Source organism: Zonotrichia leucophrys, chromosome 9 (assembly GCF_028769735.1).
Source record: "Zonotrichia leucophrys gambelii isolate GWCS_2022_RI chromosome 9, RI_Zleu_2.0, whole genome shotgun sequence".
Classification (NCBI taxonomy): Eukaryota; Metazoa; Chordata; class Aves; order Passeriformes; family Passerellidae; genus Zonotrichia; species Zonotrichia leucophrys.
In genome coordinates this window covers 2,528,356-2,772,148 of record NC_088179.1, presented here as the reverse complement: position 1 = coordinate 2,772,148, position 243,793 = coordinate 2,528,356, and the positions used below count along the sequence as shown (strand labels likewise).

Sequence of the window (243,793 nt, the reverse complement as noted above, 5' to 3'; positions counted from 1 at the left end):
CACTGTTGCCCTTTATTCCCAACAGGCACCCCAAGATTTGAGGTCCAGGCACTTAGCAAAGCTGCTTGCACGGGTTTGAATGGCCAGCGCTGGTTCCACTGACACCCACAGAAAAACAGTGAAGGCAGCAACAGGCGAACCATCTTTTTATAAGTGAATCACTGGGGCAGCAGTGATAAAGGCCACATCTTGAAAAGCCATGATGACTTTGTAATTCCTTCAACTGTGTTTAGAGCATGTGAAGGCCTTGGTTTGGCTGCAGAGGAGCCTCAGCAGGAGTTCCAAGCGGCTCCTGCCGTCCAGAAATGGGGCAGCGGAGTTTTGTTTGCCAGGGAAAAGGGCCGTGGTTTGTGTTCGGGGGCCTGTGGCTGGGAGTGGCCGGCTGGCTCCTGAAAATCCACGCCGCGCAGGATGGTTCCCAGACCCAAGGTGGCACCAGTGCCAAGTCGGGCTGGTTTGATAGAGCCAAGGGACTTCTGCAATCTTCAATCCAGAAGCGGGGCAGGTGGGTTCTGTTTCCAGGGAAAAGGGCCGTAGTTTCTGTTTAGGGGCCTGTGGCTGGGAGTGGCCGGCTGCCTCCTGAAAATCCACGATACGCAGGATGGTTCCCGAACCGATGGTGGCACCAGTGCCAAGTCGGGGTGCTGCTTCAGAGTTTCAGTTCTGCCCAGGGCAATGGGCATGCCAGGGAGGTGCTGGTGCTCATGGAGGGTGAGGCTGCATGGATCGAGGGTGGGAGCACGGGCTGTGCTTCCTCTGAGACACCACCTTTACAGAATCAGTGCCTGACCTGTCAGCTTATCTGTCTTTGGACTTGCCCTGTGGATCTAACGACACGCACGGCAGCGTGGGATGGTGCGGCAGCACTTTCCGTCATCTTTCTCCTTTTCAAGGATGCTTCTTTCTGGCGAGAAAGAGGGTGGTTAGACAGACGCCCAGCGGTGTCCGTGTGTCCCCCAGCCCAGCCCGGTGCCACACCCGGCGCTGTCCCCGGCGCTGTCGCCGCTGCCGCCCGGGCAGGAGGAGGGTGTGGAGGGGCGCTGCGAGCCTCGCCCCGCTGCCGGGCTGTGATGCGAGGCGCAGGCATGCTCAGTAGCCGGTGCCTACCCCTCCTCTCCCAACAACACCGCCTGCAACAGTAGGAGCCGGCTGGCAGCAGGCGCGGAGCCGAAAGCCATCTTTGCTGGAGAGGGAGCAGCGCTGCCCGCAGCCACCGCTCGCCATGTGAGTACCGGGCAGCCGGGAACGCGGCTGGCACCGAACCGGGGATGGACACACAGGGGCCGGGGGTGGACACGGGGCACGGATGGACAGGGGCTGGGGATGGACACGGGTAGGGGGTGGGCAAGGATCAAGGATGGACACATGGCAAGCATGGACAAGGATCAGGGATGGACACAGGTCGGGGGTGGACAAGGATCGGGTGTGGACACATGGCAAGGATGGACAAGGACCGGGGATGGACACACGGCAATGATGGACATGGCCAGGGATGGAAAAGGACCGGGGATGGACACACGGTAACGATGGACACGGCCGGGAATGGCCACGGCCGGGGCTGGGGCGCTGCCAGGGCGGGGGCTCGGCAGGTGCCGCGCTCGGAGCTGCGGCAGCACCGCCCGTCGGAGCCGCTGCTGCTGCTGCACCTGAGCGCACGGATGGGCTCTCCCCGTGTCTTCCAGCAGCCGAGGGGTTACTGGCACGTTTCCAGTCGGATTCATGCTGAGAAGGGAAGGCTGGGCCAAGATCCTCAACAGGTTCGAGCCAGGGTGGTTCGATAGCATGAGTCACCGGCGCGGCTGCTCCCGGCACTCGGGTCCTGTTTGCTGTCCGTGTTTAATGAAACGCTCTCTGGCAGACGGGAGCTGTCTGATCAGGCCAGCCTCACCTCCTCCAGTGCCTACGGCTTCCTGTCAGCAGTGCTTGGTGGTAATCTGTTCCTTCTTGTTCCCATCTCTCCAAATTCCTGCTCCAAGTTTTCACATGGAGCATTAATGGCAGCGTTCTCTGCTAGGCAGCGATGAAACCCCAAAGTGCATTCATTCTGAAATCAGAAGTGTGCTGAGGTAAAGAGGAATCGATCAGACCCCTGTTCATTCACAAAAGGGTTCAGGCAGCTGAACGCATCATTTTACTATTGCCTCAATTCATTGCTCGTTGCCAGTGACCCTGAGGGAGAGCCCAGGGGGATGTCTCAGACAAACAGTCATTTGTGCTGGTACTGGGTGATCCTGCAAGGGCTGAAGCTGGGGTGATTCAGAGAACATGAGGAGTGCAGGGAATCTGTGATTAAATTGCTTTAAAAATATTTCTAATAACCAACTGTTCTTCAGGAGGCATTTTCAAAAGAGAGTCTGCAATTACATATTCTGAAATGTTAGCTTTTGTCTTTAATGCTGTTTCCTATATAATATCTCAGACAAGAAGCTTTTGTCCATGTTGTCCAAAATATTTCTAAAGCAAGGAACTGCTTGGAACTCAAAAAACCACTTTCTAACAGAAGATTCCTTCTGCAAACACCCAAGCCTGTCAGTTGAAGCCAGTTCATTGTAGGCTCCTGTTGCCTGGCTGTGTTTCTGTTGAGCCGGATGATGACATCAAACACTTTTATTTGTACGTGAGCTGCTCTTCAATGATTAATATATGAGTTTGCTGCTGCAGTTTTGTACAATCTGAGCTGCTCTGACACTAAGCAATAATCAGATGATGTTTAACACAACCTGTGTGTGTTTCAGTCTTGGTGTATGTAGGTTTTTCATGAGAGTATTTGTATATTAAGTAGAAAGGGTGGCACTGATATAACTGTGGCAGTGCTGGGCTCCTCCTGGGCTGTCCAGACCTGCCCTGGCACTCAGGCTGCTCTGGCTGGGATAAAGATCTCCTGCCCTGGGCCAGGTGCCAGCCCCACCCAGCCCTGTGCTGTCCCCCCTGCAGCAGGGTTTGCTCAGGAAGGTACAGGGCTGTGCTGAGATATCCCCAGTTCCCAGCTCTGGAAAAGGTCTCCAGCTTGGGGAGTGTCTGAGCCTCGGGGGAGTTCTCTGTATTTCATGTTTGTTTGTATTTCATATTTCATTTCTCCCGGTGGGCTTTGTGCTCTCAGTAAGGTGTCAGATGCTCAGTTTGTGGTGTTTGGGGTGAGGAGCTCTGCAGAGTGTGGCAGCAGCTCCCTGTTGGTTTGGAGCTGACACGGAGCAGGTTCTGCCTGATCTCACTCTCATTTTGGAACCCAGAGAACAGCATTCCTTATTCACTGTGTTTTCTGTGGCCCCTGGCTGTGTGTCAGCCCAGCAGAGCTGCCTGATCCACATCAGGTGGGATCTGTGCCTGTGGCCTCTCACACTGAGCACAGCCCAGGGCAGGTGGGATCCACCCAGGTAACAGAACTTTCACCTTTGTGCAGGCAGAGCAGGGGGAGCTGCAACATCAATGAAATTAAATGAAAGGAGAAGGATATAAAAGGTGTTTAAAGCAAGAACAGGGAAAGGTCAGACCTGCCAGGAGAGCTGGGAAAGTTGTTCCAGGTGTGAGGAAGAGCACACAAACTCATTTGGAGGAGATGTGAGAAGCGGTGAAGGACAAAATGGTGCTCAGAGCTGAGGTGCTCCTGGGCTTTGTTCCTGCCTGGAAAACAGGCCAAGAGCAGCAGGTGAAGGGGTGGTTTTGTCTCCTTTACAACGGCCACAGAAAAACGCCAATCACTTGTTTTTAAAATTTTAAAAGTTTAATAGTAATGAAATGGTTATAAAAATAGTAATACAATTAGAGTAATAATAATTTGGACAATTTCAATTAGGACAATAGGAGACAATAGAGACAAAGTGTTACAGACCTCCAGGTACCTTTTCTGGGCAAAATAAGACCGAGAGGGGACCCACATTAACAGAGGATTAACCCTTAAAAACAACAGCCTGTTGCATATATTATTGTGTCCTAATAAACATTCTTCCAAAGTGGCTGATATGAAGTAGATGAAACCCATACATGATGCATAAATCCCATTCAAGCAAGGATTTTATCTGATCAGTGTCAGCTTCTTCCTCTGAATCCTGACAGTGCCTTAGAGGTGGGAAGAAGTTCGTTTCTTCTGATAATGGAGCAATAAATTCTCTTTCTCTGAAAGATTCAGGTGTCCTGTGGCTGCTATCTCACTGTGAGTCCTTTCTTTAAAAAAAGTATCTTACATAGCATAGTTTCTATTTTGACATTTTGTTATAACCTAAAACTATATTTAACCCACTACTTAAGAGAATTACTACAGCATTACTTTCTAACACAACACATATAATATTCATTTTAATATTTGTGAAAAGCCAATCATAAAATACATGCATTTTTCACACAGCTCAATGGGCAGTCCCATACAATAGCAGCTGCAGGCAAGGTGTCACCTGCTGCTCAGGCAGGTCAGTGGCTGCAGGGAGCCTCTGGCTGAATTGGTGCAGCACCACAGCTCCATGGCAGGGACACCTTCTGAGAGACAGCAAAAGCACCTGGGGCAAAGTCCTGCCTCATTCCCCAGGCAGCAGTGAGAGCTTCTTAAAAAAATTATTCTTGTGCTTGTTTTAGAGCAGCAAGGAGGGCATGGGTGGGATTAAAATGGTTCCAGCAGCAGAGTGAGTCTGTTCTGGCTGAGTGTCTGTTCAGTTTCTCTGAGAAGAATGTCGTGGCTGTTGTCTCCTGTTGTTTGTGGAGCAGCACTTAGCCCTGCTTTTGTGGGCATAATTTTATAAAACTTGTCAAAATCTCCCTGCCCTTTCCTTGTACCAATCAGCAGAGACAAACAATTCAGTATAATCCTCTTCACAGCCCTGATGCACTGCTTGCAGGGAGTCTAGTGCCTTCCAGTAGTGCATTCAGCCAGGGCATGTCCTGGGAAGGTCCAGCGAGCAGGAAAGGGAGGGATACACATCCAGAGGGGTTCCACCCTGTGTCTGTGCTCCCTCAGAAATGTGCTCCACAAGGGCTCTGCAGACCCAGGGTGCAGGGAGATGGGATTGCCCTGGAGCTCTCAGGGTTTCATACCTGGTGCCAGTGCTCAGGCCCAGCCAGCCCAGGTCAGCAGTGACATTTCTGCCATTCTGCCCCCTCCTGCAGGTGATGGCTTGGGGCTGGCTCACACTGCCATGGCTGAGGAGCTGCTCCTCTCATCCAGGGCATGTAATGGAGCTTGTGGTGAAAATAACCAGGCTGTGCTCAGAGCTGTGTGCATGGGAAAAGGATGCTGAGGAGTGGGAAGAGCCCAATTTTCAGCACAGCTCTGTGCTGACCCCTGTGCTGGTTCTGAGGCCCACAGCTCTCAGTAAGAATCTTTAAGGAGTAGGAGCTGCTGTTTAATCTGCTGCCTGGAGACATCACCAGGGGGATTCAGGTGTTTTATTCACTGTTGGCTTCCCCTGACTTGCTCTCCTGTGGCACCATGCAGACAGATCAGCTTCATGTACTGCAACAGAAATAAATGCTGCCAGCTTACACGAAGTGCTGTTCCTCACACACTCACCTTGCCCTTGGAAGTGAGGGTGGCCCAAGTAGGTCATAAATTGTGACAGTGTTCACAGGGGTTCTTGGATGAGGGAAAAGGCCAGAATGTTGACTCCATGTTTCAGAAGGCTTGATTTATTATTTTATGATATATATTACATTAAAACTATACTAAAAGAATAGAAAAAAGGATTTCATCAGAAGGCTGGTTAAGAATAGAAAAAGAAGGAATGATAACAAAGGCTTGTGTCTCAGACAGAGTCTCACCAGCTGACTGTGATTGGCCATTAATTAGAAACAACCACATGAGACCAATCCCAGATGCACCTGTTGCATTCCACAGCAGCAGATAACCATTGTTTACATTTTGTTCCTGAGGCCTCCCAGCTTCTCAGGAGGAAAAATCCTAAAGAAAGGATTTTTCATAAAAGATGTCTGTGACAATAAATCTTTTGGATATTTGGGTGATGAGTGTTTGAAAGTGTGGATATCAAACTGTGTGGTGTCTCGAGGGCCTCAGCCAAGGAAGTAATCTCAGGAAGGGAAGGATATGTGACAAGTGCAGGCAAAGGTTGTGTCCTAATAAACATTCTTCCAAAGTGGCTGATATGAAGTAGATGAAACCCAAATCCATGTAGTTTGGAGATCCCTTTCCTTGTGACTTAGCTCTCCTTTGTTGTGCTGTGCATCACCACAGCTTGTTCCCCTTGACTCCCAGCATTTCTCACAGATAGCTCCAGCTGTGGAGTGACTCACAGGACACTGAGAGTGGCTGCAGCAGCAGATGAATTGGTCTGGCAAAGGAACACTTCTCCTTCTTCAGGAACTATTTCCATAATTAATGTCTTCCTGCAGAATCAGTGATCAGGCTGAGCCATGTTTGTGTGCAGGTGTGTGGAGAATGTTCCTGGGTGGGGGATGAGCAGGCAGGGCTGAGGGGAGGAATGGGCTCCATGTTCTCCCTCTCCTTGACTGCCACTGGGCTTCCTACCACATGGGAAGAAGGGTGGAAGGCAGGAAAAAAGAGGTATCGGGGTCTCTATCTGCTCAGAGTGACCCCAAGAAAAGTTCCAAAGTCTCTTTTCCCAGTCTGGCGCTTGAAGAAGGAGTCAGGGCTCTTCATTTCTCGGTCTCAAGGTTGTTTATTGCTCCTTATCTATAAAATTCTTTCTCCTGCCCTGCCCAGGTCCGTCCAGCAGGACAGTTCCAGGCACTCTGCCTGCCCCCAGGGCAGTGTTATGTCTTTATACTAAAAACTACATGTACAATGTTTACTATTACTTTCCAATACCCATCACCTGTATTAGACAGTGAGCTGCTACTCTAAACCAATCTGTCAGTGCCACCATCACAGCAGAAGATGGAGGCCAAGAAGAAGAAGGAGAAAGGCTGGACACACCCAGTTCCCTCCATCTTGCCTCCTGAACCTCCATACCAAAAACTCCAAAATCTACCTTTCCACCCCATGATAACTTCACTATTATTCTACCTAAACTATTGTGGCTTGCTGATCTTCATCTAAGGTTGGTAATTAGCTCCAGGGGTCACAATCAAACCCACAGGTGTTTTGGGCTCTGTGCCAGGGTCTCTGAGCCCCCTGGCAGGGTCCTGGCCATCCTGGGCAGCCAAAGGGATGTTCTGTGTCCTGACAAAGAGGGATCAACCAGTCCAACACAGCATCAGCTCTGTGCATTTGAGTCATTAATCACCAGAAAGGGAAATCAAACATACTGAGCTCCAGTGTGCTCCTCTGGCAGTCTGTGTGTGCAGAGCCCCTGGAGCTGCTCCCTGCCAGCCAAACCTGCCCAGCCCCAGGCACCAGTGGGTTCAGCCTGGCCAAACTGTTTGTTTGAAGCAGTTCCAGCTCAGAGGGAGAATATTGCCTCTCCTACGTCACTGAGCACTCTCTGCTGTCATTATTCATGGCCATTACCTGCAATTAACCGGCCTGGGTTTCTGGAATGATGCAATTCCTTTTCCCTGCCTGTGGCTGAGCACTCCAAACCCTTTTGCATTACATTATTCACTGCAGAAGCATCAAGTGATTGCAAGGTGGGGTTTTTGTAACTGCTCAGCTATGACAACCTCATGCTTTTTCAGTGTAAATTAGTGAGTAACTCATTGAAATAGAGCTGTCTGTACCTTTGCAAGTGTTTTGTTGGTTGCAGTTCTATTTCTGCTTCTGTGCTGGGTGATATATTTAGAATGGAGCTTTCTGATGAAATAATCTGAATTACATTACCCAGTTCCTTGATCTTTTTGGATGAAAAAATTTAATAAGTAAAATGAAAGTATTTATATTTCAGAATAAATGAGAGAAAAATTTATTTTATCTGTGTTTTAACTTACACCTGGACTCAGCACCACAGCATCAAAAGACAACTCTTCTGGAAAGCAGAGATTCTCCTATGATCACGTTTTAGGAGATAAACCCCATAACGTTTCAGGGGTTGTGTTTTGTTTAGTTTGGGGTTTTTGGTTGTTTTTTTTTTTTTTTGTTTTTTTTTTTTTTTTTTGTTATTGTTGTGGGGGGTTTTTTGTTTGTTTGGTTGGTTTTTTTTCTTTTTTTGTTTGTTTCTTTTGGGATTTTTTTGGGGGTTTTTTTGTTTGTTTCTTTTGGGGTTTTTTTGGTTGTTTTTTTGTTGTTGTTGTTGTTTTTTAAAAAGTATATTCTCCTCTTTCTCATCTCTCTCACTGCATTGCAGTGAGAACCAGTAGATGGATGGTCATGGTTTCCAAAATGTGGGCACTGCACATTTGGAAGCACATTGGGAGCTGAAAGTTTGTGTTGGTGAGGGCTCTGTGCTGTGACCGTCAGTGGAAATTCATTGTTTTGGAACTGTGGAAAGCACAGGGAACTGCAGCAGCCTTTGCAGACAGAGGCAGAGCTGCTGCCTGGTGGGAGCACCCCAGAGCCTCTGATGGGTCCTGTCCCATCCAATGGTCCCTAAAAAGAATGAGGCTCCATGGGCTGGAGCCTGAGCAGGCAGAAAAGCATCCACAGAGCTTTCAGCACTCCCTGTGTGATCTGGAAAAAAGCTGAAGAGAGGAAACACCCAGTGATAAGTGTTGAATTGAGCTCTTCTTAGTGCTTGGTGCTGGAGAGGTGCTGGTTTTCTTTTAAGATGTGATCTTACACAAGGTCCAGGTGGGAATTAATATATTTAAATTTTAAATTTTTAATTAGTAATTGAAATTTGAAAAGCAAACTATTAAAAATGCAGTCATTGTAGCAAAAGTGGTTTTTTTTCTTATTTCCTATTCTGGAAAATGTGTCATTACAAAATTATCAAAACGCTTCTTTGCATTCAAGGAAGTGAAGTTGGAAAATTTGGTTTGAAATAACTTCTTGAAGGGCTTCTTGCAGTGCCTGTGTTGAGGAGAGATGTTTTGAAAATGGTTTTGGGAGGTAATGAAAGGTCTGACTGGATGGTGTCCTGAGCAAGTCCATGTGATGGGCTCTGCTTTGAACAGATGGTTGCACTAGATAATCTCCAGAGGTTGCTTCCAGCCTCAGTGCTTCTCTGGTTCTCTTTGAAAAGGTCACTCATAATTGAGTATGTTGGAGTTAATTAAACTAACATTTGGCTGTTTCCCAAACATTCAAGATGCTGACGTTCCATCCATGATAACTTTGATTTTCAACCCATTGGCAGTGGATGCCACAGAAATCCCTCTGATGGAATGGGCAAACATATGGCACTCAGGAAGGGAGGGAATGGAGGAGCTTGGAAAAATGCAGATCACTGGAATGCATTATTAAATTTGTCTTGGATGCAGAAGTTTGTGTTTTTCCCACAGAGAACAAAACCCAGATTCTCTGCAAGTGGGCTTTCTCATCTCTCACCTTCAGTGCAGGCTGCTCCAGCCTGGTGCCAGCTCCCAGCTCCCTGCAAGGGGGTCTGGGGGTAGCCAGGAGCTGCTCCTGCAAGTGCAGCCTCAGCAGAGCACAGTGCTCAGTTCAATAACACCAAATAAATGTGTTTGTAGCAAGTCAGGGTGTTTAGGCCGCAGCAGAGGAGGAGGAAATGTCCCTGCTGTCACCTGCAGCATGGGGAGGGGTCACTCACAGCAGGCAGGAAGTGCTGCTGGCCAGGGCACCAGGGGATGCCTTGGTGTGGAACAGAGGCTGGACAGAGTAAAAATAATAACGTGGGTATTTATTGAAGGCCTTCAACAGCCACACCTTGGGCAGCCACAGCCTCCCAGAGGCCACACCCGAGCTGGACAATGGGCACCAGTTTTTCAGACAATTTTAAGTTTGGTCCATTTACATATCAGGGGTTAATCCCTGAATTACAGCTTCAGCTAATGAAGTAATTTATCACCAGTTTGCTCCCCGCATTCACTTTTGTTTGTGCTTTTTGGGGCCTGAGGCAGTGAGGTGTCCTTGGGTTCCAGGCCTGGAGAGGAATTGTTTTGTCTGAGTAAAAGGGAGAACAGCAGCTGACAGGTTATGGAGTTTATAGTGAGTTTAGAGTTGTGCACTGATGCAGTGCAGGATGTGAAAAATATAAAAGCTAAAATCCTAAGGAATCTCTCTCTGACCAGGCTGTCACATCCACATTTAACAGCCACACCTTGGGCAGTCACAGCCTCCCAGAGGCTACACCCAAGCTGCACAATGGGCACCAGTTTTCCAGACAGTTATAAGTTTGGTCCATTTACATATCAGGGGTTAATTTTGCAATTACAGCTTCAGCTAATGAAGTCATTTACCCCCAGTTTGCTGCCCCCATTCACTTTTGTTTGTGCTTTTTGGGGCCTGAGGCTGTGGGGTGTCCTTGGATCCCAGGCCCAGAGGGATTGTGTTGTCTGACCAAAATGTGAGGACAGTAACTCACACTCTGTATGGAGTTTGGAGTGATGCACAGGATCTGAAAAATAGAAAAGCTCAAATCTTAAGGCATCATCAGAAGCTGGATGGATCCCTAGCCCAGCACCTTCCCTGCCTCTCAGATCTCCTTCCTCACTGTAGATTTGTGTGCCTCTGGAGGAGGTGAGCAGTGAGTTTCCCTTGCCATCTGCATTTCTTGCTGGAACGAATCTCTGAACCCTCACAGGTAGTGATCTCCCCAAAGTGCTCAGCTCACACCATAGAGTCTGTGTGAGGGGAGCTGTGCAACCATGAGGGAAAGGTTCTGGGACCTGGCCTGGGCTTCTCAGCACCTCCTGCACACCCAGAAAGCCTCTGGGAGCTGGGGGTGCTGTGATGGGCTCTGCTTTTCACACCCTGAGGTCTGGGACCATGTGATGTGTCAGCATTTTAGAGATGTAAGGATCCTGATAAAGCTTTCCTAGAAATTATGAAAATTATTAATTATCCCCAAACCCACTTGTTACCTACTACAGGAGGTCAATGGTTAGAAATTGCATTTGTTCATTGGAATTCACATACAAAAATAGCTCCTCTCTATCTGCTGGTGACTGCCCTGTGCAGGGCCTTAATTCCAGTGTGCAAAGGGCACTGCTGTGGCAAGCACAGAGCTGCTCTGGTGGCGCAGACTGGGGCATGGGTCAGAGAACAAAATAATGTTCTCTACATTATTTTGGAGTTTGGAGGGGGATTCTGTGCCTGTACATTCCTTACTGCTGTCAGTGATCCTGAGCAGCACCAAAAGAAGAGACAAAACTCTCTCATCCCCTCTCCCCCTCACTCTTTTTAGGCTGACTTGTGGGAACTGAATTGATCTTGTTTCTGATCTGAACTTGTTTCTGAACTGCAGCTGGCTTTGCTGATAGCTCTGACAGATTCCCCTCACACATCTGCAGCAGAATCACTCCCAGGTGTGCCCAGAGACAGCACCTGGTGCCAGCAGCTGTGACAGCTCAGCTGGGGAAAGGGGAAGGGAAGCAGAGGAACAAAGAGCTTTAATCAATAGCAGCAAAAACATCCCAAGGGCACTGAGTGACAAGCAGCCCTGCCAGGAGGCTCTGGGTGCTGGGCTGGTTCCTGCACCTCAGGAGGTGATGGGGTTTGGGGTTTGTGTCACAGACATATTTTCATTAAAAATCCTTTCCTTAAGATTTTTTTCTTCCTGAGAAGCTGAGAGGCTTCAGGAACAAAATGTAAACATTGATTATCTGCTGCTGTGGAATGCAACAGGTGCATCTGTGATTGGCCCATCTTGGATGTTTATAATTAATGGCCAACCACTGCTCAGTTAGCTTGGACTCTCTGTCTGAGACACAAACTTTTATTATTCATTCCTTTCTATTCTTAGCTTAGCTAGCCTTCTGAGATGAAACTTTTCCTTCCATTCTTTTAAATATAGTTTTAATGTAATATATATCATAAAATAATAAATCAAGCATTCTGAACATGGAGTCAATATTCTTGTCTCTTCCCTCACCTGAAAACCCCTGTGAACATGGTCACAGGTTTGGGGTTTGGTGGTGACCTCTGTGCCACGGGCTCAGCCCAGGGTTTGAAGGCAGAATTTGCTGAGCAGTGTCAGAGCTGTGCTGGAGCATTTCTGCTGATTGGCACCAGGGACAGCTCACTCGGGGTGGGCAGTGCCAGGATGAATCAGCAGATATCCCCTCCTGGAAGCACTGACAGCCTGGATATCCCAAGTGTTCAGAGAGATCCCAGCAGGCTATAAAATGAAATGTTTGACTTCTCCTTTCCAGCAGGGAGCTGTACAGTCATTCCCTGACAGCTGAGCTGGTCTCCCACACACGTGTGAAGATCACACAATGACATTTTTCAGCAACTTTGTTTACTAGATGATACAAACAGAAAAATATTTCAAGTTACTTAACACCTTGATGCTTTTTTCTTTGCATTGAACATTTTAGGGAGATGGGGTAGGGAATGGGAAGGCAGAATGTGCCCCACACTCTTGGCATGCTGGCAGGAATGACATTTCCACATCACTCTCATTGCTGCATGTACATGAGGTGATGTGCTCCCTTGTATTTCATCTCTGTGCCTGATCTGTGGCCTCAGCAGCAGCAATGTTCCAGCACAGACCTTTCCATCACATGTTCATTGCCCTTCAGTGACAATCAACTTTATGCACTTGACTCTGGGGGAGAATGAGCAGATTTGATTAAGTTCTGTGCAGACTGAGATGTCTTAGCAGTAGGATGATCTCCTAACAGAAATCACAGCTGACAGGTGCTTTTCTTGCTTAACCCCCACCTGGCAAAGCCAGTCAGGCACGCTGCTTTTGCTGTTTTCCTTGTTGCTGATCCCAGAGAGCTGTTTGCTTGAGAGCTCCTTCACCAGCACAGCTTTGGGAACAAACCCTGCTCAGTCCTGGTGTGCCTGGGGCAGCCATTCCTGCTCCAGGAGCAGCCTGGATGCTGAAACCTGTCCTGCAGAGAGGACTTGGGGTAAAACATAACAATTGGAGTCAAATACAAAACATTGGGGCAGAAGGAAGAACAACTCTGAGTGTTTGTGAGTCAAGAGAGGGCCTGCACCTTGGAGAGGGAGACAGGGACCCACAGAGCAAAATTCCTTTGAAATACCTTGGAAAATGAAACAGGGAACCCACAAAACAGAGTTTTTCTGTAAAACCTTGGAGAGAGAAACAGGGAACCCACAGAGCAGAGTTCTGTAAAACCTTGGAGAGTGAGACAGGGACCCACAGAGCAGAGCTCCTCTGTAAAACCTTGGAGGTGGAAATGGAACCCACAGAGCAAAATTCCTGTGAAAAACCTTGGAAAAGCAAAGAGGGAACCCACAAACCAGAGCTCATCTGAAAAACCTTGGAGAGGAAAACAAGGAACCTACAGAGCAGAGCTCCTCTCTGGAACCTTGGAGAGAGAAAAGAGGAACCCACAGAGCAGAGCTCCTCTGTAAAACCTTGGAGATGGAAATGGAACCCACAGAGCAAAATTCCTCTCTGGAACCTTAGAAAAGGAAACAAGGAACCCACAGAGCAGAGTTCTTCTGAAAAACCTTGGAGAGGGAAAACAAGGAACCCACAGAGCAAAATTTCTCAGAAAAACCTTGGAAAAGGAAAACAGGAAACCCACAGAGCATTGCTCCTCTCTGGAACTTAGGAAAAGGAAACAAAGAACCCACAGAGCAGAGCCCCTCTGAAAAACCTTTGAAAAGGAAAAAGAACCCTACAGAGTAGAGCTCCTCTCTGGAACCCTGGAGAGAGAAACAAGGAACCCACAGAGCAGAGTTCTTCTGTAAAACCTTGGAAAAGGGACCCCACAGAGCAGAGCTCCTCCCTGGAACTCCCATTCCTGTGTTCTGGCAGGGACCAAGGGGCACCAGGGTTTCTCAGTAACTCTCTGTGCTCCTGGAGGAACCTGCAGGTCCTGATCCAGGGCAGGAACTCCAGCAGTGACACTTCTGTGGCACTGAGGGCTGTGAGGCCTGAAGCCCCTGAGGAGATGGAGTGTAAGCAGCAAAGGGAAGGGGGTGCAGAAGGTCAGATCTGTGTGGGAAGGCAAATCCAGAACCCTCAGAATGGGGCTATTGACTGGATCAGGCTCAGCTCAGAGCCAAATCCTTCTGTACCAGCTGCTTTCCCTCTGAGGCACTGCAGGAGCACTGCACTGTGTGAAGGGAAACATGGAAAAATCAGCCAAGAGTAGTACAGAAGGTAACTCCCAGTGAATTGAGCAGTACTTTGCTGACTGAACATGAAAACTCCCCCAAAAATTGCGAAATATTAGACATTTAACAAAACCTAAACAGTCACTGGCCAAATTTTTGTTTAATTTAAAACTTCACTTTTTTTGTTGTTGTTGTTTTGGTAATTTTGGGGTATTTTTTGTCTGTTTGTGGTTTTTTTTGTTGGGTTTTTTTTGGGGTTTTTTTTTTTTTTTGTCCTTTGGTGCTGGTGCCTGTCTCTAGGTCTGTTCTGGTTCTTCTCCTGTGTTTACAGCAAAGGCAGCTGTTTCCTCAAAGTGCAGCAGAGTGTTTGTGCCTCACTGTTTGGGCACATGTAACCATTTGTAAAACCCCTCCAGTGGAAGGGATTTTCTGCAGTGGCTGATGTTGATTTCTGTTGTCTTTGTTTTGCTTTGAAACTGATGGTGCAGACTGCTGAAGGGATTTTGCAGGTAAAAGAGGAAGGAGTAGCAACAGAAACACATCCAACAGCCTGTCAGTGGTGACAGCAGACAGGATTGCAGCAATTCCTTTGTGTTGTCAGATGAACAAAGGGAATCCCTCTGCTCTGAGCTACAATTTCCTTCAATTTGGTCAAAGTAGAATAATCTGCATTTATTCTTCTTGGCTGTCTCTTGGAGAGAAAAAACTAGGCAAACTCTACTCATTCTTTCATAACAGAACAGACTGGATGTGGGCTGGGGTCAGAAGAAAATTAATTTAGAATATGTGAGCGATTGAGGTGAGGGCCTTGACTCTTTCTTACAGAACTTCTGAATTTCTGTAAAACCTTTTCATTTTCTGTTCTGACAAGCTCCTACCTGGTAAATCCTTTTTTTGGGAGCAGCACGGAAAACTGAGACTTGTCATGATGGACAAAGTGAGGAGGACACACGGACAGCCTGGCTGGGATGGCCAGAAATCACTCAGCCTCTGTTGTGCAGAGAATGGAATTACTGCTGTCTCTGCCTCCCGTCTGCAGAGCACAACAAAGAATAAAAAGAAAAGGACTTTGATTATTTTCAATTATTAAACCATTGCCTAAGGAGTGGGGACTTGTTTGGAGCTGGGAACTGCTTATACCCAAAGCAGGGTTCTTCTTGAAAGGCCTTTACTTTTCCTTAAAGCCTTTACTTGTGGTGTATTTTGTATTTCTAAATATCTATGTGATTATTTTTACATAGATTTTACATAGAACTTGCTCTTGGGTGTGTCCAGATAAACGCTCAGGGTGCACAGCTCAGACATCACAGAGACAAGTTGACCTTGTAAGGATTAAGAGAAGGTATTATCACTCCACAAGAAATGTGAGATTTAAGGTGAGAAGATATTCAGCACAGGAACAAACACCTCTGTGCCTGGGAGCATGCAGATGTTTTGGGTTTTTTTCCAAATTGCTGCTATTTATAAAGACAGTTGCTTTGTGCAAGTGTGTATAAAGAAAGATCAATTCAGAATTTTCCATGATGCTGTGCAAGAGCTATTTTACATATGAACATTATGATTTCAAGCATGTTCTGTTTGACAGTTCAGTGTTTTGTTCTGCCTTTAGAAATCAAGCTCTGAGAGGCTGGTGCTTTTTCTATGTGTGTGCATTAGATGCCTTGTTTTGGGATGGGAAATTTGTTCTGTTTGTTGTTCAGAGTATCTACAATGGAGAAGTTACTTGACAAATTTAAATGCTGGAATGTAACATTTTGTTTTTGGGGTCCAGTGCACTGGGGTGGCTCCTGTCCAGGCTGGGGATGTGGCCTTTGCAGAGCTCTTGTTTCTTGTCACTTTGCTGTGCCCAGGATGTGCTGCTCATGCTCACCCTCTCCACAGGGAGGTATCATTTGCAATAAGTCTATGGCAACAAAACAGCAACATTTATTTTAAGTTTGTGCCTACAGCATCAGGGAAATGGAGAATTTATTTCGCAGGAGGACAGTGGGTGAGCCCTGCCTGCACAGGAACTGGCCCTGTTCATAGAAGAAGAAAATCTTGGTCTATAATAATACAATTCACACCAGGTGGAAGAGGATGCATCCAGCATCCTTCTCTTGCCTGTCTGTCCCCAGTCTGTCTTGTACATGTAAGGAAATCAAATTTATTCTTGCAATTCTGGCAACGTCAGCACTGCACAGATTTACAAAACACAAACATTGACAAATGAACCAAAGATGAATTAAAATCTCCTTGGAAAACTAAGGCAAATGTAGCTGTATAGAATATATTTTCTGGATTATTTTCCTGCAGAATAACAACTCTTGATCTAGGACTGAACCTTGAATATCTTTGCTCTCCTGTAACTATTTTGCCTCACAAAACCTTCTGTGGAATGAATTTGTTCCAGCAGTGTGTACACAATGTGTGTCTTTTAGATTTTTCATCAGAGGCTACATCTTGTGTCATCAGGAATAAACTTGCCTGGCTTCGTTTCAATTTGAGTTCTTAAATGTTCATAAATTAAAAAAAAATTAAAAAAGCAGGGAAAAATAAGCATCATGCTGGGATATCTGAATGGAACAGAGCCTGTGGACTGGGGAAAATATCTTCTGACTAGAAAAGATCTTTGAAGAGAGAAAATAAATTCCATATGGAAAGATCAAAGCATATGAAGGTAATGGATTATAACAAGGTAAAAAACCACCTGGAGAAAATAGTTAGTTCAAACACAAAAGAGGGGAATAGGAAGGAGTAGGGTTTTTTTGGAGATAAAGGGTAGTTAGATGGCTGGCTAAGTACTTGAGATTACATGTTGTACCTAAAGGGTTATTAGTGGGAATTGGGGCTTTTTTTCTTGTCTGGTGCAGCCTCCACTTCTGTGGTGTCAAAATAACCTTGGAGCTGCAGTCCTGAATTCCTGCTCTGTGTGGTGACTGCAGTCTGATGCACCCCGCTCTGCAAACAGATCCTGACAGACTGACAAGAGACCGACATAATCGCAATTAATCTTTAAAAGTCACTTTAATGGTCTGAGCAGGTCCTGTCAGGGTCACAAACAGCAGAAAGAAAGAAAGGCAGAAATGCATCTGGTGAGCTGGGAAATGTTCATGGGTGGAGAGCTCTGGGAAAAAACTTTGGTTCAGGTGATGTCAGCAGAGATCCCCTGCCCTGCTGGATCCCTGTTGCCTTACCTATCAAGAGTTCTATTATCATTATAGTGCAAGGATTCCATACCACCAGAGTTTCACACCTCCTCAGTGTTTCTCACAGGCAGCTCCTCCGAGCACTGACTTTTCTTGGTCCTTGCAGTAACCATCTCCCTCCAGTTCCCACCAATCCACTCTTATATGCCACTGTTCTTACTGGCTACAGGTGTGGCCTGTTAACGTCAGGCCTGCTCCTAATCTTTAGTAATTGGTTCAGCTGCAACTCTTTGGAGGATAAGATTACATTCTATATTATTTACCCATACTGTGTCCCCCTACAGGTCTAGCTAGAGCTGAGCAGCAGGGACAGGTCTCAAGGATGTCCCAGTCAGTGGCACACCAGGGGGAGCCGGGCTTTGCCAAGCCTCCAGGAGCTGAGATCAGTGACTCTGCCCAAGGCTGGGCCCAGCAGAGCTGCACCTCATTGTCCTGTTCCTATCCCATCCTTTCCTGAACCTCAGTAAAAGCAGCAATGCCAGGGTTTGTGCCAGGCCTCACCTGAGCCAGGAGTTCAGAGTGCTGGATTTCCTGAGAGCCCCCCAAAGCCACCTGCAGGTGTTGCTGCTGGTCCCTCTGGTTTATTGCTGCAATGGTGGAGCATCCCACAAACCTGCTGCTGGTTTCCTTTACTGCCATCCTGCCTAAACAGCACTCAGTGCCCCTCAGCAGCACCTGCCTGCCCTCTCTCTTGGGTCACTTGCTCCTTTGCCTTTTCAGTTTCTAAGGAAAAACCTGCCTCCTTTGTCTTTGTCTGCAGAAGTTCATTTGGGTAAAGGCAGCGGATTTGTATAGTGACCTGTGAAAAATGGATGTATTTTATGACTGGCTTTTTGCTAATATTAAAATGAAAATTACACGTGTTGTGTTAGAAAGTAATGCTGTATTAGTTCTTTTAAGTACTGTGTTAAACATAGTTTTAAAAAAGGTTTTAAAAATGCTAAAATAGAAACTATGCTATTTAGGATACTTTCCTTTAAAGAAAGGACTTGCAGCAAGATAGCAGCCACAGCACACCTGAATCTTTCAGAGAAAAAGAATTTATTGCTCTCTTATCAGAAGAAACAAACTTCTTCCCACCTCGAAGGCGCTTAGGATTCAGGGGAAGAAGCTGACACTGCCCAGACAGAATCCTCTGCTTGAATGGAATTTATGCATCATGGATGAGGTGTATGAATATGCTACAGGCTGTTGTTTTTTAAGGGTTAATCCTCTGTTAACGTGGGTCCTTTTTCAGGCTTATTGTACCCAGAAAAAGGTACCCAAACATCTGTAACTCTTTGTTTCTATTGTCTCCAATTGTCCAAATTATTATTACTCTAATTATATTACTATTTTTACAACCATCTTATTACTATTAAACTTTTAAAATTTTAAAAACAAATGATTGGCGTTTTTCACAGACCCTAAGGAAGGATCACTGTAAATTTATTTATGTGTGTCACCTCTGTGCTGCTGCTGAACAATACTGAACAATAATAATACTGAATAAATAATGAATAAATACTGAATAAAGCTGAGCAATCCTGGGGTGCACTTCATGAGCCCACCCCATGGGTGCTGTGCCTGTGGCCATTGCTGTGGGAGGGGTGTTAGTACCAGATGGGGACAGAGGGAGATGGAGACCCTGGAAAATTCCAGCTGTGAGAAATAGCCACTCACTTTTCATAGTTTAGGAAAGTTTGTTAAACCTTATCAAAAATACAACAGAAGACTGAATAAAGAAAAAAAGTTATGGCACTGGGAGCAAAAGATTTTCCCTGCCGTGTGCTCAGCTCGCTCACAATGGAAGTTTTCCCTTTTTAACCCTTTAACCCCTCCCAAAGTTCTGTCCATCAGCCTCTTCTTTGCTGTCCAGTGATGGAGATCTCCTCCTCAATTCCTGACTGGAGCTCAGGTGTTCCACAGTGACAAGCCAGCCCTCCCAGAAGTCCCTTGATAACCACATGAGGGGTAAAACATAACTATAAATCTGTAAAACTTTTCCTAGCCTAGATACATGATATTTGTCTGTTAATTGTGAGAGTCAATCATTGCATTACTCATCTATCACACAGCCCTGGCTCCTCCTTAGCACTGCCTGTGCTTTGTGGGTGCTCCTCTGCTCTTCTAAGAAGTGCCTAAACTGATGTAGTATTTGTTGCTTCCAGCTCACAGGCAACCTGGAATGAAAAAAAATTAACTAAAAATAAAATTCTAAGCTTTTCTTTTGGTTTGACAGTTTTACTTTAAACTAGCAATTTTCCCTTGTGTTAAAGCAAGAGTGACTGCAAGAGCAATCTCTCATCTGTCCCCATGATCAGAAGGAATTACAGAAAGGAATAGATCTCAGGGGTGCAAGGTCCAGAAGGAATGGAGCAACATGAGTGCAAAATTCAGCCTTTAATAGCAAAGCACTGCTATCTTCTCTTCTCTCAAGATCTTGTTTAGTTTGGCAAAGTACAAATAAGCCCCAAGAAGTTATGGGAAGTGGATGCAGCAAGACTGGGTTGGATAGAACAAATGGTTTTGATGAGAGATGTTATTGCTCTGGAAATGAGAAGGTAACAGACCTTGGGGTGAATGTTTGATATTCAGAATTCTTGATAGCAAGATGCCAACAGAATTTCACATGAGTAATTGGCCAGGGCCACAGAGTGACTGAGGCAGGATGTAAGAACTGTCACAGTGTTGAGCCTTTGCCAGCTCCCTGTGTGAGGCCATGTGTTCTCACCTTTTCTGGGATGCTCTGGAACAGTCCTTCCTGTGCCATGAGAAAATTGTGCACTTTGTCGTGTCTGGCACCACTTTTTGGTTGTGTTTTTGGGGTTTGTTTTCGTTTTTTGTATAACCATGCTATCTTAGTTCCCAGCTAAGCTTAGATACCAGCCCTAAAATTTCAGTTTTCAACCCTTATTTTCCCCTGGTGCACCTGGTCAGAGCAGAAGTGACAGTGGCAGCCCTTGGCACTGTATCCCTGCCAGGTCCAAGGCAGTGCTGCTCCCAAAGATGCAGTGACTCCTGTTCCCCTCAGCTCTGAGGGCTTTGCTTTTGGGTCACTTTTTATCAATTTTGTCACTTTTACCATCACTCATGTCCATGGCAGTGTGGAGGGTAGAAGGTGACTGCACACACAGTGAGGTATCATAAAACAAAGGTGGGATAAAAGCAAGAATTAGCTGTGGATATATTGAAAAATCATCATTCCTATCTCACATCATTGTTCCACTGTGAATAACACATTTGGCCACCTTGGCTTCTTCTCTTCTCATAGCTGGGAAGAAAACATATGGGATTAGAAAGCAACAGCAGCTCAGCTTTCATTTGAGGAAGGAAATAGAGTGATTCATCCTGAAGCCATGGGCTCCAAGGGAGGAAAATCTGAATTATTAACAGCATATTTAAACATGACGAGTGCTGACACCTTCATCTCTTATTTTTACTGCCATGGATTTTCTTCACATGCAGTGAGAGAATTTACACTGTAGGAACTGTGAATGGTTTCATGCTTCCTACCCATTTTTAGCTGCCTAATTTATGGAAAGCCATTACGAGGTGAGTCACTGCTTTCACAGGATTAGTGTGGTTGAGATAGAGCTTTGGGTGTTCCTTTAATTTCCATATTTGCTTGAAAGGAGCATCAGACCCACATCAAAACTGTTATTGTTTGGTATAACAGGGGAGTTCAGAGTCTCTGCTCTCCTTCATCATGTGCAAATACTGAGGAGATGCTCCCTGAATAAACAAGAGATTTTTACCTGCATTCTAGATACTCTGAGTCAGGGTGGCTCATTGCTCAGAGCTTGTGCCTAATTGGATGGGAATTCAGTAATTCCAAAGGTTACAAACCAAGCAACACTGGGAATCTCACTATAAATCTCACTTTAAAGAACTAGTTGCAGAAGCACATTTACTTCTGGTTGATCTTGTTGAGAAGCAGACATTTACAAGTTAAAAAATGTAATGTGCAAGCCTTACCCAGGGTAAGGGTGAGGGTTTTCCCCTCATAATGATTAAATTGTGGGGGGAAATACATTTGGGCTGTCTGGATGAGGAATGAAACAGGGGAAAATGAAGAGTGTGAAACACTCAAGTGCTGAATAAGAGGCAGATTTCATAGCCAATACTCTTTGTAATAAATAACTCAGAAATATTTGTTCAGTTTAGACATCAGACTCCAGCAGGCATTAATAGATAAAATTTAAAGGAAATCCTGAATTGATTTTTTTAAAGTTAATTTACTCGTCTGTAAACCTCTAAACTTGTCACAAAAGGCACCTGTTTGTTACTCATCTTTCACCCAATTACAAGCTCTGAAAAAAACCACAAAACTCTTCATAACAGTGCTTGAAGATTGGTATTTTTGCTGGATAAATTCTGTGGCAGATCTTCAGCTGCTACAAAGAGAAGTGACTCTGAAGCTTTTTTTTCTAATGAAAAACCTCTTTTGTATGAGCTACCCACTTCCTTATTCTCTAGGGATTTAAAAATGCTTAAGAGATTTTAAAAACCAATGGAAATAAGTACAATAGTGGCTGATGTACATAAGGATGGGAGACAATCAGTGATCAGTTAATGCTAAATTACAGAAACTCAAATCCATCATGTTAATCAACTGGTGTCTGTACATGTTTTCATGTGTACTCCCAAGTGTGTGATTTTGAAAGAGTTGTTAGAAAATTTGTTCAAAATTAAATTCTTAAAACCTGTCATCAAGCTGATCACAAGAGCATGTACTTGCCTACATATTAACCAATAAATGTTTTTTGGCTCCTATTTTATTTACTGTGTGAGACTGTGGTGAAAATGGAACCCCTTGGCATTGACTCCTGTAAGGAGATTCAAATTACTTGGAGCATTTATTTAGAATTGAATTGTTCCATCATGCTTTTCCAATAGGATTTTTCTTAGTGGAAATGTCTTTGGACTACATATTCAGTGGCCATCCATCTGGATTTTCAGGCAAGCATTTTTAATTTTCTTCTGAACTGAGATCAATACAAACATTTGTGGTGGCTTCTTTTATTTGTACTTTCCAAGCATCCCACATTTCTCATTTTCTTCATTCAGGGCTGAATGCAGAAGAAAAGCAGAGCAACAGTATTCCTTGGAAGCTGAATGATTGCTGCTCATGTTTTACACCACTTTTATGTAAAATGAACAGTGTCCTCCCCTGGGAGCCACTGGTGAGGCTGAGGTGGAAAACTGAGGAGCAAAAGCAACAGCAGAGGCTAAAACGAGATGCATGCAAGGGTTTTAAATGGTGCTGGCTTTGGCCAGTTTGTGTGATTGCCCTTTTACCATCCTGCTAAACTCCATGGAGTAGGGAAATCCTCAAAAATGCAGATTCCAGATTCCTGTGGGAAATCAATCAGTAGCCAGGTGGAAATTCAGCAGTAGCCAGGTGAAAAGTCAGTAGGTGTTGTTATTACAGTGCAAGGGTTCCATATTGCTAGAGTTTCATACCTCTTTAATGTTTCTTGTGGGCAGCTCCTCTGGGCACTGACTGTTCCTTGTCCTCACAGCAGCCAACTGACTCCAATTCCCACCAATCCACTCTTTTATAACACTTTTCTTATTGGCTACAGCTGTGGCCTGTTTACATCAGGCCTGCTCCTAATCCGTAATAATTAACCCAGCTGCAACTCTTTAGGGGGGTAAAATTACTTTCTATTCCACCTTCATTTACCCATACTGTATCCCCCTACAGTAGGCAGGTGGGAAATCACTAGGCAGGTGGAAATCAGTAGCCAGGTGGGAAATCAATCAGTAGCCAGGTGGAAATGCAGTACCCAGGTGGAAATTCAGTAGCCAGGTGGGAGATCAGTAGCCAGGTGGAAAATCAATCAGTAGCCAGGTGGAAATCAGCAGTAGGCAGGTGGAAGTTCAGTAGGCAGGTGGAGGAGAGGCCCAGGGAGTGGTGGCAGCTGAGGAGGAGAGGGCAGGAGCAGCTCAGAGCCTCTCCCTGCTGCTGCAGCCGTGCTGGGACCTCACCTGAGCTTTGCTCTCCCTGCAGGGAAAGGCTGGAGCAGGAATTGCAGGTGAGCAAGTCTTGTAACAGAGGTGAGCTAAAGGTGTTTGGTGGGATGTAGGATTTTGGGTATACAGCCAGGCTCTCTTGGTTTAGTTCCTCCTGGAACAGTTCATAATGCAGCAACAAAGGTTCTTTTTGCTGGCAATTATAACATCATAAATTGAGTAATTCTCATGTTTTAGACCAGGAAAAGGTTTAAGGCTCAGGATCAATAACCCTAACCACAAAAAAAAAAAAAAAAAAAAAAAGGGCAGAAATTGATGCAAAGTGGAAAAGTGTGATAATATACCATGAGTTTGTTCTATGAATAAATAAGCCAGTGGATGGAGTATTTGTCCTGCTTTGATGCATTTCATTTCCAAGCAAACTAACATACAAATGATAATCAAATGGAAATATTCTTTCCTTTGGCACACTGACTGTTGACTCCAGTTGCACCAGAGGAAGCTGAAGGGGTGAGATGGAGCTAAAAGCCCCTTGGACATTGCCTGATAGACTTTGGAGTTGTGACAGTAATATTTGACTGTAATTGCTTCCATAAGGAGATGACAGGCTGCTGAAATTGCTGTCACTTTTTCTGCGTGAGTTACACCAAAGATGTGTGATTCAGGCCTGCTCACTGACAGGATGCTCTGAATTTACATGATTGGAAAGTTCTTCAGATTAAAAGCAATTCATCAAGGCATTTCTCAGCAGGAAAATACCTGTGTCAGATTAGTCCCTTTCCCTCTCTGATGGGAGGACAGTAATCCTGCTAAATTCAAGCAAAATCTCTGAACTACCTGCATAAACCATCAGGTGGGGAGTTGCATAATGTCTGTAATTAATCCCTGATGTAAAACACTGCAAGTTCAAGATTAAAGGCTGAGTTGAAGTTCTTTCAAAACAAAACAACCACACAAAAAAAAACCAACAAAAAAAAAATCCAAAAGAGAAAAACCTCAAAAAAACCCAAACAAAACACCAAAAGAGCAACAAAAAAAACAGTACAAAGTGGGGTACCACAAACTTCTGAAAAAGAATTTTTTTCAGAAAACTGGGCCACTCAAATCTATTGAATCCCATTAAATGTTGGTAAAAATCTTCATAAAAAAATGTTTAGCAAAAGGTGTCAGAAGGTTCTTTGTCATTCTGAGCTGCTCAGGAAGGCTGTTCATGGGAACAAGCTGCAGTTCTCTGGGGAGTTGCCACAAAAGGTTCTTATGGGGTGTCAAAATATCAAATTTAGAATTGAAAATTCTAAATATAGAATTCAAAATATAGAAAATTCAAATATAGAATTAAAAACCACTTCCAAACTGTTCTTTTATGCTGGTTGGAAGCTCCTGGAAGTGTTGCTATAAATCCACATGGGCAGGGGGTGCATTGCACCTGGTGCTGCTGGGATGGAGTGCAACAAAATCATTGCAACAAAATCATTGCACCTGGGAAAAACTTGCCCTTGTTGTTAAAAAGCTGTGATGCTGTGCAGTCACTTCTAGTATTTCTAATATTTGTTCCAATATTTGTGAGGTCCTGATTCCTCAGGAGAAAACTGGGGGAGTTTGGGACAGCTTTCTCCAGATCAGAGTGCAGGAGAGGAGAGGGAAACTGCAGAGTTTTTCCATTGATGAAAACAAGTTGGATCCAATTTTTCTGCTCGTGTTTGCTCCCTGTGTGAGCACAGAGTAAAAGATAATTTGCTTTAGCCCTGCTTGGTTGGATGGTGTTGGTGAGACTGTGGGGATCATTGGCTCATTCTGGACAGGGAATGGTGCTCTTTTCACTCCTAAAATGTTCTGTGATTGTTCAGTGGGTGAAAAAACAGTGCGTGAGCAAAACAAAGCCTTCAAAATCAGCAACAACCCAGAAGGGGAGATTGTTAATAAAATTGGGGATTTTTACCCCAAGTTACAGATTGCATTTCATTTACTTGAATAACTTAGACGTAGCAAGGTGGAGAGATTAGCATAATCACCAAATATATACTTAATCTGAATTTAATTTAACAGCTATTGATAGAAATCAAATTGTTTCAGCTAGAAATTGATTTTTTTCCAAAGGAACTGCAGCTTGGAACACAGACAAAGGCCAAAACGCCTTTAAATCCTGATTTATTGTGTTGTGTAGATAGATTATTTCACAGTTTAGTTTAAGCCACTACAGCTTTTTTGAATTGCAGCAGGGACTAGTGTGTTGATGTTCAATTTTTTAAAATTGAAATTTAGCCTTCATTTAACCATTTAGATTGATAACCCACAAATCCTGGATCTTTGTGGCTTTGTTTGCTAGATTGGAGAATAATCTAATGTGTGACATTTCCTGAGCTCTGGTGGTTTCTGGTTTTGAGGTACACATGCACAAAGATCCATGCTTACATATTTGTGGGATTCTTTCAGTTTTTTAGGTAGCATAACAAACTCTTGTGCTAGTAACTTCTGTGATTTTGAAGTGAATACTTCACAGTTTATTATTTAACTTTTCAATTCAGAATTCCCTATGAGAAGTCTGATAATCTAATTTTTTTTTCAATCGTTCGGAAGTAATCTCTGGGAACTTCTATTCAGTGGGTTACTCACAAGCTGTTGGTTGTTTTTATTTAAAATCTTCTTGTAAAAATGGAAATGTGGTCTGTTCATCTAGGCTGGACTGGTTCTACTTTCTCCTCCATTTCAGTGCTGGAATCCGACTTCAAAATCTGTTTTCCCAACAACTCTGTAGTTTGTATTTCTGATAATATTTGCCTTTGCTAATTTATTTAAATATTCACAGGCAGCAGGTCCACTGACTGCAAATTTCAAGATTTTGATGAGTATATTATTATTTTTAACAACTTAGTTCTGATTAAGACCAGGGAATCGAATCAAAGCTATAAAGATATAAAGAGATATAGATATATAGAATCAAAGCTATAAAGATATAAAGAGAGGGGGAACAGAACAGGGTAAAATGTACTTTGCCAGTGATTTCATAGACAATTCTCCAGAATAGGTGTGGTTTCTATCAAAGTACAGCTTTGTCCAGGGAAGATTAGGAAAGAAAAGATTATCCAAGGAAATTCTAGTAGGGAAAATTACTTGTATTCATTTCTGTACTGAATTCCTCTGTGGATATTCAGCCACTCTAGGACTTCATGGATAAAATAATGAGCTTGATTTTTAAGGTTTTCTTGCAGGCACCAAGATCTCCTTGCACTCACAAGTCAAAATTCTTTCTTTTCTGGGTGCTGTGGTCTCGCAGCTCATTCCTGAAATGCTGCAGGTGCATTTTGGGGGCCCTGGGCACTGCAGAGCGTCCCTGCAAGGGTTAATGTCTGTGTGAGTTAAAGTGCTCAAGGAGCCCCAAAATGTCCAGCACAAATCCTGCTGGGGGGGGGGATAGACAGGGCAGGGCAGCAAAGCTGGGGCAGCTCTGAGGCAGCACCCAGCCAGGCCTGGCGACAAGGGGTGTTCAGGGTGGCCTCTCCACTCCTTTTGCATATCAATTTCCTCTTTTCTATTGGGGTAGGAAAAAAAAAAAAAAAAGAAATTAAAACCTCATTCAGAAGGAAATTTCCTGCCAGAAACACTCCCAGCTGTGTCAAAATCAGTTGTTCGCATTGGGAATTGACTGACCTTGCGTGGTTAGTTCCCAAAATTTTTACTATCATTCCAAAGCCTAATGATTTCCTATCATCATCTAAATAAAATCTAGGCTTTTTTTTTACTATTCCAACACTAACCTGTTGTTTAATGAACTTCAAGGTGCCTTATTGGCATGTGTCAGCAATCTGCAGGGAGCAGGCCTTGCCCAGGCCGGCATCATCAGCCTGACAGAGCTCAAGGTGGTGCTTAAAACTGGATCCTTCTAAAGCAGGGCTGGATTCGGAGCTTTGCTGCACTCAGTGACCCTGTTGGATTTCTGGGAGCACTGGGCTGGGCACTGACAGGTGACTGGGCTCCACACACAGCGAATCAGCCACAGGGCAGTGACTCAGCTCTGCAAAGCTCCTGCTGCTCAGGAGCTGCTCGTGATGGAGAGGTGGGGAAGTGATGGGGAGGGAAGGGCAGCAGAGAGCTCCTGCCTGCAAGTGATGCCTCAGGATTTCAGCTTTTGTGTTTTCAGATCCTGTACTGCATCAGTGCATCGCTCCAAACTCCATACAGAGTGTGACTTACTGTCCTCACATTTTGGTCAGACAACACAATCCCTCTGGGCCTGGAACCCAAGGACACCTCACAGCCTCAGGACCCAGAAAGCACAAACAAAAGTGAATTGAGGGGAGCAAACTGGAGGTAAATGACTTCATTAGCTGAAGCTGTAATTGCAGGATTAATCCCTGATATGTAAATGGACCAAACTTATAATTGTCTGAAAAACAGGTGCCCATTGTCCTCTACGAGGCTGTCACTGCCCAAGGTATGGCTGTTGAATGTGGATGTCACAGCCTGGTCAGAGAGAGAGAAAACCAAATAAGTTTTCCCAGAATTGGCCTGAGAGACTTAAAGGAGTTAAAAATAATAGCTTATTGTAGGGGTACACATTATGGGTAAATGAAGGTGGTGTAGAATGTAATCTTATCCCCCAACAAGTTGCTGCTGAACCCATTACTAAAGATTAGGAGCAGGTCTGATGTTAACAGGCCACAGCTGTAGCCAATAAGAACAGTGGCATAAAAGAGTGGATTGGTGGGAACTGGAGTCAGATGGCTGCTGTGAGGGCCAGGAACAGTCAGTGCTTAGAGGAGCTGTTTGTGAGAAACATTGAGGAGTTATGAAACTCTGGTGGTATGGAATCCTTGCACTATAATGATAATAGAACTCTTGATATATAAGACAACAGCTTATTATTATATACAGGCCACAGGTGTTGTTTTCTACTCTCCATTTTCTTGTTTTCCTCAAAGATTTTTTTAAAATAAAAAATAAAAGCATCTTGTTAATTAACCAGTCAAGTAAAATGTTTTAACTACATAACCAATCACATCCACCTAGATCAAAACAATTTATAAAAAAGAACAATTCCAAATATACAACATGTTATACCAGTCAGCCTTCTAGCAAGTATCTATCATTTCTTACTCAACAACAACAATTGAAGGCCTTCAATAAATACCCACTTTATTCTCTTAGTCTTGTCTAGCCTCTGTTCTAGGGACACACCTCCAGAAATCATAAGGAGCTTGTGAATGAGGGTATTGTGTAACCATCTCTCTGGGGAGAAATTTGTCTGTTTCTTCACAGATCCAAGAATTGCCGTGTTCTGCCCCTCCATTGTCTGTGGTATCTAGGAAAGTTAGTCATGTGTGTGGGCCTTTATTGTGTGCATTTATTTACTTATCACCACTTTCCCTTTTGAAACATCTCTTGGTTACCTAGGGAACTGGCTCCAGCCCTGCACATTCCTTCCTCTGTTTGCCTGTCAGGTGTGCCAGCTGATGCCTTGGAGGGGCTGCCTGGAGCAGGATAGACAAGGTTCAGAGGATAAAGTGGGGATTTATTAAAGGCCTTTCATAAATACAATTTGGGCAGTCAGAAGTGTCCCAGAGGCTACACCCAAGCTGGACAACGGGCACCAGTTTTTCAGACAATTATAAGTTTGGTCCATTTACATATCAGGGCTTAATTCTCCAATTACAGCTTCAGCTAATGAACTAATTTACCCCCAGTTTGCTCCCCCAATTCACTTTTGTTTGTACTTTCAGGGCCTGAGGTTGTGGGGTGTCCTTGGTTCCCAGGCCCAGAGGGATTGTTTTGTCTGACCAAAATGTGAAGAGAGTAGTTAACACTTTATATGATGTTTGGAGTGATGCACTAATGCAGCATAGGATTTGAAAATTATAAAAGCTGAAATCCTGAAGCATTCTAAAAGGCATTCATCCCATCCAGCAGCACTGGATTCTGGAGCCCACAACCCAGCACTGCCCCAGAGTGCTGACTGCACTGCACAAGGACACAGAGGCCAAAAAGGAATAGTAATAAAAAAGCAATAACTCTGTCAGTGCATTGAATCTTGCTGTAGGTAGGCTGGATTTGTTGTGGACAGGTGGATATAATTCTCAATATTCAGCTGGGCTAGCAGTAGCAAGTTATTTATTTTTATGGAAATAAAATGCATGAATAACATTAAGTTTTAAAGTTTCTGTAACTTTTAAAGTATCAGAATTGTAGCAGCAGCAGGTAATGCTTTACCCTTCAAGGTTTGTAGCAGATGGAAAGACAGAGAGCTTGAGGAACAGCTTGGAGGGCAGGGAATGTCAACTATGGGAATGTTCCAGTCAGCTGATATCTGCTCTATATATATCAGCAGGAGTTTATGGCTGATTGGAAATGTGTTGTTTTGTCCCAGGCATGATTGTCACCCATTCTTCTGTCACTTAAATAACATGGACAATTCAAATTTTAATTGAATCTTTGACTTTTAAAGCATAAATTCAAACTCAAATGTTCCTTCTCAATCCCAAGGAGTTTTTATTTCCAAAGAAGGACATGAGAAACAAGTGATTGCTTTTGAAGTATTGTAGAAGTAATAGGGGCTGCTCAGAATGCTGCAAACCACTGGGGATTTTCAGGCAGGAAAATGTTTGGGCATTTTCACAAATAGCAAAAGTCAGAATGTACCAAACCTGAAAGGTACAACCAGAGTAAACTGGTCTCTACTGAATTAGTAAAAGTTTATTGATTTATTGGGGAAAAAAAGCAAAATTGAAGTTCAGTTTCTGGCCATTTTGCAGGTGTTCACAGCACTGATCCACAGAGTGTGGCTGTGAACTCCAGAAACTACACCAGGGCTCTGGAAATGGGATTTAAACATGAGCTCTGTGTAATGCAAAGAGGATCTTTAAAAATCAGAGTTGGAGGGCAAGAGAGATGGTAAAATAAAGGTGGGAGCTTAGCCCAAGGAGAAACCACAAGGCTCTTGGGGATCCCATGAGGATGGGCAGCTCAGGAGAGGTGGCTGTAATGCTATAGACCAATCTTACTTGGCATATTTGAAGCTTCAATCTAGTTCATAGTTTTCTGTATTTAATGAATTTACATTAGTTTACCAAGCAATTTATTTGGCCAAATAATTTCAAAGATCTTTTTAAAAAGATCTTTAAAGCTCTGGCTTTGTTTTATTCAAAATATTTTGTGGTTTTGGAGAGGTTTTTTTTAAATCAATGAGAACTTGAAGTGAGAAGTTACCCTTTATTGCTTTAATGTATTTCATTGGTTAAATGGAATCCAGTTTTTGGCATTGATGGATGTTGAAACTGGGAGGAAGGGACATTATGTGTGAATATATCACTGTGGGAAGGTGCAGGCACTGTGACAGGCACTTGTAGATGGTAACTGCACTTCATGGAAGCTCTTCAGAAACTGATGTGACCTTTTGGGAGCAATGAGGGTGAGGGTTTGGCTCTGTACAGATCCCTGTGCTGTTCTCTGACACTTGCACAGGCTGCTATTTAAGTTATGAATAGGTGGGATAAAATATTCACTGCAGTTTTCTTGGCCAAGCAGATAGACAAGATTTAAACTTAACAAGCCTCCTGATAATTAAGATTTAAGTAGAGGTGGTAATTACCCTGTGAAGTTTAGCTGTGATGAAACTGCCACTGAATAGCAATGGCAAATACATAGGCGACAAAAACTCTTCACTGCTGATGGAAATGTGACCTTTCAGCTGCTTTGTTGTTTCTGGGACTTTGAAAACAATCAAAGAAAAAACATGTTAAGAGTTGATTTACTTCTAAAATGCAGAAATTCTGAAATTCTTTCATTCTAAAATTTGCTTCTAAATCAGCAATGCTGGGAAGTGATGTACAGGAAAATGGGAAGCCCCAAAGCCTCCTGGGTTTGGATCTGAAATACATACAGTTAGTGGGCAGCTGAACTGAAAAGCAAATTACCCCTCTGAGAGCATCTCAGAAGTGGGAGGTGATGGTCTCCAGCCAGGGCTGTTTTTTGGGGAGTCTCTCACCCTGCATGCAGAGAACATCATTGCCTGTTTGTGAGAGGAATGAGAACCTGAAGAACACTTAATTTTATGGGGCTGCTAGAAGTCTCTCTGGGCTTTAATCTGAGTCTCTTAAAATACAGGCTGAAAAACCATCCTTCACTCTTAAGAAAATACTGCTTAAAAGCAAGGAAAGCTTATCAGCCTCAGCAGTGCTTCGAGAGCTTCCTTGCTCTCTGTGTCAGAGTTCCCTTTTCCCTGGCTGCAGCTCTCAGGTTTCTGTGGTTGGGATGACCCCCAAGCTATTAAAAGGTCTTTTTCCCAGCCCTACAACCGAACAAGTCAAGATTCATCAGTTCTGCTTTCCAAGGTTGTTTATTTTCTCTTATCTGTTACATTCCTTCTCTGACCTGCTGAGGTCTGTCCAGCAGGTTGGGTTGTAGCACAGTCCCTGCCCTTGGGGTGGTGTTGGCTTTTTATACTAAAAACTACGTGTTCTTTATTGACAATAATTTTCCAATACCTATCACCTATGTTAGACAGTCTGTCTCTACTCTAAACCAATTCAAAAGTGTCACCATCACAGCAGAAGATGGAGGATGAGAAGAAGGACAGGACATGCCCAGATTCCTCCATCTTGCCTCTTGAACCCCCATTCTAAATCCCCAAAATTCTACTTTTTCACCCTGTGACAAATTCACTATTGTTCTACTCAAATCTGTGTGGCTTGTAACTCTTCACACAAAGGTGGTTATGGTTTCCCTGGGCTAAAATCAAAGGCACAGGTGTTTGTGACTCCATGACAAGGTCTCTGAGCCCCTGTCAGGGTCTGGAGCCCTCCAGGGCAGCCAGAGGAATGTCCTGGGTTCTGACATCTCCCCTCCTGTTTGCACCAAGAACACCTCCTTTGCAGCCCTGTTCATGGCCTGTCACATGCACTGAAAAACTCATGGCAAAAGGAGCAGAAGAATTACAAACCCTACTAAAATGTAAAATAACTGTTTTCAAAAGTTCCTTCCACAATGATGGAAGGTCAAAGAAATCAAACACACCATTCAGCCAAGATCCAGTAACTTCTCCAAGTTTGGCTATCCCTTCTTGCAATTGCTTTATGTTTTCATGAATTGACTTTGAGTGATCAGACAAGTTCATGCAGCACATTCCTTCAAACTCTTCACATCCGTGCCATGTGCCAGCAATAAATAATCAATTTTTTGAAGAGTGGCTCGTCACACACTGTTGATGTCTGTTAGCATGTTACTCAGTGCAAGAGAGGTGGCACAAGTGTGCTTGCTCTGCCAACAACCTATGTGATCCAGTTGGGCCAAGGCTGCTCCTGATACTGCCTGAGGTGAAAATATTGCAACCACAATTCTCTGAGCCTTGCTCCGTGTGTGAACACTGTCATCACAAGCTGGATCATACTGTTTGACCAATCTTCTCCTTCTGTGTTTCTGCTCTTTTAAAAATGTCAGCAGCAGCCCATGAGTCAGGAGCAGGGGGTGCTGAGCCAAGGGTGCCCTGCTGCTCCAAGGGTACTCCTTGGAGTAAACCAAGAGCTGGAAGCAGGGGATGCTCTCGCTGCTCTGCACAGGTGATGTCCAGCCCTGGGGTGACACATCAGAAACAGGAAATTTGCAGGTAACGCCTGTAACACCTGCCCAGAAACAGGAGCTTTGCTTAGAGCTGACCTGTGTCATCTGGGACTGCTCTGGTGCTTTGTCTTGGTTTAAAAGGACAGGTGTTTGCTAAGGAGGGCAGGAGCCTCCCCTGAAATGGAAAATGTAACACACGCCCCCCACCAACTTTTCTGAATTGCTATAAATTTTAAATTAAGGGGCTTTCAGGCAAAAAATATGGGAGCAGGAATAACAGTTCTTTAATAGGGGAGAAAATAAAAAGATAAACAATGCAGTACACTAGAACAACACTGCCAGAGTCAGAACCCAATCTGACACCCTGTGGGTCAGGGTGTTGGTGGCAGTCCCATTGGAAATGTGGCTCAGCCCTCCTGCAGTGTCAGGGGTGGCTCTGCTGGAGCAGGGATCCTGTAGAGAAGGATGGATTCTTCCTCTGAAGATCCAGTGGAAGGAGAGGCAGCTGCTGTTCCTCTGGGGAATCCAGTGCAGAAGCCGTGCTGGTGTCTCAAAACCTCTGGATTATATCTGGGTAGCAATGCTTGGCTCCTCCCTCTGGGCTCACATCTCCCAATGGGATGCTGCAGTTCTTACCAGCCATGCAGTGACATTCCATAGTCTGTTATCAGCAATGTCCCCCCAGTTGTGGAAGAGATAAGGAAAACTGCCCACTGAACAGGAGACAACTGCCATACAGATGGCAATAGAATATGATTTTCTTGACAATCCAGGAGAAGCTTCTCCTTCCAGGTTTGCGAGTCTGGAACTGTGCCAGAGCACACCAGGGTGTTCAACCTCGCTGGGCTTCTTCAAATCTGCTCCAGCTTTGGAGTCCTGAACTTTGGAAACGTTTCTCTAGCAACATGTTTGCTATTTGTGTCTTTGCCCTATAGTTTGTTACGGAGGCAGATTGCATTTCTTAGCTTCCAGTAAGAAATGGCAGCAGTGGCAGTGACTCATTTATTGTTTTATTCTTGCTTTGTTTCAGCTGTGTCTCACCAAGGCTCTGAGTAAAGCTTTGTTCTGTTAGCTTCCTCTCTCTCTGTGCTGCTGCACTTTGGTGATTTGTGCTCTAATCCAGCATTGTGTGTTTGCAATCAGCTTTTTCTTTCCCTAATTTCACATCAGTAACTTAGGGCAAGAAAAAGAAAGGCTTTGTGTTATCCAGGATTTATTTATTTACTTAATTCATTTACTTTACTTTTATTTATGCAGTGTTATCCAGGATCTGACTTCTCTGCTGATTCTCTTCTTTGCTTAGGTTTGTTGGGGTTTTGTCACTGTAGCTGAGGGGGGGTTGTGTCTTCTTATGCCCAGTAAAAGCACTTTCCCATTTATAAACTTAAATTCCTTTAATAAAGTTTGCTGGGGAGCAAAGTGCCCCTCTTCCTGTGATGGTCAGAATCTGGGTTCTCTTTCCAGGGATGTAACCTCAGTGTGCAGGACAGAGCTGAAGGTGCTGAAGTACCAAAGGGATTTAAGGGCCACTTCAGCTCAAATGAACCCCTAACATAACTGATGGGGCTAATGGAGCATAAGGAACCTTGGTAAAAGAAAATTCTGGTGTTTTTTTGTAACTGTGTGTCCATTTACATACACTAGATTTCATCTGTATTGAAACAATAACTGTTTTGAGAGAAAATGAGATGACAGAGCTGATCTTTGTGCCAGTTTTATTGCCTTTAGCCCACATCTTTACCCAGATAACTCAAGGTTAACAAGATGAAAAGCATCAAAAAAAATTAAAAAGGGAAAGAAAAGAAGTTTGTGTTCTTTCAGCTGGTGAAGAGAAATTACTACAGGACCCTGCAACCTGGCAATTCTGAAACCTTGTAAGAATTAATAGAAGGTGCAGTCAACACTACCTAGAAACTAGAGATAACACTTCCTTCTGAAAGCTGACTTTAGTGCAATACAGTATTTTGGTGTTCTTCTCTGTAGACATTGCACTGAAGATAGATTTTATTATTAACTATTATGAACATATCACAGAAATTATTTTACATATGTTTTACTAAACAAATTTCTATCTGAAAGCAGCCTGATGGAAATTAAGCAAATTATGAATTTAAACAAGCAAAATGTAGAAAACCATAAATGACATTTGTCTCCTTTTACAATATAATGTTAATATCTGTATAAATATTAAGTGAAAGATTTTTTTATTATTGTTCACACCTGTATTTGCTTTCATTCCCTAATGAAAATAAATCTCATTTAGTGTAAAAATTACAAATATATTCATACCAGCCAATGAGAATTAACCCTTTTCTAAGAAAAAACACATAGTATGGGACTAAAATTGGTTGTGGAAATTACCACAAAAGGAGATTTACTTTGCAGTTGTTTTTTTCAGTGTTATGCATGTGAGTATGTAAATTTGCAGATGTGAAGATGGGACTGGTCAAGTGGGATCTAAAGGCATGGCTGAAAGTCCCCATCAGTAACCTGCATTAATTCTGTACTGCTGAACCATGTGGACAGAGACTGAGACCTGCCTTGTTGTTGTATCCAGCAGCAAAGTGTCCAGAAACTGAAGTGTTTCTAAATGAATACATCATCTTACATGTTAGAAATGAAGATGTGACAAATAAAAATATTTCTCTGTTCTTGGTAGGAAAGGAAACACGAAAACTTCACAGTCATAACCCAGATAGCAAATAGTGTTTGTGAAAAAATTTTCAAGATGCAGGTATGTAAATCCAAGGGCTTCAAATGATGAAAGAATGTCCTTAAAAATATCACTGTAGATCAAAATTTCCTCTAATCCTTCAAGTTAGTGAGCAACATTCATGTGGCTTGAGTGCAAGATACTGGAGAAGATAAATCAGTTGGTCATCACTAACCTAACAAATGTTGATCCAATTAAAGATGATGTCTTAGGGTTCCTCTCCTTTTCCTCTGTGTGCATATTTAGTACACCAGATGGTTAATGCAGTCATAATAAACTAGTGGGAATATTTAATTAAATGTGTTCCCAGGACATTAAATGCAGAGCATTATCCTTTGGCTGGTGATCAGAGTAAATATTTGGTAATAAGGGAGAGTCCTTGTAGAATATTGTTGGTAATACATGAAAAGCACATTTGAGAACAGAGCTGTGTTCAAAGCAGAACTTTCTTCCCAAAATGAAGACATCAGAAATGCTAATTATTTATACCTGGCATTTTGTTCTACCACCAATTCACTATTAATCATGACACAGTTATTACAAACAACATGAGGAATAATTTGAAACTTGATAGTCCTGGACTGGCGTTAGTCAAAGCTTGCAGCCATTTACCTGTCAATAGTCACATTTTTACTGAATACTGAAGGGCTCAGATAGAAAAAAGGGACCGTAAGGAGCAATCTCTGTTCTCTTGTAGGTGAAGGGATCCTCTTTGCTCTTGTTGGGAGCTGGTTCTAGAGATCTCAGAGGGCTGAAAACATCTTCCTGTGGTCTGACAATCCCTGCAGATGGCCACTGGCCCAGCAGTGATGCTCCTCTGTCAATCAGCTCTTATCTCCTTAGCCTGACCAGTTTTATGATATCATGGCTTTTTTACTCCCATTGAGCAGATTTTGTTTGCTCCCCTGCAGAAGTGAGATGAGTAGAATGCAAACAAGGATAAACCTGGCTTATTAAAATAGGCTGGGCAGTAACTGGGGAGGGGGAGGGGGGAAGATGAGTTAGAAATCTGAAATACGTACAGTTGAACTGAAAAGCAAATTACCCCACTGAGAGCATCAGGATTGGGATGGGATGGTCTCCGGTCAGGGCTGTCTTTGGGGAGTCTCTCACCCTGCAGGCAGAGAACATCATTAACTACCTGTAAGAGGAATTAGAACCTGAAAAACAATTTTATGTCATTTTATGGGCTAATTTTATGAGATTTTAGAAACCTCTTTGCGCCTCTCCTGGCAGAATTAGTGTGTGGTTTTCTAAGAATAACAGGACCTGCTATTTGTCACTATCCCATTTCACTATGGGAAAACAAAAACATTGGTGGGAGGTGCTGGGGTGGATAATGAATGTCTCTGTCCTGGACACAAGGAGAAACATGACTGTCCTCCCACTACTGTGGTTGAGTTTGGTTCTGAGTCTGAAGGCTCAGAATCTTAAGGAGTTTAAATATAAATTCTTTGAGAGGTGACACCTGAATAGAGGAGCACAGAGTTTGAGTCTGCTCTCTTTATCAGGCTGGGTTTTGTTGGGCTTGTGCCAAACCTCACATGGCCACGCTGATTGGTAAGAAAGATTTTTTTAGCTAGGCTTGGCTAAACTGACCTCATGCAGAAATAAAATCCCATGTGGGATTAACACATCTGGAAACCTGCAAATTCCCCCAGGATGCAGAAATCTCCAAGCACAGGCAGTACAAGTCCCTCCCTGCAAACCAGAAGTGGAAAAATTGGTTTAGCTGTTACTGCATAGGGACAAACAGGGCAAGCCCAAAACTAACAGCAAACCACACGGCTGTGGAGCTCCTTTATTTCTTTAGAGATCCTTGTGCCTCAAAGCATCCCAATTCCCTGATGAACATTCCTGCACAAGGCACAATGGGAGATGGATTTGTTTCTTCAGCTGCTCCTTGGGCCAGAACCTTCACTGACATGCACTAATATAGTGTGTAAATGTGTATTTGTAGCTAATTTTGGTAATTGTTTTAGAGTTAAATCTCAAAAGTACAAAGCTATGGAGATGTTCTGATTTACTTTACAGTTGAACAAAGGGGTGTTTGTGGTGTATTTTCTAAATGCCTTTGAAACCACAGACTACCAGACTCTGCTCCCACAGCAAAGCCCAAAGAGGTGGGTGCCTTTTGAAGGGGTCCATGTAGAAAAAGTGTCTTAAATATGTGTAAGTTACAGCAGTAAATATGTACTACACAAATATCATAGCTGAACAGTAAAAAATAATTTAAAAAAAAGTAATAAAAAAGAGGAGAGGGGCAGTGCAATTTTGTTTTATTTGAACAACGGGGAAAGGGTTTGAGGAAAGAGGACTCAGACTGGGGTTCTTAAAAAAATCTTTTCATTTTTGGTAGGGATCATGAATCAGATGTGCTGCACTGATGCACGCTCAGTGCCTCTCCCCTGGGCTGTGCCACTGACACCCCTGGAGCTGTCTGATGGGATTCTCACTTCCCATGGGCACAGCCCCAGCTTTTCTCACTGTTTGAGTCTGAGGGGTAGAAAATAACTCCTGCTGCTGGAAATAGGTTGTGAGCTCTGTTGGAGTCAGGTTGGAGGAGCAGAGGAGGACAGTGGGGAGGCTGGGCTGTTCTGCCCCAGCTTTCTGTGCCCCTTCGTCCCCTGTACCTGCTCCTGCCATATGTGGGATAACAGCTGCTCCTTAGCTCAGTGCCTGTTGTCAGGATAAAGGCTTTGAAGGGATTAGGTCCTGCAGTTGGAGGCTTAAAGAAGCACTTTAGATAGATAAAAGAAGATGCTGAAAGCAGCCTTGGAGGTTCTCATGGGAGCTGTACCAAGGCCTGGCATCCTCCTGGTGTTTGCCTCTCCCTTCCCTAGCCTGACTAAGGGAAAAATTCTGCTGTGTAGCTCACACCTATGTGTCGCAGACATCTTTTCTGAAAAGTCCTTTCCTGAGGATTTTGTCTCCTGAGAAGCTGGGAGGCCTCAGGAACAAAATGTAAACAATGATTATCTGCTGCTGTGGAATGCAACAGGTGCATCTGGGATTGGTCTCAGGTGGTTGTTTCTAATTAATGGCCAATCACAGTCAGCTGGCTCAGACAGAGAGCTGAGCCACAAACCTTTGTTATTCATTCTTTCCTATTCTATTCTTAGCCAGCCTTCTGATGAAATCCTTTGTTCTATTCTTTTAGTATAGTTTTAATGTAATATATATAATAAAATAATAAATCAAACCTTCTGAAACGTGGAGTCCAATCCTCATCTCTTCCCTCAACCCTGTGAACACTGTCACACATATGAACAAAAATTAAAGTGGTGTCAGATGGTTTCCCAAAATGTTAGATGCACAATCATCCCTAATGTTCTTTCAGCCAATGCTGGAATGCAAAACAGTAACAGTGGATCTCTCCAATTCTCTCTTAATTAAGAGTTGCAGCTGCCTTTCACTGTCAGATCTAAACAGCGAGTTGTTTCCAAAACATCTCAGTGAGATGACAAACCTCCCAGTCATGAGTTTGACCCCCCAGCTCCAGCCCAGCTGGGAGAGCTGAGGATGTCTGAGTCAGCTGAGCCCATTGTGCTGAATCACTCAGAAAGTCCCTGGAGGTTTCTCCCAAGGTGGCTGCAAATACAGAGCCTGCAGTGCTCCCAGTCTGCTGGGCTGCCTCTGTGCTGACTGATCCACATCTCCTGGTGCTCTGATGGCACAGGGTGGCTGCCATATAACACTATTTCCTAGGGATTCATAGCCTTTTTCATCAACAATAGCAGAATTTTGTTCCTCTTTCAAAATTAATTTGACTTGTTCTTGGCAATGGCAGTTCTCAGAACCAATGGTAATTTTTTTCTTTTCCTGAAAAGATGTGCACAATCTGATGGTAGGGGCCTAGTGATGGAGCTTTTATATGAATTTTGCATTCTTTGTAGCTCTCCAAAATCATGCCAGACCGTGAGAAATTATATTTTAAAGTTGTGGTACTTCATGTATTTCAAAAGGAAGTTCTACAACACAGTGCTAATATTTTTGCATAAATTTTTTGACTAAGACTTCTGAGAAATTAGAAACTGATACAACATGGTCCAGAGGCAATAATAGAAGAATTATGTAAATGCAGGAAGAATGATGTCAATGTAGGCCAGGCTTTAATTCCAGCTTTAATTTTTGCTCTGTGATATTGCAGAGCATGTCTGTGCTTTCACGTGATGCAGGCCTTCAGTTCCCTTCTTTACCAGAAAGCTTGGATTAGATTTTAGGTAATTAATTAGGATGGGCATGTTAATTACGAGATTGCTGTGCCTGAGCATAAAGATTGTCACCTCTCTTTGGTGGCTGCTGTCACTGTCATATTTTCTGAAAAATTCTCTTTGCCCAGGATTTTCTCCTGGGAAGCTGAGAAGCCTCAGAGAGGAATGAAAACAACAATTATCTGATTGCTGCTCCTGTGTTTGCTGCTTTGGAATGTGGCTTGGACATTGTTTACCAACAGGTGAATGTTTGATTGGTTCCATGCGAATTGTTTTTAATTAATGGCCAATCACAGCCAGCTGTGTCAGACTCTGAGTCTGTCACGGGTTTTTATTATTCATTCTTGTTAAGCCTTCTGATGTCTCTTTTCTCTTTCTTTAGTATAGTTTTAGTATATATAATATAATATATACTATATAATAGATATTATAGCATAATATAATATAATAATAATATATCAGCCTTCTGAGAACAAGGAGTCAGATTCTCATCTCTCACCTCATCCTGGGGACCCTCACAACAACCACATCCTGCAACTCCTGCAGCTGTAAAACCACCCATCCTTCCCATCACCTCCTGCCATGTTCAGGGAGCAGAGAAGCTCCAGAAAATGCAGCTGAAACCGAATTAGATGGCAGCAAGAATGCTGGAAGGGAACAACCTTGAGAGTATCTACTGTATGTCAAGTCATTTTAAGGACAGCTTGGGAGCTGCAAAAAACAGATGAGAATTACTGGGCAGAAAAGGTGCATGGCAGAGCTCCAAATGTGGAGTTATCTCATAGCTTTGACCAAGAACATTACTGAATTTATAAGCTATGCTCACAGGCAAAACATGTGGCAGGGAAAAACTCTTCTCACATACTCCTCTTCTGTGGTCTCTGGGATTCCAACAGTGCATAACTCAAGAGAGGAGCTCTCCTGACGTTTGTAGTAGTGACACAGTGTTTCCACAGGAGAAAATCTGCTTGTGCTGATTGGGAAAATGCCTCTTTACTTCCTTAACTGCAAAGAAGTTTAACAATTTTAATTTTAGCTCTGTTGTTGTGCCAGGATCTCCTTTGAGGTTGCTGATGCTCCCAGGGAGATCTTGTTTTGTGTTGTGTGTGATGTACGTTATAGTCAGATTTTGATCCTTTGTGACAACTTTTAGTAGTGGCTGTGAGGTCCTCAAAGGATGGGCAAGGTTCAGTTTCTGCTCTTTCAGCTCAAGTCCCAGTGAAAGGGTGAGGTGTGAGACACAGCAGGGCTGCAAACAGCAGCTCTGGGAGCTTCTGGAGCCACTGCTATCCATGGGGATCCCAGCCTCAGGCAACACTGCCAAACTGAATTTTGCAGCCAAAGGCACCTTTGGGGAGCCCACTTCAGTGCCCCAGGCATTCTGACAGTGCATTAATGAGGCCATAACTCCAGCAGCATTAATCAGAGCCCAGGATGTAGAAGGGAATGATTCACAGAGAAACACTGTGTTCTCTCAGTCTGTCACTGTGGGAAGGCATTGGTGATGCATGAGTGGGATTTGTGATATTTCTCAGTTCACATGCTCAGGGATTTCCTCTGCAGCTTGAGGAAGGGTTTGCTTCCCTGTGGGGAGCAGTGAGGGGTCCCTTGCAAGGAGAGGTGAGGTGTGGGTGTGAGGATGGCTGGCTGAGGCTCGGGGACCCTGCTCAGGCTGGGGGAGAGATTTGTCTGCACAAACTCACACTCTGAGACAGAGCAGATCTGCTGCTGGGGTTTCAGGACATTTGTTTTGTCCTTTGTGACTGGAGAAGGGCAGTGTTGGAGGTTGGGAGCTGCTATGCAGAGGGTCAGGGCTCTGACCTCCTCCTCCAGGGTTGTGGACAATGCTGGAGCTGCTCTGGGGGGCATTTGGGGACCAAATGGGGAAGGTCATCATTGCAGGGCTCTGACCTTCTCCTCCAGGGTTGTGGACAATGCTGGAGCTGCTCTGGGGGGCATTTGGGGACCAAATGGGGAGGGTCAGCATTGCAGGGCTCTGACCTTCTCCTCCAGGGGTTGTGGACAATGCTGGAGCTGCTCTGGGGGGCATTTGGGGACCAGCACTGGGGAGGGTCAGCATTGCAGGTGCCAGAGGTGACTGACCCCATGCTTTGTGCAATTCTCACCCCCATTTCCTCCTCTGTTCTCAGGAGTTCTGCAGTTTACTGCAGCCCCGAGATACGTGAACAGTCTCTGTTTCAGCCCGCACGTTTGAAGAATGAGTCGGAGTTCTTCAGTTCTCGGTCTCAGAGTTGTTTATTGGATCTTATCTATAAAATTTTTCTCCCGTCCAGCCGAGGTTCGCTCAGCAGGACAGACAGAGGCACTCTGCCTGCCCCTGGGGCAGTGTTATCTCTTTATACTACAAACTACAGCTAACATGTTTGCAATTACTTTCCAATACCTATCACCTGTGTCAGACTGTGAGCTTCTACTCTAAACCAATCCCAAAGTGCCAACATCACTGCAGAAGATGGAGGTAGAGAAGAAGAAGGAGAAAGGCTGGACATGCCCAAGTCCCTCTGTCTTGTCCCCAAAACCCCCATTCTAAAAACCCCAAAATCTACCCCTTCACCCAGTGATAATTTTATTATTACACAACTTAAACTTCTGTGGCTTTCAGATCTTCATACAAAGTTGGTAATTTGCTCCACAGGTCACAATCAAACCCACAGGTGTTCTGGGCTGTGTGCCAGGTCTCTGAGCCCCCTGGCAGGGTCCTGGCAGCTCTGGGCACCCAGAGGGATGCACTGAGTTCCGACACTCTGTTTGTTTCTCCTCTCTTCTGTTTGTGATGGATGTGATCTCCTCCTGTTTCTGATTGTTTCCTTCTGTTTCTCTTGGCTTGGTGAGCTCCAAGCAGGAGGAGCAGGGCAGAGCTTTATCAGCTCACTGAAAGGGTCACAGCCCATCCCTTCCTGCAGTAACACAGAGTCACAGGGGGTTGCCTTGTGGCACAGAAGCTCTGTGGTCACTTTGGCCATTGGCCTAACTTAGGGTAAACAACTTGAGTTTTTTACCATTTAAAAAAGCAGCAAGGGAGGTGGAAGAGTTTGATAAAGTCCCATCAAGAAATAGTGTAAAAACCGATTGTGGTATGAGAAGGAATAGTGTGAGAAGTAGATTTGTAGAAAAATTTGAAAACCTGACAGAAGGCTCACACAGCATGCGTCTGTATACAAACCTTGAGATAAGAAATGCTGATTTAGAAATGCCATGGAATAGGACAGAAATTGTGGCGAGAAAAATGGGACTAGAAACAAGTTTCAAAGGATGGCCTTATAAAAAAGACTGAAGAAAGTCTTTCTCTCTATTTGGAGAAATAGAACTATGAAGGATGCACTGTAGTAGGACTCATGAGGGCTTTTTAAATGATTGGCTTTAAGGCATCTGCAGCACGGTGTGGCTAAAAGCTGATAAGCCAAGAAAGGCTTATAGTGTTTTGTAATTAAAAAATAGTTAGCTTCTTATTGTGATGGTGTGAATTGTAACATCTGTATTGTCTCACCCTTCCCATGAGACTGAAAATGGAATAAAAGTGTCTAAAATACCTCTCAGTTGCCCCATCCCTGGGTCAGAAAATAGTGTTGTCTGACAGAATGGAACAGTAGGGTTGTGATCCAAGAATGGAAACAAGCGTAAAGGTCTTTGAAGAAAAACAAAGTGCTTTGAAACTCCAAAAGTTCTTTGAAGAGAAAGGTACTTTTTACCATTCTAGAAAGGGGTTGTGAGCAAGTCAGGATGGTTTGGTCACTCAGGTTCTCTGGTTCTGCCCTAGGTCTGTTCCAGGATGGTTTGGTCACTCAGGTTCTCTGGTTCTGCCCTAGGTCTGTTCCAGCATCTGCCCAGGGTCCTGCAGGGGCTGCAGGAGCTGCAGGGCCCCCTCCTGCCGCCAACGTGTCCAGCAACAAGAGGCTGCAACAGACACAAGCCCAGGTGGACGAGGTGAGTGCTCAGGGCTGATGTGCTTGGGTCCCCCCTTGCGCAGCTCCTGCTCATCTGAAGGGAGTGGGTCCAGAACTTGAGGTCTGCCAGCAAAGAGAGATCCTGGATATAAATATCCCTGCACCAGGAACAGCTCTGCAGATTAAATGTGGGCATTGCTGCCATGTGGGAGTGTCAGGGATAGGATGGTGGGGATGGACGGAGCCCAGAGATCTCTGCAGCCAGGTCCTGGAACCTGTGGTTTATTGCAAAGGGCCTGGGTGCAGGGCCCTGCTGGGATTTGGGGTTCATTACAAAGGGCCTGGGGGCAGGGCCCTGCTGGGATTTGGGGTTCATTGCAAAGGGCCTGGGTACAGGGCCCTGCTGGGAGCTGCAGCCACAGCTCAGAGCAGGCCCCAAAGAGAGAGAGAGATAGAGAAGGCAAGAGCATGGTAAAGAGAAAATGAGAGAGTGAGGAAGAGTAAAAGAGGATGAGAGTACGAAGTTCCCATTACAGTACAATAAATCTTCTGTGTTGAATATTCTGATTCTCACTAACCAATCTAGTACAAGATACAAATCCTATAGTATTTACATACAGCCTATAAGAATCATCACATTACCATACTGTGTTACATTTTAAACCCTAAAAACTGCTCTTTGGACCCCTTCTGCTGAGCTAGTAGGGTCTGCTCTGACCCTTGAGCCCATCTGCAAGCAGAGGGTGTTGTTCCATCAAAAAAAAATTACCTTCAACCAGCCATACCATTGCTTTCCAGTCGTTGAGTAACTAAAATATCTTGAAGCTTACTTTCATTTCAATCTTGCTTATAGTTTCTACATTCTCAAAATCTTTTGCCAGACAATCATATTTATAAGGCTTTTATGTTTCATCTTCCCCAACACTGCCAGTTCAGGGATTCCTCCCAGTCATTCTGCTTAGGAGGAGATGTCATAGTGGAAGCAACTCCTGTAGTGTGTCTAATCCTAAAGTTTAGATGGTAATTTCTCAGACTGTGTCACAGAGACAGAAGAGCAGCGGCTTCTCCCAGATAGATTAAAACCACCAGAACTGAGCCACTGAGGGCGGTGTTCATTAGCAGGAGCTCTATTGATTAATCATCCCAATTTATTCCCAAAGAAAGGCACCCACACATGATGTCATAACAGCTTCTCTAACAAATCCCCACTCCTTTTCTTGATCTTGGGGGACCATGTGCCTGTTCCAGCACATTCTTAAATTCTTGTCTTGGCTGTAATGCCAGAGTCCCTCCAGCTGCTGTGGGAATGGGAACAGTGAGCACAGCTGTAGCATCCTTACACGCCTGCTGGGTGCCTTTGTGTGCTGGCTATTCAGGAAAGAATATTGTTCCACCCCTCCAAAGGCTGAAGTAACTCATTGCTTACTGTCTGTGGTGAAGTGCACAGAGCTTGTGTGATTCTCAAAAGCCAATTTGATAAAATACACATTAGAAAATATGTACTTGCATGTGCTTAATTCACATTCCCTGAAAAATCCCTTTGCCCAGGATTTTTCTCCTGGGAAGCTGAGAAGCCTCAGAGAAAAGGAAAACAATAATTATCTCATTTGCTTCTCCTGTATTTTGCTCCATTGGAATGTGTGTGGAGATTGTTTACCCACAGGTGATTGTTCCATTGGATTCTGCTGGGAGTTGTTTTCACTCTTTGGCCAATCAGGGCCAAGCTGTGTCAGGGCTCTGGAGAGAGTCAGGAGTTTCCATTATTATCTTTTTAGCATTCTGTAAGTATCCTTTCTGTACTCTTTAGTATTGCTTAGTATAGTTTAATATCATAATAAATAAAAATAAAATAATAAATAAAAATAAATACTGGTATAATAAATAATAATATAATGGTATATATTATATAAATATATAACAATATATTATATATTACATCTATAGCATATATAATAATATATAATAGTATATAATATATAATATATCATAATATTATATAATATATATAATAATTAAGTAAATAAATAATAATCAATAAATAATAAATAAAATAATAAATATGCCTTCTGAGAACATGGAGTCAGATTCATTTCCTTCCTGCCATGGGGCACCCTGCAAATACAATAACTTACCTGCCTAAAAGCCTCTATTTTCAAAAGCTTTGGGCATGCTTTAAAGATAGTAGAGAAGACCTCAAAATATCCAACTCAAATGCATTTCTTAAGATAAGTTAAATACACCTGTCGAAATGGGCCTTGTCTTTTTGAGAAGCTTTTCTTTGTTGAAAATCTGGAACAGTGACTTTCTGGTCTTCCCATTGTTGGTGCTCAGATGTGTTCACAACATCCTCTGGCTGCAGAAATGCTGCAGAAATGTCTAGACTAGGTTCTCTCTTTATCTCTTTATTTCCTCTTCCAGTGGGGAAAGAAAAGTTAAAATTTCATTTTAACTTTTGTCTTTGGTCAGAATAATGAAATAAATTTCTTGTCCTCAACATGCTACATCATGAAGGCCCTGTAATTGTTTATGTGAATGACAGCAAAAGTAACTATCCCTAAAAGATGATAAAAATTGCCTTTTAATATCTTAAAATGAGTGATGCCTGTCAGACACATTGGGCTCTTCAAGTAGATCAGTAGAGATGGCTTCAGTGAGGGTGTGAACCCTTGCTTTGTGTTTAATATACTCTGCATTCTGATTCTTTCCACTCAGACCCATGAAAATCTGTCTTTTTGTGGAGATGATGAGATAGTTTTGGATGTTGCTCTTGCCCAGTATGGGGGGGACAATGAGCAGTTCTTGGATTTGAGGGTTATGTTGGTGAAATCCAGGATTTGTGGGGGTTTTGCTGCCATTTGAGAGAGAGGCTGCTGCTGTCACAGAACCACAGAATGATCTGGGTTGGAAAAGAGCTTTAAGGTCATCTAGTCCAACCCTGCCCTGACACCTCCTCACCAAGCAAACCATGGCACTGAGTGCCCCATCCAGGCTTTGTTAAACACTCCAGGGATGGCAACACCCCCCCTGCCCGGGCAGACACTTCCAGTGCCCAATCACTCTGTCAGTGAAGAATTTTTCACAGATTTGGAGCTGATAGCACATGGTCAGCAGGTCCTTTTCAGCAGGGAAATCACAAAATAAGAATAGCCAAGGGAGGCAAGCTGGCACTTCCAGCACTGTGAGGTCGCTGGGGTGATGCTGGTTTGTCACACCAAGAGATCCATTGTGAGATGCCATGATGGGTTTTTTACTTTTTATTTTTATATGCCTTTTATGCATTCTCGATACCCTTAACAAGCATATTTGTATTTTTTTAAACTTAATATCCTGGTATTTTGCTAGGCCAGACATCTTAAAAGCCTTGCAGCTGGGGACTGGAAAGCCTCACCTTATCCTGAGATACCAAGGCCCCCTCTAAAACATTTATTGTAAACTAAAATCAGGCCCCTCTGGGGGGAAATACTTTAGAATAGGGAGATGTCAGGGCATTCATTTAAGCCTCTCATTGAGGCATCTTTGTTAGATATTTTGCTAATTTGCAAGGTCTATACATTTACATACATGATGTACTGCATAGTGCACCTTGGTGAATTGTTGTGCTGATGCCTTGGAGGGGCTCCCTAGAACAGAGGCCAGACAAGATTTAGAGAATAAAGTGGGTATTTATTAAAGGCCTTAAAACAGCCACACCTTGGGCAGTCACAGCCTCCCAGAGGCCACACCCAAGCTGGACAATGGGCACCAGTTTTTCAGACAATTATGTTTGGTCCATTTACATATCAGGGGTTAATTTTGCAATTACAGCTTCAGCTAATGAAGTCATTTACCCCCAGTTTGCTGCCAACAATTCACTTTTGTTTGTACTTTCAGGGCCTGAGGCTGTGGGGTGTCCTTAAGTTTCAGGCCTGGAGAGGAATTATTTTGTCTGAATAAAAGGGAGAAGAGCAGCTGACAGGTTATGGAGTTTATAGTGAGTTTAGAGTTACGCACTGATGCAGTACAGGATGTGAAAAATATAAAAGCTAAAATCCTAAGGCATCACTACTGTGAAAAATGCCAATCACTTGTTTTTAAAGTTTTAAAAGTTTAATAGTAATGAAATGGTTATAAAAATAGTAATATAATTAGAGTAATAATAATTTGGACAATTTGGATTAGGACAATATGAGACAATAAAAAAAAAGAGTTATGGATGTCCAGGTACCTTATTCTGGGCAGCACAAGCCTGAAAAAGGACCCATGTTAACAGAGGATTGACCCTTAAAAACAACAACCTCATTCATACACCTCATACATGATGCATAAATTCCATTCAAACACAGGATTCTGTCTGGTCAGTGTCAGCTTCTTCCTCTAAATCCTGACAGCGTCATGGCTGAGCAAGGCGGGAAGAAGTTCATTTCTTCTGATAAGAGAGCAATAAATTCATTTTCTCTGAAAGATTTAGATGTCCTGTGGCTGCTATCTTGCTGCGAGTCCTTTCTTTAAAAGAAGTATCCTACATAGCATAGTTTCTATTTTAACATTTTGTTAAAACCTAAAACTATATTTAACACACCACTTCAGAAAACTAACACAGCATAACTTTCTAACACAACACATATAATATTCACGTTAATATTTGCGAAAAGCCAATCATAAATAGGCATTTTTCACAACTAGAAGAAAGATATTTATGAAACACCGAAGTCAAACCCTTTTTATCCGTCACCTGTGGCTCTGTCCCGGCTCGTTTCCCTCCGTGCGCCCGCAGGTGGCGGCAGAGCCCGGGCAGAGCTCGGCAATCTCCGCTGTTGGTGATGCTGATGTTGTGATGCCCGGGGAGGATTTCACCTGTTCCTCTATTGGGGTTTCCCCCCCGAATCCTCTAGACACCGTAGAGATTATTTTCTAAGGCCCAGACAAACATTCATCTATTTGACAAAAATGAAATCTCACCTGGGTGAGTGTTCGCTGCAGCCAGGTTAAATTCAATGAGTAGTTCTGGGGAAACAAAAAAACAAAAAACAAACACAGAACCAAAAAAGCAAACTAAGCAAAAAAAACCACCAAAAAAGCCCAAAAAAACCCCCACAATCCCCCCGGCAAAACAAAAAAAAAAAAAAAAAAAAAAAGAAAAAAAAAAAAGAAAACCCAAAAAGCCACAAAAGAAACCCCCCCAAAAAACCCAAACCAAAACCTAAAAAAAACCAAAACAAAGCAACCCAAAAAAAACCAAACAAAGCAACCCCAAACTCCCAAAAACAACACAAAAAAAAACCAACAAAAACCAAACCAACCAAAACCAAACCAACCAAACCAAACAAAAACTCAAAAAAACCCCAGCAAAACTAAAAAAAAGAACCCCCCCAAAAAAACCCAAACCAAAACCTTAAAAAAACAAAACAAGGCAGCCTAAAACCCCCAAAACAACACAAAAATCCAACAACAAAAAACCAAACCAACCAAAACCAAAGCAGCCAAAAAACCAACCAAACAAAACAAAACAAAAGCTCCAAAAAACCCCAGCAAAACTAAAAAGCAAAAAAAGACCCCCCCCAAAAAACCCAAACCAAAACCTCAAAAACCAAAACAAAGCAACCCAAAAACCCCAAAACCACAAAAAAACCAACAACAAAAAACCAAACCAATCAAAATCAAACCAACCAAAACAAAACAAAAACCCCAAAAAACCAAGCATACAAAAAACCCACAAATAAACAAAAAAGCCCAACCAAAACCACCCCAAATTGAAAATAATTGGTAGGAAATACCAGAGTACTTTGTATCAGAATTTTCAAATAGTTTATAATTTTCACTACAAATCATGTCAGCAAGATAAAATTCAACTAATTACTAGCTGAGAAATCAATAATTAAAAAAATTAGCATTGTTTTATATGAAGTTAAGTGCTTGGAAGGTTTTGGTTTGGAAAAGCAAGTAAGAAAATTTGGATTGACCAAAATATTTCATTTTGGTTTAGGTTTGGTAGACAAGTGAAACAAATCTTTTGAGACCTTCTGCCAGTCCTGTTAAAGATTCTTTCACTATCAATTTCCTCTCGCTGTATTTGAATAATGTATCCTTTAAATAATTCCGGATTTTTGCAGGTAGTAGTTAAATTTTATTAAATATGTATAACATGGAATTCCTTATTATAGAGAGTGAGAATTAACAGACCATCATCTTCATTCACTGCAAGAAAAATTGGACCCAACTTTACAGAGTTTGTGACACTTGCATTAGTGGTGACTTTCTGCAGGATTACCATTTAGTTATTAGCTTGCTAGAGGAGGATTTTCACCTCAGCCAATGTGTAAAATCCATTTATGAACAACCCTTGCCTGTTACATCCTGGCTGTGCAATGAGCCTGAGCTCTCTGCTGCTCTTTGGGATGAATTTGCTAAAGTGAAATGTTCTCCTCCTCCTCCACTTCCAAGCAGGAATTCAGATCATGGCTGAGGAGTCATCATGCCCAAAAGATCTGCAGAATGAGGAAATGATTTGGTAAGGAAATGCACACAGTTCCCTTTAGAGTGGGCTTTTGTCTGTCTGCTTTCTCTGCTTCAGGTAAGGAAGGTATTAAACAAGGAGAACAATGGCTTGTTCTTAGTGATGTCAGCCAAATTGTGCTGTAGAGATCTTCATCAGATCTTTGTATTTGTATAAAAGAAGTCAAAAACTTTAATCAAACTAAATGTGGTGTTTCATGAGGTCTGTTTGTTTTCTCCCTTAAGGACATCCAGCACAGTGTATCTCAGTGAGGCTAATTCCACAGGCTGAGGTTTTAAGGCAGTGCCCAGGGAATGCCATCACACACCATATGGCAAAAGGCTGGGCATCACTGCCGCTGCTTTGTATGAAGGGGTGGGACTATTTTGGGGCTGAGAACGATTTATTGCTCAGATAAACATCAGTCTCAGAGGCTGTGAGGTTTTAGAGGAGCAAGCAGTCAGCCATAGCTCAAAGCAGTCACAAGTTCTTCATTGCAAGGCAATATAAACCTTCTGATCCAATGGACAGTGACGGTGTTCACAGGGATCTGAGGATGAGGGAAGAGATGAGGATCTGACTCCATGTTTCAGAAGGCTTGATTTATTATTTTATGATGTATATTATATTAAAACTATACTAAAAGAATGGAAGAAAGGATTTCATCGGAAGGCTAGCTAAGAATAGAAAAAGAAGGAATGATAGCAAAGGCTTGTGGCTGGGACAGAGAGTCCAAGCCAGCTGACTATGATTGGCCATTAATTAGAAACAACCACATGAGACCAATCACAGATGCACCTGTTGCATTCCACAGCAGCAGATAACCATTATTTACATTTTGTTCCTGAGGCCTTTCAGCTTCTCAGGAGGAAAAATCCTAAGGAAAGGATTTTTCATAAAAGACGTCTGCAACAGGGGACAGTTGCCACAGGGTTTATTTTGCTTTTCTAATAAATCACCTTTACTCACTTCTACTGCAGTGTGGTTACTTTTACCCAATGGGCTTCATGTGAGACCTTGTGCATGGGTCTCACATGCACACAAATGCTTCTGTTATAACCTCTAAACTCTTGGCTGTTCTACACAATTACACCCCTATATTATAAACCCTTCACCATCTTGTCAATGCAGTTTCTCACTTAAGGCATACTCTTACTTACAACTACAGAAACATGAATTTATGATTTTTCTGCTTAATGTCTGTGTATTGTACTTTTACATCAGTCCAGGCTTCTCCCAAGGCTGCAGATCCAACCCTCCTGTGTCTGTGGAATTTCTGTTTTTCCCATTCCCACAGCTGGGTTCAGGATGAAGTGTGACACTCCAGGGTGTGACCAGATGGGTGCCCCTCATCTTTCCTGTGGGAGGGGTCTCAGGTGTGTCTGTGTCTTCACAGGTGGTGGACATCATGAGGATGAACGTGGACAAGGTGCTGGAGAGGGACCAGAAGCTGTCAGAGCTCGACAACCGGGCAGATGCGTTGCAAGCAGGTGCCTCACAGTTTGAGACCAGTGCAGCCAAGCTGAAGAGGAAATACTGGTGGAAAAATTGCAAGGTAAGGAATATAAACACTTGTTTGGAGTCACTTCTTGGCAGGAGTTGCTTTCACTTGCATTTAGTGGGACTTTGCCTGCAGGATGGCACCTCTGACTCATCTCTTCTCATCAAGGTGAGAAGGAGGTGCCTTGACCTCAGTGCTCCAGAAGTCAAGCAACTTTGATCTTTACCAGAACCCATAATTTCTGCAGTATATAAAATGTAGATACAATGTTTGATGCTTCCCCAGTGCCTTCAAATAGGGACGGGAAACTATTCCATGTCAATTCGTGTCAGTTTTGGGAGCCACAAAACCTGATCAGGTGCAGTGAATTCCAGCAGTGGAAGAAAAGAAGCTTTTTCCTTGTGGGAATCATTGATCTGATTTGCCTTCAGAATGGTAAACCATAAAAAAAATACCCAAAACTGGGTTCTGTACACTGCTGTGAGAAAGGAGAAAATGACAGTCTCTTATGAAGAGGGGCTGGTTAGGACAAAGCAGGACTTTGATCAACCAGCTCCAAAGTCTAATCCTTCCCCAAGAGCAGAGAGAGCCTCACTCTCCTTTGCTTTTTCAGACCTTCTCCAATATTTGTGGATTTTGGACCCAGAAACTTCATCGTCCCTTGCTCTTCTAAGACTCTTGTCTTTGCTTCTTCCTGCTCGTGCACGACCACCACAAACACTGTGCCAGAATTTCACCTTGATTTCCATTGCTCAACATCAACTTTCCTGCTGATCATTTATGTCCACCCAAATAAAAGCAGATGTTCCCAAGGGGGAATCCCACGTGTCCCTCACTAGCCTGTTGTCTGCTTTGTCTCTCCAACCCACAGTGCTATGAAATGCAGAGCAAGACAAAATATTCTGGGTAAAAACACTCCAGAAATAAAAGGATCTACATTAGAAATTTACCATAGCAGGTCCTCTGGGCCTCTTTTAGCTGTTGCCCAGCTGATAAGTTCAGAAGTGCAGGAAGCAGGGCTTTTGGGAGCTGCAAGCACAGATTTTGAGTTAGGTTCACCCCTGTGACTGCAGTCAAACCTGTACCTGCACTACCTTCAAACCTGCCCTCATTCTCCTTTCCTGCTTTCTGCTGACAAACAATCCCCCTGTCCTTCCTCTGGCTCCCAAACTCTGCAAAGAGAGGGAAAAAAATTTAAAAAGGATCTCCTGCAAGCCAATGGCTGGCTCTCTCCTCGTGGTAGGAGGAATGAAGGCTTTGATTTGACATTCCCATGTTTGTTGTTTTTCAGTCTTTCTGCTCACTAAGGTAATAATGGCCACTGGGCTGAAGCCCTGGAGGGTTCATCAGCTTCCAGGGGCTCTCAGGGGGCTCTGGGCTGCCTCTGCTCTGCTTTGCATCCACCTATTTCTGGCCAGCTCTGACAACAGGCTCTGCCCATTGCTGATTTTAAAACCAGCAATAAATCTGGGGCCTCAGCAAGTCTTTACAGAGTTAAAAATATGAGGATTGAGTCATTAAGTAAAAGAAAAAAAAAATTGAGGGGTTAATCTGTTTCACATGAAAACCTGACTTTCTGTTTTTCTTTCTCATATCTTCTCTTTTTATAGATGATGATCATCCTCGGTGTAGTATGTGCAGTCATTCTCATTATAATTATAAGTGAGTAATTCATTTTCTCTTTTTTATTTGTGTTCTTAATAGCTTGTGACTTAAGAATGGCTGATACATTGAAAAACAAAGCAACAAAAAAAATGGATATAAAATATTTAACTGATTAATTTGTGAAATTTCCCTTCTAGTGTTATGCTTTTATAGTGAGAATTACTGCAAACTCCCTGGACACATATTGGCAGAATTTGTTGACATTCAATGTTTTTAACATTAGCATGTTACATAACTTTCCCTAGGATTAAAAGCTCTCCCTTTTTATGTTTTAAATAAATTTTTATGCAGTCTGAGAGATCTTCCTTTCAGTATGATGATGATGACTGCCACAGTCCCAGTGTTTTCTGCTAAGAACAGTAATCCTTGAAATACCTCATGCCTATAAAAAGAGGGTGAAGGCACATAGGCAAACAGGCATCTGATGAATTTTTTAAAAGCATGTACGTGCCCGGTTTCTGCCATACCAGCTAGAATTTGAGATGTCAGGGTTTCTGAAGATTCTTTTGCACCTTGAATGCCCAAATCTTGTTAAAAGGTGCCCCAAAGTCTCACTGACTTCTTTTCTCAAAGATCATCTCGTTCCACACAGTTGTGTAGGGAAGGGAGCTATGAATGAATAATAGCAGCCCTGCTGCTTGGGACTCAGGGACCTTGTAATGACAGGAACTGAACATTTCATTTATGTAACCCTGTGCTAGCAACAGCTGTTAGGTGACATAACTGTAATATGGCATTAACTGCTAAAAGGGAGATTCTCCAGATACACAATGCAGGTGGTAACCCAGAAGAGATTCACCAGAAGGCCAGACTGTGGATGTGAGTTAATTCCCAGCTCTCAAGTTACATGCCTGATGCTCAGCATGTTTCCATTTTCCTCTGTTGCTCCTGTAAAGAAAGCTTGCAGGATCACCTGTAAACCTGACTAAAAGGAATGAGATACATGTGACAGTTTATTAGCCTTATGAATGCTGGCACCAGAGTGACCCAGAATAATTCCAGGGTTTCGTAACACTGATACAGTAAGAATGGGAAATGCTTAGATATTAATTAACTATATTAACTGGGTACTCAAGAGAAAGACCAGCCTTTGTGCAGCAACCAGACAAAAGAAGATGTGCAGCCATTGAACTAATTGCTGGGTATATATTCTCATTGAGCATTATGTGAGTTTTAAGAAAGTAAAATGTGGTCAACATAGCTCATATCAACCTCCACGGAAGTTTAGGAAGTAAGAACATTGTTTTACTCCTGGTTAAAATGTTGAATGCCTGTTCTGCTAAATTAAAAAAAAAAAAAAAAATTTAAAAAGCCAGTGCAGGTTTGATGTGGGTTAGGTTGAGTGTAGGGTATTTAATCACAAACTTGAGTGTCACATTGTTCAACCCAGGCTGTGGCTCATCACAGTGAGATCCAGTACCAGGGCAGTGAGATTTGACTGTACCTGTTGTTCAAATTATTTTCCCAGTTTATTTGATTCCTCTGTAATAAGCTGCAGCTTCAGGAAGGACCTTGTGTATTTAACTCAAAGCTGTGTTTATTTGCACTATATGTTTAAATGCCATAGACATCAAGCATGCAGGTGCTGTCTGCATGGCTTTTCCAGTCTGATGTGAGTGGGAACAAGGCCATGCCCTCCCTGGGGGTGGCTGTGGGTGCAGACAAACTGAGCCATTCCTCACAGCAGCCATGGGTGCTGCCTGCAGGAGGATGCAGCACAGCACACGGCTTTGCTGTACTGGGGACAGCAGGTAACATCACTGCCAGCCCTTGCCCTGTCTGCCTTCTGAGCCACAGTCTCCCGTGATTTCTACCCCAGTTTCCCCTCCAGATTCCCTTGGGCACAGGAAGAGCCTCCCTGTGTCTGCCACACACCACGCTCCTCCAGCTGGGATGTGCTAAGGATGTTTGCAGTCCTCTGACACTGCTGTGAGACAAAGCACAACACTAACTCTGTAATAACTCCTGGGTTTTGTCTTTTTTTTTAAATCTTTCTTTCCTTCTGCTTCATTTCCCAGTTTATTTCTCCACTTGAGAAAGCAGAGAAGGAAGACTTGGCACACCTTTGTTCATATCAACCGACGATATCAGTGTTCCTTTGTTGAACTCCGCTTTTTAATTCCCGCTGTCTTGGGATTTTTGCTTGTAATAACCCATAAGCATTCAGTGTGGTGTATTTTGGAATTCTGTTGTTTCCACAAGAAACTGTACCAGCTAAATACTGCCAAGTAGTTCCATACACTGTCTAATCACTGTGTCTTAAGATGTGTGCGCACTGACCTTCAGAAACTGTAGTATATGAAAAGCATCCTAAACCATCTCAGAATCAGAGAATGCAGCTGTGGGGAAGCTCATGTTTAAAGGGACACTGCCAGGTGGACTGGACCCAAATCTAAGGTTGCAGCAAACATTAAGACCAAAATTCTCAATCTGAGCTCCTAAAGTTGGATGGCAAAATCCATTGTCAGACGTATCTGCTACTCCCATTGAAGAGAGTGATACCTCTAAGTATTCATGTAAGATATCATATTTCAGTTTAGCCAACCAAACACAGATTTCTTTGAGGTTAGATGTAGAATCCAAGTCTGAAAACCTTGTCTGCAGAAAATAAATAAATAAAGACTGGTTTATCATCTTGTATGAATTTACTCTTTTTCCTCATGGAAAACACCTCTTGGTGTTCTGAACAACCAAGATGGCCTCAATATGAAAGCCAGAAAGGAAAGAAAGCTCTGTGTGACAGCCAAAAAGCATTGGCTAGCACAGTGCTGAAAAAGCCAAGGGAAATGCAAAGTGGTGATGCAGACATCACAAATGGCTCAGGTGCAGTCTCTTGCTGAAAACTCAAGGCCCCATTTCTCAGGTTCCATGGGACATCTCTTGGATGCCAATCCCCAATAACTGGGCCCTGACCTGGGGCCCATGAGCAGCTCTGGTGGTGTCTGAGGCTGCCCAGCTCTGGGGAGGAAGCTGCATTTGCAGGAATGGTCCCCTCTGCCAGGATGGTTCAAAAATCAGGAAGAAGGCAGGGGGGAGCAATGGGGAGAGGCTGAGAAAGGGAAGGGTGCCCAGCAAAGCTTTCCTGGAGAGGAGGAAGGAACAGAAACACTGTTCAAAGCAGAGGTGTTAATAGGCTTTAAAAAGATGTGTTTTAATTTGTGCATGTGGGTAGTTCATAGACTATAGTGTCATCTTTGTAAAGTGCTCAGCTGAGATACCTATTGTACTCAATTAATTTAAACTAACATTTGATGTAATTAAAAGAAATTATATATTGTGGCTTGAAAGAAAGTTCTTTATGCTTTGGTGAGTTTCTTGTTTTTCTTTTTAAAACAGTGAATAGTTTAATCATCCTTAACCAAACTAAAAATGAATTAATCAAATTTTGAGCCAGGAAATTCAGGAAAAGGTCTTTTTAGGATAACTCCTTCAGAATTTCTAAAAAGACTTAATAGAATTTTAAAAAATAATTTGATGTGTTGGGGTTTTTTGTCTGCAATTTAATTAGGGAATAGAAACAGTGATAATAGTAGTGTAAATATTCCCACTGAGGAGTATTTCTCTTGATATAGAGTTTAAAAAAATTGAGAGCCTGACCAGTTTATTGCTGTGAATCTATGTATAAATTGTGCTGAAGTAGAGTTTTGCAGAGAGAATAAGTAATGATCAATTGAAAGGTTCCAGTTGCATATTTCCCTAAATATTTATCACTTTCTAGTCATGTGTTCTACTTCATATCATTAAGTCAAAAGTGGCCCCAGTCTTAATGAAGCTGAATATTCCAAGTTACTAATGTGATACTGGACTTCTTGGTATGCCCTGATCATTCAGTCCTTCACTGGGTGAGAACCCAAACAATTCAGAAATCCTCCTGGGCTGGACAGAAACGTAGCAGGGATGAAAGACTTGACTCTGTGGGGTGACACAACTGTGTATAAATGAGCTTTCACTGGGAGAGGAATGAGCCATCCAACTTCAGGAGCCCTGTTAAACTGATAAGGTTATCTGATATCTGAAGGAATTATCTGCTGAGAGTGGGACCCTGCCACCCACACCTGTTACTGATATTGATAATTATCAATATCAGTATTGTCATCAATATTGATATTGAGCGTGGTGTCCTCACAGGGCTTCTCTGCTGAACACACTCATGAGATGGGCACAGCTTTAGCTGGAGGTGGTGCAACCAGGAAGGTGAAATGCTGATACTGAGCCTTAATACAGATGTTCCTTCTCCTCTGGGAGGCTGAACTGATACTCAGCTGATAGGAGTGCAAATACACATTAAAGAGTCTGAATCCTCTAGCTGCAAACACACCAAGCTCCCACATGAAACTGCAGTGGAAGTGCTACAAGGATACAAAGCTCACATTCTCCCAGCTAATGTAGTTCAAGCAAGTTAATAATCAAAATCAAATCTCACCTTTAGGTGAGAGTGGAGAACAGAAACTGCTCTTTGTGGAATGTGGACCTATTCTCTCTCAAAATTGTAACTAATGGGGATGACTGCTAACTATAAGTGAGAATTTGCAAGGAAGAGTTAAGAAACCTAACTTCTAGTGGGTTGTAAAACATTTCCTCCTGACTATTTCCTCCAGTGTGGTGATGAAGTATGGTAAATTAATGTGTTTAACTTTTCAAAGTCATTGCCCCATGGTGTGCTCTTGAATGCTCAATGTTTGCTAACTGCATGTGCTGTGGTGGTTGGTTGTCATTGGTGAGATAAGCCATGGAATCTTCCTAATTCTGCCCAGGGAGCATGAACAAATGTGTCTGATGCACAAAGCTCAGCTGCTCTTGCAGAGGGTTAAACCTTCATCAAGGAGAACATGGTGATGGAGGACTGTTCAGGGTCACAGATTGTGCAACGGCATCTCTCCCATCCGTGCAGGGTAATGCAGAGCACAATCTATATGAACACAGCTGGAGCTCTCAGTTGTGGTGGAGCCAGGATTGATTGGAGCTCTCATTCGTGGTGGAGCCAGGATTGATTGGAGCTCTCATTCGTGGTGGAGCCAGGATTGATTGCCTTCCACTCCAGGTTTGAAATGTCTGGGCAGTTACAACTGCCTGCCTGTGAATTTTCCATGAAATGGTTAAGTCATTCTTGTTCAGTCACCACCAGTCAGAATTTCAGCTCCTGCTCTGTGCCACTGATGCTGCCTGGGCTCTTCCCCTGGGCTGGTGAAACACAGGGTCACAAAAAGGCTTCCTTTAGTGACCCTGGCATATCCCCAGGGAATGCAGGGCCATGGCTTTGTGACTGCCACCTTGGGCACCAAACTGGCTGGAAGCAATGCTTTTGGTAGCTTTATCCAGAATCAGACACTGTTTGAGAGCTGCACATTCCATCCTTTCCAGAAGCTCCTCCTCTCCCGGAGCACGGCTGTACCTAACAGAGGCTGTGCAGCAGGAGATGCCCTTCCCACAGAGCACAGCTGAAAGGAAAGGGTTAACAACTGCTCAGGGCCTGCCCCATGGCTGCTGCTGGGCTCCTCAGTCATCTTTCAATGATCTACATCAGCTTCTGAGCTTGAACAAGCACCCACTATCAACAGGCTACTGAGGTCCTGCTTGGGCACTGCCCTTCCAAATTTAGCTTGTGTTGCAGTGACACAGGTGTGGATTTAAACCCAAAACATAGGTGTGGCTTTAAACCCAAAACACAGACGTGGTTTTAAACCCAGAACCAGTGTAGCACAGAACTTGGCAGGAAAACTTAGTGTGGAAGCCCTAACGAGGTGCTTGACCTGATTTTCACTCGATAGCATTACATAACAGTACAGTCAATCCAACAGAGGCAAACCTAATCCAATACTATTAGAAGGAGGATGGGAGAATCTGATAAAGGTTCTGAATGTAACCTAGGGTCTGTAAGACAAGGGGTGATTTAGAAATGTAGCCAGTTGGACTTCTAAAGCTGGCACTTTCATTCAGTTGAAACCTGCATGATGTTACCCACAGGAACAATTCAGGCAAGTAAAATACTTGGCTTTTTTTCTTTCTATGTAGTGACCTGCAATAAGAGACTTAAACAGTGATGGAAGATCAGGACATTATTGACTGCAAGGAATTAATTAGAACAGCCTCAAAAATCTGCTATGCTTTTGTCTGAGTAGCAAGACCTTTTAAAATTCCACAGTTTCTGTCACTGCTCCTGTCACAAGGCTTCACCTAACTTTAATTTTATGAGCAGCTGCACCACTTCTTGTCTAAATACAATGGATTTTAGCTCTTAAGACCAAGTTCTTGACTTGACATTGATATTAGAGCAAAATGGTGATGTCTGTTTCCCAGAAGGGCATTGACCATGGAAGACTCAAACTTGGGGAACTTCCAGAAGCTCTGCCTCAGCTCTTTCATGCTTTCACAGAATGAATTTTCTCTATTCCAGGGGAGATTATCCACACAGAGGGAATATGCATGATCTGTTACTTTTTTTTTTAAGAGAGGCCCTTGATTGCATACTGGTGGGAGACCTTCCCAAATAACCTAGGGAGCACTTGGGTATGATCACCAGGATTTGCCTCTCAGCCCTGCTCCTCCTGCCCTTTAAACAGGCTTGGCTGAACCAGCAGCCACATAAGGCACTGGGCTCCCTCCCAATGTACACAGTGAGTATTAGAGAAAGGCCTCAAAGTCTCTTTGATCTGGATTTGCATCCTGACCTGAACTTTAGACCTGTAACAGATCATAACCTTTGGGCCCTCTATCTCGTCAGAAGGCTGAGATGCTCTGCCAGCCAGTTCTTCCTCATCTGATTTAAGTCCCTGCTGCTAGACAAGATACATTTGAGCCAGAGAAAGCACAAGAACCCTCAAATTAACTTCTTTTAAAGAAAAAATCAACAGGCTGAAGAAGGTAGTTTGAAAAAAATTAATTTTAGAGAAATTATTGTCTGAAGCTTTCTCAAACTGTTACATTATTGTCAGGGGGGATACTAGATTGGGATGCATGAAACAACCAAACCAGAACCTCACACCAGTTGTTCTTTCTCCATCTGGTCTACTTCAGAAACGCTTCAGGAAAGGATTTTGTTTTCCTCTCCAGTTAATTTCTCTTCCTCAGTTGATTAATGAGTGTCTCAACCGATGTGCTCAGTAGTTTTTATTCTCCATTGAGAACCCCGAGACTCTCTGCCTTTAAACACATGAATAAAAAGAGATCTGAGCCACCCAAGGAGTTTACCTTCCTTCCTGGTGCACTGACATTTAAAAGCTACATCTTGGAATAAAGCAGGGAAACTGTGGCAGTCTGGTTACATGCAGTTTTGGTGGAGTAAACACTTGATTATTCAACAATGAGTCACTCCTGCAGTAACCTCATTCTGTCATGAGTGTATCACATCTGCTAACTCTCCAAAGCAAAAACCAGAACCTGCACCCCTTCAAAACATGAACACGGCCTCGTGGCTTGCACGTAACACTCCATTCAACCAAAGCCATGTACTATAAGTGTAAAAGGGCAAAGTACTCGTTCTCAAAGAGAAAATAGAGATAACAACAAAGACAATTAGGAAAAAACCCTTCTCCGTTCTTCAGCTCTCCTCACAGTGTCTGGCTTATCCATTATTCTTCAAGCCTCTTTAGAAAGCTGTTGTGGTTTTGGAGTGTAGTGTGTTTGCAGCGCAGAATTTTGGGGCTGTTTTGCCCTCTGGGCTGAGTCGCTTTTGCCACGCTGCCCCTGCTGCCCTCAGCCAGAGCTCAGGTGAGGCTTGGCTGAAGCAGAACCTCCTCCCACAGCACCCAGCTCTCCTCAAAGCTCCCTCCTGCTCAGCCACACCTGGGGCAGAACACCTGGGCCTCCACTTGCTTCAAAATCAGGGGGTGCAAAAGAAGGCTAAACAGCAGCGTTGTTGCTACACTACCTTAAATTGTGACACTGGGATTTTAATTAAATTTGTTTAACAGTTCTTGTAACAGTAATTTCATTCATTCTGTTGAAAAGAAACAGTAAATAAGGATATTGTGGTAGTGAGAATATCATAAATGGGAAATGGTGCAAGTGAAATATCGCTAGCATTCAGTAAAATCCTTTTTGTAAGTGGCTCCACCTAAGAGAACCCTTTTTATATGAAAATTAAGCAGTGCTTGTCTATCAAATTCAAATCCTTACAATGAACTCTGACAGATGGTGGTGTTTCTCCTGGACAATGCAGGAAGGATGGTGCAGCACTCCTTGGAGAGAGCACCTTTTGGGGTGTTCTAAACGATTATTTTGGTTACTCTCAATCCACTCCAGTACCTGTGCTTGTCCACCTGTAAATGGCCTAAAAATCCCTTTATTGAATCCCTTACCTTCCTGTCATATCTTTCTGAACACATGGGGGTGGTCTGAGCTTTTTGTGAGGAAAAGTGTGAAAAAATTAAATCAATTTCTACCCCGATACATTGCAGGTTTGTTTAAAGCTGCAATTATTTTCTTTACAAGATCAAGGATTGAGATAGTGCATATAACGCACCTACAAATTCATACATGCACAATGCATAATTTTTTTTGGAAGTTTAGCTATGAATATTTATAGTATTGATCTGAAAGTTTGCTAAAATTTCTTTATTGATGAAAGTAGTCTTGGCTGGCACTGGAAATTGAGTGATTGGAGTGACTACCATGCCACTAGCAAGCTGCTAATTAATACAAGTTCAGCCTCTGATGAAACCCAAAGGGAAAAAATATTCTGAATAAAAGTAGAAATGTATGGTAAAGACTATGGATATAAAGTTTACTCATTACTTATTTACATATTATTTAAGCAATTAGCAGTTATAAAAATAGTCAAATAGTTAGTTTCCAAAGCTTAACTATAGATGAAAGAATTTTTTTTTTCTCATTGGAAAAGCTGATTTCAGTCTATGTTCCATCTACTTTTTCCCCAGACAACAAAATGCCAATAATGCTATGACACACTCACAGGTCTGCACAATAAAATGTTACAGATAGCTCACTCCTTTTTCTGAAAAACATCATTATTTTTGTAAATGAAACATCCTCCCTCCCCCAAACACAAACGTGGTAACATATTACTCAGTCTTTTGCTAAGATATTATGAGGTTTTTCAGCATCACTGAAAGATTAGAAATTAGCACCTCCTACTCAAGAGCAGGACTTAAAAACAAGCTTTGTCTGTTGCAAAAATACATTCTGAGGGGGATGCACCAAGTGTGTTGAGGTTAAAGTTTTATTTGGCAAGTCCTATTCTTTTTTCCTTCCCCCTTTCCAAAGGAAGTGCTTATATATGCAGACAGGCATTTGCCATTTGGGTGAGAGGTTCTCCTTCCAGGCAGGAAAGAGATGGAACAGCCACTGTCTGCTGTGAGCAACCTTTAGTTTGCTTTGCAGCATAAAAAGCCCTCTAAGTGGCAATAGATGAACTCTTATTATAAACTTGTTATGCTCATTGCAGGAAATGAGTTCATAGCCAGCTAATTAGTATTTTCCTTAATGACTTGTGCCTGAGTGTTAGCACAGAAGAGCAGCCTCTGGAGGGGTTTGTGTCATCAGTTCAGCACTGCAGTGTCTCACACTCGCCTGCCTGGAGTGAGGAGCAAGGCATGGCCAGGCCTGGAAAAGACTTCAACATGTGCCTGAGCATACAGTGAATTTCTGTTTAACACAGTGAAAAACCCTCATTTGTCCTGGCTAAATCCAGGCCTGGCGTGGAATCTGTGCCATGTTCGAATTCAGAGGAGGAAAAACCTTTCCTTTGAATGATAAAAAAGAGGAATAGAGGATTGCTGGGGTTCCTGGTCCCATGTCCTGCTCGAGGGGGAGGTTGCAGGGGCTTTGTCTCCATGAGGTGTGACAATCTCCAAGGCCCATGGCTCCACAACACATTCTGTCATTGGCTGTGTTCAGTGCCCTGCCAAGGCTGACAAAGGTGCAGGAAACACCTTTGTGAGTGCATGTGGTTTACGGGTTTGCCTTTTTGTTCTCTTGTGCACTGATCTGATTGGAATCATATCAGATCTAGTGGAATTAAGTGCAACCCCCCTTTTTTTCAAAGAACTTCCACTGACATCAAGAAATTTTCTTTCTTTCTTGTTGCCATTGGACTGAGGCAGATGTGATCATGCTGAGGGCATCAGAGCATCCTCTCCCCTCTGTGTGTGTGTGTGAGGCCTGGAATAGGCACAGAATCAGAGTCAGGACATCTGCTGAAATCTTGTTCCCTGTTGTCTGAGGTCAGTGACAAAATCTTGAGTGGCTGCTAAGTTACTAGACTGGCACCAAAGAAAGAATAGGAATTACTGAGGTTACCATTTCTCCTCGCAGTATCCTTGGCAATGCCACGCCTGTTTCAAACGCTGATGGAATGGCAATGCAAAATAAAAACCTTTCTTCTACCTCTTTCCTTGTGATTCTTCAAGCTTTACTTCCTGTGATGGGAACAATCAGAAATAAGTTTTCAGTTGCCCTTTTAAAAGCCCAAACTCCAGAGCAAATCTCTAGTTGCATTCTTTTACAGGCCACACAGGGGTGTTGAGCTCTGTAGGAACACACTCAGAAAGGGCCTGAAAGTCTGTGCTGAGAACAGCATCTCTCACCTCATAGACTCAGCTGTACTGAGCAAGGAGCTGTGATTCGTGCCTCTACAGAAAACAACCCATTTGCACCTTATTGGAACTATCTGGAGAGGAAAAAATAACCTTGTGGAGACCAGGACATTTCTTAAAGTGCTTTACCTGGAGGTCAGTGGAATTTCATTTATAAATGATAAAATGCATGTATTTTGATGCTGAAATTGTGATGACTTACAAAGTTTGATATTACTGTACTTTTTCTGTGAACAGTGATTTTTTTGAGGTGGTGAACATATTTTCCAAGAGTATCGTAGACATTTGTAACATGTATGTTTGTGCCAATAAATCTTGTTTTAAGAAGTTCGAGTTTGTATCATTCTGTTCCAAATACACAGTTTAAGGACAGTTAAGCAGCTGCAGCTTTCATTCCCTCTCTGTTTTATGTACTAGAGGCTTCTAGAAATGAAGATTTTCTAATTCACACTGAGTTTTTACATGTTCAGTGTAACAGAAAATAATAAAAAAAAACCTCTTCTGTTGTATAAACAGTAATGAACCCTGTACAAAAATATACAAACATTAACAAATGGTGAATAAGAGGAGATGAGAAAATGTATTTAGTGCATTTGACCATATTCTTAATTTTCTCAATGGTAACATAACATGGTGTTCATTTTAACAGGGCATGGTGAACTCAGTGCTATGAAATACTGATAGTTCACAATTTGGTGTACATTGGACAGATTTTGGCTGCAAAAAGAAGGATTTTCAGCGAGGGGAATAGAGGCTCTTGCAGGGTCCTCTGCTGCCTTGACTTGGAGCAGCTGGTGCTGGCCACTTGTGTGATGGATCAATGGGGCATGGCAACTGTTGCCATGGTTATTCCTAATGAGCAATTAAGCCCTTTGAAGGGACAAGGGTTGGAAGCTGCTTTTCTCCCCTTCCTAGAGGCTACACTAAATGTTAAATTGCATAAGCATCACAGTGACTCCCAGGTAGCTCCACACCTTCAATGCATTGGGAGCCTCGTTCAATACCTTCTCTAATTTTGTTGCAAATGATCTCAGAACACATAAAAGGCACATTGTTGTCTCTCCCTACCCCAACCCCAGGTAATGTCAAGATGCCTTTTTAAATGAAGGTTCTTTATTAGCAAAACTATAGATTTGTCCTTGGTAGCTCAGTGCACCTGGCAATCAGCTGGGGACACTTCTGAGTCTAAAAGGAGACAAAGCAATCACTGATTTCATACACTGCACATTCTGGTCTGTGTGAAACAGCAAATAAGGATGAAGAGAGAAAGTGAATTATGTTGACTGCTGCATGTGAACACGATATTAAAGGACACAGGAAACTGATCAAAGCCAAAGTGAGGCTTATTAAGGCAGTACAATGGGCTGATGCTCCACTAGCTCTCTAACAGCAAGGTTGCGTAATTAGCTCAGCTTTATTTAAAAAAAAAAATCCCAATTTCTGACTTTTGAGCTTACATAGAATTCTAGCAAATGATAAAACCAAGTGAAAATGAAGTTATGTTTAAAATTATGGAGATATTTACATGGATATGGAAGAATCAGTAAGATTATATGAAAAATCTATCTTTCATTCTGGTCAGATAGATTTGCATAACTCATGGCAGTTTGGGGAGAAGAAAGAAGAACTGAGTCCTAGGGATTATTAAATTGTGTGGGGTGATGAGCTCTTGGGAGATGCACCTGCTTTGGAAAGTCAATACAAGACAGTTCAAAGACAAAACAATTCCTGAAGTGCTTGCACACTCTGCTTTATAAGCTGAAGTACCTGAAGGTAAGTGAATGAATAAATGCTTCTAAGTGTTCTGACAGTTTTAAATTATGTCAAAAAAAAGTCTCACATGACTAAAGATGGTCAAAACTGCAATCTGAGAAGAAATGTTGGTAAACTGCTCAAGTTCCATAAGAAAGAGGGCAAGAGAATGGTAAATACTGTAGATCTGAGGCAGCTTTTTTTTGCTTTCCCAGGAGTTTGTAATCTAGAGGAACAAAACCTTGTGACACTGTCTGTGGTTGGGCAGCTATCATCAAGAGCTCTTGCCACGCTGTGGTAACCATAACCAGTACATTTTACTAGGGGAATTTCCTGGCACTGAGCTATTACACTTTTAAGGGGCAGTTTTTGGAATTGTTCTGCAGAAATAACACCCTTGTCTTCTCCCTTATCATCTGAACAGTGTAATTAGGATTTAACAGCTGCTGGCTGACTGCTTTAGAAAGGCAAGGCCTGGTGTTTCTACATCCTGTTGGCCATAATGCAGAATGACTCTGTAGAATGTAGTCAGTGGGTTGGATAATTTCACTTCCAGTACTTACCTAATGACTGGCAGGTTGTTCTTTTTACCAGAAAATGTACAATACAGCATCAAGCTATTTACACCTTCTATGGTTCAGCCTAGAAAACACCTGTTCCAAAGCCCAGTTACAGCAGGAGCTGGAAAGGCTCCCCAGTACCATCCAGTGCATGCTCCTGTGATATAATCTGTGATAACCCACTTAGACTGTGCACTGGAAGAGCTGCCTAGGTCAGGGATGTTGCCAGCACCACACAGCCCTGCACCAATCCACGTTTTGTTAAACTTCCTCTCTACTGATCCAAGAAAGGTACAGAAGAGAGAAAACCAAAAATTCTCACTAGTCTGAGTCAAACAACCAGGGAGACAAGAAGGAATTGCTTCTCTCAGATCAGACTGTCCAGTAAGTCAGCTCAATTCTGGATAGGATGCAGAAAAGAAGCATCTGAAACTGTCATACCCCAAGGAACACTGGGGTTAATAGTGATTGAAATATAAACCAGTAATTGCAATGCACATATTGCCCTGGCAAAGAATACTTTTAATCTCCTTTAAATGTCTGACACTGAAGACACCTACAAGTTTCAGTGGCAAAGTTCAATCATGTTATCACCAGGAAGTGTCTGAATTCGTTTTGCTATCCTTTTACCTGCTTATCAGCCATCATTTCATAACCACAGAGCTCTTGGCATGCTTCATTCCTCTAGAAAGCTCGATCTGAGCTGGCTTAAAACCTCTTTTTATTGTTCTGCATCCTATCTGGGCACAAAGTATAGTTCTTACTCTGCTGTTTGCTGTTTTCCTTCAGTTCAACTGCCCATGTCCTCCTGGAGCATCCTGACAGTCCCTCCATGCACATTTGCCTGTTCCATCTCTTCTGACCATTGCAGTTCTCAGCTCCTGAGTAAAGGTTTGCCAAATGCTGTACGTGGTGGAACAAATGTTCTGGTGTCTGCATTGAAAAAACCTGAAATATCTTACTACCACCACAGAATTTCTCACAGCTGCCTTTACCCTTCAGCCTCCATGGCAGTCATCCTCATCATCCTGTTACACCTGCTGAGTCTTTTAATCTCTTTTTCTTACCTCTACAGTTTAGTGTGATGGTGTTCACAAGGGTCCCAGGATGAGGGAAGAGATGAGGATCTGACTCCATGTTTCAGAAGGCTTGATTTATTATTTTATGATATATATTATATTAAAACTATACTAAAAGAATAGAAGAAAGGATTTCATCAGAAGGCTAAGAATAGAAAAGGAAAGAATGATAGCAAAGGCTTGTGTCTGGGACAGAGAGTCCGAGCCAGCTGACTGTGATTGGCCATTAATTAGAAACAACCACATGAGACCAATCCCAGATGCACCTGTTGCATTCCACAGCAGCAGATAACCATTGTTTACATTTTGTTCCTGAGGCCTCCCAGCTTCTCAGGAGGAAAAATCCCAAGGAAAGGATTTTTCATAAAAAGATGTCTGTGAAAAAAACCTGCCTACTGCACTCACTAGCTGGGCATTTCTTGACTACTCAGGCATCTCTGTTCTCTTTGAATACCTGTTGGAAGTACTATTCTTTCAGGATGCCTAGGGTTGGCAGCTAGATGAAAAAAACATTTTGTTAAGAAGAAAAGGCATCTTTGGACAGCTGTAAGCACAAGTATCCTCAAGGCCAGTCTTTAGCACAGACAGAGCCAGCCCACATCTTCTGCAGTGAGCCTGCAGTTTGAAACTGTGTGGAGTGAGAAAGCCAAGCCTGGCTGTGTAAGTGGTGCTGCTGGGCCCATTATGGGCTTCCCTTGCCTATATGGAGATTTATCAGCTCTCATGTAGGGTATTGAAGTGTCTTCTGTCTGTGCCATTAAGACAAGGTATCCCTGTGTCTGGGCTTGATTAAAAATGGCCTTTGGGTAGATCATTAATCCCCAGTTAAGTGCAGCTGAACACTTCTCCAGCCTTGTAGAACACATCATGGTGTGAGCCTGGAACATGAGAGGAAGCAAAAGGCACAAAATCATTAAAAAGCATAAAACAGCATAAAACCTGTCTGCTCCTATTTGGCCCAGACATGAGGGAGGAGTCTGACGCTGGCCAGGGTCTGTGTACAAATCACAAACGGGACAGGACTGCTGGAAACAGGCCTTGAGCTGTTTGATTTTCCAGCATCAGCCTCATTACATGGTTATGGCAATGGGAAGATGCCAGCAGCTCACATCCCAGGCAGCAGAACAAGAACTTAATGTTACAACTTACTTTATAAAAGTTTTTTTACCAATCACACAAAGCAAAAGCACATTGACAGTAGTTCTATCTAACCACTATAAGCACGCGTACCTTTGGTTAAACAATGCTTGCTTATTTCAAATACAATACCTGCTTGTGAGCCTTAAAACACAATGCTCAGAGCTCCATTATTAAGCTTCAATCTTCCTAATATCTTGCTAGATAAACTTTTCTGTAGCTTAGGGACTTATTCTAGACAAGCATTAATACACAGACCATTATTCTATTTGTCTTTGCTTTTCTACAGTTTAAATAATTTTTCTGCTGACCAATCTCATGGCTGCTGCTTAGCTCAAATCACTGTCTTGTGCCTTTTGCAGCTTTCTCAAAGCCCTCTAATTTTGTAGATTCCCACAGAGTCAAAATTCAATCCACTCCAACCAGCATCTTCTATTCCTGATTGTTTTCTCTTTGCAGCCCACAGCACAATCTTTGGGAGCCTCCTGTGGGATCTGCAGAACCATCTCTGCCCCTCAAAATACCCTGACAAGGGTGGGCACATCACTGTATATCTGCAATCCCAGAAAGCAGGCTGTCTTTAAACTTTCCTTCCCCATAGATAAATAAGTAAATATTTAAAAAGAAATGTTGTCTTGATTTTAATGGAGGGGAAAACCCCAAGGAACAAAAAGCCCCAAGTTTATTGGTTTCAGCTGTCCAGCAGTGCAGGCAGCTCTCTGAAGGGATTCTGCTGGTGCCAGGAGGCATCCAGCGGGCAGAGCCACCACCATGCCATGGTGCCAGCCTGGCAATGCCAAACAGGGGCAGTCAGTGCAGGCAGCACTGCACTGTGACAGCAGGAGCTCCAGTGAATTTATTTCACAAATAATACCAACATAGGCCAAGAGGGTCAGACTCAATCTCAAATGCAAAATAAATTTGGTCACAATTTGTCTGTATGGGATTAAAGTGCATTGTCCACCCCTTGAGTTAGCCATTCTGCTGTAAGTGGCATTCATTTAAAAAGTTTTTCAGAACTCTTTTTCATCTCTTGTACATCAGTTTCTTTAGCCAAGGCTTCAAATTTCTCAAGTGTTTTCAAACATAACTGCATTTTTTTTTTGTGGGTTTGTCATTGTCTCACTCTTCCTCTTTGCTTCATCCCACCTGTTCTCTGTTTCATGGTGCTGAATGAAATATTGTTCTCCCTCTTCTCTTGAACAGCTATTACTTCTCAAGTAAGTTCATTAACTCTTAAATTCCCCAATTCCTCTATGGAAAAAAGTAATTAGATGATTTGTGTCGAGCTACAAAAGTTGCACACTTTGCCTAAGCCATCTTTGCATTATCCCGATGCTTCCAGAGCTGCTTCTTGCACATTGACATTCTGTTTTGGCATTGCTCAAGCTGACTGATCATGTTGTCTTGTTTGACATTAATAGAATCTTGAAACTCTTGTTTATAAACAAGTATTAAATATAAACTCATCTTGGTCTTCAAATGAAAGGCTGTGAGTTTCTTGTGTGTTTTGGGCCTGTCCTGTGCTCTTGCAAGCATCAGAAAACTCTGCATTGACATGAAGTGCCTGTTGATGCCTCCAGCAGCACCTCTGTGAAAAACGCCAATCACTTGTTTTTAAAATTTTAAAAGTTTAATAGTAATAAAAATTGTTATAAAAATAGTAATACAATTAGAGTAATAATAATTTGGACAATTTGGATTAGGACAATATGAGACAATGGAGACAAAGTGTTACAGACGTCCGGGTACCTTTTTCTGGGCAGCACGACCCCGAAAAAGGACACCCATTAACAGAGGATTAACCCTTAAAAACAACATCCTGTTGCATATTCATACACCTCATCCATGATGCATAAATTCCATTCAAACACAGGATTCTGTCTGGTCAGTGTCAGCTTCTTCCTCTGAATCCTGACAGCGCCTTAGAGGCAATAAATTTTTTTTTCTCTGAAAGATTCAGGTGTCCTGTGGCTGCTATCTCACTGTGAGTCCTTTCTTTAAAGAAAGGTATCCTACATTGCATAGTTTCTATTTTAACATTTTTTTATAACCTAAAACTATATTTAACTACTTAAGAGAATTGATACAGCATTACTTTCTAACACAACACATATAACATTCATTTTAATATTTGTGAAAAGCCGATCATGAAATCCATGCATTTTCCACAACCTCCAAAGCCAGGAGCCAACGTGAAGCATGTTGCCTGCAGCTGTACAAAGGCTCCCTGTGTCATGTGCTGCATGGGAATGAGCTCACAGCTGAATGGAGCTACTCGACCAGTTGTGGATGCAGTCTGACAGTCACAGAACAAACATGACTCACTTAAGAACATTCCCTACCTTCCTTTCTAATAACTGGTTTCTCCAAAGTCAGTAAAGTAGAACTGAGGGGAGAACAGAGAGTTCTCCAGGGAGCTCTGCACAGTGTTCTCACACACCCCTTCCTGTGCTGCAGGAGCACGTTTGAAACCAGAGCTCCACAGCAATTCCCTTTTCTCTGGGGGTGTCCCAGCCCTCACACTGCAGTCACCTCCACAGCAGACATGGACATGCCAACACTTACAACAGCAATGGATGGCTCTGTGTCCTGGATCTAACACCAAAAAGCTTTACAAATGCTAAATGCTGGTGTGCTGCAGAGACCATTATCCATGTTTATCTTAATGATGGTATTCAGATGAGAACAGGATTCTGAAAATAAGGAGATTTGCATCTAATTTGACCATCAAAACTTGGTTGTGTAGCTTCACATACAAGAGTGTTCAACTTCCACACTTTGTTTTCTTAACAATGAGCTAAGAAATTAATTCCTGGCATGCTTTTGCCTTTCCACCTTGCGGTAAATTAGTTATCACTTTGATAAAAGTTTTTGACAAAGTAGACAATAGAAATTACAATATAGCAGGGTAAACTTTGAAAATTAGAGCTTTATTTGTAAAATATTCTTGGCATTATAAAATCTTCACCAATGCCATTAACAACAGAGAAAAAATCTTAATTATATGAGGGGAACTGAGGTTTTGTTTCAGATGAAGCTATTAAATTATGCAAATAGTAGCATGATTTTTGAATGTGGAATACACAAGTCCTCATACTAGTTCTTGTCCTGTTGTTTCACTTTGATTGTAGAGGACTGATAGTACAGGATTGCCATGGCATCCCAAATGGGAAGCAAGGGAATGCACCCACCTCAGGAGCAGTGGCTGTGCTTGGATGGGCCCAGGGCAATTTTCAAGTATATTTTGTTAATAGTCTCCCTATAAAATTCATTGTACTGTCACCCAATGTGTGGCTGGGAAAAACTTCATTCAGATAGATTTGGCTGCTGTAACTGACATTTGACATTAACTCAGTGTGAATTGCAAGATTCTCCAGCTCACAATTCCAGGTGTGGTGTAAGGGCCTCATGATGTGGAAAGTGCCACATCTCTGGTCATCTACACTGATTTGTCCTTCTGAGGGACCTGAATCCAAGTTCTAATGACCAAGTTTATGGGACATAAAGAGCTTTAATTGCATTTTAGAACTTGAGGAGATGTTTTCTCAGTAGTAAGTCAGTGTACGACAAGAAAAGTTGATTCACTGGTTATTAGGTTCCAGTGAAGTCCAAAATCTCTCATTTAAAAAATTCACCTGTCATTTTAAAAATTCCCTTTTTCAGTTTGCTTTCTGAAGTGCCTTGAAGAGTAGGACAGCATCCTCTCTGCCTATGGTGACCTTGGAATGTGCTTTCTCGTACAATGTCATGTCATCATTGGAATGTGACGAGAATAGTGGAGAGTAGGGCTAGAATAAGGAGTCGAGGGGAGTTGTAAGAGTTGGAAGAAATCCCAAGGATATTCCAGCCACAGCTGAAGTAGATTAGCCCAGTCTTTAAACACGAGCTGTGCAGTTTAATCAAAACACCTGTTTGCTTTTAACCCTCCTCTAACCTGAGTTAGGTATCCCTTGATAGGGAATCCCAGATGGGACTACAGGGAAACCAACACAGTGAAGGTACAAAGTCTTTCTGCAGTGGAAAATGCTCCTCTTTCTACCAGTGCCATGAGTGGGGGAGCACATGAGGAAACACTTCAAGGCACCAAGAGTTAGGGGGGCAGCAGCAGCACTGTGGAGTAACCATATGTCCACAGATAGAGAAATATGGAACTGATAGTACAGGATTGCTGTGGCATCCCAAATGGGAAACAAGGGAATGCATTCACCTCAGGAGCAGTGGCTGTGCTTGGATGGGCCCAGTGCAATTTTCAAGCATATTTTGTATAAATATGTCCATAGATAGAGCAGCATTTTTATAAATGTGTATGGAAGGCATACCTCACAACTAGGCTTTTTTGGCAAAATAAGATTTCTTTCATCTTTCTGTTTTGTTCTGGCTACTCCATTTTTGTCAAATATAGTTCCTTTGCTTTCATGTAGCACAGCCTTTCCTCTAAGGAACAACAAATAAATAATATTACTTAGGATTACTAATTCCTGCCTTTTTTAAAATGTCATTTAACCATTTTCCTTTAAGAAATGGAAAGGTTTGGTTTAGTTTGGTTTGGGTTTTTATTTTTTTCTAGTCACTGACTTAAACTACTTTGATTTTTTTTCTTATTGTGAAGTTACACAACAAAAGCATTGAATTCCGGAGTTGTTCTACTGCTAATGAGGTATGACATGTTGTAAGTGTATAGAATATATCTCATTATGGCAATTGAGTACTATATTTTAGTTGGTTTCTGTGTAAAAAAGCTCATGTGATCATTTTGATTTTGTCTGCTTGTTTGCTTCTCCCCGTTCACATGGTAATTTTAAATTTATTGTCTACTGACAGATAGGAAGAAATCCCAAGGATATTCCAGCCACATCATTCTCAAGAAATTTTACACTCAGGAAACGAGGTGGTTGAGGATTTTGTCCCCAGATCTGCACTTAGTAAAGGACTGTAGTTAAGCTCATACCAATTAAATACCAGATAATCAACAAAGACGGGAAAGATTTCTGCCCCCTTTGGTTTAGTTACTGTCTTGAGCAATTGCCAAAGCTGTTTATATCAAAAGGATTTATTCAAACACACTTTGTATCAATCCTTCGTCCCCTGGTTCTGTGTTTCAATGACAGTGTGCAAAGTGAGCTGTCCTTTCTCTTTTCCTTCTAATTGATTAGAATTAACCCAAAACAATTTCTGATCACTTATCAGAAACTATTTATTGATAACATCTATAAAACTTTGTTTTCTGAAGTTTCTCAAATTGACTCAGTACAAGGGACTTTTGCAATGCCTGATTATTAAAATCTCTGCTTTGTTTTCAGCAGTGTGGCCAGGTACATCAGGTTTTCTTCCTGAAGCAAACTCAGGCAGTCACTGAACACAAAAAGTCCTGAAAACAAACCCAAGCTTTCTCTGACTTCAGCAGCAGCAACGAGCAACTCAAAACAGCTCAAGTGTGAACGAAAGCCGGAAAATTAATTGACACAGAGGAGTAATGGGAAATCCAATCTGAAAATGAAGTGGTTTTAATTAAGAGACACTCTCCAGAATTATACAGAAAGACACTCTTTCCCATTTAAAATTTGGCTCTTCCTTCCTCAACAAGCACAAATCACCGGTCTATAATTAGCACTGTTGTGGAAGGAGTGGCTGAGAGTCTGGCTGGAGTCAGGCCGGGACTGTGGCAGGGAGGGCAGTCACTGTGCTGCAACGCTTCCAGCTAGTTTGCCACTTAGCATCCAGCTTCTTACAAGTGTTTTTGTTATAATCTGTTAATGCTATAATATTTGTTAAAAATGAAAACAAAGTAAGGAGGGACGGTGCCTCAATTCCCAGAATCTGAGAGCAGCAGCACGACTCCCTGGCACGGTGATTGTCAGCTTACCTGTGAGCGAGTCCAGCTCCAATCCCATGCCAAGACCTAATCCAACACTTTATGTAATGATTATTTAATAAAAATTGCATAAATGCTCACTGGTGGGGAAGTCAGTACCCAGATGTTGTCTCTCTACCCTTATTCTGTTTGTGAAGGAAGGTTTGTCTCTATGTCCCTGCAAGAGATTGGTAACATTTCCCTCTGCAGCTGTGAGGCCAAAACAGATCACAAACACGATGGAGGGCAGAAAACTGACTCTGATCAGCAAATGCAGAGCTGAAATCAATGCAAAGAGTGTGCATTAGGAACCAGTGTGGAGGCAAGGGTTGGAATACACTGTGGTGCAAGTCCAGCACCATGTCCTAAGCCTGGATGCTCAGGTGTGTGTTGAAGAATTTGGGTGTCTCAAGAACACCTGCTAAATACGGGCACATTTATCCAGAAAGGAGTATGCCTCAGGTATCAAAAGCTGTGGAAATATTTTCTGCAGTCTCATTGCCTTTAAAAGAGATTTTCAATGCCCTGTCCATGGCATACCTGGACTTGGGAATGTACGTTCTCAGTAGCTTACAGGCAGAAAAACAAACCCAGGGAGCTTTCTGAGAGATTAACAAATTAAACTGACTCTCTGAGGGGCCAAGGAAGCAGCAGAGTGGGAAAAGGAACAGTCAAGACCACACAGCCATGAGGACTTGGTGGCAGTGGTGCCAACCCCTTGATGGAAGTGAAATGTTAGATCAGCTCAGAAATGCTGTGAAAGCGTTCTTTGGCATAAATGTCTGGATGATTTTGAATGGTGAAGCCCAAGATGTGATCACTTTCTATCAGGGCAGAAGAGGATATATAAATCCAACACAGTAGGCAAGAAAAAGGATGCACTTTCCTGCTTGGCATCTCTTATTAGCTCTCTCATGCTAATCTAATGACATGCAAATTTCATTTTAAGTGCCTAACTCTGTAATTTGATGTTCCTCTTGGTCTTGGATCCTCGCTCCAGCTCAAAATATGTTCTTTGATCCTGTTTTGGTTTGGCTTTTGTGCTCCCACAGCTGTGATGTAATCCAACCAAAAACTTCTTTCATGGGATATTTTCAGTCAAGTTGGTTTCCTAACCTAACTAACAGCACAGTTGCATAATCACTGATTTTTAACTCAGTGGAGGTGGTAGGACTGTTCCTTTTGGTGGATGTGTAAGGACTTTGATCACCTGAGGCAGGCCGTGAAATCACAAACTATCACTCTCTGAGTTATGCAGGAAGCTCTAAACCCCTTTTCAGCACTGTGAATTCAATTTCAAGCTCTCTTCATTCAGCCTTCTGTGAGGCTGACTGCAGAAAATGAGTTGCTAATGCACACTAAACAGCAGGATCTCAGACCTGGAATGCACTGAGCTGTCTGCTTCTAAAATCATGCTCATGAGCTTGGGGATGAGCACATAGAGGTACAGTGGGGAGATACACCCCTTCCATTTGTATCCTTCTAAAAAAACAACTCAGGGCTCCTTCATGTGCCACTTTTCAAGATATTTGGAACATAAAATTACACTGCATTTGCCAACAGAAACTGAATTTAATAAGAATAGTTAGAAAACAGTAAGAATAGGGACAGGATGAAAACCTACATTCCCCAGAAGTTGTCAGCAAAGGTTTTCTCTCTGGCAACAAGCAGACACTTGTGCAAAGGACTTTTGAATGGCAGCATATTTCAGGAACTTGCTGCTTGAGTTGAAGTTCTTTATCGGGTTTTTTACATTCCTTTGCATTTTAATCACAGCATTTTCAAAACTGTATGATATTGCTGTCTATTTGTTACAGTTTGTTCCTACACTCTCCAATTCTTTTAGAAAAACCTGTCTGTATATTTACTGGTAATGGGCATAGTGGGTTTTTTCCTTTCCTCCCCCTTTTGTCTGTATGGAGAGTAAGAGTGACGACTTTTGCTCATTAGCAAAAAAAGCCTTTCCGGACCTTTGCAAGAATCAATGTCTGTCAGCGTCACTGTAAATGGTGAGTAATTAGACCTAGGAAATGAAGAATTAGACGTGGGCTCCAGCTGTAAAGTATTGATTGTTTTTCTTTTTAATAATATACAGTTTCGTCAGTGCTGTGGAGCATCTTGGAACAGGAGACCTCTACAAGTGGATAGGGAAGCATAGATGTTCAAAAAGAGGAGACTTATTTCCTTAGCAAATAGGAAGCTGCCTAACTTCCTCAGGTAGTTTTCCTAGTGGTCTCAAATTATTAATTTTCCACATTGAAAGACTTGGATTTTTTCCCCTTTAAAAATGTAGATACTGTCAATACGTTGCTGCTTATCAGAACTGACTGAATTGGTTCAGTTAAGCATTCTACTTTTTATGAATGCTGAGAAAAGGTTCGGCATTTGCGTGTGCGGCTAAAAATCTACTGATAGAAGTGTGAGAATGAGCGGGATCCATAGGGAGTCCCACAGGAGCAGCATTTTCCCGGCGGGGCCGCACGAGGGAGCCGGGCAGAGCCGGAGCAGTGTCCGAGCTGTGCCCAGCCAGCCCTGGGCAGTGCCCAGAGCTGTGTCCGAGCTGTGCCCAGCCCTGGGCAGTGTCCGAGCTGTGCCCCAGCCCTGGGCAGTGTCCGGAGCTGTGTCCGAGCTCTGCCCGGCCAGCCCTGGGCAGTGTCCGAGCTGTGCCCAGAGCTGTGGCCCTGACCTGGGCAGTGTCCGAGCTGTGCCCCAGCCCTAGGCAGTGTCCGGAGCTGTGCCCGCAGCTGTGCCCCAGCCCTGGGCAGTGTCCGAGTTGTGCCCAGCCCTGGGCAGTGCCTGACCTGTGCCCCAGCCCTGGGCAGTGCCTGAGCTGTGCCCGGAGCTGTGCCCAGCCCGCCGGGCAGAGCCGCCCTGGGGCAGCACCACAAGGGGTCCAGGTGTGCGAGGCACACAAAGGGCTCGCTGAACACAGCAGTGATTTGTTCTGCCATGCTCCAAGAGTTACAACTGAACACACACACTCACACAAAATAAACAAAGCTGGGAAAAAAACCCTGACCATTTTAATGCTTTTCTTACAAGATTTATATTCTGTAGAACCATTTGTGTGTGTATATATGTATTTTACTACTGCCTACCAGACAGAGTGACCTTCAAAACAAACATGCAGCGCCCATAAAATTTTGCAATAATTTTATTTTGCTTTGTTCTTTAATACATGAGTCAATAGCAATATTCACTCCTTTAGAAGCCATGTGCCTCCACTCTTGTTATTCCAAATTGGAGGTGTCTGGAATAATTTGTGTCTACACACATGATTTCTCTTGTGCCAATTTTTTGGAAGTTGCAGAATTTGGACTGAACTTGTTCAGGGTGCATAATCACATTTTGAGTAACACAGCTTACCCTGGGTTTTGGTACATTAAATATAAAGGTGTAACTACTAAAAGATGGTATGAATAGAACTTTTAAATTATTCCCATAAGCTTGACTGGTACAATTGATTAGTATCCGTTTAAAACAAGCAGAACTCAAGTAATGCCTCTGATAGGCAGGGTGGGAAAGGTACTGGCTGTTTGTGGTGGTGGGGGTTACTCCTCTGCCAGGACTGGCATATCCTGGGAACTCATTTAGCTCTAGTGCCATGCTTTGTCATCCTACTCATGGGGTGGGGGACAGTGTGGATCTCAAGGTTTTGCTGTGGTTGAAGTGCCTTAGTTGGAGTCTGTGGTAACAGACCACAGCCCTTAGCACACAGTCAGGGACACGTATTTTTGACACCTAACATGAAAAACAACATCCCATGGAAACCAAGAATATTATTCTACATCCCTTTAACCCTAAAGCAGAGAACTTGTAAAAAGACAGTAAAGTTCTGGATGTGAAGGCCTACCAACAACGGGTAGACTAAACTACAAAAAGACTACCTAATTAGGATTAATCTTAAAATTAGACTCCTCAGAGGAGTGCAACCTAAGAATGGTATCCTGGTAAGCTGACTTGTGCATTGCAACAAATCCAGTAGCAGAATCTCGTCCTAATGCTTCCGCTGCCCACCCCCTCTGCTGCCCAGCAGTTAAATACTCCACAGTCCTTTACTCGCAGGCTGTTTCTGTAACAGTCAGAGCATAAATATCTGTGTACCTAATGGACTTATCCTTAACACCGCAGTGAGGGAGGGAAGCGGCATTAACCTCATTCTGCAGATAAACAGTGGAAGCCCTGATGGCTTCATCCTATGGAGCAACTGCCTGCATGCAGTGAGTGTAAAACGCTGTCAGCCTAAAGGTGGCTTTGGCACATTCTCTGTTCCCTCTTTGCAAAGCCATCTACCACAGTGAAAGGCACAGGAAGCTCAGAATACACACACACTAACATTAATTTCTCATGTACTGATTGCTCTGCCTAGCCTTGGAAGGTGTGGAGGCTGGAGAAGCGTTCAGCAATGGGTTATGGGGTTATCTCACCAAACTGCTCAGGTCCTCTCACCAGTGTAGGATGGATGGTGCAGGGGCCTGAGCGAAAACCCGTGTGACCAATGTACAAGAGCTCATTAAATTCTTCCTTACTGTGAGATGGGAAGTGTCAATGGTCTCTGAATATTTTGCTTGAGCACAAGGGGGAAATATTATTTTAATAAATATGAAAAACTTCTTTAAACAGTCAGAACTGAAAGCAATCGTATAGTGACGTGTTACCATGTGGAAATGCTGTTGCCAAGAACAGTACGTTTGAGAGCTCGGAAATTCTTAGTTAAATCATTGCTGTAGTTATATTCAGGCTGATGCTGCGGGCCGGTGCGGGAGAAAGCTGCAGCCCTGCGCTCTCCTGCGCTGCCCTTTGCTTTGTGACCCGGCGCCTCCTCAACAATACGCTGGGGCACTTTCGAAACTTCAGGGCGTGCACCCAGCGCGGGCGGCAGCACCAGGAAATGGGATCCGGGCGCCGCTGCCTTATGTAAGCGGACCGAGCGGCGGCGGCAGGGTGATTCGGGGGCTGCGGCGGGGCCTGCGCGGGCCCGGCCGGTGTCCGTGAGCGCTCAGGGGGCCCTGGCGGGGCGCTCGGGCCGGCCCGAGCTGCGCTGAGGGGCCCGGGCCAGGCCCGGCGCGCGCGCCCCGGCCGCCAACGGTCCCTGCCCGCCCGCGCGCGCGCACGACACGTCACACGCGGCTCCGAGCGGGCGGGGGCGGAGCCGCTCTCCCCGGGGCCGTCACGTGACCGCTGCCCCCCAATCCATCCTCCCCGGCCCGGCGGTCCCGTAGCGGCGGTGGCGGCGGGCGCGAGGGGAGGCGAGCGGAGCTACCGCGGCTTCGGCGGGAGGCGGCGCGGGGGCCGGCGGTGAGCGCACCTCGGTGGCGGCGCGGGGGAGGGGAGGGGCGGGCCGGCGGCGGGGCAGGCTCGGGAGGCGGCCGCGGCTGTCGGTGGAAACATGGTGCCACACGTGAGGCTTATGTAAAGTGAGCGGCGGCCCGCGCGGCCAATGGCAGCGGCGCGCGCCCCGCCCCCGCCCGCGCGTCTCGCTGGCGTCACGCGGCGGCGGCCAATGGGAGCGCGGGCGGGGCGGGCGCGCGGCGGCCGGTCACGTTTCTGCCCGTATGAAGCCCGAGCCGGGAGGCGCGGGGCCGGTGGGACGCGCCGTGCGCGGTGAGTGGGGGCCCGCCGGGCGCGCTCCCCGCGGCCCGAAGGGGCTGGGGGACCCTTGGGGAGCGACGGGAGGGGGTGGCGAGCGGCGGCCGCGGGGGGCACAGGGGCTCTCCCACCTCCCCCGCCTGCCGGGCCGAGGTTACGTAACCCTCGCGCCGGGGCTCTCCCGTTGCCGGGACGATGCGCGCTCGGGTCCCCCTTGTGCCGCGGGGTCCGTCCCGCTGCCGGCCCCGGCCCGCCGCAGCGGGGGCGCGCGGGGCTCCCTCCGAAGGGCGGCTGTGACACGCCCCCCCCGCTGCCCGTGAAACCGCAGCGAGGGAAGCGGCGGCCGGCTGTGAGTCGCTCCCGGGGCGGGGTGCGGGGCTCAGTGCGGCACGGCCCCCGGGACGTGGACGGGAGAGCGCCCGGGAGTGGCGGCACGGACAGCCCCAGCGGGGCCGGGACGGCAGCTGGGCTCTCCCGCTGGGGCCGGGCAGAGGCGCGCAGGGGGCGCTGGCCCCGGCCCGGAGCGGGGGAGGAAGCGGTGGGGCCGGACCCGGTCCCCCGGTGGGGCTCTGCTCTGCCGGCCGTGGGCTGCGGCCACGTCTGTGCCCGGGGTGCGGAGCGGGGGAACCGGCGGAGAGCACGCGTGTCCCGGGGCACCGAGAGGGGACCGAGCTGGGCCCCATCGGGCGGGCGGGCGGGCTGCTTCACGGGAGGAACCGTGCGGCAGCGGGTATCAATCTCAGCGCCGCTGAGATGTGCGAGCTACAGGTAGAGTAGGCAACAGGTGCTGTCCATTTGTTTTGTGCGGTGCCCGTAGCTGTAAGGACAGTCTGTGCCTTGAGACGGTGTGGCTGTGCTGCTGTTCACATTAGGTGCATAGTGTTACATGCATGATTACAAAACGCTTTATGTAAGTACAGTTTCATGCAAATAGGTGAGCAGCATGGTAACAGGCAAGCTGACTCTTTACATTTGACTTTTCGCAATAGGGTAAGCGTTTTCATAATGGGACAGCATTTCTCTGTGTACCATAGGAGCTTAAAAAGGCCTCCCAGGAGGTCGGTGTGAGGTATTGGGTACTTGGGAAACTACAGGGCTTTGTAAGTGTAGTCCAGTGAAAAAGTAACTTGGCTGAGGCAGTGCATTGATTCAGATCAAAGAAACAGAACCATTAAGTATGGAAAAGACCTCTGAGATCCTTAAGTCCAACTGTTTCATCCATGTGTCCAATCTAAGTCTACTCTCTTGCAGTTTCAAACCACTGCCTTTCATCCTGTCACCATATGCACTGATAAGAAGTCTTTCTCCATCTTCCTTGTAAGCTCATATCTGTTTCTGTTCTTATGAGCAGAGATATCTGCTCATATCTCTTTATTTTCCAAATGCAAGACTTTGAGATTTGTTGTCTTGGACATTTGAGATTGAATAGCTCTCATGAGTAAAGGGAAAGAAGTGGAAATTCTCTAATGATTCTAGTGGTAAGAGTATCTGTTATGTCAGAAGTAGAGTAAAAACCTGACTAGTATAGTGAGAAAACCTTCCAAGTTGCCAGTATTGTTTCAGCCACAGTTTGATTGATGTTAGGGAGAGTGCCCACATTGTTGCACTATAACATCAAGTTCCTTCTTGCTTATGCTTGTACGTGTTTGAGTGCTTTTATGATCTTTCTGTTTTGCCTTTGTCTCTGAAACTTGCATTGTTTCTGCAAAGTGAGGAAGTTTCACTGTAGAACTGGACTGTGTCCTTGCTCCATGCAGAGCTGGATGTTAGTCTTGTGGTGACGACTCTGTCCTGAGGTGTGCAGTCCTGATTCTGGACTCTGCAGGTTGCTCACCTCACTAGTAACACACAGAGGAAAAGAGATGGCCTTTGGCCTGGAGTAGAAGAAAAAAGTCTACCAAAACTTTCAGGTTTTGGACATTTCAAGTGTGTATTTCAAGGTAGTTGGGTGTCATAAATGTCAAACACTGCAGTGAAAGAGGATGGTCTGTCCCATGAAGAAGTGGTTTGGCTTGATGTAGTTCAGAAGGCAAAGGCATGGAAAGCAGGTTTTTGGCTTTTGTGCACTTTTTCAGACTTGACAAGTATTTTTTTGTTTCATTTATAATTCAAAGAATGCATGGTTTTGCTGGAATTTTTCTTTATTTGTCCATTGGTGGGACTTGTTACAGACTTCCTATATTCCTTCTAGCAAACAAATTCTGTCGGTGAAAATCCAAGTAATTTTTATTTTTACAATTTACTGTTACTCCTTTTGGATTTCCAGAGAGGCATTAGAGGCAGCATAGTCTTGGCATAATACCTTGTGTGCTTTTTCTTCCTCTGATCATAAGATTAAAGTATGTAACAACACAGTTTACTTGATAAACTTACTTGAGCCTCTCCCTGAACAGTATGCTCTTACATTAATAAGCTTTTCTATTAAACTGAGTTGTTGATGGAGTTTAGTCTCAAAGTATGAAGATAGAATGAAGTGGGGAAAGTGATTGGCAGTAGAGTTCTGGATTCTTCTTCTACTTCAGACGTTTATTATGACCAGGAAGTGTTTGGCTTAGATACAGACTGATAAACAGTTTTCTTTTTTTCCTGGGTTCTTGCCACACCCTTACTTCTCTAACATCTTTACAGTATTAGAATATGCTTTAGTGCATTAAAAAAAATCTTTTTTTTCAACCCTCAAAGAATAAGGAAATGGGCAAGTTACCATGGGATGAGGTATATTTGTTGTGGTTTAAAAGCAAGAAGATTACTGGTAGCCAGTAGAACAAGTAAATTATCACTAGTCTAGATCAACTGTAGTGTTTTCCATAGGGTTGCTATGGTTGGCCTATGTTAAAAGGAACGTCATGTTCTCAGCAAGGCCTTGTGTAATAGCTGGCATGAGTGTCCTGTAGACACTGTATTATACTCATAACATTACCACATCATAATTACCAGGTAATCAGGTGTTTCTGAAAAGGAATTTTTGTCTCCAGTTTGGATTGCATGGCCTAGAATTCCTCTATAAGGATGGTGGATTATTGGGATTTTTAACTGGATTGTCTTACTGCATTCCACATTCAGTTATATCCATGTAGTACAAGTTTTAAACTGCTGAAATACTCATTTTGTTAACTTAGCTTGTCAAGCACGGAACAGCAGAGGAGTCAATTAATATCCCTATTATTCTTTGTGATACTGTTGTATTACTCTGAAGAGCTTTTACTTGTTCTTTTGGTTATGGATGAAGTTGAATGCAGAAAGTGTTGGTCTTGAAAGTAACGCTGCTGCTGTTTTGTGTCCTGTGTAAGAAGTGTCTGTCTGCTTTCCTGCTTGAACTGTGGCCTTAAACTTGACCCCTGCTGTGGGGTCAGACTGGAATATTGTTGGTTAGCAAGGAAGGCTTTTTTCAAGTTGAACTGACTTTTTAAAGTAGAACCAAAGCTACATTGCCTTTGCTTGTTGAGCTCTGTCTTCTGACACTTAGAGCTTTGTTTGTGAAGGGATAGGGATGTTTCTTTTGAGACTTCTCTCTGTGAAGTATTGTGAAAAACGCCAATCACTCATTTTTAAGATTTTAAAAGTTTAAGAGTAATAAAATGGTTATAAAAATAGTAATACAATTAGAGTAATAATAATTTGAACAAATTTTATTACGACCATATGAGACAATAAAGACAAAGAGTTATGGACGTCTGGGTACCTTTTTTGACACCTGTTAACAAAGATTAACCCTTAAAAACAACAGCCTGTTGCATATTCATACGCTTCATACATGATGCATGAATTCCATTCAAACCCAGGATTCTGTCTGATCATCGTCATCTTCTTCCTCTGAATCCTAACAGCATCTTTGAGGTGGGAAGAAGTTTGTTTCTTCTGATAAGAGGCAATAAATTCTTTTTGTTTGAAAGATTTTGGTGTCCTTGGGCTGCTATCTGGTGTGAGTGCCTCATTCCTTTCTTTAGAAAATCTCACTAACATAGTTCTTATTTTACCTACAAAAGTTATCTTTTAATTACAAGACTGCATTTATCATATTATTAAAATGTTAATACAGCACTACTAATCAATACATCAAAATACATATGTGTGGAAAATGCATGTATTTTATAATTGGCTTTTTGCAAATATTAAAATGAATATGATATGTGTTGTGTTAGAAAGCAATGCTGTATTCATTCTCTTAAGTGGTGTGTTAAATATAGTTTTAGGTTATAACAAAATGTTAAAATAGAAACTATGCTATGTGGGAGACTTTTTTTAAAGAACAGACTCACAGCGAGATAGCAGCCACAGGACACCTGAATCTTTCAGAGAAAGAGAATTTATTGCTCCATTATCAGAAGAAATAAACTTCTTCCCACCTCAAAGGCACTGTTAGGATTAGAAGGAAGAAGTTGACGATGACCAGACAGAATCCTGTGTTTGAATGGAATTTATGCATCATGTATGAGGTGTATGAATATGCAACAGGCTGTTGTTTTTAAGGGTTAATCCTCTGTTAACGTGGGTCCTTTTTCGGGGTCGTGCTGCCCAGAAAAAGGTACCCGGACGTCCGTAACTCTTTGTATTTATTGTCTCATATTGTCCTAATTCAATTTGTCCAAATTACTATTACTCTAATTGTATTACTATTTTTATAACCATTTTATTTCTATTAAACTTTTAGAATTTTAAAAACAAGTGATTGGCGTTTTTCACAATACGGTAAATATCTGCATAGAGCCATATAATATGCACTGTTCACAAGTATGATTAAAGGACATGGGAAAAGAGAAGGTAGAGTCAAAGCCACAGTTCAGAGGGTGACAGGTTAGCTATCTCTTGCTGGGATTTCTTGCAGCCCCAGGCTGCTTTTGTGAAATATTGTGGCAGGGAAGGGTGAGATTGGCGAGTCTGTAGAGCGAATGGAGATGTGTGCAGTGCCTGTGAGCCCGCTGTGTGTGTAGTAGGCAGCAGCGAGCACATGGGACCCCGCATGCCTGGTGGCCACGCCGGCTGTGCTGCTGTAAGAGGCTTAGCGCCTGGGCGGGCACGCTCGGGCAGCCCGCTCGCACCCTGCTGCCGCCGCTGCTGGGACACTCTCGGCAGCTTGCGGGTTACTGCAGCCCCGAGACACGTGAACAGTCTCTGTTTCAGCCCGCACGTTCGGAGAATGAGTCACAGCTCTTCAGTTCTCGGTCTCAGAGTTGTTTATTAATTCTTATCTATAAAATTTTTCTCCTGTCCAGCCGAGGTTCGCTCAGCAGGACAGACAGAGGCACTCTGCTTGCCCCCGGGGTGGTGTTATCTCTTTATACTACAAACTGCGTATAACATATTTACACCTAATTCCCTATACCTATCACCTGTGTTAGACAGTGCACTTCTACTCTAAACCAATCCCAAAGTGCCAACATCACAGCAGAAGATGGAGGTGAAGAAGAAGAAAGGCTGGACACGTCCAAGTCCCTCCATCTTGTCCCCAAAACCCCCATTCCAAAAACCCCAAAATCTACAACTTCACCCAGTGATAATTTTATTATTACACTACTTGAACTTCTGTGGCTTTCAGGTCTTCATACAAAGCTGGTAATTTGCTCCACAGGTCACAATCAAACCCACAGGTGTTCTGGGCTGTGTGCCAGGGTCTCTGAGCCCCCTGGCAGGGTCCTGGCAGCTCTGGGCACCCAGAGGGATGCACTGAGTTCCGACAGGACACGGGCAGGCTCTGGGCCTCTGTTTTGTGTTCTGAGGGTACCTTCCAGTGTACATGGGGTCTTTGAATGGCTGTAGCTGTGATAAACAGGGCCAGGAGAGCAGCTCCTTTAAAAGGCCTTTATTAAAGACAGCTCTGGGTGGGAAACCCAAGAGGTCACACACACCATGACGCTGAGGAGGAGGAGGAGCAGCGCAGCTTTGTCTCTGGGCAGAGCTGGGGTTTCCCTCCTCACCAGAGTCCTTAGGAAGACAAGGTTGGCTCATAGCTTAGGGGGATCCTCCAAGCTGAGCACTATTAAATTATGGTGGCAGGACAGAATCTGGCTCTGGTAAAGGGTGGGTGGTTCGGTGTGGTTCTGCTGGGTTAAAGTCACCGTTTACGTGCTGGTTTGTTGTTTTGAGAGGGTTCATAGATTTCCCACAGCCTCTCATTTAAATTCAGTCCTGGGAGCAGGGGGAGTGGTTGCCCATGGAAAGGGATACAAATTGGGGGTAAGACAAAGGGGTACAAATACAGAGTTCAAATCAAGACCCTATCGACTTCATTAACATCAACTAGCAATTACTACTCCGAAAAAGAGCTCTCATCTCCAGGGTTTCATTTCTCACATTTGCAATGGGATTGCACCAGTAGGGAATCCTCTTGCTTGGTCCTGTCCCTCATGAGGCGTCCCCAAGGGACAGCAGCATTGCACTGAGTTTCAGTGAGCTGCCCAGCTGTGTTCTGAAGTTTTCCTGCTTAACCACATGAAAGGGAGGTTAGGAGAATTTCTGTATGTGAAAGCTTTTGTAAAGTCAAGAAGTTTTTGTACAGATGTTCTCAGCTGCTGGGGATCTGCTGCTGAAGTAGTGTGTGGTAGTCCTAGAGGAGCCTTATAAGTTCTCTGATGTTTTTTGGTAGGCAACTTTGCTTGTAGAACACAATCAGAGGCAAGGCTAAATTTACCTTCCTCAACATATATAAGCATGGAATATGGTTTTCATTTTTCCTTAATTTTCTTAATTTTCCATAATTTCCTTAATTTTCTCCCAATAGGAAGGAAAATTTTATTGAGGATGCTGAAGGGGTAGTGACTCAATATGTGGTTTACATGAGTGGACTGAAATACACAGAAATCATTTCTTGGGGCAAGAGGATGAGGAGATTCTGCAGATGGTGTGAGCAGGCTGCAGAAGTTCTGTACAAGCAGTACCAGTGTTGATCCTGACAGGATTTGATGGTGGGAAAGAAACTTCATCTGCATGCCAAAATGTCTGGGAAAGACTTTAGTTTTGCCTTCCACCTGTTTTTGAGCATACCATGGTAATTCTTAACACTTGATTTTTCTTATAGGTAGAATAGTTAGAGATGGGCAGAGATTTCCTTGTATAGATGGCATTTTTTAAAGCAGAATGGACTTTTAAAAAGTAGAACCAAAGCTCCATTGCCTTTCTAACATCCTGTCCTGTAACAGAAGCAATTCACTGTTAAATAACACCTGCAATTGATTGTAATTGAAGCTTAGGGAGACAAGATGAAGTGGTGAGGATGTCTAGTACTTGTCTTTTTTCTTGGTTTCTCTTCCTATCCTCCTTATTCCTTGCAGCTTTTGTATCTTAGTACAGTTTTTGTGCTTGACCTTATTACATGTACTTTTATGCTTCTGCTTAGTTTCTTTAATTGTACAAAGATCTTCAGTGTATAAAAGCACTTATTTGATTCCAGTTACAGCTCTGCTGTGACTTGAGCTCTCATTTCAGTACTAACACATCCAACTCCTAGGACAAGTACGTGGTGTTTGTCAGGTTGCTGCACTTTTTGGAGTGGATTATTGCTGTGATGGGGACAAGAATTTCTTTGGCACAGCGTCTTCCAGAAGGGCACTTTGATTCTGGCTGAAATTTTGTATAGGCTGTGAACCACAGCAATGTCTGAAGGGCAGCATTAGCCTGGAACTACAGTAAATGTGGTGAAAGTGTGTCTTTTTCTTAAAGGAGAGAAGTAGTAGATATGCAAATATACTGCTTAGTAGGGATGTCAGCAAATACTAAAGTTCATGTTTGAGATACTTTTAAATTGAGATACTCTTAAATCTAGTTTCAGCTAGAATAAAGGTGAAATATATGACTGATAGGACATAATAATTTTTCTCTCTTTTCTGTGACAACACTTGGCAATCTCAAATGTGTAATTTTTCTCATTTTTTTCAAAAGGAGCAAGAATTGACACGCTAATTTAGAGTTCTGATTATTATGTTGTGCTTAATTGTCTCTCCAGTTCCACTTGAGAAGACAGTGGCATTTTCTGGTTACAAAGGAAATAAGGTGTTTTTTAAAATTTAAAATTCATACTGCATACAAATACTTTAAGAAGGCACCTTTTTTTAAGACAGGAAGCTGGAAAGAAGGATGTCTAGAAATCAGCATGGGGCATGTGAAGGAGATGGTGTTTAGTGTCTGTAGAAGATGTCTCAGCACAGGCTGCCTTTTTTTTTAATAGCAAATACCCAATTTGTTGGCAATTAAACCTGGCTCTGGGCCAAGTCTGTTATTCAAGGTGAAAGAACAAATTTGAGAGACAGTTTCTATTTGTTCTCAGGGATGATCAGATTCACTATGGAGTCTTGAGCACAGATGGTGGGTTTAACAGCACAAGGAGTACTTACCTGAGAGGGTAAAACGAGCTTTATTTCTGCTCTGGCAGAAATGAGAATTTGGGGTGGTTTCTTACATTTATAAAGGGAACAGACTTCAGTGGGTAATTATTCTGGGCATTGCTCAAGGAACCAATTTACAAGTTAGTTACAATAATAAATACTTTTATCAGTAAAATTTGGTTGCATTTCCTCTCATCTTGTATTTGTAGTCTTTATAGTTGTTCTTCACTTGTGGAAGACATATTTTGCATGATTTGACTTCTGTTGCATTATGAAATGAATTTGATTTATCTTTTATAAAAATTTATCTTGCTTACAAAACCTGATGTTCTTTTTTCTTTTTTTAATAGGAATATAGTGATGACACTTTGGGATTGGAAAGACCATGATTAGTACATTCATTGAGGTGAGTGTTTGATGCTGTACCCAAGAAAGTGATTTGTGATACCAGTTCTGAAGGTGGGAGGGTGGGAGGTGTCTCTGTGGTTTTGTTATTGCTCTTTTGTATGCTTCCTTTAAAATAGAGTGTCAGAATGCCCAAAAATAGGGATCTTCAGGGCTTTACATTTCCAAAGAACCTGTTGCACAAATCATGAAGTACATGGAAATGCTCTGGCTTCTCTAAATCTTTATGAAACTGGAATTTAGTGTAGTGTCAGTATCAAGTGCTGCATCTGCATTGTTTGGGGAGGTGTTCATTAATAGCTTCCATTTTTTTGATTGCTCTTGCAGGTGGTAAGGAACTTTCAATTATGAGGAAAATTTTGTGGTCCAGAAAAATTCTATTGTTACTTAGAAAATCAGGATGATAGCTCAGGCAGAAAATAGAAAATATTATGCTCCTAAACTTGAATTTAAAAAAGCAAATCATAGCTTCCATTTTTTGGTCAGTTGTGCTCTGCTTTGAAAATAAAGAAAAGTTGATTGTTATTGGAGCAAAAAAGGAAACATAATTAAAGGAGTATAATGGAGGAATATAATCTGTGATGTGAAAAAAATTTATAATGTGTTTCATTAAATGTGATCTGATGATGCCACAGAACTGGCCCTAGCCTGGAAAGACAGATGATGTGGATAGTACTGAAATATTGCAGTACAGATGGAATTGTAACTGAGATTTTGAGCATTAACACTACAATGTCTGTTCAGTCTAAATGATTGAGGAAAAAACCCAAACAATCCTGTTTTTCTGTGGTTGGAAAATGTGATCTGGATGGGTTCTAACAACTGACTCTTTTCAATGCTGCAGGTGTGACTTCAGAAAGTGAAGCTGGTTCAGCTTGGTTTGCCTCCCATATCACAGGTGTGTTCCTACAGCAGGGTTTTCACTCCTTTCTAGTATCTGAAGTCTTCTGTGCTTAGAATAGAGATATGTCAGCGTGGAAGGAAATGAGGAAATGTCACAAGTTCTGTCTTCCTTGGGAACTGAACAAATTAGATTTCCCTCTGTGGAAAACACTTTACTGGAGATGCCATCTGTAGATAAAGTCTTTTAGTGTTTTAGGACTTGGGCATACTCAATCACCTGTACATTTCCTCTGAAAAATATCAGAAAACAGGTAAAATTGGCTGCCTCTAATTCTGTTCAGACTGTTTAAAGACAAGTCATTCAAACCAGGCATTTTGTTTCTGATAAAAATCCTGTTGGTATAGATTTGCCTTACTTTCCATTAAATTGCAGAAAGGCTTATCATGAGAATTTTTAGTAGTTTACAAGGACTATTTTTCTTGATGTTTCAATGTCTTCTTAAACGTGTTAAATACATGAAACCAATAAGATACACAATTAAAATGGTACATGCTGCCACTGTGAGTATATCCTCAAACTTAGACTTTTGAAAACTTTTTAAACTTTTTTTAATTGAAATTTTACAGGGAGTTGAGTTAGTGTAAAGGAATTGCAAGAGCTGTCTTTAACCAGTTAAATCCTTTAAACAAGGATTTAACTGGTGCTGAAAGACATTCCACATTTTCAATGTTCAAGCTAAAAACTGTGAAATCTGCGAGTAGTTCTGGCTACAGCAATTTCTAATGCTTCTTCTGGCCAGAGATAAAGCCTATAATTTAAATCCTGTACTATCAGTTTATGATAAAAACAGAAGCAAAACATTTCAAGAAGCAGTGCATACAGACTTCTATCATAATTTGAGTATTTTAGAGCTTGTCCTGGCTTCACAACGTCACACAGGACGGAATGTTGTGAATAAATTCTTCCTTTAGTCTGGCCAACACAAGTGTACTTTCAACAGTTGTAAGAGTTTGCAGCATGTTAAATTAAGGCTTGCTAGCATGGGCTGCTTTCCAGAGTGCTTAGCTTGGGATTTGAGCACTGTTCCAAACATTTCTTCTGTGTATTCAGATGAAGCACTTAAAATGATGTAATTGTCTGCCACGCAAATGTTGGTCTTCTGAACTTCTGATTTTTATTCTACCATTTATTTGTGCCACATGGCAGTGGCATGCACCAGCAGACTTAGTTTCCTAGATTTCCTAGAAGAACTTTTTTTTTTTTTTTTTTTGTTTTTCATTGAAATTCCCAGTGTTTCTCTTAAAAACTTTTTATTAGGAAGAATCATAATGTTAATGGAGTTTGTTAGTACACACTTCTGACCATAAAGAAACAGTTTTTTTTTACTGTGAGAGGGAGTGAGCACTGGAACAGATTTCCCAGAGAGACTATGAAATATCCATTTTTGGAGATATCCAAAAGCCATCTCTTGGTGCTCCTGAGCAGCCTCTCCTGGGCAACTCTGCCTGAACAGGGAGTTGGACAAGGAACCTCCAGAAGGTTCTTTTGGTCTCAATCATTGTGTGAACTGAAATTTGATAACTGCCTGGAAAAACCTTGAATGCTCTTACCAATCCTACTGTGACAGAGAGCCATAAAATGATATTGCAGCCAAACTTGATGAGCATTGGAGCTCCTGCTGACCAGAGCACATCAGGCTCTGTGCCCTGCTGGGGCAGCCAGCCTCACACTGTACACAGTGTGACACCACTCTGATTGTGAATCCTAAGGGTTATTTTATAGTGCAGAACATAGTATTACTTTATAACTGTTATTAGAGAGCAAAAGTGTTTAAAATGTAAATTTGTGTCTTCTTCCTCTGCTGTATGACAGTTTCATGTTTAACCAACATTTATCTGCATAGGAGTGACATAGCTGTGAGCATCTCTCTGGTATCTGTTTGAAGAGGACACTGTTGGGGGGCCCAGGTATTTCTTTTATATTTTATAGTTATAGAGGTGTCCGGACTCTGTAATGGTCAAAGATTTCCAGTAGAAGAGGATGAGACAAGAATTAAATGCATGTGGGAGACTCTGGACCTAGGCACCTCATGCTTTTGATGCTAGCTGGGAGGGAGCTTGATATACACTTTTGGCACCTTTTCATAGAAAAAACAGGTAAGAAACACACATAATTATTATCATTCATGCTAGTAGAAAGATGCTTCCCCTCTTGCTCCTCTAGAGCTTATGCAGAAAATATATTGTTCTGTGTTTGTTATCTTTAAACTGGGGTTTCAGTCATATATATGTACTCATTTAGAGCAGTATTTTGGGTATAAATGGGGAGTTACCTTATTTGAAGCTAAAACATTTTTTAGCCATAAACCATACTTATTCTTAAATTTAGGTTTGAGTTTCTTCAGCAAGGAAGCAATCTGGTTGGAAGCATCCTCACTGTGGGTGCCAGGGCCCTGATCTGATGCTGACTTCTTCCTGTGTGCAGCTATAAATTCAGGGTGGCACTTGGATGGTTCTGGAACAAGGCTGTGTCCTGATCAGTTCCCTTTGTAAAGTGGCACCTGAAAGCAGTGGTTAATGAAGATGACCCTTATAAGACAAATAAGAGTCTTGTGTTCAGGATTTTCTTGAGCTGAAAGGTGAATCTTGATCAAAAAGTTGTGAAATGAATATTGTGAAATTCAGATTTTATGGGAGCCTTTGTGGTATACTAAATGTTGATAATTTTGTTGACATTGACATCTCATTGCTTGTTTAAAAAAAGAGCAAAACTTTTTCATGATTACTTGGAGTAAATTAAGTAGTCTACTAAAAAAGTTCCCTTTTTTTTAATGAAAAAAATCTTGCAAGAAATTACTCAACATCTTTCTTATTGTTTCCTATAATCTGAGAATATTGCAATCTTTTCTTTTCCCCCTTCCTAAAAAAGTCCTAGTGAAGGTATTCTGTTCATTGTTCTTGCCAGGAAAACACAAAGCTCTCAGTGTTGAAGCTGCACAGTTGAACAAGTCACTTCTTGGATTATTGCTTGTTTGCCAACATTTTCTCTTAACGTTTTTCGATTCCCAAGCATTTAATTATTGTCTAATTGCACAGAGAGAATGCATTCATTGCAGATGTTAATTTTCAATCATATCTAGAATTGCATGATCTGGCTAAACCCTTGCTAGTTATTTGTCATCTAAATAAGAAAACTTTTATCATTTTGCAAAGCAAAAATCCAGAAGACATTTGGAAGCCCTTGTTGTTGACAAGATCTTCAGTAAAATTTAATCCTGATCATTAGGAATGTCTCCCATAGGTTCTAGTACAGTTAAGACTACCTGAATATTTACATGTCTATAGGCATAAAATGTAGTGTGGTTCTTGCTTTTTTGGGAATATTTGGAATAAGTTGATAGTAGTTGCAAATTTAGACTCAAATAATGAGATATTTGCCTCTTACTGAGTTCTTGAATTGGATAATTTTGACTCTGGATTGTTAGTTTCCTTTATATACCAGTACTAAATATGATAGTTTTTGTGTGAAAGGAAATCTGGGAAAATGTTCTCTGAATATAACCAGATCTCTGCTGAAACAATATTTTTTGGGTTTAAAGTTGCTGTTACAGAAGAAATCTCTCTGCTTGGTGTTCTACAACCCTTCTTAAGGGTGTTTTTCAAAACCAAGCTCAATTACTTGTTTTAGCATTTGTCCATGCATATTTTGGTGTGGTTTTTTGGCCATGTTGAAGTTCAGGCTGTTTCCTTTGTCTTACTGCAGAATAAAGGAGCAACTGTAGGTAATGAATAACCAGAAGACCTTTGCTGCATATCTAACCTGGCAAATCAATGCCTGCATTTAGTGCTCAGTGGAATTGTGGTGCCTTTCACACACTGCATCAGGATCTTAGAGAGCTCTGGTCTTTTCCAGAGGCAATAGAATGGGTTTTTGTGAGCCAGTTGCTGTAAAATTAAGCTTAGCTGGTGCCAGTTTAATTTTAAGTAAGTTTTTATTTATAGAGTCAAAATAGACATCCCTTAAAAGTTTAGAAGGTGGAGCAGAAACCTGGCTTCTTTTGATATCAAACCTAATTGTGTTTCCATGTTGAGATGCTTTCTGAACTTGGTATGGGATGTAATTACCTTCCTCAAACTGGTCACAAGAGAGAACCTCACACTGGGAAAACATGCAAGCTTTTGCCTTCCAGTGTTGTTTGGTTAGTGATTGGGCATTTATTCAAGCATATGAGTGGGATGAATATGTGCAATTTATTCTGTCATTTTCCCTGAGATTAGTTTCAAAGATAATTAATCTCCCTGTGTGCTGTCTGACCGTCTGTGCTCCTGAAGTGTTCACACAGTGCTGGTGTCTGCATGCAGATGTTCCACTTAAAGGCCTTTCTGTGCTCACAGTGAAGTCTGGCCAGCTGCATCTCTTCTTATCTAAATTGCAGAGCATGCTGGAGGCTTATTGCCAGCCTGAGCTTTTTTCACAGTTACTCCTATCTCTTCTAAGACAATTTCTCCAAAGTTAGGGCATATATTAACATTGTATTATAAATTTAAAAAGCACCAACGTTCTCCCAAAGAGGTAAAGTCTTGCTTTAGAAAGGCTTCCCCTTCTGCAGAAGCTCTTGCAAGTTTATCATAATATTTTTCTTGTTCCTTCCTCTTTACTCTTCCTGTATTCCTTACTCTGGTATGTGCCTCTGGTGCTGAGGCTTCTGAGATTTTGAAACTGAAGTAATTTTGTGCAAGACTGACTTTCAGTGACGTTAATCTTCCAGTCTTGGCTAAGAAAGCCATTCCAGCTCATGCTGAGCCAGTTCTTTTTGAAACATACCTTTAAAGATGATAAACTTGTGTTTTCTCCATTACTCAAATACTCTTTTTATTTTGGTCTTTTTTTTTTTTTTCCCCTGGTTTGATTGTCTTTGTGATCCAAATTCTAGCCACTATAATGTAGTTATTGGGTGTAGACAAAGCTGCAGAAATTCTGGCACGTTGTTAGTTAGAACCAGAAGTAACATGACTGAATTGCTTCTTGACACAAATTTCTGCCAGGTATCAAGAGGAAAAAAATTCACATAGTGTCTCCTAAAGGCTCAGTATCTATTTCTTTTATATTGGTGACTCTCTTAATTTGTACTCATTGCTTAAAATAAAAATGTTTTTTAAAACCCTAAAAGCTTGACTGTCATTGAATCGATCAACTCTTGTTTCAGGAATTACAGGAAATTCCTCAAAAGTTATTGGATAGCACACAAATTTATTTATTTTTTTATTTTGGGAACAGTTCTCTCCCACCTAAGGAAACACTGCTGAAGTTTCCTACAAATACCTGGCAGAAGCTAGCCTGGGTGTCATGGAAAGAAGGGAGGAGATGAGACAATAGATGATATTTGGAGGCGGAAAAAATTATTCACCAGTGGTTTAACAACTCAGAATTTCAAACTGTAAGACTCTACATGCTGGCTATGGCACTATTTTCATTGCCTCTTAAACTTCCAAAGATCACAGAAAATACTTTGGGAAAATAATTTTCCAATGAAAGGTTGTGTCAAAAAAGTGTTTGTGAACAATTCTCATGGCTGGAAATACTACAGCACATGTAATCCTCTCTGGCATCAGAATTCAGGAGAAAAGGTTTCTTGTGCCTAAGGACTAAAACACAAAATATTTACATGCATTGTTCTTCCTATAAACAGCACAGTTTTACTGCATTACTACTATATTGGGCTAATTACCTTCAGAGAATTTAGGGCTATTCTGAGACTCTGTCTTTGGTAGTTTGTGCTTATAAACTTACCAGTAGTGATCTACATGGTTTTCTTTATGGGAGTAAGTATAGCAGCCCAAAGTTGGGTTTTTTTTATTTTGTGAGAGCTCTTTTCCCCTATCTCTAAAGAAAACATCATTTCCTAACAGGTACAGTGGTGTTTTGATTATTATTTTTTCTCATGTATCTAAAGCTCTTTCTAAGTAGCATTTTGTCAGGGAAACAGGAAGAAACTCCAAAGTTGGGTACAGACTATAAGATGAGAAATTGTACATCTTGCCTTACATTTGTACACCTCAGGCCTCCTTTAAGGTGAAGCTGTGAGTGCATTTTTTTCTTAAAGCTTCATTTGAACTGTGATGGGGTTAATTTCCTTCACTCATGGAACTCTCCATCAAGCTTTACAACCTGGGTGTCCTCTGAGAAATGACACTGGGAAATGGCTTTGGAGGGTGGCTGCAGTTATTTAAGCAGACATGCTCTGATTTACACAGCAGTGGGCAGAGCATCCCCTGGGTGCAAATGGATCAACACATTTATGTGTGAAATGAATTTGTAGAGAATCCTACAAGACAGCCTTACAAATAGGACTAAATACTTCAGAGAAATACGTCAAAAACACCAATCACTTGTTTTTAAAATTTTGAAGTTTAATAGTAATGAGATGGTTATAAAAATAGTAATATAATTAGAATAAAAAAATTTGAATAATTTGGATTAGTACAAATGAGGCAATAAAAACAAAGAGTTGTGGATGTCTCAGTACCTTTTTTTGGGCAAAATAAGCCCAAACAAGGCCCCATGTTCACAGAGAATTAACCCTTGAAAACAACAGCCTGTTGCATATTCATACACCTCAGACATGATGCATAAATTCCATTCAAACACAGGATTCTGTCTGGGCAGTGTCAGCTTCTTCCTCTGAATCCTGACAGTGCCTTCATGGCTGAGCAAGGCAGGAAGAAGTTAGTTTCTTCTCATAAGAGAGCAATAAATTCTATTTCTCTGAAAGATTCGATTGTCCTGTGGCTGCTATCTCGCTGCGAGTCCTTTCTTTAAAGAAAAGTATCCTACACAGCATAGTTTCTATTTTAACATTATGTTGTAACCTAAAACTGTGTTTAGCACACTACTTAAGAAAATTAACACAGCATAACTTTCTAACATAACACATATAATATTCATTTTAATGTTTGCAAAAAATCAATCATAAATATACATTTTTCACAAGTAGAAACATCAAAGATGCATGGTAGTAGGACTCACAAGAAGTAATTTTAGATTATTGGCTTTAAGGCCCTAAGCCTTATGTCTATGAATATGCAACAGGCTGTTACTTTAAAGGGTTAATCCTCTGTTAATGTGGGTTCTTTTTTGGGCTTATTTTGCCCAAAAAAAAGGTACTGGGACGTCTGTATCTCTTATGCCAGTATGGTGTGGCTAAAGCTGATAGGCCAAGAAAAGCTTGTAGTGTATTGTAATTAGGAAATAGTTGACTTCTGATTGTGATGGCACGAATTATAACATCTGTATTGTCTCACCCTTCCCATGAGACTGAAAATTGAATAAAAGTGTTTAAAATGCCTGTCAGTTACCCCATCTCTGGGTCAGAAAAGAGCTTAATGTGACACATTTCTAGAGCAGCACCAGGAGGTTTGTCCATGCAGGAATTGCTATTCCATGCTGGCTCTCAGGGCTGGGTTTGGTCCCTGTCACCCCCAGCCAGGCTGGCTGAGCTCAGCTGTGGCCCTGCTGGACACAGAGCTTCCCTCAGTGTCCCCAGAGGGCAGGGCAAGTGTCAGCTCCTTGTGGCACTGAGATTAGATCAGAGATGAACTATCTGACCCGGTTAATCATTGGCCACCAGAGAATGTGCCATTGTGACATAATCCTGCAGTTTCAGCTCAGAGCAAATACTCTTTTATCGTGCTCTGGTTATGTAATTCCCAAGACAGAAGTTAACCTTAGTCCAGGAAAAAACTGTCAGAGCTCCTGAGGGGTAATTCAGTGCCTGGATATGGCAGCATAACAGCAGGTCTGGTTTATCTGCATTAAAATACCTGAAGAGAATACCTGCAGAAGGAAAAAGTATATTTTACTCTACTGAAAGGCATTTTTCTAAGTGAATTATATTATTAATTCACTTAGAAAAAAATATAATATAATATATATATATGTTATATATATAGTTTTCCAAGTGAATAATATAATTCACTTTGAGAAATATATAATATATAATATATAATATATATAATATATATAATATATAATATATATAATCTATATATTTATATATAGATTATATATTTAATCTATATATATAATCTATATATATATTATGTAATAATATAATTCACTTAGAAAAAATATAATATGTATATGTTATATATATAGTTTTCCAAGTGAATGATAATATAATTCACTTCGAGAAATATATATTATATATAATGTAAAATATATATAATCTATATAATATAGAATCTATTATGTATTTTATATATATTATACATATTATATATTTTATATCTATTATATATTTATTTTATATATATGTGTTGTATATTTAATATATAATATATATTAAATATATATGTTATATATGATATATAATTTTCAAGTGAATTATAATAATATAATTCACTCGTTAATTATATACACCTATAATTACTCACCTATAATTCCCTTGTGAATAAACTTGTAAGGAAAGAAAATTATTTATATCTTTATAATATTGCTGATAGCTTAAGTGAATGTCCTTAAACTATATTTTAAATGAAAGCAGATATCTTGCATATTATTTTGACCAAATGAGGAGACTAAGTAGTGTTTTCTGGAAAATGCAAAATAAATGTGAAATGTCTGGAAAAACATCAATTAGAAGGGTAAGAAAATAGCTTCCATGTGGTGTTGCTTTGGAGGGAGTTGAATCATGGTGTGTTTTAAATTACTGTTGTGAATGTTTTCCATTACAGTCTTTTCTTAAATACCTAAAGATTTATTTATTTGTGTTTAAGACAAAACTGCTGTAGTTAATATTAACAAAACTTGGCTGTTAATTTTTTTATTCACTGTCATTCCTGTCAAAGTTTTATTAGTTAATAATTGTAATGGTGAATATTTTAAAGGAACAAAGAGGAAGGAACATACATGGTTCTGTTGTCATGAAAACAACAGAGATTCTCAACAAAGAATCTTAGTTCATAGTTTTACACTCTTGTTGTCTCTGACTTGCTGAAATGGATGAGGATGTGAGTCAGATTAAATACAATCTTTTTAAAACATAAAGTTGAACTGGTCTCCAGTGCTTCTCTTTTGATGATACTTCAATATTGGTCTGCCCTTGATTCCCCTCTGTATACACTCTGATTGTTGAGCCTGGTGCATCAGAATTTAGTTTAAAAGCAGGGATATTGGGTGGTTTTTGTTTTAACCTTCCTTTTCCAAGCAATTTTTATCATTCCCCTCAAATTAGTGGTAATTAGTAGATAAAATTCTTCTCAGGTTTATTCATGCCTTAGAATTTTTGGTGGTGGTGATTAGCTGTGTTTGTGTGTTGAGTTTCCCTGTTCCTGCTGCATGTTCTGTCTGCTCACCTACCTGGCTTTTGTATAGAGAAAGAAATGAAGAGTGCAGTAGTGTTCCTTCCCAACTGATTTAAAAAAAACAAACTCCAATATAAAACAAAAGACCAACCCAAATTACCTCCAAACTAAGCAAGCAATGCTCTGATGTCTGAATAGGGTTTTTTTCCTTTATCAAGGTAAACTGAAAATCTTAATAGCTATAATCCAAATCTAGGCAGCAATACTGACAAGTGTTAAGTAAGAAAATAGAAAACAAGGGACTATGTGATCTTTTCAGGAGTTTTTCCATGTTTCCATTCAACTTTCCTTCTTATGTGTGGGTTTTTACTAAAAAATAAATACCTTTTTTTGTGATAAAACATTGTGAGATTTTTTTCAATTTAAATGAAACATATCACCATGCAAATACTGAATATATTAACCATGCGTGTAATTTTTTACTTTCTTCAGTCAGTGCAAATTCCAGTTTGTCAGCAAGGCAAACAAGAAAATAATTTTTTTTTTTCTTCCTTCCCTTCCTCCTCAGATTTGTGCATCTGTACTTCCAAACAGAGTTTATACAGAGGGAAAATTCTGAATATGGCTTGATTTGCTCTTGGTCTTGCCAGTGTTTCTGATGAGTGTCCCACGGACTCTGTCAAATTCTGGGGGCTCTCCTCTAGCACTGAGGAGCAGAACCCTGAGCAGCAGCCTGGCATCAGTGGAAACCTTTCTCCATCCTTCTCCTTAAAAAAGCAGCTCAAGATGAGTGACTATCCTGGACTGCCCACTGACCACAGCCAGATGATTGCTGAAGACTCAGAAATTCAAGCAAAGCCTGAACACTCTCATGAAGTTCTTCAGGAAGATATTGAAATGAGCAGTGGCTCCAGTGGCAATGACTCCAGTGGCAATGACTCCAGTGGCAATGACACAAATGAAAACTATTCAAGTGGGCATGATTCTCATGGTCATGAATCTGATGAAAATGGGAAGGATTCAGCAATGCTCATGGAATCTTCAGACTGTCATAAAAGGTAGTAGCTCTTATTAAATACATTTCACTTTTATTTTTGCCCCTAAAGACTTTTTACATTTGAATCAATATTTCTGAATAATAACTAAGGTATAAAGCCTCTTCAGCAGGGAGCTGAGTGTGCTGCTTAAGTTGTACTCTCATGTGGTGTAAATTATGTAGTATAAATCTTAAAGAAAAGGTCTCTGGTGTTGGTGTTTGCATTGCCAGCATAATTTGCATCTTTCTTCTCATCACTGAGTGTTTAACTTGCCTTATTTATTTATTTTCTTGTAAACCAAGTCCTGTAATTGTATGTCAAAACCTGTCAGTTAATTCTTATGTGTGAGGGTACAACCATGCTATTTTAATCTTTTCAGTAGTAGTTTTGTGGACAGAGCAAAGCTGTGTTAAGAACCATCTCTCTAGTAGTCCTGTGAGACCAGGGTGTTGGGACTCAGTCATCCTTGTGGCTCCTTTCCCACTCAAGCTGTTCTCTGCTGCTTAGATAAATGGTTACAGCTTTAGTGCACATTTGTTGTACCATGCAGAAGCTTTTAAAATTTGGGGGTTGGGATTTTGGGGTTTTCGTGTTGGAGTGATTTCTTTTGTGGGGTTTTTTGGTGGGTTTTTTTGGTGTTTTTTTGGGTTTGGGTTTTTTTTTTTTTTTTTTGAGGTAGCCAGTCATTACTAGGAAAATAAAAAACTACAATGAACAGAACTTTGTTGTTAGGTTTTCAAATATTAATCTTTTTCTCTTTTCCTTATTCCAGTTCAAGCTCAAATGCATTCAGTCTGATGATTGCAAACTCTGAACACAATCAGTCCAGCAGTGGATGCAGGTAAATTAATGGGCATGTATTTTTCAGTAATATGCTAAATGCTGAAAACTAAATAATGTCGTATTTTGGTTTTTTTGTTTTGTTTTGCCTCAACCTGGATGACTACACCAGAAATCCTGTCTTTGATTTCTTCCTGTCCATAATCAGTAGCATCTCATATTAACCACTTGATTAAATTAGAGCTTTTTGTTGATGTTCCTTGTGAGTTGTGTGGTAACCTTTGAAGTTGTGTTACTTTGTTTTGATTTGGTGCCTTAAGTCTGTAATTTTGGTTTTTTGTGGGTCCCTTTGAATAATGCTGAGGTTTTGTAGCTTTGAATTTTTTTTTGCTCTTCAGAATTTAGTCTGGACTTGGTGGTGTATTAACATCAGAATCCACCATTGAGCTGGGTTATCCCTGGTGTCCAGCAGCTGTATCACCTGCCTCTCCTGTGTTCCATTTGCTGGGATCCAAGGCCCCAGGGTGTGAGGATAAATGATTCACAAACCCCAGCTGCAGGAATGAATCCCTCTGTGTGAGCTCTGCTTTTGTCCCTGATAGCCTTGAAGAGCCTGGTAGATTGAAGGCTCATATTTAGACACTTCAGAGTACCCTGCTGCACTTGTTTTAAGTCAACTTTTTTTAAGTCAACTTGTTGATTTAAGTCAACTAAGTTGACTTCTTTAAAGTCAACTTTTAAGTCAGATCAAGAGATCAAAGCTTGGTCCTGAGCAGATCAAAGATATCTAGCCTAGAGCATGTTGATGTTAAGACCCATATCTAAGACCTGCCTACTTGAATGTGTTTCTACCTGATGCAGTTCCTGGAAAAGTGGCAAATTCAAATTACTCCCATGCACCATTTGGTTTGTGTTCACCATATTTTCTGTGTCTGCCTTGCATGCATCTGGAGATTTTGTTCAATTCTGTATTTGCAAATGGAAATTGTGATCCAGACTTTATGTTGCTTAGTGTGAAAGAGTGAACCAAAGGCATTCCTTAATCTTTGTTTCCCATTGATTTAGTTTTCTTCACTGTGAAATTTTGGAGGGTTTAGTTGCTACAGTTTTTTTGGTGTTTCAGTTTTAAATTTTATTAATAGCTCTCTGCTCAGAAATAATTAAGAATCCAGATGGTAGTGTGTTCTCCCCAGCCATCAGGGTTACAGAGCAAAATTGGATCATTTGGGAATGGAAGACTGAAGATATCTAGAGAATGATCTTCAAAGAGAAGACTAAAGTAGTCTGACAAACTACTTACCTTTGTAGGCTTAATCTTTGATTCAGACTGCTGGGGTTTGCATTCAGTATCAGTGCCAACCAACAACTCTAGTTTAATATCTGTAGGTACCTTTCCAATTTGCTGTCCACAAAAAGCAAAATTAAAAACTCCTATCTTTATAAACTTGCTTATTCTGTCCTGTGGCTGCCTGCTGTGCCTGATGCTCCAGCTCTCTGGAAAAACATTCTGGAGTTGTGTAACTTATTTTCCAAAAATGTCCATCTTTTGTATTTGCTGCTGCTGTAGGCTGATTTGGAAAGGTTTTTTTCCTTGCAGAAGAATCTGACCACTCTCATGAAGCAGCCTGTACTCTGAGAGTACAAACCAGCAGTATGCTCAGTTATTTCATAATCTTTCCTCTCTTTTTCCCTACTGCCAGCATGAAGGGTTCTTCTATGAAACTGTTAACAAAGCCCTGTTTGATTGCAGCAGTCCAAGCTGTCAAGCCACGTTGTACACATGGTTTTAATACACAGCATGAACATCATGTTTCCCAAGGGAGTGCTGCAGTCTTTTGTTTGATCCCTTGCCATTATTTCTTGGTACAAAATGACCAGTGAGTAAATGAACGCTGCGTGTCTCGCAGTGCTCTGTGATGGAAGCAAGAACAATGTGTATTCTCTAGCACAGCTTTGTCACTTTGCAAGCATTTTTGGTGAAATACACCCAACACCTGTCAGATGATTTATCTACCTTTTCAAACACTTAAAACTTCTCAGAAAAATTATCACAAATCCTCTTGAAAATTACTTGGCAGCTGAAGCAGCTTTTCTGGCCACTTCAGTCAGGCAGTGCAGTTGCCAGGTCGTTGTTTCTACAGCAGTGCCCAGGGTAACTTCTTACAGATTGCCAGCCAGGACAATCAGGTGTTAAGAAAAGACCTTCCTTTGGAAGGGAAAAAAATTCAGAAGTATTTAAGAACAGCTCTATAATCCTCTTGATCATTGTGAATGGTCAGCTTTTAAAATCTCCAATGCGAAAGGCAAGGTGATTTATCATTTTAACTCCTTCCTGCCCATCTGCCATCCATCTTTGCTACTCTCTCCCTCACTTCCCTCACCTCCTTTTCTCTTCCTTTGTGACTGTATCAGCACCTCAATAATGGGGAGAGATCCCAGGAACTGGAAAGGAAGGTGACAACTTTCTGTATTGGCAATGATGGTCTCTGTAGTTTGTCCTTGTCCACTGAGACAGCTCTTCTGAACATGCACCTGAGACCTGTGAATGCAGCTTCTGTCTCCAGCCTCCTGATTCTTTCCCTTGCAAATTTAGTCAGAGTTTCCTCATCTTATTTAATGTGTTGCCATGCTTAGATGGGATGGATTCAAAGGATTTCTCCATTTGTTTTGTTAACTTGATGCTCTCCCGCTGCCATTCCCTTTTCAGGGACCATTCTTAAGGGAATCTACTTGAACAGGAGGTGAAGAGTTGAATGGACCTCCTGCTTCTCTCCTTTGGAGTCCATGAACATTTCTGAGTTTGATTTTGAAAGGAGCTAAGGGAAATACCACTAAAAATGAAGGAGAGGGGCTGTGGCAAAAAAAAACAAAATAAATTTTCTGTTGCTTGGGCATATGTACTGTTGTCCATTTTACAGTTACATTCCAGGTGGTGGTAAATCTTTCATTTTAAATGGTCACATAAGAATTTCCTTAAGTTCTGGAACATGATACTGAGTGAGTACTGGCAAAGTTAATGAGGCTGGTGATAGAAATTGATGTTGGTGATAAGTGCCAGAGTGTGTTTGGGCTTCTCTGAGGGTGATGTGTCACTTCAAGCATTCAAGTGATGTTGTGGTTTTTGTTTTTCATCTTACAGTAGTGAGCAGTCCACTAAAGCCAAAACACAAAAGGAATTGCTGAAAACACTGCAGGAGCTGAAAGCTCACCTTCCTTCTGAGAAGAGAGTCAAAGGCAAATCCAGTGTCCTAACGACATTGAAATATGCCCTTAAAAGCATCAAACAAGTTAAAGGTAATGAAGTGTGATGCTGCCTAGATAATGCCAACCTTGCTAAGTGAAACTTTAAAAATAGGAGTTTAAACAAACATAGCCCTACAAAGAGAGCTGTACTATGGCTGAAAACTTTCCTAACCAGATATTTTCATGTTGTTCCTGTTTGTTGGCTTTGTTAACTTTTGTTCCTTTGGGAGTTGAAGCAGCTCTCTAGAGGCTTGATGTTTTAGTGCTGTTTGGTTGAGTTAGAAAATTGATTTGAAAACAATTTACAGTTTCATACTGTTTGAGCTGTCGACAGACTACAATATGTGACCATTCATATATGGGTAGATTAAGATGTGTACTTTTGTTTGAGTTACTGATTAGGAAGCTCTACCAGGGAAAATGATATATTTGGAATAGTGCCTAGATTTCCCAAATGCCAACTTCACAACTTCTGCATTTATGCCAAAAAATATTTTTGCCATTTACTGCTTCTGGGCTGGATGTTTATTGATAATCTTGATTATAAATTGTTTGTTGTTCTCATGTAGCCAATGAGGAATATTACCAGTTGTTGATGATTAATGAATCCCAACCTGCTGGTCTCAATGTATCATCTTACACAGTGGAAGAGGTGGAGACTATAACCTCAGAATACATCATGAAAAATGCGGTGAGTATGGTGCCCTGAGTCTCAAGTGTGGATTGAAAATGTTTCCTGGAACTGGAATTCTCAGGCATGCCTCCTTCTTACAAGGGAAAGGTTGGCAGCTAGGCCACAAAACTGAAGAAAGTGCCTTTTGCCCCTAAGGGGATGTGAAGAAACTCTGAGCCTTTTCAGATTTTACAAACTTGTTTCTGTTGGTTAGGTGGGAAATAAGAAGCTTGACCTCCCTGATCCCCTGAATGGTTCCTCGTGCCTGGAGGTGGTGGTGTGACAAATCTCTGTGTCCATGTGAAACACATCATTAGGTTTCACTTCAGTGCAATTGCAAAAGTTGGAGAGTTAAATTTTTTTCCAAATTTTGCTCGAGGCACACAGTGAATCACTTCAGCTTATTCTTATACTAGAGGCTATTTTATGTTTCACCAGTTTTATGTTAGTGTGACTGAAGAGTGACAAAAGTATTGGAATCACTGTGTCCTTTTCTGTGAGATTTGTCTGGTCTTTGCAACTGGTACAGGCTTTCTGTGGGGTCCAGAGATGCTGTGTTCTCATAGAGACAAGAACAGCTAGGACCATCACTGGAGTTCTAGCAGTGAAATGATAACCTGAATGATTTTTTAAATTATATTTATTTCCATATTACTAGTATTTTAGGAATAAGTTATGGAGTCTTCAAAAAATAATGGCATCTAAATGTATTGGACTATCTTCTATTTTTTTGAGCTGCAACCTCTAAAGTCTGAACTCTGTAAAAGAAGAGCATGGTGGGGGATATTCCATAGCTTGAAGTAGGTGGGTTTTGTTGAACCTGTGAATAGTAAAGGCTGCCCACAAGGTGAAACAAATAGGAAGTGTAGAGTACAACTGATAAATTTAGCCAAATACCATAAACATTGTTCAATTAATGATTATCTGTTTGTGAAAGCTGTGTTGTGCTGGCAGCTCTTCAGTTCCTGTGCAGTGTTTGTGAGTGCAGCACTCAGGGTTGTGACGCAGGGAGCTCCTCTGTGGCAGGAAGAGAAACAATACAAGTGTGTGGGACTTCTTCCCACCTGTATACTCATTATTTTTACCAAGTGGTTTAGAGCCCTTTTTTCACTTTTTGTGAACGGACTAGCTAACACAGCCTTTCAAAAACACCTGAGTTTCATACATGTAAATCATGTCTGTAACAAGCACAGGGAGAATGTGAAGTTGTATAGCTGGAAGGTCATTAATTCTTAACTTGTAAATTCATTCTGCATCACAGAACTGTAGGCAATGATAATTAGGGCTTGTAACTCAGTAAATAGTAGTGTATTATTCTTACTGCATAATTGAAAAATATTCTGTGTCTACTTAATGAGCAGATTCATTGTGTTCAATATCTGTAATAAAATTAAATTTCCTTAATTCTCATTTTGAACTTACTGATGTTTTTATATCTTAAATCTTTTTCTCAGAAATACATGCTGCACTGAAGAATCTTTCAAACAGTCTAAATAATTTGAGATTTTTATTTTTAGGATATGTTTGCTGTAGCTGTTTCTTTGATAACTGGGAAAATTTTATACATCTCTGATCAAGCTGCTTCTATTCTCCGCTGCAAGAGGGGCTATTTTAAAAATGCCAAATTTGTGGAGTTCTTGGCACCTCAGGATGTCAGTGTGTTCTATACTTCTACCACTCCCTACAGATTGCCATCATGGAACATCTGCAATAGAGCTGGTGAGTGGGCTCAGCAGCAGATACTTTTCTGACCTTCTTGCAGGCACACAAATGCAAATACTGGAACTGATTTTGAATGTCCTTCATCCTTCCCCATCACTTCCTGAGGGTATAGCACAGGGGCATTATTAGAACACCTCTGAACAGCTCTGGGTGTACAAATCTATTCTATAAATCAGCAAGTCTTGTCTGTTGGTTAAAAGTCTTCTCAATGTCATTATTTATCAGTTCTCATTCCCCTTTCAGCCAGATGAAGAATGAAAACAAAGTAGGAATTCATGCTGAATGGTGAATTTACTTTTCAGTTGTACTAGCAATCAAATGAAAACAATTTTTCTTCACATTTTCTCTTCCTCGAGTGTAAAGGGGACAATACTCTGTCTCCTTCCTTTTAAAATAGATTTGAACACTGGACACCTTGGTTATGGTGTAGAAAAAAAGTATTTGAGCTGTCATCACTGACACTCACCAAGTGTAATCACAGCTCTCTTCTTCTAGCCTTAGAAAAATTATATTAGGATAATTAATGGTGAAAGATCAGGTGTCTCAGGGCACTTGATATTTGTTTGTGGTAGGATTGTTTTACTCATGTACCTGCAGCTGGTAGTAATTGAGAAATATCTGCCAACTGTTTCAACTAAATTCTTGAAATTCAAGGTCTGCTCTAAATGTTTGAAATTCCAATGCGTTGCATACTAAATCTGTGAAGTAAAGCCAGGGTGTGAACCATATTTAATCTGAAAAAACAATCAGCAGTAAACATGTGCTAAGCAATGCAAACATAAAGCAGGTCAAAAGGGACCTTGTGAGGTCTCCAGTGCAACCTGTGGCTCAAAACAGGGTCAGTGGTAAATGATATATAATCCTAATTACTTAGTTAGGCAGGAGTTTTTTTGGTTTTGATTTCTTGAAACATTTTCTGTAGCTTTATTATGTTTGTGTACAGCTTCAAATTTAAAAAATGCAGCAAGTAGAAGTGAGCACACTCTCTCATGTATCAGTTGCCAAACAATATAATATCCAAAATATTGTACACTGGAGTCCTTTGAAATGCCAGAGCTTCCCTTGGGAATCAGTGTGTGGCTACTCTGGAAAAGGAGGGAAATAAGCTTAAAACATGAGAAGAAGTCTTCAGGAAAAAGAGAGAAGAGGGGTGCTAGAATTGTGTTTGGTGGTCAGATTTGGGGTCCTAGATAGCTACACATTTTTGATCATTGGTATAAAGTACTGTGAAAATGTTGATAAGAGAAGCAGCTCAAACTGGAGAGCTGTTTAGATATGTTTAAGAAAAACACTTGATAAACAAAGAGCTGTGATTCACATGCCAGCCTCAGAATCTGAGTGATGTTCAGATTGAGTTGCTTATGATGTACATTGTTTAACCAGTACATATGGAGACTTCAGGGAAAGCTTAAACTTAAGAAAAATGTATTATCTAAGAAAAAATTCTTACACTGAATATCATCATCTTCTAGTAATTTGTAACTTGTTATGAAATATGTTTAATATTTCTAGAGTCTTCCACCCAGGATTGCATGGAAGAGAAATCTTTTTTCTGTCGCATCAGGTAAGACAATATTGTAAAGCTTAGTGTTGTGTTATGAAACCAAACATTACATGAGTATTTGACTTATATAAGAACCATATGGTTTGAACATTTCATGCTTTTTCACAATGTGATTGTAAAGCAAAACATATCCACATCCTTGAGTTGATGAGCTACAGAGAAAACTGAACTGATTTGGGGAAGTTCCATCTTGGGAGTTAATCCCTGTGAGTACTGACCTTTGTGCCATAAAGGGAGGTGGTGCAGCTCTGGAAAGCCTTTGGGTCATGGAAATAGAACTGTTCAGCACCTGCCTCAGTCTCCTTCATTCTAAAAATCCAATGGCTCAGATTTATATCAGCTTTCCCCAAGAAGACACCCCAGGGTTACTTGACTTGTCTCTTTTGTCCTCTGGTTAATAGAGGACACAATCCTTTGGTTTGCTTTTCTTCCTTCTTTTCCTGCCCCAATCACTCTTCTTTAGTTTTGGGGGTTTTTATTTATTTAGGAAAAGCTGGCAACTTAGTTCATGGTCTTTCTTGTGCACTTTGATTTCTTGATGCTTACTGCCTCTCTGGCAGCATTTCTGAAGCAAAAATAGTGGCTCCAATTATTTAATTACTTCTGGAGTAAATAAATACTTATTATTGAGGTATGAATAAACTTGAAATGAATTGGAGGTAATGCAGAGCTCCAGAGTGTTGCATTGGATGTGCTGTAGAAGTACTGCTGGTGTTACTGGAGATTTATTGTCCAATAAACACTGGTTTCAAAAGCTTTACTTTTATTTAGCTCTGCTGTTATAAACTTATTACAACTGATTCTTCTTTGTTCACTGTGTAAATGGTTGTTGTTTTCATTACTATGTTTGCATTCTGGTTAAGCAAACACCTGTTATTAGATATTGAGTCTTCACTGCTTCTAAACTGGAATAAATATTGATTAAAAGATGACCTTTGTGTTAACTCAGGGGATATAGCAGTCTTCATAAAAAAGCCTTGTAAACTCATCCTCTGAAGGAGAACAAAGTAACTTAATGTGTTGTGTGAGCTGGTTTTCTGTCAGACTTCCATGTCATGCTGCTGTGGGTATTGTTTCATGCAGTAGAGAGAACAGCACAATCTTTATGGAATTGCTATGCAAAGGATACCATCAGAATGAGGTTCTCTTCCACCAAAAATAAAAGTCAAGCTAAGATCTTGGGTGCTATTTTAGTAGCTAACATGCAGTTCTTGTGTCATGAGGGAAATACAATGCATAAATTAAACTTGTGTTCAGTGTAAGATGAATCTGTTGAAATAATTAACTCTCTTTAATTATTAGTGCGGGGAAGGAGCGGGAAAATGAGATTTGCTATCACCCATTCCGGATGACTCCCTACCTGATCAAAGTGCAAGACCCAGAAATAGCAGAAGACCAGCTCTGCTGTGTGTTGCTTGCAGAAAAAGTCCATTCTGGTTATGAAGGTAATCCTTGAGTGCACAAAGACTAGCTTGCTTTCCTAAAAACAATGTGTTCAAGCTTTATTAAAGTGAAAGAGAATTGTTTCTGTTCTCTGTCCTTGCTGCTTTCCTGTATGCTCTTGGCCAGAATTTTGGATTGGCAGCTTGAAGATTATGGATGCAAAACTCCCAATTGCTAATATGCTTTTATTTTTCTCTCAGCACCCAGAATTCCTCCTGACAAAAGGATTTTTACAACTACGCACACACCGACCTGTTTGTTTCAGGATGTAGATGAAAGGTAACTTAAAAATTATTTTTAAATTTACTCATGAGCAACCTATCCAATATCTTTGCAGGATTTAAGGTGTCTATATGGGGTTAAAAATTATGCAACTGCTGAAGGGTGATTAAGCTAAGAAAAGCACATTCCCCCCTGTTTTCACTATGCATGAGAACACATTACACTGGTATTTAAGTGCCTGCTAACAACTTGTTCTTCCACTTTCCTTCCCTCTTGAGAAATTCTGGACATAAATTCAGTCAATGAACCCATGTTCAAAAGAATTCCTGTGCTACCAAGTATTACCGGTATGAGACATTTAGGTGTGGATTTTTTGGTTTTTTAAGTTTGATTCAGCAAATATGCTGCTGTTGCTCTCTGCTGGCCCAGGTAGAGCTTTTGAATACAACATTAGATCTTCTAAAAAAAAGTGTATAAAAACGATTCAAATTACACTGGCTGAAGGCTTCAAATTGCTTTGACAGTCATAAAAGCTGGTTAGAGTAAGTATTTACATTCTAAATTAGAAACAAAAATGCCACCTGTGATCTTAGTGTATATGCAAAACTTGGGAACTGAGGTCTAAATCAGGCTTTCATAGAATCGTTTAGGTTGCAAAAGACCTCTAAGATCATCAAGTCCTGTCCCTAAATGCCTCATCTGCACATTTTTAAACACCTCTGGGGATGGTGACTGCACCCCTCCTGTGGGCAGCCTGTTCCTTGACAGCCCTTTCCATGAAAAAATGTTTCCTAGTAGCCAATCTAAACCTGCCCTGAGGCCATTTCCTCTTGTCCTGTCACTTATTCCCTGGGAGAATCAACTCTCTCACCCACTTTGCTGTTGTAACTGATGGAGGGTGCTCTCCATCCCCTTGGCCAGATCATGGATAAAGACATTAAACACAATCCTGAGCCCTGGGGACTTGATTGAAAAGAGAATTCACCTATTCCTGAGTTGAAAACATTGCCTTTCTCCTTCCTTTTCCACTTTCTTTGATGTTTTCTTTGTGATGGTTTCTGATATTTTCTCTGTATATGGCACTTTGTTCTTTTTTTTTTTTTTTTTTCTCCTTAGCAAAGCCCAAATAAGCTGCAGTGGCAATATCTGGCTGCTGAGATTCTCCCATTTGTTTTTAAGCATTCTAAGAAGGCTAAAATTTTCTTTGGAGGTTGAGATATGGGGGGAATGTCTTCAGACAAAGTAGGAGCATAATGGACAATTTTGAGATTCTGTGGTATTTTTTGGGTGGAAATCTAGTTTCTAAAAAAATATTACATTCTTGGCAAAATCCTTAAATGCAGCAGAAGAGAGAGGGATTGGGGGAAAGGAGGTTATTGTGATGTTTGACTAAGATGAAGTCCATTTTCTAACACTTCAAGTGAGGGTTGATTGCATCTTGGTCTGAAATTAGGACTTTGTGTCATTTATTTCCGTTCTTGTGATTGTGTCGTTGATTTTGCTTTTAATTATTTAACTCCTGAGAGCATTGGCAGCCTGATAAATGTTTACCAAGATATGCATATGCAGTTTGTTACTCTTAAGCTCTCCAGGGTTTGGTGAAATACACAAAGCAAGAGATTCTTAAAGCAGAATCTTAATATTTGAAAATGTGCAACTGAGCACCTGCTGTTGACTGAGTGTTGTTCATAACACAACCCTGAAACCATTGCTTGACTTGCACGAAGTTAATTTCTGTAATCAGTACGTGTTCATGGGTTGGAAAAATGCATATTTGTCTGAACTCTGCAGGTCAGTCTCTGCACAGAGTATGTTAAGTAAAAATAAATGTTTTCTTAAAATTAAATGGATCATTCCTATATGTATTTGCCTTAATATATTTGATACTTCACAAATTTAATGGGTGTAAGTTCATAGTGGAATGATCTTTGTAAATTAATTTAAAGTAGTTTTTTGTGTCACAATAATAATATAAAGAGACTTCTTATTCATTTTTTTGATACTTTAAATGTCATCCTGTGAAACACAAACTAAACTTGGCAGCATCTCCTCATCAGCCATTCTTATGCCACAAGTGTATTTGCATTCATAAAATTAATTTATTAACTTAACCTCTGAATTTTTATGAGTTATTCATTATGAGGAAGCATAATGATGCCAAGATGTCATTCTCAAATACAGCATTATATGAGCACTGAAGGGCTGGTTGAAGGGACTGCTGGAGGTCTTGGTTCTGTCCTTTTGCTTGAAATGAAACCTTGCCCAGTCCTGGCTAAGGTCAGCTGTGGCCTTGTCTCAATAATGCCTGAGAACTTTCAGAGACAGAGATGACTCAGTCTGTATGGGAAACCTCCTGTGTTGCACTGCTCTGTTAAAAACCTTTTCCTAACATGCAGCATCGGCTTTCCAGACTCCAGTCTGGGACCATTGCCTGTAGTTTTATTGTCTGGCACCATCAAGAAAATTTAACTCCATTTTTGTAACTCCTCTTTCCAGCAATGTGGGAAGTCCTGGATCATCTTTTAGTTTCCTTTTCATCAGAGCAGGCAAGGCCAGCTCAGTCTCACATTCTAGATCCCAGACTGCCATAAAGCAGGTGGCAAACAGGAGCAGTGCTGAACAAAACCTTCTTGTGGTGTCATTTGATGAAGCCCTGGCTGAAGTTGTTTGGAGTGGACTGAGATTTTAAAGTCCTCTAGCAGCACAACTTTTCTCATGTGCTTTGAATTTGGCAGCAATTCTAAATGTCAATGTGTCAAAGTGATCTGGTTTGCTCTGAGTTCCATGCCAGCTTCTGCTCTGTTGCTTTAGTTCATCTACAAGCTTTTAAGACTGATTATTAAACTAATTGCTTTGATAACAAGGCATTAGCTGCTCTCCACTTTCCCCTCTCAGCCTCTTGGCTGGATGTTTGATGTTTTGGGGAACTGATGTAATTCCAGTGGGTTGTTGGAAGTGCAGTGTTGAAGGCATTTGCTGCATAATGCTTTGGAGTTCCTGCCTGACACAGATCCCCTATCTGCTGCACTGGGGCTGAGTTCTTCATTAAAGTTCTTCATTAAAGCTGTTCAGATACCTCATATCTCCTGCCCCTGGGCCTTTGGGGAAGATGTTCAGCATTTTGTGCTTACAAGAGGACTTGCTGGCATTTGTCAACTTAAGCATCACTGAGTAGTGTTCACTTAGTACATTTTTTTTCCAAAGCACATTTTCAGTGGTTAACCTTCAGAGTGGTATTTGTGAACTTTCACTCTTTATCCTTAATGCAAATGCTTGAAGTGATCAATAAAAATTGTTTTGTCACATAAATTAGTTTTTCACGTCACTCGAAGCGGTCATGGGCAACGTGCAGGAATTCAGAACCATTGTTTTTAATTCTCTAGTTAATAAGGCTGCTCCCTTGCAGCTCCTCTGAGCTGAACTCTTCACCTGCCTGTGAGAAAGTTGTCTTGAGTGCTGGTCAGCTCCCCTGGTGCTAGTTCAGCTGTGGTAATCCTGTGATCCTTAGCCATGGCTCCCAGCCAAGGGATTGGGCTACTATTTACCTTCATGAGAGTTTACAAGATTAAACTTCATTAATGCTCTTTTAAAATTGGGGTAAGTATTTATCCTCTAAAGTTAGGCAGCAGAGAAAAGACAGAACTGCTGTAGCAGACTCCTTGATTTGGTCTAACCACCACCCCACAAACAAACAAAGCCTCCCTTGCCCTAAGTGTATGGCTGTTGTTAACTTGGCACTGCTTTTTCACCAAATGTAAACTTAAAATTTTTCATTTTCTTCACAGGAAAAGCAGCAAAGAAAGCTGAAAATGAAAAAATTTCAAACATGAAATGTACATTTATTCTACTTGATTTTTATTATGTTTTCTTTGTCTTTCTTTCTTCAGAGCAGTACCTCTGTTGGGATACCTACCTCAGGATTTAATAGGAACACCAGTCTTGGTGCATCTTCACCCAAATGACAGACCCTTAATGCTAGCAATTCACAAAAAAAGTATGTACCCTCTTATTGTGGCAGAAATACACATTTTTTCTTGAATTTAATTATAATGACTACAAAGACCTCATCAAGTAGTGGAAGAAACTTAATTGTGACTTTGATTTTTTTCCAGAAGTAAATACTGAATCTTTTACTGCACAACTTGATTTTTAATGCAAATGCATGAAAATGAGAAATGACTCAGTTTTGCACTTTCTAAGAAGCATACATATCTATTGTAAACAAATGGACTATAAGTTAGTATTTCATACATAAAAGTATGAAAAGAATGAAAAAAGTATAAAGAAAAGTATGAGAATGATGTGATAGAAGTTGTTGTATTTTACATGGTACTCTTTCTTATTTCATGGAGAAGAAAATAAGAGCCATTCTGGCAAAGTTTGTAAAGCCACTTCTTCAGCCTTCTTTAGTTTGTTGTATTCTAAAGGTGATTTTCTTGACCATAGTCCAGTAAATTATGAAGATCTGCTTATTCTGGTAGCTCAGAATTTCTAAATGTATCAATGTACCCAGTATTTATTCCCTCAAGTGTCATCTTCCTCCATAAAGAGGAAGTATATTGAATGTACAGTTCATTGTAAAATCCTGAATTGTTACATGGAATTGTGCAAATATTAATCTGAAATTTCTGTTTGATTCCTTCATTGCAGTTCTTCAGTATGGAGGGCAGCCTTTTGACTATTCACCCATCAGGTTTTGCACTAGGAATGGAGATTATATCACCATGGACACCAGCTGGTCCAGTTTCATCAACCCTTGGAGTCGAAAAGTTTCATTTATTATTGGAAGACACAAAGTTAGGACGTAAGTCGGGATTTTTTTTTTTGTTTTCCCTTCCCACATAGAGATCCTTAAGATGAGGGAACTGAATAAGCATTAAATTCTGTGTAGGATATGCAGGTGGTAAATTTAAAGTGGTCTCTGTGGATGAAACACTTGGATTTGCAATGAGCTGGTGTATGTTTGGTTTGTGCAGGGGTCCCTTAAATGAAGATGTCTTTGCTGCTCCCAACTACACCGAGGACAGGATCCTGCACCCCAGCGTTCAGGAGATCACAGAGCAGATCTACAGGCTCCTCCTGCAGGTACAGCAGGGGCTCTGCCCCTTCCCTGCCCCTTCCCTGTGCTCACATCCTGCTGGGACAGCCTCTGTCTTGCTGTCACAGTGTCTGGACCTGCTCCTATCTACTGGAGCTGTTGGCTGCAATCCTGGGAATCCCTTGCACTCATCATTACCACACAAGAGTTACTGAAGTGTGTTAAAGCTCCAGTTGATACCTTCAGAATTTCGTGTACTTGTGGAGTCCTCCAGATAAACAAACAAAAGAAGACCAAAAAACCCCCAAAAAACAAAACAAACAAACAAACAAAAAAAAACCACCAAAAAACCCCACCCCAAAACAAAGCAAAAAAAAAAAAAAAAAAACCAGAAAAAACCCAACCCAAAAAAACCCAGCATAAAATAAAATCGCTTTTCCTGACATGGAATTACTGGTGTCCTGAGATGGGTGTGTGTATACATACATGCATATATATATATTTAAATGTTGTTTTAACAGCCTGTACACAACAGTGGATCCAGTGGCTATGGGAGTCTGGGTAGCAATGGTTCACATGAGCACCTGATGAGTGTGGCATCCTCCAGTGACAGCACAGGAAATAATAATGAAGACACTCATAAGGATAAACCAGTAGGTTTTTGATTTTTCTCATTCAACTATGTGGCACAAAACAAAGTGGGGATTTTTAACTTTTAGAATAATGTTTTCAAATTAGAAATATGAGGAAGGATAAAGAAAATGCCATATTTATTTTTTTGTTTAGACAGAAAAACCCTTTTGTGTGAGGGGATAAGCATTTCTGGTAAATAAAACCTCAGGGTGCTGAAGCACAGTGATAGACATGAAAATCATTGTTATAGAGAATTTAAACCTTCACAGTGTGTTCACTTAATCTAATGTCTGATGCATGTTATATGCTGTGTTTCTTGGAAAACCAGCCAGATATGTGAAAGTGGTTTCTTTTGGGAGGGGAAAGTCGGTAATTACTGTTTTCTCAAATGAAAGTAAGAAGATTAAATGCAGTAATACCTGCAGAACCAAGGGATAGCTCAACCGTGATCACTTTTAATGTTGCAAAAATACAGCATTTATATAGAATGAAATAAATTGAATGGAATAAAACCATTTTCTAGTTTGTGCTTAGAACTTGACTTTGTGTTTCATTCTGAAAGCCAAAAATTTTCCTTGATAAGTTGTATTGCTTGTAGGCTAATTCTCCCAAATCTGATTTGTGCTTCTGTGATCAGACTCTGCAGACTCCTGCTCTTGCCAAGGTGGTCACTTTCCTGGCTTTCAATTTTTAAACACTGGTGGAGTAAGCAGATGAAGTCTCAGGATTTGTTATTTAACAGGGAAATAGATGCCTGGCATTCCCTCTCTATTTCCACAGACAGTGAAGGCTGTTACAGTTCAGTTCTGTAACATCCTGTCAGTGCTTGGTTAGACTTCTGGGCTTTTATACCAAGTGATGGGTTTGGGTTTTTCCTGAAGTCATCTTTGTAATGGATATTTTATATTTTCCTATCCAAATTATTGAAACAGATTAAAAGAATTACAGACTAATTGTTTGCAGGAAACATACTTTAAATTTCTACCCTTCCCAACTCCAAATTTTTGCAGCTGCACAGTAAAATTGTATATATATATATTTCTCTTGTGATCAAAGTAATTGCAAGATAGAGATTAACAGAGGTTAGATTTAGTCTACTGAGGAATCACTGTGCATAATGTTTTCTGTCAAAATTTGGAAATAACTGTTCTTCCCAAACTGCTTTCAGGAGGTTTGTCAATATGCCCGTAAGGTCAAGAATAAAGGACAGCATATTTTCACTGACAGTAAAGCAAAACTGGACTACAAGAAAGAGTCTCTGGCTGGTAAGACATGATCAGTCTCCTGTGCTGATGCCTTGGATAATATGGCAGCAGGACTTTTTTCTAGTTGAGCTCTTTATTCAATGCATTAAGACAGCATTTTATCAATTCAGATTTTATTGTCCTGTGTCTCACTACTGTGCCCAGGAAAATCAATAGTGGTGTAACACAGTTAAGGCATGGCCTAAAGCTGTTGTCTTGAAATAATTTAAGTGAGCACCAGAGTTGTCCTCATCCTGAGTGGGTTTCAGCCCTAATTATATATATTTTCTTACAGCCATAGTGTCTATTCCCTTTGGATCCATATGCAATCTAATTAAACTTTATAACTCCAAGCACCCATAAGGACAGGAAAATGTTTCCATAGTATTCATTTATTGGTGCGTTACAGTGGTTAATTTGTGAGCTGCTAAACATGTAGAACTGAAAAACCTTTACTACTGTTGCTTTTAGGGGAGTTTGTAAGGATTTAATGTCTTATTGCATAATAGCAGTATCTCTTTCCACAGAAAAACAGAATACTGCTGGTGGCCAGGTGAAAGGTGCAGGGGGAAAGGATACTGCAGGAACAGTTGCTCCAAAAAATGTGACTACTGAAGAGTTGGCTTGGAAAGAACAACCTGTGTATTCCTATCAGCAGATCAGCTGTTTGGACAGTGTCATCAGGTGAGTAACCTGTGAGTAAATTACTCTTGACCTCTGGACACAGGACTAGAATGTCTAATATTGCTAAATCTTTGTATTTTAGGTACTTGGAGAGTTGTAATGTGCCTGGTACAGCAAAAAGAAAATGTGAGCCTTCAACTAGTGTTGCATCACTGAGTTCTGGAGTTCATGAGCCAAAAGCAGCTGATAATTCTATCCAGCCTTTGGGAGGTAACTCTACATCACAGCTTTCTCATAGCTGAGTTGTGCTGGCAGGCAGTTGGATGCTACTTCTTTGCAGAATAATGACAAGTGAATCTTAGGCATGACCTCATAGCTTCTTTCTCTGGGTTTGATGTTGGTGATTTAACTTTTAGCATTAATATATTCCTTACAATTAAAATACTTAGCAGTTGATGCATATCATATGCATATCTGAATTGTAGATGCAATAAACTTAATTTGTACTGTGCAAAATACAGTAGGATTTTGAGGTTCAGGACTTGAATCATTATTAAATGTAGGAAGTTTATTTCACAGTTAGGACTTGTAAGAATAATCAGCTGAAGAACCTAGCAGCTAATTAACTGCAACAAAAATACACATCTTAGTTTTCTGCTTAAAAAAAGGAACAAGAGAAGGTAAAATGCAGCATTGGACTGTTCTGTGTTTTGTAAGATGTTAGAACCCAGTGTTCATCCATGAAGACAAAAAGCTGGGGATTACTGAGGCAAGCTGTCTGAAAAGTCTGCTGCAGACAGAAACATTCAGTTCATTTTTTAGGCCTTAGATGTAGTATTTACACAGTGCCTTGTCTGGATGGGGAGCTGAGTGAAGATTTGTAACTGGTTAATCCAAGGACTGTGAGACTGGTGAAGAGCTGCATGCAAATGAGAGATTGGCTCATTCTACCTTGTCATTATCTGAGGCTGAAGGGACAGTGTCCAGTGGAGTTTCTCAAAAATTGGTTGTGGGAATGATCTTGGCTATTTGATGAGCTTCAAAAAGAAGTACTAATGCAGCTTTTAGAATCAAATTAGAAGGTATCAGTAGACCAGGAACAAAGAGTCCTCCAGCAGGGATTGAAATGCTGTAATTTGGAGTCTCTGTGGTTCTGGTGGGCAGGAGATGATGTGGGTCACCAGCTCTTTGCTGCACTGATGACTGAAGTCACCAGTCAGGAAAAAGGCAAACTTTAGATCTTAAATATGTGTTATGGAAGTATTCCTATGAGAGCAGGAATGTTTTAATGCTGTTTTGTGAGGCACTACTCTGACCTCTGCTGGATTACTGCGTGTAGCTTTCAGGGGAGAGAATTTTAAATAGCTGCATGCGCAAAACAAAGCTCTTACAGTAACCAGCTAATGAAAGAAATCAGTGTACAACACTGTGGGACCTGGGGCAACTTATTCTTGGGCTGGGAGAGGCTAGAAAATTTCTTCCAGAATTGTGCCATGAAAGAAGAGTGAAAGACCAGAAAAAGAGCAAAATATCCCTTATTTGAAAGGTTTGGTTGGGCTGTATATGGGCTTAGAGGATTGCATTTGTTGCTCCACAGTCATTCTATTCCTGGAATGTATAAAGTAAAAAGTTCACTTTTTTTGTCTTGTCAAGCACACTTTGGCCTTTACTGCTTTGCAGCCCTAGCAGCATGTAACTTGAATTTGCTCTTGTTTATGTTCAGTAAGCTGCAGCTTTATTTCTTTTAACAGATCCTGCTGTGCTGAAGGCATCTGGTAAATCGAGTGGTCCCCCAGTGGTTGGTGCTCACTTAACATCTTTGGCTTTACCTGGCAAGCCTGAAAGTGTTGTGTCCCTCACCAGTCAGTGCAGCTACAGCAGCACCATTGTTCATGTTGGAGACAAAAAAACACAACCTGAATTAGGTAGGATTTTGCTAATATTTTTTTTTTCTTCAAGATGGAAAGTGCTAGCAAGTTCAAATTTCAGACATGTGAACAGCTGATGTCTGCTCATGACTTATATTTTCTTCCAGCCAAAGTGCCTTTAGGAAATGGAATAAATAAGGATGGAATGTGTAATCTTAAACTTGCAGCAAAATTATTACAGAATTGTAATACCTTAAAAATGCATGTACAGGGTTTTCTTTGCTTCATCTTGAGTATTTTGCCTTCTTTTCCTGTAGAAATGATAGAAGATGGTCCAAGTGGAGCAGAAATCATAGATGGCCAACTTCTTGCCCCTCCATCCAGCTCTGCCCACATAAATCAAGAGAAGGAGCCATTTAAAAAACTGGGACTTACAAAGGAAGTGCTTGCAGTGCATACACAAAAAGAGGAGCAGAGCTTCTTGAACAAATTCAAAGAAATAAAGAGATTCAATATTTTTCAATCACACTGTAATTACTACTTACAAGATAAGCCAAAAGGACGGCCTGCTGAACGTGGTATGGCAATAGTTTTCACCATAAAACTTGTATTTATATAGAAAATAAATCCTGTTGGGAGAGCATTTCTATTCTTAGTGGTTTTGTGGGGCCAGTGTGAACAGTGACAGTTGCATGCTATTTTGAAAACCTGCAGAAAAATGTTCTGACAAATCTTGCTCAAACATTAAAGTGGAATATTGCTTTTAGTGTCACAATGGACATTTTAGTAACTAATATTTTGATTTTTGTCTGTTCTCTATACCATTACTGTCATGCATCTACTCTCAAGGGACAAAAAAACCTTCTTTAGAATGTTTGCTTTACTGTATCTGTGCTTGTATTCCCTTGCTTTTCTTTTCCTTCTGTCTTGCCATCTGTGTTTTGTTCAGATTTGTGGTTTTGTTTTGTTTTCAGCTCCTTTGTTTTCCAGTTTTCCCCATTCCACTGTTGTGTAATTGGTGAGACAATCTGATAATTGTTGCCTTTAAGGTAATAATATGATCAGCAGGATGGAAATGGCAGAGACTAGCAGTAGTGGTGAGATTGTTCTGTTTATTAGGCCTGGGAGCTCTGGATGGCATTTTCAGAAGTGCTTGATGTGATCTTTGTTCTCATTTGGGTAGTGACTTGGCTTGGAACAGAAGTCAGACACTGCTAAGCATTTTTTCAGATTTTTATCTTAATTTTTTAATTTAAATAGTTATATAGGTCTTGTAGAGCTGCATTCTTATAACCTTTCCTACACCTTTTCCTTTTGCAGGTGGCCGTGGACAGAGAAACGCTGCGTCAGGCACGGATCAGCCGTGGAAGAAGAGCGGGAAGAACAGGAAATCCAAGCGCATCAAACCGCAGGAATCCTCAGACAGCACAACTTCTGGGGCTAAATTCCCACACCGCTTCCCCCTGCAAGGGTTAAATGCCACAGCCTGGTCACCATCAGAGACGTCCCAGGCCAGCTACTCAGCAGTGTCCTTCCCCACTGTCATGCCTGCCTATTCCCTTCCCGTTTTCCCAGCAGCAGGGACGGTGCCGCCGGCTCCTGAAACGTCACTCTCTGGTTTCAGTCACTTGCCAGACTCTGCAAACACTTGTCCTGTGGGGCCATCGCAGTTCTCTGCACCCTTCATGACCCCTGTGGTGGCTCTGGTGCTCCCCAACTACGTGTACCCGGAGATGAACAATAACTTACCTCAAACGCTTTACCCCGGCCAGCCCAACTTCCCTGGCCATGCCCCCTTCTCCTCGCAGCCCGTGTTCCCAGCACAGCCCCCCTTTGCCACAGGCAGCCCCTTCCCACAGCAGGCGTTTTTCCCAGCACAGCCATTCCAGTACAACCCCCCGGCAGAGCCTGAGAGGGCTCCTGAGCCCCGCCAGGACCTGTCCCGTTCCTGCACTCCGCAGTCGCCGCCTCCTCAGGACCAGGCTTCACCCCCACTCTTCCAGTCCAGGTGCAGCTCTCCCCTGAACCTCCTGCAGCTGGAGGAAACCACAAAGACTGCGGAGAGCGGGGCTGCAGCAGGGTTACACGGAGCTCTGGCTGAGGAGGGGGCCATGGGCAACATCAGCACAGCAGACAACGGCAGCGGGAAGGAATCCTTACCTGTGAGTCTGGGTCACTCCCTTCTCCTGCCTCTGATCCTCATTTCCAGTCCTTTCCCTTCCAGGGCAACTTGGTAACAATGGGCAGAAATTATATAATGCTTGGAGCATTACAATTGGAATTGTAAATTCACACTCGAGCAAACCGAACAAAACATGAAGTCCACACATTAAAATAGCCTCAACCTTTACAAACTAAATCTACCTCAGCATTCTTCTAAAGTTGCCCTAGGAAGCTTGGAAATATACCCTGAAAGAGTTTTGTTCCGTTTCATTCAAGAAAATAAGGATATGGATAAGCTCATTGGAGACCACTGAAATAAACTAGCACTTTATTTTTAGCAAGAATTTTTGTGCTAGTGAATTTGTGTGCATGGGAAAAACAATCTGTAAGTGGTCTGAAAGAAGCTGATTTAAATTAAAACCACATCTGTGTTTGCAAACAAGCAACCAAAGTAAATGAAGAATTCATCATTTCTTGCAGACCATAACTTCATTTTTGTTTTGTTTGTTGCACTAAAACTGTGCTGAGCTATTTGGTAACTTCAAGGGTTTTTTTATTTTGTGGCTCATTTCAGTTTGATAAATCAGTCTAACAAATAAATTGAGCTGGAGTGATATGTCTGTAAAGGTTTCCATGGTAGAAATATGTAAACTATCATTTGTGTTTTCTAAAGGCACCATGGAGTATCATTATAAATGCTGATGGGATGGAGCAGCATCCTATTTTTTTTTTTTGGCTGCCTCCTTCCATTATTCAGGAATGTGTTCAGGGTAAAGTCAGTTCTTTCCATTATTACATGTTTTGCTAAGTTCTGTCAGCCTTAATTGCTGATATTGAATCTTGAAACTGATTTGCAGACAAGTTTTGATTTGGTTAAAAATTAGTGTAAGTGAACAGGAAATACATTTCTTACATTCTTATGAAACTATATTATTAATTTTATGGAGAGAAAATTCAGTTGGTCTTACTGAAGGACCCCCTGTCTGCCTGTCAGACCATTCATTATTCCTTGGCATATGTTATTGGTCTTTGAATAATCATGTCAGCATTAGAATTTGAAGTGAAATGGATTTATTACTAATCATTCACGTGATTAGTAATACAGCTATTACATTTAGTAATGAGTGGATTCATAAATGAAGCCTGTCTCATATGCCCTTCTCATACCAGTTGATCCCATCCTCTCTGTCTCCTCTAGTTTTGAATGTAGGATTTTTTTTTCCCAAGAGAAATGTTGAGCTAATTTTGTAAGATGGTCTTGGGTTAAAGTACATGGTGATGTGTAAGTACAGAGAAGTGCTGACAACTTTGTAACCTTTTATTTAAATGGACACTGCGAAACTATGAACTGTTTATTAGCTTGAAGCATAATTTCTGAGAGTTTATTAGTAACAAATAGCTTCGATTTTTGGTGTTTGGGTTTTTTAATTTCATATTTTCTCCTTATCACTAGGCTGAATCTCCAATGGACGCTCAGAACAGCGATGAGCTCTCCATGTCCAGTGTCCTGCTTGACATTTTGCTGCAGGAGGATGCCTGCTCAGGCACTGGCTCAGCCTCCTCAGGGAGCGGGGTGTCTGCAGCTGCCGAGTCCCTGGGCTCTGGCTCCAATGGCTGTGGCATGTCAGGGAGCAGAACAGGTAAAACTCAGGCAGCCCCAACCCTCCTGGCATTGCAAACACTGTGAACAGCAAGTGAAAAGCTTTATCTTTACTCCTGTTGCATAGTTTAGTCTTGATTTCTTTCTTACTCCATTGTATAAATGTTTTTCTGTTGTGCTTGATTTACAGAATACAACCTTTTCTAAGTGTGTGTAAAACAGGCATTATGCAGGTATAAAGGAATAATAAAAAGACCATATTCCTTCATGTTCATTTAAAACTTTAATTTAAAAGTGAGCTAATTATTCTGTTGAAAATTACTGGAGATTTTATTTAAGAATTTGAGTTTTTAGAAGATTAATGCAGTTACTCAAGGGTTGGAAATACCCTCTGTTTAAAAAAAAAGAATTAGCATAGTGGTTATATTTACACATTCAGTTCTCTTTAATCTTCTCTACAGTCAAAAACATTCAGATAATCCATGTATTGGCCAATTTATAATGAAATGCTAAATCTCTGTTTACAGGTAGCAGTGAAACCAGTCACACCAGCAAATACTTTGGCAGCATTGATTCCTCAGAGAATCACCATAAAACCAAAATGAAGACAGAAATGGAGGAAAGTGAGCATTTCATCAAGTATGTGCTCCAGGATCCCATCTGGCTGCTGATGGCCAACACAGATGACACAGTGATGATGACTTACCAGATCCCCTCCAGGTAATGCCACAGCCCCTCACACATCCTGGGGTCAGGGACAGCAGAATGTTCAGGAGGAAAGATGTATAAGAATCTCTGTCTCTGCAGAAATAAACTGGTTTTCATATTTAGCTCAGTGCCAAGAAAAATTCTTGCTTCCTTTATGTGTTTTGTACACTACACAAGAACTTCTCAAGAAGGAGGAATAGTTTAATTAGGTTTAGCTGTATTTTTAGGTCAATTTCCTGAGTTGAAATGAGCTGTGTGTATTTTTTGGAAGCTGTTCCATGGTTAGTGATTTGTTCCTGCTTGCCCAGAAGCCCCTGGTGAATGTGCTGAGATCTGGGCATGGTCTGGCTGGAAGATCTCCAGTCCTTGGCTCTTGTCCTTGAGGTGCCACATTCACTGCAATGCTGCTCTTGGGTTTGTGGATTTTTTTCTGGGTTGTTAACTTCCACGTGTTCATTCTGCTCCATAAATTAGGACAAGGAAGTAGAAGGTAAAAATCACAAGGCTTCTCATCAAATAAACTTATTTTAAAATATAAAAAACTCAGTACTTCAGTAGCAAAGAGCAGATACAGGGGAAGAAGGGGTGACAAGTCTGGATTATTTTTTTCAACCTACTTGTTTATATTTCTTGGGAGCAGTGAGTGGTGTTCTGAGAAGTTTCAGTAAGGACAAGCCTTTGAAAGGGCAGGTAAACAAGCTTTCAAAATACAGAAGCACAGGCATGATGGGGAAAGTAAAGAATACATTGTAAGAACTTTAGTGGGTTTTTTTTCCCTAGTTTTAAAAATACTTTGACATTTCTCAGTTTTTGTAGTCTGAAGTGTGGACAGCCACAGGTGGGAATTCCAGTAGCCCATAAAAACAGCAAAGCCTGCCAAAGAGCAGGAAATTTTGGTAAGAAGAGTGAAGCTTATTGTCAGAGTGTGGTGCCCAAGAAGTGAAGTGTAAATCCAAGCTGCTCTTAGCTATCCTGTAAAGAAAAGAAATTATTTTGGGTTTCTTGGAGCTTGCTTTCTTTGGTTTTCTTTTATAGAGGGATACAGCTCGTAAATGTTGCTATGGAATGGGTTTTTGTAGGTTTGGATGGAGATAGGGCATTTGGAGGGAGAGGGAATTTTGGCTGCTGAAACAGAGCTGCTTTCTAAAGTTTAATTCATTCTTGGTGACCTTCTTAAACACATCTTACCCCTTGTGCTTTATCTGCTGTGCATTGAGGGTCTGCTCTGGGCTCTCCTCCCACCGGAGGGGCCTTGGCCCTGCAGCAGCACAGAGGGAAACTGGAGCTGTGCTGGTTTCACTGCTGCTGCCTGAATTGCTCTAGGAAAACTGTTCCCACTGATGGGATTTGAAAAGACAGTGAGGCAACAGAGATGTCTGCAAATGCAGAGAGCAGCTGGAGTAATCACATTTCATTTTCTTCCCATATAACGTTTCTAAGCATAACGTTCTGGAACAAAAATAGTCTTTAAAAATGTTAGTATTTGACTGTGTGACCTCACATAGGCATGAAGCCCAGAAACTGATGAAGCTCAATTTCTAAATATGTTTTATTTTAGGGATTTGGAAACAGTTTTAAAGGAAGATAAGCAGAAATTAAAGCAAATGCAGAAACTACAGCCAAAATTTACAGAAGAACAAAAAAGAGAGCTTATTGAAGTTCATCCATGGATCCAGCAAGGTGGACTGCCAAAAACTGTTGCTAATTCTGTAAGTTTAGTGGGTTAATTACTTTTGCATGTATAATAGTGCTCAAATTATTAGCTGCCTATGTTAGACTCTTCCTTTCCTGTTGCTATGAAAGCTTGGTCAATTATGCATAGACAAAAAAGAAATTTAAACTTCCATGCAGTGGTTTCTAGCTTGATTCGATTTAGCATAAATCTCCTTTCCAATGGAGGAAATTAAAGTACTGGTGAATACAGTACAAGAAATTTCCTTCCTCTTTCTGAATTTCCATGTCTGTGTTTGAAATGCTTTAGCAACACAGCAGAAACTTCACTACATAAAAATATACTGATCCTTTTTTCTATCAGACCTCAATCAGGATTATGATTCCTTTAAGTAGTTTAATGGCTTGAAAGGGAAAAAAAAACTCCAAAAGAACAAAGCATCCATGCAATTTTATTTGTTGTCTGTGTATTTTGCTTTTTCAGACACAAATACCTGATTGCATTTTCTTTTCCCCAAGCTTTCTATCACTTGTGGCTTTTTTTGCACAAAAGTTGTCAAACAGAGAGGCTCTGTTTGCACATGAGTGTTTCAAAAGTCAGTGTGAGGGAATTGCAGTGGAATCCTAATTGAGGTGTTAATGTCTCTGCAGCACCTACCTTGTGGCACAGCTGCTTCCAGTTGTGTTCTCAAGCATTTGCATTGATTTATTGCACTTTATAAAACCGTGGTGTGTGGAAAAGTTGTGGAGTAAAATACATCTGGTGGCTGCAACAGATGAAAAAGTTCTCTTGGCATCAAGGATTGCATGCAGGTGGACTGGTGCTTGGAAAAGCTTCTTTAGTTTTGCTTATGAATGCTTCTATTCTTTTTTCTTTTTAGGAATGTATTTTTTGTGAGGACAATATACAGAGCAATTTTTATACTTCATATGATGAAGAAATCCATGAAATGGACCTTAATGAAATGATTGAAGATAGTGGAGACAACAACTTGGTTTCCCTGAATCAAGTCAGTGAAGAACAAACATAGCCTTTGAGCCTGTTGTTTTGAAAATTGCTTCAAAACGACAGTGAAGGATCCACAGAGGTTTTAATCTTTTTATCCAGCTGGATGAATGCAGTTCAAAAAAGCAAATGTGTTTTTCTTGCTCTAGAAGAGTCATTTGTGAATGAATCTCTTTTTAAATGGTGGCAATCTCTTCCCAGTAAGGACATTGTTGAAGATGGTATAGCTTTTCTTTAAAAGACTCATTTTGCACTTACATGCCTCAAGTATTTCTTTATAAACTATAGAAACTGTCATTGATGCCTACTGTTTTTGTAGAGTGGGTTAAGAAGTGCTGCAAATCTCCTCACATACATACGGTTCTTCAAATCTCCTTTTGGTGATGGTTCAGCATTATCAGTTGTTGAGCAGTTCTGCTTAGTGGCTCTTTAGCATTGTTCTTAATATTTGAAGTGGTCCAGCATAGTAGAAGAAATAACCTTCAAGGAAATCAATTCACACTTGCCCTTCTCATAGCAGTTGATCCCATCCTCTTTGTTTGTCTCCTCTAGTTTTGAATGTAGGAACTTCTTTTGTCTAAAAGGAATGTTGAGCTGATTTTCTATGATGGTCTGGTATTAAAGTTCATGTTGATGTCTAAGTACAGAGGACTGCAGACAACTTTGTAGCCTTTTATGTAAATGGACACTGCAAAACTATGAACTGTTATTACCTTGAAGCATAATTTCTGAGAAATTTTTACTCAAGAAATCCTTATGCTTAAAGATTTAAAAAACTTAAGACCACAGAGGATGGGTGGCCATGCTCCAGTGGCTGTTAGACAGACCTTGGGGTAACTCTCACCTTTCCTGCTGACTTGTTCTGTCAGGAGGTTGGCCATCAGTTCTTCCAATGTGGCTAAACAAACATCAAATCTGTATGTGGCAAGAGAGAATTAGATGTGTCTTGACATTTGAAGATAGTTCTTATAAAAAAGAAGTGATTTTGAGAATAGTGTTGACCGACTCTATTTGATTTCCATAATCTCAAATTTAGAGTGGCTGGAATCCTTTGCTGTCAAAGATTTCATTTTAATGCCTCTGAGATTGTATTGACTTGAATGTGTGTTCTTTATGTTCCTGTGCTCTTTATGTCTGTTGGATGTGGGAAGAGAACATGAGAGAAAACTGTTGATGTGTTGGTTAGTTAAAGGACTGATTTAGTCCTTAAAAGCAGTTTAGTTGCTGTATTGCCAGATGTCAGCTGTAAGTCTTGGGGTGGAAAATGACGAAAGTTAATTCAATTAACTTCAATATGTTTGTCTTAAAATACTTTTCATGGGAAGCATTTCCTTTTTTAGTAGGATAACATTTCTATTCACTGAAATGTAAGGTTATTTTCATTCTATACAAATATTTCTCTTTCTATACAGGGAGGATGTGACGTTACATCTGGCACCAAAAACATGCAAAAGTGACTGGTATTGGCTTAGCATAAGAAATAATTTGTTTCAAGTAATTAGTTATTAATTGGAAAATTTGCACTGGAGACAGGTTCTGCAGGTAGCAAAGTGTGTCAGCTTGTGAAACAAGCAGCATCACAATTTTAAAGAATTGAATAAGTATTTAAATGTAGTGTGAAGCACTGCCCAGCAGGATCTGATGCCTGTCTTTAACAGCTCAGCAAGGTCAAACGTAAATATTTGTAAATACAAAGTGAATGAGAAATTTTCCAGTGTTGGTGTTCACGTCTGATGTATTAAATGTTTTAATCATCAATGGAACAGTGCAGCTATACCAGCATAGTAAATATATTTCATTTTTACATGGAGACACAAACATGGACCAGGGTTTGGGAAAAATGAAAGCTTTATATAAAAGGAGTGCATCATCATTATACAAATAATTTTCAAAGACTTCTCAACCACTTTGAACTTCTTTGCTTTAGCATGGTTTCTTTTTTCCCCATGACTTTTTTTATTTATCCTCATTTCTTTTATTATTTTTTTCAATGACCATCTTGTAACCATAACTTAGTGAAAGGAAGAGAAAAGTATATTTAGAGCATTTTGTGGATGTGCTTACTTATGGACTTAATCTTGCATCCTTAAAGTGTTTGCATTTACAGGGTGGTATTAAAATATTTTCCTGTAACTTTAAATCTACATGCCTCCATTTATAGATAAGATTCTGAAGCTGTAATTTTTCCAAACTGTTGTAAGATGATTTATTTGTGATGACACTTTGTCAACATGTCAACAATGTTTTCTGTACACTGTGCAATATATTTTGGTTTTGCCACTTGTGACTAATTTTTATGACTTTGCTTTATAGAAAACTGGTAAATAAAACAGATATATTTTTAGTTGCCTTTTTGTTCCTTGAGGCTTCTGCTCCAAGTAAGAAGTCAGAAGAATATGTGCTTTACTGATGGTATGTGATGGTATTTCAGACAGCAGGGCTTGCTGTGATGTTAGCTCTGCCTTCCTGTCCTCGAGTGAAACTTCTGCCAGCTTTTCTGAGTTTAGTGGTCACATGGAAGATTGAACCTTTATCTTGAGGAGTTGTTCTGAGATCGTGTGCCCATGTCCTGGAAGAGCACGTGCAGTTGGGCTCTGTGTTGTTCAGATCTGCCACAAGACACCTCTGGTGCTTTTTGCTTTGTTGAGTGTCAGCTGCAGCCCCTGAGCTTTCCAGGGACAGGGAGCTGCAGTCATGCCCCTGGGATTTGCTCTGTGCAGTGATTTTCAGTCTTCTCTCGAGCTGTGGGATGTTCTGTTTGAAGGTTGTTAAACTTCCCAAGCTGCAGCGCTGCCCTGTTCATGTTCCCTTCTGTGCTGAGGGAGCAGTGCTGAGCTCGGGGCTGGGACTCTTCCTGTTCAGGAGGGACTCAGGCTGTGAGCCCTTCATTAACTCTTTTTCTCCATGGCTGTGTTGTGAGAGGTTTGGGGAATTTTTTAAATGGAACAAGCTGGTTTGGTCATAAAGGCCCCAGATCCTTCTGTAAGCTGCACAGTCAGGGTGTTTGTACCACAGAGCAGTTCAGCACACAGGAATTGCCTTCACACCAAGGGTACAGAGGTGGTGGTGTGCACTGAATTGCCAGGAACTGCATTTTAAAACATGCCTCTTGAACACATTATCCAAGGCTCTTTGCAATCCTCTGAATTAAGCCTAAATTTGTGGGCAGTTCTGTGTCTGTCTGAAAACACTTCTGTCCTAAAGCACCCGCGTTCCTTGCTCAGGTCAGAGAGCAGAGATGGGTTGGTGGAGCTCTGAGAGAGCTCCAAACGTGAGTGTCACCCACAGTGTCACCCTGTGTCACCCTGTGCCACTCCAGAGGTGCTGGCATTGGGATGCAAGTTGGGTTGCTGATAACTGCTAACAAGAACCTTGGGAGCATCGAGGTGCTGCTGGTGGGATAAACTACCAGGTAATGGTTCACACTCATTTCTGCTTTTGGTAATTTTTTTTCCAGTTGTAAATGTAATAAGAGGAGGATTTAGACGTGGTTTCAGGTGTTCTCAGACTCGTCCTTGGTGATTGTCTTCTGTCATTGGGAGGAGCCTTTGTCCGGGTTTCTCCCACCTCGGCAGCCCCTAGATGTCACTGGTGTCCTGGGATTATCCTTGGCAGCATTTCCACCCGTTTGTCTTTATTCAGCTTCCTGTACACTGTGGAGTTTGCCATGACATTGTTTGATGTGAAGTGAAAGCTTTGAGGCTTGAATTTCAAATAAGATAATGAGAAATTCATATGAAGAGCTGTTGGCCCAATGACAGTGAATGCAAACATCAGCTCTGCTTGGAAAAGGGAAACAGAATGCTGAAAGCACCAAATTTTAGTCCATTTAACAGCTGTCATGAATATAGAGGTGAAAAAGAGATGCTGTCCTTACTAAGAATTAAGATCCTTGATGGTCATTTTGTCTCTAAGAAGGGTGTAAAGAACCCAAGGAATTGAGGAGCCTCTGAGCCAAAGAGCATGGTGAAACGTGTTTCATGTTTCTGGCAAAGTGACAAACATGACTTGAAGGAGGATAAGGTTTGTGGGTGTAACTTCCAGAAATCCCACTGTTTAACTGATCATAAGTGCTTAGGAGCTTCAGAAATTTATTCAGTGTATTGAGCAAGGTAACCAACAGCTCAGGAACTCCTTTATTTTCAGGGGTGCTACACGAGGTGTGTAACAGCTGAGTCTCTGCTTCACTGAAACCAAATACCAACCAAACAACAAACCCCAAACTTCTCCAGGCTGTCCAAATGGAAAAGTAACACAACACTGGGTAGAAACTGAGGCAGCTCTGAATCATGGGTATTTCTGTTGGTGTCTGCTGATAAACCGTGAGCTGCAGCAGGCTGCAGTGTGTGTGTGGTGAGCTCCATTCCCCAGGGCTCTGGCTCTGTCACAGACATGAATAGTGTTTAACCTCAGTGGATAATGCACAGTGTGGAAATACTTGGAGAGAAAATGCTTTTCACTGTGAAAGAGGCCCCGTGTGTGGAGCAGGTGCAGGGATGGGCAGGGTGGGGACAATGCTGTGTCTGTGGTGCAGGAGGTTTGGAGAGCAGCACCTGCTGCAGCTGGGCTGGAAGCTCTGCTGGGGCAGCACTGCACCCTCAGCCCCACAGGGACCTGCTGCTTTGCACCTCATTTGTTTTCCTTTGTTTTGGGTGGATTCAAATTTCCTGGTATCCCAGGATTTGTCAAGGTGTGCTTCTCGCTCCTCACTCTGTAGCAAAACAGGATAGAGTGAATTTATTGCTGCCTTTAAATTGTTACAGTGGTCTAAAGGTAAACTGCTCGTGTTGCTGTTGCACTGCCTGCTTCAAAAATTCTACTTCTGTCCAAGAACTTACTGGCTGTGCTCTTCCTTTTTTAAACCCTATTTCTTGTTTAAGGCAAGGTCTGCTGCTTTCCCCTCTGCTGCCAGCAGCTGCTCCCTTGGAAATCTGTGGCCTTTTTGCACAGGGTGCAGGATGAATTCAGCAATGTGCTTCTCTAACTGGCTGTAATCTTTGATTTGCTCAGCTGTGGGAAGCAGGAGGAGGCTGGGTGGCTGTGCACAGCCAGGTTTGCAGGAGCAGCTCTGAACCCTTCCAGCTCCAGTGCTGGGGGTGACACACAGGATTTCCATGAGGATTTCGCCTGAGCCCTCTGCCCTTTCTGCTCTCTGCCATTTCTGTTCCTCCTGACGCCTCTCTGAGCCTGTGAGTGTTTGCAGGTTTGTTGGGAGCACATACAAACCCAGGCTGGCAATGCACTGGGCCCAGCACTTCCTTTATTCTCTGTTAATAAACTTCTCCCACCTCCTTCAACACTCAATTTTGAATACTGGCAGATCTGCCCTCACATATTTTGGAAAACTATTCTTTTGTGGTTCACTTGTATTTCTAAATTTAGTGCAAACCAGGGGTTTTATTATGAAAATGGTTAATTAGATTGCAGAGTAACAACTTTGTGCTGAGCAGAGCTCCTGTTTCTCCTAGAGACCTGAAATATGGAGTTTGTTTCTGCAGCAATACGAGATTCTAGGGCATAAAACTATGTTATTTTTCTCTTGCAGTGAGAGAACACATGTCATTTACTATACCAACCAGTGTATTTCGGTATCAAATGGTATGTAAGTGAATAATTTTTTATTTTTCATTGTTCAGTGTAATCGCTATCTTCTAGTGCAGTTTCTCTTTCTTCCTGTTTAGGCTAAATGAGGTTTCAATTTACTTAAAGAAAACCAAAAAAAAAAAAAAAAAAAAAAAAAAAAAAGACCAAAAATAACAAAATAATAATAATAAAAAAAACAAACATAAAAAGCCCCCCAAAAAAATCAAGCCAAAAAAACCCAAAAAACCAAAACAACCCTCCCCTCAAAAAAAAAAAAAACCCACCAAAACAAAAAAAAAACAACCACAACAAACAAACAAAAAACCAACTCCAGGAAATAATGGCCCTGCCTGTGCCCCCAGGTTGTGCCTGTGCAGAGCTCCCAGCCTGGGCCAGACCCAGCATCTCCCCTGTTGCAATTTGTGCATTTCAGAAGCATCTGGCGCGTCCCAGCGCGGGCAGCAGTGACAATGGCAGGAATGTGGCCATCGGGAGCTATTTCCAGTGTCCATATGCAGTTGTCTTTACAAGCCTCCTCCTTTTTTGTGCCTGTGAATAGGGCAGACTTTGTCCCAGCTGCTCAGGGCAGGGAGGGGAGGTGGGCAGAGCCTTCTGCTCAGATCTGATTTCTGATTTTCTGCCTCTTCCCAAACCCCGCATCCCTGAGGCAGCAAAACTTCTGGTTGCCCTGAAGATGTTTTTCCTCCCTCCCTTCTAGAGACAAATCCAAGTATAAATATATTTGTTATAGAATTGTGCTGAAATTTTTAATTTTTTAATTTTTTAACTGCCAAAGCCACATGGCAATACCGAAGTGTTCTCACACCGTGTAAAGAGCTGGAAATTCTTCCATTGTCTTTAGCTTCCATTGTCTTTTAGCATTCAAAAAGATGGTTACTGAACTCTTTCAGTAAAGGCTTTGGATGTAGTCAGGCAGTCAATTTCCTGTTATTTTAGAAATAATTACTTTGTATTGCATGAGCAGTGAATTTAAATGAGTTCAGCTATAAAGACATGATTAGGAGCACATATAAAACACAACATTGTTTTATTAGTCCTGCCAGTCCCCCTAAAATACCTGCCTTCTATGTGCTCTACCATTATGAGGTGATGCTTAGGTCTTAAATTTTAATAATAGAATTTCCAGAGAGTTCTGGCTTGGATTTTTAAGGAAAATCTGTTTGCTTCTTTGGCCTTTGAATTTTTCTTTTTTTGTCTGATAGTCTCTGAGCTAACAGGTGGGATAAAGGTGTCTGTATCTCAATCTCATAACACCATTTATAGTCTCCCATCGATTTCATGGCAGAATGATATAAATTGAAGCAGACTGCACACTGTCAATGGTTGTAGAGGTTTCATTGCTGGCAGAATTAGTTTGATGAGGTGATTTATGGCTCCTTTACCACCTCATGCAGTGTTCAGAGCCTGTGGAGTTTATGGAGTTGTCCTTCCCTCGTTCCCCTGGCAGGGTGGCTCTGCCTTTTTGGGAGGATTGGAGAGCACCAAAGGGCCAAAGGCTCAGAGGTTGTGGCTCAGTGGTGCCTTGCAGGGCAGGTTGGGGCTCCCTGGTCCATAAATCCTGCAAGACTGAAGGATGGTCCATAAATCCTGCAAGGCCAGGAACTCAGGGGGGAAAAGCAGCTCTGAGCTGGGCTGAGGAGTCTGAGAATGGAGGTGGAATTGTTCATCATTCGTACAGTCCAACTCACAGATTCAACCATTTCCAAAGAGCACCTGGAAAACTGTCAGATGTCAAATTTGTCTCTCTGAGAGGAGCAACGTGTGCTCTTTGTTCTGCAGGGTGCTCCCAGGAGTGGGGATGCCAGAGCCTCCCGCAAATTCTGCACATTCTCTCAACACACAGTGCTGACCTGAAACGGGTTGTCCCATAATTAAATGGCTGTAATTAAATGTAATTAAATGTATCCCCAGCCCTCCAAGCACTGTCTGTGCACTGCTCAGGCTGTAGATAAGGCTGAGCTGGGCTGTGACACCTGGGCTATATATAGGAGGTGACAGCTCCTGGAAACATTTGGGCTATTGCACTCTGGTTTGTGACTTTCAGGAAAGAATTGGAGGAAGAGGATAATAACAAAGGGCACTGCCTCTTTGGAACTGCTTAACATTGACTGCCTTTTGGAAAAACAGTTTTATCAACAGCAAAACACAATTTTTCTTTATTTGGATGAGATACAGGGGTTCCTTGTTGGAGAGAATTTGAGAAAGAGACAAAGGTGAAATCACTCTTGAGGCTTGAGGAGGTTTGGACCTTTAGGAACAGTTTAATGGAAAGAAGTGAGGAGTTGTTAAAATGCAAGCAGAAAAGAAAGACACGGGGCTGAATCTGTGTGGTTCTGTAATCTGTGACCATAACAAATGAGAAAGTGCCAAAACAGGGAAGGTTGGAATTGCCCTGTGCTAGACAAAAAAATGGAAAAAAACATTTGAGGAGGACAGGGAAAAGTGATGTTTAGAGCTTTGGCAAAAGCAGCTGGAGCTGCAGAGGGGCTGTGTGCTGAGCTGCACTGTCAGGCCAACACAGAGCTCAACTCTGGGGCAGCTGAGTCACATCAAAACTGTGTCCAGGCACTGGAGATTTTGGGTTCTTTGAAAACCAAACCCCAGATAAGCAACTGGGCTGCCTGAATCTCTTTGCAGATTTATTCAGAAAAATGTCTAAAATATCATTGTCCAAACAACGCTTAATATCCAACGTTCTCTGAGAACAAAAGCAGTGAGCACAAGCCCTGTGTAAATGATTTTCTTTTGTTCCAGGGGAAGCTCGGGGGAAGTGGAGCCCTTCCTCTGGAAGGTTTGTGTTTGAGGTGGTGCTGCTGGGATGCCATGGCTACAGTGCTGCAGGAACAATCCCCAGCCCCAGCTGGGCTCTGCTCAGCCCCCGCCTCCCTGCCATGGCTGACACTCTGGCAGGACATGCAGCCAGGCTGAAGGCGCGTGTGCTTCAGCATTGAAAAGGACCAGAGCTCAAAATCTTTATTTTCGGCCAGAAAGCCAAATCTCCCCATTGCCCTGCAGGATTCTGCTGCATTTCTGGGGGATGCAGAGTGAGCAGCAGCTTTGGTTTTGTTTGGTTGGGTTTAGTTGGGTTTGGTTGGGTTGGTTTGGTTGGGTTTGGTTTGGATTGGTCTGGTCTGGTTTGGTTGGGTTTGGTTTGGATTGGTTTGGTTGGTTTGGTTTGATGTGGTTTGTTTTGTTTGATTTGGTGGGGTTTGGTTGGTTTGGTTTCATTGGTTTGGTTTGGTTGGTTTGGTTGGGTTGAGTTTGGCTTGGTTTGGTGTGGTTTGGTTTAATTGGTTTGGGTTGGGTTGGTTTGATTTGGTTTGGTGTGGTTTGGTTGTTTTGGTGTCGTTTGGTTTGGTCTGGTTTGGTTTGTTCTGGTTTGGTTTGGTTGGTTTGGTGTGGTTTGGTTTGGATTAGTTTGGCTTGGATTGGTTTAGCTTGGCTTGGTTTGGTCTGGTTTGGTTGGGTTTGGTTGGGTTTGGTCAGTTTGGTTTGGTGTGGTTTGGTCTGATTTGGTTTGGTCTGGTCTGGTTGGGTTTGGTTGGTTTGGGTTTGGTTTGGTTTCTCACCCAGAGGAAATGAAGGAAGCTGAAGGCAGCACTCAGTGGGGATTTCCTCACAGCCTGGTGTGCCCAGATGGGACAAACTGGGATCCACAGCTCAGCCTCTCCTGCCTGGGCATGCACTGCTGGGAGCTCAGGGCCAGGAGCTGGGTGTGGCAGGTGTCACAGGTGCCACAAGTGTGTGTCACAGGTGTCCCAGCTGTGCTCAGTGCCTGTGGTGCTGCACTGGAATAGTGACAGAGGCCAGCCAGAGCAAGGAATGCCCCTGTTTGTGTGCCCAAGGTCCAAAAGCACCTGGCAGGGGCTGCAGTTGCTCAGGAGGGAGGTGACACCTGGGAATCCCTGTCCCAGGGCAGGCAGGAGGGATGCAGCCATTCTGCTGGGAAGGGAAACACAACAAACAAAGCACACACAGCCAAGCCAGAGAATGCTTGAATACATGGAACTGTTTTCTTTCCTGGTCTACTTGTTTTGCATGACATGGATTATATTTGTTTGCATGTTTCATTTCCCATCTGGCCCATCTCATTTGCATTTTTTAATTTTTAATGCATGCATGTGGCTGAGTTAGAGGGGTCATGGCTGGGAGAGGAGAGCCTTCCCTGGAGTGCTCAGTGCTGGGTGGGATTAACAAATCTCTTTGGGTGACCAAAGGGGACAGGGAGAGTTTGTGCATCAAACATTCACCCATCAGCACTTGCTCTTCATGTGGTTCATCCAGCATCTGAGTCTCATAATGTTTGGATCAAAGGAAACTTGAGAATGTAAAATTTGAGTCTTTTTCAGCTGAACTGTTCAGTTAGGCAGTGGCACTCCTGCCTTGAGAGACACGTGAGCAGTGCTCCCCTAATTAATTCTGGAGTCAAATTCACACTGCCTGAATGCAGAATGGAGGGAGGAGTGTCTGGCAGCAGACTCCAGCCTGGGAAACTGAGGAGATTTTGCTTGCTTTGAATGTACTTACTACAATTTTATCTGTGATACAAATTAAAGTGCAAGAAAACATTGGCTTGAATCAACAGCAGGAGCTGTTGATTGTAGGGAAGATTTGACAATTCTGAGAGGTCAGCAGATGCTCTGGCCTCACAGTTTTGTTCTTCCTCTGTGCAACCCCAGGGCACACAGGGAATATTGCTGTGTCTGCTCTGGGGTGCCCTGACCCCCAGGGCAGCACTGACTCTGACCCTCATCCATGGAGAAAGTTTCCCAGACTTCAAGACAGACTGGAACCCACAAAAGTGTGCAATAGATTATAGAGAGCAGTGCAGGTGCATCACTGGGTGAGAAATTGAGGGTTTGGGGTTTTTAGTGTGTTGTGGATGGCAGCAAGATGGAGGGCACAGGGTGCTGTCCTGGGTTTCTTCTTCAGCTTCTTCTTCCTCCTTCTCCATGGGTTTGGGTGGCATTTTGTGATTGGGCAGGAAAAGTCTGCACTGTGGGCTCTGTGGGATCAGTTATTGGGTTAAAAGGGAAAATAATCCAGGTGTCAGCTCTTAATGGGATAGTTTAGTCTTAGGAGTCCTTGTACCAAGAGATTGTTGGCCATTTTGTGCCTTCTAATGAAAAGCTGCTGAACTCACAGCAGTGAGACTGTTTTACTGATAAGAAATAATGGATACCTGAGTCTGAACATGAAACTACTGCCTGGAGTGCCTCCTTGCTTTCTACTAATATTTTAGCCAGAGACCAATGCAAAAACTGTAAAACCACAAATTGAGTTAATTTTGCTCTTAAGAAATAAAAGGCCAGAAGGGATCAGTTAATATAATTACCTGTATGTTGTTGTTTTACTCAGTAGTTTTCGTTTGTAACCAAAGCAACTTGTATTTGCTTCTGGAAATATATTCTGTCCTACTTGACATTAAAAGAAAAGAAATTAATTACTTCTTCTAGTGTCTAATTTCAATGTTTTTCCTTCTCATTTCGGACACCCTGGACCTACTATCTAGGTCTTGGCACTTAAGGCTCTACTTTATTGGATTAAAAGACTTCTTGAAGCCATGACTTCCTCAGCTGGTAAGTGAGCTATAGAACATCTATGTAATGCAACATAGGCAGTATAACTAACCAAATCACCCTCACTCATCATCTTGTTTAACTAAATTAACTCAAGGCCTCATGCTCTGAGGTGTATTTTCATGTCTGAATGTTTTATGAACCAACTTGGATTTTTTTTTAACCTCCTTAAAATGCAGTGCAATGAATTTCATTCGCTGAAAACTATAATGAAATGCTAATGTTGTGTAGGGAGCTAAAAACTGGAAGGAGAGAGAGACTGTTTTTCCCCTTTGCTTTTCCTTTAGCTTAGCTCATGCAGAAGCCTGAGGGGCCTAAAGTGGGCAATTTAGAGACACTGTCCATTTAGATAATTGTGGACTCAGGAATTTGCTAGAGGATGCAACCTGGAGCCAGGCATCTCATGCAAAAAAAAAAAAAAAAAAAAAAAAAAAAAAAAAAAAAAAAAAAACAAAAAACAAAAAAAAAACTCTTAGGAGGAGGGGAAGGGGAGGCTGCTGGTTAAGGCAGCTGGATTAGTGTGTGAATCCCTGCTTTTTCCATGTGCTGCCTGCATGACCTTGGAACCATTGTGCTCCTCTGTGGAGCAAGATGATCCCTCCTCTCCTGGATGGAAAGATAAGAGTTTGTTCTATTTGCCTTCTGTCAGAGCTGGGGCAGTTCTCTGCTGTCCCTGGGGCAGTTTTTTCTTTCTCTCTCCCCCAGCCAACCCTCCCTCCAGGAGATCTCTGCTGTCCATGGCCTGCTGTCCATCTTTGCCTGAGAGCCCCTTAATTTCAAAATTATAAGAATTCCTAGGGAAGGGGTTTACATTTTCCATTTCAGAGGAGGCTCCTGCCTTCCTCAGCAGACACCTGGCTGTTCAAACCCAGACCCCTCCCAGTCCCACCTGGTGTGAATCAGGCTACGCAGGGATGGCCCAGACCATGCCTGGGCACACTGACAGGAGATGTTCTGCTTGGCCCAGCTGTTTTCATCTCCAGAGAAACAGGCAAGGGGCTTGGACAAAAGTTTGGGTGTGCTCCATCCAGCAGCTGGACACAGCTCTGTACAACCTGTGTGTGTGTGCACAGCTGTGCTTGGACATGGGAACAAAAACTGGGGAATCCTCAAACTGGGCTCCAGTAGCTGGAGCTGCCAATGTGGATGGCCCTTGGGGATGTGGGGCTGTTACCTGTGCAGAGTTTACCATAATAAGGCAAGGCCAGCACCAGGATTCACCAGCATCCTCTCCAGCTCTTCTCATAGGAATAAATCCTCCTTTTTTGTGACATTTCAATGCCATTCTGCTAACAGCAGCACCCTGGATGGTTAAAACTGTAAGCTGTGTTACAGACAGGAACCAAGTGCCTGCTTAGCAGAGATCTCCTGTGTGATGTCTGTGCACCCCCTGGACCTGCTGCTGAGGCCTGGGCTGGTTTTACTCTTCTGTGCCTTTAACTGGAACAGAGACTGAAACATTTATTTGGAGAGGGAGACTGCAGAGAGCTGCAGGATGCTCGCTCTGGGAGATGAAAGAAGGTGCACATTGATTGGTGTGATTTAAAAGCTTGATGTTGCCTCCTGACCAGAGGCTCTGTTAACAGACCTGGGACGTGTTGCCAAGAGGTTGGGAAGAGGTTTGAACTCCAAGTCCTCCCAGCTGACCTGGTCTAACAAGGAGCATTTTTCCCCTGTAACAGGTGTGAGTGACTGACATACAAAGAGAGGAGAAAAAGAGCCCTTCTTTCCATTATTCTCCACCTGAATATCAAACCAGAGGAGTCCTGCTAGTGTGCTGCCTCTCTCTCCTGTTACAAGGCAGGGCACTGTCAGATCAGATGGTGTTTGTATTACTTTGGAATGGAAAAGAGTAAAGGCAGTTTCTATAAAGAAGGACTTGAAAAGGCTTCCCTGGTTTTTCATCAGAGCTGTTGGAAACCTTCCTTCCCCACACTGCCCCTTCCCCTTTTCCTCAAAATCCTCACCTCTTCCTGCCTTTGTCAGGCAGGTGTCAGATTTTACACCTTTGCAGTAAGGTACAGAAATGCAAATGGACAAATCCAGCAGCACCTAATCACAGCATGTAAACTTTCTGTGAACCTAATTTGTGGATTTAAAAAAAAAAAAAAGGCCATATTGGTACCACATTTCTAAAATGCTTTTTAGACTATTGCAAAGCTCCTCATAGCCCTACAGAGGCTCTCACCTGCCCTGGCTCAGCTGGGCTCTGCCCCTCTCCTCCAGCTCTGAGGGAACTGAACACAACAGAAGGACCAAACATTCTGATGGACACCTTTGAACAAGAACACGCAGCCCAGGTAAAGAAAATTACAAAGGAAAGGCCTTGCCAGTGCTTCAGTTTCTATTTTTATTAATCTGCATGGTTATTAACAAAGGCACATGTCTATCCCTTGGTCATTGGGTTGCTTCCTTTCTTGCTTGTTCTATGTTTGGGAACTTCCACGTATTAAGACACTTTACAATCTTTTTTTTCCTTTTTACAATGACAGCTCTCTGAAAGGTATTGTACCACAGCAAAAATAACCTGGCACCTCCCCAAAGCAGGAACCAGCATAAGAATGCTGAGGGTCCCCCTCCACATCAAAGAACACTTACCAAACCCACTGGACAGTCCATTCAATGGAGTCTTTTTTGCTTTTCCCCAACAAAAAAAATCCCAAAATGCAAACCAGGCTCCTGTGAAGTTATGCCCCAGGACAGGATTTGCCTAGCACTTCTGAAGCTGGGGCTGTGCATGTGTGAGCAAGGCCTTCAGATGGCAGATCAAGTAGAGCAGGCTTGGGGCTGGCATCCAGACCAACCAGCCCCAAACTCTGCGGCCCAGGACCAACCTCAGCCAGTCCGACCTTGCTCATTCAATAAACTTAAGTGTCAACTAGAATGAAACAAAAGAAATATCTGAATTCCAATAGTTAAGTTAACAATGCTTAGTACAAGAATTAAGTGCTTAATTGCCAGCATTGTTTCCATGATATAGACATGCTGGTGTTGAGAGCCAACAAGAGGGAGCTGTATTTTTAATGGTTTTAAACGGGTTAGAAACACACCACATTACACAATATATGCCACGTTGTGAATTCAGGGTTTTTTTTATTAAAGATCAAAAATAAAAAAACATTTGACACCCTAATATACATAAAGTCACAATAAACTCAAACGTGCTAAAAGCAAAATGGGCATAAAGACACTCATTTATAAAAGGCACCCTGCCACCAACATCTTTTAAAATGTTTGCCTAATTCCACCAGCTTTCTAGCTTTCTCTCCCTCCCCTAAAGGTGAGACTTTAGACTGCTATCAGGTACAGACACCTTTCAGGGGTCTGTGCTATCACTAGAACGCTTGAAACCGTGCATGCAGACTTAGCTCCAGCTTCTCCTGCCATGACCTACCGTGATTTAAAACGCACAAGGACTTTTTCTTAAAAGGCAGCGGCGTTTGGGCCGCTTCTAAGGGCCAAGAAGAGAGAGACAGGGTTATAAAATAACTGCTGTGTCTCCACCGGAGAGCTTTGCTACTACAAACCGCTTCCCTCCTCCCCCCCGCATCCTTTTGTAAAAACAACCCCCGAAGTTACAAAACGCCACACACGCACTGGGATGAAATGTTCACGCGTTCGCTTTAGGCTGTCAGGGGCTGACAGCGACGGAGAGCCCGAGTCCGCAGGCACAGCGCTGCCAACCGCGCACACTCACAGACAGACACACGGACACTCTCGCTCAGCACACGCGTGTGCGGGGCACGCTGCCCTCCCACAGGCAGCCCCGCTGTTACCAGGGTCTCCACATGGCTTTGGGCGAGCCGGCCGAGGGCAGGCCCTGCGTCTGGGACGCGTCCAGTCCGTCCGAGGGGGTCTGGCCCGGCGCGGCCTCCGCCTCGTCCGAGCCGGGCTCCTCGCTGGGGGCGGGCAGGGCCGGGCCCGAGCGGGCTGCGGCCGGCAGGCACAGCGCCTCGCCGGCGGGCCAGGGCCCGAGGGCCGGCTCCGCCACAACGTCCGTGATCGAGTCCGGGCAGCCGCCCTCGCTGAGGGGCATGGACTCCAGCAGGTGGTTGAGCAGCTCGGCGGCCGTGGTGGCGTCGATGCCGGGACAGCTGGAGACGAAGGTGTGCACCTCGTGCATGCACTGGATGTAGCCGGCGGCGAAGCGCTCGCTGGCCTCCAGGAGCCGCCGTCCACCGCCTGGGACAGAGAGGGGCGCGGGTGAGGCGCGGGCCGGGCCGGGCGCACCCCGCCGCCCCCCGGGCCCGCACTCACCGCGGCCGCGGCGCTCCAGCACGGCCCGCACCCGCCGCACCGTCCGCTCCAGCACCTCCGCGTTCTCCAGCTTCGCCTGAAACTGACCCGGGGCGCCGCGGCCGTCAGCGCGGCCCCGGGCCCTGCCGGCCCCCGCCCCGCCGCGCCGCGCCGCCGCCTCACCTCGCTGTCGGCCAGCAGCAGCCGCAGCTCCCGCAGGCTCTCGTTGATGCGCGCCCGGCGCTTCTTCTCCACCAGCGGCTTCCTCGTCTGCAGGGACAACAGCGCCGTCAGCTCGGCAGCCCCCCCGCCCCTCCGGGCCCGCCCGCGCTGCCCCCGCTTCTCACCCTGCGGTCGCCGCGGGGCCCCGCGCAGCCCTCGCCGTGCGGCGGGCGGTCTGCGCCCGGCGCCATGGCCGCGCCGCTACCCCGCTCCCTCCTCTCCCGCCCCGCGCCGCCGCATTTATACCCCGCGATTTGCATGTCAAAGAGCCCATTGGCCGCGCCGCGCGGGCAGCGCCGAGCGTTGGCCGAACGGGCCAATGGCGGCAGCGCGCTTTGTCTGCGCCGGGGCGGTGCGGGGCGGGCGGAGCGGCCCCGGCTCTGGGCCCGGCCCGGAGCGGGAGCGGGAGCAGGAGCGGGCCGGGCCGGGCCGGGCGGGAGTGGGCTGGCGTGGGCTGGGCCGGAGCGGGAGGGGGAACAGGCCGTGTTGTGCCGTGCCATGCCCCCGCCGGCAGCGTGCGGCTCCGCGGGGCGGCTGGGCCGTCACTGAGCCCCAATGACCCCAAACCCCAGCGCCCATTGCGGGCTCAGCGCCGCGGAACACCCGCGTGTGAGGCTGCGGTGTCAGTGGAACGGAGGGCACGGCGGGGCCGCAGCACCGACCTGGGCGTGCCAGAGTCAGTCTGAGCCGTGACCGGGAGGGGCTAAGCACGCACAGCTGGCACGGAGCCGGTGTTGTTGTGTCCCGTGCCAGCGGATGGAGCGGCTCTCGGGCCGAGTGCGAGTCCAGCCCGGCAGGACGCGCCCGCTGTGGCCGTGGCTGTGCGGGCACCGCGGCCGCTCGGCGGGGCAGCACATCCCCGGGCACGGGCAGCGCATCCCCAGCCCCGGGCAGCCGTCCCCGAGAGCTCGGTGCCTCCCTGGCTGACGGAGCCGGGCAGCTTTGTGCGGGTAACTTGATGCTGATGACAGTTGGCAGCTGCAGTTCCCCCGACAGAGCGAGGCAAATAAAAGCGTTAGGGCTCGTCCCCGAGGAGAGCGACAGGTGTTCGCTGCCGCTCCTTTGTTTCGCTGCTTTTATTCTCCTCGCTAATGCATGTCATATTTTTGCCGCCCGAGGAAACGGGAGACGCGCTCCCCGCTCGAACCGGCGCGGAGCCGCCCGCTCGCCCCGCTCCGTGCCCGGCACAGCTCCCCTCCCGCCTGCTGAGGGTTCCTCCCGGTCCGTGTCCCCACCGAAAGCCCTTGGGCTGAGGGTTCCTCCCGGCTGGTCTCGCCACGGAAAGCCCCTTGGCCTCGGTGGTGCTGAGGGTTTCCTTGCGGAAGGTCAGGCCGGAGCTGCAGCCACACGGGATCGGTGCGGGCGGGTCCCGAGTGGCCCCGCGGGTACCGGAACGAGCTCGGGAAAGGCCAGGCTGGCTCTCGCTGTTGGCAGTGCTGTTTTTCTCCTTCGAAGTGCCGTGTAAAGCTCGGTGCTAGTCCATGTGCCACGGGAGAGCAGCTGGGGTGGAGAGGCTCGGCACTGCCTGCCCCAGCCCATCCCTTAGTGCACACGGGTGAAGGCAGCCCTGCATGGACACCTAAGCTCAGGCCACTATCGCGCTGGGCAGGAGGTGTTATTTTCAGAAAGGTGTTTCTGGTGTGTTTTTTCCTTTTATATCAAACATCAGTGCTTGGGTTTTGTCAGAGAGGATGTTCAGGTGGTGACAAGTTTCCCTGCACCAGGGGGCTGGGTGTCTAAATCTGTCCTTCTGCCTCTGAAGCACCAAATTCTCTGTGTGACACAATGTGGAAAGAAGCTTATTCTTTTCGATGATACAAGAAATGCTGTGGACCAGGCCAGGTACACAACGTTTTTGTATTTAAGTAGAGACACCTGTGACCATTCTGTGCCTGGTTGATGCATACTAAGCCTACCTGGGTGGCAGGGGAAAACCACGATTGTGTGCATGCAAATTGCAGCAAAACAATGAGTGTCACAATTCTGAAGAACCATCCAACACTAGGCACCTAAGGTCATCAGAGGAGTATAAAAACACACAAATGCACACACACATATTTGGAAAATGTGCAATAACACACAATTTATGTAATAATTGGTAAAATATCAACTCCAAGCCTTTGTGAGCTTGTTTTCTCTTCAGAGAAAGCTCAGCTTTTCCTAGAATGGGGCTGGGGGGAAGTGGGCGAGCCTGGTTGCTGGCGGGGGTGAAACCAAACCACACAAATATTCATGTGCTCACAGCTCAGACAGTGGGGTTAACATTGCTGTAAATGGGTGCAGTCCCCAGACCTGCCAGGCCTCTTCACTGCAGGTGCTTGTCCCAGCTGTGTTCCAGAGCCACCTTGGGTTCCAGGTGCTGCTTTGTTCATGCAGGGAAATGGGGAGTGAAGGAGCTCCTGAATTCACCCCAGCCAACGTTCAGATGTGTCAGGACTGGGTGCTGAAGCTCTGCTGAGCAGCAGTGATCTCTCACAAGCCTTGATCTGAGTTTTTGCGCAGTGAAGGTGAGCACTTCAGGATGCACAAGGAGACTCCAGCAGCAAATCTTGGCTAAGAACAGCCAGAGAGAGCTGGCCATGGCTGCAGCATCCTGCTTTATCCTGCTTCTGTCCTGACTGGGTGGGTGTTGTTGTCATTGTACACATTGCTGGCTCTTGTTCTGCAGCATGTCTTTTTGTATTTTCTTTGAAAAGCAGCAGGTCAAATGAGTTGACAAATGCTGGAGCTGTTTGTGCGGGGCATTAAAAATGTATGTGCCATAAATATCAGGGCATCACTAGAGCTGCCATGCTGGAGGAGGAAGTCACTGCAGGCCATCTCCTCCAGCCCACAGGGACAATGTGACATTTTTGTGCTATTTTAAACAAGTTCCATCGCATCAGGTGAAGCGAATCATGGTAACCTCATGCATTTTAATGTAAAATGTCAGCTGCAATCTAGTAAAAGAAAACATTCCTTAGGTACCTTGTCCAATACCTCGGTGCTTGTCCATGCGTGGTGGTTCCTGAAGATTTCACTAAACCCATCCACTCATCTGTATTTTATCCAGGTGGAGCCCATCCTGCTCCCTGCTGAGGGGTTGTGTGCAGGCACTGCTTCCTCATGCATGAAGGGTGGGAATTCAACCTTTGCTAGGCTAGGGAGCTCTGTCCTACTGGAGACAGGCTCCTACACAAGCTGTAAATGCAATTTAGCCGAGCAGCAGCATCGTTTTAGCAGAGATAATGGCACCTGGGCCTTGCTGCATGTGCTCTCCTGTGTGTAGAGCAGCATCACACAGCCTATAAAACAGGCTTTAATTCTTTCTAGATGATCCATGAGCTCTAATGCTCATGGTGGTGACAGTGGCAAAGGCCATCCTGCAGCCTCAGAACGTGCCATGTGTTTTGGAGGCCCAGCTAAGTGGCAAATCCTCATTTCTGTCCTCACACGCTTCTGTTTGAGTTGGCAGGTGCATTTGGAAGGTGTCTGGCTCCCAGAAGAACATTCACAGAGACATAATGAAGCTCAAAACATTTCTGAGTGCTCTACACAGGCAAGTGTGCTGCCATGCATGCCTTGGACTGGAGTCAGGAGGTGACCCAGGCTCTGTGTGGATAATGCAATCAGGGCACGGGATAAAGACATGATGAGCATACACAAGGTCCATTGGAAATGCTTGAGTAGTTTCTTTCATAGATGGTATAACATCTGTTGTCACTGGAGGCACAAGTTCCTGTCAAAAAGACACGTCACCCTTATAAATATTAATGGTGCATGTAAATGGAGGTGGGTGTGAACTGTGGATGAGAGGTTAATGGGCAAACTGCTCCTCAGGCATCAGTTGGCTGCCATCAGACTTATTTCTGCACTAACAAATACAAACTGTTTAGCTGGCAGAGCAAGCAAAAAGCTTTCTTCCCCCTCCTCCTGTCCCAAGGGTCCAGTCATAAATGAAATGTGTGCTGTAATTAGTCTCTTGCCTTGTCACTGATGAAGATTAGTCCTCACAGAGCCAAGGAGAGAGGCTGGAGCTGCAAGAGCTGAGGCTGTAGGTGATAAATTGAGAGAAGGCTGCTGGGGGAAGGCTGCAGCATTCCCCATCACTGGACCCTAGCTGCCCTCAGTGCCATCGATTCCTCTGCTCTTAATAGCTGATGTTTAGGAGGAAAATAGGGTAGAAAATCAGCACTGAGCTGGTCTTGGACTCCAGTCTGTTTGTTACTGCAAATTGTGTTTGCTGCCTTGAGCACTGAGTTCCTGCTGCCCTTTTCAAAAACCATAAGGCTTTTCCTATCCTTATTTATTTATCAGCAGACTTGGCAGCAGTGCTAGTGTTCATCAGCTGGGGCACAGAGGAGCAGTTCATGCCAGCCAAAACACTAATGAGTAGCATTCAAAAGGGTCTTATGTCCATTCACAGCAGAGCCCCATCACTGTTCCTGTGGGAGCTGGGGGTCCCTTTGCCTGAGAGGATGGGCCCAGCTGATAGTGGAACCCTGGAAAAAGTCAAAGATAGAATCTGAAATGTTAGGCTTTGTGCTTTCCCAGATCAACTGCACCTGCGTAAGCAGTATGATAAATTATATAATTGTTAGATGTGATGATTGTTTAGTAATTAAATGTAATTATTATATAACCATAAGAAGAATAGTGAGAAACTATGTTGGAAATTCAGAGAGGGGCTAAATTTATGTATACAATAGAACAATATAAGTTTAACAATTAACATGAAAGTTATGTAACGATAGAGTATAAAGCATGATCATTTCGGATGTATGGTCGGAGTCAGATTTGGGTTGAATATACCCCGATTCCCAGAGCTTTTAATAAAAAGCACCACATATAATCCCCCGTGATTATGTGTTTTTGAACGCTAACACAGCCTTCTGTCAAAGGTGCTTTGACTTTCTGCCATTTCAGAGGTGGTGATTTCCAAATGGGAAAATGGTGAGGGGCTGTGCTGGGCAAGCAGAGAGGAGAGCAGAGCCTTTCCCCAGTGGTGAGGGATGGATGGGTGCTGTGCAGGGGGCACTGCCCCTGCAGAACCCTCTGTGTCACATTTCTTACCTTGTCTCCCTGCTGGGCTCCCACAAAGAGAAGCCGGAGCTCAGAAAGCTTCAGCTGCTGCCATTTAGCTGTGGTCTGTAACCCCTGTGCCCTTGGGGTTACAGAGAGCATCACCTGGGCACATTTGTGGAAGGTATTTCAGGGAGAATTGTCTGAAGCAAGTACAGAGGGGTTTTTTCAGCTGGATAAAAAAACCCCAGAATCTGCCTGTGATGCTTCAGGGAGCAGAAATTGTGTTTCCTCTTGTATTTGATTTCTCTAATATTTTTGGTAATTGAAAGTTATCTTTATCACGGGGCTGTCTTCATCACAGCCTTTATGCTATGTTTGTAACAGGGCTGCATGCATCACAGTCCTCCCCTGCAAGATATTTATATTAGCTCCTAAATGCCTTACAGGCATCCTCATTAAAGTGGATTTGCTTCAGAGAAGGCACTGAAGCCCTTAAACACAATCCTGAGGAGGGCTGAAAGCTTCTAAAGATTTCCTCTGATGTGCAGTGTGTGCCCAGGGTAACTCCCAGCTGGGACACTCCAGGTTTGTTGACAGGACACAGGTTTTATTTTGATCACATTAACCTGTACATAATCAGGCTCTGAACTTCGCTCCTGTGTGTTTTGTGAAAAGCTCTGGAAAATGCCCCCTTTCACTGTCCCTCAGAGGTTTGCATTCACTTCACAAATTGCACATCTGTAGGTGGGGAAAAGCCCTGCTCCCTAGGGGAACTCTGTGAGATCCTTTTTAGCCATGACAGAATATATTTTATGGTCAATTTTGAGAAACACTGGTCTTTTCTAAGTCAAAGTATTTTAGAAGCAGAGATCAACTGAGAGTCTTGGCACCCCATTTTGTGTTTTGCACAAATGCTGTGTTTGAGCACAGGGAAACACAAATTCCACAAGGTCTCATGATGCAGGATTGCAGCTGCCAGAGGGGAACACAATTCTCCTGGGCTGCCATTTTTCTGCCTGGATCCTCATTTTTCTTCATGTCTTTTTTTAGTGAGACTCAGGAGTTTGCAGAAAAATGCTAAATGTACTGCTGCTGTTTTCCATGTACTGGCTTTTGGTCACTTGGGGATGCTCAGTGCTTCTCCTCACCTTTCTGCTGCTGTGCAGGGGTGATGGAAGTGATCTTCTGAGGTGCTGTGCCTCCAAAATCTGTGAGAAATGAGGGCTGCTCCCATGGTCAGCAGGCACAGGGCTTTGCAGCCAGCTCACCTGGCTAGTCACAAATCACAGGTGCAAAAAAGCTAAGGAAAGAACAGTGGAACCGTGGAAAAGAACAGTGGAACCATGGAAAAAAACAGTGGAACTGTGGAAAAGAGCAGTGGAACCATGGAAAAGAATAGTGGAACCATGGAAAAGAGCAGTGGAACCATGGAAAAAGAGCAGTGGAACCATGGAAAGTCAGGAACATCATGTAGGCTCCTGTTAATGCTTTGCAGGGTGACTTAAAAGAGAAAAAATGTTAGTTCATATTAAACCATGTTATTTTTTATAGAGAATTAAAAGTGCTTTATTTTGGTTTGATTTTTTTTAAGTCTGGACAAAGGGCAGCAGTATCCCTGCAGCACACCTGGTTTAATGGGACATGTTGGGAAGGGGTTCATTTACTCCATAAATGCAGGATCCAGTTGAACTGGACTCTGAAATGGCTACTTTAGGGGGTGAAGCCATTTTATTGGCTTCTGGAGATTACTCAATGTTCTATAAACTCCAGTAAAAATTTCTTAGCACAGCCATAGCTTCTGTGCCCTCGTAATTGATAGAAAAGCAAACACCAAGTTTGCACAAACAGGGGGTTCTGAGCACAGTGGTAGGACTAGATCCACTCAAGCCTGGTGCACATTGTGGGACAAATCAAAATCCCAATGATCCACAGCCTAAAACTGTGATTGGAGGGCAGCTCTGAAAAACAAGGTACAAACTGAGAATGTGGGCAGCTCTGCTGGGCTATCCTTTGCTTCCTTGCCTGCTGCCCTCTCAGAGGAGAGCTGTGTGAGAGCTGGGGTGGCTCATCTGAGTTGCCTGCATCCCTCAGCAAGCTCACATGGCAGCAAGAGCTCTGGGCTGTGACCTGCAGCCTCCTGAGTGTCACAAGAAGGGCAGAAGGTGGCCCTTGCTCCAGGTGGGCTATAAAATGTCCCTGGCCTGTGGGGATACACAGTGCAGACTTAGTTAGGAATGTTGTGTCAGGCGCTAAAGGGAAATCACTGAAGCCTAAAGACACCTCTAGCTCCTCTTGCCCTGCTGGCCATCTCTGGTACCTCCCTGGGCCTTGCTCTTCAAGGCTTTCTGGGCAGACTTCAGGAGCAGGGCAGAAATGCCCATGTCAGTGCCACAGCTCCGTGCTGGGTGTCTGGGATCAAGCCATGCCCTCCACAACCCCAGCCCCAGCAGCACCAAACCCACAGCAGCCTGCTGGGAGCACAGCTCACTTCCTTCTCTAACTTGGAATTACAGACAGGCCCAGGAGAAACAGAGCTGGTCCTTGAAGGGCTCCTCTGGAGGATCAGGAAGGAACCAGCAGATGGGTTCAGTACAAGCTCTGAGGCAAGCTTGGGCTGGGTGGAGGCAGCCCTGAGGCCTGGCCCGAGATGTCGGTGTAAGCAGCTCCTCTGGGCACTCCTGGCATGGACAGCAAGGGCAGCACTGCAAGTCCCCACCAGGCAGGGCCTGAGATTCAGCCAGGCAGGGCTGAGCTGCCTCCTGCAGTTCTCTGGCAGCACAGAATCACAGAAACACAGAAACACAGAATCACAGAATAATGAGGCTGCAAGAGACCTCTAAGATCATCCAGTCCAACCCAGCCCCAACCCCTCAACCAAACTATAGCACCCAGTGCCATGGCCAGGCTTATTTTAAACACATCCAGAGATGGTGATTCTGCCACCTCCCTGGGAAGAGCATTCCAGTGCTTTATTATTCTTTCAGTGAAAAATTTCTTCCTAATATCCAACCTATCCTTCCCTGCCGTAGCTGGAGACTGTGTGCTCTGGTTCTGTCAGAGACCAACCCCACCTGTCTGCAGCCTCCCTCAGGAAGGTGTAGAGAGCAATAAGGGCACCTCTGAGCCTCCTCTTCTCCAGGCTGAACAGCCCAGCTCCTTCAAATGTTCCTCACAGGGTTTGTGTTTGTTCTCAGCCCCTCACCAGCCTTGTTGCCTCCTCTGGACACACTGAAGCATCTCAACCTCCTTCCCAAAGAAACTCTCTGGGCTAAATTCTCTGATAAATGTAGTCCAAGGTGCAGGAAGAAGAAGCTGTCATGGGTTTATCTTGGCTCTGATGTGAGTTGTGTTTAGCAGGTCCTGCAAGTGCTGGAGCGTGTGGTTTCCTTCAGCATCTCCCCACAGCTATGCTGACCCAGTCATCTTTCCTAGAATCCTTCCTGTTTTCTAGGGTTTTCTCTTCTAGGTAAAGTTCCTGTATTATGATGACTCTCTGGTTTTTATGCATTCATTTATTTCTTGCTGCTTTTTATAGAAGAGTTACAAAGAGAGAGAGTTGAGCTCTGGGAAAGAACCTAACACCAACCATCCACACACAGTGTGAGACAGCTAAGTCTGTTGAAAGGGAGACCTAGGAAATACATATTCTTAGCAAGAAGCCATTTGGAAATTGTCAGAAGACCTTGTGTGGGAGTGTATGAAGCACTCCTAATCCCTGGAGCTGATCTGGGGCTCTTCCATCCTGGATCTGGCCCTCCATGTGAGGGTGGGCACAGCCAGGGCTCGTGGGCAGCTCTGCTTGCACCAGCACAGGGGCTGCCCTTGCTCTTGGGGTCTCTTGGCAAGCCCAGCCTGGCAGCAAGCAGGAGACTTATTTCAATTTTTCCTCTTAGGCCAGACAAAGCCACCTCTTAGGGTTGTGAAAGCAAGAAGGGAAGGGGTGTCGCAGACAACTTTTATAAAAAATCCTTTCCTTAGGATTTTTCCTCCTGAGAAGTTGAGAGGCCTCAGGAACAAAATGCAAACAATGGTTATCTGCTGCTGTGGAATGCAACAGGTGCATCTGTGATTGGTCTCATGTGGTTGTTTCTATTTCATGGCCAATCACAGTCAGCTGGCTCAGACTCTGTCTGAGACACAAGCCTTTGTTATTCATTCCTTCTTCTTCTATTCTTAGCCAGCCTTCTGAGATGAAATCCTTTCTTCTATTCTTTTAGTATAGTTTTAATATAATATAATATATATCATAAAATAATAAATCAAGCCTTCTGAAACATGGAGTCAGACCCTCGTCTCTTCCTTCAACATAAGACCCCTGTGAACACGGTCACAAAGGGGAGCTGTGGGTTAGGGGTTAAGAGAGGGGAGCTCTGGTTTCGTGTCCTGGCTACAAAGCTGCTTTTGTTCTGTTTGTGTTGGGTCCCAGGAAGAGGCTTTATGATGTTTGTGTTCAGGCCTGTGTGGGGAGGGCACCTGGATGATTTACTCCTGTGCTGTGTCAATAATGGTGTTTGCACTGAATCCATCTGAAGGAGGAAATGATCTTGAAAGCTTCCAAATCAGTTTCCTGCTCCTTCTCCAGACAGAGGCACCACCTGAGGCCCCCCCAGGCAAGGTGAGCCCCATGGGGGTGTGGGGTGGATCTCTGGGGAGGGCAGGACAAACCCCATTCAATATTTGCAGCAGGCTGAGCAGGGCTGGCACCCTGGACCCAGGAGTTTTACACTAGCAGCTCACTGCTGTAAGCCATTGAAAGGTCTGATTTCACCCTGAGCTGCCCAGGAAGTCACTGCAGCACCTCCGCCATGCTCCTGCTGGATGGAATTCATCCGTGTCAGCCTGCCTGGCACCAGGCTCTTCACAGCCCCAGAACTGCTGAGTGCTGGGCTGGGCAGACTCTGCATCTGTGCAATGACACCTGCAGAACATCCAGCCCTGGAGCCCTGGGAGAGGGGAGGAGGAGGAGGAGGAGGAAGGCTCCAGCAGGGAGCTGCCAGCATGGTCAGGGCCTGGGGAAAGGGGCTTGGTCAGGAGGAGCAGAGGGGAATTGCTGCTGGGAGTGCAGTCACAGAGCTGCTGGAGTCTGGCTCTTCCTCCCCTCCAGTGACAGCTGCAGGGGTCCCACAGTGCTGGGCAGGCATTGGGAACCTTCTCTGCACTGGGACAGGCTGCCCAGAGGGGTCAGGGAATCTCCCTCTGTCACAGACACATTTTATGAAAAATCCTTTCCTTAGGAATTTTTTCCTCCTGAGAAGCTGCGAGGCCTCAGGAACAAAATGTAAACAATGGTTATCTGCTGCTGTGGAATGCAACAGGTGCATCTGTGATTGGTCTCATGTGCTTGTTTCTAATTAATGGCCAATCACACCCAGCTGGCTCAGACTCTCTGTCTGAGCCACAAACCTTTGTTATTCATTCCTTCTTTTTCTATTCTTAGCCAGCCTTCTGATGAAATCCTTTCTTCTGTTCTTTTAGTATAGTTTTAATATAATATATATCATAAAATAATAAATCAAGCCTTCTGGAACATGGAGTCAGATCCTCATCTCTTTCCTCATGCTCAGACCCCTGTGAACACCGTCACATAACCCAGATGCAGATGGAGGCTGTCTGCTCCAGTTTCCAGGGCAGGATGATCTCCACATGGAGATTATTTGTCCAGGAAGGGGAATAGATGTGGAGAGGAGTCACTTTTGCCCTCTGAGCAGGAGGTGGGTGTGAGGGGAGAGAGCTGTTCTAGCAGGCTTGGAATTTTGTTTGAACCCTCTCAGGATTTTGGAATAGAAGCAAGGCAAGGTTTTCTGGGCAGCAGCAGGTGCAGTGTGTGCTTAAGACCCTGGAGCAGCAACAAGGCCATCCTTGGAATTGTGTGACACAAGTGGCCAGTGAAAGAGAGGAGAGGTGACATGAAACTATCTTTAATATATTTTGTGATGCACTGTGAGCCTCCAGGACAAAGTCTGCTCTTGCACTTGCCACCTAGGGAACTTCTCTGGGAGTGATGAAGCCTGATTCCCTGTCTGGCTGGATCCTCTCTCCTTTGTGCCCATCCTCTGTGGCTCTGCATGGCATCAACAGGAAAATCCCCCTTGCAGGACCTCTCACTGCAGCCCAGATGCCCATGTTGACAGAACCTACGTGAGCTTCATTTCCTCATAGTTTCTTTCCTTCTTTGTTCCCTTGTTAAATTTATCTGGAGAAGTGGAACATTACTGGGAGAGGATTGACTGAGGCTCATGGCAGGATTTCTTCCTCAGGGGAGAGGAGGGGAAGAGGGTAAAAAAGGGAGTCCAGGGAACCCAGCAGTTGATCCATGTCCTCTTATCTGCATATCTTGAAATTAATCATCACAAATATGTCATCATTGCTGAAGTCATAATTAAGATCAGCATTTTACTGTCAGCCTAATTGCATGAACCATCTTTGTGTCTTGGTTAAGTCTTGAAATACAGCCTCTCCTACGGGCTCCCTGCCAAGTGATTTAATTTTAATGCTGTTGGAGTCAGGTTTTTAAAGCACACCTCAAGCAGAGTAAACACACTGTGCTCCCAGGGCCTGCCTTGTTCCTGTACATGAGTGGGATCAGCTGAACAAGCCAAGCATGAAGATGTTGTGCAGCTGAGCCTTTCTGCCCTGAGCCACCTGGCTGTCCCCTGCCTCTGCTGCAGACAGCTCATGACACTCCAGTTTTTATTACAGGAAGACCTGTAAAATGTCCACATTTCTTTCCTAAAATCCAGGTTGCCACAAGAGGTTTGTCCTCCAGCGAGCTGCACTTCTCCAGCCTATTTTCAGAGCATGGGAGAGTGAAGAACAAGGGCAGCTGCCCTGCAGGGCGCTGTGGAGGGTGGGAGGCAGCAAGAGGGGCACCCCAGGAGAGCCCCCAGCCCTCTCTGCTCAGAGCTGCTGTGGGATGGATTTGTCTGGACAGGCTGGCAGCTCCCCGTGCCAGCAGGAGCTGTAGCTCAGCAGGGAGCTCTGCTGGAAAATGCTCCTCAGTGATAATTAGCCCTGCTTGGCCTCCAGCCCTTGCTTGTTTGTTTGCTTGTTTGTTTTTCTTGCACTGGCTCATCTTACTCCTAAAATACAGCAAACATGTAATGAGCTGCCTGTTTCAGGCAGCATCCATGTTGTTGCTGATATAACCATCCCATAAAAGAAAAGAGATACAATCCTCACCTTCCCCACTGATGCCTGCCTGCTTTCCAAACCCTTCAGGAGCTGGGTTTGTAAACCAGCTCCTTCTAATTCCCCCTTTAGCTCAGACAACCAGCCTGGTGTGGGGGGCTTGCAGAGGAGCTGAGGTGCCAAAGGAACACCGTGGTGTGTGTTCCATCCTTCCACCCCTGGCACTGTGAGCAGCAGGGATGGGTGTGTGTTCCATCCCTGGGTGCTGTGAGCGTCAGCAGCAGGGGTGGGTGTGTATTGTATGTATTCCATCCCTGTGTGCTGGGATGTGCTGCTCTCCTGCCTGCAGGACCTCGGGCACCTGAGGAGCAGTGGTGGGCAATGTGAGTGTCCTGGGTGTGGTGTTTCCTGAGGGAGGGAGTGATGCTCCTCAGTTTCCTGAGGGAGGGATGCTCCTCAGCTGTGCTGGCAGCAGCACAGGGCAGGGAGGTGAGGCTCAGAGGAGTGGCAGTGCCAGCTGCTGGCTGTCCTGTGTGCTGTCCCTGCTGTGGCACTGCAGCACAATGGCCTCTTTGTGTGACAGGCCCAGAAGAAGCTGCACTGTCAGCTCACAAGCTCAGAAACAGCATGTGTTGTTGCAGGAGATGACAAGAGGAAAAGCAAAGCAGAGGTAACCTGCACCTTCCAGAGACCCCAGAACTGCTCCTGAGCCGTGTGTTTGTATTGGCCATGTCCTGCATCGTGTGGGAACTCCTGGAGGTCACACCAAGCAGATGAACTTTCAGAAATGTGGTGTGAATTCATTGCTGCCCTGATCATCTGACTGAGGGGCCTTCTGCTTGCCAGGGTGCCAATGGTACCTGTGACACCGCATCCTCTGCCAGGGCTTCTGCACAGCTGGATTGCTCTGTTAGAGCAGAGAGATGGGATGGCCCCTCTTCTGTCTCTCAGCAGCCTTCTCTTTCATTGGGTGAGCTGTCTGTCCATCCTGTCTGTCCATCTGTCTGTCCATCCTGTCACTCCTTCCCCTCTGGAGAGCCACTGCATTCTCGTGGCAGTCACACCTCTGCATACACGATGCCCCTGATAAATTCCAATCTGGCTGGAGCAGGAGCCATGGTCCTCAGCCAGCCTTTGGAACGTGTTCCAGATCCCTGTCTGGCAGCTGGCTCAGGGATATGTTCTGCATTAGCAGCCCTGGTTCTGACACTGCTGTGTCCTTGTGGAGTGCCCTGAGCAGATGCTGCATCTGGCTGGGGCTGCTCCAGGTGCATTCAGATCATATCTTTGGAAAAGCTGCTCACTCACACATTCCACTCCTTTCAGCAGCTTTTTGTGTGCCCTGGCTCCATGGGGACCCTCCCATTTCAGCGCCCATTTGTCACAGACATCTTTTATGAAAAATCCTTTCCTTAGGATTTTTCCTCCTGAGAAGCTGGGAGGCCTCAGGAACAAAATGTAAACAATGGTTATCTGCTGCTGTGGAATGCAACAGGTGCATCTGTGATTGGTCTCATGTGGTTGTTTCTAATTAATGGCCAATCACAGTCAGCTGGCTTGGACAGAGAGTCCAAGCCACAAACCTTTGTTATCATTCTTTCTTTTTCTATTCTTAGCCAGCCTTCTGATGAAATCCTTTCTTCTATTCTTTTAGTATAGTTTTAATGTAATATATATCATAAAATAATAAACCAGCCTTCTGAAACATGGAGTCAGATCCTCATCTCTTCCCTCACCCTCAGACCCCTGTGAACACCGTCACACCCACTGATCAGTTTGGGCTGAGCTGCTCCATGTGCTCTCACCCCTGGCTGCCTCAGTGCCCTGCACTCCCTGCTGCTCCACCCAGCCTGGCTCCAGCAGAGCAGGGAACACCTGCAGCTCTCCTAGGGGTGTGTCAGTGCAGGTGGTGCTGCCCTGGGTGGATCAGAGAGACCCGGGCTGTGCAGTCTCAGGAAAGGCAGGGTCTGGTGTCCTCCCTGTGCTCCTTGCTTCAGGTGTGAGCACCTGTCCCAGCTGCCATCTCAGCACAGTGCCAAACCTGAGCTGGTGACTGACCTGTTGTGCCAGGGCCTGCTCTGCTGCTGGAAAACCTCCAGGGATGCCTGTCCCTAAGGTCACTGCCTGATAGAGACACAGCAGCAGGCCCAAATTGTGCAGCCAGCCTGTGTCACTGTCACTGCTCCCCTGTGCAGCCAGGTTGTGTCACTGTCACTGATCACCTGCTTGCTGGGGTAGTGTGGGGTACTTAGTTAAGTAAGTTTTAGGCTCTCCACCCTATTTGGGTGCTGTTCTCTGCTACACCTTACACTTCACCTTAGGGTTAGGGTTCTGTGGCTTAGTATTGGGTTTTAGGGTTAGGGTTAGAGTTAGGGTTAGGGTTAAGTAGTAAGTAGGAGTAGGACTAGTAAGTAAGGTGATCACTTTACTGATCCCCTGCTTGTTGTGGAGTTTTTGCGTAGGGGAATTTTTGGCTCTCCCTCCTATTTGGGTGCTGTTCTCTGCTACACCTTACACTTCACTTTAGGGTTAGGGTTCAGTGGCTTAGTGCTAGGGTTAAGGTTAAGGGTTAAGTAGTGAGTACTATTAAGTAAGTAGTAGTAGTAGTAGTAGTAAGTAAGTTGATCACTTTGCTGATCTCCTGCTTGTTGAGGACTTTTCATGTCAGGGAGTTTTTGGCTCTCCATCCTATTTGAGTGCTGTTCTCTGCTACACCTTACACTTCACTTTAGGGTTAGGGTTCAGTAGGTTAGGGTTAGAGTTAGGGTTAGGGTTAAGTAGTAAGTAGTAGTAGTAGTAAGTAAGGTGGTCACTTTACTGATCATCTGGTTGTTGGGGAGTTTTTGTGTAGGGGAATTTTTGGCTCTCCCTCCTATCTGGGTGCTGTTCCCTGCTGCACTGTACACATCAGTGGTGTAGCACTGACAGATCAATGCACACCTTTGGGCTTTACATGTGTGTGACAGCTGTGGACAAAGAAAATTCTATTTTCTAAATACAGCACACAGCTTATTGGGTACGTCTGTTAAGTACAGGAGTTTTTTCTTTAGTTTGCCAACACTGTGATCTAAATACTTGTGCAGACTGGGAGGGTTAGGTGGAGAAATTCCCCTAAAGTCACACAGTGAACAGCTGGCAGATGTAGGAACAGCCCAGCCCTGCTGGTGCCCTGCCCACCAAAGTACACTGCTCCTGTGCTGTTCCTTCCATCATCTTCCTCCCTGTGCCTCTCCTCCCTTGTCCTTTCCTCCCTTCAGCCTCTGGGGCGAGGTGGGGCAGGGATGGGCAGGGAGAGTCTGGCTTGCTGAGCTCCATCTGGAAGGCAAAGCTGCACAACTCCCCCTCCTTGCAACCAAGCCAGCTGGTAACAGCAATAAACTTGGCTAGGTTTTAGTAAATTTTTTTTTTTTAGCCGAGATCTCCAGATCTGGGCTAAAAATCCATCTTCTCCCCAAAGGGGACAAATGCTGAAGTTGTCTGCACCACCCAAACCCTGTGACTCAGCAGTGATGGATCTCCACAGGGTTTTTCATTGTGGGTACACATTGCACTGAACTCTACCACCAGTGAGGCACTCTGGCCTGCCTGCTGTTGCATTCCCCACCTGGAATTCACCACACAAGTCACAGCAGCACAATAAAAGCCAACAGATGAGCTGAGTCAGAATGTTTGGTGCTTTGCTGTGCTCAGGTCAGGGCTCGGCTACCAACATTGGGGCTCCAATAGCAGGGAACCCCACACCACTGGGGCTGCAGAGGGGCTGCAGGCTGGCTCCCCTCTCCAACCCCAGTCTGGAAAGGGCTGCCTGTGCTCAGAACCTCTCTGATTTCTGAAGTTGGGATGTGGAGTCCCTCAGAGCAGGTTGTTCCCAAGTGGAGCACATCCAGTACAGGGCAGTCTTTGTCGATGGCAGCTCACTGCTGTACCAGGTTTTCTCACAGGTGTGATGTACATGTGTTATTTTTGGCCCCTCAAAGCAGGTTTGGTGATCATCCATGCCAAAGTTACACGTAAAATGAGGTATTTCCAAGAGGCCAACATGGAGTTTCTCCTCCCCTGGCCTGCCTGTGCTATGTCTCCTCCAGAGACACTTCACCTCCCTCTGTGCAGCTCTCTGTTCCTCTGCCATGGATTTGGTACCACCCACAAAGGTGGGTTTCACCCACAGGCTGTGTTGTTGTAGGCAGTGGGGCAATCGTGGCTCTGGTAAAGGTGTTGGTTGTGCAGACTTTGGAACCAGATCAAAATCCAAAATTCCCCTCAACTGGGGAAGGGGTGGGGTGCCAATACTCAGCTCTGAAAACATCTTTTCTCCCAATGAATACCCACTGCTGCTCACTGCACTGAGAAAAGCTGGCAAACCCTGGGCAGACAAGGTGAGATGTGCTCATGTCTGGGGTCAGGTTTGCAATGGAGGAAGGCACGGTGGGAGAACAAGGTGTGGTGAAATTCCTGGAGCAAACGGTCTGCAGTAATCCAAACGGGAGTTCCCGTGTGCTGCAGGCATCAAAGCAGCCCCCTTGTGCAGGTGGGAGCCTGGGCTGCTCCCTGTGCCATGGCCAGACTCCACATGCCTCTGGTTTTGTTACTCATGCCTTAATCTTTTCATTCCCTTGGGGAAACTCATAAAAGTAATTGTAAAATCTGTGGCAAGGCGCTGGGAGGAGAGGGAGGTGCAGGGAGATCCCTGCCCCGGCTGCTCTGTGGGTGCTGCAGCCACCTCAGGCTGAGCTGGCCCTTGCCAGGGGCACTGTCCCAGGGTGATGCTGTGATGCTGTATCCCCATCTGTGTGTTCTGTTTATGCTGGATATTCTGTTCTGTGCCTTCAGGACTGGCTCTGAAGAGTGAAAGTTTTGTTTTGGTTTTGCTATCAGGCGCTCTCCCACTGCTGGTGGGACACACAGACAGGGCAGTTCATGGTGCTGCTTTTGCTTTTGCTTTGCTCTTGCCCTTGCTTCTGCTCATTAGCTAGTTTAGCTAAGCAGTCTGATTTTCCCTGGACTGTTTTTCCTTTCCCTTTTTTGGACCCACTCGAGCCTGCTCCAGACTGGGCCCTGGGAACACCGAGAGTTTGCACCTTGTGGCTGCAGCAGCTGCCCCAGCACAGGAGGGACTGAGAACAGAGCGACCACCCCCAGAGAGACTTTCTGAATTTGTCATCTTTGTCAGAGCGGTGACAGAGTGCTGTCACCTGGTATTGTTCATTCTGTGTGCTGGGGGTGCTGTGCTGTTAAATAAACAGGTTCTTTCCACTTCTCTCCAAGGAATCCTTTCCTAGGGGAAGGGGACGTGTGGGTTTGCTTTCTGGAGGGGCCCCTTTGGAGGTTTTCTCCCAGATTTGCCTTAAACCAGGACAGGCACCCATGCAGGGCCTCACCCATCCCCTTCCCCTTTGGGCTGATCAAAAACCTCCCTGGAGAGCACAGAATTGTCGGAACTCAGTGCATCCCTCTGGGTGTCCAGAGCTGCCAGGACCCTGCCGGGGGCTCAGAGACCCTGGCACACAGCCCAGAACACCTGTGGGGTTGATTATGACCCGTGGAGCAAATTACCAGCTTTGTATGAGGACCTGAAAGCCACATAAGTTTAAGTACTGTAATAATAAAATTATTACTAGGTGAAGGGGTAATTTTGGGGTTTTTAGAATGGGAGTTTTGGGGACAAGATGGAGGGACTTGGGTGTGTCCAGCCTTTCTTCTTCTTCTTCTCTACCTCCATCTTCTGCTGTGATGGTGGCACTTTTGGATTGGTTCAGAGTAGAAGCTCACTGTCTAACATAGGTGATAGGTATTGGAAAGTAATTGTAAATATATTATATGTAGTTTGTAGTATAAAGAGATAACACCGCCCTGGGGCAGGCAGAGTGCCTCTGTCTGTTCTGCTGAGGGAACCTCAGCTGGACAGGAGGAAAATTTTATAGATAAGATATAATAAACAACTTTAAGAATGACAACTGAAGAACTCCAGCTCGTTCTTCGGACACATGGGCCAAAACAGAGACTTTTCACACATCTTGGGGCTGCAATTAACAACAAAACTGCCGAGATGGAACCAGCACCCAGCCCCCAGCACCTGCAGTGTCCTCACCCTGAGCTGCTGAGTGCAGGGACCAGCAAAGGACACCAGGGATGGGACCTCTGGAGAGCATCTCCTGCACTGGGAGGCTGCACAGTCCCCTGGAAAAGGGGATTAGGGCAAATATTTTGTTGTGTGCCCCAGACAAGAGCACTGAGCACTGGGTATTTGATACCCCAGCAGGATCACTCTCTGCCTGCCCGCCACAGCTAAGCCTGGTGCTTAGCATCAGGAAATCCCTCACAGCCCTGTAGCCTTTGAAGGCAAGTGTGACCCTTTGATTGGCAGCCCTAAATCTGACTGGACTTAAAATAGAACCCCAACATCAGCTCTCTGAAATTCAGCTCTCTTCAAGCTTCATTTTTTTGGCCCTGCTTAATTCTGATTTCGACGTACAGGCATTATAATTAGGCAATTTGCAAATGGAAACCGTAAAAAGAAAGCAAAATAAGGCTGTGCTATGGAGTGACAGCCCTGTGCTCACCCTGTTAACTCTTTCCCTGGCACATCAGAGATGGGATGCTGTGTTGGGAGGGCTCCTACTCTCATCTACAGTGATTCCTATGCTCAGGGTTTGTAGAAGGTATTTCAAGCAATGGAGCAAAGAGGGGAAATTCCAGTCTCTGACCTGGCTGGCAGACAACAAACACTCCTGCCCAGGTGTGTGCCGCAGCTCAGAGGGTCTCCAGGCCAGAGGCCACCTACATCAGTCTCAGTAATGGTGGGTGAAGCCTCATGCTACGAGCTCTCTTCTGCTCTCCTGCCTCCATTTCCAGCTGCCTACAGTATTTCTGATTGCCTACCCCAGTTAAGGAAGAGTGAAATCCACATATAATGCTCCCCAGAGTTGGGAGTTTTTCACCAGTAATTAAAGAGTCCTTTGTGTGCTTTACAGAGCACCTCAAATGAGACACCTCACACTGCCAACAGCTGCACAGCACAGCACATGGATGACAAAGATTTGTTTCTTTGTTTGATTTTAATTATTCTGCTTCAGTGCAAAATCCCTTCCAGTTATCCCAGTATAAAAGCCCTGGGTAAGCAAAGCTGATTTTGCTTGTCTGATGTGTTGATGGCACCGGTGGATTTTGCTGTGCTGGGGAGTTTTGCCAGGATAGCTGCAGCAGCAGGACAGGGCAAGGGCAGGTGGCAGGAGCTGGATGTTCATCAATTGATTGGCAGCCAATGCTTTGCATCTCCTGCTCAGCCAGTGCTCACGAATGTAGGATTGACGGGGTTAGGATGGTGGGGATGGACGGAGCCCAAAGATCTCTGCAGCCAGGTCAGGAACTTGGGGTTTATTGCAAAGGGCCTGGGTGCAGGGCCCTGCTGGGATTTGGGGTTCATTGCAAAGGGCCTGGGTGCAGGGCCCTGCTGGGAGCTGCCAGGCACAGCTCAGAGCAGGCCCGAGAGAAGAGAGGGGGAAAGAGGATGAGAGGGTAAGAGAGCAAAATGGTAAGAAAGTAAAAGGCAAGAGTAAGAGTATAGAAAGTAAGTGAGCGAAGTTCCTGTTACAATACAATAAATCATCTTCTGTGTTGAATATTCTGATTCTCACTAATCAATCTAGTAAAATATACAAATCCTATACCATTTCAATACAACCTATAAGAATTACCACATTATCATACTGTGTTACATTTTTAACCCTAAAAACTCCTCTTTGGGCCCCTTCTGCCAAGCTGTAGGGTCTGCTCTGACCCTTGGAGCTGTCTGCAAGCAGAGGGTGTTGTTCCATCAAAAGGGGATTACCTTCAGCTGGCCATGCCATTGTTTTCCCATTGTTCAGTAACTAAAATATCTCAAAGCTTGCTTTCATTTCAATCTCACTTATAGTTTCCATATTCTCAAAATCTTTTGCCAGGCAATCATATTTATAAGGCTTTCCTGCTTCATCTTCCCCAACAAGGAACCTGATGGGTGAGGGTGCTGCTGCCTCAGCCAGTACCCAGTGTGCTGGGAGCAATGCAGGCTGATCCCTGCTTGTACCAGGAATGTGTGTGGAGCTTCCCAGCACTGGTAGCAGAATGTGCCAGGGAAGTGTGTGCATGTGCTGTGGGGCTGTGCCCACATTCCCACACCCCATCACACCTTGAGGCTGGGGGTTTTTCCTCAGGGCACCCCAAAGTGAGATATGTCAGCACTCTGTGTAAAACCCAGGTCCCCAGGCAGGCAGGAGCCTCAGCTGGGGCTGTGCCCTGCAGCTCTGAATGGGCTGCTTGCAGGAAAACATTTTTCCTGACCATTTCTGCCACCCTGACTTGCATTCAAACACTTCAGAGTCATCTGCTGGGGAGCTGCCAGTGGCCCACTGCTGCTCTGTGGCTCTGGGTCATGCACAGACACGCAGGGGAAAGAATTCTTCCCCTCACCTCCTTATCTGCCCAGGAGGAATGCAGAGCAGCCTTCATTCAGTGCACACACACCATGCTGTCTCCAGGAATAACCTTCTGGAATTACCTTTTTGGAGCTTGGGAGAGGGGCATGCTAAAGAGGAGCTGATGGTTTTGAGGGAGCTGGAGAAAGAGGGGAACATGGAATTAATTAGCATTTCTATCTTTCTTTTTCCTGAAAATGGTGGTTCTCTTGCTCTCACAACTCTGAAATATCCCTTAAAAAAGGAGGGATCATACAGCTTGTTGTTCTCCACAGCAAACAAGCTGTATGATCTTGGAAACCATTTCATCCTGCTTGTGAGTGCAGGAACTCTTGGAAGCTCGAGTCTCTGCCCTGTGTCCAAGGGGCACACCAGGAGCTGAGCTGTGATTCCCTCACAACACCTGGAATCAGAACTCCCAAAAACACCACAGCAGGACTCTGTAGGCAGTGTGTGCAAGCCAATCTGCTGCTTGCCTTCTACACTTTACTTCCCTGTCTGGTTGTTTGTCTCTGCTCTGCTGTTGCAGTTTCACTGCTGCTTTGGGCTGGTTCTTCTGCCCTCTGTGGTGTTGACTTTATTGTGGAAAAATGTGGGGAGGTGCTTGGAGAAGCAATTATTTTGTGTACTGGCTTTAGGCTCCTCATGTTTGCTGCCTCTTTATCTTTCTGTTTCCCAAGAAATCTTACAGATATTTCTTTCTGTGTATGTTTAAATGCATGCACACCCATAAATACGTATATATATTTATGTATATACACATTTATGTATATATATTATGGATATAGGAGCCTGATACCCGCTCTTATCTACCTAATTAAAGTGTCCAGGGTATCTACACCGGAGTGTGGATACCTGCATGTATATACCTAGCAAAAACTAACAGTAAGGTTAGGACTAAGTCTTTTGTCCTTGGGTGTATATGGCAGCCATCTTGATATCTTCAGTGTCATGCTTTTTGTAAGCTACAAGAATGTAAAATTTGGTGGGTGATGGGTTGATGATTTTTCATCATGGTTTATATTTTTGTTTGGATTTTTTTGGGGGGGGTTAGTTCTGGGGTTAATTCTATGTTTGGGGTTGGTTATGCAGTGATGATGACAGCTGGTTGTTGTTTTTGATACTAGGAAATATAGAGGAAGGTTAATTGAAAGTGTATTGATGGCAAATAATTTGGATAATGTAGGGATATATGGTTTAATTATTTGTCAAAAAAGCAAAAAATGTCAAGATAAAAAAATGGATGCGTAAAATGGAATTTAAATACTAGTTCCTAGTAAATGATGCAATAATTAATATGTGTAATTAAGATGATATGTGTAATTAATATGTGTAATTAATATGATAAAATAATACACATGCACACATGTGGATATATATATATGGTGGGCCAAAGAAACTGTTGTTGAATTCCTGCAGTGTCCTTGAAAATGAGTGTGTGTTCCCTTCATGTATTCACTGAGAGGGGTTTTCACCCATATCTGAAGGGATTTTACCAGGTGTCAGCATGTGGCATTGGTAAGCACAGCCAGCAGGAGGTGCTGGAACTCAGTTCAGCCTCGGATATTTCATGGCTCTGAGACAGCCAGACTCCTCTCCTTCCTGTGAAGAGGTGAAAAGGCTGAAAAGAGCATTGTTGAAGCTATGACAGACCTCTGGGACAAGGACATCTTGCCCTTGAGGAGGTGGTTATTGCCCACTTTGCTGTGGAAGGAACTTTGGCTGGAATGGCAGAGATGCTGGTGCTGTGGAGCTGCTCCTGCTGTCAAACACAGCTGCTGTCCTGGCTGGGCATTTTCTCTGATGGCAGCCACTCAAACCAGCATTTCCCATGGGAATGGAGAGTGTTGTCCCCTGGAGCTGGCAGCTGTGGGTCTGTCTGAGGGGCAGCTGTGACAGTGGTCACAGGGGTCTGAGGATGAGGGAAGAGATGAGAATCTGACTCCATGTTTCAGAAGGCTTAATTTATTATTTTATGATATATATTACAATAAAACTATACTAAAAGAATAGAAGAAAAGGTTTCATCAGAAGGCTAGCTAAGAATAGAATAGCAAAGAATGATAACAAAGTTTTGTGGCTTGGGCTCTGTGTCTGAGCCAGCTGGCTGTGATTGGCCATTAATTAGAAACAACCACATGAGACCAATCACAGATGCACCTGTTGCATTCCACAGCAGCAGATAATCATTGTTTACATTTTGTTCCTGAGGCCTGTCAGCTTCTCAGGAGGAAAAATCCTAAGGAAAGGATTTTTCATGAAAAGATGTCTGTGACAGAGGGACCCACTCCTGGTGCTGTGCTGATGGCACCTGGAGCTGTCCCTGCTCTCTGGGGATGCCCCTGGCCATGGCCACAGCTCTGGAGGTGGCCACGGGAACCCATCCAGCTGCTTTGGCAGTACCCAAAGCCATCTCAGAGCTGTTTGCCAGTGGCCCTGCATGCAGGGTGTGCCCAGGGCAGGCAGATCCCTCCTGCCCAGACCTGCCCCGTGCAGGGAGTGCTGCCTGCCCGGGTTCAGGGCAGGAGAGCTGTCTGGGGCTGGGAGAGGCCCCTCTGATGTGCCTGCCAGCAGCTGCACACAGACACAGACAGCTGGATGAAAGGTGAAAGGTGTGTAAAATCCCCCCTGGGGGCTAGGATTGAAGCTGTGAAACCAAAAGCTTATGGAAACACTTCAGGCTCCATCTAGGGTAGTTATATTTCCCTCCAGAAGCAGTGGGAGGTGAGAGATCATGGGCTCTAACTCTACAGGTGTTTCGTTTTGGAGCAGCCATGTGGTTTTGAAGCAAATTCCCTAATTGTCCTCACTCTCTGCACACTCCATGGGCTGGCAGTGCAGTTTTTTGCAGACAAACTGGGCTCATTCTGGTGGAAACCAGATCAGAAGTTCTGCCTGAGCTTGCACCAGATGTTCTCCAGTGTGGAAGTGGATGAAAGCAGCAGCTGGTCCTGTGGGCAGCTGGGAAGGACATGCATGTTTAGGGGCTTGCTCCAGGAGATTCAGCCTAGCTGGAAGTGCCATCCTCCAGCAGCACACATGGGGGGTGCAGGACCCTCAGAACCAACAGCTTCAGCCAAGTAATCTCCTCTATCCTACACAATTCTCTGCTCTTGTAGGCACTGCCCTTGAGCTTCTGTGACCCTGAGCCCTCGGTGAGTAGTGGCCTCAAGTGGGTGTTGAAGTTTTGCTGCACAGGTCACCTTGCTTGTGTCCCACACCTGCAGCTGCAGCGTGGCCTGTGCTGAAGTGTTTGCAGGGTTTGCCCTGCCAGGGTGAGGGTCAAGTGTCCCCTCTTTGTGCTGGGGTCAGCGTGGGCCATCAGGAGAGCACTGGCTGCTCTTTGACACAGCAGGTGTTTGACAGAATGGCCAGGATGATTTTCTTCCTCCCCTTCTCTTGCTGAGACCTCCATCAGAACAGATGCTGGATATTCCCTGGGGTGATCTGAAAAGGGATTGCAGCCATTCTGGGACACGTTGGGAAGGTCCCTGCTGCCTTCTGCAGCTGTAAAACACCTCTGCTGCAGAGGATCAGGGTGTGGAGGCCCTGGGCTGGCAGCTGTTTTGCTGTAGGGGCACCTCTTCTGTGCCCTGGCTGTGCTGCACTGTCAGAACTCAGTGCATCCCTCTGGGTGTCCAGAGCTGCCAGGACCCTGCCAGGGGGCTCAGGGACCCTGGCACACAGCCCAGAACATCTGTGGGTTTGATTATGACCCGTGGAGCAAATTACCAGCTTTGTATGAAAACCTGAAAGCCACAGAAGTTTAAGTTGTGTAATAATAAAATTATCACTGGGTGAAAAGGGAGATTTTGGGGTGTTTAGAATGGGGGTTTTGGGGACAAGATGGAGGGACTTGGGCATGTCCAGACTTTCTTCTTCTTCTTCTTCTTTATCTCCATCTTCTGCTGTGATGTTAGCACTTTTGGATTGGTTCAGAGTAGAAGCTTGTAGGAAGGCACAGTATGGGTAATGTAGAATGTAATCTTATCCCCCAATGAGTCGCAGCTGAACCAATTACTAAAGATTAGGAGCAGGCCGGATGATAACAGGCCACACCTGTAGCAAATAAGAACAGAGGTATAAAAGAGTGGACTGATGAGAACTGGAGTCAGATGGTTGCTGCAAGGACTGAGAACAGTCAGTGCTTAGAGGAGCTGCCTATGAGAAACTTTGAGGAGGTACAAAACTCTAGTGCTGTGGAATCCTTGCACTACAATGATAAAAGGACTCTTGCCATATAGGACAACAAACTAATGATAATAGAACTCTTAATATATATAAGGCAACAGAAGCTCACTGTCTAACACAGGTGATAGGTATTGGAAAGTAATTGTAAACATGTTATATGTAGTTTGTAGTATAAAGAGATAACACTGCCCCGGGGGCAGGTGGAGTGCCTCTGTCTGTCCTGCTGAGCGAACCTCGGCTGGACAGGAGAAAAATTTTTATAGATAAGATCCAATAAACAACTCTGAGACTGAGAACTGAAGAGCTCTGGCTCATTCTTTGAATGTGCAGTCCCAAACAGAGACTTTTCACGTGTCTCGGGGCTGCAATAAACTGCAATCTCCTGAGGCTGCACTGGGCCAGGGAACAGCCCCAGGAGCTCTCCCAAGCTCACCACTCCAGGCTTTGTCCCCCAGCTGTCACTGGGCTGGGCAGGGCAGCAGAAGCTCCAGGTGAGGCTCAGAGCAGGGCCAGTTTCCTGCAGCTGTCAGGGAACAGCTGGAACACAAACTGGCTCTTTCCAGGCTCAGTGCCAAAGTCTCCTGCTCCTCCTTGTCAAGCTGGGCATCATCCCAAGCACACTCTGCCTGCAGGAATCACCGCAGGAAGGGGCAGAGCCTGCTTCTCTGATAGGGACATCCCTTCCCAGCTGCTTGATAAGGGCCAGGATGGGAAAAAACCTCTCACAAAAGCAGCAGAGGGCCACTGCTCAAAAGCAAAGCATCTCCCAGCCTGACACTAACCTTCCCAAGCACAGCTTGGTGCTTCCATGAGTTCTGTGTGTCCCTTTTTTCATACTGTAAGTGAATAAAGCTCTTTCCTTTATTCCTAAGCTGGAGCCTGCTTTGCTTTATTTCTGGTCACATCTCACAGCAGCCACTGTAGAGAATATATTTTATATATGGGGGCACTGGCATCGTGCCAGCACCAAACCAGGACACCATGAAGCCATGCCACCATGATTCCTTTGTGTTTGCTGTTGGAGGATGAGCAGTGCCTGGTCTGGGGTGAGCTCAGGGCTGGGGCTGTGCACAGAGTGGGCACTTTGGGTCAGCTGGGAGGGCTGGGCTGGCAGCACCACTGCCAACACAGGGACAGGATGGCAGGAGAGCAGCTGGGTGCCCCCTGCCTGCTGGGAATGTGCCTTGGAGAAGGCTGGGAGCAGTGGGAAGGCTGGGCCAGGCACTGCCTGCCCTGGGGAAAGGCTCCAAAGGAATGTTTGCACAGAGGGACAGGGAAGAGGCCAGTGCTGGAGTTGGGAGACAGTGGAGAAGTGATTCATATGGCAGCTGGTTGGAGAGGTGGTTTTCAAGTCCTGCCTCATCTCTTTAATCTGAGCAATCCCTGGCATCTTGCTGGTGCTTTTCATCTAGGGATCTCTGAGATGAATTCAGTCATCAACCCAAGCAGGAGGCTGGGAAAATTCAGGTGCAGAGCAGGTGGAGGTGAGAGCCAGGACTAAAACAAGAGCAGCTGCCCCACTCTGTGCTGAAACTGGAGAACCAGGGGGCTGCTGAGCAAGCCCAAAGTTGTGGTGAGGGCAGCTGTGCTGCTGAGCTCAGGGCTCTCCCTTAGTGCCGTGGCTCTGTGGTGGAAAGGGCTCTCTGCTCCTTCTGTGGGTTCTGATGGCCAAAGCCCTGGTCCTGCAGGGGTTTTTAGCAGGAGTGTTTGTGAGGGCAGTGCCAAGCCATGGCTCTCCGGTTGGCTGTCTGTTCTCTGCCCCGAGATGTGCAGGATGTCTCTGCTGCAGCACTTTTGAAGAACGAGTCTGGACTCTTCACTTTTCGGTCTTGAGGTTGTTTATTAATTCTTATCTATAAAATTTTCTTTCTGCTCAGCAGGGCAGCCACAGGCACTCTGTGTTGTCCTTTTATACTACAAACTGCATATAACATATTTACACTTAATTCCCAATACCTATCACCTATGTTAGACAGTGAGCTTCTCCTCTAAACCAATCCCAAAGTGCCAACATCACTGCAGAAAATGGAGACCAAGAAGAAGAAAGGCTGGACATGCCCTGATTCCTCCATCTTGTCCCCATAACCCCCATACCAAAAATCCTAAAATCTACATTTTCACCCTGTGAATACTTTATTATTACACCATTCAAACCTGTGTGACTTTCCTGTCCTCATACAAAGCTGGCAATTCGTTGGAAGGGTCAAAATCAAGCCACCAGGTGTTCTGGGCAGCATGCCAGGGTCTCTGAGCCCCCCAACGGGGTGTTCTCAGCAACTCTGGGCATCTGAAGGGATGTGCTGAGTTCCCACACATGGCAGATGCCAGGAGCCACTGGTCTCCTTTAGCCCAGAGTGTTTTGAGAGCAGTGTGTGTGGTTTGCAGAACCTGTCTGTGCAGGTGCTGCTCTCCTTGTGTTCAGTGACCAGGCTGTTCTTCCATCACACCTATCAAAATAACATCTCAGCGCTTCTGAGGAGTACATGGGGTGCTGTGATTGCTATCCCAGGTGGATTGCTTGTTCTCACAGCCTCTCCAGTGGGGAGAGCACATATTTTAAAGTGCTTTGCTTTGTTCTTTAATACTCACATAGGGCAGGGCAGGGGACAGAGAGGTTTGAGGTTGTGTGGTTGCTCCTGAGTGGTTTCTTCCCACAGTCCAGGAAAGTCCCAGCTCCCACACAGGGATACTCTGCCCTTGTTTTGGGGCTGCTCTGTCCCAAGGAGCTCCTCTGCCTCACGCTTGCTCTTCTCAATGCATGGTAGAGAAACAGCCTGAGTAGTGAAGATGGCGCAGACATGGGCAGTGCTTCTGGGGCTGCCAAATGGCCACTTTCAGGGTATCCCAGCTGGAGTGAGAAATTGTCTTTCGGCACCCTCCTGCTGCTGGGATGGAGGAGGAGGAGACTGGGTAGGGAGGAAGGTAGAGAAGAGGGGGTTTGGAAGAAGTCCTGGTGAAGGAAGGAAACCTGGCAGTGGTTTCTCTTACCCCAGCAATCATTCCCTGCTGAGCAGCTTCCCAAGACCACCAAAGGCTCTGTGCTGCCATTTTCCCTTGCCTCCTTGGGAAGGTGTTGTCAATACATTGCAAGAGTTCTATTGTCATTACATTACAAAGGTTCCATATTGCCAGAGTTCTGTACCTCCTTGATGTTTCTTGTAGGCATCTCCTCTGGGCACTGACTCTTCCTTGTCCTCACAGCAGTCACTGGCTCCAGTTCCCCCAATCCACTCTTTTATAACACTCTGCTTATCGGCTACAGCTGTGGCCTGTTAAAATTATGCCTGCTCCTAATCCTTAATAATTAACCCAGCTGCAACTCTTTTAGGGGGTAAGATTACTTTCTATACTACCTTTATTTACTTATGTTCTATCCCCCTACAGGAAGAGACCCTGCAGAGGAGGCATCATTCCTGGTCCTCCTCAATGGCATTCTGCAGAGCAGGATGGACAGTCCTTCAGCCCTGAAGAAGAGCTCTTTGAGCTGCTTCCTGAGGACCCAATCTCTTTGTGGCAGCAGATGTGGGATTGATTGAAGAAGTCCTTTTGCTGGGTGGTGTTAGCTGTGGAAAACTTGATGGAAATGTTCTAGGGCACTCTTCAATTGCAAATATGTGGTAGGATTTATGCAATTGATGCTGCCTAATGCAGGGGCCACAGGAGAGCCTCAGAGCAGAGTGTTCCCAGGCTCTGGTAGGGCTGTGGTGATGCCTCCTGTCATGTTCTCACCAGGACTTGGACTTAGAGGTTAAACATCTCAGCAGTGCAGAACAGATCCAGGGCTGGCTTCAGCTTCTGCTGCATCATTCATGAGTATGGGAAAGCTCTGAAGAATGTGACAGACTTTGGGTTAGGTCCTTAACACAGCATTGCTCCTCCTGAGATGAAATGTGAGCATCATGTCCCTGTAAGATAGGAGTGCACAGGCTGGGAACTGTGGGATAATGGCATAAATAAAGGAGAGGTGAAGTCTTTGCTGTTTGTTTGCATTTTCCTCCCAAGGAATCCCTTCTGCCAGTGACCTGCAAGCACTGCCAGCCATGGCAGCATGGCTCAGCGTTTGAAAACATTTGAATTGCTTTTGCACAGGGTTTTGCAGGTTTTGTTGAGGGGTACAGGGGATCAGGAGCCCCTGCAGGCCCTCTGGAGAGGCCACACTGGCAGCACAGGCTCCTTTTTGCCCAAGTGAGCACTCAACAAAGAGATCAGTGAGGATACAGCTCACGTTCCCTTGTCCTGCCCTGTGCTCAGGGCAGTGATGTGCAGGGGTTCAGCACCACTCCTACATCTCCAAAGCAGCTTGGCCTTGTCACTGAGGGGGGCTGTGGGACCTCAGGCTGGGAGGACAAGCCAGGGAGAAGGCAGGGATGCTCAGGGGCCCCAGGGGTTGTGTGTGTCCCAGAGAAGACAGCATGGCAGGGCCCCAGTTTCTCTTACATACTGATGAAGCTCTGGGCCCCAGTTTCGCTTTCCTACTGATGAAGCTCTGCACTTTCCTAGTGGGAAAGGGTTTGCTCCTGTTTCTGAGAAATAAGAGAGAGTTTTCCTCTTGGTTTGCATGAGAGCAGGTCTGGGAGTGAAGTTTCCATGAAGGGGACTGTTGTGTATGTGGGTGTTCTGTCCACCTGTGTCACAGACATCTTTTTATGAAAAATCCTTTCCTTAGGATTTTTTCTCCTGAGAAGCTGGGAGGCCTCAGGAACAAAATGCAAACAATGGTTATCTGCTGCTGTGGAATGCAACAGGTGCATCTGTGATTGGTCTCATGTGGTTGTTTCTAATTAATGGCCAATCACAGTCAGCTGGCTCGGACAGAGAATCTGAGACACAAACCTTTGTTATCGTTCTTTATTTTGCTATTCTTAGCTAGCCTTCTGAGGAGAACCTTTTCTTCCATTCTTTTAGTATAGTTTTAATGTAATATATATCATAAAATAATAAATCAAGCCTTCTGAAACATGGAGTCAGATCCTCGTCTCTTCCCTCAACATCAGACCCCTGTGAACACCGTCACACACCTGGGCTTATGTTGCTATAAAAATCAGTAATTGCTTTGTACTGAAGGCATGTGAGGGTCCAGAGGCTCGGGTCCAGCCTTCCTCACATCCCTGTGTACACAGCAACTAATCTCTGCTTTTTAATTCTCCCTTCACAAACACATGCCTGGAACAGCACTTTGGCAGGGGACAAAGCCCAGCTCTGCTGTGTCCCAGCCCTGCCTGTGCTGGGGGGATGTGCTGCATCCAAACAGGTCTGTCTGGCCATGCCTGAGCCCAGGAATCTGCTCTGGGAGCTGGTGCTGGCTATTTTCAGCCTGCACATGAGGTGTCTGTGCCTCCAAACCCTGTATGTGCCTTGGGACTGCAGTCCCTGTGACCGTGTTCACAGGGGTCTGAGGATGAGGGAAGAGACGAGAATGTTGACTCCATGTTTCAGAAGGTTTGATTTATTATTTTATGATATATATTACATTAAAACTATACTAAAAGAATAGAAGAAAGGATTTCCTCAGAAGGCTAGCTAAGAATAGAATAGGAAAGAATGATAACAAAGGTGCTTGTGTCCCAGACTCTCTGTCCAAGCCAGCTGACTGTGATTGGCCATTAATCAGAAACAACCACATGAGACCAATCCCAGATGCACCTGTTGCATTCCACAGCAGCAGATAACCATTGTTTACATTTTGTTCCTGAGGCCTCCCAGCTTCTCAGCAGGAAAAATCCTAAGGAAAAGATTTCTCATGTAAGATGTCTGCGACAAGTCCCAGCTGGAATGGGGTGCAGCCTGGAAGGTGCTGGGGATCCATCCTGGGCTGTGCCCTGGCAGGGCAGGGTCACAGCCACTGCTGCAGATGTGACTGGAACATCTGCCTGGGCAGAGCCTGTGTGAGTGAGGGGCAGCTTCCACCAACAGCTGCCAAGGACAGAATTCACAGAATCACAGAATGACCAGGTTGGAAGAGACCTTCAAGATCATCGAGTCCCACCCAGCCCCAACAGCTCAACTCACCCCTGGCACCCAGTGCCACATCCAGGCTTTGTTAAACACACCCAGGGATGGGGACCGCACCACTTCCCTGAGCAGCCATTCCACAACTTTATCACTCTTTCTGTGAAAGCTTTTCCCCAATATCCAGCCTGCATTTCCCGTGGCACAGCTTGAGGCTGTGTGCTCTGGCTGTGTCAGTGCTGCTGCAGACAGAGCCCAGCCCCAGCTGAGCACAGGCCCCTTTCAGGAGCTGTGCAGAGCGATGGGGGCAGCCCTGAGTCTCCTTTTCTCTGGGCTGAGCACCCCCAGCTCCCTCAGGGTTTGTGTTCCCAGCCCTTTGGTGCTCTCCACTCTGCACTGCACAGCTGGAGCTGCTCCCTTCCTTCTCCTGGGGACAAGGTGGGAGCAGCTGGAAATGCATTTTTGGGTTGTCAGTGGAGAGGTGATCATAATGAAGAGCAAAGTGTTATTGCTCTTGTACAGTCCTGGCTTTGGCGAAACCTGATGGGTTTGAAGTAAGTATGGAGTTCCTTTGTCCAATGTAATTAGAAGCTGCAATTCGTGTGTTTGAAGTGCTGTGAGTAATCCTCTGCTTTCTTTCTGAAGAAACATCTTTTTTTTTTTTTTTTTTTTTTTACTGGTGACTACAATGGATTCCTGCAGTACTGGTTGGATAGAGGACAAGGAGGTCATAAAAAAGTCACCCTTGGTTTGAAATGAAGGCAATGAAAAATGAGTGCCTTGTACTAAAAGTGTTGCTGGAGATTGTTGGCCAAGTATTGCAGTCTCACTTTCCTATTTTTAAAACTCTCTCACCAGCTGTGATGTGACCCTTCCCTCCACACCCACAAGAGAAAAAAGCCCTTACTGATTAGAAACAGGAAACAATAAAACTCACTAACCACAAAGCATTTTCAAAGACACAAAATAAACAAGCAGAGATAGTGGGAAATAGATATTTCCTGCTGATCTCCTTTCAGCACAGTAACCATAGCTAATAATTATAGTCCCTGGGGATTTACAGCTTTTAGAAGAATGTATGTTTTTAAGATGATGCTGTCAAACTGAAGTAAAATATTTTCATCAGAGTCTGTCCCAGCATAGCAAGGAGGTGGCCAGGAGTGCCATGAGATGCATTGGTGACACCTTCTAGAAGTTCAGGAGTATGACAGTGTTCACAGAGGTTCTTGGATGAGGGAAGAGACAGGGATCTGATTCCATGTTTCAGAAGGCTTGATTTATTATTTTATGATATATATTACATTAAAATTATACTGAAAGAATAGAAGAAAGGATTTCATTAGAAGGCCAGCTAAGTTAAGAATAGAAAGGAAAGAATGGTAACAAAGGCAGCTGTCTCGGACTCTGTCTGAGCCAGCTGACTGTGATTGGCCATTAATTATAAACATCCAACATGGGCCAATCAAAGATCTACCTATTGCATTCCATAGCAGCAGATAATCCTTGTTTACATTTTGTTCCTGAGTCCTCTCAGCTTCTCAGGAGGAAAAATCCTAAGGAAAGGATTTTCACAAAATATGTCTGTGACAGGCTCTCATGGCATGGGTTTTTATCTGAACCTCCCTGTATTTGTGACAGTAAGCTGGGAAGATTTTTAATGCCTTTTCTCTGCCAGGATTCTGCAGTTTTCTTTGCCTGGTTGGTTTCTCTACCCATGACCATTCTGTGTGCTTGGGTTGGCCCCACCTCCCCTGGACTTCGCAGTGGGATCAGGATGAGGATGATGATGATGTGCATTTTTCACATTAGTGATCACTCCAAAGGGCCCCATCAGGAAAGGGGGAATCTTCATTTTCAGGCAGAGGGTGGAAGCTGAGGTTGATGTTTGTGCAGTTCTGGATCTGTGCAATTCTGTGTCTTCACCTGATGTCTGACCTGCCTTACCTCCCTCCAGCCAGGTGTGGGCCAGTTGTTTCTGCTGCCACCCTCATGCCACTGCTCCTAACGGCTGGATAAAAGGAAAAGCTTCCCAGGAAAAGATGCTAAACCCGGAGGTGCCGGTTTCACTCCTTCAGCACCTCACCCAATAGATCTCCTGCATAATGAGCCCCTGAACTGCGGGGCCGTTCATTAGTATGCTCCGTGTTTGTTTAAGAGCTCCCTGCTCTTTTATTTCTGCTGTGAGCAGCTTCTAACTGCCTCTGAGATGAAAAACGGGCACCAAATGTTGCCAGCAAGTGAGTAGATTTGTCCCAATCTCCTCTGTCCAGTTTGCAGGGAATTTCACCTTCTGCTCTCTAGATGATCTTAGTGACTCAGTTATCAGTAAAGCTAAAGCATTAATCCAGCCTGATAAACCCAGCTCCCTATTTCCTTCATAAATTATTAAGTGTCCCTGTGATGCAGGCAGGGCTGTCTGTGTGTGTGGTGAACGTTGCTTTCCTACAAAGTGTCGGGGGCAGCCCCCAAACCAGCCCTCCAACTGCATCCAGGGAAAACTGTTTGTGAAAGAAGCAAATCAAAGCAGATGCTCCTCAAACACACTTTATTCAGAGCACACAGGACAAGGCTGAGAGAAATGTCAGTCGTTATCTTCAGAAGGCTTATTTAGAACTTTTAGTTATGGAAACAAAAAAATTCCCTAAATATAACTATATGTAACATATATATATATAACATATGTATATATATATATATATACACACACACATGTACTCATAAGCTCTAGAGCAGGCTGAGAACAGCAGAGCCTGAGTGAGCAACCCACAGAGCATTTCTAAAAAGTCCAGACCAAGTCTCTCCCTTTTTCTCTTTTTTTTTGTTTTTTCCTCCTAATAATTGCAGCATTTTTACAGGACTCAACACTGGAATATCCTACATGGCACAGGGATGATATTAAAAATACAAAGCAGAAGACACCAGTTGCTTACCCTTTTATCCAACAAAGGGATCTCAATGGCTTATGTGAGATCTGAAGGTAAATTTGATTCCAGAGAGGTTTGTTGCTTATTGCCTTGTATTTTTATTAATAGAAAGTTAATTATTTTAGAATGTAAGACAAGAAAACTATATCATTATTATACACTAAAGAGCACGAGAGGATTCTAGACAATAATTTAGATGTATTAAATAAATAAGAAATAATAGCAGCCTTCTACAATGCAGGCTACACATAGGTTTACTTCCGTTTGAAGTACCCAGGTCTTTAGTACACCTACAGGAACAGATTTGCTCCACAAGTGTTTTAAAGCAACATATCTATAAGATACATACGTAAAGAGTGTCTAAGGTTAGGACAAAAATGAAAAGCACACTTTACCACGGTCTCCACATATCTAATGACCCCATTCTGGGGTTGTTATGGGAAAAATTTGGCTGCAGAACCTGTCTGGGAGGAGGCGCAGCATCAGCCTGGTTGCAGAGCGGCAGCGAGGGCAGCTGGAGGGGATTTTTGGCAGCCTGCTTGTTCTCCGCCGGGTTTGTGCCTCGGCCCTTGGGGCTCGGGGCATTTTTGTGTGTCTGGAGTGGCTGCAGAGCCGGGCTGCAGGAGCGGAGCGCTGCCTTGCCGGGCTCATCCCCCGAGCGGGGCAGCGATTTGAGCAGGTGGTTCAGCAGCCGCGCCCCCAGGCTCTTGTCCATCCACTCGCAGGTGAGCAGCAGGTTGTGCACCTCGTGCATGCACTGGATGTAGCCGGTGCTGTACCTCTGCTGCGCCTCCAGCCCCACCTTGGAGTCGGCTGTGCGGGACAGACACAGAGGGTGAGCGGGGCAGGGTCACCAGGTGGTGTCTGAAGCATCCCTGCGCTTTAGAGATGCTTTGTGTGCGGGGAAAAGGTGAGCCCTGTGCCCTGCAGGGTGAGCGGGGCAGGGTAACCTGGAGACCTGCCCGAGCACCTCTGGCTTTAGAGATGCTTTGTGTGCGGGGAAAAGTTGAGCCCTGAGCCCTGTGCCCTGTAGGGTGAGCAGGGCAGAGTCACCTAGAGACCTGTCCGAGCATCCCTGCGCTTTAGAGATGCTTTGTGTGCGGGGAAAAGGTGATCCCTGTGCCCCGCTGCCCGGCGCCGAGGCAAAACTGCACCAAAAAGCAGAAATCGGCTCAGGAAGGGAAGGAAAAACGCCTTCCGTGGATCCAGCAGTGCCCGGCTCCATCTCCCCATCTAGTGGAGAAAGGCAAAGCCCGGCAGCAGGCTGGGCCTGGGCGGTCTAAAAGGGGCTTGTGCCAGGCTGCCAGGGCATCAGACCTGCTGGCACAGGGTGAGGGACCCAGCACTCACCCAGCATCTTGCTGCTCTGGATGTTCTGGAGGTGCTTCACTGTCATTTCCAGGATGTCTGCTTTTTCCAGTTTAGACTGCTGATAGGGAAAGAACGCAGCAGTTAGAGGCAGAGAAGGGTTTGCACCATGCCCAGTTTCTCTAAAGATGATGCATTTCCCTTCTTCCCCCCACAAACCAATTCCCCACCAGCAGAAGGACAAAAAGCAGCATAAAATGAGCACTTACATCCAGGTGAAATGCACCCACAACAGTCTCCTTCAGCTGGTCCAAGCAGTTATTAATCCTTTCCCTTCGCTTCCGCTCTATGAGGGGTTTCCTTAACTGGCAAAGAAAAGGAGCAGGAAAGATCTCAGTTGATATTTTCATTTCCTCTCCCTGCTGCAGTCCAGCAAGGCCAGAGATCCCTTCCCTGTGTGAAGCCAGCGCAGGGTGACACAGCTCAGCAGGGACAAGGTGTGCATGGAGCCTGTGCCCATCCCTGAGGTGGCATCACCTCTCCCTTCTCCTACTTCCAATCCTTTCAAACACAGAAACTCAAAAACAAAGAGGAGGCATAGAAAGGAAGCAGAAAAACACCCACATGAGTTAAAATCAGAGAAAAAACATTTTTCCAAGAGGAGAAAAAGCGTTTGTGACAGCAAAAGCTGTTATCAGTAAAAGCAAAAGCATCGCTCTAAATCTAAAGCGCTCCCTGAGTGGCTGGCACCCTTCATTGACATGCCCAGCTCAGGGACACTCACCTTCCTCTCCTCCTTGGTGCTGGCCACCTTGTGCGTGCCCGTGGTGGCCGTGGCTGTCATCCTGGGACAGGGAGCTTGGCAGGACGGGATGGGATGGGAAGGGATGGGATGGAATGGGATGGGATGGAATAGGATAGGAAGGGAAGGGAAGGAGGCGCTGGGGCAGTGGCTCGCTCCCCTTCCAGCTGGGCTCTTTGCTGCTCCGCTGCTCCTCGGCTGTATTTATAACCCCAAATTAGCATCTGAAAGGCAACTTTCCTTGGCGGGACTTCTTTTCCCACACGAGGGGTCGAGCCCGGAGGTTTGTGGCCATCAATCAAAGCTGACAGGTCACTGCTTCTTTTCAATGACCACGGCGGCCCCCCCAAACGGCGACAGATGTCCGGCCTCCGACGCTGGGCTTTGGAGGGATCCTTTGTTCGGGAAGAAGGGCAGGAAAATGGGCGCGCTCGGAGCAGCTTGCACGGCTCCTCGTTCAATTCGCACAGATTCCCAGGGAGGGACACAATGGCCGGGAAGCGGTTGAATTACACCTGGGAAAATGCCTTCCACTCATCGTTTTCTCCTCTATCTCCTTGAAGCCAGGCCTGTTTTTACCTGCTAAGCTGACCCCAGTCGTTTCACATCATTGTAACAGGTTCTTAATTTAAGAATAGAGTGCTTCAGCTAGGAGTTGCTGCTCCCAGGGATTATTGTTACAAGGAAACGATGATCGATTAAAAACTGTTGACAGCAGACACCCGAAGGAAGGTTGTTTCCATCACAGAAATCCTCAGAAATCCTCTAGGGAAAACATGGGAACTTTATTTACCTCCTGGGAACCTGAATTATCTGTTGCACCTGGGTGGGTGTAGGTAATATGTAATTACTCTAGTTTTTGGCTGCTCTGCAGAATTTAATATTAAATGTACAGGGTATTGAAGGTACTAACAAACCTAGAGCTGAGTTAGTCCTGTGGAAGCTTTAGAAACTAACAGACCTAGAGCTGAGCTAGTCCTGTGGAACCTTTACTTTTTTGGGTTTTTACCCCCTTTTGCGAGGCTTGGGTGGCTTTGTGAGGAAGGGGGTTTGTCTGTTTGCTGCTCTGGAATGCTGGGGCAGGGCATGAGGGGCCTTTTGAGGAGGCCTGGTGTGGGGTGAGAACGCACTTTTATACTTCCTCACTTCTGCCTGGCTTGGGGGAGAGTATGAAGGCATTTTCATGACGTTGCATTTGCTTTCTGAAGCTGCTCTGCTGATGAGCAGGGTTTGGCAGTGTCCTGTTGGGTCCCACAGGTGAAGCCCTGTGGATTGGTGTCGAATGTGTCACCTTATTGAAGTGGAGAGGAAGCAGCTGCAGCGGTTCAGAAGCACTGCAGGCACTTCCAATGCACTGGGGGGATTTCCCAGCTCCTGGGAAAAAGAAGTATTTTATTGAAATAAATAAATAAAAAATTAGAGCAGTATTCTACAATGCAGGCTACACATAGGTTTGCTTTGGCTGGAAGTTCCCAGGTGTTTAATACAGCCACAGGAACAGAACACTCCACAAGGGTTTTACAGAAACATGTCTGTGAGGTAGATGGTGTGTGACTGCAGAGCCCTGTGTCCCTCCAGCCCTGGGTGGGGACATTCCCCAGTGACAGCAGCGAGGACATCACGCTGCTCCTTGCTCAAGCGCCGTGTGGGTGTGAGAGTGTCAATGCAAACATACCCGCAGCATGTCTGCACGCCCTGCTGCCTGGCCTCAGCACCCAAACACGTCCCCAGCCATGGGAACTGGCAGGCAGAGGCTGTTTGGCAGTCACATGCAGAGCTGGGGTGCAGTTCCTTGCTTTTATAAGCACCCTACTTTGCAATGGCCTGGGACGAGCTGGGGTGGTGGCTGTGCTGGGAGAGGAGGGTTGGGAGGGGAAGGTTCACGACTTATCCTTTGTGCCAGGTAAAGGGGTGGGATCCTTATCTCTGGGGTGTTGTCTTCAGAGACAGCAAAGGAGATCCCACCACCCCGTGCAGGATGCCCCACATCAGCCAGCCCAGGCTCCTCACCTGTGAAGACTCCTTTGGTTTTCCAAGCTTTTTCCAGTCCAAGGAAATGGATTGTTGCTGTTATTTGTAAAAGGTGTAGCTGAGGCCACATGATTGCAGCAGCTCGGCCTGGAGCAGCCAGGGCTGGGCTGGGGGCACAGAGCTCACTCTGTGTTTTGTGCCCAGGCTGGTGGTGCCTGCCCATCTCCCTCCACCTTGTGCAGAGGGCAGCGGGGAGGAGCTGAGGTGATCTGGCCCAGCTGAGCACAGCAGGGGGGTCAGCAAATCCAGAATTACCCAAAGCTCTGAAAAGCATGTCCCAAACCTAGTGGCACTGCTGCAGGGTGCAGTGTGTGCCCCATGTTGGTGGCATGGAGGCTGGCCAGGACAGTGCCACCAGGACAGCTCTCTCAGTGTCTGTGATGGCAGCACCTCCTTCCTCAGCCTCTCTCCCTCCCTTGGCCCTGTCTCGCCCACCCTCCTGCTCCCTTTGTGCTGCGAGCTGCTCCAGCTCCGGGGCTGTTCCCCGGGCTGTTCCTTTCCCTCCCAGGTGAGTTGGTGGCCAGGGGACAGCGGGCCGGCAGGACAGGCCATGGGCAGTGGGGTGGCCCTGAGTGTCCTGCGAGCTGCCTGAGCTCCGGGGCTGTTCCTGGGAGCCCAGGTGAGTTGGTGGCCGGGGGACACCGGGCACGGGCAGCACGGTGGCCCCGGGTGCCAGCCTGTGCCCAGCCCAGCCGAGCACCGCAGCCCCTTGCCTTGCCCACGGGCATCTGTTGCGGGCGAGCTCATTTCAAGGTTCATTTGTAAGACAGCGGCGCGGTGCAAAAGCAGAGCAGCTTTGGCTGTAAACAGTTATTTTACACCTCTCAGTCACGGCAAAAGGCTTTATTTGGGAGGCGGGGGTGCGGGCGGGAGAGCTGCCCTGGCTTTGGGCAAGGCTGACATCTGTGCCGGGGATTGCAGGCACCCAACAGCCCTATGCTAATGAGCATTACGGGAGCTTTCTGCGAATTCCCGCTTTCCTTTGGCGGTGCCACTGCCAGGTTTCACTGAAAAGGGGATTCTCCTTTGTAAACAAAGCCTCTCTTTTTTCCTGGGCTTTCCAAAAAAAGAAAAAAAAAAAAAAAAAAAGGAAAGAGAGAGGGGTGAGTGCTGCTTAGAGTTTTCTCTGTTTTTTTGCTATTTGTCTACACTTCACACTGCGGAGAAAGAGAACAACTTTTAACATCTGTTCCTGCAGTATTTAAGAGGGAAAGAAAGGCTGTTGAAAAGGGGGAAAGTGTGGCAGATGTTGGCAGGTTCCCTCGGGCGCAGATGTCCCGCTCGGAGCGGGGCTTTGCTCGAGGAGCGGCGGCCGGGGCTGCGCTGAGCCTCGGGACACGCGACTGCCGGCCGGGCGGGGGACGTGGGAAAGCGCCGCCGAACAAAGGCGCCCATTCAAACAAACCCCGGAGCCGTGAACAATCTAATCACCAGCAGAGAAATGGGCAGCAGCCCCCAGCGAGGGCTCGGGGGCAGCCGGTGGCCACGGGACGAGGGAATTTGACCGGGCTGCAAGAGCAGTGTCCCTTCCTTGCCCTCTGTGCTCCCTCCGGGCATCCAGCATGGAGATGCAGGCAGGGATCCATCATTGCTGAGGTGCTCTGCAGCCCGGCTGTCCCACACAGGGATGGAGGGCTGGATGGACCCCTCGGGATAGAGAGCAGGCACCCCTGGGCTGGATGGACCCCTCTGGATGGAGGGCAGGCACCTCTGGGCTGGATGGAACCCTCAGAATGCAGGGCAGGCACCTCTGGGCAGGATGGAACCTTTGGGATGAAGGGTAGGCACCTCTGGGCTGGATGGAACCCTCAGGATGGAGAGCAGGCACCCCTGGGCTGGATGGAACCTTTGGGATGGAGGGCAGGCACCTCTGGGCTGGATGGAACCCTCGGGATGCAGGGAAGGCACCCCTGGGCTGGATGGAACCTTTGGGATGCAGGGAAGGCACTCCTGGGCTGGATGGAACCCTCGGGATGGAGAGCAGGCACGTCTGGGCTGGATGGAACCTTTGGGATGGAGAGCAGGCACGTCTGGGCTGGATGGAACCTTTGGGATGGAGGGCAGGCACCCCTGGGCTGGCCAGGGCTGTCCCACACTCGGGACAAGGCAGCATGACAGGAGGGACTGTGGGACAGCAGGGACATCTTCGATTAGGCTTTTAAGAAAGAGCTTCTACCAATAAAATAATAGTTATAATATAAATAATAATAATAGTACAGCAGGGTCATCTTCGATTAAGCTTTTAAGAAGCAGCTTCTACCAAGAATATGAATATGAATATGAATATGAATATGAATATGAATATGAATATAGTCTTGTTAATGATAATAAGCCTCCAATCCTATTGATTACATCTAGTTGAAACACCTTTGTAAAACTGACTTTGATAAGGAAAAAAAGTTTATTTTAACAGCTTCTACCAATATAATAACAACAACAATAATAATAAAAATAATAATTAAATAATAATAATAAATTGTTGTTAATAGTAATAATAAGCTTCCAATCCTATTGATTACATCCAGTTGAAATAGCCTTGTAAAACTGACTTTGATAGAGGAAAAAAAAGTTTATTTTAATGAAAGCAAAAATTTTGAGAGAACTTTTCATTCCCCTTCTTTATGACTGATAAAATAATTTCAAATAAGATTTTTTTTTCCATGAAAGCTAGTAATATTTCTGTTGAAGCACTTTGTAGGAAACAAGTGAGAAGCCCAGAGAAAAAGAAGCCGAGCCAAGAGAATTCACATAAGAGAGTAATTCATTCCAGGTTGATGTTAAGGCTGAGGAGCTCTGTGATTGTTCCTCTAATTCCTGCAATTTTCAGCCTGCTTCATCTCCGGCCCAGTCCATTTTCTCTGGGTTCTGGGCAGGGCAGAGCTGCTCCTGCCCATGTGCCAGGACAGCTCTTCCTCTTCCCTGCTCAGGGCCGGAGGGGACAGCCAGGTGAGTTGAGCTGTGTTGCTGCTTTGGAGGCCAAAGATGGGGACAAGGAGCCCAAAGCCTGCTGGGGGTGCCAGCTGTGTTCCTCCTGCCAGCAGAGCCCTTTCTGCATGGCAGCTGGGAAGCAGGAGGCATCTCAGCTGGGTGAGGAGCTCCACGTTGCAGGAAGGATGCTGCACAGCCCAGGCTGGTGCCCCCTGCCTCTTGCAGCTTGGGGTGACGCTGTGGGCACCGACTCAGACCCTGACAGGGCTCACAAGGAGGCTCGTGCAGTACTGAGGCAAGCCCAAGCCCAACCTCGGCCCTGGCTGGTTAATGAATGGCCTCGTTAAGGCAGCTCAGCCTTTGGCAGGGATGGGTTTGCTGTGGGAGAGTGGGAGGAGAGCTGGGCAGGTTCCTGAGCACTGCTCAGTCTGCAGTGGGGGTCACAGAAGGACTGTTTGATCCCTCTTTTTTCCAGCCTGGAGATCATCCAGGCTGCGTTTGTCCCAGACTGCTTGCAGCTCCATTGGGATGTGGGGTGCCTGGCCCCAGCAGCGCCAGAGAGGCTGTCAGAGGCAGGGAAAGGGGTCCTGCTCCAGGGTCCTGCAGTCCATCCCTCCCTCCCAGGTGTCTGTGGGTTTGCTGGGGCTGGTTTCTGACAGCAGCTCTGCTTTCACCATGTGCTGTGGGCTCTGGGCAGCGAGGAGCAGAGTGCAGGGCTGGCAGTGAGCAGGGTGAGGTGGGGACTGTGAGAGTGTTCATAGGGTCTGAGGATGAGGGAAGAGATGTAGATCTGACTCCATGTTTCAGAAGGCTTGATTTATTATTTTATGATATATATTACATTAAAACTATAGCATAAGAATAGAAGAAAAGGTTTCATCAGAAGACTAGCTAAGCTAAGAGTAGAATCTGAAAAAATGATAACAAAGCTTCTGTCTGAGAGTCTGAGCCGGCTGATTGTGATTGGCCATTAATTACAAACAAACCAACAATCACAGATGCACCTGTTGCATTCCACAGCAGCAGATAACCATTGTTTACATTTTGTTCCTGAGGCCTGTCAGCTTCTCAGGAGGAAAAATCCTGAGGAAAGGATTTTTTCATGAAAAGACGTCTGCGACAGGGGACAGCGGCTGCTGCCAGCACAGGCTGTGGTTGGCCCTGATGTGTGAGCATGGGGCACCCTCTGCACCCTGTGCCCCCTCCCTGGGCTCGGGCTCCAGCCCTGCCCTGCCATGAACAAACACTCCCCAAGGAGAGGCTGCTTTACAGGGGCTTTACTCACTCTCAATAAAGAGGGTTTTGTCCAGCTGAGGTTTTAAAAGGAGTAAAGCTCTCCTTCAAAACGTTTACATCTGGATGTTTCTCAGCAACCACAACCCCCAGGCAGGCTGTGCTGAAGCCCTGCTTCACCAGGGCTGTTGTGCTGCTGAGGTATTCGGTCGGGAGGAATGTGAGGAGCAGCAGGACGTGCCAGTGCAGTGACTGGGGTGCAGGCGGAGCCGGGGCAGGCGGGTGGCTCCGGGCACTCAGGCACCCAGCTGGAGATTACTCACTGCTGCATGGCCCGGGGGCACCAGGGCTGCCTCTCCTGACTGGCCTCAGTTCATGCCATGGCCCATCTCAGCCCCGTTTGCAGGAGGAACCCATGCCCTGCAGCCCATCCAGGACAGGATGGTGCTGGAAATGGGTTGGTCAGAAAAGCAAAGGATGCTTTATCTGTTCTTGGGATGTGAGGAAGAGCATTTGCTGTGTTGAGGGCACAGTCCTCATGAGCAGACACCACCCCCAATGGGATGTGGGCCCAAGATCACCATCAGAGCTGGCAGAGGGAAGCCATGGCTGTGCTGGGAAGGCTGCTCCTGACACCTCTGTGTTGGGATCCTTGGGGACGGAGTGACACTGTGTGTGCCAGGTCACGGTTTCTGGCACAGGGCTGGCAGGTGATGGGGTTGGGGCTAGGTGAGCCTTGTGTGGTGGCTGGGGAAGAGGCACAGGGCATCTGGCAGATGAGGTTGGTGTCTGTGGTGGCCTATCAAACCTGTGAGTTCACCATGGTGTGGGCAGGGAGCTCACCTGCTCCTCCTGCTATAGCTGAGGAGAGAGAGGTCATACATGGCATTGGACAGTGCCACATGAAATATTTGCATTACAGAGAAAGCCCAGCTCCAAAGGAGCACTGAACATCTGGAAATTCTGTTGACATCTCTAAATCCATCTCCTTTACCAAGTGCACCAAACCCCTCTGGCCCCAGCTCAGCCTCCTGGGTACCAGCTGGCTCTGCCATCTTTGGGAGGGAACTCCTGGGACAGGAAATAATTACAAGGCTGGTACCAGCTGAGTAATTCTCAGCTTTTCTTTTACACACCCCCATGCAGCCTTGGTGTTAAGGATCAGCTGATGCTTTTGCCATTGCTCAAGCTGTCTCCTGCCTGGCAGGTTAGCAGCGCTCCAGGCCCCACAGGAAATCTTATCTGCTGCTTCTCAGCCAGAGTGCTTGAAACACAGCTCCTGGGCCAAAAGCACCTTATAGGAAGCAGAAAATCTGATAAGCTGTGTGGGTGGTGGCAGGCTGTAAGGGTTAGCCCCTTGCCTGTGCTGAATTTTACATAGAGAAGACAAAACAAGTGCAAACTCTGCTTTTCTTCTTCCCAGACCATCCCATGCAGCAGCACCCACCTTCTCACAGCTCCTGCTTGCTCTTCATTTTCTCAGGGCCATGGTTCTCCTACCCCAAGGTGACCAAGAACTAGCAGGACTTCCTACACCTTTTGGTTCCTCCACAGCAATGAGAAATGCTCATCCCTGTAATAAAGGAGTGTCTCCTAGGTACACCTGAAGAGGGGGGAAAAGTAAAGAAATTGAACAGGAGAGTTGGTTTTAGAAAGCAAACAATTCATAACAAAAACAAAATAGTATAAAACCTTTTGCTTTAATTGGTAAAAAATCAGTTACAAACATAGAGATTAAAAAAAAAAATCTTAGAGGACATCACAAGGCTTTATACACCAGGCAGGATGGACTTGGCTCACACAGACCAGGACCAGGCTGCGGAGGTGGTACAAGGGAAAAGAGCCAAGCTTCATGAGGAGAGCACAGCGGACTTTGAGGGACCATTTAAGGAGATCACTTGAACTCTCTTTATGCAGTATGCCTTATTTCATTCAGGAGAGCAGCAGTTCTCACACTCTGGGTGCATTATTTCATTCAGGAGAGCAGTGCTGGGTGTTCTCACACTCTGTGTGTGAGATGTTACCAGATGTCACCTGATAACAATCTGTAATGGAATAAACCAGGTGCTTGGTTTATTCAGTAAGCTTGACTTTGACAGCAGCATGGATGCCTGACTCGCCCTGGGCTCAGCACCCTGCACACCCCACACTGTCTGTTTCCTCTTAGCTTCTCAGTTCTTGAAGCTGCAGAGGGATGTGGGTTAAGATTCATCTTTGTGAGAAAAAGATCTCTTCTGTGAGTAAATGTGGCTTTTGTGCCAGCCTGGCCCCACGCCAATGCCTGCTTTTTATAGTCCGTGTGTCTACGTGTGCTGTCACCACATCCTGAGGCCTGGCACAGGACACCTTGTCAGCAGGAATGGGGCACCCACAGGCTGTGCTCTGCCAGCAGGGTGACCTGTGTGCTGTCCTGGCCCAGCTCTGGGGCTGCCAGGGGGGCACTGCCCTTATAGCAGAATTCCCAACTTGCTGCCCGCTTCTGTTGCTGCAGGGCTGGGCTTGCAGCACCCCAGGGGTTGGGAAATGCTCACCTGGGTGTCTGGCACTTTGTGGTCCTGCCTTGGCACAGCCTGGCTGCTGCTGGGACAGTGGAAAATGGGAGGGTTGAGGAGGGGAAGGCATGAGCTGCAGGGCTCTGCTCTGTGTGAGCCAAGTCCATCCTGCATGGTGTATAAAGCCTTGTGATGGTCTCTAAGATTTCTTTTTTAATCTCTATGTTTGTAACTAATTTTTTACCAATTAAAGCAAAAGGATTTATACTATTTTGGTTTTGGTTATGAATACTGTCTGCTTTAAACCAACTCTCCTCTTCAATTTCTTCACTTTCTCCCCCTCTTCAGGCATACCTAGGAGACACTCCTTTGTTACAGGGATGAGCATTTCTCATTGCTGTGGAGGAACCAAAAGGTGTAGGAAGTCCTGCTAGCTCTTGGGGCACAGTCACCTTGGGGTAGGAAAACCATGGCCCTGAGAAAATGAAGAGCAAGCAGGAGCTGTGAGAAGGTGGGTGCTGCTGCATGGGATGGTCTGGGAAGAAGAAAAGCAGAGTTTGCACTTGTTTTGTCTTCTCCATAATTAGGCCATTAATTCAAATAATAATAAAACCCCCACTGCCACAACTTTTTTTTTCTTGCTTGTTGATTTTTAACATTAGGAGCTGTGCCCTGGGTTTGCTCTGTCAAGAAGCAAAAGAGGCCATGAGACACATGAGTTCCCTAAGGGGTTTTCCAGAAGAATACTGTGATCAGCTGGGTGTCTCGTTGTGTTTCAAAGGTGATGTTTCACCCTTTCTTGTTGTGTTTCAAAGATGATTATTCACCCCCTCTCCCCATTCCAGGTGTGTCTGTACACACACATGCAGACAGTGATGCCCTCTCACAGCTGCACACAGACAATTTTCAGATGATACAGTTTTGTAGCCCTTTTCCAAAGCAGTGCCTGCCTTGGAAGGTTGGGACAGCAGAGCTCTGGAGCTCTCTCCTCGCTGGGAGCCAGGGGTCCCATCAGGAGCAGGAGGAGAGCTGCAGAAAAGCTTTAGAGTCTCAGGACAGGTCGTGTGTGTATTTGTTGGTGTTGTCAAGTGATGTGGCCAGGGCTCCTGTGCCAGCTGAGCCTGAATCCAGCTGAAGGGCAGCACTAAGCCTGTGCCCCTCACAGGTTTGTGCTGTAAGAGCTAATAAATTCATTTCTGCAAAGCCTTTTGAAGGGGTAAAGGGGTAAGCAAGTGCACAGCAATGTTATCCAGAGGCTGTGAGCTTCAGAGTTTAACAGGCACTGCTTAAATATGAACCAAGTTAGTCACCTTGTAATTTCTTTAAAATGTAAAAGAAGAGGGGAAAGTATCTAAAAAGAATAGCCCAACAGTGATTTTCAGCAGTGTTCACAGCCTTTTGTCTTTCTGCTTGATTTGGGATTCTTACTGTATTTGCTTCCAGTTCTATTGAATTAATGGCTGTATTTCACTGGGTTTTTTTTGTGTATGGTGTTTTGGTTTTAGCTCAGGAAATACATTTTACACTAGTGCTGTTTCTAGCTCAGGAAATACATTTTTCTCTAGTGCTGTTTCTTGGGGTGACTTTTACTTTCTTTGATGTTTACAATGCTGATGGAAACCTGGTTTTGGCTTTAGTAGTAGATCTTCCCTGGAATGGATACTGTGCTTTACAGATAACTTTCAATTGTTCCACAGTAGTAAAAAGTTTATTAAAATGACTTGCTGTCCAGGTAAAGGGATTTGCAGCAGATTTTTTTTCTATGATTGTTCAGGTAATTGTTTGGGTTTTTTTTCTGACGATATTTACATGCTAGTTGCTCAGGTAATTTTTTTTTTCTGACAATATTTACATGCTAACCCCTAGTTCTTGTGGTTTGCTATAATGTTTTTTAAATGTGTTCTAATTCTGAAATGGAACCTTGAATTAAAGATAAATCATGGAATGTCCATGAGGAAAAAAACTCCTAACTGATATGAAAGACAATTACATTTAATTGTCTTTTCTACTGCAAATAGGATTTTGGGGGGTGTGAGTCTGCTTGTTATGTATTAATTGAATGAACTGAAAGGTAAAAAATACCCACAGACATTTCTTTGAGAAAAGCTTTAGGAGTCTGCAGTGAATGTCCCCAGGCAGTAATGGTTGAAACGCAGTTTCAGGAACTGTCACAGGCACTTGTGAAAGCTGGTGATTAAATTCAGCCACTGCAGCTTGGTTCAAAGTCCGTGGAAAGACTCAGGATTCTTCTTCTGCCGAACTTTAAACAGAAGAAATTCAGCACAACTGCAACTCCTTGTCAGGAGCCAGGAACACAGGCTATGCCCTCGGAATCACACCAGTCCATGCCCAGTTAAACATCACCTGGGGGTTGGTTCTGTTCTCCCCTGCTCGTGTGCCCCTCCAGACCACTGGCAAGAGGTCCCAGAGTACATTTTGAGATGATCTGTGTCAGAAGGCCATGGACGTCCTGAGCCCCTCCATCCCATGGCGTGTGTGACACATCCACAGCACAGGAGTTACCTCAGGCCTCCCTGCCCTGCTCCCAGCACAGCTGGACACCTGTGACACCTGTGTGACACAGCTCCAGCTGTGACCCCGCCAGTAAAACTTTGGGCAGTGACACCCAAAATGCACGGCCAGTTGCAAGGGCTGGGGGCGTGCTGTGAGGGACACAAGGGGCACCTGGGGCCTGTGTGGGGATGTGAGGGGCACTTGGGGCCTGTGTGTGACATGAGGGGCACCTGGGATGTGAGGAGCACCCAGGGCCTGCAGGGGATGTGAGGGGCACCCAGGGCCTGTGTGGGATGTGAGGGGCACCCGGGATGTGAGGGGCACCTGGGGCCTGTGTGTGACATGAGGGGCACTTGGGGTCTGCAGGGGACACGAGGGGTAGCCGGGGCCTGCAGGTGATATGAGGGCACTCAGGGCCTGTGTGTGACATGAGGGGCACCTGGGATGTGAGGAGCACCCAGGGCCTGCAGGGGATGTGAGGGGCACCCGGGATGTGAGGGGCACCTGGGGCCTGTGTGTGACATGAGGGGCACTTGGGGTCTGCAGGGGACATGAGGGGCACTTGAAGCCTGTGTGCTATGTGAGGGGCACCCAGAGCCTGCAGGGGACATGAGGGGCACCTGGGGCCTGTGTGGGACATGAGGGGCATCTGGGGCCTGTGTGGGGATGTGAGGGGCACCGGGGATCTGTGTGGGACGTGAGGGGCACCTGGGGCCTGCGGGGGACATGAGGGGCACCGGGGATCTGTGTGGGACATGAGGGGCATTCGGGGCTTGCGGGGGATATGAGGGGCACTTAGGGCCTGTGGGGGACGTGAGGGGCACCGGGGGTCTGTGTGGGACATGAGGGGCATTCGGGGCTTGCGGGGGATATGAGGGGCACTTAGGGCCTGTGTGGGATGTGAGGGGCATTCAGGGCCTGTGTGGGATGTGAGGGGCACTTAGGGCCTGTGTGGGACACGAGGGGCATTTGGGGCTTGTGTGGAATGTGAGGGGCACTTAGGGCCTGTGTGGGATGTGAGGGGCATTCAGGGCCTGTGTGGGATGTGAGGGGCACTTAGGGCCTGTGTGGGATGTGAGGGGCACATGGGGCCTGTGTGGGATGTGAGGGGCACTTAGGGCCTGCTGCCAGCAGGACAGTGGGGACAGAAGGGGAACCCACAAGGGGAAGGGGCACGTGTGTGCCATGGAAAAGAGAAGACAGAGCAGGAAATGGCTACAGGCCCTTTTGGAGGGCTTGGGCTGGCCAGCCTCGCAGAGCTGCCATGGCACCCCAAGAGGGAATGGCTGCCCTGCATGAGATAAGGGCTGAAGGGAGAAAATAGGGCAGCAAAATGGAGCTGCTTGAATGAGGGGTAATTTCACAGGCTGACATATTGTTTTTACCCAGTTTTGCTATTTTTCAGTCTAGGATGGTGATGGGAGGAGCTAGAGCTGAGCTGTAGGGTTCCCTGAGCCTCCCATCCGCAGCAGAAAGCCCCAGGATCCCATTCAGCTCTGTCCTTCCTAAGCAAAGCACCTGCATGCTAGGCTTTCTAAATACCTTTTCTTTTCCCCAGTGAAGTAACTTGGATTTTTTTAATGTTTACTCACTTCCTAATTTGCAAGGATTAATTAATGCACAATGGCTCTCTCAGTCATGGCTGTGAATTAGCGAATCATTAGTGTGCCAAGAGCCCTCTCACATGTTGTATTTAATCCCTGCTTCTAAGAGCTTAGGAAAATCATGCTCTCTCTGCTCAGGGATTTCTCTGCAGTGTGCAGGGCTGGTGATTGCACTGAACCCATTTCTGGCCTGGTCTCTTTTCCAATGGTCATTTGTAGAGCAGTAGTGTCTATCCTCCAGGAGCTGATATTGAATCCCTTTAACAGTGCTTTCCTTTAACTCCTCCTCCTCTCTCCTCAGTACCCTGATTATTATGTTTAAACTCCAATGGTTTTAGCCTAAGTATGGGTTCACAATTTGAACTCAGATATACACACCCTTTCCATGCTGGCTTTGAGATCAACTATTCCCAGCTCACAAGTGGGATATATGAACTGCCAAAATTTTGCTGACCACATATTGTGAGTCGAGGTCCCATCACTTACCCAGGCACCACAACCCCTCCTGCTTCAGGTCCAGTGCTGCTGCATCTCTTCCATCTTCCTGCAACAGCAAGTAAATATTTGAGGTAGATATAAATAATATTAGGAGGTAAATACATATAATATATTTAATATATTATATAATATAATAAATAGTAGGGATAAATGTTATAAAATTAGGAATAACTATAATAAATATTAAGAAATAAATATAATAAACATTAGGAGGTAGATATAAATAAATGCTAGATATAAACAAATGCTATGCGTGCACACTTGTTTTTACCCCCATGTCCTGTCCCCTGGGGAGCTGAGCGTGGCAGGATTGGCTGGGGCAGCCCCGTGTGGCACCAGCTTGGTGCCAGGCTGGACCTGGAGCCCCTGGTCCCTGTCCATGGAAGTGTCCTGTGACCCAGCCTGTCCCACTGCCCAGTGCCAGCCCCTCTGCTCCCCTGCTGTCGGATGCTGGGGTGGCTGCAGGTGTGCACAGATGCATTTTTCCATGTCTGAGCTGTAGCCCAGAGCTGATGGAGACCCCCCAAGAGGCCAGAGGCAGCTGTGCTCACCCACATCAGAGGTTCAGCAGCCAGGGAACTGTGATGTGTGGAGCCCAACCCAAACCTCCCCAGCAGAAGTGCAGCAGAGGGATGTGCAGCCAGGTTATCAAGAAGGAGCTGAAGATAGAAGCTGTTATGGACATTTTGGGAAGCAGGTCCCACGTGGCTGCATGCCGGTGCTGCATCAGACCTCCTGGGGCAAGGTTTGTAAGAAATTCATGACTTGTTCCATTAGAAATGTATCTTCTGCTTTAAATGTATTATAATGGGCAATATCAACTCGATCTGTGCTGGGAGAGGTGTGGGCTTTTCTCCATTCAGGCTAATTTGCATTTGTCACAGTGCCAGTAATAGATGAGTATTACACACAGGGACAGGAAACCATCTGGAGTCCTTCCATGCCATGCTGGGGAGTGCAGAAAACCTGCAGGCTGTAAATCAGCAGCACCTGATGCATCAGGACAATCAGAGCACATCCAAGGCACGAGTTCCAACCCCACCCTGAGGCCCTGAGGGTCACGGCATGGAAAAGAAGTCTTGTGACACTGCAGAGGGTGTAAAGGGTCTGCAAAAGGACAGGGCAGAGGGCGGTAAAAATGGTGAAAAAACCAGTCAATAAAAATAACAAATTAATAAATACCAATGGATAAATTTAAATAGTAATTACAAAGGCAGTTAACTACTAATAAAGAATAAAGGAATAGGTTGCACCTTGAGTTCTGCATGCTGGTTTGGGCCCCTCACTTTAGAAAGGACATTGAAGTGCTGGAGCATGTCCAGAGAAGGGCACCAAGGTTTAGAACCCTTGTGTGATGAGGAGTGGCTGAGGGAGCTGGGGCTGTTCAGTCTCCAGGGGCTCAGGAGGGACCTCCTTGCTCTGTACAAGCCCCTGGCAGGAGGCTGTAGTGACATGGGGCCTGCCTCCTCTGCCATGTCTGCACTGAGAGGGCCAGAGGAAATGACTTTAAGCTGAAGCACGAGAATCAAATGAAATATTAAAAGATATTTTTCCCTGTTCAGGGGGTCAGGCATCAGAACAGGTTGCCAGGGAGGTGGTGGAGTCCCCACCCTGGAGGTGCTCAACAGACACCTACATCTGGGTGATGTGGTTTAGTGGCTTAGGGGTACAGTGGCAGTGCACCATGGTTGAACCGGGTGATCTGAAAGGTCTCTTCCAGCCCTGCTGGCTCTGTGACTCCAATAATAAGGAAAAGCGCCGTGAACAATAAAACGAGGAAATAACGAAAGGCGCGGCGAGCTCGGCAGCGCCCTGGGTCCTCCGCGGCGGCAGGGGGCGCTGTGGCGCTGCGGCGCGGGCGGAAGCGCGGGCGGGAGGGCCGGGCCGGTGCGACGCCGTGAGCGCGGGGCGGGGGGGACGGGCCGGGCGAGCCGGGGCCGCGCCGCCTCTGCCGCAGCCGCAGCGCCGGAGCCGAGAGCCGCCAGCGGGCGGGCGGGGCCCGCCGGACGCACAGGTACTGGGGCGGCCGGGGCTGCGAGGGGTGAGGGCATTGTCCGGCGCGGGGCCGGGCCGTGCCCTACGGGCCGCGGGTAGCGCGGCCCGGCCGGTGCCCGCCGCGCTTCGGGCCCGTTTGTCCGCTGGGCGCTGGGAGGGACCGGCCGAGTCCCGCCGGCCTGGGCGGAGGGCAGCTCCGGGGATAGCAGCCGCTGCTCCGGGGGTGCCGCGCGGAGCGAAAGGGCACGGCCGGGGCTGCGCTTCCCGTGCGGCAGCGCCCCGGTCCCCGAGCCGCTCCAACGTCGAGCCGGGGAACGATCAACGTAAAGCCGCGCACGGCCCGGCCCGGAGCGAACCGCAGCGCCCGCGCCGCTGCCGAGCAGGGCGGAGGGGCAGCGGCTGTCCCGTCCCAGCGGCGGCGGGCCGGGGGCGCTGCCCGCGACCACCGCTCTTTGTTCGGCCCCGGGAACACGCTCGGGGCGGCCGGAGGTGCGGGGCCGGCACTGCCTTGCGCGGCCTCTCGGGGTCCGGCCCCGAGGCCTCTTCCTACAATTGTTGTTGCTGGGGTGGCCCCGCTAGGCCTCCGCGGCCGTGGCTGTGCGGGAGGGCTGCCCACAGCCTGCTCTCCCTGCGGACTGACCCGCGGACACCCAGCGCGGCCTCATCGCTGCTCCGTGCCATAAGGAAAGTTTTACCTTTGTTATTTTCCCTGCAAATCCCTGCTATGCTACCGGGACTGAAGCTAGGATGTATCCAGTTTTGGTATTTGAAAAATTTGTTTAAATTCCAATTTCTGGTGAGGGATCATGTAGGTGCCCAGGATTTATTTAAAACCTATATGCTGTCTTGTGGGAATGGTGTGATTTAATTTGCATGATGAGTCAAAGATTAAATTACATGACCTAGGCTCTTCAGTTTCAGTGAGGCAAATAATGCGTGGAAGAACAGTTTCAGTGTAGATCAGAAATGAAATTTGATTAACATCGAAATGTTGTAAAGTTTTGTCTGCGCGTGGGTTATTTTTAAAACTTACCTGTCAAAAACTCTTAATTTAAGATCCTTAGCAGTGTGGTTTATCAGGAAGTGTGCCTTCCTTTATAACACCTAGAGCTCGTGCAGGCAGAGGAAATTTAACATCCTGAGCTTGCACCTTGGTATCACAGCTTTTAAATAATAGATTTTTACTATTTAAAACACTGTGTACCTTTACTTAATAGCTATTACTTAATACCTGTTGATGTGGCACATGCCTTTAACTGCAGAAGGAAAAAAAGGCCACAAAATATTTTGTGAAGTAGGATAAGCATGGTACCTATTCTGGGCTCAGGAGTAAGTTGATTTTTTGTTATTTTCAGTTGTCCTGTAGAAATTGGCAGCTAAGGTGACCTGATAGGTTTCTGCCTGCTGTAAGAATATTGTATTTCACAGTTTTAGCTTCATGGTTTTCATGTGGTGTGAGAAACTATTGGGTCAGCCAGCTAGGATGCCTTTGGCTTAAATTTATTTATATTTGATGTGGATCTCATCAGTAGTGTAACATTGCTGTTGTTGGGGCTTTCCTTGGTCAGGCAGAGGCACCTTGGGACAGGAGAGGTTGTGCCTGGTGGTGTTGGGAACAAGCAGGACAGTGTTAGAATGTGAGTTTGTACATATGGACTATGCTGCTGAGCTTTTCTGAATGCTGACAGCATTGATTTTTCTTTTTCTCTTAAGTTTAATGACATTCTCTTCTTTATGGTCATACAAAGTTGTGAAATTTTGATGTGTTCTGTGTGCATTGAGTGCACAGCTGTGTAAAACAGAATTTATATTTGTAAAAATAGATGTGTTTACAAATAAAAGCAGCAGTTGAGTAATACTTTGTGACAGTATGTCTTTGAGAGATAATTACACTCTTTGGGTATTATCAAGCCCAGACAAATGTATATTCCCAGTGGGGTGTGATAATATTAAAACTGCACCTCTTGGAATTCCTTGATTGGCTTATTCAGGAGGGAATGGTATCTATTTTGCATTCTGTCCTGTAGCTCTTATTAATTAATGGCTGATAGTTAAATGAGACTTGACTCTTGCCCTGTATGTGCTGCACTTCCCAAGGTTTTTTATGGCATTTTGGTGAATATAAGAATTACTGGCCAATGTCTTCCCTTCTGAATCATTTCTTTGTTCAGTTTTTGCAAATTTTTTTACATGAATTGTTTGCAGCCTGTTTTTTTTTTTTGTGTAAAATATTTCTGAAAGCTGATAATCTCTGTATGTGCTTTAGAGGCTTTAGACACTTGCTAAAATAATGATTTTTTTGGTGGAGTTTCAGAAAGCTGTACTAGCTGGTGCTGCTTTGAAGCAGGGGGCAGGAAGAAGCCTGGTGGCCTTTTTTGAATTCCCTTCTGGCCCTGCTTTTCTGTACTTGTGACACTGTGTAATATGGTTTAATTACAAGAGCAGCTATTAAAGTATGATTATCTTAGTCTAATTGGAGGCATCTTGCAGTTACCTATCAAAAATAAGATTTGACTCATCTGCTCCTTCAAAATTAATAGTTCCACAACACCCTGCAGCTATTTATGTAAATAATGTGCCAAGCAAAAATGTGAGTTGAATATTTTTCAAATATTCCCATTTCTGCATTGTACAGTTGATATTTTATGTGTTTAATTCTCTCTCTGGCCGTGTTTTCTGTCCATACCATGCTTCTGGCACCACGAGGTGCAGAGGTGTGAGCCAAAGGGAAGCTGAATGTCTGCAGTGAGAAGGTGAAACTTTATGCTGAAATCCCTCCCCACCCCCAAGTGCAAACACAAAGGTTAAATTAGAAGATGAGGCTGTCTTGAATTATTTTAAAGGACTTGAGCTGGGCTGTTAAATGCATGATCAGGAGTACCAAAGGCTTCCACTGGTGTCATGTGAGTTTGGGCTTTCTTTAGCCTGAGCAGAGTTATGTGCTTTCCTTATTGCACCTTGTGATAAAATAACACATTCATTTGGCCCTGTTTAAATACTCCTCATAAAGGCTTGAATTCAGGATTGATCCAAACTGGAAGCAGCCAAAATTCTGTGTGTTTACAGGAATAAATGTGGTTGTTCCTCAACAGCCTTCGTGGCCTCCTTTTTTCAGACAGTGTTAATTTAGGAAGTAAATGGCTTAGGTTTAAATAAACAACTGCAATTTGCTTTCTAACTCCCTTGGTCTGAGCATTCCAGCTATGCTTGGTATAATCAAAAGACACTACAAAAAGTTCCTGACTGTTGACTTCAAATTTGCTAAAAAGAAGCAAATATTAAGCCTATCCGCAAGGACATAAAATTCTGGGGGATATTACTGAATGTTGTAGCTAATCTTTCTGTTTATTGAAATTCTGCTACTTGTAGTTAAATTCCAAGTTCCTTTCTAAAGATCAATTTCCTCTGTAATCCTTCCCTCCCCTTCAAACACTCAGAGAATTCTTCACCAGAAAGTTAAATATAGCAAGACAGTTCAAAAACTGGCGACTTATAATTAGTAGAGGACTGTAGTATTAGTGTAAGATGTTTTTCTAAGTTCACAAACATCTTTGGATGAAGATACTTAGGAGTTACTACATAGATGTTTAAAACATTGAATATTTTAAAACATTCAGGTATACTGCCAAGTGTGGGAAATGGCTGCATCAGTGAAAAATTACTCTGTGCTGCTTTTGATCCTTGCCCTGTTGTGTATTTTTTTAGTCAGTCTTTATTGATAACAAATTGTTTTTTCTTACTAAGAGAATGTAACAAATTGTTTTAACTGCAAACCCTGCAAGATTTGAAACATGAGGCTTAAAAATAGCTAAGATAGAACTTGGCTATAAATTAAAGAGAATTAATTTGTCAGCTTTTCAGGGAGTTGAATGTATGTGACTGTGAGAACAGTACTTATGTTCAGTCACTCATGTGTGAAATGCCTTATCTCCTTTGAAGTTTATCTGTGTTAAAACACAGAATGAAAAAATGGAGAAGCATTTCCAGAAATGTGCAATGTGAATGTGTGATCTTTTTCTGGCTGCTAAAGCTGCCCAGACAAACAGCTTGACATCTGAAGAAACACCTTTCTGAGAAGTTTTCATTGTTTTATTTACTGATTTTGGAGTGAAGCATGGCAGTGCATAGATTTGGGGAAGGTCCCTCTCACACCCCAGCTGGCTCTTGCACCAGTGTTGCTTTGAGTGTGCAACTTTCTGTCATTTTCTCTTTGCTTTCCTGGCCAGGTGCACCTGGGAAGCTCCTCCTGGATGGATTTATTTTTCCAAATATTCATTCAGAGCCACAGCAGCTTCTCAGCTCATCTGCTGAGGAGCTTGCTGTGAGAAAAAGTCTGTAGAGTTCTGAGTGACACCCAGTATGGAGTGGTGGATGTGTGTGCTGATCACACCCATGCAGAGCATCCTGCACTGGAGCTCTGAGATCTCCCCCTGCCTAAGCAGTTTCAGCAGGTTTTGCTACACTTACAAAAATGATGTAAAAGTTATTGGTCATTTTATTTTATTTTTGGCTGTTACATGTGAAGTTACTGCTCTGGCAAATGATCTCATTTTAATTTTTTTTATGTATTGCAATAATTTATAAAATTAACCACTATATTAACAGCCACATAACATTATGACTTTATTGTACAGACAAAGAATAAGCACAAGTAAAGTCTGTTCACAGAGGCACAAAATTTTAGCCAAGAAAATGTGGGGGGTTTTATTGTAAAAGAGGCCTTAGGGATGCCTGAGAAGTCTCTCCCACATGGTTTATGAATGCCTGGCTCTTCTAACCTGTCACACCTGCTCTTCAAGTCCCAAGTTTCTTCTGACTGGAGTTTGGTAGTGATGGAGAAACTTCTCAGGAGAATTTAAAGAGATCCCCTTGGAGGAGGTCACTTGAGGCACAATTCCTGATAAAGACTTTGTGTATGCTCGGTACTATATTAGAAAAATGTTAAGAAAGCAAAGTCAATCTCTGAAAAATCAGCAAATATCCCAAACCTTGCTTTGCTTATGCTGATTTGGTACAAAATCCTTCTGTGGTTGTTTCCAGGTTTTTTCAGCTCACTGCACATAACATCCTTTGAATGTACTTGTTTAGTGAATACACCAAATACACTGCAACTGAGGACAGGAGGTTCCAGATCCTTGGGGGTTTTTCTTTGGGTCACAGATACTCATGACAGTACATTTCAGTGTTCTTCAGCAGCATGATGCTTTTCCCCCCTTTTTCCAGGGAATGATGCTTAAGCAGAGAATTTCCTCCTCTCTTTGGGTGTGTGACATTTGTTGTGCATGTTGTCTGCTGGAGCACTTGAGGAACACACACTTAAACTTTTTTTTCCAGTGACACCCATAAAGTTGTCTAAACATAGATATCTGGTTATATTTTAGGTACTCCAAAGCACCTGCCCTAGAGGTTTGTGATTTTCTGAAAGGGCAGTTGGAGACCCAGCTGTTGATATTGGTTGTTAGCCTTGGAATCTCATGCAGAAGAGGATGAACACTCAGGCTGTGACCATGTTATAGGCACCTGGGTTCTGTGTTGCCTCAGGAGAAAGGAAGATTTGGGATCAAATTCTGCTGCCTGAGTCTTATCCAAGACACTGGTTTTGCTGCCCTCTGCCTTGTTACCTCCTTTCCAGCTTTAAAAAAGGAAAAGTTCCTATGGAAGTTTTAATTTTATAGTCTAGTATAGTTTATCAGTGGAATGAGTGAAGGTTTCAGTAATCAAGAGAATTGGAAAACCTTAAACCAAGTGTTGGCTGTTGGATTTGAGGGTTCAAATATGAACCTTAGAAGTTCAGCTTGTCTTAAAATATGTCTGAAAGCAAACACAAGCTGCAGTCACCAGGGTAAATAGTCTTTTTCCATGCATCACAGAGGTAATGATTGACAGCCAAGACAGCTTCTTGAGAGCAGAATATGTTGGCTAAACAAGTGCTGTTCTGGAGGTGATTATTTAGATTTGTAATCTCTAAGAAAAGCAGTAGATTGACTCATCAGAATTGACTAACATAGTTCCGTTTTATGTCTGTAATTGACGTTGAGCAATATCCAAACTCTGCTGCCTCTGTAATAGGGTGGAGCTGGAGTAAACAGTTTTTCTCTGAGGAGCTGCCTCCGTTCATGGAGCATTTTGGGCAGAGTCCTGGCATAGCTGTGCTCTCTGACTGCTGTTCCCTTAACTCCTGTTATGGTGATGGGTTTGACATCATTACATCCAAAAGAACCTCTTCGTTACACGGTTATGGAATATTTTCCCAAAAAGTCACAAAAACTTCAGGGCATTTGTGCGTGCTGACAAACTTAGGAATGTAAAGTAAAACTTAAAACTAAAATTTAAGTTTTAAATTCTGACAGTTTTCTTCATTCTTTTAACCTGGAAAAACAAAACAAACTTCAAGTCCCCAGCTTCTTAATTTGTGATTCTAATTATTACTACCTGCCTGTATATAGATCATTTTTTTCTGTCACAAAGAGAAATAAACTAAATAAACTCTGTTTAGTGAGTTTTCCCTCTTACTTGGGGACTTATGTGTGTGTGTAGATATGTAAAAGTAAAAAAAAATGTTAGTAGCCATTTGGAGCTGGATTTATAGTTTACATCCAGCAAAGATTAATTAGATTTTTGCTTTGAGGCTTTTTGCCTCCCTTAGGAATTGTACTGGGTAGGGTCTCAGAGTTGTTGGAGTCTGAATAATTCTGCTCTCCCTTTAGCAATGGCAGTCACTCCTCCTGTTGATGCAGGTTGAAGATTTAACACTATTAAATCTAGGAAGAAATGTCAGATCTGTGTTTCAGAAGTAGCTTCAGTGAACAAGGAGAATGATTGTTGGCCAGAAATACAGATGCTTTTCTCTTGAAATAGGCTGTTTTTAGCTTTCAGAATTACTAGCAAGCATTGAAAAATGTTAGTAAGCACAACAGAAGTTTTTATACCTTGTCTTGTATTCATTGTGGTACTCTGACTTTCAGTGCTGTGGATTGATGCCTGTGAGATTTAGACCAAAACTCAGACAATCCAGACTTTGAGCAAGTCCTTTAATTAGATAACCAAGCTAAACTAATTTCAAAATGACTGTGAAGGGAAAATGAAAATCTATATTTTAGGAGCTAAAAGGGATAGTTTGAAAATCCAAAAGTTACAGGGTCTCTCACATTGTTTATTTAAATCTTCTTTGACTTAGTAGCAAAGAGTTATTTTAATAGATTTCAGTACATCTGAATTCTGTGAAATCCCCTCATTTACTTTTGTTTCTAATGGATGGTTGGTCAGATTCCAAAATTGTCGCTGCATGCCTTTTATTTTTGTAATTTCTGAGGAATGTACAGGTTGCATTACAGTTTATGGGCTGCATCACAAGCAGTGAGGGCAGCAGGGCGAGGGAGGGAATTTTGATTTCTTGACCATTTCATCATTTGATTTAAGAGCTCTTGTTTGATTGAAGCCTCTTAGTGATATAGAAAGTGATGATATTGTACTGTTGTAAGTAATTTAAGTAATTTTTGTAATCCCTGATTAAATAAAATTATGTTAAGCTGGTGCACCAGTTAATAATTTCAGGGGTTGGGGGTTTTTGTTTTGTTTTTCCACATACCCTAAGGATACTGACATAGCTGGAATAAGTAAAATTGCACAGTGTTAGGAGTATAGGTATCAGCTAATCTGCAAGTTGTTCCACCCAAGCTTGGTGTCAGCCCTTTGGGAGAATTACTGTCCTGCAGAATGTTTTTTCAGTCATTTCAGGTACAATATGTGGTCATTCTTTGGGTAAACTTGTAGAGATGGAAACTTCTTATCAAGTGTTGAAGTTTCTCTTGGTAGCATTGCACAGTAATTGCATTAAGAGGAAAATTGGGAGTTCTTGTTTTAGTATTGTGAAACAATTTGGTAGTTCCCTTTTCCAGTCCAGCTCTTCTAAGCAGATAAATTAAGGGAACTGTCCCTCAGAGGTGCTTCCCACCATGTTAGCTGATCTAATTTTAGTCCCATCTTGTAGCAAACCTTGTTTTTCAGTGCTGGCTGCAGCCAGGTAGCTCTCAGCCAGTTTTCCACCTGTGGGCCTGTCCGTGTGTCAGGGAGTGCTGATTCCTGTATGGACAGACCAACAGTGTCTGTTTGTCACACCTGTGAGCCCTCAGGGCTCCTCTGCCTTGCAGACCCCTGTCTGCAGCAGCCACTGTGAGTTGTTTGAAGTCCAACCAGTTGGGAAGTCTCACTTTTGGAAGGGTGTCTTTCCTTTCTGCTGTGTGATTCCCTCCAGCCTCCTTTTTCTTTAAATCTTTTTGAAACTTTTGGTCACAGCAAACAGGAACTGTAAGGTACTACCTTGGGAGTTTTGGCTGCAATAAATTTAGATGTTCAACTTTTTATGAAGACTTTTAACCATTTTCTTGTAGTTGTTACTCTCATGGAAGCAGAGGTTTGCTTAGCGTGATGTGGTCTACATGGAAAGAGAACTCAAGTGTCCCCAAAAAGAGACAGACAGATGAAAAGTAGTGTGTATCAGCACAGACCTCTGACACATTGTTTATCTTGTGTTTTCTTTGATATATAATAACTTTGAGTAGCTGACACTCTCAGGTGGTGTCAGGAGAGAAAAGGATTTTGACCTGTGTTTCTCAGGAATGGCTGACTGAAGTATCCTGCTGTAACACAGATCTTTGGACTGGTGTCTTGTGAGTCATCAGAAGGACTCTTAATTAGGTTGCTATGGCAGGAGCTCGAGCACATTTTGGGAGCAATCTAGATCATTCCCCCTTTTTGATTCCTGTGCTGCAAAGCATTTCATTACATGAAGTGGAGTTCATGGGTTAGCTGAAATTCTTCTCCCTCTGCCTCAAAATCTATAAAAGTGAAATACAATGGCATGGTGTTGAATGTTGTGACTCTCACCTCATCTCTTCTGAAGGTTTGTGACTCTGATAACTCTTAATCCTGGGATGCATCACCTCTGCCATTAAACACGCCTCTCTGTGCTCTGTGTTGCCCCAGAGGAGCACACCTATCTTGGCACTTGAGATGTGGTGTGGTTCATGTATCAGAATTGAATTCCATTAGTGACTTTGTAGATTTGGACCAAACATTTAAACTGGCAGAAGAAAGAGAGGTCATTTAGGGGAACTGTGCAAAGTACACTTTCCTACAGCCTCTTAAGGTATATTGTGATGTTGAAATTATTTATGTGAAATTTCTGTACTGTAATGGCTGCTTCTTTTCTTGGGAGAACAAAGTGAATTCTACTTTAAGGTCTAGTTTTTTTACTTGGCACAAAATCTGGTCACTTATTCAGTAATGGTTTGTTGTTTAGTTTTAAATGGAGATAATTTTATAATAGAATCATTGAATTATTTGGATTGGGAAAGGACCTTAAAGACTGTCCAGCATGAGCAGGGACAGCTTCCACCAGACCAGGTTGCTCAGAGCCCCATCTATCCCAGCCTTGGACACTTCAGGGATGGGGCATCCACAGCTTCTCTGGACACCCTGTGCCAGGGCCTCTCCACCCTCACAGGGAAAATTGATTCCTGATATCTAATCCAACCCTGGCTGCTCTCAGTTTGAAGCCATTCCCCCTTGTCTGAAGCCCCTTTGAGGTGTCCCCAGAGCCTTCTCTTCTCCAGGCTGCACAACCCCATCTCTCCTCCTGTGTCCATTGCAGAGGTGCTGCAGCCCTCTGATCACCATTTCATCTCCTCTGGCTCACTCTCCATGTTCCTCATGTGCTGGGGGCCCAGGGCTGGGTGCAGCCCTGCAGCTGGGTCTCAGCAGGGTGGGCACAGGGCAGAATCCCTGCCCTTGCCCTGCTGGCCGTGCTGCTTGTGATGCAGTGTTGGGAGTTTGGCTGGCTAAAGACTGGAAAAGTACAAAGCCGTGGCTAATTCCAACTCCTGCACCTGCATAGATAGTGTGTCCTTGGGCCTAGCTGTAGTAGGATAACAAATAGTGAAAGAGACATGAGAAAAGAGAGTGTAACCCCTAAGGAATGAGGAAGAGTTAATGCTATAGTTTAACCAATAGATTGCTTAGCTCACAGAATATTCATAAGCTTATTATTTGCTGTATAAGTGTTTGATACTTTCTTCAATAAACTGGACCTGAAGGACCTGAGGGACCGAAACTGGACCGGACCTGAGGGGCCTGTGATGAACCAACTGGTGTCCTGGTCCCCTTCCTTTGACAATGCAGCCCAGGACATGGGGGGCTCTCTGGGCTGCCATGTCGCTGCCATGTCACTGCCATGTCACCTTGAGCTTCTCACCAGTCACCACCCCCAAGTCCTTCTGGGCAGGGCTGCTCTCAGTCCATTCTGTGCCCACACTGTGTCTGTGCTCAGGATTCCCTGTCCCTGCACTTGCTGTGCTCATTGAGCTCTGTAAGGACTGCATGAGCCCACGTCACCCTGTGGGTGGTGTCCCTTCCCTGCAGCCTGCTGTGACCACCACCTTTGCTCAGCCCCACACATCTGAACCACTCCTTGTGGGGCATAATGCATTATCAAAGTGTTGTCTCTCTCCTGAACCCTGGATATCAGGCTGCATTTTGGCCAGCTGCTTCTCATGAGTTCATTTCTCACTCTTCATGTCTTGGTAGCAATGAAACTGATGTGTGCCTGGATATCACAGATGTGTTGTGGCCTGTAATGCATTGATTTTTTTTTTCTCTTTTGTCTTTCAAGTGATGCTCATGAAATTAATTTTTGAGTTATTTGGGGAAAAATATCTCCTGGTTATCCTCTAATTTTGCTGCTCTTTGTGATGTGTTCCCTTTTGCCACATTGTCCTTGGTACAGCACACCTGAGAGGAAGCAGGAATTCTGTCTGAGGATGAGTTCTGTACTGAAAGGCACCTCCACACAGCTAACTTGGGAAAATTGGACACTTGATTGATGGTGTACTGATTCTGGCTGGCAGTGTGAAGGAAGGAGCACTCTTTATAAAATACTTAACCAGTAAAGCCCTGGCACAGTTGCAGTTATCATGGTCAGAGGTTGTGGTTTTTACTAATCTAAGCTGTATCTGCACTGCTAGGATTTGCTAGCAGAGCTGTGTCAGGAAACCCTTTGTACTGTCATCAAAACTGTCTTTTAAGTGCCAGGGACCATGGCAAAAAAAAAAAAAATAGTGTGACGGAAAGCAGATTTGTCAGATGGATAATGATGTGTGGATCAGCACAGACACTGCCTGTGCTTCAGCTCCCAGTAGTAGGTGAGAGATAATTGAAGAGAAAAAGCCCTGGACAACTCTTTTCCTTTACTGAATGAGGATGTGATGAACTAGAGGGAAAAGATTGCCAGTAATGGTGGTGTCATGATTCTCAGTTGTTTATTGATTGCCCTCTCCTGCTTTCTCTGTGTCAGTACATAACTCCCATAGGTTATTTGTCAGGAACTCCCTTTTGTAGAGGAGATATGGATCACTGCATCATGCACCAAATTGTCTTGGTTTTGTGTAGTGAGAATCAGCTCAGATTCACAAGAATTGATCTCCCAGTGATTTACATTTTAATCTTTGTGTCACTCTACTGAGTTGAGGTGACAGTGGCAGAGCTGAGGAGTCAGCTGTGGTCTCAGCCACCCCTGTGGACTGTGAGCAGCTCTTTGCAGAGCAGCTTTCTGTGCCTGGGTTTCAGTTTCAGCCCTGCCTCTGCCCAGCTGAAGCACAGCAGTGAGCCCAGGTAGATAAGCTCTGTTTGATTGCCTGGCATCCCAGCTGGTTTGTTCTTGTGGAGCTGAGGTGAGCTCCACAGTTGTATAACGTAAAGATTCTTTCATTGTGAGCTCCTAAATGGATTCTTTTGGAAGGGAAACCTTCTCAGACAGAGTTTGGTAAAGCTGGAGTTCATTCCATGCTGCCTGTGGCAGGGGCCAGTAGTAATCACTGTGAGAAGAGGGATTCTCCTTGGTGTGTTTTCCCAGTTCCTGTGTCAGTGTGTTTAGGATGTTCCTGAGCTCTGTCACAGTCACTGGTTTACTGCTCATAATGTTAGTGCTTTAATATCGTTGTTCTTTAAGTGATCTTATTTTGTTTAAAATGTGTTCATCTTAAGGTACATTAGATGAAGAGCTATGTTGTGTTAAATTTTAAAAAACTTGGATCGAGCGTTAGAAGTTACTAGCAGGCCACAGAATATGGTCTCCAAAGAAAGTAAAGAAACCATGGGAAAAATATTGTGGAATTTCTTTAAAGTTACTTTTAAAAGTGATGCATGTCTTATTGAAATTGTATTTGGGTAAATACTTGATTAATTATGATTTTTTCCCCCCCTAGATTTGTTATTTCTACAACTTTCTGGTAGGTGGGTGTAGTCAGGTGGGGTTGGTCTCTTCCTTCAGGCAGCACTGACAGAACCAGTGGACACAGTTTGAAGCTGTGTCAGGGGAAATACAGGTTGGATATTAGCAAAAAGGTTTTCATGGAAAGGGTGATAAAGTTGTGGAATGGTTGCCTGGGAGGTGGTGCAGTCCCCATCCCTGGGTGTGTTTAACAAAGCCTGGATGTGGCACTGGGTGCCAGGTGAGGTGTTGGGGCTGGGTTGGACTCCCTGATCTTGAAGGTCTCTTCCAACCCAGTGAATTTGTGCTGGTAAAGAATGGCTTTAGTGAGTGTAGGTTTTAGTTTGAGAGAATATCCTCTAAAGAAAACTGTGCCTTAGAGGATGGTGGCTGGAGCCTCCCCAGACCTTGCAGTTTCATTGTTCTCAGTTTCTGTTCAGAAGGCGCTGAAGTGCACGAGCACCTCCCTTGTGCTGGTACTTGGGATTCTCACCCCACTTCCCTGTGTCACCAACTCGTGCATAAAGTGATGTTTTCCCCCAGCCTGTTGCCCCAGTGCTGAGGCTGTGTGTGGTGCTGGTTTCCTGTCCTTCACCTGGGACTTTCTCACACTCAGCTGAGTTCTTGGAACGTGTGAGCTCCAGGCCATATTTCACGATGTGAAATAAATCAGAAATTAAACTGCAGTGTCCTTCTGCCTCCACTTTTGCCACTGCCTCAGTCTCAGAATTGACCCTTAGATGTATATCAGAAAATCTGGTACAAAGAGAACCTCTGGAAAGGAATGGGAATAATAAAGCAAAGGACTAGAAATAGTTACAAAGGAGATTCTTGCTTTGCATTTTTGCTTCCAAGGGTGGGTAGAATGGCACGTACAGAATTGCAGCATTTTTTGTCATGTAACAAATATTCTGGGGTTTGTGATGATGCAGTATGGGCAACTGAGCCAACAGGGGATTGACTGGATACCAGGTTAGGAGAAAATTGTTTCAGCTTCTGCCCGGGCAGAAGTGGGCAGAATATTGTCTGACAGCTTTCCTTGAAGCTCCAGGTAAGTTATTTGGTTTTTTTGTGCCCAGTGTGCTGGAGATAGTAGTTGTTTTTTGTGATGAAGTGTAGGATTATTATTGTTTTTATTAATTTTTCAATATACTTCCCAAGGAATGGGTGAGGCATTCACATGCCTGTCTGTATACCATATTGCAATATAGCAGTGAGGTTTGTGGGGGAATGGATGGGTGGGGTGACTCTAAACTGCACACCAGGGAAAGAAGCTGAGTCATAGGATTTCCTTCTGCATGGAGACAGGCTGGGATCTCACATTCTGAGCTTTAGCATTAACAGGCTTTTCTGCTTAGGCAGAAGCCCCTTACAAGCAGCAGTGCTATTTAAAATCAGTTTATAATGAATGTTTCTGTAGCTGTGTGTTAAACTGCAATTTCTGTAACAATCTCCCAGTCACAGAGGGTAATGTGGCTTTAGGGGCTGCATTGGCTGCCCTTTCCTTTTTCCTGCATGGTGCAGGTGTCTGCTGGAGAAGGAGGCTCTTGGACAGGCAGAAGGATCAGTAAATTAATTGAATGGCAGGAGAGAAGCCTGCTTAATGAAAGGAATCGGGTGGCATTTGGTGCTAAAGAAACAAGCAGGGTTATGAACTACCAGGGTTCTAATTGTTTGGAAATATTCAGAAAGTAAGAAGCTATGTCACATTATTAATTTCATGTTTATGCAGAGATTTCTTTTCCAATGTTACCCCTTTTTAAATCCATTGAATTAATTTGTTTTGTTCACTGTTCTTCTGTGTTACAAGAGGAAGTTTTTTCTTCATGATTTTAATTTTGCTATTTTTAAAGAGGGGATATTTTTCCATTTTAATCTTTAAGTGGGTCACACTACAAATAATTCTGTGATGCAGAGTTGTGAAACTGCTTTTGAATCACATTAAAGCTTTTGTGTGCTGCAGACTTGATAAAATATGTTAATAGTGAATTTTAAGAAAGATGCTATGGGACATGCCAAGTATGAGATGAACATGCCTGTCCTTCAAGAAAACTTGTATGTATGAATTATATTTCTCACCAAATTATCAATCTCACAACAGATCCAAACAGTTCATTGCTGTAATTCTTTTATCCACATTTTAAAGTTATATTGAAAGAAACACTGAAAAGGTGTGTGGAAGTATTTAGAGGATAGCAATTATTAATTTTTTTTAATTATCAGTAATTATCATTTACAAGCAGAGCCATGCTCTGCCATGGCTACACTGAGCAGTTCATACATTATGGTGTTGCTCCTGCTCTTTATCAGTCTCATTTCCTTTGGGATGGGAAAGTTTTACAGGTGAACTTGTATTAATAAACTCTGCTCGACACACGTTTTGGTTGAGAGGCTGTTGAGTTTCAATTCATTTAACATATCCAAAAGAAAAGAACTGCTTTGCTACAATACTGAAGCTCTGGAAAATCTTTTAATTTAGTGGAAAACCAAATAGCCAGAATGAGGATACTGAAAGATGTAGTAGAGCCCAGCACATGAAAAATGTGCAAGAATGTTTAATGAGGAATGTGAGTACTCAAATAACCCAGTGAAGGAAATGATGGCTGCTGCCATTTATGTCACTGCATTTATGCACTCAGAAGTGCTGAGGCCTTTCAGGAATTGTGCTCTAGGCAGGAATTTGCAGTGATGAGCTGGCTGCACTATTCCAGCTGCTTCCCAGTGGCACCTGCCTGCTGTCCTGCACGTGTCTGGGACAAAGCACAGGCAGGAGCTTCAGCTGCCTCAGTACTGGTAGCTGTGACATTTCATCATCTTGTACAAGAGGGTGAATAGCTAATAAGGTGTCGCTTCTGGCTTTGAAGTACTCATATTTTTTTTCCCAAGGAGCATGGTAGCTTGCATAAAAAATGGTTCTTGGATCAAAGGCATGGCTGTCAGTCTTCCTCTGGGATGCTGGGCATGTCTGAGGGAGACAGTGCTTTTAAAAATGCATAATTTCTTGATCTGTTCCTGGTTTTATCATTCCAACCAGGCTTCACAGTGATGAATTCTAGCTGAGCTTACAGCCCCTTGTAGCAATTACATCTCAAGAAAGCTGATTTATGTTATGGTTTTCAATGCTGGCTTAATGATCCCTGCTAATCAAGCAAAAGAGTGACTTGTGAGGGACATCAGGTCTATCAAGACAAACATGAGCTTGCTGCATTATATTTTTTTAAAACAGTGTGCCCCTTTTTAGCAAGATGCAACATGCTGTGTCAGTAATAGGCTGATAAATTGTCAATTAAAACTCCACATGCAGTGCAACCCCAACTGTTTATTGTGAAACTTGGTATTTTGCCTTTGTAGACTGATTAGTTTATTGAAGTGTGTTTGCTTAAGCCATTCTCCTATGTGTTACCAGCACTGTGGAAGGTAATTGGCAGATGATATGATTTCAGGATAGGAGTTGGCAGCTCCCCTCTACCTGGAGGAGGAGGAGAAGCTGTTGTGTCCTTCTCTCCTGGCTGCCTCAGCCCTCTCCTCACCCTTCCTCGGGCTGGCTGTGGCTCACAGCTCCGGTGCCCTGTGCTGCTTTGTCTTAAAAACCTTTCAGAATTTTTATTTATTGCCCCTCCTTTTTATTGGCTTTGTCTTCTGCCATTTTGATCAGTTCAGTCAGCACTCTGGGCACTGGGACAAATATCAGGCTTCTCAAAATAACTGAGGGAAAGTGACCTTGCCCCTCCAGCCCTGCTGTTGGTTTGGCTCCAGCCTCACCATGAAGTGCTCTTCTGGAGGGATCAGGAGCTGAGGGAGCTGATTGACAGCTACTTGCTGCTCAAAGGGATGTGTTTCCTACATTCCCTACACCACTCGTTGTTTATTTTCCTTTTACATGTCAGTTTTCTGGTAGCTTGAAGAGTGCCTCAGCTCCTGGATGGGTCAGCTGGCCATAAACAGGGGATGGGGAGCTGGGGGCAAACGGGACCTCCCCATCAGCTCTGGGCTTGCCTCCCCTGCCCTGAGAAACCTTGCTGGTAATTATTTGGCCTTACTAAAATTATGTTGGTTTTGTTTGATCTGCAGCAGTTTTCTTCTTATGTGCACATTAAATGGATGTTCCATGGGCTCTCTCACTAGGCTTGCATTTTCATTTCCCTTCAGGAAATAGCTGAAGGGTTTTTTCCTCCTCTTTTCCTCATCAGGAGCTTGCAAAAGCAGTCACCTTAAACTCTTGGTGTGTATAAATAAGGCAGAAAGATGCAGCTGAGGAGTTAATATAGTGCAATTAAATGGTGAGGGCCACAATAGAATAAGGATTGAGTTTATTGTACCTGTTTGTTTCACAGAATTGGAAATGTGGGGCTTTTGTACATGAGTTAAGGAGCATTTTGCATGAGGATAGATGGTGGTTTGCTCTCTGGAGCTGGAATATATGTGGATATTTAAATAATGCTTTATTTGTGGATTATACTTCTGTGCAGAGAAAAACAAAGTTTAAACTTTATTTTGTGGTAAATTCCTGGTATGTCTAAAGTAAAAATGCTTGAGTTTGTGTCCTTGATTATGGTGCTGGTATGGTTTTCCATTCAATTGAATCCCTTTCCCTTCTTCCCTTTCAAAGTCTGTGCTGGTGAGACTCTGGTGCCACAAATTCATTTGTCTGAGGAGTAACTACACATGTTAGTGCAGTCAGGAGTGTAATTGTACCATTTCTTGTACCTATATTGTTCTGAAAATAGTAATGCAGACATCTCACTGTAACAAAAATATACTTCCTACAACAGAAAAAACCCATTAATTCTAGTAAGTAATCAGGGTTTAAATGGTGGCACACACTTCTGATATACAGGTAGCATATTTTCTGATCCTTCAAACAAAAAAAGCTCAGCTACATGGCAGACCATAGTCCAGACTAGTGCATTTATTCTTTAGAGAATGCAAATTAATTAAAGGAATTTGTTTATCATGCCTCTGTATTTGTTCCTGTGGCATTGTTTTTTCTGCTGGAGGGTTGTCCTCACAGAAAAATGCTGGTTTTTTTTCTCAGCAGACACTTCAAAATCTTATAGATTTAAATCAGACATTATTGATTATGTGGTCAATCCAGTGAATCAAAAATCACAAAGCCTTCTAGATAAAGCAAACTGCATGGATGCCTGGTGCATTGACAGAGCTGGAAGTTCTATACTATCTACAACAGTGGGGCTTCTATCTCTGGTTAGCACAAAAGCCCCAATGTCCCAGAGTGCCTGAGTGTGTCAGTGCTACTTCAATCTCTGCATGTTTGGCCATGTGCCATGTTGGTCCATTGGCACTGATAAATCAACATCACATTTCTGTTTGTGGCTGTGACCCCAATGCTTTAAATTTTGTCACTTTAACCTACTTGAATATTGGCAAAATAAAAGGCATGCCTGAGAAAGCTGAGGTTTGTATAATATTGTGCATTAACAAATGATGGAGGTGAGGTTTGTGGGAAGGGAAGATAAAGCAAAGCAGCCCAGCAGATCCATGGACTTGTAGCATTTTAACCCTTCAGGAATCCTGTGATCTTTGTTTGGCCACAATCAGTGTTTTATCCTGAATTTGCAAGGCAGCCAGGTGCTAGTATTGTGAATCAGTTATCATTTGACATGATGTAAGGCCTGTTCTTATTTACAGCAAATGTCATTTGCTGTTGTTCCCTTTTTGTGTGGTGCTGCAGATGTGCTGGGGGCAGCTCCTTCCGATCGCTCACAGATGTTGGCATTGTCTATTGTGCCCAGGGTGCTGCTGGGGGTGCTGCTGCTGGGCTGAAAAAGGAACAGCCTGTCTGTGTTCTGCTGCATGAAGGACAGCTTTGAGACAAAGCACTGCTCCTCTTTTTTTTCCTTTTTTCTGCCTTTTTTTCTTTTTTTTTTTCCCTTTTTCTCCTTTTTTTCTCCTTTTTATTCTCCTTTTTTTCTCTTTTTTCTCCTTTTTTTCTCCTTTTTTCCTCTTTTTTTTCTCTCTTTTTCTCTCCTTTTTTTCTCTCCTTTTTTTCTCTCCTTTTTTTCTCTCCTTTTTTTCTCTCCTTTTTTTCTCTCCTTTTTTTCTCTCCTTTTTTTCTCTCCTTTTTTTCTCTCCTTTTTTTCTCTCCTTTTTTTCCCCCCTTTTTTCCCCCCTTTTTTCCCCCCTTTTTTCCCCCCTTTTTTCCCCCCTTTTTTTCCTTTTCCCCCCTTTTTTCCCCTTTTTTTTTCTCCTTTCCCCCCCCCCTTTTTTCCCCCTTTTTGTTTTCAGTTTTTTTTTTTTCTTTTTTTCTTTTTTGCTGTTTTTCTTTTTTTCTTTGGCAGGATGTGGCCCAGGTTTTTCAGTAACAGAATTTTGCTTCAGGGTTTGTGGAATCTTCAGTCTTGAGGCCCCAGATGTTCCCAGCAGTGCCATTGCATTCCTTCCAGTAATAAAACTGAAATGGCATAAACAGTATTTACTCCATTTTATATAATAAAAGAAATAACTTGAAGCAAAATGTCATCTTCAGTAATCAAGGATGTAGATTTTCCTTCTTAGTAGTGCTGACAGTCATTCCTGATTTTTCTAAATTGCTCATGAGAGGTTCATACAGGAACTTACCTGGATTGGGAGAAAATGTTTAATAAGAATGTGTGCTAGTGAGCTGTTATTAATTGATTATTTTCTGCTACATATGCCAGCACATAGAGTGAAGCTTGTTATGACTTGAGTATGCATGTATGTATATCTGATTTACACAGAACCTGGAAGGTTTTAGGAATAAATCAAAGCTTCAGACTATTGTTAATTTAAAGAAAAAAACAGGCACTGTCTAGAGGCAAATCAGGTTTTGCAAACCTAGACCTTTGGCACACAGGAGGACAGTTGTTTAATATCAATATTCTGTATTTCCATAGGTTTTGTGTTATCCATGAGGTCTTTTAGACTTTGGGAGTAGCATTGTTCTGATCCAGAAATTGAGTGTGCAGGGCTGTTTTTTTTGGTTTGATTTATTTGTATATTGCTGTCATACCAGATTTTACGGTTCCATATATTTTTGTTCTCTCAGCTGTTTTGATTCCTAGTGGATTTGCTTTTGTTTTAATACCTAATCCAAGGAATTAAGACTGGCAATTTCTCTTTGCACTGGGATATATTTTATATATTTGTACATATGTTGTCTGATTGTTAGTTCCACTTTTGATCATGGGTTTTTGGATGAGCCAGTCCTTCCCTGTTACATGGGTATAGCCATCATCCAGAATGAACAGGCAGAGTAGTTGTTAAATACTGAAATATCAGTGCTGATGTACAAACATGAAAGAATCCAGATTTGTTTTCAGGGTTCATCTTCATTTGGCAAAGGGAGAAATAAAGAGAACATTTAAAATGTTGCTGTGATGCTTGAGGTGGGGAAATTGTGTTTATTTTCACACTTTCTCTTTCTAGGAACAAAAAAATCCTGTGTGAAAATACCACAATTTTCCTTAAATATTGTTTTAAATACCATTGTATTTTCATTGTATTAAATAACAGTCAGTAGTGGTGCTTTTCTTAGCTGTAGGTTTCTGTTCTGCTAGATGTGATGAAGTTTGAGGCATAAAATTCTCTTGTCAAAAGAAAGACCTGTGGGCACTTTTTGATCTCTTTTTATCTCTTGCTTTTGTAATTTCAGTGTTACAGACCCTTCTTTATGCAGATTGTGAATGAGAGGTTACTATAATGACACACTCTAGAAAATAAATGCAACACAAAGTCCTTATGATGTGTTAAAGAATGGAAATGGCTGGTGGAAGGTCTTGTTTCAGCCTTCCTGCTGATACTTCTATCTGGAAGCAATCTAATTTAAAAATACCTACTTTATGTTTTAAGTCATTTGTAGGCATGGAATTGTGAATGTATGATCTCTGTAACTGCTTGCCTGAAATTTCTGTTTATGGAAATTTACTTGGCTGAAGGTCCAAGTTCTTCTGGAACTTAAAGTTTTGCCCATGGGCCAGCCAAATTTATTTGTTTAAATAATAGAAATAACTAAAAAATAGCATTGCATTGGGATTTTTCATCCCTGAACAAAACTGTTGAGTAAGATGAGGAATAAAGTTTTGGAGTTCCTGGTGGGTGAGCTGGTGATTTAATCAAGGAGCAAAGTGCATTGTGTCAGATAAGATCCTTTAACATGTACTGGTTACAGCTGGCTTGTTACTCACCACACAGACACTGCAGGGAGATGGAAATTCAATTTTCAGGGCAATCCCCCTTCTTTGGAATGACAGTGCAGGCTCTGCTCTGCTCTGCCCTGCCAGCCTCAGCTGTCTTTTGTGTCTAACAGAAGTAGCACTGTCAGCATTTTTAATGGAGGATTTCCTGTTTTCTGATTAGAGTTGTAGAAGTATACTTCATGTAATTCACTTGTAAGAAGGTTTTATTATTGTTTAAATGTGGGTGTATGTGTTTAGTGACAAAAGCTCCAGTACACTCATTTATTCCACTTGTACTTTTCTATTTTGTACACAGAAGAGAGTATGTATATGTGTGTGTGTGAAAGTAAATATGTGTCAATATACAGAAGAATAAATGTATTTGGATTCAAGAGCCAGATATTTTTAGGGAAGGAAACCTTCTCCTGTAAGACATGTTTTATCTTTTTGAGAAAGATACACGAGGTGTTGGTTTTAATGTTTTCAAGTGCTTTATATATCCCTGCTAGGTGTCAAATTTTATTTCCCATAAAATGTGTGAGGTTGAGAGTGTATTTCAGGCTGCTGTCTGTAGCCCTGCCTGCTCGTGTTTGTGGGTCCTGCACTAAGGTGCACACCTTGGGGTCTGCTGTGCATTTGCAAATTGATTATGGAGTGAGTGTGGGCAAAAGCATGGACCTGGGCAGTTCCTGCAGGCCCTGGGACACCAGGAGCTGTGTGTCAAACACCTCATGGGAGAAGGCATTTGGCTTAACAGCACTAATGGGAATAATTGATCCTTGTAAGTCTTGCCCATATGGGGCATGTGTGCACTTTGTGGCTTTGGATATAATTAATGTACTCTTTAATTTGCTCCTGAAGCATAAGATGATTATTTTAATGTGAGTTCTTCTATGTGTATCTTGTATTTCAAAAGAAATAGAAGTACAAGAATTTAAGTTTGTCATGGCAAGCTCTGGTTCACCTGTCCAGGATGATTTGTTCCATGTATGAATGAATACCTTTGCTGCTCTCTCTTTGTGTGTGTTATGCAGAGCTCAAGTTTCTATTTTTGATGTACTTTCTTTCTCCTCCTTTTCCAGGTGAAGCAGGAGCCACAGAAGGAAGACCTTGTGGTTTGCAATCATGCCATTCCCCTTTGGCAAGTCCCACAAGTCTCCTGCAGACATAGTGAAAAACCTGAAGGAGAGCATGGCAGTTCTAGAAAAACAAGACATCTCTGACAAAAAGGCAGAAAAGGTACAGTTGTGATGTTGCACTTGCTGGGTGTTCCAGTGGGGGAAAGGGGGAATTTACAGCTGTTGAAACTGAAACAATTAGGAATTATTTGGGTGGTTTATACTGTGATAAAGGGTAATTTATGTACCTTTGAACAGGTGTGTGTGCTGTTGGCTGGTTGGCTTATGCCACTGGCAGCTGATAATGACATTTCAAACGATTTGGCACTGTGGGACATTGCATTCTTTTAATGAACAGCTCACAGCTGTGCAGTGTTCTGCTCTTGTGACCACCACAGTGCCTCACTGCTGCACAAGTAGTTCTGTCTCTGCTTGTCCATGCACATCTTCACAGAGCAGAGTGTCTCTTACTGAAGCTGAAGAACTTTGTGTCTTCATGGATAGAGGATCTCTTTTGGCTTTCCTGCCTCTTCTTCAGCCCACAGTAAGATGTGAGAAGTTCTGTGCTGGTGCAGTTTCCTTTACATGGGTGTGTTGTACCTGTCCCCAGTCATTTCCTTCTCAGCTGGCACTCTGGCTTTTGCAGCTTTACAGGAACTGACCTCACAGTTCAGCCTGAGTGCAGCTTCATCCTACCTGGGGAATTGTGTGGCAGAGGTTGAGATGAGCACCTCCTTGGAGCCTCTCCCAGCATTATTTAACTGTTGTGTGCCATTCTTGGCATCCCCTGAGTCCCATATAGGAGTTAGTCACAATCTTTTCATGTTCACCTATATTTTTAAGCAGAGTGTGGCCAGGTCTTCTACATTCAGTTTCACCTAGATTTGGCACTGTTACTTCTAAGGGTCCTAATTAAATTGCCATCTTAGTTCTGTTATTCTTAAATAATTAGCATCTTCTACCCCTTTGCCACCATGTAGTGTGTTCCAGGTGTCTTGCAGGGTACCACAGCAGTTTGCTCTGATGCTTTTTCTCTCCTATTGTAGAGAAAAGTGTTACATTTTGTTCTGCAGGCTTGTGTGAAGGCTGGAAGGTTTTCATTTGCTGCTGCTCTTCTGTCTCTGAAAGAGCCTTCTGTCAGGAGAGGAGGGATAGGTGCATTCTGATGAGACATGGCACTGCCTCCTTTATCTTGGGCTCATTATTAGTTCCTGGAGATGTGGCCTGGTCTTAAAATCTGTGTTCTTTTGTGTCCTCTTTTTGCTGGGACCCCTAATGGGGAGCAGATCAGCTCATGCCATGGTGTGTGTCCTGTAGCACATGTCTGTGCTCCTGATGCTGCAGCTGGAGGTTGCTGTTACCTTTTCTTCTTGCTGGCCTTTGGTGCCACACCTCCATCTTTTTGAAAGCCCTCATTTCTGTGAGGCTGCTGCTCTGACAAGAAGTCATAAAGCCTGTGGAGTGGTTTTTCCTGTGTCAGACAGGGGGTAACACGTTGTGCCTGCAGGAGAACAAAGGCAGCCCCCATTCACTGGGTTAAGTGTGAGGAGGGTTAAATCCTGACACCCAGGGCAGTGAGCCTGGGCATGGTGCTGCTGTTCCCCATCATCCTTGCTGTTCACAAAGGAGCTGGTGAACCCCAGCACCCACACCACCAATGTCCCCATCTCCATGCAGAGGTTCATCAGGAAGTGTTTGTTCCTTGGCAAGCCAAGACTTCAGCAAGGTGACTCTGGCTGTGACTCTTCAGCTCAGGAGCTTGGCTGGTTTGATGTAGAAAATTCTGCAATGTCTTATGGACCAGGCATCAAATGTTTGAGGGCCCAGCTCTGTGAGCAGACACCCTGAATTTGTGCTCTCTTCCTGTCCAGTCTGTAGAAATGACTGGAGTGAATCTGGAGTTAAAGGACAGTGGCCTTTATTAGAAAAGAACAAACATTTCTTTGTGCCCATAGCTCAGTATTTATGCGTCTTTTTCATTATCCCTTTTATTATGATGATCCTTTCTGCCCTGTAACTTTTTGGTCTCCTTTGGAGAAGAATTCTGTGCTGGTGGCAGGGCAGTAGAACAGAAATAAAAAAACTCACTCTACATGAAGCACAGAAATAGCTGTCTCATACTAAAAGGAAAGAAGGATGCAAAAGTTGTTCTTGTTTTTATGACTTCAGTTTTTTAGTGATGGGATGTGTATAAAATACAGTGTGTCTCAGTAATTTTGGCATTGTTGCTGTTTGATCCAGGGGTGTGCTTTTGCAGCCTGTCACATATCATTGGTGCAATTTCAGTGCTGGGTCAGCATGCTAAATACTCAGTATTGGTTATAAAAATACCCATTTGGGTTAAGGGACTACCTACTTTTCTTACGTGCTTTCATTTCTTATACTGACTTTGCTACTACATGGAGGATGCTCTTTGACAATTTTTTGGCACAATTGGAAATACAGATTTATAAGAAAACTAGACAAATAATTTTCCCTGGAAGTTGTAAGTGTAATTATGCTTGAACAGAATTCCTCATTTTTTTCAGTGCTTAGGCTGAAGTTTAAACCTAAGCACTGAAAGGTTTGAAACCATTAATGTTTTTTGAGTGGAAGCAAAGACATCAAAGGAGGTAATAAAGATGTTTAAATCTGGCACAGTGTGTGTTCCTGTCCATTCTTTATAATCAAAATAGAAGATATTCTTCAAAGTAAAAGATATAAAATAATAGTAAATGTCTTGTTCAATTATGAAACATTTTGCCCTGTAACACTGGAAAATTTGTTTTTTAATCAAAAATCTGAAATTCAAGTGTATCCTAGTTACATGTTAATCTAGCTTTTGAGCTTAGTGAAGACTGGAGAAAAATTAACCAGGTAGTTCTCCAGGCCATTTGAAATGTCTTTTAATCATGTGGTGCTCGTTTAGGAGCTGGGCTGGGGCTCACTTGTCCCAGCTCCCTCTGTGCCACAGCTCTGGTCTTGCTGCTGCACTGCTGTGCTCAGCACTGAGGTTGTGCCTTGCTGTCTGTCAGTATTTGGGAAGGGAAATGAGATGTCAGGTGCTTTACAACTGAAAAGTGTTCATCATTTATGCTCTTTGTTCTCCATTGCCTGTGCTCTCTCAGAAAGGGGCCTAAAGGAAAGGGAAACCTCCTTTTCCATCAGCAGGACCTACCCTTGATCTACTCCATTAGTCTTTATTCACATCTCTTCCTCATCTTGGCAGCATTTTTCTCATACTCCACTTCCCTTGGTGTGTGGCACACATTGACTGTGCTGCAGGTAAATATTTACTCGTGCAATCAGGTTGTTCTTCACTGCCCTGTGACCTTGGCTTGCCCTGGCCCACAGCTCCCTTTGTTGGAGCCCTGCTGTGATCTGGTGTGGCTGTTCTCTCTCCTGGATGGCACAGTGTGTGGTGGCAGCACCACGAGCTGCTTGGCTCAGCTGTGCCAGGGTGATGCTGTGCCATGCTGCCAGAGGTCAGATTTCATTCAGGGAGTTCATGCTGTCATTCACAAAGCAGTAAAATCCTGGATTTGTTACGCATGTGTGTACAATTAATCTGTGCTTGAAAGAAGGCTAAAGGTGAAGTCATGTGCCTGGCCTCCAGTGTGGGGCTGGGACTCAGGGGGTAAAGCTGAGCCTGCTTTAGGCAGGTGAGACAACATGCTTCTCTTCTAATTGAGCTTTTCTGTGCTGTCTCCATGCTAAATGTTCACTGGAAAATCATGCAATAATTTTTGGCCTTTAGATGTGCTACTGTACTGATGTAGTTACTAATACATTTATTGAAATAATGCTTTTTAGTTGTGATGGATACTGCTTTACACTAAAATTATTCACCCAGTACAGGTTCAGAGCTATATCTGGTTTATCTTTTTATGGATGCTTTCATTAATAGTGCAGTTTCTGTGACTGCATTATCCATGGGTAGGTAGAGAACCCCCAGGCACTGAGGTTCCATGGGCCTGAAGACTGCCAGGCTCTCTGGAAATATTTCAGGAGTGGCCATGTGTTCTTTGTCTTTTTCTACTGTTCACAAAGCCCAAATAATCCAGCTGTACAACTCTAGATAGAGTCTTTGGGGTTTGCACTGCTTACCATTTCAGGAAATACTCAATTTTAGGGCATTTCACTGATCTTTCCAGAGACTGCAATAAACCATAGCTATAAAGACATGCAGCTATTCTGGTGTAACAGTCATGTGTGTGACTTCATGGTGTCTGCTTTTATTTTTAAATAGTATCTTCCTGTCCTTCATAAACATAGAGAAGTAAATACTTTCTTTATTTTCCTTGCTTTACATTTCACTTTTATAGTGTGGCTTGTCCTCAGATGGTACCTCAGGAGGCCATCAGGGTGCTCGAGGCAGGGCCCCCTCAGTGCTGCCAAGCATCACTCCAGCTTCATTTCTGGGAATCTTCTGGAAACTGAGGTTTTCTGGAAGTATTTTATCAGTGACCAATGCCTATCAATGCACTACACTGCATAAAATATAACATCCTTATAGTTCCTCTACTCCAAAATTCAACATCAAAAGGACTAGAAATAAACTCTGACAAACTTCTAGAACCTCCTTACTCTTGTACATTCCATGAACTCTCAGACATATTCCAAACACAAGATGTGCAGACCTATTTTTGCCATTTCAGATGCAGAATGGAATTTAGATAGTTACACTGAAAAATATAATGCTACGTTAAATATTGGTGTGAAGAGCCAAGTAAAAAAACCACTAAAAACAAACAAAATCAAGAAAGAGAAGAGAAGCTTGGCTAGCATTACTTGCAAGATTTTCTAAGATACTGAGATCTAAATTGCCTAATGCACTGATCTCTTTTAAGAGGGGAAAAACACTCTAGACAGAAAGATCAAAATACACAATGAGGTTCATCCAAAAACCCATGCTCAAAAGTGGAACTAACAATCAGACAACAGATCTACAAATATATAAAATATACCCAGTACAATATATGACCAGGATTATTTTATATATACAGAATACCCACACTCTCTATATATTTTATATATATGTATATGTATGTATAAAACAGTATAAAATATATACTGTTTTATATATACATATACATATATATTCTGTATATGTATATATAAAACAGTATATATTTTATATGTTAAAATTTTTATTTTTTAAGTGTTAACATCTGTATTTATATGCTCTCAACACTGATTAGGAACAACTTGAATTTTAGAGAAAAATTTCATGGCAAGTCATATTTGAAATTTGTTGGTGCCAGAAAATCAATACCATCTGAGGAGAAGCCACACTATAAAAGTGAAATGTAAAGCAAGGAAAAGAAAGAAAGAATTTACTTCTGTATGTTTATGAAGGTTAGGAAGATGCTAATCAGATATAGCTCTGAACCTGTACTGGGTGAATAATTTCAGTAGTGTAGAGCAGTACCTGCCAGGCTGAGCTGTGCTGCTTCTGAGGGATGTGGTTTGGCAGCCTTGAGCTTCAGGGTCTTTCCCAGCCTCAGTGACTCAGGGGTTTGTGTCTCTAAGTGCTGCTTCCCACTAAAGCTGTGCCAATTCCAGTGAAGCACGTGCAGGTGGTCCTGGCAGCTGTGAGGAGCACTGGATCCTCCTCCCTCTACTGAAGTTCCCAAACTGCATGTTCATGTTGGGCTGGAGGCTTTTTGGTGTATAAACCCTCAGTGGTTGGAGACACTGCATTATTTTCTGCTTGGTTTGCCAGCATTTCCATTGCTGGTGTCTGTCTTGGTAGTGAGGGAGAGCCCTCAAGTGCAGTTACTGAAGTTTGGGGTTGGGATGCTTGTCCTCTTCCCTGGGGTTTTGGTAGGACAAATTCTCCTTAATGACAGGCATGCCCTCGATACTGCCATGGTTTCAACTGAAATAGGAGTTCCTTGAGCTGCCTTTCTTCCTCTTTCATTTACTTTCTACATTAGTGTGCAGGGACAGCCTTTGCTTCCTCTTCCCTTGGTAGCCGTCCATCAAAGATATCTCTTCATATCTTCATGTCTGACAGATGTTCTTGTTCTCCTACAAAAGAGCTGTTTCCTCTGAATTCCAGAGAACAATTGTGTGGTGTAATCCTGCTCCAGCATGATTTCCCATTTCACCTCTTGAGGAGCTGCTGGGAATCAAAGGGCTCTTACTGAGCACCTGCTTCTTGCTGGCTCACCAGCAGTGCACAGAAAATCCCTTGGGATTTCGATTGAGGAGGAGACAACTGGGACTAGGAACTGAAGTGACAGGGAGTGGAAAGTTGTGGAGGAGCTAAAAATGATACAGAGCCTTCTTAAAGGTCATGGAATCCTTGCTTGCATACCTAGCAAAGCTGGAATGGCTTTAGCTCCAATAGTGCATGGGTCATGCTGATCCTAAGCCTCTCTGGATAAAAAGCACAAATGAGAAATCTTTTTACACACTCTTTATGAGACTGGCAGTGTCCAGGAAGTGGTAATTTTTTCACTTTATTAATTTTCTGTAAGCTGTCAATCATGAATACTTTACATTCAAGTGTATGCATACTTTGTTGACAGGTTCATCTAATTACTAAAAATCAGTGCACTTACAAACCATTCAGACTTTTTAGGCATGTGAAGAACCATTATAATTAAACCAGCTATTTATGATGATAATTTTCAGCATTTTGCCCCCAAGCTCAGTAAACAAATATATTGGAAGGAGTAGTTCTTTTTCTGGTCCAGTACAACTGTGTTTTAAGATTTAGAAGTGGGTATTTAGAAGTATTCTTGTTGATTTATATATTTTTTTTGTTTTACTTGTGAGATAACTGTGTTTCCACTGCTAAATGCTGCTCCAGCTCATCCTGGCAGCTTAGGAATTCCTCACAAGTGACAGGTCAGACCTGTCTGGCTTCTGTAAAGTGGGCTCCAAGCAGAGAAGGGTTTTAGACCTTTTATTGTGTCCTTTTGAGTGTATCTCTTTCTGGGTCTGTTGGCCAGGTTGTTCTTGATGCTGAGATAACCTGAAAGTTAAAGTTGGTTCTCCTTGAGGTTTTGTTTGTTGGAAAACTTCACCTACAGTAACTGGAATGGGAACCTAGTATTTGACACAACCTGATGTGTGCAAAATCCACAGGAGGAATTGGTTTGGTGTCTCTGAACAGTTCCCTAGCACAGGCAGGAGGCTCCAGGTCATGTTTTCCAGTCTGATCCTACACAACTGTTTTACAGAATGGAAATTTTGTCAGGTTCTTTTCATGCTGTTGCTGTTCTTTAGGGGATTTTTGAATGGGAAGTTAAAAGGCAGTAAAAAGGAAGAGATTTTTACCTTTGGTAACTAAATTGTGTATGTCTTGCCTCTGCTTTGTATTGTTTGTTTTTTTTTTTTTTTAAATACCAGTCTCATAACAGTCTTATTTGCAGAAAGAATATCTATTGTTTTTTTACCAGATTGTCATTTCCTGATTATTCCTTCCCCCCAATGGAAGTTTGCAGATGTTAAGAATAAAGGAGTGTGCAGTCAGAAAGACAAATGGCTTTGTTCTCTAACTGTATTGTTTTCCCATTTTCTTTAGGCGACAGAGGAGGTCTCAAAAAACCTTGTTGCCATGAAAGAAATCTTGTATGGCACAAATGAGAAGGAGCCCCAAACAGAAGCTGTGGCACAGCTTGCTCAGGAGCTGTACAACAGTGGTCTTCTTAGTACCCTAGTAGCTGACTTGCAGCTCATTGATTTTGAGGTAAGAAAGGAGGGTTTGACATTTCTTACATTCTGTATGTTAAAATAAACACATCTGAATTCCTACCACTTTAATGGTTTAGATGTTTCAGTCTTCAGCTTTCAGTTTGTGGTTATGACACATCCATTAGAAAGAGACTGAGCAACTATGGAATATAAAATCTGTGAATTTAAACATAAAACCACAGATTTGAAGCAGATAAACCTCTAATCTGGTGGTACAGTTCTGTTATAATTATGGAATAATTCTGAATTGTTGTGTACACAGAAGGGTTAATCTCTTAGTAGTAACCCTATAGTTAACACAAACCATAGTACTGCAAGATGTGTCTCTGTGTTCATCTTGCTGCATCAAATTACTGGAAAAGTAATAGAATTATTGTAGCATTTATAAGAAGCTTAAATACATAATTTAAAGCTGTTAGTTTTATTAATAGTCCTTTATTTCTCTCTTTTTTAGAAACAAGTGATGCAACCTTTTTGGTTTCCTTGTCTTTTTTTCTGTTTATTAAAAAAAAAAACCAAGTTTTTGTTGATCAATTCAAAATAGCAATACTTATATTTAAAGATATCTCTCCACAAGCCTCTGTGGCTTTTGTCACCACATCACATGGAGTAATTTAGCACCATGGAGAAAAATCCTATTTAGGTATGAGATGTTGCAGTGCAATTGGATTTTTCTCTTTTCCCTGAGGTCTCACAAGAGGCGTGTGGCTGTCTAGGAAAGGAGCCAAATCCATGCATCTCACCCCACAGCCTCAACCATAAAGATCATCCCACTTCAGATTGCTTAAAAATGGGATTGTTCATAAACAAGTTGCTCACAATACAAACAGAACAGTTTAAAGTCCTATTGTAATTTGACATTCCAAAAACAATGGCTTTCTTCCCTGTTCTTTCTTCTCTCCCCTCCACTCCACCCATAACTCCCTCTGATTTGTGTTTAATTATAATACAGTGGTATTTTTTCCCTACCCACACAAATGTTTATACCATACATAAAACATTCAGGTTGTTAAATAAGCAAGGAAACCTGGGAAAGCTGAGAGGGAATGCTGAACTGGGCTGGCCTTTAATTGCTGAAGAAAGGAAATCATGAAACGTCATCTGGATTCTGCTGACCTCTAGATTGGTATCAGCCTGGTGTTTACTCAGCCCAGTTATTAGCAAAGGAAACCTTCATTATGTGCTGCTAATGAAGAATGAGAACCATTTGCACAGGCTTGCTCTCATTAAGGAGAGCTGTGCTTTTCATTAAGGGGCCATGGAAGGGTTGGGAGTTGTTTCCTGCCTGTTCTGCTGCTCTGTTTCAGGAGGATGTGATGGTTCCCCTTGGAGGCAGGAGGAGTCATTGATGCTTTCTAGGCTGGACCACATCTGCTTTTCATGGCTGGCAGCTGGCAGTGTCCAGCTGTTGTTGGTACCTAGAATTCATGTCAACACACCTGTGCTCCAGATGTGCTCCAGCTTCCCAGCTGTTACAGAGCCAGCCAGATGTTGCCTTTGATATCCCAAATGTCTGTGTGGGTTTACTGCATTTGAAGCAATTTTTCCATGACTGATGAAAATACATATTCGATTTTCTGGTGGTTTTTAAACTTGAAGAGTGGGTCTGGAATTTTTTCTTTCTGGTTTCCCACCACAGTTGCATGTTATTCAGTGACAAACTAAACTCTTTTTCCCTTTCAGTCTCACTTCTGAAGAAGGTTTCCTTGTAGAACAGGAACAGACAGCTTATTAATAGACAGGGACTGTTCATTGTGACTCTTAACTATCTCAAATGCACTATGGGGAGAACAACCCATAGAAAAGTAGGAAGTAAAAGCTAGAAAAATACCAAGATTGGATGTTTTAATGAAGAGAACTGTAACTGTGCAGCTCTTGCCTTGTGCCCAGGCCTGTTTAAAGTGTTGCCCTTGCCTGGAAGCTTGCTTTACAGTAAAGCAGTCAACACAACCAATCCTAACACTTACCAGCTATCTCCTTGCTGGTTTGCACAAGATGGAGAGAGATGGTATCCCTGGTGAAACTGGGTTTCTTGTCCTGTTGTTTTGGGATTTTTTAAATGAAGAATTAAAAAAACCCACCCAAAACAAACCTGCCTTTTGCCCAGGGGAGCTGAATCCTTCTGCTGGGAAGACAATACAAGCACAGTGTCCCTCTCACCTCTGGCTCTGGTGACTGCTGGCCTTGTTGGGCCGTGAGGTCACTTGGCAAGGGACAAGAAAGTGACAAAACCTGGCTGTGGGGTTGCAGTGTGCACAGGCAGCTCAGGGATGGTGAGAAGGAAATGCTGTTCTTGCTGGGGACTGCAGGCACTCGCTGCGAGCGGAGCAGCGCTGCTGGATGGGAGTTGATGATTATATTATGTGGAGTTGGAGTAAAGCAATTCCTGCAAACACTGCTCTACTCATGTCAGAACAAAGAGTTCTGGTGTTGCTTTGGGCTGCTTTTCAATGGAATTGTAATTGAGAAAACAAGGGTTTACAAACAATCTCTTATATCCTGAAAACAACACTCCAGCAAAACTGTCCGTGGTAATTTGCAAACATGCCATTTGTAAAGCTCCAGTCCTCCTACGTTTTCATAAACATTTCATTTTTTTCCTGCACTCTTTTTTACGCTGATTAGAAAATGGAAAGAATTTTAAATAATTGATGATGTTTTTAAAATTCTTGCTAGTTAAATAAGCCCTGCATTTTACTCAAAAGCTTCCTGGTGTTACTCAGGAGATTTACAGCACAGATAGAGCTTCTCAAGAAACATTAAATACATCTAGGTTTGGTGTAGAGCATTCAAGGAACCTGTAGGTGGAGTTGCTTAACAGGCCTTTATTTGCAGGTCCAAGCTTAGTACAAGCTGGCTTGGTCTTTTTCTGGAATAGATCTGATAACATAATCCTGGAGGTGTCTTTATAAACAGTTAACTGCTGCAGAAACCTGGCTTTTAAATGAAGCTGTTTATGTTTATAATCACCTTTTTGTTAGGTGTCTACTAGTTTGTCTCTTCAGCTGTGGTCCTACAGAAGAAATAAACAGGAGATGTGTATTTATTCAACAAAGAACATTTCCAGTTCCTTTTACACTGTCTGGTGCTGTGCTTGTGAATTTTTGTGTGTATCATTTGTGCTGAATTCCAGCATCCTGGCCTTATTTATACTGCTTTTGTGCACTGAAAAATGTGAGACTTGCATTTTAGGTCAGTGGATGATTTCTGTGTATGTTTTTCATTCATTTATTTATTCCACTTTCATAAGTTGCAGTTCTAAGCTGGATGTTAACACTGCACTTGGAAATGCTCTGCACACTCTTAATGGTGGCATTGTGTGTCCCTAAAGAAGGGGAGAGGATAATGGAATATTGAAGAAATACACTTCCAGGCAAGAGCACAGTTAAAAACTGTTCTGCTGTTAGCAAAATCAAATATCAAATAAGCCCAGGAGATTGATGCTCCATAGAAATACCTGCTGAAACATCAGCTCTGAATGTAAATTCCCCCTGATCTGCCTGCAGCGTGGTGTCATGTTTTGAGTGCTTTGGCATATTTGAAATGGGCATAAAGAAAGAGAATCTGGTCAAGATCAGAGTTTGGAGGCTGCCTGAACTGCAGAACCCCAGTGCAGCTGCATGAGGTGATGATAATGTTTCATTGTTCACTTGCCTGTGGACTTCCATATTTTGTGTTTAACTGCTGATGTTTTTGACAGGGCAAGAAAGATGTTGCGCAAATTTTCAACAACATCCTCAGAAGACAAATTGGTACAAGAACTCCCACAGTTGAATACATCTGCACTCAACAGAATATCTTATTCATGCTATTAAAAGGGTAAGTGCACTGTGAACCATAAATATGCTTTTTACATGGAGTGAGGGCTTTGTAAATACACAGAGAAACAGTGAGTTCTGACAAGTTTGCTCTTCCTTTGCAATATGCTTCATTTTATTTTCTTTTTCCTTGGTTTTGGGGTCTGTAATTCTCCTAAGTAAAGGAAAATTTAAGAAGTAGAACCCCAACCATCTACTTTTGCATGAAAAAGAACTGAAAAGTGAGAACTGTTAGTACTCTGAAATACTCTTACTGGGCTAGTAAGATATTTTCCTTTCAGTATACTATTTGAGCCTTTCTAAACTAAGACTACTATTTAAGCCTTTTCTCTTGTGAACTTACTCATCAGCAGTTGAAGGCTGTTCTTTTTCCATTTAACTACAATAATTTCCAGTTTGCTGGCCTGTCTTAGACTTCTTATTCATAGTGATTTATATTGCTGTATTGACACAAACACATCACCACAAACCTGACCAAAAAAGAATGATTTGTGTTATATTGTGTCAGACAATTGTTCCTTCCTCTCTTCTTGTAATATCTGCAGTGCTGGATATTGGAGGGTCCTGCCATACTGAATACTTGTAGAGCTGCAGCTCCCAGACATGAAAGCAGAAAATAATTGCTTGCATTTCTAGTAACATTAATTAAGAAAGTTCTGAAAATTGCGATTTCACTGTGTTATTTTGGGACAGACAGCTCATCAAACATTAATAATCAATTTAAAAAATACAGCTATTTATAAATCTGGCTGCAGCTTCTGGGTAAGCTTGCTGTAGTTGAGGAGTACTTATTCCACTTCCTGGGATAACTCAAGGGTGTGTGAAAGGGCCACTCATCTCAGTGGGATATGCCTGTTGCTAGCATTACTTGCCTGTAATGTCATTTAAATGTCAGAGGGACTAAAGAAAATATTAGTTGTGGCATAATGCAAGAGAAATTATTGATTCAGTGCATCTTCAAACTAATTTACAAAAGAAGGGAAAGTTTGAGGTGCAGAAAGAGAACTGCTTTTTCAGCATATTCTCATTGGTAAGTGGTTGAATGGGGCCTGCAACACGTTGGTGCTCACTTTTAGTCTGTGTTGTCACACTTCAGAGAGCTTTATCCTCCCAGGGGTTATTGAAACTCGTATTGATGAGTCAGGATGTTTGAAATGGGCATTTAGCAGCTTACATGTTACATCTGATCTCCAACTGAGACAAATTTATGTGAATTTAAACTGTGGCATGAATTGCAAAAAGCTCAGTAGATTTCAAGTCTCCCTGACAGGTTGAATGGAGAGTATTGCAGGATTTAATGAAAATTATTTCAGGTTTTTTTTGGTAGGGTAATATAGTTAATGCTTAGTATTCACAATGATACTTTTCTCCTGAAATTGTGGAGAATTTCAATTAGCTCCCACTGGTTTAGGAGGGAGCATTCTGGAGGTGTGAGGCAGGAAGGCATGTGAGAGGCTGTGACTGCTCCAGAAGCTGGAGCACCATGATGTGCTGAAAAATGGTTTAATGGAAGAGGAGATCTGAATTTATGTCCAGTATTGTTAACCCCTCATGCTCATATGGAAGGTTTTATGTAAATTGCTGTCATGTTTAAGTGAGCAGCTTTCAAGGCAGAACATTTACTGCTTTTCCAGATGTCTGCAATCCCACAGTATGGATCAAGAGAGCAAAGAAAGTATTTTTATTTAGTCTTGTTTCCCCATTTGTGAAAATCCTTTTAATTGGCTGTAATTGTAACTGGTAGCTATTTCATCAGTATTTAGTAGAAATATTTAAAAATGGAGTTTAATGCAGAAATAAGAACCTCTAATTTTGATGTGTTTGTTTACTTGATGGTACTGAAGGCTATAATTAGTGTGGTGCTGCAGTGCTAACTTGTGAAGTTCATAAACTCACAAAGAATCTCTTGGCTTTTGTGATAGGTACGAATCTCCAGAAATTGCTCTCAATTGTGGGATAATGCTCAGAGAATGCATCAGGCATGAGCCACTAGCTAAAATCATCTTGTGGTCAGAGCAGTTCTACGACTTCTTCCGATACGTGGAGATGTCCACGTTCGACATCGCGTCCGACGCCTTCGCCACCTTCAAGGTAATCCCTCAAACCTGGCAGCTGCAGCTCCTCTGCTTCTGTGCCCTGGGCACCCTCTGCTCTGGCTGCTGTTCTTGGAAAACAAGCCTTGGCAGAGGGGAGGAACATGGCTGTGATGGGGATGGGTGAGCTGGACACTGTTCTTCCTCATTTCTCAGAATGCACTACGGTACATTTGCTCCCCAGAATCCTGTTCTGGAGAGTGAGCTGTATCATGCATTACCTGAATGCTGGTGTGTGAATACACACAGTACACTTGCTCCCCAAAATCCTGTTCTGGAGAGTAAGCTGTATCATGCATTACCTGAATGCAGGTGTGCTCTTTAAATCTGTGTTTTCAGCTCCTCCTGAGGATATTTGATCCTGTTGCTTTGTCTGGGGAAATTTTCTGTGGCCCAATTTTTGTGTCCCTAAAACAATCAGTTATGGGGACAATAAGCATAATATTAATCAAGATTAAATGGTGGGTCTTAATCTCAGTTGTGTGTAGTTGTGCACAGAGTGTAGCCTTGATCCATAAATAGCACCCTTCAGTGATAATTTCACAGGCTGTTTCTCTGTGAATTAAAGTAACTCATCACAGATCTTTCCTAAGGGATGCCAAGATCCTGAGCAGTGCCCAGGTATTGGATTCATGTCCTAATACAGCATGTTTAATGAAATAGCAGAATTTTGGATTGAATGTCTTACATGTGTGAGAATGTTTTTGTACTGTTTAAATATTTTTAGTGACAGTGCTGGGTTTGTGCTTTCTTACAGGATTTGCTTACAAGACACAAGTTGTTAAGTGCAGAATTTTTGGAACAACATTACGATAGGGTGAGCAGACACCTTCTCATATTTAGAGCTCTCTAGTTCTGTGTATCTTATTTGAAGAAATTGTTTTTTTCCCTTGTTTAGTTCTGGTTTTGGGGATTTTCACACAATACTGTACTTGGGGTTCAGTTTCCCTCCCCCAAAGCCAAAACAAGGAATGTTAGAGAGTTTCATTTATCCTGACATTTTCAGCTACATGACTTCCATCCTTTTGCCTTTCAACAGATTATTCGGAACCAGTTCCACAAAGATATTTAAGTGTTTAAATCGTATTCTGATTAAAACTCCCAGACTTACAAGCAATTAAAAAAAGAAAAAACAAAAAACAAAACCAAGACCAACAAACTTGGCATCACATTGATTTTTAAAGGTTTGTCTCCAGGCATGTCCACTAATTCACAAAATCTCTGAGTGACTCAGCTTTAAACAGGAGACAAAAATTATTATTCCCTTTTTGACTAGTTGCTTTAGCCCTGAAATATCTACTGAATAGTGCTTCAGGCACTGTTTGGAAACCAATTAAGAGGCTTTGAGAAATTAGCTCACCTCTTCATCTACTTTGAAGCAAAGTTCTTCTTGCTGTGTAATCATTTCTGAAACTTTAAGAGATTTTGATGAATGCGTTTCTAAAAAAAGTCACGGTGAAACCGTATTTAATGTAACAGCCATGAAACTTAGACTACTCATGAATAGTAAAACTTGACAATATTAAAAAAACCTAAAGGATGTGCAAGGTAAATGTTTATCTCAGTCCTCCCTGACTCGGTGATGTCCTTGCGTTTTGACACACTGAATGGCAACTCCATTTGGTCCCTTGGGCATTTGAAAAACCCTGCACAGATTGAAAAATCAATTTGCTCTGCTGAGTGCAAGACATCAGAGTCTTCCACTGAAGGTGGTTCTGTGGGAGCCAGCCTGGCTTCTCCTGCAGAGGGAGCCCGTGCTGTGCTTTCCAGGGAGTCCCTGGGAGCTTGTGGAATTCACAGGGAACCCCGACCAGGGGAGAGAATGATGCATCTGACTCCACTGATAGCAGGAGGCTAATTAATTCCTTTATCTACTATATTATTCTGTATTCCATTACACTGTGTTACATTACATCTAAACTGAATCTGCCAAGTGTGGTGGTGTTTGAGGGTCCCCAGGATGAGGGAAGAGATGAGAATCTTGAGTCCATGTTCCATTATATTCCATTCTATCCTTTCCTTTTCCTATTCCTTTTCCTATTCCTTTTCCTATTCCTTTTCCTATTCCTTTTCCTATTCCTTTTCCTATTCCTTTTCCTATTCCTTTTCCTATTCCTTTTCCTATTCCTTTTCCTATTCCTTTTCCTATTCCTTTTCCTATTCCTTTTCCTATTCCTTTCCTATTCCTTTTCCTATTCCTTTCCTATTCTTTCCTATTCCTTTCCTATTCCTTTTCCTATTCCTTTTCCTATTCCTTTTCCTATTCCTTTTCCTATTCTTTTCTATTCCTTTTCTATCCTTTCTATTCCTTTTCCTAATTCCTTTTCCTATTCCTTTTCCTATTCCTTTTCCTATTCCTTTTCCTATTCCTTTTCCTATTCATTCCTATTCCTTTTCCTATTCCTTTTCCTTTCCTATTCCTATGAAAATGGTGTACTAAAACTATACTAAAGAAGGAGAAGAAAGGAGACATCAGAAGGCTAAAAAAGAAGGAATAATAGAAACTTGTGACTGTTCAGAGCCTCGACACAGCTGGACCATGATTGGTCATCAAGTAAAAACAATCCACGAGACCAATCAAAGATGCACCTGCCACATTCCACAGCAGCAGATTATTATATTACATTACAATTACAATTACATTACAATTACATTACATTATATAAAATATATTATATTATATATATTATAATGCAATGGTATTGTAATTATATTATAATTATACTCTATTATTATTATATTATGTTATGATTATATTTTATTTTTATATATAATAACTACATATGATCTATTTTAACTTTAAACCATATTCAATGTTTAACTTTGTATATGCTTTAAAAGCCTAAGTAGTGACAGTGTAGTTACAGGAACCCACTGAGATTTCAGATTCTGTTTGGTTTTGTTAGGGATTTGCATGTTCTCCACTTTGTTGCAATAATTTGGAAGAAGATGCCTATGACACTTGTAAAAGTGCTAATCCTTCTCTGTATTCTGTGTTTAGTTCTTCAGTGAATATGAGAAGTTACTTCATTCAGAAAATTACGTGACAAAGAGACAGTCACTTAAGGTAAGGCAGTTTTATTTTCTTCTGAGATGCAAAGAGATTCCCTTTATTTTCAAGGTGAGTTAACTTTATTTGAAATGGCTTCTGTAACAGCCTCGAACAGTATTTATTTTAACTCTTCAGACATTTTAATTCTTGGGATCAGCTTTTTTAGTCCAGTTGTTACATATCTCAGTGTCCAGCACAGACCAAAGTAATTTCTCTCCCTAAGAAAAAATAGCTCCTCAAATTTCTTTATTTTTGTTGATTTTTTTTCCTTCAACAAGTCTGGTTACATTTAAATAATTTAACAAAGATTCTCATGATGTGCCTAAAGCAATATTGATCTTACATTCAAGTAGGTAAGAAATAGTGAATATAAATGTAATGCAGATCTTGCAGCAAAGGTCATCCGTGTGGGCAAAATCCTTTTAAACCCTTTAGGTAGCAAAAGAACAGTCAGTATTTCATCTGATATACTAACCTGTTTTATTGGGTTTTTGGGTTTTTTTAAAAGGCATTCTTTCTATGCTGAATAGCTTCTGTATAGGTGGAAAAAATAATGAAGACATGGGGGAAAAAATTGAAAGACTTCTCTTTGCAATTCATAACAAGGGAGAACTGTGATTTTGCACTTTCTGAGGAAAAGGAGAAACTGTGTAGTTGAAATAAGGGAAAATGTGCACCTGCACATGGAAATTTAGGGCACTTAGTTGTGTTTTTACTTTGTCTCCTGACCACTGGTGCTGCATTCCCAGAGCCCCACACCACTTGAGGGGCTCTGAAAGCATTTATATATCCAAATTAATTCTTCTGTTAGTAATTTTTTCATTTTTCATTCTTTTCTGCCTTCAGCTTCTCGGTGAATTGTTACTGGACAGACACAACTTCACAATTATGACAAAGTACATCAGTAAACCTGAAAATCTCAAACTAATGATGAACCTTCTACGAGACAAGAGTCGTAACATTCAGTTTGAGGCCTTCCATGTGTTCAAGGTATGTTACAAAAGCCCACCAGGAAACAGAAGCAATCTGACCAGAAGTTGTTTAATTGAGTAAACTGCTTAGCTGAGCCTAAATGGAGCTGACCTGAATGTCTGCTCAGTGATTAAATAAAGGGAGCTCTGATGTTTGCTTGATTATGATCCATCTTTACAAATAGATACCTTGGATATCTTCTGAAAACCATTTAGAAACCACTTAGGGACTTCCATGGGGTTGTCAGAGTAACATCTCTCAGAAACTTCTGGAATTGATTGCATTTAGATAAGGAGGAATGCATGATCCCATACAAAATCATGGAGTTCAAAAGTGGTTTTATCACACTGCATGATGTCTGAAGGAGAGCAGTATTTCAGTCAGGTCACCTGGATTGTCATTTGAACATGATGCCAGATGGCTTCTGACTTTGCTAAGAGTTATAACTGGAGGTCTAAAACTTTGCAGTGAAGTGTGAGATTCCCATCAGATGCTGCACATGATATAAACCATGTATTTGCCATAGAATTTAACCATAAAGTGTCTGCAGTGGTTTCTGCAGAGGCTGTTGAGGCTGGTCCCCTCACACAGACTAGATTTACTTTGGTACTGATGTTCACCTTATCCCCTGATAAAAAAAAATTAGTTTTATTAAAAAACTTGAAGTATTTTGGTGGGATACTGAAATAATTAAAACATAATTTATCATCATCAGTATTTTGGTAGATAATTTCTTTTTTAACTTTAACCAATGTTTCTCGCTGTTGTGCTCAATGCCTTTTATTTTCTTGCAGGTGTTTGTAGCCAATCCTAACAAGACACAGCCTATATTAGACATCCTTCTAAAGAACCAGACCAAACTTATTGAGTTCCTCAGCAAGTTTCAGAATGACAGGACCGAGGACGAACAATTTAATGATGAGAAGACCTATTTAGTTAAACAGATCAGGGATTTGAAGAGACCAGCACAGCAAGAAGCTTAAAACTCCAATAAACCTTTAAAATATTAAACCCAAATTCAGCATTTGCTGTTAGATATTCAGCATCAGGCACTCTTATCGATTCATGAGGAACATTACTGCTAATCTGCTGTTCAGTGAACGGTTTTTGTTTTTTCTCTTTTCATTTTTAGTCCAAGTTGAGAAACATAGCTGCTGCTTTCTTGCACAATGTGGACTTTCTTGATATTTGTGTCATTTCAGAATTCAAAGACACTGCTTGTTTTAGGAGTCCTGAAAAGAAAGATTCTAGGTTCGTGAAAGCAAACATATAGATACTAGTTTGGTCTAGGAGAGAAGGTATTCATGTAGTTAAGTAACAGGTTGCATGCTTGCAAATCTGAATAAATCTGTATGTTTGCACTTACCTTGTTTGAGATAATGAGCACAACGTGACCTGTGCATACCTGGCACCATAGTATAAGATTATATGCCTTGATTTAAAACAAAAAAAAATGTGCAGTGCTTTATTTGTAATCAAAGGGGAAATGTATCTAAGATGTGAGCTTATTGGGATAAACAGTTGTCTTGCAAATAAACTGATATTGAAACTTAGCAACTTTTAAAAGAGTGAAATCTCAAGGTTCATAAGGAAAATGTATATATGCCTTTCACTGCTTTATAGAATTTTTTTTTGGACATGATTTGATTTTTCTGAGACTTGACTTGTAAACTTGGAAATATGTTCTAAGGGGTTTTGTTAATTTTACTTTAAAGGTATTTCAGACAGTAGACCTAGCAGTGACATTTTGCATTTCATTTCAACAATGCTTGCTGGTTTCTTTTGTATATAACTCCTAGGCTGCTCATTTCTTTAAAATATGATTTAATTTGTACAGCAGAGGAATGTTATTGTATTAGTCTGTAACTATTACCTAATATTGAGTTTTGCAAAATGAATGCTCATATGTAATTGAATACTTCAGATCACATGGAAATGCTGATTTAACAATCTTAAGTACTGCAGCATTTAAAAGGAAACAAACACCCAAACCCAAACAAATTTTCTGTATTCACATGTCTAATGGGGTGCCATCAATTAGGGTAGGCTGAACCAGAGAACTGGAACCCTTTCTGCTCTGTTCTTACCAGATAATATTGGCCTTATTTAATTACACTAGCATTGTGCTCACCAGCTCTGCAAATGGCAAGGATTATGCTAAATTAATATTGATTCCTCTGACTTCTGGGGAGCCTGCAGTGCGTCATGTCTGACAGGAAATAACTCAGTACAATAGTTGTGTGAGTGATTTCATTCCCTCCAACCTCAAGAAGCAATTCCATAGGTATTCCTAGGATAACAAAATGATCTCCTTTTTGTTGATTTCGTTCTTTATTGCTGCAAACTATCAGTATTTATAAAAACAAAAAAACCCAACTGATTTTGCACCATGTTTTTGTTACTGTGACCATACAGAAGGAATCTACTAAATATAGCTAAATGATGTTATTAAAATTGTATCTATCCATCATATAGTAACGCTGAGATCACAACCAAGCAAAAACTCGTGGATTGGGGGCTGGAAGTTCCAATTCTGCATGACTGAATGATTGTGAATGCTACAGAAAATGTTTCTTGCTTCCTGTCCTCTTCCCATTTGAAATATTTCACAATCAGTGACGTTTGAGCTGATTTGAAAGCCTTCACAAGGAAAATCCCAGAGCTCCAGAAAATTGAGTGTTTTCACTCGGTTGGTTAAAACTGCTCTTAACATGAAAATTGGTCTTTCAAAGGTTCTTAACATGTCCTTTGCTTACAGGAAAGGAAGTAGCTGACTCTTCCCAGAGATGCCAGGCAGAGCTGGCAGGAGGTGGTGTTGTAGCTCAGTACTAACTGTCTGTTATATTTTGGTTTATCATAGCTGAGTGGAGGAAACATTATTTGCCAAGTTACTCACCATAACATGTAAGGCTTCCTCTTTAGAAAGATGTAGATGTGCTAAAGATTTCTATGTGTAAAGAAGTGAAAACATTTGGACTGGGATAGAGGTTTCTCTATATTAGGCCTTGGAATCAATGGCTATGGTGACTTTTTTAATATGTGGAAACATTTGAATGTTGGCTTTCGAAAAGAAGTTGTATTTAAATTAAAGCTCCTTCGATGTGCTGTTCATATTAAAAAACTTGTTCTGGAAGTGGTTTCTTATCTGCTTGAAGGCTTAAGGGTATTACTAAAACATATTTAAATGCAAGCTTTTTTTTGGTTTTGTTTTGGTTTCTTTTTTTTTTTTTTTTATAATAATAAGAGATGTATACAATTGTAATTCTATTTCCGTGGTAGCATTTCATTTCTCCTGAGGAAAATGTTTCGTACCCAAAAAATCTGGCTGGCCCCATAATTTAAATTAAAATAAAATTTTGAAGAAAAATGTGTCTTCTTTACTGTATTACTGAAGAGGATCAGTTTCTTGTGGATGTGTATCAGCTCTCCCTTATTGCCTTAGAGTGGCTCAGCTTTCTTCCTTTCAAATACAAAATCATTTTAAGTCATGAGAAACTCTGGCTTGCACAAACATTTTTAAAGAATTAAGACAAAGTGCTATATTAAAGATGCAATCAATTTTGATTTATTGTTGGTAGCCTCCCTTGTCTTGTTGTGTTATTATTGCTGATTCTTTTTGGCAAGGGCAAAGAGGAGATGCTGTTTCCTGTGTCCTGGCTGGAGACAGGCCCTGATAAGGTTGGTTGATAAATGTTTGGCCCTTCACTTCTCTCTGATTTTCAGGAGCTGAGTCTATAATTGGTCACTGGGGTGTCCTCTGGAGCTGCTGTCACAGGTAATGTGTTTGCCCCAGCTAATGCAGTGTAGCAAACATCAGGAGTGTTGTGTTTTAAACAGCATTCAGGAGCTTTTGGTGCAGCCTCTGCAGGTGGTTTTGTTCAGCAACGTTCCTGAACAAGAAGTTGCCCTTCAGGAACATAATTAACTTTGCAGACAGAAATCATTGGTCATTGGTAGCCCCCAAAGACCACATTATGAGGGATGTTAAAATTAGGGTTTGTGTCCTTTTTCTCTAGGGGCATTATTAGTTGTTTTGTAACTAGGTGGATAAATCATAGTTGGAGGGTTGAGAGTCAGTAATTCATCGATTGCCTGGAGACCACACCTGTTTGAGCCTCTGTAGAAGATGTTGGCATTTCTCTTCCTCATGGAAAGGAAGATCCCAGATTTTAGTGGGAAGGGGTAATTACTACAGATAATCAGACAAATGGCAAATTTGAATTGAGTGGACAAGTCAGGCACTTGATGAGGTGTTTGAAACAGCCCTGGTGGGAGGAAGCACATGAAATGCAAGCAGATGTTTTCCTGACTGGTTCAAATTTGCTTTCCCCACAGAGGTGATGAGCAGGACCTGCCCTCTGAGCTGGCACCTCCAGGACCCCGAGCAGGAGCTGTGGGACCACCCTGGGACAAAGCTGCTGTCAGTGAGTCTCCCTCTGTTATTCTGAGTTATTCCTTGCAGGCAACTTGATCAGCTTTCCTTCTGCTTCTTCCCCTTTTCCCCTTTGCTGGCTGCTGTGTTGAATTATTTCCCTGTCTGTGCTGCTTTTCTCCCCATGGCTTTTCACTCTTTGGGTGCAGTGCCTTTATTTTCTGTCACCTTTGTGGTTATTTCTCTGATCCATCTGTATTCCCTTCCCCAAAGGTTTTGGCAGTTTTAAGTGCTGTTTATTTTAGCTTTCCAGCACATTGCAATCCAAGGTGATGGTTAGTATCATAATGAGGAAAACATTCCCCTGTTCTTTTACATGTTACCTCTTTAAATCAGTGTCTAACTTAATCTGAGCACACTGAACTTGTCAAGAGTTGTTTCTGGCATAATCATCTACATTTATAAGTGTATATTTATAAGTATATTTATAAGTTGTTTCTGGCATATATCATCTATATTTACAAGTGTACCAGGGCAGATCCAGTTCAAATCACACATGACTAGAGGCAGGCGAAAACATCCCAAAAATCACAACCTGGAAAAAAGCTGAAAGGAGAGAGCAGTGGTGTGCATCAATGTATTGCATTCTTTGAAGGGAATTGGCTGTTTCATGAGAGAATGATGGAGAGGGACACTGCCTGCAGGAGCATGGAGTGACAGGACAAAGGGGAATAGCTTTAAACTGAAAAAGGGCAGTTTTGGATTAGATAGTAGGATATATTTTTATTGTAAGAGTGGTGAGGCAGTGGTACAGGTTGCCCAGAGAAGTTGTGGATGCCCCATCCCTGGATGGAGCCCTGAGCAACCTGGGCTAATGGAAGGAGTCCCTGCCCATGTGAGGGGCTGGAGTGAGATGATTTTAAAGTCCCTTCCAACCCAGACCATTCTGTGGTCCTGTGCTCTGCTCCCTGTTCCTGTTGATGCACCTCTCTTTAAAAAATGCCACCACAAAAGCCCAAGTTATACAGCCAGCTTAGATTTTTGGTGAGTGTATTGTATTCACAACAAAAAATAAAGGCAAGCTCTTTTTTAGAGGGCTTCTGTTGGAAATTTTGATTTGCACAAGTAAATTTTGTTTCCTTGCTCATAAACACCCTGGCCAGAGCGGACACCCTCATTTTCCACAAAGGGACCCTTAAAGCTGAAAGTTTTCCATTGCAGGAGAGTTTTGCTGCTGTGCTGTGGTGGGATGTATAATTCCAGAGTGCAGGAAAAGGAGGGTGTCCCATGGCTAGAGGTGACAGCACTGGGTGCCACTGGCCTCAGTGTTCCTAATGCTGGCAGCACTGCAGAATTTACCAGGAGGGCATGTTTGGAATAAGGGAAGATAAAAACAGTGTGCAGTAATAGAAAGATACAGTTTAGATATGTTTTAGTGGGATATGTTTAGAAAACAAGAAAATAAATGATTGCAGTTGTCTGTTCTCCTTGCCTGAAATGAAATCATCATGGTGGTTTTCCACTTCTTCCCTTGCAAATTCCTTGTGCTGAGCTGACATGGAGAATCCCATTAAGAGTTCTTTTTTCCTCTTTGGGAATGTGCCTCGCATCCCACCAAAGCTACCCAAACTCAGGGTAATAAAAATGTAAGTGTTGCTTAACAAGGTTCTACAATTCAAAGATGTTGAACTGAATTGAATATGCTTAGTGTTATTCAGAGACTAAGTTTGCATTTATTTGAGTATAAACCAAGAATAAAAACTGTATAGGTTTCTTAGATCTGTTTTAAGAATGTTGTATATTGGAACATTAATAAATAAGCTTTTGTAACTATAATTCAGGGCATCTAAATAAGGCATGCAGTTTTGAACAGTTTAAACAACTGAGATGTGAGCCAGCCAAGCTCTTTGCCTCAGGTCTTTAACAGCATCTCCAGATTGTTTGAAATTAAAAGAAGAAGTGACAGTTTGAGAAATCAGACTGTAATTCAGGTTTCTGGGCATCCAACAGATTGAGAAATGCAGTCTGGAGAGAGTAAAAGGTGCAGAGGTTCACCTGGCTGTAAAACTTCAGATTGCAGCTGCTGAATTTCCTCACCTTCCATCTCTGGAATTACAGAGTGCTGAGTTGTGCCAGCTTATACCCAAATTATGTGGAGACAGCATTTAAGGATTTACAATAATTCTCCTTTTCTAAAACACACTTTTCCCTAGCAATTGTGTCTTGAACTGGGAGAAGAGTCCCACAAACCCAGTATGGGCAGAGCAGGATTTTCCTGTTTCTGCAGGGGGGAAATCCTTTGGGCTGAACAGGCTGCAGGTTTGAGGGGCCCTTACAACACACAGAGTGCAGGTGAGAGCTGATCTTGGCTGTAAATCATCCCAGAGGGATGTTCTAGAAGGACAAAAAGCAGAGATAAACATAGCAGGGATAGTTACAGACCTATGGAACAGTGTAAGATGAGTTCACTGGAGCTTGTCAGTAGCTTGAAAATATCTATTATGTAATTTCAAAAGTGATTTTTGTTGCAATTCTAGGTTCAAGGCCATCAGAATGCAATATGTGGAATATGCTGCACACTGTACAGTCAGGCTTGGAATTTTGGCTTCACTTTATCTAATTTAAAAACCCAGGTACTTGACAAGGACCAAAGTGTGAAAAAGCTTTGATGGGCAGATGCTGAAAGTGTTCTTGATTCTTGGTGTTACTTGGGAAGCAGGAACCCAGCTTGCACATTTCTAATGCCAATCTTGTGGCTTGTGTGTTCACCAAGTTTGGATGAAACCTGCAGGTGGAAGGGGAGAGACATGGTGACAAAAATGAAAATGTTAAAATACTGCAGAAGTCATTCCTTACTGCTGCTTTGCAATTTTAAAAGGTTTTCCATTTATGTCTTTGATACAAGAGTAACCTGAAAGCTAACATTGGGATAATTTAAATTTTTGCAGAAAAAAGAGAGAGCATTAAGTTATGAGTTATTTCTTTTAGCTGAATGTTTCTTCTTACTAATGCTTTTTCTGACAGCCTTGATGGTGTAAATTATGTGACTTGACTGTGCATGGCAGGCTGGTAATCAGTAACACATGACTGTGCACATTTGGTATCATGTTTGTGGAGTGCTCTGGTCTGAAGTTTATATGGGAAAATTTATGGCTACAGTGAGTTATTGTCAATTTTAGACATCCCAGTTTCAAAAAGAAAGTCTTGTTTTACTAATAAAGGTGTGCAGAACCACGGAGTTGATAATGCTTGCATTGATCAGTGCAATGCCTGATGTTTTTTCACAATGAGCAGCAGACTCAAGTCTGGTTTTGAGAGCCCAGGTGCCCCATTGCTGTGTTTGGCTGTGGGTTTGCTCATTGCCACCAGCTCTGGGGGCTCTGCAGCTGCCAGGAGGGGAAGGTTGAGCTCCAGCTGCAGTCTGACCTGGTGGCTCCTGCCCCGTGCCACAGATCAGCTCCAACCTGCAGGACAGGGCACTGAAGCACAGGCTGATGAAAGATGCAGCAGCTTTGTGTTACCTGTGTGTGCTCATCCTCATCAGCTGTTTCTGCTCTGGAGATGTAAAATGGTTTAAATCTTTTTTAGTGTTGGGAATTTAGCTGAAAAGAGACTGGAAAAGTACAAAGCCGTGGCTAATTCCAAGTCCTGCACCTGCAAAGATAGTGTGTCCTTGGGCCTAGCTGTAGTAGGATAACAAATAGTGAAAGAGACATGAGAAAAGAGAGATGTAACCCCTAAGGAATGAGGAAGAGTTCATGGTATAGTTTATCCAATAGATTGCTTAGCTCACAGAATATTCATAAGCTTATTATTTGCTGTATAAGTGTTTGATGTTTTCTTTAATAAACTGGACCTGTGATGAACCATCGGGTGTCCTGGTCCCCTTCCTTCGACATTTTAGCTCTTTTGGTGCTCCCACTCCTTGCTTCTCAACTTCCAAGTCCGTAAAGGATATTTTCTGCACTTCTGTTTTCTGTCAGTTAATCTCTCTCTTACTGAGTCTGATCCTGCACTTAGAAAATCCCAATCCTTTTGGCAAGCCACATCTTTCACTCTTGCCCTTCCCTTCTGATTTCTGCCAGTTGTCTTTCAGCTCATTTTTCAAGGGGCTCTTTGTATTTTTGAGGAACTGTTCTGTAACTGCCTGTAAGAAGTGCAGTCATTTGTCTGATCATTTTTATTCTGGGTGTAAAGAGTTTATCATCCAGTCTCATTGATGCAGGTAACATGATGTGCTATAGGAAATTCTGCTTGTATGTTATCAGAAAATAGAGTGAGAGGAGATCCCAGTGCACCTGAGGGCTCAGCCCTGTCTGGCACTGGGGATGAGGAGAGGGCTCGGAGCAGCAGTTTGACCAAGGGACCCTTTGCTTGGAGAGGTTTGGTGTGTGGTTGGTGCCCAGGCAGTGCTGGTGCTGTCCACACCCCCACAGAGCTGTGTGGGGCACTCAGTTCCTGCAGCTGATAACAGATTGATAAAGCAGTGTTTTAGTGCTTTAGGAACTCTGCTTGCTGCCCTGTTTGTAGGAACACTCAGCCCTGGGTTTCTGGGACAGGGATGGGCTCTGTCAGTGACATTGCAGCCTGTGGGCTGTAGGGGGTGGCTGTGACAGTGTCCCCTGGTGCCAGGCCAGCTGGCAGGGTCACACAGTGCCAGTGCCACCCTGTGACAGAGATCACATCACTGACACTCTTCCCTCAGCCCATCAGTTCCAACCCTTTCTGTCACCAGCAGTGCCGGTGTCACAGTCACCTCTGTCCCCATGGCCCTGTTCACACTGACCCTTGCAGCTCCCATGCAGCTCCAGTGCATCAGCCAGGCCCTGCAGTGCTCTGTGCCTGATTGATCAGCACTCTCAGCGACAGAAAAGGCAAATCCAGCAGAGTTTGAGCTGCCACAGCAGAGGACAAAGGAGCTCCAAGAGTTGCCCAAACTGTGGCTCCACAAGGGCAGTGCCCAGAACTGACCTGCACCTCCCTGGAGAGCTCTGGGGGTGACAGCTGTGTCACTGTCACCTGCTGCTTGCTAGGAGCTGGTTTTGTGCCAGCATGTGCCACCTCTCAGCCTTTCCCTCTGGCACAGCTCAGAGCTGGCTGAAGGCTGCTGGAAATAAATGCTGCCCAAAAGCTCTGCTTCCTTCAGGTCCTTGCTGTAGCTGCTGAACTGCTGCACATGTGAGGTCTGCAGGGTCACATTCATGGTGCAGGGAGGTTCTGCTGAAGGGGAGTGAAGAAGGAAGTTCATAGACCAGGGAACAAAAGTCCAGTGACAGCCAGAAGATATTAATTGGAATGTCCTCATCCTGCTGTGTGGCATTTCGCTTCTGGAGAAGGTAAGTGAGAAAGTCCCTACCCAGAGTACAGGTAGCTCTGATCTGAGGTTCTCCACACTTCAGAGAAGGCTCCAAAGGGGGCAGTTTTCCATCTCTTTTTGTCCCTAGAGCAGCAAAGTCACAGAACCAGCTCTCGGTCATGCACTGGTTGTCCATGGTGACTGCAGTTTCAGGTTTGGGATCTGTTTCCTTGATGTTTATCTCCATATTGTGGCCTGAGCCAGAGCCCATTGAAACAGGAAAAGAAGATTACTGCTGGCTTGACAGTCCAGACACTCCAGATCTCAGGGCATTCCTGGGAGGGCAAAGGAGGGGCCTCCTTTTAGACAAGTGTGAGAGGTTGTGTGGTTTTGTTTTTAAACAAAAAGAAACAAATGAAAACCAAGCTTTGGGAGCATTTTCAGCTGTAGGAGAAACTTCTGCTGAAGGGGCAAAGGACTGGAGGGCATCCATGGATTTGTCTCCTATCCAGTTTCCTGGTAGGAACAGCATGGAGTGCAAGGTATGGTGGGCACAGTTTGTGCCCCTGTGTGGGGTGAGGGAGCCAGGCAGGGAGGGCACAGCTCCAGTGATGCCAGTGTGGAGCTGCTGAGGGGCAGCAGCAGCAGCTTGGCACTGAGGAGTGTCACAGACATCTTCTATGAAAAATCCTTTCCTTAGGATTTTTCCTCCTGAGAAGCTGGGAGGCCTCAGGAACAAAATGTAAACAATGGTTATCTGCTGCTGTGGAATGCAACAGGTGCATCTGGGATTGGTCTCATGTGGTTGTTTCTAATTAATGGCCAGTCACAGTCAGCTGGCTCGGACTCTGTCTGAGACACAAGCCTTTGTTATCATTCCTTCTTTTTCTATTCTTAGCCAGCCTTCTGATGAAATCCTTTCTTCTATTATTTTAGTATAGTTTTAATGTAATATATATAATAAAATAATAAATCAAGCCTTCTGAAACATGGAGTCAGATCCTCATCTCTTCCCTCATCCTCAGACCCCTGTGAACATGGTCACAGCAGAGTGGCACCTGGGATATGAGGGGTGAGGAAGAGGATGGGAACAGGGATGGAGGAGTGGAGGAAGTGGTTCCAGCAGAGAAGAAGGGTGTGGGGGTGGAAATGCTCAGAAAGCACCTGGGGGTTACTGGAAGTGCCTCCTCCATCACTGCAGAGCCTGTGTGGGTCTGTGTGTCACTGCTGCAGATCCTGCACGGGGCTCTGTGACCCTGCTGTGTGACTGGGGCACTGTCACCCCTTGCCCTGCAGGCACCTGTGACACTCCTGGTGTCAGAAATCAGCAGCCACACGGGGCCACCTGAAAACTGCACTCACAGCCCCCTCTTTGTCTGGGGCTGGGCTCTGCCTGGACTTGTCTCCACCAGAAAATATCCAAAATTCACATGGATCACCTGGGGCATTGAGTGCTTTGGTTAGTCCAGGTCAATTCAAAATGAAATACTATCTTTTGATCCTCTTTGCAAACAAACCTTTTCAATTTATTTTTTTTTTTGGCAGAAACAACCTTTTTTTTTTCCCCTCATGGAAAATTCCTGTTTTCTCAGAAACAGAAAATCTCCCCTATGGAAAATTTCCAATGAGCTCCAATTCTAAACCTTGATGCCAGCAAACATCTAGCAGGCATTAGCAGAGGGTGACTCAGGGTGTAATGTATCATTTAATTCTGACTAGGGCAACATAGCCACAGGAATTGGAGAACACAAGCAGGCTCTCAGCATCCCTAACTCAATATTCACTAGGCAATCCACCAAAACCACATATGCAGAGCAGGGAAAAAGTGTTACAATAACACTTCAGTATTGAAAGCTCAGATCTACCCTGAGAAAGAAACTGGGAAAATGTCATCAGATGCACCATCTCTGCTTCCTCTTGCTGACTTCCAAATCCAACATGTTTGTGTTACAAGAAGATGCTTTTATTTTGTATTTTTATGTTTTTAGCAGATAGTTTCACCACCCAGGGGTCTGAGAGGTTTCCTGCTCCTACAAGCAGTAAATAAAATCATCTGGAATTTTGTAGGTACAACAGACTTGGAGTTGGTTCTGTTGTTGCACAAGAAATAATCTCCAGTCCTTGTCCAACAGCTCTGCTGCTGCTTTCCTGCCCAGAAAAGAGACCAGCTGGCTCAGAAAGTATTTTTCCCTTCAGCAGGAAAGGGGTGTGGGATACAAGCCTGTTTCAAAAGGTAACTTAGACCCTATTCACCATGACACAAAGGCAATGAAAAGGTGCTTTATTTATCACTATTTTTATTTATCACTAATTTCACTTTGAGTATGAAGGGCAGGTTTCCTCTGCCCAAACACAACTGTGATTTTTTGGGGGCACATAATTTTTTTAAAGTTAAACCATTAGTAATTTAAAGATGTTAACTTTTTGCTATTCTAAAAGTGTTGCAGCTGAACTAATTTTGTTTGGTTTTT

At 43.7% G+C, this 243,793-nt stretch overlaps 4 protein-coding genes and 3 long non-coding RNA genes across 12 annotated transcripts; 5 read left to right on the top strand and 2 right to left on the bottom strand.

Annotated features, from left to right (window-relative positions):
* Window positions 1-1,100: 1,100 nt before the first annotated feature.
* Window positions 1,101-55,800, top strand: LOC135451416 (vesicle-associated membrane protein 2-like). The gene is made up of 5 exons (XM_064720570.1): window positions 1,101-1,224; window positions 43,452-43,569; window positions 51,398-51,556; window positions 53,113-53,164; window positions 55,186-55,800. Coding segments are annotated over exons 1-5 (348 nt in total). The 5' UTR covers window positions 1,101-1,222; the 3' UTR covers window positions 55,203-55,800.
* On the bottom strand, window positions 19,855-22,707 carry LOC135451668 (uncharacterized). Its single transcript, XR_010441396.1, has 2 exons — window positions 22,636-22,707; window positions 19,855-22,526 (listed from the first exon to the last, which is right to left on the bottom strand). It is a non-coding gene; the product is annotated as an uncharacterized LOC135451668 (long non-coding RNA).
* Window positions 55,801-72,174: 16,374 nt separating the features above from the next.
* Window positions 72,175-74,205, top strand: LOC135451844 (uncharacterized). Its single transcript, XR_010441445.1, has 3 exons — window positions 72,175-72,249; window positions 72,861-72,908; window positions 73,552-74,205. It is a non-coding gene; the product is annotated as an uncharacterized LOC135451844 (long non-coding RNA).
* A 5,126-nt stretch (window positions 74,206-79,331) lies between these two features.
* On the top strand, window positions 79,332-128,148 carry PER2 (period circadian regulator 2). Of its 5 annotated transcripts, none has more exons than XM_064720887.1 (26): window positions 79,332-79,400; window positions 88,360-88,415; window positions 89,259-89,312; window positions 91,254-91,414; window positions 99,129-99,618; window positions 100,370-100,438; window positions 103,517-103,671; window positions 104,190-104,311; window positions 105,811-106,012; window positions 107,528-107,579; window positions 108,882-109,024; window positions 109,223-109,301; window positions 113,132-113,238; window positions 113,895-114,048; window positions 114,221-114,329; window positions 114,804-114,935; window positions 116,084-116,180; window positions 116,687-116,843; window positions 116,926-117,053; window positions 118,535-118,708; window positions 118,969-119,229; window positions 119,972-120,813; window positions 122,268-122,454; window positions 122,942-123,134; window positions 124,681-124,831; window positions 125,675-128,148. In XM_064720887.1, exons 5-26 carry the CDS (start codon window positions 99,347-99,349, stop codon window positions 125,822-125,824), a joined length of 3,936 nt encoding a protein of 1,311 aa, XP_064576957.1. In that variant the 5' UTR covers window positions 79,332-79,400; window positions 88,360-88,415; window positions 89,259-89,312; window positions 91,254-91,414; window positions 99,129-99,346; the 3' UTR covers window positions 125,825-128,148. The 5 variants fall into 5 exon arrangements, with proteins under 5 accessions (XP_064576957.1, XP_064576956.1, XP_064576958.1 ...); XM_064720886.1 differs by lacking the exon at window positions 79,332-79,400 and adding an exon at window positions 79,630-79,706; XM_064720888.1 differs by lacking the exon at window positions 79,332-79,400 and adding an exon at window positions 79,630-79,706 and having other exon boundaries at window positions 91,248-91,414.
* A 37,989-nt stretch (window positions 128,149-166,137) lies between these two features.
* Window positions 166,138-170,190, top strand: LOC135451913 (uncharacterized). Its single transcript, XR_010441480.1, has 2 exons — window positions 166,138-166,206; window positions 169,601-170,190. It is a non-coding gene; the product is annotated as an uncharacterized LOC135451913 (long non-coding RNA).
* Window positions 170,191-174,919: 4,729 nt separating this feature from the next.
* On the bottom strand, window positions 174,920-177,899 carry LOC135451730 (transcription cofactor HES-6-like). Of its 2 annotated transcripts, none has more exons than XM_064721185.1 (4): window positions 177,182-177,899; window positions 176,667-176,762; window positions 176,440-176,518; window positions 174,920-175,902 (listed from the first exon to the last, which is right to left on the bottom strand). In XM_064721185.1, the coding sequence occupies exons 1-4, from the start codon at window positions 177,239-177,241 to the stop codon at window positions 175,481-175,483; spliced, it is 657 nt and encodes a 218-aa protein (XP_064577255.1). In that variant the 5' UTR covers window positions 177,242-177,899; the 3' UTR covers window positions 174,920-175,480. The 2 variants fall into 2 exon arrangements, with proteins under 2 accessions (XP_064577255.1, XP_064577256.1); XM_064721186.1 differs by having other exon boundaries at window positions 176,440-176,515.
* Window positions 177,900-192,411: 14,512 nt separating this feature from the next.
* Window positions 192,412-233,211, top strand: CAB39 (calcium binding protein 39). The gene is made up of 9 exons (XM_064721043.1): window positions 192,412-192,513; window positions 213,998-214,154; window positions 221,550-221,714; window positions 225,420-225,538; window positions 227,460-227,628; window positions 228,388-228,447; window positions 230,632-230,697; window positions 231,529-231,672; window positions 232,449-233,211. The coding sequence occupies exons 2-9, from the start codon at window positions 214,041-214,043 to the stop codon at window positions 232,635-232,637; spliced, it is 1,026 nt and encodes a 341-aa protein (XP_064577113.1). The 5' UTR covers window positions 192,412-192,513; window positions 213,998-214,040; the 3' UTR covers window positions 232,638-233,211.
* Window positions 233,212-243,793: the final 10,582 nt, after the last annotated feature.

Coding starts and splice junctions, on each gene's coding strand:
- LOC135451730 (XM_064721185.1), bottom strand. CDS start 177,241: ATGACAGCCACGGCCACCACGGGCACGCACAAGGTGGCCAGCACCAAG. Junction 176,763..177,181: donor GCACCAAGGAGGAGAGGAAG/GTGAGTGTCCCT, acceptor TTTCTTTGCCAG/TTAAGGAAACCCCTCATAGA. Junction 176,519..176,666: donor TGGGTGCATTTCACCTGGAT/GTAAGTGCTCAT, acceptor TTTCCCTATCAG/CAGTCTAAACTGGAAAAAGC.
- PER2 (XM_064720887.1), top strand. CDS start 99,347: ATGAGTGACTATCCTGGACTGCCCACTGACCACAGCCAGATGATTGCT. Junction 103,672..104,189: donor AAGCATCAAACAAGTTAAAG/GTAATGAAGTGT, acceptor GTTCTCATGTAG/CCAATGAGGAATATTACCAG. Junction 116,844..116,925: donor TGTTTGGACAGTGTCATCAG/GTGAGTAACCTG, acceptor TTTGTATTTTAG/GTACTTGGAGAGTTGTAATG.
- CAB39 (XM_064721043.1), top strand. CDS start 214,041: ATGCCATTCCCCTTTGGCAAGTCCCACAAGTCTCCTGCAGACATAGTG. Junction 225,539..227,459: donor TTATTCATGCTATTAAAAGG/GTAAGTGCACTG, acceptor CTTTTGTGATAG/GTACGAATCTCCAGAAATTG. Junction 227,629..228,387: donor ACGCCTTCGCCACCTTCAAG/GTAATCCCTCAA, acceptor GCTTTCTTACAG/GATTTGCTTACAAGACACAA.
- LOC135451416 (XM_064720570.1), top strand. Junction 43,570..51,397: donor CACAAGCCCAGGTGGACGAG/GTGAGTGCTCAG, acceptor GTGTCTTCACAG/GTGGTGGACATCATGAGGAT. Junction 51,557..53,112: donor ACTGGTGGAAAAATTGCAAG/GTAAGGAATATA, acceptor CTCTTTTTATAG/ATGATGATCATCCTCGGTGT.